Consider the following 288,358-nt stretch of genomic DNA (forward strand, 5'->3'; position numbering starts at 1 on the left):
TTCCTTCCTTCCTTCCTTCCTTCCTTCCATCCATCCATCCATCCATCCATCCATGGTGGTGCAGTGTTACAACGCAGTATTGCAGTAACTCTGCCCATTGTCAGGAGTTTGATCCTGACCGGCTCAAGGTTGACTCAGCCTTCCATCCTTCCGAGGTCAGTAAAATGAGGACCGAGATTGTTGGGGGCAAGAGGCTGATTCTGTAAACCACTGAGAGAGGGCTGGAAAGCACTATAAAGCAGTGTATAAGTCCAAGTGCTATTGCTATCATGAAAAGCAATAGTAAAAAAACAAACAAAAAGCCATTCAAAATCACAGCCGGATTTTCTGTTCTCCTAACACAACAAAACAGGCATTAACATGGGACCATGGTTTATCTCAATGTTGCAAGAATGGAAGAGATAAAAGCTGATTTGGGGGAGGAGGAGGAGGGGAGGGGGTGATGGAGATGGAGATGGAGAAGTACGGTGGGGTCTCTGGAGCTCTCTGAACTTGATTGTTTTCACGTACGACCCATTGGGTAACATCATCATTGCTGGAAGGGAGGAGGAGGAGGAGGAGGAGGAGGAGGAGGAGGAGGAGGAGGAGGAGGAGGAGGAGGAGGAGGAGGAGGAGGAGGAGGAGGAGGAGGAGATATATATTCTGGGATTCCTAGTGCTCTCTGAGATTGGTTGTATTTTGCAGACATTTCATGACCCAACTAGGTTACATCATCAGTTCTAGCTGGCATCATTAGTGTCAGTTCCCTAGGTATATTTTACCTTCTTGGAGATTCAGAAGCTGAATTGTTTCTGCATTTTATTTTTAATAGCTAGCGCATGTTTAGGATGGCATTACCATGAAAAGGAAAGGAGAAGGAGAATCTACCTTCAGACTTCACCTTTGCATTCCGCCTTTTTAATTATTATTTCTATTTTTATTATCGTTCACCAACCATCTTTGGAACCTAGGTCCTAGGTTGGGTTTTTAAAGGCTTTGGAAGAATTCGATCGACTTCTTGGGTGAATAAAGTATTCTTGGTTCCAAGAGGTTTGGCTTTCCTTTCAGATCCAATACCAAGGCGTGTGAAAGTACATCTATCGTATGCAGATAATAAAGTCAAAAAAGGTGAACAACATTTTTACAGAACTAAAGATAAGTTGAGGCTGCGTGACACAGAATGGCTGGGAGGGGAGGGGCCAGGTGAGGAACCCCTAGATGTGAGTGACATTGAGTTGGCCACGCCCACCCCATCACATGACCACCAAGCCATGCCCACTCAGTCACATGACCACCAAGCATGCCCACTCAGTCACATGACCACTAAGCCACACCCACCCAGTCACATGACCACAAGCCATGCCTGCTAAATAAGCCACGCCCACAGAACCAGTAGTAAAAAAAAAAATTGAATTCCACCACTGGTTCAAACATTGGCACTCAACACTCCAGGAATTCAGTGTTTGTTCCTGACAAATACCCCTCCCCTCAGCGTCTCCTTAAGTCTTAGTCCCCAGGTGTGCCTTGTGAAGAGGGGCACGGCGCTCTCCTCCCAAGTAGTTAGGTCAGACTGCGCTGTTCTCACCTTCTCTCCACTCTCTGTGCTCAGGGATCAGGAGGGGGCGGTCCTTGCTCATCGCCTGAACTCTATCTCTCATGTTCACTGCTTAGTCACTCTTGGTCATCCTGCCCCTGTTCCTCCCTGTCTACAAGCTTAATCCTGAAAGGCCCTGGCCTGTACCCGTTCCTCCCCATTTTTTTCCCCAAACCAATGAAGCCGCCCCCTCAATCTCTGTCAGCTCCAGTTCCACCTCGCCTTTCTCCACAGAAGGGGGAATCACACTCAGAATTGGCTTCTTTCTGGTTTTAATCTTTTTTTCCCTCTTACTTTGCTAGGTTCTTGCTCTTGTTTCATCCTTGTCCTCCCTTTCTGTGTTTGATCGCCAGCACATTTTTCACTTCACAGACACACTTTGAGCTCAAAATAGCTCGCTGGATTTCCGCAGCTCTCGAGGGGTTTAATTTCCCTGACGCTTGTTGAAAATCCCCATTTCGGAAAGGCACAGAAGAGGAAGGGGCACCAGAGATCACGTAGTAAAGTCGAGTGGGATTAGGTGAAGGCTCAGGAAGACTTCTGAAGAGCATCTCTGTAGCTCAGCGTTGAATTGTGGAGACCTTGCGGCTCTCTGAGCTTGGTTGTTTGCTTGCAGATATTTCATGACCCTAGTAGGGAATATCATCAGTGCTAGGAGAGATTGGGATTTGTTAAGTGGAGAAGAAGAGGAGGAGGAGGAGGTCCTGGGTGCCTGGCAATTTTCTTGCAGACATTCCATGATCCTAGTAGGGAACATCATCCGTGGTAGAAGGGAGTGGACTTTGTGGAGTGGAGAAAGAGAAGGAGAAGAAGAGGAGGACCGTGGGGTTCTTGGTGCTCTCTGAGCTTGGTGGTTTTCTTGCAGACGTTTCATAACCATCTAGGGAACAACATCAGTCCAAGGGAGTATTGGGTTTGTGCCTTGTTAATATGTATATGGTAGTTTGTCCTGCCAGTATTGGTGAGAGTGTGATTCAGCCACCCATAAACTTATAGAGATAAAGCAATTATGGATTGATTGATTGAATGAATGAATGAATGTTTATGCTGCCATTTCCCCTACAAGACGACTTTGGACTACAAGGTGACTTTACATGAAACTGCCACACCTTGATAATCAGCACCTGAGCCTTGAAAAATCCATCCTGGATCTGTTCCCCCAGATTTGGAGTCCAGTCGATTCCAAATCCTTGTCTTGCCAGACCGAACAAAAAGCCCACCGATTAAGGACTGGCTTGCATCAACGTTTCTCCCAGCAAGTGAAAACCAGATCGCCCAACGTGAAGGATTGAAGCAACTGTATCCCACCTGTTGTGGTCCACCAGCAGCCAGTGGAGCTGGTGGCAGATTCGGACAGTGAGGAGACTGGGGAGGAACATGGGCCAGTCCTGGGGAAGGCTCTGACGAGGGCTCTGCATTGAAGGCAGAGATGGGGCCAGGGCCATCCAACAGTTATCAGCTGCCTTCGGAGAGATCAGTAGGGCAGAAGAACAGCTGGAGCCTGTTCCCAATGTGTGTATGCACAGAGCTGCCAGGAGAAAGGAACAGTTAAGGAACAAGGGTCAACTCAGGAGTAAAGGTACAGGTGGATGGTGAATGGTCCCTCCCAGAATGATTAAAAGAGGAGCAAAAGGGGAGTGGGGTTTTGCAGGAGACAATTAGTTCAATTCATTAGGGTGAAGATCTGTTCGTGACTTCTTGCCGAGTAATTACTGCTACAGTGTGGCATTTGGAAGATATTGGCCTGGCAACTTTTCCAGCCTGATAAAGGTATGCAGCTGTGAAATCTCTTGAAAGATTGTTTGCGGGACTTTGCTGGAGAGGAATTCCCTTTAACCTAAATAAAAGGGGTTTTATCGGGAGAAGTCTGCTTCGTGATCTTGGGAAGCCTAGGTGAGAATACCGCCTTCTTCCCTTCCTAGACTTGAACGGCCAAATTCAAATAATATCCACATTTACCACTGGCAAATTTATTCCTGGTCTTGCAATATGCCAGAGTGGCACTTTCTCATTTGCCAATCCATCTCTCTGGCTTCCGGGAGGCCTCCTTACAGTTATTGTCAGAGGCCTCCGGAAAATGTGTGCTTCCAATTATTCAGTCGCTCTATTAATATTTGGAACCACTTCATTAAATTTTGGAGCATCCTGACACTTTGCTCGCTCTTTTCCTCCTCTCTGCCTGGCTGCCACAGATAATGTAATAAGGGTAATAAACAACCGAGCTGCCGTTTTCTCTCTCTCTCTCTCTCTCTTTTTTTTTATCGAAAGGGAGGCGAAAGAGGGCCTTTCTTTAATTTATTGATCGTGACCGGATGCTCACCTTCTCGAGGGAGGAGAAAGGAGGTAACCTCCATGAAGCTGGTAATTTGCAAAGCCCTTAATTGAGAAGATTTAAATATCTCCCGCAATTAAACGGTAGACCGGGAGACTGGGCGGTGTAATTTATAGGGATTGTGTCCTGGGAGTGCAGGAAAAAGGACCAGTCATGAAAGCTGTGTATTGAAACAATACCTCTTTGTTGTGTGTGGTTTTTTTTTAAATGTCTTGAGGTTGCATTATGGAACTGTACACATGAAGGAGTGTTGGGCAAAGCCCGGGAATGACATACAACAATTCAAGTGTCCAGATCTTTGTTTCTTTACACACAAGAGACAGAATCTTGCCGGGATAAAGCCTTAAACTCTCAGTTTAACAGCTATCCTTCCCTGCAGCATTATAAATCCAAACCCCCTCTCAATAAAGCAGGTTGAGGTGTCCAGTTGTTCTATGGAAAGGTCTCTCCTCTTTTTGTAGGAAAGATGGAGAGAAGAGGAAAAAAAAAACGAGAGAATGAAAAACCACCATTTCATAAGCGTCAGTAATTATTCATCTATTTGGCTGGTGTTCACCTCCCCTGAATTGAACCGTGCAACTCCTTGCTGTATGTTCAATCACAGAATTAAAAGAATTCCAAAAGGCTGCTGGATTATTATTTAAAAAATAATAATAATAATCATCATCAGAGCGTTACTTAATTTGGACAGCAACCATTAATTAACCACCTGGTTGACGCTCTCACCTCCTCCATCCGTGCTCTGCAGTACGTCGGCTTCTGTAGCTTCCCAAAATAGTACCCATCAAACGATGCACACTCTCTCATCAACAGAGGGAAGAGCGATTTAAAAAAAAAAAAACTGCTTGCAAGCCAGAACGCTGCCGCGTAATATGCCTTAGCCCAGCCAAACGACGTTCGCATGGCCTACGACGCTGAATTATGAATCAAAAATAAGCGTCTCGTGACTTCATTTGAATGCAGCTGAAGGAGGAACGTATGGTCTGCAAACAGGGTCCCCTGGGCGGGGTAGGGGTGGGGAGAATGTCCTTTCCCCGACACCTGACCTACAAGCTGCATTTCTCAGCATTTTAGCTACTCACAGTTTCTATGGTTGCGGCCAAAGGGGGGCCTCAGAGATGCTGAAGAGTCACCGGTTTTAAAATTCCTTTCCGCAAGCGGAGAGCGGCATTCGGAAGGACTGGATGAAAACTCGGCCAGGGTGTTGAAAGAGAGCTGGCTTTCATTTCAGTCTCTGGGTGGACTCGCTTGGGTGCCAACTCTCCCTGGGTTTGTCACTTGCAGGGTGTGGGGTTGATAAATTCCAGTCTGCACCCAGTTAAGGATGGAAGTGCTAATCCCGTTGTAGGCATGAAAAGGGGGAGGGGGTGATTTTGGGCCAATCATCAGGAATCTGGGAGTTCTAGTTCTGCCTTAGGCATAAGAGCCGTCTGAGTGATTTTGGGGTCAATCACCAGGAGACTGGGAATTCTAGTTCTGCCTTAGGCATGAAAGCCAGCTGGATGATTTTGAGCCACTCACCAGGACTCTAGGAGTTCTAGTTCTGCCTTAGGCATGAAAGCTGTCTGGGTGATTTCTGGGCCAATCACCAGGAATCTGGAAGTTCTAGTTCTGCCTTAGGCATAAAAGCCGTCTGAGTGATTTTGGGGTCAATCACCAGGAGACTGGGAATTCTAGTTCTGCCTTAGGCATGAAAGCCAGCTGGATGATTTTGAGCCACTCACCAGGAATCTAGGAGTTCTAGTTCTGCCTTAGGCATGAAAGCTGTCTGGGTGATTTCTGGGCCAATCACCAGGAATCTGGAAGTTCTAGTTCTGCCTTAGGCATAAAAGCCAGCTGGATGACTTTGGGCCAACCGCCAGGAGTCTGTGAGTTCTAGTTCTGCCTTAGGCATGAAAGCTATCTGCGTGATTTCTGGGCCAATCATCAGGAATCTGGGAGTTCTAGTTCTGGCTTAGGCATGAAAGTTGTCTGGGTGATTTTGAATCAGTCCCTCTCTCGTAGCCCATTATTTTTCAACACGTATGGAGGACCTCCAAAACCCCAGAAACCAGGCCCAATGCTCTTTCTCCCACCTCTGGCAAAACCTGCAAATCCCCTAAAAAGCAGTTGGGAGTTTGTTTCCTTCCACCTAAGAGAAAAACCTCCACATCCACCTGGATTTAATTTGCAGAAATGCAATGGAGCAAGATTTTTTCCCCCACTCCCAGCTTGACAGATTTGATTGGGATAATTATAACACCATGAGAGCTTTTGGCCTTGCTAAAAATAGGAGGAGCAAAGGGGGACTTGGCAGACTGGCAAACAACTTGGAATGATAATTTTTGCAGCAGTCAAAACAAGCTTTAAAAATGTATGTGTGTCAGAGGAGGGGGGCAGCTCTAACTTCAGCCCTGCCTCAAGGTCGCTCTTTGGGGCGAGATGGAATTGAAATACCTGATTTTATTCTATTTATTTAAAACATTGTGCGCAAGGAAAACACCGCTGCGTGAACCAAAACACCCAGGATACAAATCGTGTGTGTGTGTGTGTGTGTGTGTGTGATGCCCCTGTCAGAGTCTGAATCTGAGGAGGAAGATGAACAGCCGACAGGGAGTGGGAGTGTGGCTCTGTTGGCTATGGAGGAAACTGGGGAAGGGCAAAGTCCGGCTGGGCAGAGCAAGGGAGAGGTAGAACAAGGGAGAGGGGGTTCGGAGGAAGATCCAGGCCCAGCCCCTAGGACATGCAGGGAGGAACAGAGAAGAGAGAAATGTGGGTTGCATGGCTTACGGGGGAGGAAAGGGCCCTGATTCCCTTCATTAACCACACCTGGGAAGAGGTGCCACAGAGAGAAAGGGGTCAAGCTATTTTCTAAAACACCCAAAGGCCAAACAAGGAATAACAAATGGAAAATTGATCAAGGAGAGATTCAACCCGGAAATAAGGAGGAATTTTCTGACAATGACAGCAATCAACCCATGGAACAGAAGTTGCCTTCGGAGCTTGTGGAAGCTTCATCACTGGAGGCTTTCAAGAAAAGACTGGGCTGCCATCGGTTGGAAATGGTTGTAGGGTCTCCTGCTTGGGCGGGGGGTTGGACTAGATGACCTACAAGGTCCCTTCCAGCTCTGTTAATCTGTTAAATAGTTTGGTTGTTCAAAGAAAAGAAAAACCCAGAATTCCAGAAAGGTTTTGTTTTGTAACCTTAAAAAAAGATCAGCCTTACCACGAATGAAAAATGAATCACGCTTGCTCTAAGATTTATGGGCCAAGGGGGTCTTCCTTTAATTGCTTTTTTGGGGCGGGGGTGAGGGACAAATCCTACTAACGCTTATTGAACAACAGTAATGACTAAGGGATTTAAAATCAAGAATAATATACCAAAGAGCCGAAATCGCTCGACGTATCCAATACAACTTGCAGAAAACGAATGCTTGGTTAGAAAACACAGCCTTTTATTTTGAGGTATCTACTGTTCCCCAGGAATTTATAAATAAATAAGATCAGTCGGTCTGAAGATGATCTTTGCTCAACAAAGATCATTCGCCTCCCCCTCCCTGGCTGGAGTTCTCACTGTGTTACCAGCAGGAGATCATTAAAAGACATTCTCTGATAGGTAGCATTTATCTAGTTTTGCTTTCAAGATGGATTCATCTTTTTTATTGGCTGGTTTGGACCAATAGAGTCCAATTCATATTTTTTTTAATGTAGTTACCCACCGCAGGGAATGGAGCGTGTGTGTGTGCCCGCACGTGTGTGTGTAAAACTACTTCTGCAACTCCAGCTGACAAGAAGAGGAAATTAAATTTTTCTCATTCCCGTTCTTTGCACCGAGATAAGCGACTCCTTTTCTAAAAAATAAACAAACAAACCTTTAAAGTTGCTGTTTTTCTTTCTTTCCTGCTGGAAACAGCTGTGGATTTAAAACTGGCTGATTAAGTTCAAATCTGAGTTTGTCTCTTCTGGAGTTGGGTGAAAGGAACGAGCTGTGAATCCATAGCCCCAAAAAGAGTCAGATAATTTTGTCGGGGGTTGATGCTTAATTCACTCTTCCCAGTTAGGGCTTCATATAATGCTCTAGAGCAGGGGTCACCAACCTTTTGGACCTCAGGGACCACCAAACTCATAATTTTAAATCCTGCGGACCAGAGACCCTGGGAAAATCCCCTCAAAAGTCTGCAGGAAAATTCCTCACCCCGTTTTCCTACCGATCGATCATTCTTTATTTGGGATCACACGATACCGTCTCCAGCTCCATTCTCGGGGGGGGTGGGGAGAGGGAGAGACTTTTGACTTCATGCAAGGAAAACAGCAGAAGCAGCAGAAGTCTTTCTTTCTCTCCCCCCAACTCCGCCAGAATGGCACAGCCTCTTGGAGCAGGAGGTCTTGCAGGGTCCCAAAGACTCATTACTGGCAGAGTTTGGGGGAGAGAAAGAAAGACTTTTGCTGCTTTTCTTCCGTGCAAGCCAAAAGAAGCGAAAAGAAGCAGCCCGGTGACCAGGCAAGGCACGTGGGGCGAGTGGGGCAAGTTCCCCCCTCCTCCCTTTCCCCCCTCCCCTCACTACCTCGTGTTGTTCGCAATGCAAGCAATGCAAGCCTTGTGTCCCTTTGCAGCCTGGATTAATTGCTTTGGGAGTGACAGTTTTCTGTGGACCACCAAAATTTTCTCACGGACCATGAGTGGTTGGCGACCACCGCTCTAGAGCGCCCTCATTGAGTATCTGTGTATCTGTGTAGAGATGTAGGTGAAACTACCCCAAATAATGCAGATATTCACTATTTGTTACCATAACCTCAACCTTGCACTATCATTCAGGCAGATTGTTTTATTTAATGCATTATATGCATGCAATTTTGATGCACAGAAATTATGAAGGATTTTTAAAAAGAGGATAAAAAGCAATGAAAACTAATAGAGATTCAAAGAAAGAATGAGGGAGGGAGGGAAGGAAGGAAGGAAGGGAGATAAGGAGGAAAGAAAGGAAGAGAAAAATCAAGGAAATAAAAATGGAACAGCAAAGAGAGAACAAAAATGTATTTTTTTTTTACTACATCAGTTATAAAAACAATTTTAAATTTACCCCTTGCTCTGTGGGCTACAGCACAAGTATTTTCCCCTATAATCTATTCCTTGTAATCATCCCAACCACAAATCATAAATTCAATTTCTTATGCTTCGTGCAATAAAAATCTATAAAGTGTTTCCGGTCAACAATAAACGGTATGTTTGTATGTTTAGGATTTTTTTTCAACTTGGGGTTCTGTAATGTGAGTTCGGTTCCCATAGTCCTTTGGTGATGACTAGTAGGGGGATTATGGGAACAGAAGTCCCATGCTCCTGGAGGCTGCCAGGCTGTAGAGGTCTACATTTTGACTCTGAAAGGCGAACAAAATCTACAAAATCACAATGGCAATAACATTAAGGAAGACAAATCAGATGATAAGGTGAAAACCTGGTTGACCACGGTGGTTGGTAACTCATGTTTTTTTGATACAAGAACATTCATGAAGTCTCAAAACAAGATTCTGATAGACCTTCCTTTCTTTCTCCCATGAATGGTGCTTCAGGACATATTCATGTGCCTTTCTTACAATCTCTTTGTACAAAACTGGGTCCTTCATCAAAGTTTTGGCCTGCTGGACAAATTCCTGAAAAGGAAGGGTATGGAGTGGGCCATTATCAGTAGAGTTCTATGACTAATAAGGGCGGTACTTTGTCCAAAGTTCCCAAGAAAGCTTTGTTTTCAAGGGTACACCAGATTAGGAAACAGATGCATTGCCAGACTCATATTCTACCAGAAGATTTCCCAACGTGGTTTTCCAAAACCCAAAATAACAGTTCAACATGTAGCATCCTTGGTGTTCTCTTGAGATTAGTGGTTTTCTTGCTGATCCAACTAGGTAACGTCATCAGGTAGCAACACTGGTAGTGTTCCCTAGTTGGGTAATGACGTGTTGTCAAGAAAACAACCAACTCAGAGAGCACTGAGGACCTCACAGTCCTCCTCCTCTTCTAATCCCTAAACACCACTCCCTTCCAGCGCTCATGATGTAACCAAGTTGCGTCACGAACGTCTGCAGGCAAACAACCAAGCTCAGAGAGCATCAAGGAACCCACAGTTTTTTTTCCTCCTCCTCCTCCTCCTCCTCCTCCTCCTCCTCCTCCTCCTCCTCCTCCTCCTCCTCCTCCTCCTCCTCCTCCTTTTTCACAAACCTCACTCCCTTCTAGTTCTGATGATGTTCCCCAGTTTGGGTCATAAAATGTCTGCAAGAAAATAACCAAGCTCAGAGAGCACCAAGGACCCCTCATAGTTCAACTCCGACATACAAATAATCTCCTCTTTTGGTATTGTTTATTTCTTCCATTTCTTCCGACCGATGAAAGAATGGAGGAAAAGAAGCAAAGAGACCAAAGTGTGTGTGTGTGTCTGTCTATCTGTCTGTCTGTCTGTCTGTCTGTGTCTCTCTCTCTGTGTGTGTGTCTTAAAAGAGAATTCTTAGCTGTTATTAGTAGATCTTGGCAGGAGGGGAACACAGACGTTCACCCTGCCTAAAATTCTCAAAAGGGTCCTTGAACATCCCCATCTTGCCCAACACCAACTTTAATCACAAGACAATTTGCCAGAAAAAACCCAAACCCAACCACCACAAAAAACCCAATTTAAAGTCTGAAGTAAGATATTGTTTTCTCTCTGGTCTTGGCCCCTGGGACCTCATGGACACATTAAAAACATCATCATAATGTTCAGATTCAAGGGGGAAAAAAAACTGCTGTAGCTTATATCACAAAAAAGATTCATTCCTGAACCCTGCAGGAAACAACTGACTTTGGGGTGGGGCGGAGGAACATGTTAAGCGCAACATTTTTCTTGATTTTTTTTTTTCAGAAGGGGATAGTTACATGAAGGACTAATGAAAACGGAAGATTTAACTTTCTGACTATACTTAACAGCATTCATCACGCTTTCACAAAAAAAAAAAAAAAAAAGGCTTAAGAGAAAATGTATTTTTCACTTGGTGGTTTTATTTAATCTGGGTCCGCATTTTTATTCTTTAAAAGCGTAGCGTTATTGCACGTAGCCGATTATTGATGGAGAACTGAAATCTAATTTATGGGATCAACAGGATTAATTCCCCCATAATTCCTCCTCCTTTTCTCCCGGACCTTTCTGAGTTTTAATAACACACTCTGGTTAATTAGGAAATGGGGGTGAACCTCCATGGCAGCGTATGTACGGAGGACTTAACATCTCAGTGGTTAGACACTTCCACAGCTGTGACCTGGGTGCCACGAACGGTTTGAAAGCTTAACACAAATAAGATCAAGGTTTTCATTATGGTAGTGGAGCTATAAATTATCTGGGAGGTGACACATCCTGGGGGCTACCTGGGGGCGGGGGGGAGGACAGGGAGAATTAGGTCTCGATTGAAAGCTTAACCCCCAAGTCGGCTTCAGCACCGCGAGTCATGGACAGCTCCCAATATGAAATTATTTCATTCTCCTATCCAGCATCATTCAGGAGACAACTGAGAGAGAGAGAGGTAGATAGATAGGTAGATAGATATAGATAAAGATAGATAGATAGATAGATAGACAGACAGACAGACAGACAGACAGACAGACAGATAGATAGATAGAGAGATAGAGAGATAGGTAGATAGCTATAGATAAAGATAGATAGATAGATAGATAGATAGATAGATAGATAGATAGATAGATAGATAGATAGATAGATAGAGATAGGTAGATAGATATAGATAAAGATAGATAGATAGATAGATGTAAATAGATAGATAGATAGATAGATAGATAGATAGATAGATAGATAGATAGATAGATAGATAGATGTAAATAGATAGGTAGAGATAAAGAAAGAAAGAGAGAGAGAGACAGAGAGAGAGAGACAGAGAGGTAGGTAGAGAGAGAGAGAGATAGGTAGATAGATAGATAGATAGATAGAGATAGATAAAGATAGAGAGAGAGAGAGAGGTAGATAGAGAGGTAGATGGGTAGCTAGATAGATATATATAGAGAGATAGGTAGATAGATATAGATAAAGATAGAGAGATAGAGAGATAGAGATAGATAGAGAGAGATATAGATAGATAGATAGAGAGGTAGATAGAGAGGTAGAGAGGTAGCTAGATATATATATAGAGATAGGTAGATAAATAGAGATAGATAAAGATAGATAGATAGAGAGATAGAGATAGATAGATAGATAGAGATAAAGATAGATAGATAGATAGATAGAGATAGAGAGAGATAGGTAGGTAGGTAGATGATAGAGATAGATGATCGATGGACGGATGGATGGACAGGCAGATAGATAGATGATAGATATAGGTAATCGATAGATACTATAGTCAGACAGATGATCTCCATGCAGATAGATAGATGATAGAGATATACAGATACATGATAGAAAGATAGATTAATAGAGTTGGAAGGGATCTTGTAAGTCATCTTGTCCACCTCCCACCCCCACCCAAGCAGAAGAGATGATAGATAAGATAGATAGATGGATGCATGGAAATAGGGGCAGACAGAGAGACAGACAGATCTACATAGGACCCAGCATATTTTAACTTAATTATTACCTGTGGAGTCGAATATAATAATCCGGTTGTTTGGTGTACAATCACAGCAGCATTTCCTGGAATGTCCCTTGCCAGCACAGGAACATTTAAATCCATTGCCTGTAACACAGAAAAGACCGGGCTCACATTTGGGAGAACGGAGAGCTTGTAGATAACTCTGATGTGGGTTAAGTTTGTTTAAGGGAACCTGGTTTCCCCACTGATTTGTTTGTCAGGAAATCACCTAAATGGGATCACATCACCCTGGGACATGGCAACGACCATCATCAATAAGGAGCCAGTTGCCAAGCATTCAAATTTTGATTACTTGACCATGGGGATGCTGCAAGTCGTTAAGTGTGAACAAAAAACAACCCTGGTCATAATTCACACTGTTGTAACTTTGGTCACTAAATGAACTGTTGTAAGTCGAGGATTACCTGTCACAAGATCTCCGAGAGTGGGGAGCTGAAATTATCCGCTCTTTTGGGGAGAGAAAAGAGGTACCTTAATCCAAAAAGATTAAGATGAACTCATTAATCGGCCTTCGGAAGTTGTGGGAGCTTCATCTCTGGAAGCTTTCAAGAAGAGACTGGACTGCCATCTGTCAGAAATGGTGTAGGGTCTCCTGCTTGGGTGGGGGGTTGGGCTAGATGACCTACAAGGTCCCTTCCAACTGGGTTATTATTCTGTTGTTCAGAACCTGGGGCGGGGGGGGGGGGCTTCATCACTGGAAGCCAAATTGTAAGGCCAGAACTCTCTAATTCTGCAAAATGTATCAAATATGGTGTGGAATGTAGTCTGGATTCCCAGGAGGGAGGGGCTGCCTTGTGGAGGAACCAAGAGTTTAGACAGTTTGATTGGGAGGAAGAGAGTTAAGAGGGCTCCTTTGTAGTTCTCAGAGCTTATGTTCCAATATTGGAGGGGCTGCCCTGGAGAGGAGGGAGGGGGTCAAGCTATTTTCCAAAGCACCCGAAGGCCAGACAAGGAATAATGGATGGAAACCGAACAAGGAGAGATTCAACCTGGAAATAAGGAGAAATTTTCTGACAGGGAGAACAATCAACCCATGGAACAGAAGTTGCCTTTGGAAGTTGTGGGCGCTTCATCCCTGGGGGCTTTCAAGAAGAGTCTGAACTGCCATCTGTCAGAAATGGTGTAGTGTTTCCTACTTAGGTGGGGTTGGACTTGATGACCTACAAGGTCCCTTCCAACTCTGTTAATTTGTATCTATCTACATCCAAGGTCTGTCCCAACTCCATTATTCTGTTATTCAATGGAACGGCTTGCCTGCAAAAAGTTATGGGTGCTCCAACACTGGAGACTTTTAAAGTTTTTTTAAGGAGAGACTGCACAACCATTGGACTGGAATGGAAGAGGGTTTTTTGGAGGTTGGACTAGAAGACCTCTCACCTGCTTGGGTGGGGGGTTGGACTAGATGACCTACAAGGTCCCTTCCAACTCTGTTAATCTGTATCTGCATCAAACTTATCTGTTGGACCTGTTTCATACATCCACGCCCATAAACTTCTATTACATCAGCAGGATGTAATACGGTGGCAGATGGCAAAGGCAGGAGGGGAAGGCTTGGCTTTGTACCAACCAAACTTACCTGAGTGGTTTATGCAGTACACAGTTACTGCCCTAAATGACTGGCAATTTTAAGGCAGTTGTCCTTTCCTTGAGCAAGGTGACTGTGTGATTAAAAATACCTGTAATTTGGATGCACTAGAATGTGACACTTCACAAGGTGGAATACTGTATCCATTATTGGTTGCCACAATTAAAAAAGAAAAGATGTTGAGACTTTAGAAAGAGTGCAGAGAAGAGCAACCAGGATGATTAGAGGACTGGAGACTAAAACATATGAACAATGGTTGCAGGAACCGGGCATGGCTAGTCTAGGGAAGAGAAGGACCAGGGGAGACAGGATAGCAATCTCCCAATATCTCAGGGGCTACCCCAAAGAAGAGGGAGTCAAGCTATTCTCCAAAGCACCTGAAGGCAGGACAAGAAGCAACGGATGGAAACTAATGAAGGAGAGAAGCAACTTAGAACTAAGGAAAAAATTTTGGACACTGTGAACAATTAACCAGTGGAACAATTTGCCTCCAGAGGTTGTGACTGCTCCAACACTGGAAGATTTTAAGAAGAGTTTGGACAACCATTTGTCTGAAATGGTGTAGTGTTTCCTATCTATGCAGGGGTTGGACTAGAAGACCTCCAAGGTCCCTTCCAACTCCATTTCTATTCCCTTCCCTTCCATTGTGTTCACCCTTTTCAGAAGCAAACTACATTCAGTTGATCATGTATTGTCATTTTTCTTCCCCTTGTACCTTCACTTCTTGAGCAAATATGAAACCCCAGAGCCTAATTATAAGGATGGAACTCTCTAATTCTGCAAAATGTATCAGATGTGGTGTGGAATGTAGTCTGGATTCCCAGGAGGGAGGGGCTGCCTTGTGGAGGAACAAGAGCTTAGAGAGTTTGGTTGGGAGGAAGAGGTTTAAGAGGGCTCCTTCGTAGAAGTTCTCAGCGCATATGTTCCAATATTGGAGGGGTTGCCACAGTGAGGAGGGGGTCAAGCTCTTTTCCAAAGCAAGGCCAGACAAGGAATGACGATGAAAACCAGACAAGGAGAGATTCAACCTGGAAATCAGGAGGAATTTCCTGACAGTGAGAACAATCAACCGATGGAACTGAAGTTGCCTTCAGAAGTTGTGGGAGCTTCATCCCTGGAGGCTTTCAAGAACCAACTGGACTGCCATCTGTCAGAAATGGTGTAGGGTCTCCTGCTTGGGAGGGGTGGGTGGGGTCAGACAAGATGACCTACAAGGTCCCTACCAACTATGTTAATCTATTGGTCATACCTTTAATGGTGGGAAGAATTGCTTTAGTCTGGCAAGATTCTGTCTGAAGGTAAGGAACTGCTCGGAAGAAACTCTGCGCGTTTCTTGGTTCTCGACACCTGACATTTGTTCCCAACATGAAGTCCTAAACTGCCAGCTCTTTAGCTGATGTTGGCCTTTCATACTCATCAAGTTCTTCCCAAGAACCTAGGGTGCCATGGTTATTTTTATCGGAATAACTTTCTTCTCGGCTCATGTTCAAACTTCCTTTCCAACGGGCTTTAGAGATTTCCATTCTCTAGAAGCTGCATAAATGTGGCCTGAGATAATCCTGTGTTCTCTCTTCCCTCTTCTTCTTTTTGATCAAAAGGGCTCAAAACAGCACTTATTTATTTTTCTTCCTCATCCAACCCGCTTCCCTGGGCTGCAGTTCCATTTAATATCCTCGCAGGCCAAACTGCAGTCTTGCTTAATGAAACAGGCATTTGACAGATGGCGTTTCTGCCTGTTGGCCATCTCAGGGAGGAGAAGCTGGACTAACTAAAACAGCCCCTGCCTTCACAAGTTGCCTTTCTTTGGTCTTTCTTTATTGTCGCAGTCGGCCAGATTGTCTAAGAGAAACTGGGCAGAATTAAATGCAAAAAAAAAAAAAAGAAGAAGAAGGCAGACCTTTAAAGAAACCGGCTAAATCAAACAGATAAATTCTAAACAAAAGAAGAATTTGGAAAAAGAAAAAAAAAAGGCTTTGGAGCACCAACAGAAGAGGGAAGGAATTGCATTTCAAAGCTGGTTCCCATTGATTTTTATTTTTTTTTCACCTGTAATCTACGTGGAAGGATCTCGGAGTGGGTGGCGATTATTTTTCTTTCCAAACTGCAAATCCTCAGGGTTTTGTTTAAAGAGGGGAGTTGAGCCCAAAGGGGTTTTAACCTTGTCGAAACCTTCCTCGGATTTGATTTCCAGCTTCTTCGGGTAGGAAATCCAGAGAGATTATCTGACCTTTTGAAGATAGTGAAAAGGAAGTGGAAACTTATGTTCTTTGTGACTTGCTTTTTTCTTCTTGATTTTTAAAACTTTTCTCTTGGCATCCCAACTCTGAGGTGTTCACAGTTCAGTGAGCTATTTAGCTGTTCCACAATTCAGAGGAAGAAGAGACCAATAAATCGGCAAAGGAAAATTGGCCTCTCTTGCTTGTAATTGCCAGACTAAATCAGAACTGACTTTTAATAATAGGGTTGATTTAAACAGTACACAATGGGCTTCATTCGGGGGGTTTTATTAGACAGCAAAAGTTTCAGTTGTGTTTTCCCCTCTGCAGTCTCTCTCTCTCTCCCTCTCCCTCTTTCTCTCTCTCCTACTTTCTCTCTCTCTCCTTTCTCTCCCTCTTTCTCTCTCTTCTCTCCTCTTTCTCTCTCCCTTTCTTTCTCTCTCCTTCTCTTTCTCTCTCTTCTCTCCCTCCTCTTTCTCTTTCTCTCACTCCTTTTCTCTCTCCTTTATCTCTTCTCTCCCTCTCTCTTACTTTCTCTCTCTTTTTCTCTCATTCCCTCTTTCTCTCTCCCCTTCGTTCTCTCCCTCTTTCTCTCTCTTCTCTCCCTCTCCTTCTCTCTCTCTCCTTTTTTGCCCTCTCTTTCTTTCTCTCTCTCCTTCTCTTTCTCACTCCTTTTTTTCCTTCTCTCTCTCTTTCTCTCTCTTGCTCCCTCTTCCCCTCTCCCTGTGTGTGTGTGTGTGTGTCTGTCTGTTTGTATTCTGGATCTCCATGAAGATCCAAGTCAATGGGCCAAACAGGGGAATGCAAACTCAACATCGCTGGTCAATTTCACAAAACAGTTCAAACAGCTTTGTCTGTTTGACCAAAAAGAGAGAGAGAGAGAGAGAGAGAGAGAGAGAGAGAACGAGAGCTTTGTCTGTTTGAAGAGCAACAAAGATGACAAAAGATTTGGAGGCTAAACCGTGCAATGAATGTTTGAAGGAGCAGGGTATATCTAGCCTAACGGAGAGAAAGTTTAGGAGGTGACTTAATAGCAGTCTTCCAATATTTGAAGGGCTGCCACTTCAGTCAGCTATTTAGCTGTTTCACAGTTCAAAGGAAGAGGAGACCAATAAAAGAAAGGGGATCAACCTGCCACAAAGAAGAGTGCGGGTCAACTTATTCTCCAAAGCACCCGAAGGCAAGACAAGGAGCAATAGAGGGAAACCACTCAAGGAAAGAAGCAACCTGGAATGAAGGAGATACTTCCCGACGGCGAGAATAATTCATCAGTGGAACGACTTTGCCTCCAGAAGTAGGTATAAGGTTGGAGGTGGGATTAGAAGACCTCCAAGGTCCCTTCCAACTCATAGTAGTCTATCTCTTGACAGCTTTAAGACTTGTGGACTTCAAGTCCCAGAATTCCTCCTCCAAGTCATGTTAGCTCAGGAATTCTGGGAGTTGGAATCCACAAGTCTTAAACTTGCCAAGTTTGAAGACCCTTGGTCTACGTTCTACATCTTTTAAGAGTTAAGGAACATCAACAGAAGGACGACACGGATTTCCAAGGTTTCCAAGCCCAACACAGTTCTCCCCACCTGGAAGTAAGGAAAAATTACCTCTAAAATTGCAGCTGACATCCCTTCGGATATGGAACTGTTAACGACGGCAAAAGAGTTTTTCATAATGGCGTGAAGATCTTCCTGGGGAACTTCTGACAATAAGTGGACCCCATCTGCCCTATGGAGTAAATTCAGCGTGTTAATCATCTTCCAATGGATGGCCAGTAGAGGCAGTCTTCCTCTAACTAGCAGTGTGATGATCCTGGGCAGGGCACAGAGGCAGCACAGGTAGCTAGCAGTTCCAACCGCCCCTTTATTGCTCCAAAGTCCCGTCCCCCCCAAATTCTCCCACGTTTCTGGCAAGTCCCAGAGCCAAGGGATGACATGGAAGGATTTACACTCCTTGCAGAAAAGCTGGTCATTTGCATCCTTTTAGAGGGTCACTGAGGCCACTTGGAGGTTTGTCTGTGTCCTCAGGGTCACCCGAGTAGTGCAAATGGGTGTGGAGCCTTCTTGGAATGGCTGAAAAGACTGTGTTGTAGACAGGTGGTAGATGATGTCAGATCCCTCCGACAGAGATAAACCTCCAAGTGGCCTCAGCGACCCTCTAAAAGGGATGCAAATGACCAGCTGTCTGCAAGGAGTATAAATCCTTCCATTCCCCACCATCCAGTCAGAGCTGAAGAAGCTCCTTGGATGAGAAGTGAAATGTCCTCAAAAGAAAAAGAAAAAACCAAGGAAGTCTAGTTGTCTCTTGAAGAAAAGGCACCTTTCGGACAACCATGACCTGGGTGGCTGAGAATCTCCATAGAAGATCAGCATCTTGGGGGATTTTTGGGGGGCGGGGGAATTTGCCAATTCTCCCATGATTTTTTGTGTCCATTGTTGTTGTTTTTTAAATCTGTGATTTATGGAACGTCCACCATAAATTTTCCCTAAGCTGCTAACTTTCTTTCTTTCTTTTAACCGAGTCCTGCAGTTCTCCATTTCTTAGATGTTTGTCCTTAGAACAGGTCAACTGTGATTGCATTTATTTTAATTATTTATCCACCCTATATATATATATATATATATATATATATATATATATATATATATATATATATATTGTCCTTTTGGTAAGCTGTCTCCTGGAGAGATTCTAGCAGGCATGTTCCGAAGCATGACATGGAATTTAGACCGTTCCCCCTGAGGCTGGGCCACCAGGACCCTCACCAAATGTCAAGCGCTGAAAGCGCAGAGTCAACCTATTTCAACCAGAGAAAGCTAAGCCAGGGTGTTATTGATTTCTCGGGGGAAACTAAGAACAGGAGATGTAAAGAGCAACTGGTCTCGTGCCAAGGCAGTCTCACCTAGCCTGCCATCTTCCAGAACAGGGCTTGCCAACCGTTTGGACCTCAGGGACCACCAACCTCATCATTTTAAATCCAGTGGACAACTAATATGAATTTTGACTGACCGTGGCTTGCTGAGGGTGGGAGAGAGAGAAATCGGATCTAACCTCAGAGGGCTAGCGGTGATGTTCTCTCTCTCTCTCTCTCTCTCTCTCTCTCTCTCTCTCACACACACACACACACACACACACACACACCCTCCAAGGCAGCCACATACCTAACCTGCTTTTTAGCTCCGTTCTCAGAGGGAGAGAGAGAGAGAGAGAGAGAGACTTTTGGCTTCATGCAAGGGAAACAGCAGAAGCAGCAGAAGTCTTTCTTTCTCGCCTCCAAACTCTGCCAGAAAGGAGTCTTTGCCAGCCTCTTGGAGCAGGAGGCCTTGCAGGAGTCCCAAGACTCCTTTCTGGCAGAATTGGGTGAGAGAAAGAAAGACTTTTGCTGCTTTCCTTGCATGCAGCCAAAAGCAGAAGAAGAAAGAAGTGGAAAGAAGCAGCCCGCTGGCCACGCCAGGCGTGTGAGGCACGTGAGGCAAGTTTCCCCCCCTCCGCCCCCTTCCTCCCTCCCCTCACTACCTCGTGTTGTTTGCAATGCAAGCGATGCAAGCACCACCTGGATGAATTGCTTTGGGGGTGACATTTCTCTGTGGAGCACCAAAATTTTCTCACAGACCACCAGTGGTCCCCAGCCCACTGGTTGGCAACCACTGGTCTAGAAGGTATGTTGCAATTCCCAATTCCTGGAGACAGGAGGAATATTACATTTTAATCAGGCTTCCTTTCTCTGCCCAACTCTGCAAGAGGTTAAAAGGCTGTTCTTTCCGACTCTGTCTTCTTCATAACCCCAATGAGCAGGCTAGCAACCATGGCATCCCCACGATGGGACTTCTTGGGCAGAAGGCGTGTTTCCCCTTCAGGTGTGATTTCTTCAGGGCTGGTAAGTTTTCCGTTGCTTCAGAGCCAGAAAGGTTGATCCTACCTGATGCACAGGACGCCACAAGGCCACTATCAAGCCCAAAATTGACATATACATAGACATTTTATTTAGCCTTATTATATATTCCTTTTTTTTTCTTTCTCTCTGACACAACCCAAAATTACGCCACGTACTTTGCCACTTTGATGCTTTCCTAAATGAAAGGAATTGTTTTGGAAGATGGACTTTGTTCTTTTTCTTTTTAAATGGATTTCCTCACTTGGAAACCTGACAGCCACTCTCTCAAACTCCAAGAACCTGGGCAGCCAAAGTGTTTTTGGGTTGCTCAAAATTTCAGTGGCAGCTGAAACCATAGTAAGCCACCCAGAATTGTTTTGGATAGGGAGATGGGTGGTGAAGGAGGGAAGGAAGGAAGGAAGGAAGGAAGGAAGGAAGGAAGGAAGGAAGGAAGGAAGGAAGGAAGGAAGGAAGGAAGGAAGGAAGGAAGGAAGGAAGGAGAAAGATGGGAGGGAGGAAGAGAAGGAAGGAGATGAGAGGAAGGGAAGAGAGGAGAGGCAGAAAGAAAGGGAGAGGGAGAGGAAGGAGAGATGGGTTGGAAAAAAGGAAGGAAAATGGGAATGTGGGAGGGAGAGAGGCAGGGAGGAGGGTGGGTGGGAGGGAAGGAAGGGGAGAGGAGAGGAGGGAAAAAGAAGGGGAGGGAAAGGAAGGAGATGGGGGGAGGGAGGAGAGATGGGTTGGAAAAAAGGAAGGAAGGAAAATGGGAGGGAGAGAGGGAGGGAGGGAAGAGAGGAGAGGGAGAAAGAAAGGAAGAGGGAAGAGAGGGAGGGAGGAAGAAAGGAGATGGGTTGGAAAAAGGAAGGAAAATGGGAAGATGGGAGGGAGGAGGGAGGAGGGTGGGATGGAAGGAAGGGAAGGAGGGTGGGATGGAAGGAAGGGGAGAGGAGAAGAGAGGAAGGGGAAAGAAAGGGAGACGGAAATGAAGGAGAGGAGAGGGAGGGAGAGAGGGAGAGGGAAGAAGGGAGGAAAAGGAAGGAAGGAAGGGTAGGGGAGGAAGGAAGGAAGGAAGGAAGGAAGGAAGGAAGGAAGGAAGGAAGGGAGGTAGGGAGGTAGGGAGGGAGGAAGGAAGGAAGGAAGGAAGGAAGGAAGGAAGGAAGGAAGGAAGGAAGGAAGGAAGGCTCATAGCATGAAGATTCCTGAGGCCCTCAAGGTTGTGCTTCCAAACCTCTGGAGGAGAGTAGATTAGAGTAGGTGGGTGTAGGAAATTCAGGAAAATAAACAGAGGTTTCCTTCGGGAGAGGGAAAAAATTAAATAATCTCCTTATCATATTAGAGCAACCTACTTGTTCACCTTCTCCTCGACTTCTTTTGCAAAGGTTGGATCAGCCTACAGCAGAAACAGAGAGAGAGAGAAAAGACGGGAACGCACAAATTGATTGCACACCAGGAAAACAAGCTCCAGATTGTGAAAATAAAATAACTGGAGTTGGAAGAAGTCGTTTGCTCAGGGTAGGATGCCAAAACGAAGCATTAAAAAAGAAAGAAAGCAAATATCTACCGTGCCAACATTCACATCAGAGGAATTAGTCCAATGCTCTAATTTGAGGACTAAAACTTTGCTCTTTTATTCGTTTCTCCTGATAAAAACTCCCCCGATAAAAACTTCCTCCTCCTTCCCACCTGCCCCTGACAAGCAGAGCTCTGCTCCGAAAGAGAGAGAATTTGAGGGGTTTTTTTCGGATGTGTAACATCCCGGCAGCTCCCTCTGGCACTTTCAACAACTCATTTGGGAGGAATCTTGACGCAAATAAAATTTGACAAGCGGACTGCCTGAAGTCTCAACTAAGCAGGGAGGCATCGGAAGCCAGGAAAAAAAAAGGGGGGAGAAAAAAATAAAATAAAAATAAAATACATGTTTTGATTATGTATCTTTCCACCATCTCCTCTTCCACACCAGTTCGCTTTCAAATCTTGCAGTGAACCGGAGTGGAAAGGAAGAAATTAATAGGTGGAAAATACCCGCTGTAGCCAAACGGAAAGAGGTAAGAAAAGGGGTTCGACGTTGACATGAAAGGAGTTTTATCAAAACAACGTAATAAAAGAGGAATGATATGCCCTACTTGGGGCATCTTAGAGAACCAGTCTGGTCTAGCTGTTAAGGTGCTGGCTTAGAAACCAAGAGACTGGGAGTTCTAGTCCCGTCTTGTCAGTGTATTCGTGAACTGGAACACAGCATGGTAACAAGTTCAGCCAATGAATAGGCATACCAACTAAGTCAGCCAATGAGGACTGTTTGGAAACTGAAACTAGAATTAGCCTAGGCTAGAAACTGAAACTAAAAGTAGCCCAGGCGTGGTTCCATATTAAGCTCTGCAACTCTGCGGCTATGTTGAGCTCTGAGTTTGTCTATTGAGATGAAACGGCTTCTCTCGTCTTGCTTGCTTGCTGATCTATTGAGGATGAAACTTAACTTGCTTGCTTGCTGAAGACTGGAGCTCTGCTCTGAACTTGCAACATGTTTCTGTCTGAGTTTGCTCCATGTTGGAGAAATCTACAACTGGTTTGTAAGATCTACTTAGGTTTATAAAGATGTTAAACGAAGCATCAGCCATCTGTGGTTATTTTCTGGCGCTGAATTATCGCTGCAAAACTCTTAACTCAAACGTCTTAGGCATGAAAGTCAGTTGGGTGACTCTGGGCCAATCACCAGGAGATGGTGAGTTCTAATCCCGCCTTAGGCACAAAAGCTGATTGAGTGACTTTGGGCCAATCACCAGGAGATGGAGAGTCCTAGTCCCGCCTTAAGCACAAAAGCTGATTGAGTGACTTTGGGCCAATCACCAGGAGATGGTGATTTCTAGTCCCGCCTTAGGCACAAAAGCTGATTGAGTGACTTTGGGCCAATCACCAGGAGATGGTGAGTTCTAGTCCTGCCTTAGGCACAAAAGCTGATTGAGTGACTTTGGGCCAATCACCAGGAGATGGTGAGTTCTAGTCCTGCCTTAGGCACGAAAGCTGATTGAGTGACTTTAGGCCAATCACCAGGAGATGGTGATTTCTAGTCCCGCCTTAGGCACAAAAGCTGATTGAGTGACTTTGGACCAATCACCAGGGGATGGTGAGTCCTAGTCCCGCCTTAGGCATGAAAGCCAAGTGGCTGGCCTTGGGCCAGTCTCTCTTAGCGTAGCCACCCCATATCACAGGGTTGTTGTTGGGAAAATAAGAGGAGGAACTTGTGCTGGATATGTTTGCTGCCTTGAGAAATGTGTAAAAATGATAAAAGTGGGATACGACTAAATAAAAATAAATATAAATGTTATGCAAAGGATTGGCTCTCTGGAAAAAGCTGGATGCTGGGAAAGACGGCAGGAAAGAGAAGGAATGGACAGCGTGGAGGATGGAGCTCATCATAGCAGTGATGGGACATGGAGAGAACTTACAGCAGGTCCAACAATGATCAGGTGTACCCTGGAGTCTTCCCGATGCCACTCTGTCAAATGAACAGGAGAGAACGCTAAGTTAGACCAGAGCCAGTTCTGACCGGTTCTGGAGAACCGGTAGCAGAAATTTTGAGTAGTTTGGAGAACTCGCTAATCTCCCCTCTGACAGGCCCCTCCCCCATCTCTTCTCTGCCTCCCATTGAATCCCAGCTGATCGGCTGGCTCTCCTTTGGTTGCCCTGCACAGGAGTATGGAACTGGAAAGCAGGTTAGTGGGGTGGGGAGGGAAGGGGGATTTGGCAGTATATCCTTCCCCTGCCACGCCCACCAAGCCATGCCCACAGAACCACTAGCAAAAAATTTTTGAATCCCACCACTTAAGACTAAAATTAATGTGAGATTAAAGCATGAATAACGTGGACTAAACAATAACTGGGGGGCGGGGGGGGCTTGATGGTGCCGGGTGAAGCAGTTGCAAGTTGTTATTTTAGTCCAGTCGAGATGAGGAGAAGCAGGAGATGTCTACAGAAACACTGGACCCAAATGGTGAACGATTGTGTTCCCAAGAAGGAACATTTTTTGAACATTTCAACCAGCCGTCGGTTATCTCTTAGCTTCCCCCAGCACCCCAAATTCGAGCAATTCCTCAACTAAATCTCCCCTGACCAACCAGTTAAGAGTTATACCTACTTTGATTTGCTACACCAACATAAGATCAATCTAAGAGCCTCGAAGAGCCCTGTTTGGTGTCTTAAGTGTTTGGGGTCCAGAGTCACTTGCTTAAGATGGACAACTCCAGGAACTGAATAAACGAAAGAATGAATCTGGAGAATTCCGATTTGTCTGGCGAGCAAATGGACCATACAACCAATGATATTAATTTTAATTGAATGTGATCCATTAAAGAGTTAGGCCAATGATGAGGGTTGGTGCCCCGTCATCTCCTTGAGCTGTCCCTTCAACACAATGTTCACTCTGTCTTATATAAAATCATTCATTAACCAAGAATCCTGTGTATTCTCGGTCCTCAAAGAAAAGTGGCTCAATTAATTTTTTTAAAATCAATCGATTAAATTTATTTTGCTGCCCGGTTCACTGATACAGCAACTCTGAGAGGCTCTTAGTTCCATAGCACCAAGTGGAGTTGTAAAAATGGTAAATTCACCTCCCCAAGCGTTCTTATGAAACACACACACACACACACACACACAAATTAGAAAAATTTAGAAGTTAGAAAACTGAAACTCTGGTCAGATGGACACAACAGCCGTATCCATCAGGTTCCAGGCCTCCCTGCCTCCTCAAATTATGCCTCCCAGTCATCCAAAAAGACGGGCATTTTGGGGTGATGGGGTGTCATCCATCCATGCCAAATGTAAATGTAAAAGAAGTTGGATGGGAAAATGTTGACCTGAAAAAACATCCAGTAGATAAAGTGGATCTTTGACTCTCCTTACTCCACAGATCAACAGGAAGATGTATAGAGACTGGCCGTCCTGTGCAATCCCTGTCGAGAAAGGATGAATAAAACTTTTTTTAAATTTCAAAGGATTAGAAGCTCTTGGAAAATTAAGAAGGCCAAGAACCCGTCCAATCAACACTCCAACCACCTGAGAATTTGCAAGTTGTGGATTCCAACCCGACACCCTTCCCTCTTATTAGGAGCCGTGGTGGCTCGATGGTTAGAATGCAGTATTGCAGGCTAATTCTGCCGGCTGCCAGCAGTTCAATTTTAATAGGCTCAAGGTTGACCCAGTCTTCCATCCTTCTGAAGTCGGTAAAATGAGGATCCGCACTGAGGAAAAGAGACTGACTCTATAAACTGCTTAGAGAGGGCTGCAAAGTACTGTGAAGCAGTATATATGTCTAAGTGCTATTGCTCTTCCTTTCCTTTCCTTTCCTTTCCTTTCCTTTCCTTTCCTTTCCTTTCCTTTCCTTTCCTTTCCCTTCCTTCCTTCCTTCCTTCCTTCCTTCCTTCCTTCCTTTCCTTTCCTTTCCTTTCCTTTCCTTTCCTTTCCTTCCTTCCTTTCATCCATCCATGTTGGTGCAGTGATTAGAATGCAGTATTGCAGGCTAATTCTATCCACTGCCAAGAGTTCAATTCTCACCGGCTCCAGGTTGACTCAGCCTTCCATCCTTCCGAGTTGGGTAAAATGAGGACTAAGATTGTTGGGGGCAAGAGGCTGACTCTGTAAACCACTTACAGAGGGCTGTAAAAAGCACCGTGAAGCAATATATATAAGGCTAAGTGCTATTGCTAAGTGCTATTAATCAACTGAAATTCGCTTTTTTACGTTTGCTCTCTCTTTCCATTGCTTTTCAAAACCATCTTTGGCTAGAATCCGAGGGCTGGAAGAAGACAACATTGGAGGTCTTCTAGTCCAACCCAGGGCAGGAGCCCTTAGACCATTCACATCCTGGAGAACTGGTCCATCTTGGAAAAAAGGCTACGGACCTCCAGGTGATGGTTGTCTCAAACGGGCTTTTTCAAGAGGCAACTGGTTTTTCTGGCTTTATTCCTTGAAAACATTTCACACCTTGGAAAAGTGGGGCGGGGGAGCTTTTTGGATGAGAAGCAGAACTTTTTCAAGGAAAAAAAAACCCCAAAAAAGTCCATAGCTTTCTTAGTCTATGACTTGGTCTCAGTCATCCAGGTCATGGTTGTCCCCAAAGTGCTTTTTCAAAGAGACTCAACGAGGCTTGGAGAGTCCCAACAGAAGCCAAGAAATTTTGCCACCTTTCCGGAGGAAGCAAAAGTGTTTTAAAAAGCTAGGAGGAGGTTGATGCTTCCTCAAGATTGGAATGAGAAGAACAGAAATGGGTGTTGGGATTCCGGCAGCGACCCCCATTTCAATCACGAGTCCTTACCCGGATTTTCAAATTTTAAAGATGATTTATTAGGAGTAAACATACTGGTGCTGCCTGGGTGTAGCTGAGGACTCTGAGACCCGTCATTCATTGTCACCCTTGACCCTGGTTTTCTCTCCACCCCTCTGGGTGTATCGTAATTCACATTCTCCAACGGGACACATCCATAGCCCAGAGTCATCAATCATACTCTCCAGTTAGAATTTTGCAGGCAGAAACTTCGGCCACCTAGTTACTATCTTTGAAAACATTTGTGGAATGCAGTTTCGATTTTGCAAGCTGCTGCACTGCTGCCCCCTTCTCCCCTTTTCTGTTGCCAACTCTAAAAAGACCAGAGAAATATTTTATGAGTTGACGTTGGGTTTTAACAGCTAAATGCAGGAATGGGATTTTTTTTTTTTAGTCTCCTTCCTACAGAAGAATGGTGGCATCGGCGAGGGCAGAAGGACCAGCTCAGATTAACCAGTTGAACCTGCCTCAAAGTCTAACCTGTCACCAGAATTTCTGCTGTACAGGGAGTCCTCGATTTACAACTGGTTCACTCAGCGACCATTTGGAGTTATGACCCACCTGGAAAAAGGGGGTTTATAAACCCAGATCTGAACTTCCAGCAGTCCCTCCTCCCTTCCCTCCTCCCCACAGTCATGTGACCGCACTTATGGTACTCCATACAACCACACTTATGTCGATCTGGAGATTTCCCACGGTCACGTGAGTGAATTTGCCAAAAGGTTTTGCTAAAACTTTTCAATTACTTCCAGTTTACTGCTCCCATACTCATCAATGGCTTCGCACTTTCAACCACTGTGCTCGCTTAAGGACGGAAACCAGAGGTGGTATTCAGCTGATTCTGACCAGTTCTGGAGAACCGGTAGTGGGAATTTGGAGTAGTTCAGAGAACTGGTCAATAGCACCTCTGACTGGCCCCGCCAACCCCATCTGTTCTCTGCCTCCCATTGAGTCCCAGCTAAACACCTGGGTCTTCTTTGGTTGCCCTGCACAGGAGAATGGAGCTGGAAAGCAGGTTAGTGGGATGGGGAGGGAATGGGGATTTTGCAGTATCCTTCCCCTGCCACGCCCGCCAAACCACTCCCACCAAACTACGTCCACAGAACCGGTAGTAAAATTTTTTGAATCCCACCACTGTGACACTGACAGGCACATTTGCTTTATGACCGTTGCATTCACTTAATGACCACCACAAACAAAAAAAGGTCTTCAATCCATTGTCGATCATGCGTTGTGACCTGTTAACAATTTACAACCGTAGCAGCCAGGCTTAATACAGTTGTAATTTGAGGACTACAGAACACCTGAAGGTTACCAAAATAAGGCTGGCAAGTTCCAGCTTTAGGGATGTCTCCATCCAGACTACAAGTAATTCAGGGGATATTTTTTAATTTTTGCAAAAAGAACTGAACTGGAAAAGATACGACCATCCTGTCTGTTTTTATCCCCTCTCTCTCTTTCTCTCTCTCTCTCTCTCTCCCTGCAGTGACCTTTTAAATAAGAAAAAAAAGGAAAAATGGAAAAGCTTCAGTCGTAGTTTCCCCTGTCCACCACTTCATTTTTTTAAAAAAAAAACCTCTGCAACCCCTTTCAAGATTGGTATAAAACAAGGGGGCTGATCAGTAACCTAAAACCAGTGCCAATGCCATCTGATTATCTGTCCTAAATATCACTGGGGGCAGAGCAGAGTCCAGGTTTGTAATATTGCTTTTATTAAAACCCAATCCGGAGAGAGAGAGAGAGAAAGAGGAGAGAGATAGAGGGAGAGAGGAGAGAGAAAGAGGAGAGAAGGAGAAAGAGGAAGAGGAGAAAGAGGAGAGAAAGAAAAAGAGGGCGAGAGAGAGGGAAAAATAAAGGAGAGAGGGAGGGAAAGAGGAGGGGGAGAGAGAGGGAGAGAGGAGAGAAGAGAAAGGAGAAAGAAAAAAGAGAAATAGGACAGAGAAGAGAGAAAGGAGAGACGAGAGAGAGAGAGAAGAGAAGGAGAGAGAAAAGGAGAAAGAGGAGAGAGAGAGGGAGAGAGAAAGAGGAGAGAAGGAGAAAGAGGAGGAGGAGAAAGAGGAGAGAAAGAAAAAGAGGGCGAGAGAAAGAAAAATAAAGGAGAGAGGGAGGGAAAGAGGAGGGGGAGAGAGAGGGAGAGAGGAGAGAGAGAGAGAAAAGAGAAACAGAAGGAGAGAGGAGAAAGAAAGAGGGGGGAGAGAAAAATAAAAATAAAGGAGAGAGGGAGAGAGATGGAGAGAGGAGAGAAGAGAAAGAAAAAAGAGAAATAGAGAAGAGAGAGAAAGGAGAGATGAGAGAGAGAGAGAGAGAGGAGAAGGAGAGAGAGAAAGGAGAGAGGGAGAGGAGAGAAAGAGAAAGAGGAGAGAAAGAGATTTGATATATATAAACGGTTCCGTTTTTCTGTAGAATTTGCAACTGCCTCATTAAGCGTCAGTGGGAACCAGGCGACGCTAGAAAGCAGCAGACGTCAGAAGACGAGCGATAGAAAACGTGAAAAGGGGGAAAAAAAGCAAGAAAAAAAACCCCAGTCCAAATAGCTCAATTACCCAAAAAGGAGCTGAAAAAGAAAAGAAAGGTTGGGGGAGGAAAAAAAACAAAACAAAACGAGATTCATAATCAAAATATCCTTAGTGCTCCATAAAGCACGGAGCCATTCTGCTCGATAGTAAAGAAGCCAAAATTACCCTTAATGCAATTTTAATATTCCACGGAGGTCTAAACCATTTCCAATTTTAACCTATGTTCTTCTTCCAATTTTAACCCTCTTCTTCTTTTTCTTCTTCTTCTATAGAGGTAACTTGTTCGCTGTATTCACAGCAGCGAAAAGCTGCATTTAAAAAACAACAATGAGGAATTCTTTGCAGCGGGCTGACCTTTTCTTATTTTTATTTTTTTTTTACTTTGTCGTCCTTCACAAACGCACAGCAACACAACGCAACCTGTGAGTATTTTAAAAAAGCTGCTCTGGTCCCCCCCCCACCCCTTCCTGTCTCTTGAAAGTATTCTCGGCAAGTACAGGCGCTCCTTGACTTACGACCGCCAGGGAGGCCCAACATTTCTGCTGCTAAAGGGAGACGTCTGTTAAGTGACATTTGCCCCATTTTATGATCTGTCTTGCGCCCGTTGTTAAGCGATTCCATGCAGAGCTGAAGTTGCTAACCCAGTCGTTAAGCGAATCTCTCCCTCTCTTTCACACACAAACACACACACACTTGATTTTGCCTGTCAGAAGGTCACAAAAATGGAATCTCGCGAACCCCAGGATGCTGCCAATCGTCATAACTAGGAGTCCCGTCGGTATTTCGATCACGTCGGGGGTTGGGATTCAAATTCTTTAAGAACTGGTTCTGTGGGCGTGGTTAGGTGGGCGTGGTCATGTGGCTGGGTGGGCATGGCTTCTTTTTTGGCAGCCCCTTTTGCCTCCTGGGCCTCCGGGGATCCTGGCACAGCTGATCATCGGAACAGCTGATTGTCGGTAGGGGGAAAAAAACCAAATACTTTAAGGAGTGACTGGGCAAGGAAGAACACAGTCAGCGATGTCGGGCATGCACCTCGATGTGGCGCATGTGCGATAAGGACTGACTGGGCAAGGAGGGGAGGGGCGGGCAGAAACGGGCGGGGCCAGCCAGGGGCGCGATTTTCCGGTTCTCTGAACTGCATAGAATCATAACAACCGGTTCTATAAAACCGGTCCAAACCGGTAGAATTCCCACCCCTGGATCATGGGGGGGCGGGGGGGGAGGGAGGCCTGACAATGGTCGTAAGTGTGAAGAACGGTCACTAGACGAACTGTTGTAAGTCGAGGACAGCAGGGATAGGTGAACTTAGGGGAATCGATTCGAAGTGTTTTGCGTCTTCCCAAGGCGACAGGGTGAGGTAGAATCTTCGACGACAATTTCCCATCAGCCTGGCAGGGGAGGCCGGGAGCCGCAGCCGATTGACAGATCATGTTGTAGTGATGTTGGAGACCTTTTATCGGATTCCTCTTGATTACCGATTAACAGAGTTGGAAGGGACCTTGTAGGTCATCTAGTCCAACCCCCTGCCCAAGCAGGAGACCCTACACCATTTCTGGCAGTCCAGCCTCTTCTTGAAAGCCTCCGGGGATGAAGCTCCCACAATTACCATTATGGTTTCCTGGGCATTTTTTCTTCTCTTCTCTTTCCTTTCCTACTCCTTTCTTCTCCTTCCTCGTTTATTCCTTTTCCTTTCCTTTTCCCATCCATTTAGCACCTCCCCTCTTCCTTCCCTCCCCTTTCCACCTTTCCCTTTTCTTCCCTTCCCTCTCATCCCATCCTCTTTTCCTTCCCTTCCCTTCTCTTCCCTTCTCTCCTCTCCATTCCTTTCCCCTTTCTCCCTCTCCTTCTCTCTTCCTTTCCCAGTTCTCCAAAAAAGAAAGACATTTGTTCTCAGAAAGACTTTTTACTAAAAAATTCTGGGACATTTTATGCTTGTATGCATGTTTACCTGCCCTCTGCAGAAATTCGGCCCAGTTATGCCGCCTGTTTGGAAGGCTCACGATCCCTAGAAATGAGACGGGTCATGCATTCAATTTCCCTCCCAAAAGCAAGCCAGGGCAAGCTTCTCAGCAGGATGTTTTCATTCAGTCTATCTTTTTTTTAATCGAAACATTTAAACAAGAAGATAAATATGAAGACAAACTAATAGAAAGTAAGGAGACGGGGGAGACTAAAGAAAAATAAATCAAATGGGTGTGCCAAACCTTTCAACAAGAGAATAAGAACCAAGACAAAGTAATATAAGAGAAAGAAAAGAAAATGAAAGAACGCAAAGAAAAAGCCAAAAGTACAAGCGAAAAAGGAAGGAAGGAAGGAAGGAAGGAAGGAAGGAAGGAAGGAAGGAAAGAAAGAAAGAAAGAAAGAAAGAAAGAAAGAAAGAAAGAAAGAAAGAAAGAAAGAAAGAAAGAAAGAAAGAAAGGAAGGAAGGAAGGGAGAAAGGGAGGAAGGGGAAGGAATAGGAAAAAAGAATGGAGGAATAGAAGAAGGGAGGATGGAAAGAAGAAAAAAGAAAGAAGAGGAAGGAATAGGAAAAAAGAAAGTGAATCGATGGATTGATGGAAGGAAGGAAGGAAGGAAGGAAGGAAGGAAGGGAGGAAGGAAGGAAGGAAGGAAGGAAGGAAGAAGAAAGGAAGAAGAAAGAAAGAAAGAAAGAAAGAAAGAAAGAAAGAAAGAAAGAAAGGAAGGAAGGAAGGAAGGAAGGAAGGAAGGAAGGAAGGAAGGAAGGAAGGAAGGAAGGAAGGAAGGAAGGAAGGAAGGAAGGGGAAGGAATGGAGGGATGGAAGGAGGGAGGATGGAAAGAAGAAAAAAGAAAGAAGAGGAAGGAAGAGGAAAAAAGAAAGTGAATCGATGGATCGATGGAAGGAAGGAGGGAGGGAGGGATGGAAAAAAGAAAGAAAGTGGCTTCTAATATTCTTCACAGCTGTTAAAAGTACAAATATATTTTAACCTCTCTCCAAAATTACATCGTATTACTCTTCTTTCTCTGATCTGTCTTACCTAATCCTCAAAACCAGAGATCGCAAGTTCATTTTCTTCTTGTTTTTATGCAAAAAACCCAAACAAACACCAAACAAACCATAAGAGGCTTCAAGGGACAGCAGGTGGTTGGTTCTCATTTGGAAGAAAGACAGAAATAGGAACTAGTTTGCCAGGGGCAAAAAGAGGATTTTGGAAAATACTTACCTTGAGCTTGGACACAGATGTTGTTCTTGATTTGAGGCTTTGCAAATTAATAATAAAAACAAAAACAAATCCAAAAAAAACACAGGGGAAAGCAGGTTAATCACTATAATCAAAGGGGCAAGGCAATCTTTTGCAAAACAGTTCAAATTTCAGAGATTTGCTCTTCAAAATGTACGCAAAGAGAGGTAAACAAAAATAAATAAATGAGATTCTTGTCTCTGCAAGGAGCATCCTGGTTGCTGCCCTCAATTCATCCTTGACCCCCCCAGTCACTCCTCTTAAAAAGGAAGGTCTGTATCATCTATATAAAGCCCCTCCATTTCGGCAGGTGGAAAATAATTAGACACAAGTAGACCACTCTCCCACTTGACTGTTTCCTAGCAGGATTTGACTGTTGATTGTACCCTTTGACTATCATTAAGTGTTGTACGTTATGATTCTTGATTCTTGACGAATGTACCTTTTCTTTTGTGTATGCTGAGAGTATTTACACCAAGACAAATTCCTTGTGTGTCCAATCACACTTGGCCAATAAAGTATTCTATTCTATTCTATTCTATTCTATTCTATTCTATTCTATTCTATTCTATTCTATTCTATTCTATTCTATTCTATTCTATTCTATTCTATATTCTATTCTACTCTACTCTACTCTAATCTCTATTCTACTCTAATCTCTATTCTACTCTACTCTAATCTCTATTCTATTCTACTCTACTCTACTCTACTCTTCTCTAATTTCTATTCTATTCTATTCTATTCTATTCTATTCCATTCCATTCCATTCCCTATTCTATTCTATTCTACTCTATTCCATTCCATTCCATTCCATTCCATTCCATTCCATTCCATTCCATTCTACTCTACTCTACTCTATTCTATTCTATTCTATTCTATTCTATTCTATTCTACTCTACTCTACTCTACTCTACTCTACTCTACTCTACTCTACTCTACTCTACTCTACTCTACTCTACTCTACTCTACTCCACTCCACTCCACTCCACTCCACTCCATTCCATTCCATTCCATTCCATTCTATTCTATTCTATTCTATTCTATTCTATATAACTAAACAAATAAACCTCCAAGCTGTCTATTCTAATTCTAATTCTATTTGATTCTATTTGATTCCCATAAAGAAACTTCCATTGGGGACAGAAGCCATGGGTGGAAACTAATCAAGGAGAGAAGCAACCTAGAACTAAGGAGAAATTTCCTAACACTGAGGACAATCCATCATGATATTGATGTCAATCATGATGGTCGTATTCCAGTATTTGAGGGGCTGCCACAAAGAAGAGGTGAGTCGACTTATTTTCTAAAGCACCAGAAGGCAAGAAACAACGGATGGAAACGGATCCAGGAGAGAAGCAACCTGGAATTCAGGAGAACCATCATAACAGTGAGGACAATGAATCAGTGGAACAGCTTGCCACTAGAAATAGTGGCTGCTCCATCACTGGTGGTTTTTAAGAAGAGACTGGACAGCCGCTGGTCTGACATGGTATAGATTCTCCTGCCTGAGCAGGGGGCTGGACTGGAAGACCTCCAAGGTTCTTTCCAGCTCTATTCTATTCTAAGTAGCACACGACCATCAGATGCTCCAATGGTCCTAAAGTGTGAAAAATGTCACAAAATGAATGGCTGCAAGTTGAGAACTGTTTTTCTTTTCATTTGGGGCTTTGACCCTATGCAGGCCATTCAGAAATATATTCAAGGAAAGGAAGGAATAAATAAAGATCTCAATGCTGGCTTTAAAAACTGGGCAGTCTAAGGACACAGCCAAGAAGATGAAGCTGCCTAGATATCTGGTAAAAATTACCCCTATAAAAAAAAAATCTTTTCGGGTGACATCAGAAGCTAATCAGAGCTGGCAGCCCTCAATCAGCCTCAATCAATATTTGTGGTAAGCGGCAATCAATTCCTGTAACTTGATGCAATTATCAGGATTTTTGCAAAGCAGATTTTTAAGAGAGAGAGGAGAGAGAGAGAGACAGGCAGACAAGAGAGAGAAAGAGGGGGGGAGAGAGAAAGAGAGAAAGAAAAAGAGAAAGAATGAGAGAAAAAAGAGGAGAGACAAGAGAGAGAGGAGAAAAAGAGAAAGCTAGAGAATGAGAGAGAATTAGAGAGAGAGAATGAGAGAGAGAGGAGAGAGAAAAGAGAGAGACAGAGAGGAGAGAGGAGAGAAAAAAAGAGAACGAGAGAGAGAATTAGAATGAGAGAAAGAGAAGCAAGAGAGGAGAGAGAGAAGAAAGAGGAGAGAGAGAGAGAAAGAGAATGAGAGAGAAAGAGAGAGAGAAGAGAGGAGAGAAAGAAGAAAGAAAGGAGAGAGAAAGAAGAGAGAGAGAAGAGAGTCATTCTCCAGCACTATTTTTCTACCTTTTATTAGACTTGTTTGTCTTCCTGGGCCACCGAGAAACCCCCACTGTCATCGTTATGGTGGTTAAAAAAAAAATCAAAAGAAAGAAAAAAGAAAACCAGAACAGTTAATGAAAGCCACGGTTCAGAGAGATGGAGGGGGAAAAAGACGGTTGCCCACAAAAGAGGCTTAATTTATTTTCAAGGCAGAGAATCATAGCAGTAGAGGGCACTTATCTAGAGTAGTTCTTTTTGAAGGTATCAAAACAAATTAAAGCCCTGTCTGTGATTGCTATCAAATACTGTATTTACACAAAAAGCCATTCTCCTCCAAGTCTCCAGCATGCTGAACCAAATCTGTCTTTTTGTTAGGCCCGCAAAATAACCGCTTTCAAGCCAGACACGAGCCTAAATTAGCTCCCCCAGCCTCAAGCCTTGTCTTTCTAGCTTCAGTCAGGTTGCAAATCCCGTTCCCCAATGGCTCTTAACCTTGGTTTGCCAAATGCACAGGTAAGCCCCAAAGTTAGCAGTCTTCTTGCACCCACCCGGTTTTAAAAAGCGTACTTCGGAATTGCAGACAATTGCGGCATCTGAACTCTGCAAGGTTGGGATGCTGATTTGTGTGGGCCGAGGGGAGGTACACCATTGAGTGTGTGTGTGTGTGTGTGTGTGTACAGATGCGAACACAGAAATGAATAAAATGAGGTTTGCAGAAAGTTGAATTGGACCAAGGTTTGCCAAGGGGAGAAAGGTGAAAGGCTGAAGGAGGAGGAGTAAAAAGTTCTAAAGTTCATGTGCTGATGGAGAAAAAGAAAAAGAGGAAAAGGAAGAGATACCTCTAATTAACAATGATGATGATGATGATGATGAACAGAACTGGAAGGGACCTAAAGAACTGGCATTTGAGACTTCATGTTATGAACAAATGACAGGATTCGAGAACCAAGAAACACGTAGTTTTTTCTGAGTGGTTTCCTTTATGTTCCTCGCCTTCAGACAGAATCTTGCCAGACTAAAGAAATTATTCCCATCGTTAAAGATATGATCAACAGATTAACAGAGTGGGAAGGGACCTTGTAGGTCATCTAGTGCAACCACTCCCCCCCTACCCAAGCAGGACACCCTGCCTACACCATTTCTGACAGATGGCAGTCCAGTCTCTTCTTGAAAGTCTCAAGTGATGAAGCTCCCACAACTTCCGAAGGCAACTTCTGTTCCATCCGTTGATTGTTCTCACTGTCAGAAAATTCCTCCTTATTTCTAGGTTGAATCTCTCTTTGATCAGTTTTCCATCCGTTATTCCTCATCTGGCCTTCAGGTGCTTTAGAAAATAGCTTGACCCCCTTCCTCCTCTCTGGGGCAGCCCCTCAAATATTGGAAGACTGCTCTCCTGTCTCCCCTGGTCCTTCTCTTCCCTAGACTAGCCAGGCCCAGTTCCTGCAACCGTTCATCGTAGGTTTTAGTCTCCAGTCCCCTAATCATCCTGGTTGCTCTTCTCTGCACTCTTTCTAGAGTCTCAACATCTTTTTTATAATGTGGTGACCAAAACTGGATGCAGGATTCTAGGTGTGATCTTCCTGAGGCTTTATAGAGTGGTGTTAGTACCTCCCTTGATCAAGAAGAGGACAAGATGTAGCTTCAAAGCTGATCAATTTCTGTCTTTTCACATGAATGTCAAATGTGTTTTTACCACTGAAGGTCCAGGAAGTGGAGGAGGAGGAGGATTGGTATGACATAAGCCAGGTGTGCAAAATCCTTGCAGAACTTCAAGCTCGAAACCAAAAAGGTTCAACAGCAAGGGGAATTAAATTAAATTAAATTAAAATTTAAAAAAGAGAAAGAGACAAAATAAAAACTTCATGCATCCCCAGCCTCACCTACCCAATACATTGCAGCTGCTTCTTTCATGGCTTCGGTGAAGGACACAGCAAACCTAGAGACATGGAGAAGAAAATACCGCTGAACACGATGGACTTTTTTTTAGTATAGGTTTTATTTTTATTCATAAACATTTTGAATAGAGTGTATTGTCAGGGCATATCATTTACAAAAAAAACAAAGGAAAAACAAACAGAAGTATCAACATATATACTGATAATACTAATACTACTAGTAATAATAATAATAGTGTAACAACATAGTTTTAACTAAGTTTCCCTTTGTATTAGTTTATTTATACTTCTGTTAACTATATCAACATGTTTATAATTATCAACCCTCTTTGTATTTAATTCATACATAGCAATGATCTTTCTTTGCCTAATTTCTACCTCTTATCTCTAAGCACTCGTAAAATCTGTTCCATGTTAAGTAATATTCTGTGTCTTCTTCATCCTTTATTTTTACTGTCAATCTATCCATCTCTGCACAGTCTAGTATTTTCTGAATTACATCCTCATCTGAAGAGGGGTTTACATGATGGACTTTTTGATAGACTCAAAAGCACAATCCAATTTAAGATCTTTCTGTTCACAGCAAAAGGGACTCTTTTTAGCAGTCCAGAGAGGTTCCCCAAATTCTGTTAGGGTTATGGTTAGGGTTAGGGTTTGCCTTTGACAAAACAGGCTCTGTATCTTAGGATTCCACCACCCAAGTGTCCATAGTTGAGATCTTTCCAAGATGAAGCCTTGAAGAAGGCTTGACTTATAGAATAGAATAGAATTCCTTATTGGCCAAGTGTGATAGGATACACAAGGAATTTGTCTTTGGTGCAAATGCTCTCAGTGTACATAAAAGAAAAGATACATTCGTCAAGAGTCAAGAATCATCAGGCACAACACTTAATAATAGTCGTAGGGTACAAATAAGCAATCAAATCATACTAGGAAACAGTCAATAAAAATCGTTAGGATACAAGCCACAAAGTTACAGTCATACAGTCACAAGTGGGAGGGGAGGGGTGATAAGGAGTGATGAGAAGATTAATAGTAATAGTAGTGCAGATTTTGTAAATAGTTGGACAGCGTTGAGGGAATAAATAAAATAAAATACATTCATCAAGAATCATCAAGATACAACACTTAGCGATAGTCATAGGTTACTAATAGGCAAACAAATCATACCAGGGAACAAATAAAACAATATAAATTGTAAAGATACAAGCAACACGGTTATAATTATAAGTTGGAAGACATAGGTAATAGGAAGGATGAGAAGAATAATAGTAATACAGTCTTACTAAATAGTTGGACAGTGTTATTCTATAGATCCTCTGCTCCAGCCTAAGGAAGGTCCAAACTAGGGATCTCCAAACTTGGCAACTTTAAGACTTGTGAACTTCAACTCCCAGAATTCCTCAGCCTGCTGGCTGAGGAATTCCGGGAATTGAAGTTCACAAGTCTTAAAGTTGCCAAGTTTGGAGACCTCTGGTCCAAACTATGGAGATTTTTAATCATCCCAGTCATGGTTAACCCCAAAGGTGCTTTTCCAAAAAGGCCACTGGATTTTCTTGGTTTCGCTTCTCATCTAAGAACTGAAGAAACTTGAGGAGCAAAATGCTTTCAATGAAAACACCAAGAAAATCCAGTGGCCTTTTGAAAAAAAAAAAAAACAACTTTGGGATAAAGGTCCAAATAGATTTTGATTGATTCACGATAGGATAATAAGGAGGAGTAAGAGGAACATTTCTTTACCTGGCTTCATCCAACACCTTCTCCATAACTTGGGCCTTCTCCTCATTTTTGACATCTTCATTAACATCTGTGCCTCCAAAGATAATCCCAAAAGGAACGGGGCTTCCTGAAAAAAATGGAGAATTTCAACAGTTCTTCAATAGTTAATCCAGTGGCCCAGATGGTGCCACTTGGTCCACCAAACTTAACTCTGGGATAAATGTTGGCTGACACCTTTCCAAAGAGACTAAAACACACGAAGAATGTTTGCAGGAAATGGGCATGTCTAGCTTAATGAAAAGAAGGATTAGAGGTGACATGATGGCAGTCTTCCAGGATTTGAGGGGCTGCCCCAAAGAAGAGGGAGTCAAGCTCTTCTCCAAAGCACCAGAAGGGAAGGGAAGAAAAAAATGGATGGAAACAAATCTAGGAGAGAAGCAACTTGGAATTAAGGAGAAACTTCTTAACAGTGAGGACAATCAACCAGTGGAACTACTTGCCTCCAGAAACTGAGGGTGCTCCATCACTGGAGGTTTTTAAGAAGAGACTAGACAGACACCTATCTGAGTTGGTATCTCCTGCTTGAGCAGGGGGCTGGGCTAGAAGACCTCTAAGGTCCCTTCCAGATTCTATGCTATTTCTTTCCTATTGTATTCCTTATTCTATTCTATTCTATTCTATTCTATTCTATTCTATTCTATTCTATTCTATTCTATTCTATTCCTTATTCTATCCTATTCTATCCTATCCTATCCTATCCTATCCTTTCCTATTCTATTCCTTATTCTATTATATTCCTTATTCTATTCTATTCTATTCCTTATTCTATCCTATTCTATCCTATCCTATTCTATTCTATTCTATTCCTTATTCTATTCTAATTCTATTCCTTATTCTATTCTATTCTATTCTATTCTATTCTATTCTATTCTATTCTATTCTATTCTATTCTATTCTGTTCTATATTCTGTTCTGTTCTCCTGTTTGAGCTAGACTAGAAGATCTCCAAGATCCCTTCCAACTTTATTCCGATTGATTGGTCTCCTCTTTGAAGTAGGGCATGCGTTGAAGCACTCCAAAGTCCACCACCCCCTCCCCATTGGAAGGTGCTTGCAAATCCAGGTAGTCAATTTACCACCATTTGTTTAGCAACTGTTCCAAGTCATCATGACATAAAAAAAAGCGACTCGCAAGTGGTCCTCGCACTTACAACCATTGCAGCATCCCCATGGACATGCAAGCACAATTAAAAATCGCAACCGGTACGGATTTATGACCCTTGCAAATGGGGTTCGTGTAATCCTTGTTTGTGACCTTCCCAGCCGGCTTCCAACAAGCAAAAATCAATGGAAGGAACCCACTAACAACTGCATGATTCACTTAACAACTGCAGATTTGCTTAGCAACCTTCCCCCCCCCAAAGGTCATAAAATCAGCAGTGACAATTCCAGCCACAACGTATAGTCGTAATATGAGGAGCACCTCTGCTTTCTATCATTGCACCTCTGGGTTTTGATTTTTTTGCAAGGACGGCTCTCCGCTTGCTTTCTTCTTCCACGCGTCGTCCTCGTTTAACAGCCATCATTCATTGAGGTCATTAAGCAAAATAATCACTGAGTGAAACACTGACCGTGTCAACTCATAAAACATTTCTCTGTTTTTTTTTTAGAGTTGCCAACAGAAAGGGAGCAGTGCAGCAGCTTGCAAAACCGAAAGTGCATTCCATAAATATTTTTTTTAAAGATAGTAACTAGGTGACCGAAATTTCTGCCGGGCAAATATCTAACTGGAGAGCATGATTGATGACTCTTGGCTATGGATGTGTCCCATCGGAGAATATAAATTATGATACACCCAGGGGGCAGGGGAAACCCAGGGTCAAGGGTGACAATGAATGATGTGTCTCAGAGTCGGCTACACCCAGGCAGGGCCAGCATGTTAACTCTCAATAAATCCTTTTTAAGTTTTAGAAGTTTGGCTTGAGACTCATGATTTAAACGGGGGTCAGGGCCAGAGCCCTGACAGGCTGGGCTCACAAGCCTGTTTCCTCTTTCCTTTGTTTAACAGACCTACAAAGGTTATCAGTGCAAGGACAGATTGCCAAGTTAGTTTCTCCTCCCCATTGTGGCCGCAAACAGTCACTAAGCAAGGCTGTCACAAAATATGAGGACCGCCCATATTAACCCTCTGCCCTGGTGTTCCTTTTGGGGCGGGCGGGGGAAGGAAAAGAGGCTTTTAGCAGTGTTAAGTGCTCTTTTCAAACAGAAATTTGAGACCAGCCATCTCTCAGATTGTCTTTGGCCAAATGGGAGCCACCTATCTTCTCCAACCTGTTCCCACCATGCCAGCCTTGTGGTTACAAAGAAGAGCCATTTGCATTGTGTCTTTTCAAATCAAGCACCCCTCTGCTGTCAACAGGGATGCTCAAAAGCAGTGGTGCTAACAAAAACTATAAACCTCCTTTAAAAATAAAACACAGCCATTAGACGAGTGGAAGGGGAGGGGAGAAAACAATTAACTGGGCAGTTTTACACCCCATTAAGCTAACAAACAGGAGCTGTGATGGCAGCTAATTAGGGAACAAGGCTGCTTTTAAATTCTAGGTAGAATGAGTTCACTTGTTAAAAAGGAATCAGGTAAACTGTCAAGAACTGGCAGAGGAATCCGTGACCTATTTTACCAGCTGTTCTCCAGTGTCTGCTTTGCTGGAGAGGTTGGTTAGATGCTCCAACATCTCTGGATATCAACCATTGAGGAAGGGGAAAAAATGCAGGCAGACAAGGAAAGCAATAAGTCACTGATGTTGAAATGCCAATGCAAAGCATCTTTTGGAGAGGAGCAATCAACAGATGGCTTCTGTTGAATCCTGGACTTATTCTCGTGTTAAAATGGAGATTTCAAGTCATAGGAAAAAAAAAATGGGGCCCAAGAACAGATCCACAGTGCAAAACATCTACATAACCAGTAGAGGGTAGCAGAGAGAGATACAGAAAAACTAGGTCTTTGCCTCCACCTAGGGGTTATGCATATCATTGCAGCCCAGTTATAACAGACTTATCAAAGCTATTGCAGACATTTTAGAAGAGCAATTTATTAGGCTTTTGTCAAAAAACAAACAACACTGGTTCCCCTTTTGAAACCAAGAGCCCTTATCTTACCTTGAAGAAGCCTTCCAGCTTTAAAGAGATGGATGCCCAGAGCTGCCTCCAATTTCTCTGAAGAGATGAGATTTGCAATTGCCAATGGGGACTCATAATCAGAGGTGTCCTTCAAGATACACAAATGCCCAGCAGCTTGTAAATGATCTCTTTGGAAAACAGGAGCAGATGGAATAATGTTTTAAAAAGCAGGATATTAGCATTAATTTCTGCGAGGGAAATAAGGCCATGAAGTTCTACTTCAGGTAGCGTTCCACTTACAACCAAAATTGGGAACAAATTTCCACTTTAACACGAATCAGAAATTTTTTTCTTTCCATTGTACCAATAACCATGATTTACATTCCTATTCAGATGAATAGGCTTGCAAATTGCCAATGACTTGAAACTAATTTCCTAATGAGACTCAGGAGAGATATTAGCAGCAAAAGGGAAATATATTTAGTTATATAGATCTCTCTTTCCCTCTCTCCCTCCCTATAGATAGATAGACAGATAGACAGACAGACAGACACACATATACTCTCTATACACATGCATGCACGAACACACACAGACACACACAAAGAACGATGCCTTTGAGATTTCCAGAAATTGCACCAAACATTTTCCTTCCAGCATGGATTGTAATTGACCAATGGAACTAAAATGTACAATGAACGGCTGCAGGAACTGGGCCTGGCTAGTCTAGGGAAGAGAAGGACCAAGGGAGACAGGAGAGCAGCCTTCCAATATTTGAGGGGTTGCCACAGAGAGGAGCTATTTTCCAAGGAACCTGAAGGCCAGACAAGGAACAATGGATGGAAACTGAACAAGGAAAGATTCAACCTGGAAATAAGAAGGAATTTTCTGCCACTAAGAACAATCAACCCGTGGAAGAGAAGTTGCCTTCGGAAGTTGTGGGAGCTTCATTCCTGGAAGCTTTCAAGAAGAGACTGGACAGCCCTCTGTCAAAAATGGTGTAGGCTGCTCGGGTTGGGCTAGATGACCTACAAAGTCCTTTTCAACTCTGTTGATCTAATCTAACTTTTTCCTATTAGGAATATCAAAAACCCATTCTCACATAAGCCATGATATTCCTTGTGATACTCTGTGGAAGTAAAAGCTGGACTTTCAAGAAGCTGCATGGGAAGAGAATTTGCCCGATAATCCCTTGACTTGTAGGGTCTCCTGCTTGGATGGGGGGTTGGACTAGATGACCGACAAGGGCCCTTCCAACTCTTGTTAATCTGAATGTATCTAAGATAATCAAAGGCCTGGAGACTAAAACATACAACGGACGGTTACAGGAACTGGGCCTGGCTAGTCTAGTGAAGAGAAGGACCAGGAGAGATAGGATAGCAGTCTTCCAATATTTGAGGGGCTGCCCCAAAGAGGAGGAAGGGGTCAAGCTATTTTCCAAAGCACCTGAAGGCCAGACAAGAAATATTGGATGGAAACTGAACAAGGAGAGATTTAACCTGGAAATAAGGAGAAACTTTCTGACAGGGAGAACAATAAATGAATGGAACAGAAGTTGCCTTTGGAAGTTGTGGTAGCTTCATCACTGGAAGCTTTCAAGAAGAGACTGGACTGCCATTGGTTAGAAATGGTGTAGGGTCTCCTGCCCGGGTTGGACTAGATGACCTTCAAAGTCCCTTCCAACTCTGTTGATCTAACTTTTTCCTATTAGGAATATCAAAAACCCATTCTCACATAAGCCATGATATTCCTTGTGATACTCTATGGAAGTAAAAGCTGCACTTTCAAGAAGCTGCGTGGGAAAGAGAATTTACCCGATAATCCATTGACTTGTTTTCTTAGCTAATTCCATGCTCAGACGTGCTCTTCAACAAAGTTCAAATGTTTTTGAACTCTGGCATTAGAGAGAATGCCACGTTTGCATGTTGTGCATAGAATCAACACACTGGGCGGAGCTAAGATCCAAACGCTTCCTATAAGATGGGTGTATTACGCACAGACAAATACACATTGTTTGACATCCGTGTTGAAATCTATATATATAAATGCCAAATACCACTCACGCATCATCACAAAATCTCCAGAACCGTAAAGCCTACAAACTTGAAATTTGGCACCTATGTTCCTCTTGGCTTCTAGGTGCTCGCTAAGAAAGGATTTTTTTAAAAATGACCATCAGAGCATGAGTATTTCCTATATTATTATTATTATTAACACACTCTGATGCTAAGGAGTTCTAATCCCCCTCCCCACCTGAAAAGAAATCTCTTCCAAATGCAAAACACAAGCAGAGGAGTTTCAGTTTTAGTTTCAGAGCACCAAGCAGCTTTAGTACAGAACAGTTATTTATTTTATTTATTTTGTCACTTACAATAGGTATGTATAAACACGAGTAAGAATACAGGAAATAGGCACGAATAAATGGAGACAATAGGACAGGGACGGAAGGCATAATGGTACACTTATGCATGACCCTTACAGGCCTCTTAGGAATGGGGTGAGGTCAACAATGGTTAGTTTGAGGTTAAAGGAGTCAGGATTAGGGAGTGCATTCCAGGCATTGACCACTCTGAAGTTGTGTGCTCTTGTATTGTTGTGGTTGAAGCTGAAGTAGTCATTGAGTGGTAGGACATTGTAGCAGATAATTTTGTGTGGTACGCTTAAGTCTAACCCTAGGCAGCATAGTTCAAAGTTGTCCAAGCCCAAAATCTCAAGCCTGGTGATATAGTTGAGCTAAGCCATGCCCAGCCTCCTTGCTGTCTCCTTGCTCACACAAATACTGTTTCAGTTTCCAAACAGCCCTCAACTCTCTCACACACTTACAGGACGCTAGCCAGATGAATACCGATGGATGTTGGTAGGCAGAGGCAAAATTTCCCCCCCTTATTTTCCTCCCCCCCAAAAGAAAGAAAGAAAGAAAGAAAGAAAGAAAGAAAGAAAGAAAGAAAGGAAGAAAGAAAGGAAGGAAGGAAGGATATACATAGATATATACATATTACAGAAAATACAAAGTATCCACAAGACAAAACAACCACCGAGGACACGAAATAAGCAGCCAGAATACAAAACAAACACAAAAAAGTTACATTCTCACCACCCGGTTTCTGATTCATCCCCATTATAGAGTGAACCAGAAGAGTTTAAAACCCGGGTAATCATTCAACAGGTGCAGCCCAGCTGCTGAAGCCTCCTTGACCCGGGTTTGGCGGGTCGTTTGAACCCAGCCAACCACACGGGCTTCCCTTTCCAATCCAGGAGGGGCGTCCCGAGCATCCCCTCCGGCCACTGGCTCTCCCACCCACCCCGCTCGCTTTGCAGCCTTGCTCGGCTGCACCGGACGAATTCCCGCCTGCCCACCCACGTCTTAACAGCGCTGCAGAGTTTGCACCGGCCTGGTGGGTTTGCAAAGCCGGGCATGGAGGGGGCCGCTTACTGGATCCTCCGGGCGGTGGTCCCGTTGCCAGTCTGGGCTCGGCCGGGAGCCAGGAGCAATAGCCGCATGGCGAGTTGGCAGCTGTGCCCTACTTCCGGAGAGGTCCCTGGCGGCTTCATTCCCTCTTTTTTTCCGGCACCGGAAGCCAGATGCTCCTCTTCCACTCTTGCCCCCAACTCTATGGTCCCGCTGCCCTCGGCTGCAGCAGTCCGCCTTAACGAAAGTCCCCCCGCTCGCCCCCTCCCCCCCCAGCAACAAGGTGGGAAGCTACGGCGTTCCGCTTTAAAGGGACACTGTTGCTTACTTGTGGCGATTTATTCTATGGTCATTTTTTAACGTTTTACCGACATGAACGGCACACAAATCTGATGAGAGAGAGAGAGAGAGAAAAGAGATGATAGACACGATAGACATGATAGATATAGATAGACATGATAGACGTGAAAGATAGACATGATAGATAAACATGAGAGAGACAGACATGATAGACAAGATAGACATGATAGACAGACAAACATGATAGACATGAAGACAGACATGATAGACAAGAAAGATATGATAGACATGATAGACATTACACGGACAAACATGATAGACATGAAGACAGACATGATAGACATGAAGACACACATGACAGACATGAGAGATAAACATGAGAGAGACAGACATGATAGACATTAGATAGAGAGACATACATGATAGACATGAAGACAGACATGATAGACATGAAGATATAGACATGATAGATAAACATGAGAGAGACATACATGATGGACAAGAAAGATAGACATGATAGATAAATAGATAGATAGATAGATAGATAGATAGATAGATAGATAGATAGATAGATAGATAGATAGATAGATAGATAGAAAGAAACAGACAGACAGGCAGACAGGCGTGGATGGATGGATGGATGGATGGATGAATAATTGATGGATGGATGGAGAGATAGACAGACAGACATGGATGGATTGATGGAGACAAACAGACAATATAGACTGCACAATATCTAAGACCAAATTAAAGAAACTCTTCCCCCCCACACCAAAAACAGTGTCCTACATTAGGTAGATGATATTCTACTGTGTGTTCTTCATTGTCTCTTATTAAGAAGAAATATTGTATTGAGTTAAATGGTTGCAGAGATGATTTTTTTAAAAATAGCCTAGATTAGTGTTTCTCAGCCTCTGTAGTTTTAAGATGTGTGGACTTCAACACCCAGAATTCTCTAGCAGTTCTGAATTCCTCAAATCCCTTTCAGGTCTCTAGCAGCAAAAGGAAACACAGAAACATAGAGACACTTGCATGCCTGTGTTTTATTATTCTCTTGCAAACCAACTTAAGCAGTGGGAACAGAAATTAAATTATTGATACAGTAGCCTGATCAATACTTTTTCAGCTGCAGCTGTCAATGAACTTTCTGTCAAAGGTAAGCCAGATTTTCTCTCTTGTGAATGGCAGATGTCGGAAACTGTTGGCTGTGAGTTTCCTTAAAAACCTTTGATTTCTTTCAGTCTCACCACTATATGTATTTGAGGGTTTTTTTTCCTTCCCCCTAGAAGGAAGAGATAGCAGCTAGCTTCTGATTTTAAAGCAAGATTTTTTCGACTTTATCTCTTGAAATATAAAGAAGCAGTTTTATCATCTGATATCTCAAGTCTAAACCCTCTTGCCTCAAGGAAGGAAGGCTTTGAATTCTCTAGGTAGAAATCCAAAGAGATAAAATGCTTGGAGGCTGTGAAGTAAAAAGTCTACCATCCACAGCCAACATGGGCATGGCAGTTCAACATCATTGGAAATGTTCACAATAGAGAAAGCTGGATTGTTTGTGCCTCAAAGCTATGCGGAGAAAAACATAATCGGGTCAATAATCTTGCCCTAACAACAATAACAATGATTCAGATTCCAGGAAAAAAAATCAGATTGAAAAACATAAGTGGGCCAATAATCTTGCAATAATGATTCAGATTTCAGGAAAAAATATCAGACTCTGGATTGTGCAATTCTTTCTACTGGAGATGCTGACTTATTTACTGACTGGTATTGTATATTATTTGTTTTCTACTGCCATTGTACTTTTCTTCCTGTTTTTCTACATTTTCTATTTCATTCTTACTTCTCCTTATCTACCCAAACTTGTCAATGAAGTAAGTGCTGCGTACGCGTTTATTCATTTCCTTTTAAGGTTTGAGAGCATTGCTTTCTGGTTTTCATAAGGCAAATTGATTTGTTTTCGTTTATTATTATTAAATTCTTAGAACCCTTCTGGAATTCGGATCCTTAGAAAAAAAAAAACCTGAAACCGCATCCGCTTTTCCCCATTCCAGATAGCAAGAAACAAACTGCGCCAATAGCAAGAAACGAATGAGGAAAAATCCCCTTGAGTTTCACTTCTTTGCGAAATTTGGGGACTAGCCAACAGTTGCCCCAAACCGGCCATCTGTGCCCAGAGCCGGTCACTCCGGACAGAAATAAACATCCGTGCGTGTAAAGACAGCCAAGCACACGCACGCAAAGGCACCCCCCCCCCAACCCCATTCCAAAGCATGCTTAAGCATTGCAACACGGTTGCACGTGACAAAAACCCATGACTCGCTTTGGGCGTGCACTGTTGTTCAACTCTGATGATGCTCTTGGGGGTGTGGGGGAGTCCAAAGAAATAAAGAACGAGAAGGGAAAGGCACGCAGGTTTGGAATAAAGCCGCCTCCGATCCGGACCGGCTCCGAATTGCCCCCTAAAACGCGCGCTTGCAATTCGAGTTTATTTTTGCGGCGACAGGAAAACCAGGAAGACGCCGCCTCTTTGCCACTCACGGCGGGAGGGGGAAGCCGTGAGCGACGGCGCGCGGCGGCCAATCGGCGAACGCGGCCCGGGCCGAAAGAGGCGGGCTTTAAGAACCACCTGGGCATTCCAAGCAAGGAGGCGAAGCGGCGGACGGCAGAGGCGGCGGCGGGAGGGGGAGAAGGCTCCGAGAACGGCGGCCCGAGCCAGGCTTTTCTAGCGAGTTGTGGGGAGGAGGAGGAGGGGGGGAGAGACTCTGGCGCGACTCGGAAGAGCCCCCGAAACCTGGAGATTACGGGTTCGAATCCCACTCGGGGAAGAGATTGGGTTTGGAAACGCGGGGGTTAGTTTTAAAAGTTTCGGGGTACGTGGGTTCATCCGGCTCTTGAAAGTCAGCCCCGCTTCGTTCTATAGTTTCTAAGAGGGGATCTGAGCAACCGAGGAGCTTGGAAGTTGCCTGGAGTAGGGAGGAAGGGTTGGAGGGTGCCACAATTGGGTGAGGGTAGGGGAACCCCAAAGGTTCCTGGGTCCTTAAGGGAGAGGACATTTTAGGGGGATTTAAGTAAGGATTAGGGTTAGGGGAAGATATTTTCAGTTGGGTCAAACAACAGGAGAAGTTGAGTAAGGAGTTGGCCAACCAGCAATGCAAGAGGTTGAGCCCAACGAGAGGAGCCCGCTCTTAGAGCCCAATGCCCGGTCGCCGGTCTCCTTCCCTGCGGCCAACGTCTTCCACGGACGGCGCTTGGCATGTGCCGCTGTGCTTCTAGCTGAGCTGCTGGAAAGGGTGGCCTTCTACGGCATCACCTCAAACCTGGTGCTCTTCCTCAATGGAACTCCTTACAATTGGGAGGGCGCCCAAGCCAGCCAGGCCCTCCTGCTCTTCATGGGCATCACCTACCTGGTCTCCCCTTTTGGGGGTTGGCTGGCCGACGCCCTGTTGGGCAAATTCCCCACCATCTTGGTCAGCATGGCAGTCTACCTCTTGGGCATGCTGGCTTTCCCCGCCATGGCCATCGCTCCCAGCCGCCAGTGGCTCTGCGGGGAGCTTCATCCGTGGCCCATTGAGAACTGCTCATCGCCTCTGCAGAGCAATACCACCTCCGCCCCGTGCCCGTCACCAGGAGACATGCGCTACTGTCTCATCGCCTCCTATGTCGGCTTGGTGCTGGTTGGACTGAGCGTGGGCTCCGTCAAGGCCAACATCACCCCCTTTGGAGCTGATCAGGTGGAGTAGTCTTCATTGTCTTCTTCTCTAACAAAGGGTTGGGTTGGGTTGGGTTGTCAAAGGGGCAACCAAGCCAACAGGTTGGACAGCTTCATGTCAGTCCTTAGCTGGTGATGTAGATCTTCTCAGAGATGTGGTCCCTGCCAAAACACCATAGTTAAGTAGGAAACCAGGTGGTTTCTTAAGATGGGTTCCATGAGAGGTTGGGCCATCCTTGGTTTGGGTGCTTTTATAGAAATTTCTGCACTAAATAGGGTGGGAAGATAATTAATAGCCTTCCTATGCTAGATATCGATGATCATCTTCCCCATTTCCAGACATGGCTGCAGAAGCATCTGGAAAATGGTGGCTTAGAGCACCTCTTCCAACCTGGTGGGACCCATCAACTCATAGGTTTGGCCACAATGGTCAGTTCAAAAAAGGTTGGGGTGGACAATGCTGAGTTAAATGCAGCAATGGCCTCAAATGATAGTTGGCAGCTTCTTGGCCTTCAAGCGATGAGCAGCGATTGATTTTAACAGTGAGACCCCCACCATGTCAACTCAATTCTTGTAACCTTCTGGTTTTGTGGGTGTGTTGCATGTGATGCTCAAAAGTATGGAGTTTTTCTTGGTTCTCCTTCTCACATAATCTATGGCTTTGTAGATTCTGAGATTGGCTTCCCATATCTAATCCTCATGGTAGTCGTTTCTATCAACTGTCCCTTCCTCTTTCCTTCTCCACCACCCAGTTAGTGTGTGTTGTGGAAGATTCTCAGAGTTGGTTTGAAAGACTCTTCATATTGGGAGAGACCCAAGAAAAGTAACACCAGAAGAAAAGCTACCTTTGAAATGTGGTGTGAATTGACATCTCTTCTCAAGAACATTGAGTTGGCTTTGCTCCCAAGCTTACTTGATTTGTGTGTGTGTGTGTGTGTGTGTGTGTGTGTGTGTGTGTGTCATAAGTATGTTATCTCCATAAACGAATAACCTGGGCCAGTCTACTGTTTGCTTTAGAAGAAGACAAGAAATCTAAGCTAGAGAAATTTTTGGTAGGTTCTTCTCGATTCTTCTGTCCTTCAAGGGTATCTATGGGTGAGGTCTCCTTTAACAGATACTGTTTGGGTTGGTTAGACAATGGAGGGTTAAGAAATATTTCTGAGTAGGCCAGATTTAAAATTGGAATCTTAAGCTGCTCTTTAGACCAAATTGTCCCCATTAAGGATGGATGTTTTCACAGGCCCTGAAGGTGCTTTCTCTGCCTTTTTTTGAGATACTAGTTTCTGTTTCTTGCAAGCTCATCCTTCTTCCCCAGTTTTGAAGTCTTTGAGATATGTTTACATCATTACATTTGGCTTGTTTAAGCTGTATAACTTTCTAGGTGGCTAAAATAGCTGTGGTGCTATTTTAGGATCATGGGAGTTGTAGTCACAGTCATTTTACCAGATTGGTAAAAGGAAGAGACTGACTTCCTGAAAAATGTGTACCAAACTGTTCCCCAGAGGCAGCCGGTTGTGTATACAAAAAAAAAAAAAACATTTGTGTTCTGTTGAGACAAAGAAATTGGCCTCTTATACTTCCCAGTATGCTAATATCTCTCTTTTGCTTGCCACACTGTATGGCTATATAATTCTTTCTCTGTGCTAATCGCCCTGACCTTAAATGCACACAATTGTGGCCTTGTGACCAGTCAGACACGTGACACCAAAAGAGGAAAGTTTATTCCAGAAAATGCACACAACAACTTGCCTATTGTGGGGTTGGTCCTCCAGATGTTGTTGATATGACTCTCCCCGTCAGCTGGCGAAGAGCAAGGAATTCTGGATTTGTAATTCGACAACATCTGGAAGATCTGTCTCTGCGGAAATGAAACTTGGACTTTGAGGAAACAGCATCAAAATTTGAACTTCGGAGTTGGAGAAGATTGCTGAGAAGGCCATGGACAACCAAGACAAGATCAATCAAGTCGTCAAACCGATAAATCCAGAGGTCTCACTCAAGGCACGAATGTTCAAGCTCAAATTGTCCTACTTTATGTGAAGACCTCTGGAGAAGGTTCAGATGCTAGAAAAGATGGAAGGAAAGGCAAGGAGAAGATGAGATAGATGGACTCAAGTTACAGTGACGATTGGGAGATATTTTTGAAGGCATCATTCTGGAGAAAATCTATGTAGAGAGTCAACACCAACTTCATGGCATTCAGTCAATCACAGATGAAGTCAAATTTCTGTTTCCTATCAACTTCCTCTGTTGAACTAAGATGTAAACCAGGGATGTCCAACGTTGGAAACTTTAAGATCCATGGACTTCAATTCCTAAAACTCTCTAACTAGTATGCTGGTTGGGGAACTGGGGAGTTGAAGTCCACCCATCTTAAAAACATGCTGTCTGGGAGTTGAAGTCCCCAAGGCTTAAAGCTGCCAAGATTGGACATGCCTGCTGTCAACCAAAGTTTGTCAAGACGCACCTTCATTGTTCTTCTCTCAGAAATGAATGTTATGTTTTTTTCATTTTACCTATGCTGTTTTAATTATACCTGCAAAACACAGTTACACCTTGTTCCAAATAGACAGACTTGAGCAATGCAGTGATTTCATCCCAAAGTGCTGTAAAGGAGGACTTTTTCTCATTGCTCTCCCAGCTATTTTCAAGTTCCTCTTTTAAATTGATTTGTTTCCTGTTCCTTTCTTTGACACATGGTGATTTTTTTTAAAAAAAAAATCCCAAGTAAGATTTCTCATAGTTCTGAATTCAGCTGTCATCACTGCAAGGAAATGAAACCCATCTGAAACCTAAAAATGGCAAAGGTTGAGAAGCCCAAAATCCTTCTACATCTGACCAGGGGGACGAGCGATTCTTAACTCATTATGGTCAAAGGAATCCTTGTATATTTTGCTTACTGCATATTTCTCCAGGAACTCAAAGCACGGAGTCTGTCCTCCAGTCTTGACCCCCTGCAATGAGTAGTCCTCGATTTATGTCCACAGTAGGGACCAGAAATATCATCATTAAGAGCTGCGATGGTGCAGTGGTTAGAATGCAGTACCACAGGCTACTTCTGCTGATTGCCAGCTGCCAGCAGTTTGGCAGTTCAATTCTCACCGGCTCAAGCTTGACTCAACTTTCCATCCTTCCTTCTGAGGTCGGTAAAATGAGGACACAGATTGTTGGGGGTGATATATGCTGACACTGTAAACCAACCTTCCATCCATCCATCCATGGTGTACAGAGGTTAGAATGCATCATTGCAGGCTGACTCTGCCCACTGCCAGGAATTCGATTCTCACCAGCTCAAGGTTAACTCAGCCTTCCATCCTTCCGAGGTGGGTAAAATGAGGACCCAGATTGTTGGGGGCAACAGGCTGACTCTGTAAACTGCCTAGAGAGGGCTGTAAAGCATTGTCAAACGGTATATAAGTCATAGTACTGTTGCTTTTCCTTTTCCTCCTTCCTTCCTTCCTTCCTTCCTTCCTTCCTTCCTTCCTTCCATCCATCCATCCATCCATCCATCCATCCATCCACCCACCGTGGTTCAGGGGTTAGTATGCAGCATTGCAGGCTGGTTCTGCCCACTGCCAGCAGTTCAAGTCTCACCAAGTTGAAGGTTGACTCAGCCTTCCATCCTTCCAAAGTGGGTAAAATGAGGACCCAGATTGTTGGGCGCAAGAGGCTGATTCTGCAAACCACTTAGAGGTGTGAAGCGGTGCATAAGTCTAAGGGCGGTTGCAATTAAATGATGTGGTCATTAAGGGAGGCATCACGTGACCACACTCCCATTTTACCACTTTTTTGCCTCAGTCATTAAGTGGGACATGCGACTACAACCTTCCCTTTTTTTTTTTGGACTTTGCTTGTTGGCTGGGAAGGTCATAAATGGATACCATGTGACTCCCAACACACTGCAAACACCGAACATTTGTCCCCTGGGGTATAAAATGGTCTTCTCAAGCAAGTGACCGGATTAGAAGGCCTTTAAGGCCTCTTCCAACCTTGTTATTCTAAGTAACCTAAGTAAATGCATAATCTTAAGTGCCTGGTTTATGGTCCTCCAAAATTACATCCCCCTAATCTTATTTACTGAGGGAAATGGTGGCTCAGTGGCTAAAACACTGAGCTTGCTGATCAGAAAGGTCGGTGGTTCAAATCCCTCAGTGTAACTGACTGAGCTCTTATTACTTGTCCCAGCTTCTGCCAACCTAGCAGTTCGAAAGCACGTAAAAATGCAAGTAGAAAAATAGGGACCACGTTGGTGGGAAGGTAACAGCGTTCCGTGCGCCTTCAGCATTTAGTCATGCTGGCCACATGACCACGGAGACATCTTCGGACAGCGCTGGCTCTTCGGCTTTGCAATGGAGATGAGCACCGCCCCCTAGAGCCGGAAACGACTAGCATGTATTATGTGCGAGGGGAACCTTTACCTTTTAATCTTATTTATTTCCCTGATTTTAAAACCTGGGACACTATGAAAAGACAAAGAATCCAAATTCCAGGGGACTTTCTTTCCTTTGAGTGGTTTTAAGCAAACCAGAAGAAAGAGGGCTAGGAATGAGGGCAGCAGCCCTGTTTGGTCCTCATCCAGCTGTGTTGGCATAGATTCCCGAGACCAGAAACTGGATCTTTTAATGAGGCCACGAATAAGCCCTGTTAGTTAAGGAGGTTGGCTTCATGCAAGCCGGGATGGCATCATTGAACCAAAAACACAGCAAAACAAGTCTCTGGATGATTCAGCTGGCACGGGAGGAATGTTCTGAATTTTTTATTTTCTTCCCTTTTTTTGAAAGAGAAACAGTAGTGGCTTTTCATCCGCAGCTGTGTCATAGAACAGCAGCCCCAATGAGTCATGAAAAATGGGGTTTGGGGGCCAAGGGTGTGTCCTGTGTGGATAGATATATCCCTATAACAGCTGCTGGGAAGTCAGTCCCCCCAAAACGGCGAATTATTATTCTCTGTTCTCAATGTTTCTCAACTTTGGCTGCTTTAAGATAAGTGGACTTCAACTCCCAGAATTCCTCAGCCAGCCACGGAGTTCCACCCATTTGGATGTGATTTTTCTCCTTGGTGATTCTTTGTTTAGGGTAATGATACCATGGGCGAGAAATGTAGGGCATAATATTAATTTGGAAGACTGGGAAAGAATTTGGAAAAAAAATACAAAATAACGAAATCAACAGTATATAAAGAGAATCAATACAAAATGTGTTATCTGTGGTATCTGACCCCTTTGTGATTAGCCAATATGTATCCATATTTAAGCCCACTTTACTGGAAATGAAAACAAGGGGTACTTTCTTTCATGCTTGGTGGCTTTGCCCGAAGAGTAAGAAATATTGGACAAAAATACGAACATGGATAAGAGAAATTACGAACATCCAATTAGGACTTAAGGCAGAAATCTTTTTATTGGGAATAATAAAAGGTGAATATACAAAAGAAATAAAATACTTAATTTTACATATAATTTCTGCAGTGAGGATAGCACTTGCAGTGTTTGGAAGGATGGTTGGATACCAGTAGAAAATAATCCAAAAGGTTTACGATTGCACTGAAATGGACAAACTTACCCTAAAATTAAAAGAAAAGGAAGACTCAAAATATTATACAGTCTGGGAAAACTGATATAATTGGATAAAAAATAATAGAAACCAGTGAGTAAATAAATAAGGAAGAATATAAAGAGGTTATAGTAGGAGTAATAACCAGATATATGAAATAAGTATTAGAATATTGTTTGATAAGAAAGCACCGTCCTAACTAATTTGTAATTTATACATTCTTTGTTTTTGTTTCGTTTTTTAACGATTTGTATTTTGTATTTATCTTTTTAATGTTTATTAAAGTTTTTCTAATTTAGAAAAAAAAGATATGTGGACTTCAACTCCCAGAATTCCTCAGCCAGCCATGGAGATCCACCAATTAGGATGTGGTTTTTCCCCTTGGTGATTCTTTGATTAAGATAGTGCTTTCTGCTTGCTTGTTTGTCTGGTGTCAACCCCTGCTTATCTAGTTGCCGGCTGCGGGGGAGGATGTGTTAATAAAACTGTACAGGCATGACCGTTGGAAGTTAAGACGGCACTGAAAGAAGTGACTTTAATGGCCATTTTTCACACTTAACAACGATTGCAGCATTCCCGTGGTCACAAGATCAAAATTCAGATATTTGGTAACTGGTTTTTATTTATGACGTTTTCAATGTCTTGGGTCATCTGATCTTCTTTTTTGACTTTCTGACAAGCAACTGTGTTACTAATTTAAAAACTCCGATGATTCACTTAACAACTGCCAAGAATGGTCATAAAATGGGGCAAAATTCGTGTCTTACGTAGCAACGGAAATGCTGGGCTCAGTTGTGGTTATGATTCGAGGACTACTTATATTGAGTGGATTAGAGAGGGCTGTGTAACTCTAGATCAGTTTCTCAAAGTTGGCAGCATTAAGATATATGGACTTGAGCTCCCAGAATTCCCCAGCCAGAAAAGCTGACTGGGGAATTCTGGGCGTTGATACCCACATGTCTTTATGCCACCAAGGTTGAAAACACTGGATTACAAGAATGCTACTTCATTCTTATAGGATAGAAGAACAAAATCTTGGAAAATCTGCCAAAACTTTCTTCCACCGCCTCTGATGCCAAATAGAATCAAAATGGGGCTTTCTTGAGTTTCTTTCTTGGCTGGGGGATTCTGGGTGCTGAAATCCGTTCATCCTGAAAGGTCCAAGGTTGAGAAACTCTGCTCTCCACGGACTAAAAATGGAATTCTGTTTTGCATTTCTCAGTTGCTTTTTATAGAGGCAAAGATTTGCACCTGCTCTTTCAAAGTTTGCTTCCTGAAATATCTCTGGTCTCCTTTGTATGGTATTATAAACATTATGCCTGTAAAATGTTCCCGCTGCATGTGGGATCCCCCTGTGATTGAAATGATTATTCGAGAGAGAGAGAGAATTTATAGATAGATAGATTGATTGATTAATACACACACACACACACACACACACACACACACAAGCAGGGTACCCGTGCTTCGCTATGAAACTGTGTGATCGGGCAAGTTTTGGGGGAGGAAAATAAGGAGAAAAAAATTCTGCCTCTGCCTACCCGCAATCCATCAGTATTCATCTGGCTAGCGTCCTATCCGTGTGTGTGAGAGTGGAGGGCTGTTTGGAAACTGAAACAGTATTTGCTATGTGAGCAAGGAGGAGACAGCAAGGAGCCCGGCCGTGGCTTAGCTGAACTGCATATGGAAGAGATTTCTTTTCAGGTGGGGAGCGGGGAGTAGAACTTGTTTTATTGGAGTGTGTTAATAATAATAATAATATAGGAAATACTAATGTTCCAGTGGTGATTTTGAAAAATCCTTTCTTAGCAAGCACCCAGAACTTTCCTCATATAGATTTCTTTTCCCTGGAAAAAAAATAAATGTCTCCTTTAGGTGAAGGATCGAGGTCCAGAAGCCACCCGGCGTTTCTTTAACTGGTTTTACTGGAGCATCAATTTGGGAGCCATCCTCTCTCTGGGGGGCATTGCGTACATCCAGCAGAACGTCAACTTCGCCATCGGCTACATCATCCCCACGGTTTGCATTGGCGTCTCCTTCGTGGTCTTCCTGTGTGGCCAGAGCGTCTTCATCACCAAGCCACCGGATGGCAGCGCCTTCACCGACATGTTCAAAATCCTGGCTTATTCTTGCTGTAACCGAAAACAGCCAGAGCGGTTTTCCAGCCCTAGGTAGGTATAGAAGTGAAGGCTGAGGTCTGTGTGTTTGTGTGTGTGTGTCTTGGTTGGTGTAAAAATGGGAGTCTGGTTGTGCATGAAGTTTGTGTTGCTTAAGATCGAGGGGAGGGCTCTGTTAAACCAGCTTTGTGGGGTCTTGAAAATGAATAGTCCGTCATAGTCATTTTTGCCCAGCCTTTGGCAGCTCCTTGGTTTTCTTTGGGTGTGTTTGTGGTTCTTGAAGGCCTCCAAAACTGCCCTTCAAAATTTTGATGGGCAGTTTACTCTACAATATAGCACTCCTTCCTTTCTCCTCTCTTCCCTTCCTTTTGTTTCTTTCTCTCCCTCCCTTCCTTCCTTTGTTCCTTCCTTCCTTCCCCCTTTCTCTTTGGCTTCCCTCCCTCTTTCTACTTCCTTTCTTCCCCTTCCACCCTTTCTCCTTCCTTCCCTCCCTCCCTCCCTTTCCACCCCATCATATACAGAGTATTTCAGACACTTCATGCAAGACTTTGATATTTTCCTGGGGGGGGAAAAAAACTGCCTTCAATCTGAAAGAATTTCAATTTCTGATTTGCACCCTAACCAAAAGGCAGTATTAAATCCTTCCACCCTTTCTCCTTCCTTCCTTCCCCTTCCACTCTTTCTCCTTCCTTCTTTCCTTCCTTCCCCTTCCATTCTTTCTCCTTCCCCCCTTCTTCCTTCCTTCCTTCCTTCCTTCCTCCCTCCCTTTCCACCCTTTCTCCTTCCTCCCCTCCTTCCTTCCTTCCTTCCTTCCTTCCTTCCTTCCTTCCTTCCTTCCTTCCTTCCCTTTCCACTCTTTCTCCTTCCTCCCCTCCTTCCTTCTTTCTTCTTCCCCTTCCCCCTTTCTCCTTCCCCTCCTTCCTTCCTTCCCTTTTCACTCTTCCTTCCTTCCTTCCTTCTATCCTTCCTTCCTTCCTTCCTTCCTTCCTTCCTTCCTTCCTTCCTTCCTTCCTTCCTCCCTCCCTCCCTCCCTCCCTCCCTCCCTCCCTCCCTCCCTCCCTTTCTACCCCACACCACCCCATCCTATACAGACCATTTCAGACACTTCATGCAAGCCTTTGACATTTTCCTGGGGGAAAAGAAAAACCCCGCCTTCCATCCGAAAGAAGGTCCATTTCTGATTTGCACCCTATCCAAAAGGCGGCATTAAACCTAGTCCGCCCCCCTCCCACCCTTTCTTTGAATCCCTTGAGAGTCTCCCCCTTTTGAGACCCCCTGGATATCCGGCACCACAACCGCCTTTAAAAAAATAAAAGCCCAGCTTCCAAGTCTTTGGGTGATGCAAAGCTGTGAAGGAGCCACAGAATAAATCCCCCTCTTCTTTTCCAAGGGGCTCCCAGGGGATCCTCCACCCATCTCAGCCTTCCAAGGAGAGTCTTCTGGAAGCGGCCAAGGCCTCCAATGGGGGCCCTTTCCGAGAAGACAAAGTGGAAGACGTCAAAGCTTTGGCCAAAATCATCCCCGTCTTTTTGGCTCTCATACCATACTGGACAGTCTACTTCCAGGTGAGGAAGGATGGACCCTGGTTCCGTTTGCATTTATTTTCCAGGCCGGGATTCAACCTTTTGTTTTTACTCGCGGTTCTGTTGGGCATGGCTTGGTGGGCGCGACAGGGGAACGATACCGCAAAATCTCAATTCTGACCCTACTCCAGGGGGGAAGGAAGGTTGCTGTAAAATCCCCCTTCCCTCCCCACCCCACTAACCTGCTTTCCAGCTCCGTTCTCCTGTGCAGGGCAACCCAAGGAGACCCAGCCGATCAGCTGGGACTCAACGGGAGGCAGAGAAGAGATGAGAGCGGGGCCAGTCAGAGGTGGGATTTACTGGTTCTCCAAATTTCTGCTACCGGTTCTCCAGAACTGGTCAGAACCGGCTGAATACCACCTCTGGCACAACCTATATGCAAACTGGTAGGGAAGGTGCAGCAAATTAGATATTAGCCTGATCTACATGTCTTCACTTTCCAAACAAGTTAAAGTTTCTAGTCTTCATGCATAGAAAGAAAGCTTGAGAAGGTGCCTGAGCAAAGCCAGAGGCATAAAGAAGAATTTTCTGTCCATAACTGCTGTTGGGTTGTTGTTGTTTTTTTGCAAAAACTGAGTTAACCAAGTGATTGATCTAATCCAGGGGTCGCCAACCTTTTGGACCTCAGGGACCACCAAACTCATAATTCTAGATCCCAGGGGCCACTAACCAGTTCTATGTGCGCGGCTTAAATTGTGGGTGTGGCTTGGTGGTCATGTGACTGGCTGGGCGTGGTTTGTATGTAAATATTATAAATATTTATATAAATATTGATTTTTTTTGTGTGTAAAAAAAAAAGAGCAACTTTTACCCAAGATCGGGCAAAGCAGGCAGATTGAGTTGCAAACTCTGCCCACTGCAAGCAGTTTGATTCTGAACCAGCTTGTTGACTCAGCCTTCCATCCTTCCACGTTGGGTCAAACGAGGACCCAGATTGTTGGGGGCAAGAGGCTGACTCTGTAAACCGCTTAGAGAGGGCTGGAAAGCACTATGAAGCGGTATATAAATCTAAGGGCTATTGCTGTTGCCACGAGCTGGTTGGTCAGGCTTCTGAGCCATTGACAAAGAAGGGTTCTGAGCCATTGACAAAGAAGGGTTGAACCTTCTGGGTTTTGTACACTGCTGAACAACAAATCCTCTTGACTTCACAGATGCAGACCACTTACGTCCTCCAGAGCCTCCACCTGAGAATTCCACAGTTTTCTAACAGCACCTCAAACGGCACCACAAACGCCCACACGGTGAGCCACAAAGCGAAAACAGGACAACAGAGTTGGAAGGGATCTTGGAGATCTTCTAGTCCAGCCCTCTACTCAAGCAGGAGACTCCTTAGATCAGGGCTGTTAAACTCCTGGCCTGGTGTGTGTGTGTGTGTGTCATGCACTGGCCACATGCACGCCTGGCTTAGCGAAGGGGGGAAAAGTCCCAAATATGTCACAGGGTGACACCGTGAGTTTGACACACCCCTGCCAAATGATTGTCCAATCTCTTCTTGAAAAACTCCAGGGATGGAGCACCTGCCAGCCTTACCTTATACCATCATTTTCCTTTGTAAACCAATGTTTACAACAAACTATATCCACGCACACACAGTCTTCCAGAGATGTCATGCCCCTGGTGGAATCTGATTCCAAGGGGGAGGTCGACCAGCTGACAGGGAGTGGGAGTGTGGCTCTGGTGGGTGTGGAGGAAACTGGGGAAGGGCACAATCCGACTGGGCCTTCAGAGGAAGACCCAGGCCCACCCTCTCTTCATCCTAGGGCATGCCGAGAGGAACAGAGAAGGGAGCAACATGGCTTATGGGAGAGAAAAGGGCCCTGATCCCTTTCATTAGTTACGGCTGGGAAAACAGGATTTTAAAAGGGCGTTTGCGCACTTTGGAAGCAAAGTGTGAATTATCTTTGTCAAGTCTTACCTGGGTTGCGGAGTCCTCCCAACTGTATGCATTTCGTTATCTTTTGAAGTCTGCAATTCCTCATCCTGCCCTGCCTTGTTAATTGCTGCAGCTGTGGTTTGTATTGGTTTTTATTTATAATCTATATGTACTTTGGGTTCGGATGGAATTTCTTCCCTTTAAAAACTCTTCCTGGGAGAGGTTTTTCTCCAGCTGAGGATAACTGGACATTGTGGGCCAAGTTGGAGGAATTAAAGGGACTTTACCTACTTTTGTGACTTCGTTGCTTTTGTGCCACGCACCTTTGGGTCATCACAGAGATTAACAGAGTTGGAAGGGACCTTGTAGGTCATCTAGTCCAACCCCCTGCCCAAGCAGGAGACCGTACACCATTTCTGACCAATGGCAGTCCAGTCTCTTCTTGAAAGCTTCCAGGGATGAAGGCAACTTCCAGGGATGAAGGCAACATCACTTCTGAAGGCAACTTCTGTTCTATTGCTTGACTGTTCTCCCTGTCAGAAAAATTCTCCATACTCGTGTCTTGGCCATTTCAACATTCCTGGTGTGTTTTATCCAGCATGAATATTTCATCGTTCGAGTCATCATGTTTTTTTGGGGGGTGGCGGGTCGGGGGGGAACCCATCAGAGATCCTGCTGAGACTTTCCCCCCGTTTAATTGAGACTTTTCACCCTTCGCCTCTTGAACTTTTCCGGCGATTACAGAGGAGGGAGTCACTTTCTGCAAGCGGCTAAGGGTATCTTGGTTTGACCCGGGTCAAAATCTTGCAAGGTGGAAATTTTAATGAAGAGCAGGCCATCCGCAGAAGATCTTGAAAACACGGAGAGAGGACGAGGGCTCGGTGTTTGTGTAAATAATGATTTTAGGGATGATTTCTTGCTGTGCAGATCCTGTGTGCTGATGGTTTAACCTCTGATCCCTCCTGAAAATCTCACTCTTTCGCTGCTGGTGGGTTGATGAAGACAGATCCTTAATGAGCTGTTTCTGCGTGTCAGAAAGGGAGGGGGGATTTTAATTTCTCTGCCGACAGGATTTTGTTTTTCACTTCTGAGAAGTTGGCTGGCTGGTGCCAAAGATTTAGCAGATGTTCGTTCTCCAAAGCCAGAAAGCCATAGGGGTAAAGGCGAAGTAGAACAACTTGCCTGCAGAAGTTGTGGGTGCTCCAACGCGGGAGGTTTTTGAAGAAGGGATTGGACGGCCATTTGTCTGAAATGCCATTTCATGTTTCCTGCCTGTGCTGGGGGTTGGACTAGAAGACCTCCAAGGTACCTTCCAAGTCTGCTATTCTCTTATTCTGTAAATAAAGCTGCGGTGGCACAGTGTTTAGAGTGCAGTACTGCAGGCTACTTCTGCTGATTGCTGGCTGACATCCTTCCGAGGTGGGTAAAATGAGGACCCAGATTGTTGGGGGCAATAGGATGACTCTATAAACTGCTTAGAGAGGGCTATGAAGCACTGTGAAGCAGTATATAAGTCTAAGTGCTATTGCCCTTCCTTGTTGCACAGTGGTTAGAATGCAGTACTGCCGGCTACTTCTGCTGAGTGCTGGCTGACTGCAATTTGGCAGTTCGAATCCCATCAGGCTCCAGGTTGACTCAGCCTTCCATCCTTCCAAGGTCGGTAAAATGAGGACCCAGATTGTTGGGGGCAAGAGGCTGACTCTGTAAACCGCTTAGAGAGGGCTGTAAAAATGCTGTGAAGCAGTATATAAGTCTAAGTGCTATTGCCCTTCCTTCCTTCCTTCCTTCCTTCCTTCCTTCCTTCCTTCCTTCCTTCCTTCCTTCCTTCCTTCCTTCCTTCCTTCCTTCCCTTCCCTTCCCTTCCCTTCCCTTCCCTTCCCTTCCCTTCCCCTTCTTTCCCTTCCCTTCCCTTCCATGTTGCACAGTGGTTAGAATGCAGTATTGCAGGCTAATTTTGCCCACTGCCAACAGTTCGAATCTCACCAGGCTCAAGGTTTTGACTCCGCCTTCCATCCTTCTGAGGTGGATAAAATGAGGACCCAGATTGTTGGGGGCAAGAGGCGGACTCTGTAAACCGCTGAGAGAAGGCTGGAAAGCGCTGTGCAGCAGTATATAAGTTTAATTGCTATTGCTACAGTAGGTTCTGCGCTCTCACACACATTAATCATTGCTGACATGGCGTTGAGGTTCCTCACCAAGCAACATGGTGGCTATTTGCACAGAACAGAGTTCCCGTGGTGAGGACTAGAAGGCTGAGTTGGGGGATGCTGCCTTCACCGTTGTTTCCCCACCCCAGTTCTTAACAGGCTAACAGAGTGGGAAGGGACTTCATACGTCATCTAGTCCCACCCCCTGCCCAAGCAGGAGACCCTACCCCATTTCTGACAGATGGTAATCCAGTCTCTTCTTGAAAGCATCCAGTGATGAAGCTCCCACAACTTCCGAAGGCGACTTCTGTTCCATTGGTTGATCGTTTCCACCGTCAGAAAATATCTCCTTATTTATAGGTTGAATCTCTCCTAGTTCAGTTTCCATCCATTGTTCCTTGTCTGGCCTTTGGGTGCTTTGGAAAATAGCTTGACCCCCTCCACCTCTCTGGGGCAGCCCCTCAAATATTGGAAGACTGCTCTCCTGTCTCCCCTGGTCCTTCTCTTCCCTAGACCAGCCTTGCCCAGTTCCTGCAACTGTATGTTTTAGCCTCCAGGCCTTTGATCATCTTAGATAGATTCATATTAACAGAGTTGGAAGGGAACTTGTAGGTCATCTAGTCCAACCCGCCGATGAAGCAGGAGACCCTACACCATTTCTGATCGATGGCAGCCGAGTTTCTTCTTGAAAGCCTTCAGTGTTGAAGCTCTCATGACTTCTGAAGGCAACTTCTGTTCCGTGGGTTGGTTGTTCTCAATGTCAGAAAATTCCTTATTTCCAGGTTGAATCTCTCCTTGGTCAGTTTCCATCCATTATTCCTTGTCTGGCCTTCAGGTGCTTTGGAGAATAGCTTGACCCCTTCCTCCTCCTCTCTGTGGCAGCCCCTCAGATATTGGAAGACTGCTCTCCTGTCTCCCCTGGTCCTTCTCTTCCCTAGACTAGCCAGGCCCAGTTCCTGCAACCGTTCATCGTATGTTTCAGCCTCCAGTCCCCTAATCACCCTGGTTGCTCTTCTCTGCACTCTTTCTAGAGTCTCAGCATATATATTTTTTTATATATTTTATAGTTTCCCGCAGCTTGGCTGACCATGTTTGATGCTGTCCTCATCCTTATCCTCATCCCCTTGAAAGACAAAGTGGTGGACCCCATGTTGAAGAGGAAGGGGCTCCTTCCTTCCTCGCTGAAGAGAATCGCCTTTGGGATGTTCTTCGTCATGTGTTCTGCGTTCGCTGCAGGTGAGGCACAGGATTTTGGGTTATGGAGTGCCGCCACTGGATCCTACAGGCCATCGATAGGGTGTCATGATCGACATCTCCACTCAGAAACGAGACTTTTGCCATTGGATTGCTAGGGTTGCTCTAATGAATGACTTTAGCTATTAGATTTGTTCTCATATAACGGCTGGCAAATGGGGCATTAAGTGAAGCGGTCGTTAAGTGAAACTGAGGCCACATATAGAGCTTTCCTTTGCTTTACAGACCTGCAAAGCTCATCCATACATCTTTTACTATTTGTAAAATGACTTTTTCCATCACTGTTGTAACTTTGTGCGGTTGCAAAACAAGGCTGTCACTAAATGGGAATGACCTGCCATTGGAGAACACTTTGTTTCAACCAAACAAAAGTTCCAGTGATCCTGAAATCTTCACCACTGCAATCCACCAATTGCAATTTTACTGGCCAGATGCCCTCCCTATTGCCAGTGCAGAGTTATATTCAGCAGCTAGATTCTTATCGTGCCCAGAGGGAGAAATATCTGCCTCTACCTGGGATCAAACTAGCCTATTTATCTTATCTATCATCCACACATCCACCCATCTATCTCTTATCTATCTATCTATCTATCTATCTATCTATCTATCTATCTATCTATCTATTTACCTCTCTGTCTGTCTGTCTATCATCATCCTCTTTTAACAACCCCAAAATCCCTTGCGGGGTGAAGTCTGGGCAACTGAATGGAGCTGAGTGTTTACTGGCCGGATGCCCTCCCTATTGCCAATGCAGAGTTATATTCAGCAGATAAATTCTCATTGTGCCCAGAGGGAGAAATATCTGCCTCCTACCTAGGATTGAACTCACAGCCTCCTGATTGTGAGGCAAGAGCTCCACCTCTAGGCCACCACACACCACCCTTTTGGGGGTGGGGGGTGGGGTCCCTGTTACAGGGCGCTAAACCCCTCGTAATTCTCTTTCGGATGGCTCGGATGAGACTTGCACGCTTGATCCTAAACAGGGTCACCCGTCAGGGCAAGCGCCGTGGGTAGGTTGCAAACGTTGCGATCCAAAGCGCAATGCTTTGCAGACGCGTGCGCGAGCTCAGGAAACAACGTGGCGGAAATGCGCAGGTGGAACGATCCGACGGGGTGTTGCCGATTGCGAGTCATTTCCTGTGCGTTTTTCCCTTCCTAGGAATATTGGAAAGCGACCGGCTGAGGAGGGTGAAGACCAAGACGATCGATCAGAAGATTGGGACGGCCGTCTACCACGCGGCCGACATGTCCGTCTGGTGGCAGGTCCCTCAGTATATTCTGATCGGAATCAGCGAGATCCTAGCCAGCATTGCAGGTGGGTTCGCCGCGTCGCGAGGGAGACAGGAAAACAGGCCCCGTTTAAGCCTCTTCGTTTGGTCTTATCGTTCCTTAGCCTAGAAGACACGGGATTGCGAATCTCAATCCTTGGAGAATCTGAGCAGAAAATCCAGGGCCCATTGGCTCGATCCTGAGCTATTGTTGGTTTAGATAGTTTCCACTGAGTAACCAAATTGGCTGCTGCGGCCCCCTCTTCCTCCCCCTCCCGCTCCTCCTCCTCTTCCTCCTTTTTTTCACAAACCTCACTCTCTTCTAGCACTGATGATGTTCCCCAGTTGGGTCATGAAATGTCTGCAAGAAAACAAACCAGCTCAGTGAGCACTAAGACCTCACAGGTGGTCATCATCTCCTCCTCCTCCTCCTCCTCCTCCTCTTTTCCACAAACCCCACTCCATTCTAGCACTTGATGATGTTCCCCAGTTGGGTCATGAAATGTCTGCAAGAAAACAACCAAATTCAGAAAACATCAAGGACCCCACAGTTTTCCTCCTCCTCCTCCTCCTCCTCCTCCTCCTTTTTTCCACAAACCTCACTTCCTTCTAGTATTGATGACGTTCTCCAGTTGGGTCTGCAAGAAAACCGCAAACCTCAGAGAGCCCCTGAGTGATCCTTCGTACACTTATTTACATTTATTTATAGTTAATTTCAGATTTCCAGTCTCCTGTGGGTTTGGGGCCCATAAAACCCCAGGTCTAAGGTGTCAATGCAAACTACTTACAAACTACTATTGGCCCAAGCCAGGATTTAACTCAAGGGAAGCAGTCTGGTTGTTGGACGGTCTCTAGGCTGTTCTTGGTGGGTTTTTAGAAAATTCCTGGTCCAACAAGGATGTTGGGGGGCCCCCTTTCCTGGTGCATAACTATCCAGGCTGATAACCGGCGGTTGATTTTCTTTCTCTCTCTATTCCTCTCCTCCCTCCCAACTTTCCTGGGTGCAACCTGCAAATGGGAGGTATGTGCGTGGCCATAAAATCTCATTTTCTGCTCCGTTTCACACACATTTTGGGTTCATTAGGAGGAAAAAAAAAAAAAAAAGCTGCCAGCCTCTTACTGTTTCGCGGAGCCCTCATTCCGCCTCGTCTTCTAATTAAATCAGAGCCGCGTTCTCACCGTGGGAGCCCAACCAGTTCTGATAAGTTTGGTTTCTCTGGGGTCCTTTTTGCTAGCAGAGACAAACTCGCCTCCAAGTTTTACGGGCGTGAGTTGGGCGCTTTTGAGTCTAGAAGCCAAATGTAAACCGAGGAGCACCTGGGAGAAAGATGCCAGATGAAGGCCCGGTGAAGACTAGTTCCAACATTCAGAAGGACAGTTTGCTCTAGTGGTGAAGCCGCCAGGCTAGAAAACGGGAGTCTGTGAATTCTAGTTCCGCCTTAGGCATAAAAGCTGGCTGAGGGCCAATCACCAGGAGATGGCGAGTTCTAGTTCTGTCATAGGCATGAAAGCCAGCTGGATGACTTTGGGGCAATGACCAGAAGACTGGAAGTTCTGGTCCCATCTTAGGTATGAAAGCCAGTTGGATGACTGGGCAAATCATGAGGAGACCGGGAGTTCTAGTCCTGCCTTAGGCATGAAAGCTGGCTGGGTGATTGTGGCCCATTACTAGGAGACTGGGAATTCTAACCCCACTTTAGGCATGAAAGCCAGCTGGGTGACTTTGGGCCAATCACCAGGAGACTGGGAGTTCTAGTCCCGCCTTAGGCATGAAAGCCAGCTGGGAGACTTTGGGACAATCATCAGGAGACTGGGAGTTCTAGTCCCGCCTTAGGCATGAAAGCCAGCTGGGAGACTTTGGGCCAATCACCAGGAGACTGGGAGTTCTAGTCCTGCCTTAGGCATGAAAGCCAGCTGGGAGACTTTGGGGCAATGACCAGAAGACTGGAAGTTCTGGTCCCATCTTAGGCATGAAAGCCAGCTGGGAGACTTTGGGACAATCATCAGGAGACTGGGAGTTCTAGTCCCGCCTTAGGCATGAAAGCCAGCCGGGAGACTTTGGGACAATCATCAGGAGACTGGGAGTTCTAGTCCCGCCTTAGGCATGAAAGCCAGCTGGGAGACTTTGGGACAATCACCAGGAGACTGGGAATTCTAGTCCCGCCTTAGGCATGAAAGCCAGCTGGGAGACTTTGGGACAATCACCAGGAGACTGTGGAGTTCTAGTCCTGCCTAAGGCATGAAAGCCGGCTGGGTGATTGTGGCCCATCACTTAGGAATCTGAGAATTCTAGTTCCACCTTAGGCACGGACTTTGGGCTGGTCCCTCTCTCTCAGCCCAACTCGCTACTCAAGTTTGTTGTGGTGGGGAAAATAGGAGGTGGAAGATGTGTTGGATCTTCTCACCACCTTGAGTTAGTCATAAAGATTGATGAGCGCCGGGTCGGAATAAATAAATAAACCCCTGATTTGCAAAGGGGCAAATCTCCCTAAACTAGGAACGTGCAACCTTTGAGTGTTGTGTCTCTTTTTCTCTGTGTTGCTCGTTCTAAAACTGTGAGCGGTACACAAGCACAATTGCACTGCTGGTATTTAGGTTTCATTAAAATTCAGTACAACAGCTGCCCTTATTTTCCAGTCGTAACATTGAATTATTTTTCCCCTCTGGACACATTTGAAATGGCAATTGGGCCATTTGCTCGAGAGGCCTCCAGAGGCACCTTTAAGGCTTAGTGGTGCATGTGTGTGTGTGTGTGTGTGTGTGTGTGTGTGTGTGTGTGTGTGTAGACAGAATTGGGGATGGGGCATTCAGATTTTGAATTCTGGACAGAGAACAAAACTTTCTCGTTCCTTATTCTTGGGTTCCTTTCAGTTTGGGAACAAGCCACGTTCTTGTCCTCTCTTCTCCGGGATGATTCGAATTTAGAAAACGAGGATTTTGCTTCTCTCTGAGTTCTGGAGAGGCCTCGATTGGGAAAGAGAGCTCGTTTTTGGAGGCCATCAAATCAATGGATCGACGGCTCTCCTCCAAGTCTCTAACTTGGTTAGTTGTGGCTGTGTGTTGACCACGAGAGGGCAGAATTTTCAGAGGTTTGGGATGCAGAGAGAATAAGAATGGAGTGGAATGGAATAGGAATGGGAATGGGAATAGAATAGAATAGAATAGAATAGAATAGAATAGAATAGAATAGAATAGAATAGAATAGAATAGAATAGAATAAGAAAGGGAGAGGAGAGAATGGAATGGATTGGAATGGAATTGAGATGGAAATAGACTAGAGTATAATAGAATGGAATGGAATGGAATAGAAGGAGGAGAAGGAGAAAAAGAAGGAGAAAGGGAGAAGAAGGGAAGAATAGGAATAGAATAGAACAGAACAGAATAGAAGGAGAAGGAGAAAGGGAGAAGAAGAGAAGAATAGGAATAGAATAGAATAGAATAGAATAGAATAGAATAGAAGGAGAAAGGGAAAAGGAGAGAAGAATAGGAATAGAATAGAATAGAATAGAATAGAATAGAATAGAATAGAATAGAATAGAATAGAATAGAATAGAAGGAGAAAGGGAGAAGAAGAGAAGAATAGGAATAGAATAGAATAGAATAGAATAGAATAGAATAGAATAGAATAGAATAGAATAGAATAGAATAGAATAGGGAGAAGGAGAAAAGGAGAAGAGAAGGAGAAGAAGGAGAAAGAGAGCAGAAAATGGAATTGAACAGAACAGAACAGAATGAGGAGAAGGAGAAAGGAAGAAGCAGAGAAGAACAGAACAGAACAAAATAGAATTGAGTTGCAAGGGACCTTGGAGGTCTTCTAGTCCAGCCCCCTGCTCAAGCAGGAGAACCTATAGTGCCATTCCAGACAAATGACTGTCCAGTCTCTTCTTAAAAGCCTCCAGTGATGAAGAACCCACAGTTCCTGGAGGCAAGTTCTATTGCACTGGTTAATCGTCTTCCCTGTCAGAAAGTTTCTCCTCAGTTCCAGGTTTCTTCTCTCTTTGATTAGTTTCCATCTGTTGCTTCTTGTCCTCTGGTGCTTTGGAAAATAAATTGGCAAAACTTGCTCAGTGTTTTCGGCCTGGCGCTTTCATTTTTTGACATCAGAGGCTGCCACATTGTTGAATTTCCAAGCGCAAATGCCAAAAACGTCCTTGTTCAATGGCGAGAACGCCACAAGAGAATAAAATCTCCAGTACAAATGAATTAAAAGGCAAATAAATTTTAAATGTCCCCAAATCCATTGCTTCACCACCGTCTTGAGAGCGACTTAGGTTTTACGCCTAGCACTACAACTCCCAATGAAATTAAGCAGTGGGAGATTTGAGGCACAGAAACAGCAACAAACTTGACTTGTCAAGTTAGCTTGTGAATTAACCATGGTTTGTTTGTCTGTCTGTGTCTTCTCTTTGTGTTCCAGGTTTGGAATTTGCCTATTCTGCGGCTCCAAAATCGATGCAAAGTGCAATTATGGGCCTCTTCTTCTTTTTTTCTGGAATTGGGTCCTTCGTGGGCTCGGGACTCTTGGAGTTGGTTTCCCTCAAATCAATCGGTTGGATGAGCAACCACACGGATTTGGGTCAGTTATTTCTATTGGCTTGGATTTTTCTTTTTTTAAAAAAATATGCAGGCAGAAAACCATATTCATTCAGGTTTACCTTTTAGCGAACACTGATCCCAATGTTGGTGGTGGGTCAAGGAGACTTTATAATAAACACATTCTCCTCTGAAATTTAGTGGTTCTCCAAGATTTCAAAGAAGAATGTGCTCCTCAACTTATGTCCCCAGGAATCCTCAACTTACGACCATGGAAGACAGTTGTTCTCCAAGATTTCAGAGGAGAATATGTTTATTACAAAGAGTCCTGGACTTATGGCCATGGAAGACAGTGGTTCCCCCAAGATTTCAGAGGAAGATGTGCTGGAGAATCTTGGAGAACCACTATCTCCCATGGATGTAAGTCAAGGACTACCCTATAATAAACATGTTTTTCTCTGAAATCTTGGAGAACAACTGTCTCCCATAGTTGTAAGTCAAGGAGTTTATTGCAAAGAGTCCTTCGACTTACATCATGGGAGATAGTGGTTCGCCAAGATTCTCCAGCACATCCTCCTCTGAAATCTTGGGGAACCACTATCTTCCATGGCCATAAGTCAAGGACTCCCTATAATAAACACATTCTTCTCTCAAAACTTGGAGAACATCTGTCTTCCAATGGTCATAACTCAAGGGCTACCCACTATAAATACTTTCTTTTCTGATATCTTGGGAAACAACTATCTTCCGTGGTCATAAGTCGAGGATTCTCTATAATAATCACATTCTTCTCTGAAATCTCAGAGAACCACTGTCTCCAAGTCCTCTACTGCAAGGAGTCCTTTGACTTACAGCCATGGGAGATAGTGGTTCTCCAAGATTCTCCAACACATCCTCCTCCGAAATCTTGGGGGAACCACTGTCTTCCATGGCCATAAGTCCAGGGCTAACCATAATAAACATATTCTCCTCTGAAGTCTTGGAGAACCACTATCTCGTGGTGAAGAAGCTGGGTGAGGGCCAACTTAGTAGCGTGGGAGCATCCTACCTCACTAAACAAGCCCATGGGGACTTTTTGGGGTCGGGGGGGCAGCATGAAAGTTCTCAGGACCATCTTGAATCAAGCAAGAAACGGATTCAGCAAGGCCAGCCTTACAGCCGATGGGCAATTATTTAACCCAATGAATGGATCCGTTTTCTTCCATCCCTTCGCCATTTGTGATGTTGGCTGAAGTCCTCTCCTTCACGGAATCTGCGAGAGCCTGAAATTACCAGCCTGCAGTTCCTCTAAAACGATTAAAATTAGTTCTGCCTTGTGAGCGAGAGGAAAAGATTTTTATGGCATTCACACCGTGATCCGTAAAAAAAGTGGGGTGCGTGGAAAGGCAGCCTTTTAAGCTCCTGTGCTTTTCAGGGGATATATCTATATCTATATCCTGTTTTTAAGCGTCAGGCGGAAGAGCGTTTGGTGTGGCTCTCGCTTCCAATTTTTTAAAAATGGGTTTAATTGAATTAATGCTTGCAAAGAAAAGAGGCTTTGCCTTGACACAGGGGTATTGCAGGCGAGCTAACAAAATGCAGATATGTTTCTTAAGCAACCGAAATGCTTAATACATTTTGATTGGGCTGAAAGGGTCTGATTTGGCTATAAATGTCAGGAAATCAATAGCTTCCTTCTCCCTCCCTCCCTCTCTCTTTCTCCTTCCTTTGTCTCTTTCTTTCCTTTCTTCTTAACTTCCTCCCTCCCTCTTTCTCCTTCCTTCCTTTGTCTCTTTCTTTTCTTTCTTTCTTTTTCTTTTTCCTTCCTTCCTTAACGTCCTCCCTCTTCCTCCTTCCTTCCTTTGCCTCTTTTTTCTCTTTCTCTTTCTTTCCTTTTTAACTTCCTCCTTCCCTCCCTCTTTCTCCTCCCTTCCTTTGTCTCTTTTTCTTTCTTTGCTTCCTTCCTTCCTAACTTCCTCCCATCCTCTTTCTCCTTCCTTTGTCTCTCTTTCTCTTTCCTTCTTAACTTCCTTCCTCCCTTTCTCCTCCCTTCCTTTACCTTTCTTTTTCTTTCTTTTCTTCCTTCCTAACTTTCTTCCTCTTTCTTTCTTTCTTTCTTTCTTTCTTTCTTTCTTTCTTTCTTTCTTTCTTTCTTTCCTTCCTTCCTTCCTTCCTTCCTTCCTTCCTTCCTTCCTTCCTTCCTTCCTTCCTTCCCTTCCCTTCCTTCCTTCTCTTCTCTTTCTCTTTCTCTTTCTCTTTTCTTTCCCTCTCCTCTCCTCTCCTTTTTTCTTTCTTTCCTCATAGCTGTACACCTTACTTAGGTGAGTCCCGACTTTCACCTTAAATCATACCCCTTTCCCCCTTTAGGACACGTCCTAACTTCCCTGGCTCCATCCACAGACTAAAAAGGAATATATTTGCTTCTTTTGGGTCCGCTGCTTAGCCCGTCTTCTCGCTTTTTTCCTGGCAGGTAACATCAACGGTTGCCATTTAAACTACTACTTCTTCCTCCTGGCGGTGATCCAGGGGGTCACCCTGCTGCTTTTCCTCATTGTGTCAGTCAAATACGACCGCCAGAAGTCAAGGACTAACGCCGGACGGACTTGATGGGGGACCGTAAACGGAAGACGAGACGGAAGTCCGAGGGGATCAGGAGATGGGGCTGACCCATTTTTATTTTGACTTGCATGATTTTGACTTCTAGGTTGGCCCCCCCACCCCACCCTCCCTGCTTTTAAACCCCCTCCCCCACCCACCCCCGCCCGCTAAAGCAGAGAGTGCCTTATACTAGCAAACTAATTTTTACAGGCTGCGTCCTGTGATGTAGGCCGGATATGATCAAAGGTGTCCAGGTTTCTCCGATGCTGTTTTTCCCCAACCCGTCTGCTCAAGCTACCAAGTCACATCTGAAAACCCGAAATAATGAACCCGAGAAGCGTTTCAATTTCCCTTCCGGCGTGACAGACCGCGCAACGCGGAGTGCCTTCGCGAGATCACGTCAGATCCCGCCTTGGAAATGACGACTTTCTCCCGTTGGACGCCTTTCGGAGGTTCCTAGGTCAAAGGTGCGGACCTCAAAAGTCAGGTTTGTTGAGTGGCTGTGCATCGAAACTTCTCTCTCACGCACATATGAACACACCGGTAGTCCACAGGGGTAGGACTCCAAAGCTCTACCAACGACTCTGGCATTATGGCTGGGGATCATAGGTCTTTTAGTCCAAAGTACGAAGAGTTCTAGTTAGACAGGGATGAAATAAAAGCATATTTTTAAGCTACTGTAGGTTTTGGGAGATGTTTGGTTTGGTTTTATTTGGGAGTGTGAAACTGTGTTTGGTGTGATATTTTTGCCTGTTTCCTGACCCTCGCTCCCTCCCTCCCTCTATTCTTTCCTTCCTCTTTCTCCTCCCTCTTTTTCCTTCCTTCCTCCTTCCCTCCCTCCCTATATTCTTTCTTTCCTTCCTTCCTCTTCCTCCTCCCTCTTTTTCCTTCCTTCCTCCCACCCTCCCTATATTTCTTCTTTCCTCCCTTCCTTTCCTCCCTCCCTATATGCCTGCCTGCCTTCCTTCCTTCCTTCCTTCCTTCCTTTCCTTCCTTCCTTCCTTCCTTCCTTCCTTCCTTCCTGTCTTCCTTCCTGCCTGTCTTCCTTCCTTCCTTCCTTCCTTCCTTCCTTCCTTCCTTCCTTCCTTCCTTCCTGTCTTCCTTCCTGCCTGTCTTCCTTCCTTCCTTCCTTCCTTCCTTCCTGTCTTCCTTCCTGCCTTCCTTCCTTCCTTCCTTCCTTCCTTCCTTCCTTCCTTCCTTCCTTCCTTCCGTGTTTTTTTAATGACATATGGGTTTAAATCAGAGATGAATATTCAGGTAAAGTTCTCAATTCCTCATCCACTCGTGTTTTCCAAGTTGTCTCGGCCACAACCTTGACTCGGCAACCCTTTTATCCAACTCTTTGCACTGAATTTTAGAGTCACTGGAGGGAAGAAACTTTGCCTGTTTTTTTTTTAAAAAAAAATCCTGAGAATTGCTCTTTAATTCTTAAGCGGGAAAGGCCGGCCGACCTTCTCTTCTCTTTTAAAAATATCAAGTATCTTCCTTTAAACTTGTTTACAAAAACCTTGTGATGTGAGCCTGTGTAAATAAACTTCAAAAAAAAGGTTCGTCTCCTTATTTTCTCTCCAAATTCAGTCATTATTTTTTTTTCATCCTTGTTTAGCAACCACAACGAGAGTGGCGACTTGGTTGTTTAGTGAAATGAAACCCAAACACAGCTTAGGGGACTGGAGGATAAAACATACGATGAACGGTTGCAGGAACTGGGCCTGGCTAGTCTAGGGAAGAGAAGGACCAGGGGAGGCAGGAGAGCATCTTCCAATATTTGAGGGGCTGCCCCAGAGAGGAGGAAGGGGTCAAGCTATTTTCCAAGGCACCCGAAGTCCAGACAAGGAATAATGGGTGGAAATCAAGGACCAAGGAGAGATTCAACCTGGAAATAAAGAGACATTTTCTGACAGTGACAACAATCAACCAATGGAACAGAAGTTGCCTTCAGAAGTTGTGGGAGCTTCATCCCTGGAGGCTTTCAAGAAGAAACTGGACTGCCATTTATCAGAAATGGTGTAGGGTCTCCTGCTTGGGCGAGGGGTTGGACTAGATGACCTACAAGGTCCCTTCTCATTCTATTAATCTGTTAATCCCAACTGTGCTTACCATCTTCCTTCAACTTTGCTTTGCTTGGCGGACCTGCGAAGGTCATCAGCGCGAGGACTGGTGGCAAAGTTAACTTTTTTCACCTCCCATCACTATTAAAGGTTGCTGTGCAAGGCAGTCGCTAAACACAGACAACCTGAAATTTTCCTGGGATCAGATTCCTCCCTCTGATCCCAGGGATAATGTGAGCCTTGCAACGTTTTGCACCATTTTGCTCTCTGGGTGCGTAAATATGTCGAGATCCATTTATTTGCAATCCTGGGGATGATTTTTACCCAAAGCAGGTTTTCTTGTAAAGATTTGCTATGTTCTGGATTGGTCTCTTTCCCCGCTTCTCTTCCCCTGAAAGCCTGACCAATTAACTTTATGGCTAATTAAAGAAATACCTTGGCAATGCATCCTTGATGCTTTTGGGTTCAGTGGCTGATTTAATGTAGCAGAAACACCGTTCTGCCTTTCAAGTCCTTTTTTCTGGACTGCTAATCATTTACGGGGAAATAAATCAAGCAAGGCAGAACTTTTTGGGATCCATCGGCCACAAACCAAAGAACGGAGGCACCTCCTGAAGGCACCGTTTCAAAATGCTTCCATTGTAGGAGCTGTGGTGGTGCAGTGGTTGGAGTGCAGTACTGCAGGCTACTTCTGCTGCCTGCCGGCTGCCTGTAATTTGGCAGATCGAATCTCACCAGGCTCAAGGCTGACTCAGCCTTCCTTCCTTCCTTCCTTCCTTCCTTCCTTCCTTCCTTCCTTCCTTCCTTCCTTCCTTCCTTCCTTCCTTCCTTCCTTCCCAGTGGTTAGAATGCAGTATTGCAGGCTAACTCTGCCCACTGCCAACAGTTCAATTCTGAGTGGCTCAAGGTTGACTCAGCCTTCCCTCCTTCCGAGGTGGGTAAAATGACGACCCAGATTGTTGGGGGCAAGAGGCTGACTCTGTAAACCGCTTAGAGAGGGCTGGAAAGCAGTATATAAGTCTTAAGTGCTATTGCATCCATAGTCCACAGAATTAGAATGCAGTATTGCAGGTTAATTCTGCCCACTGTCAGGAGTTCAATCCTGTCCGGTTCAAGATTGACTCAATCTTCCATCTTTCCGAGGTCAGTAAAACAAGGACCCAGATTGTTGGCAAGAGGCTAACTCTGTAAACCACTTAGAGAGGGCAATAAAGCTGTATATAAGTCTGTCCTGTTGCTATTGCTCCTTCCTTCCCTCCCTCCCCCTCCCTCCCTCCCTCCCTTCCTCCCTCCCTTCCTTCCCTCCTTCCTCCCCACTCCCTCCCTCCCTCCCTCCCTCCTTCCTTCCTTCCGCAGTGATTAGAATGCAGTATTGCAGGCTAACTCTGCCGACTGCCAGCAGTTGAAGCCTGACTGACTCAAGGTTGACTCAGCCTTCCATCCTTCCCAGGTGGGTCAAATGAGGACCCAGATTGTTGGGGGCAAGAGGCTGATTCTGTAAACCGCTTAGAGAGGGCTGTAAAGCACTGTGAAGCGGTATATAAGTCTAAGGGCTGTTGCTCTTCCTTTTTCCCCATAAGCAGAAATCCAGCATGTGGTAAGAGAAGCTACGTTTCTTCCTGCATACAATAAACAGGCTGTCCTCCACTTATGACCACAACTGAGCCCCCCCCCTGTTTCTTTTTATCAAGCGAGACGGTGAGTTTTGTCCCATTTTGTGACCACGTTTCTTGCCACGGTTGTTAAGAGAATCCCCGCAGTTGTTCAGTGAGTAACATGGTTGTAAAGTGAATCTGGCTTCCCCCATTGACTCGGCTTGTCAGGAGGTCGCAAAAGGAGAATCGGGGGATCCTAAGCCACAGGAACCATCACAAAGAGGAGTCGGTTGCCGAGCGTCCGAATTTTGATTACATGACCATGGCGGGGTACTGCAGGGCTGGGCTGCTGGGCGTTCGCAGGGGTTCGGGGACAGACCCCTCGCTAAGATTTTGCACAGTTTGGAGAACCCCCAAATCCCACTCCTGACTGGCCTCCCCCCCCCCCCCTAGGAGTCCTCACCCTTTTTGGATGCAGGTGAGTGCAGGGCGCAGGTGGAGGCTCAAGGAGGGTGAAAAATGGGGTCCTGGAAGTTCCGGGAGGCCAGAAATAAGTCCGTTTCTGGCTTCCAAAGAGCCTCCGGAGTCCAGAGAGTGCAAAAGCAACCCCCCCCCCATGGTACAGGAGGCCATTTAGGCCACGCCCACCATGGCCACACCCACCCAGCATCCGGATAGAGAACCCGTTGCTAAAACTTTCGAAGGCAACCCCTGGACCTAAGTGTGAACAATGGTCGTGAGTGACATTTTTTACAGGACCGTTGCAACTTTGAACAGTCATTAAATGAGCTGTTTTAACATTAGCAATTCGAGAGCAAGAGGAGAAAGGATACTTTTAAGATACGGGATTTATTTCACCAATGGTTAGATAGAAAAGCAGGAAATTGAAGTATAATACAATAACAATGATACGTTACCATTGATTATTTTGGAATGAATTATAATATGAATTAAAATGAGTAAGGACTGAGATTTGCTCAAAAGGATAATGCGGAGCTGAAATTAAAGTCTAATGATGATGTAATAATAATAATATGACATGACATGGAAAGTTGATTAATGTAATATGAATGTAAATTTAAGAGGAAAAGACGATAGATATTGTGCACAACAAATTATCTATCTATCTATCTATCTATCTATCTATCTATCTATCTATCTATCTATTTACCAACCGACACACTGCATAATTGAAAGAAGGTTTTGTTGTTTTGTGTTTATGTTTGTCCATGTTTGTTGTTAAAAATAAAAAACTTTTATATAAAAAAAAATGAGCTCTTTTTAAGTTGAGGAAGGCCCTACCATTACATAAAGCCAATATCCTGATCAGTTAATCTGAATTTATGAACCCAACCCTTGGTATCAATCCCAGACCCAGTTCAGTTTGTGAAAAGGTGGTTTTATTCTATTTTACAATATCTATTTTATTAGGCAGCTTTCTAAGCACCTAACAAAAGCCATTCATTCTCCATCTATTTAGATAATAAAGCAACTCTCTCCTCTTTAGAGAGGAAATTTGGAGTGATTTAGCGTCTATCCCTCCGAAGAGTGGGGAAAAAAATATACACCTTAATGGCTGTCAGATTTTAATGGCTTGATGGGCCGCTAGAATTATGCTGTCGTGAAATCGAACTAACCAAACTTTAATCTTAATCATCTGCTGATATTGACACCGTTGGTTTTTTTTTTTCCACATGGAGTTTTCAAAAGTCCTGTCCGTCCTTTTAAAAAAGGAGGCGGAAAGAGAGCAGACTATAAGTTGTCTGCTTGTCTATCATCTATGTCTCTCTGTCTCTATCATTCTATCTATCATTCTATCTGTTTCATCTATTCATACATCATCATCTATTACCTATCCATCTATATCATCTATTGTATATAGCTATCTGTATAATTAGTCTATTATTTTTTATCTCTATATCATATATCATCTATCATTATTATCTATTATCTATCCATTTATATCATCTATTATTGTATATAGCTAACCATACAGCAATAGCACTTAGACTTATATACTGCTGCACAGTGCTTTACAGCCTTCTCTGTGTGGTTTACAAAGTCATTGTATTGCCCCCAATTAATCTGGGTTATGATTATATATAATGATATAATTATCATTCTATTATCTTTCATTTTATCTATTTCTATAATCTATCTATCTATCTATCTATCTATCTATCTATCTATCTATCTATCATATATTAGTGGTACTAATAATAAAGCCTTAGTAAGACCTTATTTGGTATACTGCATCCAGTTTTGGTCCCTACACTATAAAAACAATATTGAGACTCTAGAAAGAGTGCAGAGAAGAATAACCAGGAGGATTAGGAGGCTAAAACATATGAAGAACGGTTGCAGGAACTGGGCCTGGCTAGTCTAGGGAAGAGAAGGACCAGGGGAGACAGGAGAGCAGTCTTCCAATATTGGAGTGACTGCCACAAAGAGGAGGGGGGGAGGTATCAAGCTATTTTCCAAGACACCCAAAAGCCAGACAAGGAACAATGGATGGAAACTGATCAAGGAGAGATTCAACCTGGAAATAAGGAGAAATTTTCTGATAGAACAATCAACCCACGGAGCAGAAGTTGCTTTTGGAAGTTGTAGGAGCTTCATCACTGGAGGCTTTCAAGAAGACCCTAGACTGCCATCTGCCAGAAATGGTGTAGGGTCTCCTGCTTGGGCTAGATGATCAGAACTAGATGATCCAGTTGAACTAAATGATCAGAAGGTCCCTTCTAACTCTGTTAATCTGCTAATATCAGATAGATCTGATCTATAAAGCTATCTATAATTCTATTATCTTTCATATTATCTATATCTACCTACCTACCTACTTACCTATCTATCATTTATCTGATTATCTATCTATCTATCTATCTATCTATCTATCTATCTATCTATCTATCTATCTATCTATCATATCTAGCTATCGTATCTAGCTATCTATATCATCATTCTATTATCTTTCATCTACCTACCTATCCATCATCTATCAACTGTCTAGAATGGGAGCATAGTATATGGCAGAACTGAACATTAGATGATTAAAAATAAGGCAAGGATGCAAAAATGGCTCCATCATATGGGTGACCCCATTTTACGACTATCACACCTTTCAACTGTACTGGATATAAGCCGAGAACTGCCTGCAATTTACAGGGAGCCAAACGGAAATCGCGAAAAAGCCAGCATTCAGGGTTGGCTGTTTTGTATTGGTTATTTTGGTTTTCTCTTCTCTCCTTGCTTGTGGGGGTGCCACCTTCTTCCCTATTCAGAAAATGTACCTTAATGGGTCTGCAGCTATACATTCTGAACCCAGCCATTGTAAATCCATTAATGCTCCAGCTAAGTATTTATGAAAGGTTAATAATTCAGAAATCGCACTCAGAGAATCATAACCGCGCCGAGATTCCAAGGCATAACGTGGGCTGCCAAGGCAGCATTGTTAAATTGCTATGATTCTTGCTTTTAAAAACACATCAAAAATATTGTGTACCAAAGACTTATGTGTGGAGGGGAAAATATATATATATATATATATACATGGAAGCAATAATTCAAAATTGCAGCATGTGTGAGCCTTCTGGAGTATTTTTAATATTGGCAGAGAGCACTTGAAATATTTTTATATAGATTTTAGGCGGAAGGGAAATGAAATATCGGAACGAGTCTGCTTTTCAGGAAGCCTGGGTTAAGATTGGAGGGTTTCTGAGGTTAGCAAAGTGCAGCTGTTTTTGAGCCAGGGAGGAGGCAATATGACAGTTCATGTCTCTTTCCAACTGCTTAGCACTCTAAGTAAGAATAGAATAGAATAAAGTAGAATAGAATGGAATGGAACGGAACGGAACGAAACAGAACGGAATGGAATGGAACGGAATGGAACGGAACAGAACAGAACAGAACAGAATAGAATGAAGAATGGAATAGAATAAGAATAGAATAGAAAATAGAATAGAATAGAATAGAATAGAATAGAATAGAATAGAATAGAATAGAATAGAATAGAATAGAATAGAACTGAACAAAATAGAGAATGGAACGGAACGGAACGGAACAGAACAGAACAGAACAGAATAGAATGAAGAATGGAATAGAATAAGAATAGAATAGAAAATAGAATAGAATAGAATAGAATAGAATAGAATAGAATAGAATAGAATAGAACCGAACAAAATAGAGAATGGAACGGAACGGAACGGAACAGAACAGAACAGAATAGAATGAAGAATGGAATAGAATAAGAATAGAATAGAAAATGAATAGAATAGAATAGAATAGAATAGAATAGAATAGAATAGAATAGAACAGAACAGAACAGAACAATAGAAAATGAAACAGAACAGAACAAAATAAAGAATGGAATGGAACAGAAAATAGAATAGGGTGTTGAGTAGAGTAGTGTAGAGTGGAGTGGAGTGGAGTAGAGATAATAGAATAGAATAGAATAGGAGAATGGAATGGAATGGAATTCTAGGTGCATTTGAAGGGTCTTCAATGACACACACACAACTGCCAAAGTGACTTTTTTGACACAGACACACACAGCTAAAGGATGCCCAGAGTTACACGTACAGCTTTCCTAGTGAATATTTTCAAAGGCTAACTTGGATCGTGGACATAAAATCTGCCCTTCCCTATCTGCCTCCCATGGCAAATATAAAAAATAAAAATCTTCCATTATGTGAGTTTTGCTGAGGTTTGTTTGGGGCAGTGCTTTCTGCCTAGTTTCATTTCCTGCATGTCAACGAAGAAAAAAAAAAAATCAAAGTTTCCCCGCAATTAGTCATTTGTTTTCCAGCCGTATTTGGAAACAGAGACACAGACGCCCAATTAGGAAAGAAGAAAATAATTATAACTCATTGCCACGGCTTTGGAGCAGTTATATAATAATGAGATCCTTTATGAGGCTGACCACAGCCAATGGTCTGAATTTATTCTCCAAAAGTTGGGGTCCTAATTAGGAAATAAAAAAAGGAAAGCATCCAAGAGATGTTTAATTCCTGTTTGAGCAAAACCATTTAAACAGTTCAATCTATTTTCCATTATATAGGAACTGCGGTCCAAATTGAGTTCATATTTTTCTCTCTCTGGTGCCAATGTTGAGGTTCAATAAAACAATGGCTGGTCTCGAATGGTCATTTGCCAATGGCTATATAGGCTGCATCCATAAATCATAGAACTGCAAAGATGAGGAGCTGATGGATCCCCAAAGAACGCCTCCTCCAAGCCTTTCTCATCTGCAGGAAAAGCAACTTGGTCCTCCGCTAGAACTGGCTGTCCAACCTCTGCATAAAAGCCCACAGAGATGGAGAACTTTCAATCGTTACACAGAGAGTGTTCTCTCTTACCAATATTACCATCAAGAAGTGTAAGAAGAACAGGTTGATCCTCTACCTCCCCAGGTGTGGAAGTTGGTTTTGGTCTTCCAGCAATTTAGGGCTATAATATTCCCAAAGGCTCTGTTTACTGTATATAAGGCAAGACGCTCTTTGCAGAAGCCGGTTTTTCTTCCTTTCCGTTCCTTTCTTTTCCTCCCCTTTCCTGTCCTGTCCTTCCCTCCTTTCCTTTCCTCTCCTTTCCTTCCCTCCTACCCTTCCCTTTCCTGTCCTTTTGTTTCTTTCTTTCCTTTCCTTTCCTGTCCTTTCCCTCCGCTTTCCTTTCCTGTCCTTCCCTCCTCTCCTTTCTTTTCCTCCCCTTTCTTTCCTTTCTTCCTTTCCTTTCCTCCTTTCCTTTCTTCCCCTTTCTTTCTTTTCCTGTCCTTCTCTCCTTTCCTTTCCTCTCCTTTCCTTCCCTCCTTTCCTTCCCTTTCCTGTCCTTTTCTTTCTTTTCTTTCCTCCCCTTTCCTTCCCTTTCCCTCCTTTCCTCCCCTTTCCTTTCCTGTCCTCCCCTCCTGTCCTTTCTTTTCCTCCTTTCCTTTCTTCCTTTCCTCCCCTTTCTTCCCCCTCCTTTCTTTTCCTGTCCTTCTTTCCTTTCCTTTCCTTTCTTCCTTTCCTTTCCTTTTCTGCCTTTCCTCCCCTTCCCTTTCCCGTCGTTTCCTTCCCTCCTACCCTACCCTTCCCTTCCCTTCCCTTCCCTTTCCTTTCCTTCCCTTCCCTTCCCTTCCCTTCCCTTTCCTTTCCTTCCCTTCCCTTCCCTTCCCTTCCTCCTTTCTTTTCTTCTCCCTTCCTTTCCTCCTTTCCTTTCTTCCCCTTTCTTTCTTTTCCTGTCCTTCTCTCCTTCCCTTTCCTCTCCTTTCTTCCTTTTCTTTTCCTCCTCCCCTCCCCTCCCCTTCTCTTTGCTTCCCTCCCCTCCCCTCCCCTTCCATTTTCCTTTCGGTTCCTTCTTCCTGTCCCTCTTTTTTCTTTGCTTGTCTCTTTTCATACTGCATTTCAACCAGAGGCAGTACATACAATTTCAACAGCTCACCTCAGAAGCTGGGAAAGCATTGATAGCAAACCCGGCTGCTTCTGAAGCCAGCAGCGTCGCTATTCAAAAGCAGCTGGGTTCAGCAAAAGAAAAACTGTGTGTGTGTGTGTGTGTGTGTGTGTGTGTGTGTGTGTGTGTGTGTATAGGGGAGCTTTTTTCCTCTCCCCACTCCCCAAAGGTAGCACTTTAAAGAGCTTATAGAATCACAGAACCAATTTTAACGGTGGGAAACCATTTATTCAGCAAACCTCGTGGTGCCAAATATTCCAAGCATCGCTGCTGTTGTTTTTCTCCTACCAACCCTCCTCTCTCTCTCTCTCTCTCTCTCTCTCTCTCTCTCTCTCACACACACACAGACACACAGACACACACAAGCAGGCCTTAGCACAGCAGTGCCTTTTTTTTTTTTTCCTTCAAAAGATTTGGAGGAGGCAGAAGGACAGAGCAAAATTCGCTAGTTCTCATTTTAGGAAGTTATCAGGCGCCCTCCTCTGGCTACGTTGGAGACTCTTCAACTTTCTTTTAGAACTTGGTCTATCTTGGTTTATCACACTTCCTCCTGGTTCCCCCCCTCCTTTTTTTAAAAAAAAAAGAAAAGAGAGAGAGAGAGAGAGAGACTCACTCACTGGAAGGGGTTTGCTTGGACCTCAGGAGGAAAGCAGCATAGAGGTTGAAGTCGGTTAGGTAGCCAAAACTTCGGATTAGATCGTCCCGTGGTCAGACAAATTGTTCTACATGCAAAGGATTGATGAAAAGGAATGCCTTTGTCTCCAGATTGACAGTTTAAATGGGGGTATTTTGTTCATTTCATGGCAATGATTCTACTTATCGAAGACGGACTGCACAATGTTTCAAGACGCAACAGGAAAGTCACATAGAAACAACACAGAGGAACAATGGGAATCTGTCAATTGTCTGGGTCTCCAGCCAGAGGAGTGGGCTGGACTAGATGACTTCCAAGGTCCATTCCAGCTCTATACTATTTTACTCTGTTCTAACCTAACCAACCTGCCAAGAGACAATTGATCTCAACGAACGTATTCCTAACCATCAGCATGACATGTATAGGTAGTGCTTGATTTATGACCATAATTGAGCCCCAAACGCCTGTTGTTAAGTGAGTTTTGCCCCCTTTCTTGGCACTGTTGTTCAGTGAATCATTGCAGTTGATAAGTTAGTAACCCGGTTGTTAAGTGAATCCGGTGTCATCTCGTAAAGCATTCCTATGCTTCTTTTTGAGTTGCCATAATCAGGAGGGGTGGGAACCCTGAAGAAATAGTACAGCAATGAAAACCAGAAGTACATTCCATGCTTATCTTACAAAGATTGTAGCCTAGGCTACTGGATCTTCTGCCCATGAAAATCCTTCATTGGAGAGTGTGGTTGATGACACCCAGCTCGTGAAGGTGTTTCATTGGAGAATCTGATTTATGACACACCCAGGGGGAGGGGGGAAACAGGGTTACAGGTGACTGTAAGTTACGTATGTCAGAGTTGGCTTCATATAGGTCAATGCCAGCATGTTGCTCCTAATAAATCTTTTGGATTCTTCTGAAGCTTGGCTCAAGGCTCATGATTTAAATAGGGCAATCGCTGGAAACCTGACATCTCAATTGCCCCATTAACATTGCTTGTCAGAAGGTCACAAAAGGGGATCACACAACCTTGGGACGTAGCAACCATCATAAATACAAGTTCACGTCCAAGCATCTGAATTTTGATCTCATAATCTTGGGGACGCTACAAAGGTCGTAGCTGCGAAAAAACGGGTCCCCTGTCACATTTCTCAGTGCCGTTGCCGTTGAACGGTTACTAAATGAACTGTTGCAAGTTGGGGACTGCCTGTAATCGTTGATGAGCCCCCATCCATGTTTTTAATATGACCTTACCCACCATCTTAGGGGCTGCGTTTGTCCTGGGAGAGGAATATAGACTTGATTTTTTTACCCTTTATGGACCTCCTCCAAAGAAATTTACTTTTAACCAAGCCATGGAAACATTTTAATTACAACCGTGGACACGTAGAAATAAATATTACATTCATTCAGTTTACAGTGAATACCAGGCCAGTCTTGTTAAAATAACAATAATAATAAAAAAGAGGTCGGTCTACATTATGAGGTGGTCAACTTCCAGGGAGGCCATCCCAACGCAAGAAGAGAAGTAAAATAGAAGGTGTTTTTGGGTGGGAGAAAACCCAAACCCAAACAGGGCACAAATAAAATGCAATGAGGCATTTAAGTATCCCTAACAATGATTGACAGAGCGTGTTCCCATTTTGCAAGCAGGCTGGAAAGCTTCCAGAAGCTTCAATCACACAACAGGTTTAATCTTGGAGGGAGGCTGAAGGAACCGATCTTCTGACTTCATACAACATCGCCAGCTATAAATTAACACCCTTGGGATGACTTGATATTCTGGGCAACACCCAAGAGACAGCTAATCAAGGCTAACACCAAGGGAACGGCAGTCACATATATTTAACCAGATCTCCTTCGTTGGGTTGTGCGAATCCAGCCAACCGGCCCATTGAACTAGGACTGACATTTGTTTTGAGGGAAGGAGAACCAAAATGAAAAGCTGGAGTGTCAGAGTTTCTGCTCAGTGGTGGTATGTTACCAGTTTGGCCCAGTTCGGCTGAACTGGAACTAAAAAAGGTCCCCAATAACAGCTGAGAGGAGAAAGAAGAGAAAAGCGCAGGATCAGCCTTCCAACCTACGCTTTTCTCTTCTTTTATCCTCTCAGCTGATTGGCACTGCAGGCCTCAGCTGGTGTGGGGGAAAGCTGCGTGTGCGCGCGATCACCAAAACGGTAGTGTTCCCGCTACTGTTTCTGCTCCACTTAGAATGAACTAATTTCTGCTCCACTTAGAAGGAACCAATATTTGAGGGGCTGCTACAGAGAGGAAGGGGCCAACCTGTTTTCCAAGGTACCTGAAGGCCAGACAGGGAATACTGAATGGATGGAAACTGATCCAGGAGAGATTCAACCTGGAAATAAGGAGGAATTTTCTGACGGTGAGAACAATCAACCAATGGAACAGAAGTTGCCTTCGGGAGTTGTGGGAGCTTCATCACTGGAGGCTTTCAAGAAGAGACTGGACTACCATCTATCAGAAATGGTGTAGGGTCTCCTGCTTGGGCGGGGGGTTGGATTAGATGACCTACCAAGTCCCTTCCAACACTGGACTGGCATCTGTCAGAAATGGTATAGAGTCTTCTGCTTGGGTGGGGGGTTGGACTTCTAGATGACCTACAAGGTCCTTTTCAACTCTATTAATCTGTTAATTTGGTCTCCTAGGCAGGAGAAGAGGACTTTCTGGTTTCCAGATCAACTTTGTCCTCTCAAACAGACCTTTGGGTCACCTTCAAAGTAGTGAAAAAAAACAAAACAACCTTCAAAGGTAGACCTTACACAACGCTCAATGTCAAGTGGTGCTGATTCACTACAAGGCTGAACCAACCAGGGTTGGCTGTTCTATCTACCTATTGGTGGTTAGGCTGAAGAAAGCAATGTTGTGATATCCGGACCCATGCCCTAACCCTTTTCTAATATGCATGGTGACGTCACACCCAGGTGCCAAGGGGGAATGATGCAGAGGTGTTGTTTATGTGGTTAGTTCAGGAGAAGCTCAAGGACTCCTCTGTGTCTAGAATTTCCTTGCCAAAGCGTTCTTCTCCAAGTGACAAGACCCTTTCAATGGATTATGTTAGCTTTGGACCAAAGGAAAGCTTTGGGATTGGAATACCTGTAAAATGGGCCTCATCTGCCCCAAATGACTTGAAGAAAGATTGTGTTGAGGAAAAGAAAGAGGGACGAGAAGGAGAGCCAAATTTTCATATGGGAACCTTCGATGATGATGATGATGATGAAGATGCAGCTGAATCCAAAAATGAGTCCGGTTTCATTCTCCTGTACAAGACGCCATCCCCATTTCTCTCCAGCTCAAAGAATGGGAAGTCAACCATGATAACGCCCTCAAGATCTCTTTAGATCTCAAGACTTTTCAAACCTTTGCAAGACAGCTAAAAAGTGTACAGCCTTTTTATCTCCACCATCCCCTCTGATTCCTCTCTAAAAAAAAAAAAGAATACTTTTGGTTACTTTGCACTTGATAATCTCTCCAAATCCAACCTTCTGATTTATAATGACATCCGGCCTTACCTATCCCCCAACTATTGCTTGGGGATTTCCATTTGACCTTAGAAACATTTGGCCTGAAGAGGATGGGACGTGGGAGAAATCACCTATCCTCGACATCCAAGAAACCTCTTCAGCTTCTTCTCGGAGCTGGAGAAGCTTCTTGGACGAGAAGCAAAATGTCTTCAAAATAAAACGAGAAAGTCCAGTAGCCACTTGAAAAAGCACCTTTGGGACAGTTGTGACCTAGATGAGTGAGAATCTCCATAGACATTAGCCAATATGCTTTAGCAAATAATAATAATGTAATGAGCTTTTATGAAAACATCCATGTAATATCATTGGCAACAATATGGAAATCATTAGCCGTTGTGTTATTACTTCCCAGTAGAGTGTACAGTCTGAGAACATCGGGATGATGTTCTATCCAAAGACTAACCAGGTCCAACTCTGATTTGTTTTCTGCAATCAGTCCAGCTGGATTAGACATTGCTACCTAGCTGGGTTTATCCAATAACGTATCTGCTGGCTTATCTAAATTGGTCCCATACATCATCTACTCAGCGCCCACTCCAGTTCATGCATATATCTGTTTATTCACATATTTCAATGCATCTGAAGGCATCAAGGTGTGGCTGTTAACTCTTAAAACCCAGAGTGATGCTACATTTTGTCTTTGAGTTTCTCCAGGTAGTTCCTGATCTGTTTCGATTCTCCCAGGTCCATATCTTGGCAAACCCATTTAATGTCATCTTCGTTGCAATTGAGGATGGAATTGACGGTGGGACAGCCGTCATCTGGAGGGATGGTGGTGAACGTGGTGAATTTGACCCGCTTCCGCTTGGAGGTGGGCGAATGCAAAGGGTGTTCCTGCTTCAGGTCCCTGATTTGCTTGTCCCGCAGTTGAATTTTTGGACTGCTTTGACTCGGGAGTTTTTTGGGTGTGCCAACGAGGAGTTGACTGCCCGCATCAAAGCCTACCCCTTGGTCTATGATTGTGGTGCACTCATCTGGTGGAGGTGAGACATCTGCTGGGTTGTCCAACAGCTCCATTTCATTCCCAAGCCACACCCAGTCATGAGAGTGGTTCATGGAGGCCTCCCTTTCCATGGGAAGCTGCTTGTGACGGTACTTCAATGTGAAGGTGGCACAGTTGATTAGGAAGACCAGAATGGCGAGGCAGAAGACTCCTAACAGGGCATACATCCCCGTCTCCAAGTCACTAAGAGCTCTAGGGGTCTCAACCAGGTCGCTGTCCTCCATGCCATTATTGCTTTGGGGGAGATCGATCTGAGCTGGGAAGTTGGTGAAGTCAATCGGAATGTTCTGGAGTAGACCTTCATCGGAGAGTTTATCTCCTTCAGGGATACTTTTGAAGACTTTGTTTTTGGTTGTAGACTTGGCTGTCACACTAGTCTTCCTTCCAGGGCCTTCTTCTCGTTCATCAGAAGAGCTTCTATAATATTGTCCTTCCTGGTCAAACACCTTCTGCCTCCGGTCACTGGCATGGTTTTCAATTTCCTCAGCACTGTAATCCCCAAGACCATGAGGGTTGGCATCGTTCTGGCCAAACTTGACTTTGATGTTTCCATTGCCAACGGCTAAGATACTCTTCCGCTTGGATTTCTGGCAAGATTCAGAGATCATCATATCTACTTTGACCAGCAGGCCTTCCCCTTCCCCTTCTGCTACTACCACTGGCCATTTGACAGTAGAGCTCTGATGAGCTGAAACAACCAATTCGTCAAGCGAGGAGGCAGAGAGAGAGAAATCTCTGGGATCATAGATATCCAGTGGGGTTACAGCACCATCGCTGAATTGGATCCAGGAGCTCACCATGGCCTCCTAGGAGAAAAGAAAAGGAAGTAGTTAAACAAGGTCAAACGCCTTCTGCCTTCTGAGATGTACGTTGAACATCTTGCTAGTTTTCTCAGAAAATGGACCGGTAAAAAAGAAAACACTTCGGATGAGTTAACCCTTTGAGACAGTCCAGACAAGAAGCAGAGTGATGAACCCCAGCTCTACCTTGGCAAAAAAGAACGAAATCGTAAACTACAACCACATGACAGAATCAAGAACGGATGAAGTTCTAGTACCACTTTACAAAGTCTTGGTAAGACCAACCTGCTGTAGCAGAAGACCTGTACCATTTGAGACAAGTGACTGTCCAGTCTTTTCTTAAAAACCTTAAGTGATGGAGCACTCAGAACTTCTGAAGGCAGCTTCCATTCCACTGGTTCAGTGGCCTCACTGTTAGGAAGTTTCTCCTTAATTCCAGGTTTTGGAATTATTGCCACTGGTTAATAATTAATAATTATTATTATATTTGAGTCCAGGCATGGGCTGCTGGGCATTCGCAGGGGTTCAGGAGAGGCCCTAGCTAAGATTCTGGGCAATTTAAAGAATCCCCAAATCCTACTCATGGCTGGCCCCGCTTACCCTGCCCCACCCCTCTCAGGAGTCCCCACGTGGCCCGTTTTAGATGCAGGTAAGTGCAGGGCACACAGGGAGCCTCGCGGAGGGCAAAAAACGGGCCTCTTGGAAGTTCAGGAGGGCCGGAAATGGGCCCGTTTCTGGTTTCCAGAGAACCTCCGGAGCCCAGGGAGGCCATTTTCACCCTCCCGGAGGTTCGAGAAAAACCTCTGGAGTCCGGGGAGGGCAAAAACGCCCCCCCCCCGCCATGGTGCAGGAGGCCGACTAGGCCACGCCCACCATGGCCACAACCACCCAGCAACCGGGCAGAGAACCCGTTGCTAAAATTTTTGAAGCCCACCCAGCCCTAGTTGAGTCCCAATTACTACTGGGGGTTCCAACTGCTTCCAAGGCCTCAGATCACGGCTAAAATAGATAGTTAGGAAGTCAAGGCCTTCCCAATCGATGTCTCCCAAGTTACTCTTTGCAACTCTTATTTTCTCAAGCTGTTATTCTGTTGTGGCTTTGAGGTTCATGGATCTGGTGAAAGCCTGGCCGAAAGTATTCAAGGAGACTGTTGTTTCCTGACACAAATCAGCTGTAATGGGACGAAGAAAAGAGAGTGCTTTTTACAGGGCTGGAATGCTTAATCAATAGGTCCGATCAATAAATCTGATACTTTTTTAAGCAATGCAGAAGGGAGCCGTTTAGCTTAATGGTCCTCAAGGATTATTCTACTTTCCAGGTAGGGAACAGCCAGAGGGGAGGTGGAAAAAAAAATCTCTTCTAAGAGGATGTGTCCCTTGACGCAAGCATCATTTAAACATGAGAGTGGTCTTTTCTTTTTCTTTGGAACAATTGGTACAAATGTTATTACTCATTTAGATTAAAAGGTTTTACAACTGCCTTGGGAAGAACATGTCTGGACCTCCATGGGGGTATTCGTGAAGAAGTAAGCTTTTAGACGGGGCCATAAAGTAAGAAGATGTAATGACTCTCCCCATTTCAGGAACAGTTTCATTTCTCCATTCCTCTATTTTGCACCGCATTTCTTTGATAATAAGGGCTCATGGCTTTAAAGATGAAACAATATGCCAAGATTCTAGAGGGCTCAACGTACGCCCAGAGGTGGTATTCAGCAGGTTCTGACCAGTTTTGGAGAACCAGTAGCAGAAATTTTGAGTTTGGAGAACCGGCCAATAGCACCTCTGACCGGCCCCACCCCCATCTATTCTCTGCCTCCCATTGAGTCCCAGCTGATCGGCTGGGTCTTCTTTGGTTGCCCTGCACAGGAGAACGGAGCTGGAAAGCAGGTTAATGGGGTGGGGATGGAATGAGGATTTTGCAGCCATGGCCACAGGACTGGTAGTAAAAAAAAATGTGAATTCCACCACTGGAAGAAAGAGAGGAACGAAAGGGGAAGGAAGAGAGAAAGGAAAGGAATGGAAGAGAGGAAGGAAAGGGGAAGAAAGAGAGGAACAAATAGGGAAAAAGAAAGGAAAGAAGGGAAGGAAGAGGAACAAAAGGGGAAGGTAGAGAGGAAAGAAGGGAAGGAAGAGGAACAAAAGGGGAAGGAAGAGAGGAAGGAAAGGAATGGAAGAGAGGAAGGAATAGGGAAGGGAGATAGGAACAAAAGGGGAAAGGAAGAGAGGAAGGAAAGGGGAAGAGAGGAAGAAAGGGAAGGAAGCAGAGGTGGTATTCAGCAGGTTCTGACCAGTTCTGGAGAACCGGTAGCGGAAATTTTGAGTAGTTCGGAGAACCGGCCAATGCCACCTCTGACTGGAGATTTTACAGTATCTTTCCCCTGCCACGCCCCTTCAAGCCATGCCCACAGAACCGGTAGTAAACAATTTTGAATCCCACCACTGCATATGACTCAGAAAAACCCAAAATACTCTCTACCTGTTTGGGAGTGTGGAGCAAGTCTTGAGCTATGGTGGTAGCCACGAAAGCTTGAGGACTAGCTATGCTGGGCTGAAGGACAAGGGACAACCCAGCTACGAGTTGGACTCCCATATCAGTGATGGTCACTTTGTCATCCAACACGGTCACGGTCTTCTCGGCCAAGATGGAGTCAGATAGTGGAGAAAGGACCTTTGGAAGTCAAAAGAGAGGTCCTCTTAAGAGCATATCAAAGTTACACTGTCCCTTTTTCTCAACTATCTTTATAGAATGGAATATCAAGGCAGGAATGTTCTCATACCAATGTGATAGACTGACCTGGACCATTGTCATGCCAACTTCTTGCCCAACCAGAACCTTGCCTCCTTGTAACTCCGCCACGTAAGGTTTCTCAAGCTTCATGAAGTCCGTCACCAAATCTGTTATGTCAATCTGCCAGTCGGAGCCCAACAAGTAGGACAGCTGCCCTGATGGGCTGGCATCTTCGGCCACAAACTGGGTGAGGACGCGCACCATGGCATGCTGGTACTGGAGGGTGCAGCCTCTTCCCTTATGGTCATCTACATCTTCATCATCACTGTCTCGCGTCAATCTGGAAAATTAGCATTTAGAGATTGTACTTCATGCTCAATGAGTTGAAGATGTACACCACACTTCAAAAATGCCATGGCTTCTTCTACAAAGAAGATGTAGAGGAATAGGCCATATGTTATCCTCTCCCCAATAATTATGTAAACTAAGGAGAGAGAGGGGGGAGGGAGGGAGGGAGGGAGGGAAGGAGAGGGAGAGGGAGAGGGAGAGGGAGAGAGAGAGGATAGATAGATAGATAGATAGATAGATAGATAGATAGATAGATAGATAGATAGATGATGGATGGATGAATGGATGGATAATAGATGATAGACAGGTAGGTGATAGATAGATAGATAGATAGATAGATAGATAGATAGATAGATAGATAGATAGATAGATAGATAGATAGATAGATAGATGGATGGATGGATGGATGGATGGATGGATGGATGGATGGATGGATGGATGGATGGATGGATGGATAGATAGATAGATAGATAGATAGATAGATAGATAGATAGATAGATAGATAGAGATAGGTGGGTGGGTGCGTGGATAATAGATGATATGTAGGTGATATAGATAGATAGATTGATTGATAGAAAGATGATAGATAGATAGATAGATAGATAGATAGATAGATAGATAGATGATAGATAGATAGATAGATAGATAGATAGATAGATAGATAGATATAAGTGGGTGGGTGGATGATAGATGATATGTAGGTGATATAGATAGATAGATTGATTGATAGAAAGATGATAGCTAGATGATAGATAGATAGATAGATAGATAGATAGATAGATAGATAGATAGATAGATAGATAATGGATGGATAATAGGGGATAGGTAGATGATAGCTACATAGCTAGATGGACAGATAGATATAGACAGACAGACGGAGAGACAGACAGATATACAGATAGATAGAGATATCAAGATAGATGATGGAGATAGGTAGGTAGACAGATGATAGATAGATGATAGAGATTTGATAGAGATAGAAAAGAGAAACATCTTTTCAGAAAATCCCATGACTGAATGGCAGCTTCATGCTGATATTCCCTGAATCCAATCCAACTCTAACCATTGCACCATGTCCTCTGGAATTTGGGAAAAACTGAGGTGGAATATTTTTCTTTCTAGGCCACCTTTATCCTAACTCATCCTCTCTGTCTACTGAAAGAGGGGAAAGAAGTAGGACTGAAAAAGGAAGCGCAACAGAGACAGAAAGACACGGAGCCCGTTGGACTTAGACCAAGGCCACAAATCTTGAGTCAATCCACAAAACTCACCTCTGGCTGGAAACAATGGGGACCCTCCAACCTTTGATCTGGTTCAGCTCCGTGTCGGACACGTCAATCTGAAGCGGCAGGCGTGGGACCCAAACCGTAAGCCGCAAGGGGGCACTAAGATACTGGTACGTGAAGTTCACTACGACATTCACCTTTCCTTTCATCTCTTTGCCGTTGACAAAAACATAGTCACATCGGTCAGACACCTAGGAGAAGTACAAAAACAGGAGGAGGTCAAGACGGAATCAGGGGACGTCACTGAGTGGGTGATTGCCATTGGATTGGCAGCCTTTGGAGGAGACGAATGTTGGCTTGACCCTAGGTAGCGTCGTAGGAAGAAATGTGAGCTGCAATGTAGGAGGCGTGGGAGGGTCAGAGAGTGAGCTGAGTCATTGAGACACACCCCACAGGGGATAAAAGTGGGTGTGTTTTCTCCGGAAACTTTGTACGGGACAAAGTTTGCTTCTCTTCCAGGTTTCGTTGTGACTGTTTTTTTGTGGTCTGCTTTGGAATCTTCAGTGAGTAGTTTTTCCTTGTTATCATTTCAGACTTGGCAGGCAGAGTGCGTTGGAATGCCAGGGACATTATCAGTATAACGGATTAACTCTGTAAAGACCGAGTCATCTTGCCTGCCTGTGTTTGTGTGAGTTTGGATTCTTTCATCTTTTTTGGAAAAAAGAAAGGTGAGACATAACATGACACAATGTGCATGATTGCAAAGTTTTCGGCAACATTTATGACACTTTTAAGAACTGCTTGGATGACAATGTTATCACAGAACCTCTTCGGAAACCACTTCTATCTCTCCCTCCCTTTCTCCCCCCCTCTATGTGTGTGCATGTGTGCATGTGTGCATGTGTGCATGTGTCATATATATATATATATATATATATATATATATATATATATATATATATATATATATATATATATGATATATATATCTCATCCACAGTATCTATCCATCCATCATCTACTGTATCCAGCTATCTATATCTATATCATTATCATTCTATTATCTTTCATCTACTTATCTATCAATCATCTATCAACTGCCTGTCTATCCTCCATCATCATCTATCTATCTATCTCTATCTGTCTTTATCTCTATCATCTCTCTGTTTAATGTATCTACTATCACGTTATTTTGTTTCTTTCAATTTTTATCTGTCATCAAGGATCTATTATGTCTGTCTGTCTGTCTGTCTGTCTGTCTGTCTGTCTGTATCTATCTATCTATCTATCTATCTATCTATCTATCTATCTATCTATCATCTATCATCTATCTATCATCCCTGTATCATCTCTCTGTATCTCTCTATCCTCTCTCTTTCCACCCATCTATCCATTATCTATCTCTACCAGCCAGCTTGTCCCCAGCCATGTTAACAGAAGAGGGAACTCAGTGGTCTGTAAAATCCAACACTGATTAAAGAAGCGATTACGGGTCTCTCTCTGAAATTGGCTATGCTAATGTATGCTTCTATTCTGGGGCAATATTTACATGGTAAATAATAAATCCAGTTCAAGGCTGGCAGTGAGAAGACGGGAGGCTGCCCTTAAGTTAAATGAAAAGAAAAATTCAGCAGCATAAAACCAACCATAAAGAAGAGATAATGGTCTGTCAAAGAAAGAATGATTTTTTGGGCTGGGTGTTCTATTCTTTGTACGGAAACGTCCTGGGGATTTGTAACGTCTAAAGGGAAAAGAAAAAATAGTTGGGCTGCTTTGGGAAACAATAACAAGGGTGACTATTAATCACTGCTTGACGATGAAATAGGCTGATACATGATTCTTGGGAAGAACTTGATATGAATGAAGGCCAACATTCGCTAAAGAACTGGCAGTTGGATTTGGAGTCCTTCCCAAGGACCTGGGATAGGAAGATGTTTGCAAAGATGGTACCGGCAGTAAAAGGTGCCTTGCATAAAACTGCGAAACCTCTGGAGCATCCCTTGACAATCATTGGCATTGACAAAATCCCCATAAGTCAATTGCGAAAGGCAGCCTGACTTACATCTTGCAACAACATCTTTAACGCCATCAAATAACAACATCTGCACATGGGAGGGATTTGATAGGTGGACAGAAATGCCAAATCTAGCCTAAACATCTGGCTGATTGGGCAAGCAACCATGATAATAGAATTCCGGTGTCCCAAAGCTGCTTTTTCAAAGACAACTGGACTTTTTATTTTCCCTGAAAGACGTTTTGCTTCATATCCAAGAAGCTTCTTTGGTTGTGACTGAATGGTGGTGGAGGTTTATCTGTCCAAGTGGCCTCAACAACTCTCAGAAAGAGCACTAATGACCAGATGACTGCAAGGAATATAAATCCTTCCATCTTCCGCCACTCCCTCAGAACCGAAGAAGCTTCTTGGATGAGAAGTGAAACGTCTTCAAGGAAAAACAAAGTCCGGTTGTTTTTTGAGGGGGAAAAAAAAGCACGGTATTTGGGAATACCATGACCAGAATGACTGAGAATCTCCATAGACGTTTAGAATTCTGGAAAGTTGATTTTGGGCAAGTTTGTATAAATTGAGATGGAATCAACTTCTCTTACATTGCTAAACCAAGTTGACAGAAGGTATTAATCAAATATGAAGTGCAAGGAACAAAGGATTAAAATGGGCTGGTTCTTAACTATTCACCTTTTCTCATAATTTAGCACTCATTGGCAAGGTGGGAATAAGCCCCCAAAGGATGTTGTAAGTCTGATAATTCAGTTCCTTTTCACTGTAGCAACTAACACCTCCTAGTTCCCCTCACAAATACATGCTAGTAATTTCCGGCTCTAGGGGGGCGGTGTTCATTTCCGTTACAAAGCTGAAGAAGAGCCAGCACTGTCCGAAGACGTCTCTGAAGTCATGTGGCCGGCATGACTCGATGGCAAAGGTGCATGGAGGAACACTGTTCCCTTCCCACCAAAGTAGTCCCTATTTTGCTACTTGCATTTTTTACCTGCTTTCGAACTGCTAGGTTGGCAGAAGCCGGGACAAGTAACGGGAGCTCACTCTGTTATGCGGTGCTAGGGATTCAAACTGCTGAACTGCTGACCTTTCTGATCAACGAGCTCAGCGTCTTAGCCACTGAGCCACCGCGTCCCTAACACCTCCTAGTGATTCTGTGGTTTCTTCTCCAAACCCCCAAAACTTTAACCTTAAACTGTCTACTATTGACCTCACCCCTTTCCTAAGAGGTCTGTAAGGGGTGTGCATAAGCGCACCAACGTGCCTACCGTCCCTGTCCTGTTGTTTCTTTTTATTTTTCTTATATGCATCCATTTCATGTATTCATAACTATGTTTATACTTATACCTGTTATCTTATGATCACTTGACAAAATAAATAAAATAAATAGTATGTGTGCTTAATTAAACAATATCCCCTCTATAAATCTTCAGGTTGTAAGAATGCAATAAGAGATTTTACTTTTGGGGAAACAAGGGCAGAATCAGCCTTGGTCCATTAACTCATGAAAGCTCCCTGCTACCCTGGATATATGGAATAAAATATTGCTCCCAGACATCAGATCCAACATCTGTCGCTTCTCTAGCAATCAGCTTTCATCACAAGTAAAAGGGGCAGAATACAAATAAAGGTGGAATAAAGAAAATTAAGGTCAAAATAAGTCTTTTGTCGTGGCCAATTCACACTGTCAACTCGCCTTTCAGAAGATGGTGGTGTTTTGGGGCCCCGTGCCTTTGTAACCCAGTCAGAAAAAGGAGTGAGAACGAAAGTTCAAAGTAGTTAGAGATCTCACAAGATCACAGGAGATCTCATGGGGTTTGTGGAAGCATTGCAGGAAGTTGCCTGGAACTCACACCGGTCCTGCATTCTTGCCTGGAATCACGCAAGATCTCATGTGTTAACACCGACATTTGACAAGATTTTTGGGAACATGGAACATTTGGAAGAGGTTAAATAATCTGATAAGCATTGGGGATTATGGGATGTTTGCCTACTGGAAAATCTCATAAGAGTTGAGGATTATGGGACATTTACTCACGGAGAAATCTAATAAGAGTCAGGGATCACAGGATGTTTCCCTACTGGGAAATCTCATAATTGGTTGAAGATCATGGGACATTTGCCCATTGAAAAATCTCATAAGAATCAAGGGATATTTGATTGACTTCTAATACAATGGAAAGCAGGATGGATGTAGCTTGCTATGGATCTTCAACAGAAGCAGGAATTTCACCCGAAACCTCTACAGTCCTTTTTTTAAATTTTATTTATTTTCAAAATACATATAAAAATTTACATTTTAACAGTTCTGTATCAAGTGTTACTTATATTCTTAAATACAATATTTACAGTTCTTCTCCATATCAAACCTTGTTTCTCTTATCTAACATTTCCCAAATCTCATAGAACTCCGACTCTTCTTTCCCTTTCAGTTTTCTCGTCAGTCTGTCCATCTCAGCACAATCAAATATATTATTTATTATCATATTTTCTGAAGGTACATCATCTATTTTCCAGCTTTGGGCATAGGCAATTCTTGCCGCTGTTAATATATGTTGTACGATGTATTGGATATGTTTCTTTGGGTTTCCTTTAATCATCCCCGTCAAAAAAGCTTCTGGCTTAAATTAAATATCGTACCCTGTAATTTCTCTTACCCATTTTTTCCATTTTTAAACCTCTACAATCCTAGTCAACATTCAAAACATCTATGCGCATCAAGTCCTCGAACTTTCAAGTTTAGCAACTCCTGAACCTGGAGGTCAGGTGGAAACCTACCAAAGATATGCACATATTTTATCTCAGCATCGACGTTAGAGGAGATACTAAAAAGTGTGGAATGTTACTAACTTCCTCAGGTTTATTAGCAGTCTTTAGCCTTTAATGAGGCCTGCAGGAAAAAGAGAGAGAAAGAGAGATCTTTGTCCTTAAAATCCTAACATGGTCCTGATCCTTAGGATCCATGGTCCTAAGTTGATTTACCTAGATGTATCTGAGGGGTCCTTGGTGCTCTCTGGGCTTGATTGTTTTCTTGGAGACATTTCATTATCCAAACTAGATAACATTATCAATGCTAGAAGGGAGTGAGGTTTGCAAGAAGGAGGAGGAGGAGGAGGAGGAAGAGGGAGAGAAGGAAGAAGAAGAGAAAGAGGGGGAGGAGGAGGAGGAGGAGGAAAGTAGGATTGTAGGTGCTCTCTGAGCTTGGTGGTTTCTTGAAGACGTTTCCTGACCCAACTAGGAAATATCATCAGTGCTAGAAGGGAGTGGGTGTTGCAGAATTGAGGAGGGGTAGGAGGATAAGGGTCCTTGGGGCTCCTCAATCTTGGTTGTTTTCTTGGAAACATTTCATTAGCCAAAATGGATAACGTCCAGTGGTGGGATTCAACCGGTGTAACAACTGGTTTGGTAAGCACACACACATGCTGAGTTTGAAAAGAGCTCTAAAACTTACCTTCTACTGCAGCCCCGGGGAGTAAAACAGCGGAGAAGTGGAAATCCACTCTTCAAACAAAGGAAATATAGGACAGACTAGCACAGGGGTGGGTGGGCAGGGCCAACTCATCACTGGAACAACCGGTTCACCAGAACCGGTCCATACCGGCTGAATCCCACATCATCCGTGCTAGCTTAGTCCAGGACCTCACAGTCCTCCTCCTTCTTTTTGCAAACCTCTCTCTCCCTTCTAGCACTGATGGAGTTGCCTCGTTGGGTAATGAAACGTCTGTGAGAAAACCACCCAACTCAAGAGACCACCAAGGATGCCTCGTGCCCACCCTGAGCTACAGATATCCCCCTTTATTATATGTCACTTCTCCGTTGGCTTCCTTTGCTGCCAATCTTAGCACATGCTCGACTCACTTAATTTGAACAGACACCGAAATAAATAGAAGGAATTTGACTGCCAAAGCAAGGCTTATTTCAAATCTGAGCAATCTGTTCCGGAGAGGGAAGTAATTTGTTTCCTCCCTCAAGTTTTGCAAAATAAATAAATAAATAAATAATAGCTGGCTCCTTTCCCCAGTTTCCAGGAAGAGAAGAGATTCCCAAAGTCCAGAATGGAAGCCTCATTATTAACAGACGTCGAGAAAGCATCTTGGATGAATCATGCTGAGCCAGCAAAAAAAAAAAAAAAGAGAGAGAGAGAGCTATTCTTCATGTTTTAGTGCCATTTCTGGTCCACTTTTTAAAAGGTTAGACCTGTCCATGGGAGATTGAGCACTTTTATAACTGCAAGGAAGAGTGTAAATTCAGAATTCAGACAAGGCGAGTGCTGTTGATAATCCAAACCAGGAGAGAGAGAGAGGAAAAAAAATTGGCTAAATATCTTGGAACATCAGTTACACTTTTAAGCGTGTCACTTATATTGCCAAGAACCAACTTTTCAATGATATATATATGTTTTATGGACCAGACTTTGTTGGAAGTGTATACCAAGAGGTATAGCAAGGGAGGGTGTGTAAAATATTAAATCTCATTCTTCCAGATCTGCCTCGTGGCTTGTCTAGCCATAATTTTCAGGTTTCCTTTAATGTTTCTTGAAATTTCTGAGGAGAGCGAAGGATGGTGCCAATTTAGAACTAAGACGAAACTTCCTGATAGTGAGAACAATTAATCGTTGAAACGAACTTGCCTTCAGAAGGTTTGGTTGCCATCATTGGAGGCTTTTAAGAAGGGATTGGACAACCATTTGTCTGGAATGATCTAGGGTTACCTGCAGTGGTGCGATTCAATTGGTGTAGCAACCAGATATGTGAGCGCGCGCGCACAGCATTTAGAAAAGACCATTTTTAAAGCTATAATACTTACCGTCTGCTGCAGCCCCGGTGAGTAAAACAGCGGATGCATGGCAAACCGCTCTGCCGCGCAAATCAGCGGTGCTCAAAAACAAGGAAATAAAGCACAGGAAAAGGGCAGCGGCCAAATGATTACTGGAACTACTGAACTGGTCTGAACCGGTAGAATATATCACCCAGGGCTGGGATTCCAAAAGTTTGATCACCAGTTCAGTGGTGTGTGGCTTGGTGGGCATGCTTCGCGCACGTTTGCACACTTGGCATGCGCACATGCACCAAATGCTCACTTTGCACAGGCGCAGAGGCATCCCGACTTACCTCCTGCAAGCCTGCACTCTCCCAGTTGCTTCAGCAGCTGCCATACGGCACTCTTCTGTGCCGCACAAAGCAGCTGCACTTCAAAAGCAGAGGGTAAAGCAGAGAGCCCGGGCAGGCGGGCGGGCCCAACAGCAGAGCGGCGGAGAGAAGCGGTTCGGTCTCCGCTGCTCATCGGTGCTATCGGCTCGGCAGAACCAGGCTGAACCAGTCGAATACCACCACTGATCCCACCCCTGGTTACCTGCTTGAGCAGGGGATTCAACTAAAAGACCTCCGAGTCTCTTCCAACTCTGTTATTCCACGTTCTATAATTATCTGGGTACATTAACATAAGTTATGATAAATTGGGGTGCTTCATCCCTGAAGTTTTTAAAGAAGAGATTGGACAGCCATTTGTCTGTTATTCTGTCCTCTTCCCCATTTTTTTTTCAAGTCTATCCAGTCGATTTCTGGAAACGACAGTCTCGTTTGATTTCCTGTAGGATAATCATAGGATGAAATCTTCACAGAAAACATAGAATAATAGGGGTGGAAGAAACCTTGGAGATCTTCTAGTCCAGCCTTGTGCCCATTTTGAACATATGGTTGCCCAGTCTGCTCTTCAAAACCTCCAGGGACGGAGCATCCAGAACTTCTGGAGATAAGTTGTTCCGCTGATGAATTGTCCTGCACTGTCAGGAAATTTCTCCTGAACTCTCGATTGGATTCCCCTTGGATAATCTTCCCTTTGTTACTTCTTGTCCTGCCCTCATGTGCTTTGGAGAAGAAGCTGATACCCCCTTTTTTCTTGGTGGCAGCTCCTCGAGGACTGGAAGGCTGCTATCATGACACCCCTAGGCTTTCTAGGCCTGGAGACTAAAAGATATATGAAGGATAGCTGCAGGATTTGGGTATGGCTAGTCTATAAAGAAAAGAAAATTGGGGGTGACATGATAGCAGCGTTACAATATTTGAGGGCCTGCCCCAAAGAAGAGGGAGTCAAGCTCTTCTCCAAAGCACCTGAAGGCAGGACAAGAAGCAACGGATGGAAACTAATCCAGGAGAGAAGCAACCTGGAATTAAGGAGGAATTCCCTGACAGTGAGAACAATTAACCCGTGGAACGGATTGCCTACAGAAGTTGTAGGTGCTTCATCGTTGGAGGTTTTTAAGAAGAGGGTAGACAGTCATTTATCTGAAATAGTATAGGTTCTCCTGCTTGAGTAAGGTTGGACTAGAAGACCTCCAAGGTCCCTTCCAGTTCTCTTCTCTTCCATTCCATTCCATTCCATTCCATTCCATTCCATTCCATTCCATTCCATTCTATCTCTTATTCTATTCTATTCTATTCTATTCTATTCTATTCTATTCTATTCTATTCTATTCTATTCTATTCTATTCTATTCTATTCTATTCTATTCTACTCTACTCTACTCTACTCTACTCTACTCTACTCTACTCTAATCTAATCTAATCTCTATTCTATTCTACTCTACTCTACTCTACTCTACTCTACTCTACTCTACTCCACTCCACTCCACTCCACTCCACTCCACTCCACTCCACTCCACTCCACTCCACTCCACCCCACTCCATTAGACTAGGCATACCCAGTTCCTTCAATCATTCAGCACGTGGCTAAACCCCTAATCATCTTTGTTGCTCTTCTCTGTGCTCTTTCTAGGGTTCATTTTGTGGAAACATTTCTATTTATCGAAGATGGACTGCACAATATTTCAAGGCGCCACGGGAAAGTCACCTAAAAACAACTCAGAGGAACACTAAGGAACAAAGCAGAGCCCTTGCTTTGCTGCGAGAGTATTTCTAGGTTCAATTGACACAAGATTCAGGAGGTGTTTTTTTTTAACCTTTTGGTATCTGTAAGGTCAAGATTTTATGATCTAGTTCAGCAAGGTGGAGATGTAATCTTTGATAGACTAAGGACCGTACATGTGGTAGAGACATCGTGTCATCAGAAAGAAGTTCTGAGATTAGAGAAAGACAGATAAATCGGTAGCCATACAGTTTGGGGCTTTCTATTGAGGGGTGGCCTTCAAAAATTTTAGCAATGGGTTCTCTGCCTGGTTGCTGGGTGGGTGTGGTCATGGTGGGTGTGGTCTAGTTGTCCTCCTGCACCATGGCCCCTGCGAACCCCCAGCAGCCAGCCCTGTTTCTATTCATATTAGGAAGATCATGAAGGAAAATATATCTGTCAGTTCAAGTCGGTTTCAGAAATCTGTATCTTTAACTGAAAATCTGAATGGTTGGTCGACAAGGGCAGCCAGCCAAAAACTGAAATTGCCTTGAGCCAAAGGAAGTTTGATTGCATTATTAATATGGACACAATAAAAACCAGCAGGGATTCTTTAATAGCTGGAGCTACATATATTATCTCTATGGTTTACCTCAATACTTTTCAGAGATATTTCCAAGAAGCTCTAATTACATCCAATTTCAGGTTGGGCTCTCATCTGGAATACAAATAACCCAGCTATTTTATAACGTAACTCTTTAATTCACCTCAGGTATTCCTTACTGCTGAACTGAAGCTCAAATCTTTCTCCGGATCATCTTTGCATCTATATAAAACCAACAGCATCAACACATTCCCCCCAAAATGGGAACTCGGTATGCTGTCAGGAAAGTTTCTGGCTGTTTGCATATCAAGTGAAGAAGAAAAGGCAACACCAATAAGTAAACTTTGACCAGAAAGATGGGACAAGAATTAATAAACCATCTTGATCCAACAAGGTCATAATTGACCTTGGGGGTTAACAGCTAGAGGTTAGAGACTCAACTCCACACTATAAAAAAGATGTTGAGACTCTAGAAAGAGTGCAGAGAAGAGCAACCAGGATGATTAGGAGACTGGAGAATGAAACATACAATGAACAGTTGCAGGAACTAGGCCTGGCTAGTCTAGGGAAGAGAAGGACCAGGGGAGACAGGAGAGCAGTCTTCCAATATTTGAGGGGCTGCCATTAGAGGAGAAGGGGGTCAAGCTATTTTCCAAGGCACTCAAAGGTCAGACAAGGAATAATGGATGGAAACTGATCAAGGAGAGGTTCAACCTGGAAATAAGGAGGAATTTTCTGACAGTGAGAACAATCAACCCATGGAACAGAAGTTGCCTTTGGAAGTTGTGGGAATTTCATCACTGGAGGCTTTCAAGAAGAGACTGGACTGCCATCTGTCAGAAATGGTGTAGGGTCTCCTGCTTGGGGGGGGGGTTGGACTAGATGACCTACAAGGTCCCTTCATCATCATCTTCCTTTAACGACCCCATAATCTCTTGCAGAGTGGAGTCTGGGCAATCGAATGGAGCTAGTCGTGTGTTTATTGGCCAGATGCCCTTCCTGTTGCCAATGTGGAGTTTTATTCAGCAGATAGGTTGTGCCCAGAGAAAGAAATATCCGCCTCTACCTAGGATCGAACCCACAGCCTCCTGATTGTGAGGCGAGAGCTCCACTTCTTGGCCACCGCACCACCCTACCTACAAGATCCCTTCCATCTCTATTAACCTGTTAAACTCGTCGAAAGCCAAGGATAAAATATCCCCCCAGGCTGATGATCCTATCACTTACTTTAACCACATCCTCAGCAGAAGACTTGCATTCCACCGATTCAGAGATATCCATCACCACGTTGTTTTCCTCCACGGAAATCACCTTGATGGGGACAGCAACCGTCTTCCCAGTGAGGATGGCTGTGTTCAAGATATCCGTGTCCTGGAACATGATGGGAACAAAAGCAGGTTAAAAAAAACAGTAACTGTGAGAAAGACCTTGGAGTCTTAGTGGACGATCATTTACACACGAGCCAGCAGCGTGCAGCGGCAGCCAACGAAGCGAATACAATCCCTCGTTGTATAAATAGAGCCATAGAGTTAAAATCAGGCGAAGTATTAGTACCGCTTTATAAAGCCTTAGTTAAGGCCGCACCTGGAATCCTGCATCCAGTTTTGGTTACTGTCAGGGTATATTCATGAACTGGAATAAAGCTCGGTAACAAGGTCAGCCAATGAATAAGTCAGCCAATGAGGACTGTTTGGAAACTGAAACTAGAAGTAGCCTAGGCATGGCACTATAAGCTCTGCAGCTAAGTTAAGCTTTGAGTCTGTCTATTGAAATGAAACTGTTTCTCTCCTCTGCTTGCCTGCTGAAGTAAAGTGAAACTGGTGTCTGTTTCTGAGCTGTTGAAGTCACTGCTGAAGCTCTCTGCACTTGCAACGTGTTTCTGTCTGAGTTTGCTCCACGTTGGAGAAATCCACAACTGGTTTGTAAAATCTACTTGTTATGTTAATAAAGATGTTAAATGAAGCCTCAGCCATCTGTGTTTATTTTTCTGGTGCTGAATTAACGCTGCCAAAAAATAGTCATCACATTACCAAATAAAAAATAAAAAATAAAATGTTGAGAGTTTGGAAAAAGTGCAGAGAAGAGCAACTAAGATGATTAAAGGCCTGGAGACGAAAACAGATGAAGAAGAATGGTTGCAGGGTTTGGGTTTGGCTGGTCTAGAGAAAAGAAGGACAAGGTGAGACACTGTGATCCAGTATTTGAGAGGCTGCCACAAAGAGGAGAAGGTCAATTTATTTTCTCAAGCATCACAGGGCCGACTTTTAGCTATACAATTTGGGATGAATCCCCTTTGAATGGTGTGGGAGGAGGAATGGAATTCCAGAGGAAAAATTGCAGACTACAGGAACCACACCTGAGGACACAGATAAACCTCCAAGTGGCCTCAAGGACCCTCCAAAAGGATGCAAATGATCAGCTGTTTGCGAGGAATTTAAATCCTTCCATTCCCCACCATCCAAGTCAGAGCTGAAGAAGCTTCTTGGAGGAGAAGTGAAACGCCTTCAAAAGAAAAAACCAAGAAAGTCCAGTTGCCTCCTGAAAATTCATCACTGGAGGTTTTTAAGAAGAGACTGGACAGTGACTTTTCTGAAATGGAATCTGGTCTCCTGCTTGAGCAGGGGGCTGGACTAGAAGACCTCCAAGGTCCCTTCCAGCTCTATTCTGATTCTGATTCAGGTGTCAACATAGGACGGGTTGAGAGAAGTTCTCCTGAGGATCAATGGCCATTTTGTCAAGGTTCAAAGCAGGGTTGGCTCATTGTGGAAGGAAGCTTCCTCACTTGGGGGTCAGCCAAGGGCCACTGGAAAAAGTGGGCAGGATATCATGCAGTTGTCTTCATCTAAACTAGCCAACGTTACCTTGACTTGGCAGAATCTTGGTTAATTCTTGGAGGGAGATTACGATTAAAACAAAAAACAAAAAACCCTCAGTGTTATATCAAACTAGAATGTCCCCCCCCAAAAAAAAATCAGAAGAAAGAGGTAAAAACTATTTCCACATTGCTCCTAAAGTAATTACTCAGCTCACCAGGAGCTGGGCTGAAGTGAGAGACTCTACATATATATCGCAGTACTAAATTAAATCAATGATTAAAATAATATCCTGTCTTCAGCAGGTATCGGTAAGAATCCCAGGAAAAGGATATTATTAAATCTTGGTCAAATAAGGCAACAATTCCCCCTCCCTAAAGTTTTGCCAAACTGTTTTCTTTTTTCATTTGAAGGAAATATTTTCAAAACAGACCAGAGAGATAGAAATAAATGATCCATAGATGGGCATCAAACGATCTGAAAAAAAAAAAAGGCTGCCATTTAAATGCTAAACACATCAATTCCAAAACATTTGTACAGTTTAACTTCGCTCCTGTTCCATAACATTTAAAGGACTTTTACGATCGGTCTGTCATCAGAGATTAAGAAATGCGTATGAAAAACGCAGGGACGGAAAACATTTGGCAGATTTTCCTTCCGTTTTCCAAATCGAACCAAATGGACCAATCGTCGAATAAATGGGATGTTGGTGTGAGAGCTGCAGATTTCTAATTTCAATTGCTGCCCGAGCTTGGAGAAGGAAAAAAAAACAAGAATTTCATCATTGTTATTGGGCTTTTCATAAGAGCTCAGAGCTCAATAAGAAATAAATCTATTTTTGTAAAGGTTGTTTCATCTTTGCTACTCCTTCTTTCCCACGTTTTATCCCTTCTCATCAGAACTTCAGAATCCCCTAGTAAAACCTTACAACAGTGGCCCACAACCTTTTCCCAGAGATTTTTCCGTGGACCAGAGGGGCATAGTTTCATTTGCTTGTGCTGGTCTGCAGACCTAGCAAATAATTAGATTTGAAGGTGATTCTATATATATATAAAAGCAAAATACCACTCACGCATCATTAAAAAATCTCCAGAACCATAAAGCCTACAAACTTGAAATTTGACACACAGGTTCCTCTTGGCTTCTAGGTTCTCACTAAGAAAGGATTTTTCAAAATGACCCTCAGAGCATTTATTATTATTTCCTGTATTATTATTTAACATGCTCTGATGCTGAGGAGTTCTACTCCCCCTCCCCACCTGCAAAAGAAATCTGTTCCAAATGCAAAACACAAGCAAAGGAGCTTCAGTTTCGGTTTCACAGCAGCAACCAGCTTTAGTACAGAACAGTTGAGCTAAGCCACACCCAGGCTCCTTACTGTCTCATTCTTGCTCACACAGCAAATATTGCTTCAGTTTCCAAACAGCCCTCAACTCTCTCACACACTGACAGGACGCTAGCCAGATTAATACCAATGGATGTTGGTAGGCAGAGGCAGAATTTTTTCCCCTTATTTTCCACCCCCAAATCTAAGTCCGATCACACAGTTTCGTAGCAAAGCATGGGTATCCAGCTAGTATTTATATAAAGTTAGAAACAGAAGAGGTTAAGGAGTGGCTGTTTCTGTCTTATGTCTACCTTAAAACAAAACCCAAAGGATTGCCTACAGTTTCCAATATTTCATCGCCAATGGTTCCAAACCTTGGTTCTTCCAAGATCAAGTCTCAAGAGAGTTTCTTTCCCCGTTCCATCATCTTCATCAACGAACAAAAAAGACCACACATACTTATAGAATCTAGGGACCATGAATGGCCAATAAAGATACTTATTCATCAAAGGATGTACAGTTGCAGGCCAAAATAAACAAAAAAAGATATTAAAAAGGGAAAGAACCAAGCTCAGAGAGCAACAAAGACCACACAAGCCCCCTCCTCCTCCTCCTCTGTTCCACAAACCCCACCACTCCTTTGTAGCACTGATGATGTTCCCCAGTTGGGTAGTGAAATATCTAGAAAAAAAAACAACCGAGATCACCAAGAACCACACAATCCTCCTCCCTCTCCGCAAATCCAATCCCCATCGAGGAGAGATTATCTCTGTCCTCCAAGAATAGTAAATAGGGCATTTCACGAGGACTCACGCAATTGTCTCCATGTTACTGTCTGAATGTACCTATAAACCTTCTGGATAAGGGTCTATGGAAATGCAGGTCATGAAGAACAGAAGAAGCTTCTTGGATGAGAAGTCAAAGATTTTCAAAGAAACCCTCCCCCGAAAGTCCAGGTGTTTTGAAAAGCAACTTTGGGACTTCTGGATATTACTGAACCTCTTAGGCAGAAGAACCACGAAAGACAAAGATCTAAAGCGTGTTAGCAGGAGTGTCTTCCCAAAGGGAGGCACAAACACATAATAAAAATAAAAATAAAATATCCATGTCCTCAGAACACCATAAAGTAAAACAATTTATGGAAAATCATTTCAGAAGATCTCCAGATTCCACCCGTAATATTGTAAGACAAAACAGTCTCAATATTGTAAGACAAAACAGCCATTTTTAAAGATTATTTCCTGGTTTTAAAGTGCCGTTCCTGTAGTCCACCCCAAACAAGCTTTCGGTTCTGTTGGAAGAACTCTCCATCTGGTTCAGTTCCAAGTGGGGAAGAAAGACATCGGAAACATGGAGGCTGATTGGAAAGATGGTTTATTCTTGAACAGGACCACGTGGGCTTGAGGTCCTGGGCAGCTGAGCCCATGGAGTTGAGAGAGAGAGAGAGAGGGAGGTATTTTTTATGCCCTCTCTTGGGCTTTGAACTTGAGCTTCCTGTTCCTATGCAAGAACATGTATTCTATTGGATGCTGTCAGACTCCCATGGGGCTATGTGCAAATCCTAGGCGTTTGTCTGAGATACGTTTGGTTGAACCTTGCGGGCTGTTGCAGTGTCCTTAGATTTGGCAATGCAGTGAGCCTTGCTGCTAAATAATCCTATTACATCCTGACCTGGAGGGTCATGTCTTAATCCCATCACCCTGGAGCTGAAGGTCTTTTGTCTTGTAGATAGGCTGGCCCAGTCCTTCTCAATGGGCACCAAATGTCTGCTGGAGGCAGAGAGCTGAAGCTCTGAGTTTCTGTCTCCCTTAAGGTTCCTATTTCTCTTTTAGGGGAACTATAATATTCTACCTGTCAACTCATAAAATATTTCTCTGGTTTTTTAGAATAGAAAGGGAGGGGGGGGAGAGCAGTGCAGCAGCTTGCAAAACCGAAACTGCATTCCATAAATGTTTTCAAAGATAGTAACTAGGTGACTGAAGTTTCTGCCCTGCAAAATTCTACCTGGAGAGTATGATTGATGACTCTGGGCTATGGATGTGTCCCATTGGAGAATATGAATTACGATACACCCAGAGGGGTGGAGGGAAAACCAGGGTCAAGGGTGACCATGAATGATGTGTCTCAGAGTCAGCTACACCCAGGTAGCGCCACCATGTTTACTCCTAATAAATCTTCTTTAAACTTTGAAAATCCAGCTAGAGACTCGTGATTTAAATGGGGGTCACTACCGGGAGCCCTGATACTGCCTTTCTAAAAAAAAAAAAAATTCTCAAAATATTTCATTCTTCTTAGGAGGGGTGACTTCCCTCGGTTCAAAATCTTACAAAGCTAAGGAATTTCTTTTCCTTCTTGCCAATGGGGCCTCCATGGATGAATTCCCCAGTGCTTTTTCATAGTACAAAGGGAAGGCTAGCGATTTCATGTAAACAGATAATTAACAAGCAAAGCCGTTAAGAGGTGTTTTTCTTTCCCGTTTCTGTAACGGCTTGATAAGTTCAGAGTCTCTCTTACTACAAGTGTTAAACAACCGGCTCTCCTAACACCCGCCCGCCCGCCCCGACAATGCGAGCCCAAGCAGAAAAGTGATGGATGATCGGATTTCCTCATCTGCTTCCCAAGAGTGACAGATTTCACTCGTGGAACGGCAAACACAGCTGCCTTTTTCTAAGCCTCCCAAATGCAAATTATTTTCGAAAACCTTGTAGGCCTCATTATTATTTTTATGGAACCTTCATAAGTCTTTCCTTGGTTTCTCACAGGTCCCCCCGGTTAAACCAAAGTTGGGAAAAAAAAAATCTTAGTCCTTCTAATCACTGTTGTACGATTAAGAGCAGGGGACATTTGTCAATGTTTTAGCCTTTAAAAAAAAACCCCAATAACTCTGTTTTCTCTGTTTTGCTGCCTGTGTCTCATCCCACGGCGCACACATTCGATTTCAGCCTTTGCAATTTTCTTTCTAAGGCAGCTCTGAGGCTAAGAAGAATTATATACAACATTCTGCATACTTCTGCCAATTGATTCTGCTAGCACTCAGGACTTGGCATCATTTATTCTTCCTTGCCGCGGTGGGTTTTGTTTAGGATTTCTACGCTCATGAACCTCGCCATCCTGGCCTATAAATCAGGATTTATGGCTCCCGGTGATGTATGAATGCCTCCAACCAAATGCAATCATGTATGTATTTTCTAAAGTCTTAGCAAAACATGGAGACTTTGGGCATCAAAATTGGCAATCTTCTATTCAAACCCAATTTGGATTGGAAAGAATTATCTGAACAACCTCTTCCTTCTTTGCAAACCTCACTCCCTTCTCGCAGTCCCCTTGTGCCTTCACCTCTTGAGTAAATATTAAACCCTAGGGCCAAATTATAAGGACGGAACTCTCTAATTCTGCAAAATGTATCAGATGTGGTGTGGAATGTAGTCTGGATTCCCAGGGGCTGCCTTGTGGAGGAACAAGAGCTTGGAGGGAGGAAGAGGGTTAAGAGGGCTCCTCCGTAGAAGTTCTCAGAGCATATGTTACAATATTTGAGGGGTTGCCACAATGAGGAGTGGGTCAAGCTATTTTCCAAGGCACCCGAAGGCCAGACAAGGAACAATGGATGGAAACTGATCAAGGAGAGATTCAACCTGGAAATAAGGAGAAAATTTCTGACAATGAGAACAATCAACTGATGGAAGAGAAGTTGCCTTCAGAAGTTGTGGGAGCTTCATCCCTGGAGTCTTTCAAGAAGAGATTGGACTGCCTTCTGTCAGAAATGGTGTAGGATCTCCTGCTTGGGTGGCAGGGAGTTGGACTAGATGACCTACAAGGTCCCTTCCAACTCTGTTAATCTGTTAAAACCTAGTTTGGGTAATGAAACATCTGCAAGGAAACCACCAAGCTCAGAGAGCACCAAGGACCTCTCATTTCAACCTCGAACTACAAATATTCTCCTTCAGTGGTAAATGAGAATGGCTGAGAGTTTATTTTAAACTCCAGGATGAATTATTTGTGCAATTGGTGCCTTTTTTTCTCCTCAACAGTAGTCCAAAATGGTACAGTCCATGCCAACTGTGCATAATGTTTCCTTCTCATTCTCTGGCATCTGTAGAGAAAGCTTTTCCTATTTCTGCAGTCTCTATTATGCACTCTGGGCAGCACTGAATAGCTAACTCTGGTGATGCCAAGGGCACTGGCCAATATATCTCTTCTGAATGTGTCCTCTTCTTCTTCTTCTTCTTCTTCTTCTTCTTCTTCTTCTTCTTCTTCTTCTTCTTCTTCTTCTTCTTCTTCTTCTTCTTCTTCTTCTTCTTCTTCTTCTTCTTCTTCTTCTTCTTCTTCTTCTTCCTCTTCCTCCTCCTCCTCCTCCTCCTCCTCCTCCTCCTCCTCCTCCTTTTCCTCCTCCTTCTTTTTGAGTAATAAAGAGAAGGATGGATAGATAACGGATTACCAACTGAGCCAATTTCAAGATTAACTCTAAAGGAGATAGGCTGGAAGGGAAGGATCAAAACAAGCAATCATGATTTCTAGATGGCGAGACAGACCAGCGGTTTCTCTGTGCCTGGACAATTGCTAAACTGAAAATGATATTTCTCAGGTAGCCAAAAGGTGTAATTTCCTACCAAGATCCCAACTTTTGAAATATGGTTGTTGCCTTTCTCCTCCCCCTCCAGGCCCATCACTGTCATAGCAGCACTTAAATGTTCAGTGCCAGGAAGAAGAAAAGTTGTTAACTTTGGCAGAAGAAAAGGATTGGGAATCGTGCCTGTTTCTCTCTCTCTCTCTCTCTCTCTCTCTCTCTCTCTCTCTCTCTCTCTCTCTCTCTCTTCCTCCCTCCCTCTCTGTGCATGTCTTTCTGTGAAATGAACCCACACACTTTGAATATGAACTTTAAGCAGGACCAAATTCTCTTTTGTCTGTGCTGACTTGCACTGAATTGTAGCTGAGTGTTACAAGGTGTTGAAGCGGAAAGTTAGAAGACAACCACCTTCCTTCCTTCCTTCCTTCCTTCCTTCCTTCCTTCCTTCCTTCCCTTTTCCATTTCCCTCCCTTCCTCCCATTGCCTTTCCTCCCTCTCTCTTTTCCATTTCACTTCTCCTTAGTATAGTTTACTTTACTTGATTGTCATTGCACCTTGTACAACAAAATCAAACACCATCTTCAGTGCACATCATGACCATGCAAATAAACACAAACACACATCCTTCACGCTCCACACACTGAATTGAAAACCCCCTGATACCGCACCAACGCTGCACTATACAGTAGAATTCAACAGAGCTACTGCCCTGGGATAGAAGCTGTTTCTCAGCCTATTTTCCTTCCTTCCTTCCTTCCTTCCTTCCTTCCTTCCTTCCTTCCTTCCTTCCTTCCTTCCTTCCTTCCTTCCTTCCTTCCTTCCTTCCTTCTCCTTTCCCCTCCCTCCCTCCCATAGCTTTTCCTTTCTCCTTCCCCCCTTCTCTCCCTCCCTCCTTCCCTTCCTCTGAGATGATGGGACTCTTTCATTCTATGCTTCAATGCATGAATGCATGAATGAATGAATGAAAGATAGATAGATAGATAGATAGATAGATAGATAGATAGATAGATAAAGATAGATAGATAGATAGATAGATAGATAGATAGATAGATAGATAGAGATAGGTAGATAGATATAGATAGATAGATAGATAGATAGATAGATAGATAGATAGATAGATAGATAGATAGATAGATAGATAGATAGATAGATAAATAGATAGGCAGGCAGGCAGGCAGACAGATAGGCAGACAGATCTCTAGGCACTAAATACTCAGGAAGAAGGGAGGTTATAAAGGAGCTGATGGATGAAGAATGACTCTGTAAGATCACAACACCCTTAACATGAAAATGCACTCCCTTGCTCAGAAAGACAATTCCTTCCACCCCCCTTGGTACCCCAGGCCTTTTTAAAGCAAAATTAAAAATGCAAAAAGTGACACACATGGCCCACTGGTAGAACTAACTTATTCATTTGGTAATTTACTTAATAGCAATGGGATAATAGCCGCAATCAACAAGAATCATGGACTCCAAACAGCAACAAAAGCAACACACATGAATGTTTTATAAGAGAACACACATTCGTGCACACTGTCAGGGGACGTCCTTGCTCCTAAACACAGACCAGATGGTCGTCTCCCCCCAAATATCTCCAAATATCCACAGCTCTGTTGTCGCTAAACTGGAGCTTCGTGGGGAGTCAGCTTTTCAGGACAGAAAGGATGGGCGGACACACAGACAAACGGTTAGATGGACTTACAGACAGGCAGATGAAGGGAGAGACTGGTAGGCATGTTGACAGACAGACAAACAGATGAATGAAGGCAAATATGCGTGACCCAGGATAATATTTCAGGAACCAATCTGGGTTGTTCGCTGGGACCAGAAATTTAGACTTCCGAACACCACCCAGAGGAATTTGTCCCATGTGAAGGACAAATTATGCATTGCAAAAATCACTTGGAGGTGGGAGATACTTCTAATGTAATCTACTGGACCCCTGCATAGATTGCCCCCGCGACTATGCAGGACAGATAAGGAGGAAGGAATCTGACCACCCATTTGCAAGAATACAAGCGAGCATTTGGAGGAAGAAATGCGAACTCATGGATAGCCTCACGTTGCAACGAATAAGGACATACTCCCAATTTTGCAGCTACTCAGATTGTTGGCTGAGCAGGTACAAAAATAGCCTTGGAAGACTATCCTCTGATTCCAGGGATAGACCCAAATTGGATCCTGCAGCAGACAAACAGACAAAAGAAAAGGCAAGTGGGCAGGCAGACAGGTAGATGAACAGACAGACAGATGAAGGGAGAGACAGAGTAACAGAATTGGAAGGGACCTTTGAGGTCTTTTAATCCAACCCCTCCTGCTCAGGAGACGACCTTACACTATTTCAGACAAATGGCATTTGCAGAAACCAGAGTACTTCCTGCTTTATGTTATCCCTTTTATTCCAGAAATGATGAGGAAGGCCCAGGACATCTCTAAACGAGAATTAATAATTGCGGCTCGGTCTCTCAATGAGACAGATGCCTGCTCATCCAAACTGCAGCGTAGCCATTTCCCCCCTAATAGAGGATTTCAGAAGACGTACCAGTGTAATAAATTGTAATAAAAGAGCATTTATTATTTATTCATGTTTGGGGAGGCGACGAATCCTGCCGAAGGACAATCAGCACCATTAAATCAAGGAGGGGAGGACTCTACAGGCTTGGGAGCTGGCAGATTAAAAAGCCTATTGTCAATCTTTTCCTTTAGTGGGTTAACACCTTCTTCTTCTCCTTCTCCTTCTTCTCCTTCTCTTCCTCTTCTCCTTCCTCCCCCTCCCTCCTCCACCTCTTTCTTCTCCTTCTCCTTCCTCCTCCTCCACCTCTTTCTTCTTCTTCTTCTTCTTCTTCTTCTTCTTCTTCTTCTTCTTCTTCTTCTTCTTCTTCTTCTTCTTCTTCTTCTTCTTCTTCTTCTTCTTCTTCTTCTTCTTCTTCTCCTCCTCCTCCTCCTCCTCCTCCTCCTCCTCCTCCTCTTCTTCTTCCTCTTCTTCCTCCTCCTCCTCCTCCTCCTCCTCCTCCTCCTCCTCCTCCTCCTCCTCCTCCTCCTCCTTCTTCTTCTTCTTCCTCTTCCTCTTCCTTTTCCTCTCCTCCTTCTCCTCCTCCTCCCGCTCCTCCTCCTCCTCCCTTCTTGGTTACCATTATGGTGGCTCACCATGATGCTATGGCCGTCACAAAAAACATATTGCAATTTCACCTGATTAACATGCAGTTGGACCTTGGTCCCTGCTGGATCGAGGTCCACAACCCCACTCAGAAGCCTGGATTCCTTTGACCACACGATCAGTCATTCAATCTTGGCCACCAGTATTGATCATGAGGTCAGGGCGGCCCATAGTACAAACCAAACCAAGGTTAAAACCTAACAAAGTTTAGCTTTGGTGCAAAGATAGCTTCTTAGCTATATCAGAATAGAGCTGGAAGGGACCTTGGAGGTCTTCTAGTCCAGCCCCCTGCTCAAGCAGGAGAACCTATAGTACCATTTCAGACAAGTGACTGTCCAGTCTCTTCTTAAAAACCTCCAGTGATGAAGCACCTACAACCTTGGAAGGGAAACTGTCCCACAGGTTAATATTTGTGTGCGTTGCATGAATCCAGGCCTTTTACGGCTCTAGCATCTTCCGAATACAGAATAGAATAGAATATTCTTGATTTGTGTGATTGGATACACGAGGAATTTCTCTCCAGTGCAGAAGCTCTCAGGGTATATAATCGTAAGATGCCAATAGAAGTAGGTAATAGGAAAGATGAGAAGGATAATAGTAATACAGCCTTATTACATAGCTAAATATCCTAGGCATGACAGTACTGTGGGAATTAGCTATTCAAAAGAGTGATGGCATGAGAGAAAGAAAAAGACCGACGGGGTGTATGGTATATGGTAGCATTTCTCAACCTTGACAACATGAAGATGGATGGACTTCAGCTCCCAGAATTTCTCAGCAACACAGTTGAGGAATTTAATCAATCAATCAATCAGAATGGACCTTGGAGGTCTTCTAGTCCAACCCCCTGCTAAAGTAGGAGAACCTATATCATTTCAGACAAGGTGCTGTCCAGTCTTTCCCCAAAAACCTCCAAACTTCTGGTGGCAATCTGTTCCACTGGTTAATTCTCCTCACTGTTGGGAAGTTTCTCCTTAATTCCGGGTTGCTTTTTTCTTTGGTTAATTTCCATCCACTGTTTCTTGCTTGAAGCTTCTTGTTTGAAGTTGAAGTCCACCATTTTCAAGTCACCAAGACTGAGAAATACTGGTATATGAAAGGGTGGGATTCAAATTTTTTAACAACCGGTTCTGTGGGTGTGGCTTAGGTAGTGGGCGTGGCTTGGTGGTCATGTGACTGGGTGGACATGGCTTGGTGGTCATGTTACTGGCTGGGCGTGGCCAACTCAATATCACTCACATCGAGGCACGCATCTCCTCGCCTGGCCTCTCGTGACTGTGGGGATGCTGCAACAGTCGTAAGTGTGAAACATGCTCATAAGTCACTTTTTTCAGTGCCATTGTAACTTTGAATGGTCACTCCACACAACCAAAGTACCAGCAAAGGAGGGGGAAAAAACTCCAGAGAAGTTCCTGAGACAGGAAGTTTAGTCTTGCTAAGAGTGTAATAAGGGTTAACGGAGAGGCAGTTTCTGTAAGCAACACCAGAATGTTTCCTTCCTGCCTTCCTTACAGGATTAGTTCAGTAATTTCTTCTAACAACCGGTTCTCCGAACTGCTTAGAATGTTAACAACTGGTTCTAGCGAATAGGTGCGAACTGGTAGAATCCCACCCCTGGGTATATGGTGTGTGTATATACTATAGATACACATGATATAGATAGAGTAATAGACATAGATATTTCCCTCCTATCTAGGTATAATTAGAATGAGTGGTGTGGTGACCTAGAGGTGGAGCTCTTGCCTCACAATCAGGAGGTTGTGAGTTTGATCCTAGATAGTGGCAGATATTTCTCTCTCTGGGCACAATGAGTAATTATGTGCTGTGAACTCTGTATTGGCGACAGGAAGGGCATCTGGCCATTCAGCTCCATTTAGTTGCCCTGACACCATCCCCATGTAAGGGATTAAAGGTGAAGGTTCCCCTCACACATACGTGCTAGTCGTTCCCAGTTCTAGGAGGCAGTGCTCATCTCTGTTACAAAGCCAAAGAGCCAGCGCTGTCCAAAGATGTCTCCGTGGTCATGTGGTCAGCAGGACTAAATGCCGAAGGCACGCGGAATACCTTCACACCAAAATGGTCCCTATTTTTCTACTTCCATTTTTTTACGTCCTTTTGAACTGCTAGGTTGGCAGAAGCTGGACCAAGTAGCGGGAGCTCCCTCCATGACGCACTGCTAGGGATTCGAACCTCTGAACTGCCGACCTTTCTGATCGACAAGCTCAGCGTCTTAGCCACTGAGCTAAGTAAGGGATTACGGGGGCCATAAAAAGACTACGTATGTATGTTTAGAATCTGAAAGCAAAATTTCTTGCAATTTTGTGACATTCCAAAAACTGACATTTGGGGGGGAAAAAGCCACTGAAAAGAATGAAAGTGTTTATATGGCAAGATGCTGGCCTGAAGATCCTTAAGTCTCTGTCTGGAAATGTTACATGTGAGCATGCATATAAGAGAAAAGTTTTACATATCCGTAGTTGGGCCTTATGTAAGTGTGTCTTTGTAAATTATTCAGCAGGCAACGGTTGGATTGAAGGTGAGTTGAACTGAACACAAACGGATCTGGCCTTCCCAATTAGATCCTGTCACTGTTCAAACAGGCTTAGGCTTTTGAAAAGCTAGGTTAATGCACTTATGAGCTTTGAAAAAGCATCAGGAATAAAAATACGGTAAACCTTAATATTCCACCCGCTAAAGACCGGGAAAGGCTTACCAGGAAAGAAGGAGGCCTCAAGTTATAAAAACAAAAAAAACAAACAAACACCACAGTGACAAACTGCTCAGGTCTTTCTATTTTACAAATCACAGCTCTGGCACAGTGAATTCTCCTCCTTCCACACATCATCATAATCTCCCACATGTAAATAGATAGATGCCTCTCAGCAAAGCTGTCACTTTAATTTTGCCATTTTTGACGCATTCTCTGCCTGGCTTCGTTTTTGTGGTTGACCGTCATCTAGCAATTTTTACTTTGGGCTGCACCACAAAAACGTGTCGTGAAGATTTTGCAGGTTGCAGCACAAAAGAGATTTCAAGATTTTTTTGTGTGTGTGTGTGGGTTGCACCACAAAAGCTTGGTGTTCCTAGACTTCACAAAATCCTGAAGCAGATTCCTTGTCCTGACAAAACCCCTTTTTATTTGGCTAATGTGAATTCCCATCATTCACATCCAAGAAGTCCTGGCAAACAATCTTTCAAGGGTGAATTGCAACCATAGACCTTATCAGGCTTGGAGAGTTGCCAGGCTGATAGCTTCCAAGTGCAATGCTGTACAAGGAGGCAAGGAGTCTCTATGAATCACGAACAAATCTTCACACTAATTAAACGAACTAATTGTCTCCCCAAAACACCATCCCCTTTCACTCCTATTTATTCCCTATGGGAGGGGCCACTGATCTGTGCCTTTACTCCTGAGTTGACCCTTGTTCCTTAACTGTTCCCTTCTCCGGACAGCTCTGTGCATGCGCACATCAGGAACAGGCTCCAGCTGTTTTTCTGCCCCACTGATCTCCGACTCTGAAGGCAGCTGATAACTGTCGGACGGCCTTGGTCCCATCTCTGCCTCCAACACAGAGCACTCATCAGAGCCTTCCCCATACTCCAGGACTGGCCCATATTCCTTCCCCAACCTTCTCACTGTCTGAATCTGCCGCCGCCTCTGCAACACTCGGCTCTCCAAATAGAAGACTTATCTGGATTGAATTGTTCTCCACCTTAAAATGCTTCTTAAAAAAATCACCACGTTCCATTCATCACTACTAAATCTGGGGAGTGGCTTGACTCAGGTTGATGGACAAAATTGTGAATGGTGAGAAAAGAGAAGAAGCTTCATTGGTCTACCAGTTGACTCTGAGATCCCTAGATGGACAGAGACCTCAGAAACCCTTGAACATGGGCACTGAACACCGTGGGCATTGACATAATCTCTACTAGTCAATTGCAAAAAGCAGCTTCACTTGGAACAGCTTACATCTTGCGATAAGACTTTTTAACACATCAAATAACACCACCTCCCTGTGCCAGGTCCTTGGGAAGGACTCAATAGGTGGACAGCAATGCCAAGTCCAGTTGGAACATCTGTCTGACTGTGTGACCAACCACCACCACCATCATAATAATCCCAAAACTGTTCCTTGATTATTATTATTATTATTTTTCCCTATGGCAAGTTGGAATGAATTTCCTTTCCTTTCCCTTTTTTGTTTTAAGCTTCCAAACTCACAGAGCTGATTTGGATATATCTGAGCAGATGGCAGCCTCAAACTTTTTTTTCCCTTTGAAGCTCCTGTTTTTCGCACCCTGCAATTCCGAGCCAAGGAATTGTCAGGTAATCAGCTCGGCGGGAGATTAACGCACAAATGAAGAAGAAATTAAAAAATAATGACAGCAAAATAAGGGGCTGGCTGGAGCTGCAGAGTTAGCAGAAGAAAAGAAGAGCAAATGTTCTTTTACCTTGTCTGATCCTGCCAGCATTTTATTTTTTATTTTTTCACACACACAAAAAAAAGAAACGAAAAAAAAGAAAAAAGAAAATTTTAAGCATCGGCTACTTTATTCACCTCGATGCTATTAGGAGATTGATCTTACAGGCTGTGCCAAACTCGGTGATATGCCTTGGCAGAGAACAGACATATGCACACCTAAGAAGGCAATTCAAAGTGTATTTTTAGGAAACATCCCGGTAATAGTTTCGGGTCTATTTATAATTTATTGGCCAAGCATCACCAAATCCTTTTAACGTTCCCCAGATGAAGGACTTATGATTAGCATCAGCTCTGCAGAACTGGCCTCACTTGCTTCTTTTGACTAGGGTTGAACCAAAAGTATTTGGAGTGCTCCATAAACATTTGTGCGGGTGTGTATCAAAGCTCTTCTCTTTCTGTCTGTGTTTTGTTTAATCCCAAGGATCATATTGCCCAGATATTTGACCATGTGGCTTTCACTCGTTCTCACTTTCAGGGTGTATCATGGTAAGGGCAAAACTGGTTAATGACCAGGTAACATGATGTTAGCTCAACTATTACGTGTGGCTTGGAAAAGTCAATTGGAAAGAGGTTCATCTTTACAAGAGAACTGAAGTGAAAAAAGATGAAGGGTTGGAGATGGATCAGTGAGAACCAGTTTTGAGTCTACTCTTAAGCCATGGAAGTTCATACATTTAACAGATTTAATGGAACATAATTGTTGGGTTCATATAATCATAGTATGCTCAGACTAATCACACTATGAATTAACATGAAGACACAATTCACACAATGGATAAAATCCATGGTTGGTCTTACAGCATGCCAAAATGCAAATACTGTGAGGCTCCCAAACCAAGAACCATGTGTTGAGGTTCTTCTAGGCAGTTTCCTTTATTGCTCCTCGCTGATAGACAGAATCTTGCCAAACTAAGGTCATAGTGACTGGATTAATGCTCAAGATTAGGGATCGGTTCATTAACACCATATTACTTGGCATTGCTATTTCGAAATATTAAAGCCACCTCTTGGTTGAATTCAATATGGTGTCACGATTAGAACGATGGACTTCAGCAGATCTCCAGTCTACTGAAATGTTGGTCTTGAGTGATCATCAGGCAATAAACCATTCGTTGACCTATGTTTACTAGGATGTTAGGAAGACATTGCTCTCCAAACATCTTGGAGGATAGGCATATTATTTTTAGGAAAAGTAATGAAGAAATTTCAAAGTTCCCATGAAAGCAATACAAGAGCACAAAAAATTTTTTGGGAATCTGGTAAAAATATCAGCTAAAGATCTCTTACCATTGCTAGTGGGACAATCCCCACTAGATCCTTTTGGCAAATGAAAATTTCAGAGAGGGCCATCTCTGTCATCTTCTTCTGAGGATATTCCACTTGCCAGGATATTGGCTGGGTTCCTGAAAGGCTGCTGAAGCTGGCAATTTCAAAATTCAGTCGCACAACTTCGCTGAACATGTTATTATTGTTGCTTCTAGATGAAAAGAAACAGAGAAAAGGCATTAGACTAGGCAAGATGGCAAAGAATGGTTTAAAAAAAAAGATCTAGACAACCCAGCAAAACAACAACACATCATGGACAATTGGAAAAGAAAGAACAGGGCGATTAAAAATCAAAAATAACGTTTGTCTTTAAGCAAATCAAATGGCATCATTTCTAAGCAACTATCAATAAATATCGGGAGTATATAGAGAAAGTCTAAGTGTTGGGATTTTTAGGTAAAATGTATTAGAGAAAGTGGCTAGGTCAGTTAAGGAGAAAGCAAAATTATCTGTTTAAATCTGTTACAGTGAGTTGGAGAAACTGTATACCTCTTCTAACAATTGGCTTGAGGGGGGAAAAATAATCACCATTAAGCAATCAACTGTCACCTCTCCCCCATGCATCTGAGCTGCAACCTACCTGGAATCATCCATCAAATCAATTTAACTGAAGGTCAACTTGAAAGATGCTACATCTTTACCCGTTTCCGTTTGCAAAATTTCAACTCAGTGGATGTGTCTAACCTGTCCCTGGCTAGATTTTGAAGCTGTTTGTCTTGTTTGTTTTTAACTAGGACAGAACACTTAACTGCATTGTTCTTACTCTGAATGGACTTCACAATATTGTGCAATCATGTGATATCATCACGGAACCAAGTTGGGATGAGGACAATGCATCTTCATCGCATTTTAAGACCATCCATAAAATAGGTGAGGAGAAAGGAGAAGGAGAAAGGAGAAGGCAAGTGAGATGAAGGGGGTCATTGTAAGTCCAGAATGTTCCCACAATGTCTGAAAAATCCATCATTCAATTCAGATAATTTCCAAGACTCTCCACTAAGGATCCAATCTGGGTTGGTCACTGGCACCAGAGGAGCTTTTGGACCTCTATCCTCAGGAAATTTCTCTCTCACCAGAACGTGTCCCAGAAATTCTTTTTTTCAGGAGGCAACTGGACTTTCTTGTTTTTTGCAGACTACAGGAACCAGGAGTACTACTCGGGTGAGCCTAAGGACACAGATGAACCTCCAAGTGCCTTGACACCCCTCTAAAAAGATGCAAATGACCAGCTTGTCTGCAAGGAATATCAATCCTTCCATTCCTCACCATCCTGTCAGAGCTGAAGAAGCTTCTTGGAATGAGAAGCGAAACGTCTTCAAAAGAAGAAAACAAGAAAGCCCCATTGTCTCCTGAAAAAAACACCATGACCTGCGTGAATAAGAATCTCTACAGACGTTTAGCTATACTCCTTTGAATGGAGTGGGAGTAGGAATGGATTTCCAGAGGAAAAAGAATTGCAGACTACAGGAACCAGGAGTACCACTCAGGTGACTTTGAGGACACAGATAAATGTTTCAAGAACCCTCTAAAAAGATGCAAATGACCAGCTGTTTGCAAGGAGTATATATCCTTCCATTCCCCACTGTTTTGTCAGAGGTGAAGAAGCTTCTTGGATGAGAAGCGAAACATCTTCAAAAGAAAAAAAAACAAGAAAGCCCCATTGTCTCCTGAAAAAAGCACCCCAAAAGTATCAAAAATTCTCTCTGAGTGGATGGGATACCAGTCATAAAAATATCTAGGTCTCCCCACTTCTAATTCAAACCACCCCTCTTGTCACCATCAGTCGGCTAAATATTAATTTCTTCTCAATGCCGCTTACACAGAAGAGCTCAAAAAGCTGCATAAAAATGGTGGCCCCGGACAATTTTGTTCTCCTTTCTGCTGAAAAGGAAAGATAGCATCAATCCCTTCCACCTTTTGGCTTCAAGCCTTTGACAGTTTCCTCTTGCTCTCTTCAAATTTCCTTAAATCTGTTGGCCCCAAACTTTTACAAAAGGAACTCAGTGGTGGGTTTTTTTTTTTTTTTAAAGATGGAAGCTAACCTAACTCCGGTGCCATCTCTTTCTTCCTTTGAGAAGCCGTTTTGCTTTTTAGTATTCACCTGATGTGCCATTCTCGGGCTGAGAATGCAGAAAACAAAAGAGTCAGAGAAAAAGCATCACTTTAAGGGCTTTAAAGTTGCAGAAAGTGGATACAATTAAGAAAGACAGCCTCTTTAGGAAGGTGCGGGGAAGGAGATATGCTTCTTTAAAAATAGCTGCTATTTTTACATCTCTCCCTTTTCTCGGTGTCAATAGGAAACCTGCCAACGAAAAACAAATTATAAGTCTAATGAAGCCGAATTTTCCACCCACAGGCTTATGCCCTAAGCTAGATAACTGTTTCAGGTCAAGAAATCCTTTAGAAGGTTGTGATGGATGAATTCACAAAAGACTTCTGGGAAGACAACGAAGCTTTCCCCCAGTTGGATAATGTAGACTTTCCCAGTTGGGATTCTTTAGGTCTCAAGAGCAAGAAGGGCCAACATCTGCAAAGCCATGGGTGCAGCATTGCAACAGAAGCCCCGGTCCTTTTGTACATGCTGTGACATTGCGTGCATGAACGGAAAAGACAGGGGGTCCAATTACCTACCATATTTTCTATTTGTAGATGAGCAAAAGCTGGTTCAGTACCTTGGAGACCTCCAAACAGAAGCTGGTCAAATCCTCTGTTTCAGCTCTTGATATTTTCATAGAATCATAGAAACCCAGGGCTAGAATGGACCTTGCAGGTCTTCTATTTAGGCTCTTGATATTTTCATAGAATCATAGAACCCTAGAGCTGGAATAGACCTTGGAGGTCTTCTAGTCCTCTATTTGGGCTCTTGATATTTTCATGGAATCATAGAAACCTACAGCTAGAATGGACGTTGGAGGTCTTCTAGTCCTTTATTTAGGCTCTTGATATTTTCATAGAGTCATAGAAACCCAGGGCTGGAATGGACCTTGGAGGTCTTCTAGTCCTCTATTTAGGCTCTTGATATTTTCATGGAATCATAGAAACCCAGGGCTAGAATGGACCTTGGAGGTCTTCTAGTCCTCTATTTAGGCTCTTGATATTTTCATGGAATCATAGAAACCCAGGGCTAGAATGGACCTTGGAGGTCTTCTAGTCTTCTATTTAGGCTCTTGATATTTTCATAGAATCATATGGAAGGGAAGGAAACTTGGAGACTTGTATAGATTTATTTCAAGCTATTTAATTCTCATCAGCTAGCCATCCCCTTCTGGGATTTGAACCTGGGCTGCTTACATATTAGGGAGACGTCTTAACCTCTAAGCCATGGGCTCTCCTCGCTTTTTTGGCTATGCCAGGGGGGAGATTCAGTGTTTTGTCCAGTGAGATTGGTCTATCAGGGCAACCTGGTCTACCCAATTATGGGATGGAGCATAAGTGCTTCCACTTTCACCTTTCAGTCCCAATCCAGGAGCCTTCGCAGGCCATCGCATTTGGGACAAACAATTTTTGTGTTGAATTTATTTGAATTTAGTCCACCCAAATATGGCATGAAGCATACTGCTTCTGCAAGGAGATCCTGTGGTGTAGAGATTAATACATCTACCTTATATGCAAGTAGCCCGGGTTCAAATCCCACAAAAAGTATACCTAGCTGATGAGAGCTAAATGGCTTGAAATAGATCTATACAAGTCTCCCTTTATTTCTGTGTTGGTAAATATCAATTCGACACAATTCTACTGGTAGTCTTGGACTTACAATCGCAATTGGGAGCTGAGTCACTACTGATTTTACCACCCTTTTTGTAATGCTTGTTAAGTCAATCCAATTCCTCCAATGACTTTTGGTTCTTGGAAGCCGGTTGGGTCTGGACACTAGATTGTGTGATGAATGGACGGATTGTGCATATCTTTAGGTTAATGAAGGAAAGCCTCAGGGGAGACATGATAGCCATCTTCCAATACTTGAAGGGCTGTCACAGAGAAGAGCTATTCTCCAAATCCCTAGAAGAAGCAATGGATGGAAGCTAATCAGAGAGAGATCCAACCTAAAAGTTTCCCATCAGGGAGAACATGGTGGAAGGGCTTGCTTCCAGAAGCTGTGGGTGCTTTATTGTTGGATGTTTTCAAGAAAAGATTGGCCAACCATTTGGGATGGAATAAGGACTCCTGCCGTGGGCAGGGGGTTGGACTTGAAGACCAGCCCAGCCCAGTCAACTCAACACAAAGTTCCTTTGCAATCATACACGGTGATTTAATCCACAACCTGAAGCAGAAGATGGGAAAATGCCCATCTTCTTATTGGTTAAGGAGAGAACACTACCTCGCTCAAGAAATGCATTGAAAGGCGAAGCATTTTAGGAAGAAAGAATTTCGGTGTGCATGTGTGTGTATTTGCCAACACAGCGTTTTTTTTCTTCTCCTTCCCAAAGCAATTTCCGTATTCTTTTTATTTATCCACAGAAACGCTTCTCCAAACTGAAGGCTCTAATTCAGCTCTAATATACAACAGCAGCATGGCCGGTGCAACTATTTTCAGCTTTATCAATCCCAAACTCAAGAATTCCAGTCCGAATAATAAAAGATAAAATATTCTCCAAGCTACTAGATAGAATATATAGAATAACAAGAGTTGGAAGGGATCTGAGAGGTCTTCTAGTCCAACCCGCTGCTTAGGCAGGAAACCCTACACCACTTCAGACAAATGGCTGTCTAATCACTTCTTAAAGACTTCCAGTGTTGGAGCATTCACAACTTCTGAAGGCAAGTTGTTCCACAGATGAATTGTTCTAGCTATCAGGAAATTGCTCCTTAGTTCTAAGTTGCTTCTCTCCTGGATTAGTTTCTACCCATTTCTGCTGTTAAGTGAGACATTGGTTAAGTGAGTTTTGCCTCATTTTACGACCTTTCCTACCACAATTGTTACATGAACCACTGCAGTTGATAAATGATAAATTAAGACGGTGGTGAATCTGGCTCTGTCATTGACTTTGCTTGCCAGAAGGTCACAAAAGGGGGTCACGTGACCCCGGACATTGCAAACATCATAAATATGAACCCGTGGCCAAGGGTCTGAATTTTGATCACATGATCGTGAGGTTGCTGCAAAGGTTGTAAGTCTGAAAAATGGTCATAAATCTCTTCAGGTTTGGCTGATCGAAAGAAAAGAAGAATTAGAGGTGACAGGGTGGCCGTCTTCCAGTATTTGAGGGGCTGCCACAAAGAAGAGGGTGTCAAATTATTCTCCAAGGCACAAGAGGGCAGGACAAGAAACAATGGATGAAAACTAATCAAGGAGAGAAGCAACCTGGAATTGAGGAGAAACTCCCTAACAGTGAGGACAATAAACCAGGAGATTAGCTTGTGTCATGCAGCTATTGGAATCTGATTCTGAGGGAGAAGTGGAACAGCTGACCGGGAGTGGAGTGTGGTTCCGGTGGCTGTGGAGGAAACTGGGGAAGGGCACAGTCCAGCTGGGCATTCAGAGGAAGACTTAGGCCCACTCCCTCTTCATCCTAGATGCAGGGAGGAATGGAGAAGGGAGCAACGTGAGTTGCATGGTTTACGGGGGAGGAAAGGACCCTGATCCCCTTCATTGGCTGCAGCTGTGAAGACGGTTTAAAAAGGCAAACTGTGCACGGCAAAGTTGCTGGAAGCAAAGCATGAAATTATTTTGGTTTGTCAAGTCTTATCTGAGTTCTGGCATCCTCCCAAGCATGTGTGTTTCATTGTCTTTTGACATCTTCAATTCCTTATCCTGCCCTGTCTCGTTAATTGCTGCAGCGTGGTTTGTCTAGGTTTTTATTTATAATTTATATGTACTTTGGGTTTGGACGGAATTTCTTCCCTTTAAAAACTGTTCCTGGGAGAGGTTTTTCTCCAGCCGATGATAACTGGACATTGGGGGCCAAGTTGGAGGTATTAAAGGGACTTTACCTACTTTTGCGACTTTGTTGCTTTTGTGCCATCACAGCTTGCCTCCAGAAATTGTGGGTACTCCATCACTGGAGGTTTTTAAGAAGAAACCAGACAGTCACTTGTCTGAGATGGTATAGATTCTCCTGCTTGAGCAGGGGGCTGGACTAGAAGACCTCCAAGGTCCCTTCCAGCTCTATTCTATTCCATTCAACTTTTTTCAGTGCTGTTGTGACTTTTTATGGTCACTAAATGAACTGTTGTATGTCAAGGACTACCTGTAGTTATTTAAGAAAATTGGAACCCTAAGCAAACTTATTTGCCGCTGAATGAATGCTTTTAGCGGGTAAATTCCATGAAACCTATGTTGGCTTAGGTTTGTTTTCAACCCAACACTGTTATTCCCAAGAACACAACAGCCATTCTGAGACCAAGGAGTGGGACCCTCACTTGACACTGTTAGGATGCAGGTCTGTGGATAACATCGGTCTCTGCATGAAGCCAAATCTGAGTACGGACTAGACCGATGGTTCTTTGAGAAAAACAGAATTTAGAGGACATTATGAAAGACTCAGTAATACTTTGGTGCACATCTGTCATCCTTTTCTAGAGGATAAACAAGTCACTGTTAGGAACTCAACAAAATTGTTCATGTTGAATGTCTATCTTTGCATGTTGGCTCAGTTTCAGGATCAGCAAACAGAAAGGAGAGTCAAAGGGACAAATGTTGTAATGATTTTGTCCACAGTATCCCTGCCCCGAGCAATAAAAATGCAATATAGGGGAATAAAGGGAGCAATATTCCAAACAATGTAGAAATGTTAAGGATAGGCACAGATGCCAGCAAGTACCAGAGGCTAGAATAGATGGGAATTCATCGATCAGGATATGAATTAATGGTCTGGCTTCTGTTTACTTTTTGACTCTTTAATAGGGCAGCGAACGAGCCGTCTTCCTTCCTGTTCTGTTTTCCTATTTTGACAGGAAGGACAAAGTTATTTATGACAAGTCAAAGAACTGAGAATATCGGAGGTGTAAATGGAACGGTCTCTTTTCCCCCCAAGCTTAGCTGAAAATAGGGATTTCAACGAGGCACCGAGAAGAGGCAGGAATGCACAGTGGGTTTAACTCAACTCAACTTGGTGACTGGCCCAAAGTCACCCAGCTAGCTTTTATGCCTAAGGCATGATTAGAATTCACAGTCTCCTAGTGATTGACCCAAGTCATCCACCTGGCTTTTATGTGTAAGGCGGGACTAGAAGTCAGAATCTCCTAGTGATTGGCTCAAAGTCACTTAGTTGCCTCTGTGGTGGGAATTCAACATCTCCTGGCGATTGGCCCAAAGTCATCCAGCCATCTTGAATGTTTAAGGCAAGAGTAGAACTCATGGTCTCCAAAGAGGACCAATCAGATAAGAGGCAATGTAGCTCACAAAAGGAATGGAGTAAGGAGCCCTCCCTAGTTTCTTGAGCTGTAAAGGGTGAGGAAGTGGGAGAGAAAGGTACTTCCAGACTCACAAGATTCTATCAATGTAACCTCACAACGAAGTAGAATTAGTTCATCTGGGTGTGCTTCCTTTCTGGACTACCCTACAAGATTGACATCACCAGTCTGACAAGGAACACGGTGGCTCACCGGATTGAGACACTGGGCAGGAGGTTAATAAGTCTGTGTTTGAAACCCAAGAACTGACATGAGTCAGGGTTGAGCTCTCACCCTTCATTCCAGCTCCTGCTGGGGACACGAAAGGAGTCCCCAACTGGGCATTCCCAGGCCAACGGTGATCATCATCATCATCTTTTAACAACCCCATAATCCCTTGCAGGTTGGAATCAGGGCAACTGAATGGAGCTAGCAGAGAGTTTTAATGGCCAGATGCCCTTCCTGTCACCAATGCGGAGTTTTGTTCAGCAGATATATTCTCATTGTGCCCAGAGAGAGAAATATCTGCCTCTACCTAGGATTGAACTCACAGAGTCCGGATTGTGAGGTGATAGCTCCACCTCTGGGCCACCGCACCACTCTCCTGGGCCAACAATGATGCCATCAGCTAATCCTTTCAACCCAAAAATGCCTCGATGCTTCTGACACAAGTGCAAAAACAACAACAACAACAACAAAAACTCCAGCCCGACAAAGTCTTCTTTAGTGGGTTGATCTACCTAGTTAAAGGTAAAAGTTTCCCTCACACATCCATGCTAGTCGTTTCTGGCTCTAGGGGGCGGTGCTCATCTCTGTTACAAAGCCAAAGAGCCAGCGCTGTCCGAAGATGTCTCCGTGGTCATGTAGCCGGCGTTGGCTAACTGCCAAAGGCGCATGGAACGCTGTTACCTTCCCACCAAAGGGGTCCCAATTTTTCTGCCTGCATTTTGTGCGTGTGTGCTTTTGAACTGCTAGGTTGACAGAAGCCGGGACAAGTAATGGGAGCTCACTCTGTTACGTGGCACTAGGGATTCGAACCGCCGAACTGCCGACCTTTCTCATCCTTTCTTAGCCCCTGAGCCACCATGTCCCTTGATCCACCTACTTCCTTTTTAAAATCAAATTCAGGGCACACATGCTGGAAGAGGAAAGTATTATCAGGATCCCTCCTGAAAAGGACACAGCCATTCTTTCAGGCTGTAATCTATGAGCTGTGAGTTACGGTCTCTCTTCCTCGAGTCCCAACAGCTCACAAAAATGACTGCCAGAGCTGTTGGGGATCACACAGAGAGCAAAAAAATACCAGCCGAAACAAATTTCTAAGATCAGATCTCTCTCTCACTTGGCAACAACAATAACAGCAGCGGCGGCAACAGCAAAACTCCTTGGTGATACTTATCAATACCTTCCCGGATGCGCTTCTCCAATGCTCCCACCTCAACCGTTCCTTGACATTTAAATCAAAACTAGATTTTGCAGAAGGTCAAAGCAGAAACATGACGGGCGGCCCAGACAAGATCAACTCCTAACTAACCCTGCCACAAGCCCAGGTTGAATGGAAAGATGGATGAACTTTACCTCTGCCGGGAGGTAATTCATTTTCTTGTGAACTGCCGGAAACACTGTTTTGCTAGTTTTTTTTTTCCTAGAATATTGGTTGGCTTCTTCTAGCCTATTGATCAGCTGTCACCTCCTTCCCACCCTCCCCCAGAGAAGCGGAGCTTGAAAAACAAGCACCTGTCTACTTAATCCAGTATTCTGTTTCCAGCCAGAGCTACATGATTCCCCCGAGGCAGGAACCACATAAGTAGACATATGAGAAATATGGCCACAATGGCACCAGAATTACAAGAAGCAGAGGAGGGGGTTTCTTTGCAGGCACCAACTGTTCGGTGGCAGTTACTTCATGTATTGTAGGAGAAGAGCAGGAAGAGCTAGAGGGTGGGATTAAGCATGCCATCAGCTTAGAGTTGTTACATTCTCACAAAAGGGTCCAAGCCCAAGCCCTCCTGAATTCCGTTGACTCTTATTGGGTACCAATTTAATGCTGAACTTTAGTTGACCAGATTCTTCTGTATAGGCTTGAATAAATCTTCTAGGCTAATTAGGTTGATGAGCAGCAGGTAGAGTGCAGTACTGCAGGCTCCTTCTGTTGACTGCCAGCTGATTGCAATTTGGCAGTTCAAATCTCACCAGGCTCAAGGTTGGCTCAGCCTTCCCTCCTTCCAAGGTGGGTAAAATGAGGACCCAGATTGTTAGGATTATTAGGCTGACTCTGTAAATTGCTTAGAGAGGGCTGTAAAGTACTGTGAAGTGGTATATAAGTCTAAGTGCTATTGCTATTGCATTCCATTCCTTTCCTTTCCTTTCCTTTCCTTTCCTTTCCTTTCCTTTCCTTTCTTTTCCGTGAATAGTGGTTAGAGTGCAGTACTGCAGGCTACTTCTGCTGACTGCCAAATGATTGCAATTTGGCAGTTCAAATCTCACCAGGCTCAAGGTTGACTCAGCCTTCCCTCCTTCTGAGGTGGGTAAAACGAGGACCCAGATTGTTGGGGGCAAGAGGCTGACTCTGTAAACCACTTAGAGAGGGGCTTGGAAAGCACTATAAAGTGGTATATAAGTCTAAGTGCTATTGCTATTGCTATCCTTTCCTTTCCTTTCCTTTCTTTCCCTTTCCTTTCCTTTCCTTTCCTTTCCTTTCCTTTCCTTTCCTTTCCTTTCCTTTCCTTTCCTTTCCGTGAATAGTGGTTAGAGTGCAGTACTGCAGGCTACTTCTGCTGACTGCCAAATGATTGCAATTTGGCAGTTCAAATCTCACCAGGCTCAAGGTTGACTCAGCCTTCCCTCCTTCTGAGGTGGGTAAAATGAGGACCCAGATTGTTGGGGGCAAGAGGCTGGCTCTGTAAACCACTTAGAGAGGGCTGGAAAGCACTGTGAAGCGGTCTATAAGTCTAAGTGCTATTGCTATTAATGTCAGGTACAAAGAATCAGACCGTTCATAAGGTTGCAGGATGCTCCGTCCCAGAAAACAAGTTGGTCTTCAATGTCATTGTAGCAACTCTGATTTCTTCGATGTAGAGGTCGGTGCGAATTCACAATTTTACTTCACTCAATCCTTTCCTGAAAGCAAAGTCCCCACTCAAAGGGTGCCCCTCCTCTCGTAAATATCACCAGTTCTTGATCAAAGGCTTATTCTTGATCAGCATCTCTCCGTCTCAATCGTTGGTGTCTTCTATGCTTCTCAGAAGGATCAGACAGTTGAAGAACTGACTCAATGGAACGTCCATCTGATAAGTATTTCCCTTCCTTAATCATTGGCTGGAGATATCAACTCTACCCTCCAGAAGACAGAAGCACAACCAAGATATGGAGCCAGGTTTGACCCCGATGATGTGACACAGATGTGAGACTGTCATCCCATGAGGTTTGGTAGCACGAGCAAAGACAAGAAAATGCATCTGTATGTGCCACTCAAGACTGTTTTCTTCCTTTTAGGACAGCCTGATCCTCTAATCTCTAGAGAAGATGACCTTTTCACCACTGTTAAACAAAGATTCAACTACCGGACCAATTAGTTTTGGGTAGAACAGAGCACATCTTAACTTCCATTCTGGATATCAAAAAGTCTTGGTCATAGATGATGATTTATTAAAGTAAGAACATCGCTGAAAAAGTTAGGGGAATAGAAGTTTCTCTGTTCTCCAAAATTTCGAGATCCATTTGATGTTCCCATCCACATCCAATTTTCATGATCTGGAGCTCCATGTGATGTTTTCCATCAGTAATTCCGGGTAAGCAATTCTCATCTTAACTGGAGATGAATAATGAAAAATTAATCTCTGCTGAATGTAACTTAAGTTTTTTCAGAGCAACAGCAAAACTACTTAGGCATTATCACTTTCAACAGATGTTTCCTGACTGCTTTCATTTACAAAAATACCTGTCATGTTTTACCGTTTCCTTGAGGAAAACCACACAAACAGACAATTGGTTGGAATTAATAAAATTTTCCCTGTGGAAAAATAAGCTTTCAAGCTGTCATTCTAACACTGATCAGAAATGATTGAAAAACAATGAATGAGAGATATCTACCTTCTTCTTTGGGTTAAGCTTCAATGCACTTAACTACAAAAGACTGCTCAATCTTATTGCACAATCACCGCTCTTTTTATCTCTCATGAACATCTGTTTCTGTTTTTGGAAAAATTAAGGTGTCACAAGTGAATAGTTGTGTATCTATAACGAGGAAAAGTACCTTGAAGAAAATGATGGGGATGTCAACTCAAGGTATCTCTCGATACCTTATAATGGTGTTTCTCAACCATCATCATCATCCTCTTTTAACAACCCCATAATCCTTTGTGGGGTGGAGTCTGGGCAACTGAATGGATCTGAGTGCTTACTGGTCAGATGCCCTTCCTATCGCCAATGCAGAGTTTTATTCAGCAGATATATTCCCAGAGAGAGAGAAATATCTGCCTCTACCTAGGATTGAACTCACAGCTTCCAGATTGTGAGGCGAGAGCTCCACCTCTAGCCCACCCCACACTCCTGAGTTTCTCAACCATGGCCACTTGAAAATGTAGGGACTTCCAGAATTCTTCAGCCATCATGACAATCTTAAGCTCTGTGGACTTTAAACTTAAGATGTATGGACTTTAACTCTCAAAATTCCCTAGTCAGCCTGACAATCTTAAGATGTGTGGACTTCAATCTTATGATACGTAAATTTCAACTCCCAGAATCCCCCAGCCAGCATGACAACCTTCAGATGTGTGGACTTCAACTCCCAGAATCCCCCAGCCAGCATGACAACCTTCAGAAGTGTGAACTCTCAACCTTATGATACGTAGACTTCACCTCCCAGAATTCCCCAGCCAGGATGACAACCTTAAGATATGTGGACTCCAACTCCCAGAATTCCTCAGCCAGCAAGGCTTTTTCCACCCCCTTCTAATTCACCAACAAGCCTGAATCTTTAGCTACATGTCTTGCTTCACATCCTAGTTTAATCTATGTTTTTAAATGGATGGGTTGAGTGAATCCCATCGTTTTCTATAAGGAAATTAGAACCAGTAAAGATGGTGGCTTTAACCTCGTGGTTGAAACCCTTTTAACGCGTCACGGATGCCATCTTTATTTTTTGACTCCACCCTCAGGTAACACTGATTTAGGGGAGGATATATTAACTTGGAACCTCATCCCTTCCAATTATTTCCATGCTCCAGACGGTTCAATTTTTTTTTAAAAAAAAATCCACTATATCTTTCTGTCTACAATAAATCCAGATAATTTATACACTCGCTCTGCCTCAGCCTTCCTTTTGAATTTGTCTAGATCTTTCTGGCATCATGACACTACTGACACTACTAATTCAATGTTTTTATATTGCACTGTTCCATTTTTTTTAAAAAAAAGGTGTTTGTGAAATAATAACAGTGACAAAAGCATCAACAATATAGATATAATGCCTTGGGGGGAGGGGAAACCTCTGGGTGTGAAAATCCATACTCTCATCCTGGACTGGTGACATCTTGCATTACCCCCCCCCAAAAGAAATAATCAAAAAAATCTCAGAGCAGTTTGCAATCATAAAATATACATGCAATCAATCTAAGCCCAATGCAATAAACAAGCATCAAGAACTATGAGCATCATAAAATTAAAAAAAGAAATTGTTCAAAAGAGCACCAGTCAAAATGAGAGAAACATTATCTAAACTTAGTCACCACAAAAAAAAAGAGAACACAGGTGGTTTTTTTTTTCCATTGCAGAAGGAATCACAGTTTAGCAGCTAAAAACCATACATTGTCAAGGCTTTGGAACTCTTCAGGGGAAGCTACTTCGTGTGGCAAATCAAAATGTATCAGCTTCCTCCTTATTTTCTGCTTATGAGGTTGGTCTGAGCCAGCCAGGGATCTAACCCTACTCCAATCAGGGATCACATCCCGGCTAAAATGGAGTCATGTCTTGTGTCCTTTGGTGGAGAGCTGTAGCTCCAGGCAAAGAACACAGTCTGTTGTCCCAAGTAAGGATGAAACCATTTTGATAACTAGTCAAAATGAAGCTGACACGAAGAAGCTTCTAAGGTTTCCATAGTCCTCATCTACACCTAGATTGCATCAAGAAAGTCCTACACTTGATCTCTACATGAACTACAAAGGGCCGGGTTGAGTGATTGTGGAAACTGTAGTCATATAGATCTAGAGCTGTCGGAGAAGACTTTTGTAGTCATATACATCTAGAGATGTTGAAGAAGATTTTTGAGTGTCCCTTGGATTACAAAGGAGACCCAATCAGTCCATCCTAAAGGAAATGAACAACCCGACAGATCTTGAAGCTATACTTAATCCCAGGATCTTTTTACAAGCTAGAGAGGGGTTGAGTTGAGTGACTATGGAAATTGTAGTCATATACATATAAAGATGTTGAGGAAGACTCTTGAAAGTCTCTTGGACTGCAGAGGAGATCCAGTCAGTCCATCCTAAAGGAAATGAACAACCCTGATTGTCCTTTGGAAGGACAGATCCTGAGGATGAAGCTCAAATACTTTGGCCACCAAAGCCGAAGAGAGAACTCCTTGGAGAAGACCCTGAAGTTGGAAAAGATGGAAGGCCAGAGGAGAAGGGGAAGATAGAGGAGGAGGAGGAGGTGTTTAGATAGTGTCATGGAAGCAGTGGCCATGAGTTTGGGCAAACTCAGGGAGTCCGTAGAGGACAGGGGGACCTGGTGTAGTATGGCCAACGAGGAGTCAGAAACAACTTAGCAAGTGAACAAAAAAACATCCAGAGAAAAAAGCCTGCATTAAAGGCATCTTGGAAAAGAACAAGATCTCTTAGGGGTTCAGAAATATCCCTTTCTGAACCAGAGTGAAGTAAAACATCAGCACCATCTTCTGGCAGACAGCATAATGCATGAACTGAGCCCTATGAACTCTTGACATGTCTCAAACTGCAGAGATGTTCAGTGGTTTCCTACAGTCATCTCAGCCCTTTGGTTTGAGGTGAGAATAGAGGAGAAATGGCAATCTCCCTACACAGCTGGAACTACTACCACAGGCCAGGGTGCAAAATTGCACCTTCTTATGAATTTAGAAACCCTTTTTAGTTGACTTTCACTGAAGTCATCCTTCAGAAGTCTTTGGGTAGAATATAAAATATGTTATTCTCCAATAAAACTATTTCTAGAGATAAATTTCTTTGAGGTCTAAACTGAGTCAGGTGTAGAGGGCTGGCCCAGGCAAGATTTAAAATATTCATTGTTCCACGTTTCAAAGAAAACTTTATCTATCTATCTATCTATCTATCTATCTATCTATCTATCTATCTATCTATCTGTCATCTGTATATCTCTATTGTTGGTCTGTCTATCTGTGCCTGCCTGTCTGTCTGTCTATCTGTCTATCAATCATCTATCTCTATCATCTCTCTGTCTCTCTGTCTCTGCTCTGTCTCTGTCTCTCTCTCTCTCATCAATCTATCCTATCTATCTCTGTCATCTGTATTGTCTGTCTGTCTATCTTTTTATCTATGATCTATCTATCTCAATCATCTATCTGTATCTCTCTATCATCTATCTCTATCCTATCTACCTACCTATCATCTACCTGTCTCTCCATCATCTATTATCCATCCATCCATCCATCTTACTACCGGTATTAGATATTTTACTATACCTGTCCTTAGGGCTTAATATTCTGATTGATCAATGCCCAAACCTGAGTAAACTTAGGATTCTTCCTGTAGGAATCTTATCAATGGAAAGTTATGAAATCAATTCAGCCCTTGAACGTTGCCCTGCTTGCGACTATAAATAGGAAACTCTTGACGCAACGCCTGGGCGATACTTGAGAGGTCACCCAAACAACCTTCAACAAATTGAAAGAGGCGAAGCAAATGGATCGCTAATCAAATCAATTTCCTCCTGGGAAAATTGATTTGGAATTGAAAGAGAGAGATGAGTCAAGCGTGATTGGTATTGTTAAGCCAGAACATCAAGTTGATGAATAACAGCCATTATGTTGCACTGTACAAGACGGAACATCGTTATAAGTGGAGGAACTGCCTGCCCAAGTGATTGGTGTTAACAAGGGGAAGATTCTGGCCATGGGGGAGAGAAAGCGAAGCAGCTGGTCAACCCTTGACTTGAAACTCAAGAAGAAGAAGCTGGGAAACCCAACCCTAAGGACCATACTGGCACTACAGGACAGAATAAAATGACAGAGTTGGAAGGGACCCTGGAGATCCTGTAGTCCAACCTCCTGCCCAAGCAAGAGACCCTATACCATTGCAAACAATTGTCTGTCCAGTCTCTTCTTGAAAGCCTCCAGTGATGAAGCTCCCACAACTTCTGAAGGCAAGCTGTCCCACTGATTGACTGTTCTCACAGTCAGGAAATCTCGCCTCCTTTCTAGGTTGGTTTCTCTGCATGGTTACTTTCCATCCTTTATGGCATATTGGATGATGGGATAAATATCAACCCTCCATACGACCAACATCTTGACTTGGGTTCATCAGAACACCTCTACGCATCCTCTCTTTTCTAGTTTGTAAGTCTACTTTGTAAGTAAATCATATGAGAGATATGTTTGCCCAGCACATGATAAAGATTTCTAAGAGCAACAGCAATAGCAGTTAAGATTTATATTCTGCTTCACAGTGCTTTACAGCCATCTCAAAGCGGGTTGCAAAGTCAGCCTCTTGCCCCCAATGATCTGGGTCCTCATTTTACTGACCTCAGAAGGAGGAAAGGCTGAGTCAACCTTAAGCTTGTCAGGATTGAACTGGTGGCAGTGGGCAGAGTTTGCCTGCAATACTGCATTTTAACCACTGTGCACCACGGAAGGGAAGGAAGGGAGGGAGGGAGGGAGGGAGGAAGGAAGGTAATAATAATAGCACTTAGATTTATATACCGCTTTATAGTGCTTTACCGCCCTCTCTAAGTGGTTTACAGAGTCAGCCTCTTGCCCCCAACAATCTGGGTCCTCATTTTACCGACCTGTTTGGAAGGCTGAGTCAACCTTGAGCCTGGTGAGATTCGAACTGCCAAATTGCAGGCAGCCGGCAGTCAACAGAAATAGCTTGCAGTACTGCACTCTAACCCTTGTGCCATCTCGGCAAGTCCAACAGATGAGACCAAATTCAAGCCCGATGAAAGGTGATTTTCATTGAAGCTAATTCCTGGGAAGGAGGGTGGGACCTCGCCATGATCCACCTGTGTTAAAAAGCCTCCAGGTGATTCTGGAAGATGGTTGAGCAGAAGCAATGCTTGAAGGTTGTGCAACTCACCCCTATCGTTGGCACCAATCTCTTTTGCCATTTTGAATCACCAGCTAGTAAGAACCATTAGGTACGGCTGGAAACTAATCAAGGAGAGAGCCAACCGAGAACTAAGGAGAAATCTTCAGAAGTTGTGGGTGCTCCATCACTGCAGGTTTTCAAGAAGAGACATGACAGCCATTTTGTCCAGAGCGATATTGGGCTTCCTGCCTGAGCAGGCTGGACTCGAAGACCTATGGAAACTGAACAAGGAGAGATTCCACCTAGAAATAAGGAGGAATTTTTCTGACAGTGAGAACAATCCACCGATGGAACAGAAGTTGCCCTTGGAAGTTGTGGGAGCTTCATCCCTGGAGGCTTCCAAGAAGAGACTGGACTGCCATCGGTCAGAATTGGTGTAGGGTCTCCTGCTTGGGCAGGGGGTTGGACTAGATGACTTACAAGGTCCCTTCCCACTCCATTATTCTGTTATTCAATGAAACGGCTCACCTCCAAAAGTTACGGGTGCTCCAACACTGGAGGTTTTTTAAGAAGAGACTGGTCTGGAATGGAAGAGGGAGACCTCTCACCTGCTTGGGTGGGGGGGTTGAACTAGATGACCTCCAAGGTCCCTCTCAACTCTATTAATCCGTAAAACCTCCAAGGTCTGTTCTATTATCTCTGTTCTTCTATTTTGAACGCTGACGGGCTTAAAAGTTATCTATGATTGATTGATTGATTTGTCAACAGTGCATCGTCTGGAAAAGTTTGGGAAACTGCAGCCTGAAGAATACTAACGGGATTGTTATTCACTTTCTTTTAAAGATGTTAGACGGGGGGGTTTGCCTCCCTGGCCCCTCCAGAGCTTTATTGCCTGGGTGATTTATTCTTCTCGCCATTATCGAAAGCCAAGGCAGTGATTTCTCTCGCTGATGTCAGCGGTTCGTGAATTCCAGCAGATGTTCTTATTTCCGTGGTGCTTTGAGCCTGCAGGTAGGGAGGGGACGGGAGCTCACCTCTGTTACGCATCGTTTTATCTTCTTCTCCTTTTAATAAAACCGCACAAAACGGTTTCCTCTCCAGGATGCGCAAGCTTGGCGAGGAAGATAGCAAAAGGAGGGGAAATACGCAAGGGTGGGCTTGAAAATTTTTGGCAACAGGTTCTCTGACTGGTTGCTGGGTGGGCGTGGGCAGAGTGGGTGTGGCCTAGTCGGCCTCCTGCACCATGGTGGTAGCGGGGGGGGCGTTTTTGCCCTCCCCGCACTCCGGAGGCTTTCCTCGAGCCTCCAGAAGGGTGAAAACGGCCTCCCCGGGCTCTGGAGGCTCTCTGGAAGCTGGAATGGCCCCATTTTTGGCCTTCTCGAACTTCCGGGAGGCCCGTTTTTCACCCTCCCTCAGCCTCCAATGCGCGCCCTGCACTGCATACAAAATGGCCGCATGGGGACTCCTGGGAGGGAAGGGGTGGGTGGGACCAGTCCGGAGTGGGATTTGCAGGTTCCCCAAACTGCACAGAATCCCTCTCCTGAACCCCTGCAGACCACAGCCGCCCACCCCTGGAAATACGTGGAACAGGGGAGGCAGAGATATTTTTGGCGGGAGGGGTCCTTGTGTTTTCAAAAGGAACAAGGTAAGAATCGGGGGGTGCACGACGTTTTTGTGCTTCTGGCTGGCTCAGAATAGTGGAAGTTTCTCGAAAGAGCAGGGCAGTCAGTTGGGGACCTTGCAAAATTGGATTTTCTGCCAAGCTGGAATTCTGAGACCGCTCGATCAGTTAGCGCGGTCACAGTGAGGTTTGTGCTTCACCGTTAAGAATTTCTCTTACCCTGTTTCAAGGTTGTGTGATGAAGTCAGTGGCATTTAGTTCTCCAAGCCAGTGGTGGGATTCAAATATTTTTACTACCGGTTCTGTGGGTGTGACTTGGGGGGTGAGGCAGGGGAAGGTTACTGCAAAATCCCCATTCCCTCCCCCACCCCACTGACCTGCTTTCCAGCTCCGTTCTCCTGGGCAAGGCAACCAAAGGAGACCCAGCCAATCAGCTGGGACTCAATGGGAGACAGAGAAGAGATGGAGTTGGCGGGACCAGTCAGAGGTGGGATTTGCCGGTTCTCCAGAACTATTCAAAATTTCCGCTACCGGTTCTCCAGAACCGGTCCGAACCGGCTGAATACCCACCTCTGCTTCCTTCCCTTTGTTCCTCTCTTCCCCTTTCCTTCCTCTCTTCCTTTCCCCCTTTGCTCCTCTCTCCCTTCCCCCTTCCTTCCTCTCTTCCATTCCTTTCCTTTCCTTCCTCTCTTCCTTCCCCTTTTGTTCCTCTTCCTTCCCTTCTTTCCTTTCTTTCTTCCCCTTTTGTTCCTCTCTTTCTTCCCCTTTCCTTCCTCTCTTCCATTTCTTTCTTTCCTCTCTTTCTTCCCCTTTCATTACTCTCTTCCTTCCCCCTTCCTTCTTCTCTTCCTTCCCCTTTGGTTCCTCTTTTCCTTCCCCTTTCCTTCCTCTCTTCCATTCATTTCCTTCCTCTCTTCCTTCCCCTTTCCTTCCTCTCTTCCCTCCAGTGGTGGGATTCAATTTTTTTTTATTACAGGTCCTGTGGGCGTGGCTTGATGGGTGTGGCAGGGGAAGGATGTTTCAAAATCCCCACTTCCTCCCCACCCCGCTAACCTGCTTTCCAGCTCCGTTCTCCTGTGCAGGGCAACCAAAGAAGACCCAGCCGATCAGCTGGGATTCGGGAGGCAGAGAAGAGATGGGTTTGGCAGGGCCAGTGAGAGGTGGGATTTGCTGGTTCTCCAAACTACTCAAAATTTCCATTATCGGTTCTCCAGAACCTGTCAGACCTGGCTTAACACCACCTCTACCTCCAATGCCTCCTACCGGATTGTCAGACCTTGCCCTGAGATGCTCTTCATTGGGAATCTACTGTTGGATTCCTCTTCCATCTGCTGATGAGCTACAGTTCCTCCACTTTCTTTTTCAGCACCCTTGAATCTGTAACTCTGAGGATGGTGCCAAAAACCTGATGCAAAATCTCAAGAGGCAGGAATCTGGGGATCTGCGTCCCCGGTTTTGAAATTAATAATTCTGTGAAATCGCTTTGGAAAAAGGAGAAAGATGAGAAGCCAAAAAAAAAAAAAAACCCACCTGGGAGGATGGTGGCGATGCAGAATGATCCCATTAACAGAATGTAGACTGTTGCCAAATTAAATTAGTTTTAATAAAAATAACTGTTCTGTGCAGATGGGGCTGTGGAGAAGCTTTTTGAGGGAGTCTGTTTTGTGGGGGAAGGAAGGAAGGAAGGAAGGAAGGAAGGAAGGAAGGAAGGAAGGAAGGAAGGAAGGAAGGAAAGGGAAGGAAGGAAGGAAGGAAGGAAAAGAAAGGGAGGAGGAAGGGAGGATAGGAAGGAAGGAAGACAGGAAGGAGGAAGGAAAGGAGGGCCAATCCTACACTATTCTCTTCTTTCTCCTCTCTCGGGTGATCATCGGAGGTTTTTTTTTACTACTGGTTCAGCCAACTAGTAGCGATTTTTGCTACCGGTTCGGCTGAACTGGGCCAAACTGGTGGCATTTCATCACTGGATTAGACCGCAAAATGCCTCTTTCAGGATCTTAAGCTATGAAGGTTTGTTTCCTCTGTGTGTGATCCAGCCAATGTATTGCTAAGAGCAACTGGGAAACGGGACCGATTTTTTCTGGACAGGATGGTGGACGGTTGGAGGTCTTCCTGCTCAGATGGCTCCGAACAAGCAGAGACAAGATCAAACCATCTCGCTTGGCCTGCAGAGACCCAATGCTTCTTTCCCCTGATCGCCTATCCGAGTAACATCAGAGAGGAGAAACAAGGCCAATTATTTCTTTTAAAAGCCCTAATGTATTTTGAATCTGGGATTCTTCGTCAGAGAACAAAGCAGCTTAGCTGAACAAAGGGGCCCTGTTTCCCCTTGTAATGGGCCAAATGAGGAGAAATGACAGAGCTCAGATGCATCATCGTTTAGTTATGTTGCCTTTATGCATTATTAAGGTTCTGTTAGAATGTACAGGGACCATCTAGAGCGGTTCCTGATTCTTAAGGGGAATCAAGAAAATGGATTCTTGAAAGCTCACATTGACAAGTGATTCCTTCCTTCCTTCCTTCCTTCCTTCCTTCCTTCCTTCCTTCCTTCCTTTCATCCTTCCTTCCTTCCTTTCTTCCATCCATCCATCCATCCTTCCTTCCTTCCTTTCTTCCATCCATCCATCCTTTCTTTTCATTGCCCCTCCCTTTCTTCTCCCTTTTCCTTCCTTGCCCTCCCTCCCTTTCTTTTCATTGCTCTTCCTTCCTTTGTTCCTTCCTTCTCTCTCTCCCTCCCTCCTCCCTCCCCTCCCTTTCTTCTCATTGCTCTCCCTCCCTCCTTCCCTTCCATCCTTTCTTCCTTCCTTCCTTCCTTCCTTTTCATTGCCCCTCCCTTTCTTCTCATTTTCCTTCCTTCCTTCTCCTTGACTTTCCCTCTCTTCTTATTGTCCTTCCTCTCTTTCCTCCCCTCCCCTCCATGCCACTCTTCCTTCTCATTGCTCTCCCTCCCTCCTTCCCTTCTATCCATCCTTCCTTCCTTCCTTTTCATTACCCCCTCCCTTTCTTCTCATTTTCCTTCCTTCCTTCTCCTTGACTTTCCCTCTCTTCTTATTGTCCTTCCTCTCTTTCCTTCCCTCCCCTCCATGCCACTCTTCCTTCTCATTGCTCTCCCTCCCTCCTTCCCTTCCATCCTTTCTTCCTTCCTTCCTTCCTTTTCATTGCCCCTCCCTTTCTTCTCATTTTCCTTCCTTCCTTCTCCTTGACTTTCCCTCTCTTATTGTCCTTCCTCTCTTTCCTTCCCTCCCCTCCATGCCACTCTTCCTTCTCATTGCTCTCCCTCCCTCCTTCCCTTCTATCCATCCTTCCTTCCTTCCTTTTCATTACCCCTCCCTTTCTTCTCATTTTCCTTCCTTCCCTTCTCCTTGACTTTCCCTCTCTTCTTATTGTCCTTCCTCTCTTTCCTTCCCTCCCCTCCATGCCACTCTTCCTTCTCATTGCTCTCCCTCCCTCCTTCCCTTCCATCCTTTCTTCCTTCCTTCCTTCCTTTTCATTGCCCCTCCCTTTCTTCTCATTTTCCTTCCTTCCTTCTCCTTGACTTTCCCTCTCTTCTTATTGTCCTTCCTCTCTTTCCTCCCCTCCCCTCCATGCCACTCTTCCTTCTCCCTCCTTCCCTCCTTCCCTCTCCATTATATTACTGCAACCAGCGAGGGGGTTGACTTCCCCTCGGTGAAGGGGTCCTTCCTGTTTGGATCAAAACCAAAAGGGGGCCCAGAACGCTCAAGGGGCTGAGGCCCAAGACTGCACTCACCTGCTGCGTGAATTCGCCTTGATTCTGTGACACATCACAGCAATCGTCGAATGCTTCCCGCCATTACTGACCTCCTGCATCACGTCCCACTGCCGCAGCTCGCTGATTTTGGCATTCAGGATGTTTACCCCTTTCTTCACTTTTGCCCTGTTGGAAGGAAAGTTGCAAAAAGAAAAAGGAATAAAAGTGTGACATAAAGGAAAAGAATCGTTCTAACGGGCACAGGTCCATACCTGCAGAGAATCTCTCTGAATTAATGCCACTAAAGAAGGACTTGTCAGGGCTCCAGCATCCACCCCCATTTGAATCATGAGTCTCTAGCCGCATCTCTCAAAGTTTAAAGAAGATTTATTAGGAGTGAAACATGCCAGCGCTACCTGGGTGCTGCCGACTCTGAGACATATCATTCATTTCCCCCTTGACTCTGGTCTTCCCCCACCACCGCCTGGATGTATATTCTCCAATGGGACACATCCCTAGCCAAGGGTCATCCATCAGGCTCTCCAGTTAGAATTATATTCTCCAATGGGACACATCCCTAGCCAAGAGTCATGCATCAGGCTCTCCAGTTAGAATTATATTCTCCAATGGGACACATCCATAGCCAAGAGTCATCCATCAGGCTCTCCAGTTAGAATTATATTCTCCAATGGGACACATCCCTAGCCAAGAGTCATCAATCATGCTCTCCAGTAATAATCTTGCACACCAGAAGCTTCGGCTGCCTAGCAATTATCTAGGAAGCATTTAAGGAATGCACTACTCCCCCCACCCGCTTTCTTCTGTCAACTCTAAAAGACCAGAGAAATCTTTTCGAGTTGACAGACTCTTCTTGGAATGATAATATTTGGTCCTACGCTGCCCGAGAGCTTTCTGTTTTTCCTCTCTTTTTCCCTGGCTCCTTGAAAACTTTTTTCCCCCGTTTCCCCAAGAACCCTGTCCAAAACACACAAACCACCCTAACAAGTCGTACATCTAACCTGTCTCACTATGCCAAAGCCAGCTTGATCTAGGGATTAATATACCAGGTATAAAATGGGAAAGCGTGAGTTCTAGTCTAGCCTTAAGGCAAGAAAGCCAACCGGGTGACTTTGGGAGATGATGAGTTTGAGTCCATGAGCTTGGTGTATTATTTATTTATTATTTCTCACCGAGTAGCCCCAAGCTTCTCTTTTTCCTAACCTACCAAAGTCTTGCTCCCTTGGATCTGATTTGAAGTCAGAAAATAATGCAGATTGTGCCATGAAAGACGTCGTATTTCCAGTTGGTGTTGTAGACGCACAGAACTTTGAAGGGCGGATGGCTTAGAGGACAATTAAAGGAGGGAGAAACCCAAAGGAATGCCATGCTGAAAAGTCTGCAGAGATTCTCAATCATCCAGGTCATCATGGCTGTCCCAAGGTTGCTTGTTTTAGAAGGCAACTGGAATTTCTTGTTTTTTCTCTGAAGATGTTTTGCATCTCATCCAAGAAGCTTCTTCAGCTCTGACTGGATGATGTGGGGGGGAAAAACAAGAAAGTCCTGTTGCCTCCTGAAAAAGCACCTTTGGGACAACCATGACCTGAATGACCGAGAATCCCAATAGACTTTTTGGCTATACAATTGGGCATGAACCCTCTTTGAATGGTGTGGGAGTAGGAATGGATTTCCAGAGGAATAAATTGCAGGAACCAGGAACACCACTCAGGTGACCCTGAGGACACAGATAAACCTCCGTGTGGCCTCAACAACCCTCTAAAAGGAGGCAAATAACCAGTATAAACCCTTTGCATTCTCCACCGTCCAGTCAGAACTGGAGAAGCTCCTTGGATGAGAAGTGAAACATCTTCAGAGAAAAACAAGAAAGTCCAGTTACCTTTTGTACACTGCTAAAAAGGTCAGCGATGAAGAACTCTCGATTGTCCCTTGGAATCCAATTCCCAAAGGCTGGAATTTGGGCTCAAACGTTTCCTGAAGAAGTAGAACATGCTCCTTCCAAAGGACACTTGTGTGTTTCATTTAGTTGTATCCCTCCTTTATTATTTCTACAAATTACTCAAGGCAGTGAATGTATCTCTCTCTCTCTCTCTCTCTCTCTCTCTCTCTCTCTCTCTCTCTCTCTCTCTCTGTGTGTGTGTGTGTGTGTGTGTGTATGTGTGTGTGTGTGTGTGTTGGACACAGTTAGCACAATCTAGGCCCACAGGACAAAGCAACACATGGGAAATGGGTGGGTGGAAAGCTGGAACACAACTGAGAAGGCTGGTGTTGAAGCTATGAGTTAATTAACTCCTATATCAGACATTTATCAAAAAAAAAGTGTGTCTCCTTTTTTGCCACCAGCACAATGGCTATTTTAATAAAAGCAAAGAGGAACCAGGCCAAAGGAGCTAATCCATAGTTATAGAAATCAGGAGTGTGAAGCTCTTAATGCAGTTGAAGGTCTTACAAAATGCCCTAAGCTTTACCTTTGAAATAAATATGGAGAGGCATAATCAGTTATGCTTAGGATCCCTCTCTCTCTCTCTTCCCCCTCTCTCTCCTCTTCCTCCCTTCCTCTCTTCTTCCCTTCTTACCTCCTTCCATCTTTCTCTCCTCTCTCCCTCCCCCTCTCTTTCCCTCCCTCTCTCTTTCTCTCCTTTCTTTCCCCGCCCCTCTCTCTTTCTTTCCTTCCCCTCTCTCTTTCCTTCCTTCCCCTCTCTCTCCTTCTTTCTCTCTCTCCTTCTCTCTTTCTTTCTGTCTTTCTCTCTCCCTCTCTCCCTCCCTCCTTCTTTCTCTCTCCCTCCCTCTCCCTCCCTTCTTACTCTCTCTTTCTCTCCCTGTCTCTTTCTTTCTCTCTCTCCCTCTCCCTCCCTCTTTCCCTCTCTCACCTTCCCTCCTCCCTTCTCTCTCCCTCTCTTCTTCCTTCTCTTCTTCTTATATAACAAGTCCAACAGATGAAGACGAATTAGGCCAGCAAGTTAAAGACCCCCCCCTTCTTTTTTTTTTAACTACTAGGCTTTGTTGGCTGTAAAGGGTCAGTGCCCAAACACAGCAATGTTGTGCTTATGCTAGCCATACTTTTTAGGTGCACGGGGGTCAGTAGTCTGACCCCCACTAGGTAGGACAGACAAGCAGAAGAATTGGCGGAGCGCATCCATGAACACCAACTAGCAATCAGAAGAAGTGATGAAACTGCCTTAATCACACAACACGTGGACAGACTGAACCATAGTTTCCCCCTAGAGCGTTCTAGGCCAAGCTACACCTGGGCTAGAGAATTCCTGGAAGCTTTGCATTCAGAAACGTTAGCCATCAACAGGCACATAGAAGTAAATTACATTTATGCATCGTTCAAATGAAATACTGGCAATAGGACTCAGACGTATATCCATGTCATAGTGCTTTATAGCATTCTCTAATTGGTTTGTGGAGTCAGCGTATGAACCTGCAACCATCTGGGTCCTCATTTAACTGACCCGGGAAGGATGGAAAGCGAGGAAGCAAAAAGATCAGAACGCATCCTCTCTCCAGCAGTCTACAGCTTAGATAAGCAGGGATTGATCCCAGACAAACAATCAAGAAGGAAATCTTACCCTAATCAAAGAAAAGGAAATCCATACCAACCACCAAAATGGGTAAAACAAACTACTGTATATAAAACAGCAAGCAAACCCCACACCCCTTCGTACTGATGATATTCCCTAATGGGGTAATGAAACGTATGCAGGCAAACCACCAAGCACAGACTATACCAAGTCTGATTTTATCCTTCTCTGTTGACACAAAAGAAACCTGCATTAGACTTGCTTAAAAATTAGATGGGAACCCACCGAGAGACTCCCAAGGATGGGTGCCTGGGAAGTGCAAACACCGCTTCTACTACCATTCCCCAATATCCTGTGAGAGTTGAAGAAGCTTCTTGGATAAGAAGCAAAATGACTTCAAAGAAAAAAAAACACAAGGAAGTCCAGTGGCCTCTTGAAAAAAACACCTTTGGGACAACCATCACCTGGATGGCTGAGAATCTCTACGGAGTTTTCGCTATACAATTTGGGATGAACACTCTTTGAATGGTGTGGGAGTAGGATTGGAGGAAAAAATAGCAGACTACAGGAACCAGATGATCCTGAGGACACAGACAAACCTCCAAGAGGCCTCAACGACCCTCTCAAAGGATGCAAATGACCAGCTGTCTGCAAGGAATATAAATCCTTCCATTCCCCATCATCCAGTCAGAGCTGAAGAAGCTCCTTGGAGGAGAAGCAAAACATCTTCAAAATAAAAACAAAGAAACTCCAGTGGCCTCTTGAAAAAAAAAAAAACACCTTTGGGACAACCAAGGCCTGGAGGACTGAGAATCTCTACAGACCACTTCCGCTTCGTGACGACAAGAAGACCACAAGGACGGTGCTTTGCTTGATGCAGTCCATCGTCCAGATGGCAGCCATATCCATCAGCTAAATAGATAACTGAATAAAGAAGAGAGGGTTTCAAATGAAAATTAAAAAAAAAATTGCTGGTGCAACTTTCATGGTGGCCAGGGCAAAGATGAGTTCATTTGCAACGTGCAGTGCGATCGATGCGCTCCGGGGTAAAGCTGTGCATGCCGCGCACAGAGTGAATGGGAATTCAAGCCCTACATTTGGTCATCAAAAGAAATTACGCGCATTAAAAGCGTGGCTGGAGAACCAAATGCTTTATTTTTAGCCCAGAATATGAGCTGGTGTTCTCTACGGTGAACAATATATATCCAACCAAAGCGCTCTCTCTGTGTCTCTCTCGCTCTCCCCTCCCTCCCCCACTCTCTCTTCTTCCCTCCCTCTCCCCATCCCCCTCTCTCCCTCCCTTTCTCCCTCCCTCCCCCCTCTCTCTCCCTCCCTCCCGGTGTGTGTGTGTGTGTGTGTGCGTGTGCGCGTGTAAAAGTGGGTTTAAAGGAGCCTACTGTTTCATTGGACCATTTTCCCAAAGAACTCTGTAACAGCTTTATTTTGGCTTTGGGGAAGGTGGTAGTAAAACTCACTCCAATGATTGAAGTTTGTTATTCATTATTCCAAATGTGATTTCCTAGTTTCTGCAAGACATTGAACTAAGAAAGGAAAGGAAGGAGGGAGGGAGGGAAGGAAGGAAAGAAGGAAGGAAGGAAGAAAAGGGGAGGGAAGGAGGAAAGAAGGAGAAAGAGGGAGGGGGAGAGGAAGGGTAGGAGGAAGCAAGGAAAGGAGGAATATAGGAAGGGAGGGAGGAAGGAAAGAAGGAGAAAGAGGGAGGGGGAGAGGAAGGGTGGGAGGAAGCAAGGAAGGGTGGGAGGAATATAGGAAGGGAGGGAGGAAGGAAAGAAGGAGAAAGAGGGAGGGGGAAGAGAAAGAAGGAAGAAGCAAGGAAGGAAGGAATATAGGAAGGGAGGGAGGAAGGAAAGAAGGAGAAAGAGGGAGGGGGAAGAGAAAGAAGGAAGAAGCAAGGAAGGAAGGAATATAGGAAGGAGGGAGGAAGGAAAGAAGGAGAAAGAGGGAGGGGGAAGAGAAAGAAGGGAAGAAGCAAGGAAGGAAGGAATATAGGAAGGGAGGGAGGAAGGAAAGAAGGAGAAAGAGGGAGGGGAGAGGAAGGGTGGGAGGAAGCAAGGAAGGGTGGGAGGAATATAGGAAGGGAGGGAGGAAGGAAAGAAGGAGAAAGAGGGAGGGGGAGAGGAAGGGTGGGAGGAAGCAAGGAAGGAAGGAATATAGGAAGGGAGGGAGGAAGGAAAGAAGGAGAAAGAGGGAGGGGGAAGAGAAAGAAGGGAAGAAGCAAGGAAGGAAGGAATATAGGAAGGGAGGGAGGAAGGAAAGAAGGAGAAAGAGGGAGGGGGAAGAGAAAGAAGGAAGAAGCAAGGAAGGAAGGAATATAGGAAGAGAGGGAGGAAGAAAAAGAAGGAGAAAGAGGGAGGGGAAGAGAAAGAAGGGAAGAAGCAAGGAAGGAAGGAATATAGGAAGGGAGGGAGGAAGGAAAGAAGGAGAAAGAGGGAGGGGGAAGAGAAAGAAGAGAAGAAGCAAGGAAGGAAGGAATATAGGGAGGAGAGGGAAGAAGGAAGGATTATTCTGAGTCTGCTAGCACCTCACTTGTGTTCTCTATCACATCAGTTTGTCTCCAAACATTCAGGACTTTCACAGGTCCATAAAGCAAAGGGGAGCTGAAGGAAGATCATAACCACAGTCACATAGCATCTGCTTTACTTATCTTTACTAAATCATGGGACCCATTTGGGATCATTAAACGAGGACCACCTGTATGATTACCCCCAGAAAAATCAAAAGCCATTGAAAAAGAAGGTTGCAGAAGACAAGGTGTTTAGATATCACTGATGAATAGAATAAAATAGACTAAGAGAGTTGGAAGGGACCTTGGAAGCCATCTAGTCCATCCCCCTACGTGAGCTAGTCCATCCCATATGTCAACTCGTAAAGCTTTCCTGGCGTTACCCTGTCACCGTACCATTCTGGGCAAATGGTTGTCCAATCTCTTCTTAAAAACCTCCAGTGTTGGAGCACCCACAACTTCGGAAGGCAACTCGTTCCACTGGATAATTGTTCTCACTGTCCAGAGAGTTCCTCCTTAGTTTTAGGTTGCTTCTCTCCTTGATTAGTTTCCATCCGTTGCTTTTTGTCCCGGTGCTTTGGAGAACAAGTTGACGCCCCACTTCTTTGTGTCAGACCCTCAAATATTGGAAGACTGCTCCCATGTCTCCCCTGGTCCTTCTTCTCACTAGACTAGGTACAACAGGGATGTCAAACTCAAGGCCTGGAGGCCCACGGGGTGCTTAGATCTGGCCCACAGGGCCGGCCTGGAAATAGCAAAGGACCGGCCCACGGTGCTTCTGCCAGCAAAAACAGAGCCGGGGTGGTGGTGGTGGTCTGTGCGTGTGCAGAGGGCTGCAGGAGGCTGGCAGAGGGCTAGCAACAGAAACTAAAAACAAAACCAAAGGAGAAATGCTTCCCCTTTTTGCATTTGAGCATCCAAGAAGGGACAGGAAAAAAGAAAGGGAAAGAGGAAAGACAAAGAAAAAAGAAGGGAAGATGGGAAGAGAACCAGGAAGGAAATATAAGTGGGGAAGGAAGAAGGAAGGAGAATGAAGAGGGAAGGAAAGAAGAAGAAGAAGAAGAAGAAGAAGAAGAAGAAGAAGAAGAAGAAGAAGAAGAAGAAGAAGAAGAAGAAGAAGAAGAAGAAGAAGAAGAAGAAGAAGAAGAAGAAGAAGAAGAAGAAGAAGAAGAAGAAGAAGGAAGGTAGGTAGGTAGAGGAAAGGATAATGGAAGGAAGGAAGGAAGGAAGGAAGGAAGGAAGGAAAGAAAGAAAGAAAGAAAGAAAGAAAGAAAGAAAGAAAGAAAGAAAGAAAGAAAGAAAGAAAGAAAGAAAGAAAGAAAGAAAGAAAGAAAGAAAGAAAGAAAGAAAGAAAAGAGATTATAATGAGAATGAGGGAGGGTCTCAGGGAAGTCCTGTTTTAGTACTTGGCCACTACAGGTGTCTCCAACACGAATGATGTCGAGCTGGCCACACCCCCAATGTGGCCACTCCCACCCTCTGGCCACGCCCCCTGGCCCTCCGAGCAAACCCAACCCTGATGCGGCCCTCCACGCAATCGAGTTTAACACCCCTGAGATACAAGGATGAGTTTACAAACACTCCGAGAAGCCATTACTCTGGAGGGAATTCCGGCGAGAGACAACGTCCGTTGGGCCACTGGGAATCAAAAGCGACTTGAACCACCACAAACCATCACCTGCCTTTGGAATATCTAATGCATCCAATAAAAAAATAAATGGTACAGATGCTAGTCTGGGCTGCTTTCAGCCACTGTTGCCTCTAAATCAAACTCCTTTCATGCAGAAGGATTTTTTTTCTCTCTCTCTCTCTCCTTAGAAGTGGACTTCGTTTATTCCTCCTTAATCTCCGCCGCAGCCCCTTCTTGAAAAAGCTCGGTTTTTCAATCAAGCTTTGCCTTGGGGGGCCAAGGGGAAAAAAAACAACAACAACCCATAATAGAAAGAACGAGAAGCAAGGGCCATTTCCGCACTGTGTGGAACTCTCCGAGGAGAAAATAAAACCGCTGCTCAAATGAAAGATGGCAGGAGATATAATGGGAGTCTCTAAGTGCTTTCTTATTGCGCTCAAGCTCTTAATACAGAATTTCCACCTGCCGCTTCCGCACCAGTTGGGGACTCCCGATTCTTTCCTGGCTTGTGGTTGCATGTTCCGAGGCCAGCAGGAGAGTAAATAGGAAGCTTGCAACTTCAAGGCAGCTAGGAGTATCAGAAGACCTCGGAGGAAATCCCTGGGACACAGGGAGTCTTAAGACTCGCAACCGCCAATTGTGCTTGGAGGGGAGTGAGGTTTGTGGAGTGGAAGAATGTGGGAGGGCTTGGCAATCTCTGAGCTGGGAGGTTTATTGCAGACGTTTCATGACCCAGCTAGGTAACATCATCAGTGCTAGAAGAGAGTGAGGGTTGAGATGGGGAGGAGGAGGAAGAGGAGGAGGAGGACGATGACGACTCTGGGATCTTGCTGCTCTCTGAGCTGGATAGTTTTCTTGCAGACATTTCATGACCAGCTAGGTAACATCATCAGTGCTAGAAGAGAGTGAGGTTTGCGGAGAGAAGGATCAGGATCAGGAGGAGGAGGAGGAGGAGGAGGAGGAGGAGGAGGAGGAGGAGGAGGAGGAGGAGGAGGAGGAGGAGGAGGAGGAGGAGGAGGAGGAATATGTCTCCAAAGACTACACAGTGTTGATTTCTGGTTTATCCAAGAAATTATATCTAAACCAGATTTATCTTGCATTTATCTGCCTTTTCACAAAATTGAAATGTATGGGGTCTTTGCTGCTCTCTGAGCTTGGTGGTTTTCTTGCAGACATTTCATAACCCAACTAGATAACATCATCAGTGCTAGAAGACAGTGAGGTTTGTGGAGAGGAGGGTCAGGAGGGAGAGGAGGAGGAGGATTATGATCCTTGATGCTCTCTGAGCTTGGTGGGGTTTTTTTTGCAGACATTTCATAACCCAACTGGATAATCATCAGTGCTAGAACGGAGTGGGATTTGTTCTCTGTTTATACACCCAATACACCCCGCCATAATCCAGAATGTTTGAATTCAGACAAGCAATCGAACAGTCAACAACAGCCTAATCAAGCAACCAGCAAGAACATTCCCACCAACACTGAATAAGTCAAATCACTTGTGCATCAACACAGAGCAAAAACCCACTCTCCTCTAGCATTGATGGTGTTACCTAGTTGGGACATGAAATGTCTGCAAAGAAAACAACCCAGTTCAAAGAGCAACCAAGGACCCCATTTGTTTCAATCTTGTGAAAAGGCAGAAAAATGCAAAATAATTCCTGTTTAGGGTATAATTTTTTGGATCAACCAGAAATCAACATTGTGCAGTATTTGGAGACCTCATCATATATATATCTTCCCTCAGCAGGGAGCAGAAGATTAACAGATTAACAGAGTTGGAAAGGGACCTTGTAGGTCATCTAGTCCAACCCCCACAACTCAAGCAGGAGACCCTACACCATTTCTGACAGATGGCAGTCCAATATCTTCTTGAAGTCTTCCAGGGATAAAACTCCCACAACTTTTGAAGGCACAGGGTTGAGTTTACCCCGTGAACGACTTCCCTCTTCACATCTTATCTCAGGTAAAATTCAGTCCTCTGCATCAATTGCGGTGGCTCAGTGACTAAGACGCTGAGCTTGTCGATCAGAAAGGTCGGCAGTTCGGCGGTTCGAATCCCTGGTGCCCCATAATGGAGTGAGCTCCTGTTACTTGTCCCGGCTTCTGCCAACCTAGCAGTTCGAAAGCATGTAAAAAATGCAAGTAGGAAAATAGGGACCCCTTTGGTGGGAAGGTCACAGCGTTCCGTCCGCCTTCGGCATTTAGTCCTGCCGGCCACATGACCACGGAGACGTCTTCGGATAGCACTGGATCTTCGGCTTTGTAATGGAGATGAACACCACCCCCCTAGAGCCAGAAACGACTAGCACGCATGTGTGAGGGGAACTTTTATCTATTTCAATTGCATTTTTTATCAGCATCCTTAAGAGTTGCACCCCAAGCTAAGTGCTGCTTGGGATAACCTCCAGGCGATATTCCTTCCTCACCTAAGCGAGCCTCGGGTGAAAGCAAGGAACTGGAAGGAGCAGAAAAGATTTCATGACAATGACCAAGGGCTACTTTCAAAAGACGGCCGCGAGTAGCCCACCCTGCAGATCTCTAGAGCATCCTGTAAAAAACGTCCCTTGAAGTACAAAGGATCATCAGAACACCAGATCACTTGGTCGCGAACCCGTCTCTCCCTCAGAGCAGCTTTGACAACCGTGAAACCGTTTGAAAAACTAAGCTTAGAAGGCCAAGACGCTCAGGGGAGATGATTCAGTGCTTTGTTTCTGAGGTGAAATCTGAGGGAATTCAGTGCATTTTTACAAAGTTCCTTTGTTTCGAGCAAAAGACCAAAACGCCCGGGCATTGAGAAGGCACAACGTGACTGGCAGTATTGAAAATACATGTTTTTTTTACACTCTAAAATGTTCCTCCACAATCAGGTGACTTCCAAGCGGGATGAACCGCCCACCGTAATTTCTAAGCCGGTCTAAAATAAACAAGGCCATCTAACTCTATCTCCATCCCATGTTGTTTGTTTGGAGGTACAAATCTACCGTTTTGGGGGGCCATCTTGAATTCTATGAGTTTGAAGGAGGCCACTTCAGCTGGGAATCTCACTGTGGGTTCGGATTTTCTCAAGGGTAGAATCCCAGCTTATTTTTTATTTTTTTTACAGAATAACAGAGTTGGAAGGAACCTTGGAGGTCTTCTAGTCCAACCTTAGTTAAGACCACTCCTAGAATACTGCATCCAGTTTTGGTCACCACACTATAAAAATGACATTGGGACTCCAGAAAGAGTGCAGAGAAGAGCAACCAGGATGATGAGGGGGATTGGAGGCTAAAACTTAAGATGAACAGTTGCAGGAACTGGGCCTGGCTAGTCAGGGAAGAGAAGGACCAGGGGAGACAGGATAGCAGTCTTCCAATATCTTAAGGGCTGCCACAGAGACGAGCGGGTCAAGCTATTTTCCAAAGGCCAGACAAGGAATAATGAATGGAAACTGATTAAGAAGAAATTCAACCTGGAAATAAGGAGAAATTTTCTGACAATGAGAATAATCAACCCATGGAACAGAAGTTGCCTTCAGAAGTTGTGGGAGCTTCATCACTGGAAGCTTTCAAGAAGAGACTGGGCTGCCATCTTTTATAAATGGTGTAGGGTCTCCTGCTTGGGTGGGAAGTTGGATTAGATGACCTACAAAGGTCCCTTCCAATTCTATTCATCTTAAAAAAAGGACCCTTATACCATTTCAGACAGATAACAATTCTTAAAAACCTCCAGTGTTGGAGCACTTGCAACTTCTGGAGACAAGTCCAAATATGCTTCGGGTATCCCTGAGCAGAAATCGAGAAATTGACTACATGCCATTGACTACAATGGGAATTTGACAGTCCCAGTAGCTTGTCTAGTTTGTAGGGCATTGCCAAGCGAGCTTTCCGAACGGGTAAAATCAACTCTTATATATGCCCTAATAAAGATAGGAGGGTGTGTGCGCATCGCATTGTGTTGCATTGTGTTGCATGAGTTACTGCAATGGGGAAATCTCATCTTCCCATACGGCAGCTTTAAAAAAAAGGATGGTGTCGTATCGGCCGATACGCACAAAAGACGCGAGGCAGTGACTTTGTTCAGCTCATTTATTTAAGGTTTTAGAATGTGTCGCCGGCTGGGTATGCGGCGGCTTATATGGATCTGGCGCCGGGCGCCGCAGCCAATGACAGCCGTTCGAATCGCCCACGATCGGCTCGGCCAATCGCAGTCGATTCCGAACGGCCAATCAGTGCCGCGCGCTTGACCAATCCAGTTGCTGCACACTCGTCCAATCAGGGCTGCAGGATTTCAAGAATGTTAATGTCCATATAGAACAGATGGAGATTAACCAAAGGACGCCACTTTGAAGTTTTAACGTTACCCAGTTACCCAGTTATCTCCTGATGCACCGATTTTATCCAACTGGCCTTCGCAAGGAGGTCACAGGTATAATTCAGAAATTCACAATAATAACCCATAAGGGAGTGCAGTGCCTAAAAGAGATTGTAATTTCCTTTACTCGGATGTCAGAATTTTCTCTCCTTCCATGAGCATCACTTTCAGACTGGTCTAATTACCATCACAAACACCAAAGTGCTGCTTGCGATTCAGTTCCTTCTCTTCCCCTTCTTGCCAAGCAGAAAGTGCTTGAATGTCAAGCATGATGCTCAGTCAATTAACTTCCAAGGCTTCACAAGGTAGCTAACAAAAGAGCAGGATAGGCTTCAAACGTCACACCCTCAACCCCATTGAGACCTGCCACTCATCCGAGCTGGGCAGAAGAGGCCCATTCTGAGTCCAGAATTGGTGGTGGCGGTGGAAAGGAGGAAGCAACGTTTTTAAAGATAGGCCTAAATTGGGGGGAAAAAAATAAGAAGCAAAGATTGGGAACATGAGTGGTCTTAAGTAGGCCAAGTGTAGGTTAAAGCTGTGGTGGTGGTGGTGGTGGTGGTGGTGGTGGTGGAGGAGGAGGAGGAGGAGGATGAGGAGGAGAGGGAGGGGGAGGGGGAGGAGAGAAGGAAAGAAGAAGGAGAAGGAGGAGAAGGAGAGGGAGAAGGAAAAGGAGAAGGAGAGGGAGAAAAAGGAGAGGGAGAGGGAGAGGGAGAGGGAGGAGAGAAGGAAAGGAGAGGAGAAGGAGAAGGGGGAGGAGAAGGAGAAGGAGAAGGAGAAGAAGGAGAAAAGGAGAAGGAGAAGGTGAAGGAGAGGGAGAGGGAGGAGAGAAGGAAAGGAGAGGAGAAGGAAAAGGAGGAGGAGGAGGAGTGGGAGAAGGAGAAGAAGGAGATAGAGAGGGAGGAAGGGGAGAGGGAGAAGGAGAGAGAAAGGGAGGAGAGGAGGAAAGGAGAGAAGATGGAAAAGGAGGAGAAGGATAAGAAGGAGAGGGAGAAGGAGAAGGAGGAGGAGATGGAGAGAGAGAGGGAAAAGGAGAAGGAGAGGGAGTGGGAGTGGGAGAAGGAGAAGGAAAGGGAGGAGGAGGAGGAGGAGAGGGAGAAGAAGGATGAGATGGAGAGAGATGGGGAGAAGGAGTGGGAGAAGGAGAAGAAGGAGAGGGAGGAGAGAAGGAAATGAGAGAAGAAGGAGAGGGAGAAGGAAAAGGAGGAGACACCCTGAGATCTCTCCAATGGCTCCAAACAAATCTGGGTTTATCGCTTTCATGGTTCATCCTTCCGAAAGAGAGAAGAAACCTAAAGGAAGTCCTTGGTGAAATGGTTAGAAGTTCCATCTCCCCTGTGATCTTCGATCTTCCTGGGAACAACTGACACAATCTGACCACTCTGTGCAAAGTCCACTGCTTTTAATACCATGCTATGCATGAAGAATCTACCATGGTTCTGACTTCTAGCCATGATAGAAACTCCTATCTTCCTTCGCAAACCAGCTGCAATGGAGGCAGCCAATTAAGAATGCCAATAAAAATAATGAAAGGAAAACCTCGGTCATGTTTATTCATTATGAGGAGAACATTGACAATAACAAAAATTCAACTCTCATTATCAGCTGTTGATTAAACTGATGCAATGATTACTAATCATGGAGTTTCACCCCGGGCTATAATTAAGTGTCAACCACTTAATGAGGATTTCTATTTTTTGCTTTGATTAAACACACTGGCACTGGACAGTTTGATGATAAAGATGTGCAGTGCGCGCGCGCGCACACACACACACACACACACACACATGTGTAATTGCTTGGGCTTTGTACTCATCACATCATCAAGAAAGTCTTGCAGAATAATTGCCACCTATTTAATGTGTCTGTGTATCTCTCTTATGTATCAATCCCTCTCAATCATCCATCCATCCATTCACCCACCCATCCATCCATCGCTATCTGTCCTATCTTTATGATTCTATGACTCTGTCTGTCTGTCTGTCTACTGTCTATCCGTCCATCCATCCATCCATCCATCCATCATCTATCAATCTTTTATCTATTATATACTTCTATGATTCTACCATTCTCTTTCTCAGTCATTTCTCATCTAACTACCAATCATTATCTTTATGATTCTATCTATCTATCTATCATCTATCTATCTATCTATCTATCCATCATCTATCAATCTTTTATCTATTTATATGATTCTATGATTCTACCTTTCTCTTTCTCAATCATTTATCATCTAACTACCAATCATTATCTTTATGATTCTATCTATCTATCTATCTATCTATCTATCTATCTATCTATCTATCTATCCACCCATCCATCTTTCCATCCATCCATCTCTATCTATGCATCCATCCATCTCTATTCATCCATCCATCCATCCATCCATCCATGCATCTATCCTCTATCAATCTTTTTATATCATGATTCTACCTATCTCTGTATCAATACTTTATCTATGATTCTCTCTCTCTCTCTCTCTCTCTCTCTCTCTCTCTCTCTCTCTATCTATCTATCTATCTATCATCAATCTATCTATTATCTATCATCTATTGATCTAACTATCTCTCCAATCTCTCTGTCCATGCATCCATGCATCCATCCAATGTATATTATTGCCCATCTCAATTGAGATCTCTGGGCAGCTTACAACAAAGTGAGAAAAGCAATAAACATTTTAAATTATCCATTATTCAAAAAACAATTAACAAATCACAAGGCATAAGAGGGAATGGAAGTTAACAGCAATAATGGAGCCATCTCAAGATCTCCCCGGTCCCCTTTTGGGGCCTGATGAGATAACCAGATCTTGACTTCCAGAGGTGGAGCTAATCTTACTTTGAGTGGGAGAATCCTCCATAAGGAGGATGTGCAGAAAAGAAGATCTGCGTCTTAGGAAATCGTTTGCTAACCCCTCTAAAAATGGAGAGCAGCCCAATGTTTCGTTGAAGGTTCTTGGAGACCCTTTTTGATGTGCTCATATCAAAACTAGTGCTTTTCTTTTCTTAATATTGTGCATTTTCCAAAAGACACTGGTTCTGTTTTTTCAATATTTCTGCATTAAGGAAGACTGGCAGCTGACGGAAAAAAGATAATTCATTTCTTCTACAGCGATGCCCATAATCTCAAAGACAGGCTTTGTTGTCCAAACACAGACATATTTACTGATAAAAGATCATCTCCAGCTCCGAGTGCTGAATTCACTTTTGCTAGGAACCCTTTCAGGTGCCCCGAGCGTAGTAAACTGACCATGACATCTTTTATTTATATTTACATTATCTTAAAATTCTCGGAGGCCATGTTGAATGAAGAGCCAAGAAGAAATCAGGTCAAGGATTTCATATTTTATCAAGCCTACAAAAAAATGCTGAAACAGGTCTGGTATCGGACACTGATGTCACTTTACATCTCCCTTGTTTTTCAGCATTTTTGTTGGTCCTCTTGCCTTGTGAGCTCTTCAGCTTGGAAAGTTGTGCTGCATTTGGAGAACTTGGCCAAAAATTGGACACTGCGTTTTGCTTTAATCTAGACCTTTCGGGAAGCTTTTTTGATGTCTCCATCGACTTGATTGCCTTTTGAAGACATTCTTTCTTATTGCATCTGGGATCCACTCTCTCCTTCTGAATCATCTCTGTCATGTCAGAAGATATGTTGGTAGATATGGAACTGATTGGAATTCCTCTATGTATTAAGGATAAACATACATTCAACATTGTAAACAATGTTTAAAAGAGACAGAAAGAATTTTATGTTGCTAACAGCTTGTTTCAAAGTTTGATAGGTCAACTTGGCTTAACCAACCTCATTAATCATCATCATCATCTCCTTTTAAGATCCCATAACCCTTTGTGGGGCAGAGTCTGGGCAACTGAATATAGCTAGCACAGCGTTTTAAACGCCAGATGCCCTTCCTGTCGCCAATGCGGAGTTTTGTTCAGCAGATACGTTCTCATTGTGCCCAGAGAGAGCAATATCTGCCTCTACCTAGGATCGAACTCACAGCCTCCTAACTGTAGGGTGAGAGCTCCCCCTCTAGGCCACCACACAAAACCAACCTCATTAATTCTACTACTAAATAGGAGTTCATAATTGGAAATTTCTAGAAGACCTTTGACTGTGACAGAAGGGAAAAAATAATGAATAGATCTGGAGTAATCATATTAACTCCATTGGAAATGAATGTTTTAATTCTAACTTTACAGACCTATTTTTGCAGAATGTACAATAATAGAGCCAAGTGCGACTCTCAATCCAAAAATTATACACCACTACAGATGCATACTTAAAGCAAGGGAGATAATCTATCAATGAACAATTTGTCCAAGTGACCAATAAGTGAGGGAATATTGGCCAATATCCCAAATTGTTCTGAAGGCACCTGTTGTTTTGATATTCAAGGATGACGTTCAACCACCCCTTCGGATATCCAAGGCCAAAGATGACACATGAGGACATTTATTCTCCATAGTACCCGAGGGAAGGAATCAAACTGGAAATAAGGAGGAATTCCCTGACAGAGAAGATGAATCAATGGAACGGTTTGCCTTCTGGGGTTTCAGAAAAGATTGGACAACCATTTGTCTGGGATGATATGTAAGGCCACACTTGGAATACTGCATCCAGTTTTGGTCGCCAGGATGTAAAAAAGATGTTGAGATGTTAGAAAGAGTGCAGAGAAGAGCAACAAAGATGATTAGGGGACCGGAGGCTAAAACATACAAAGAAAGGTCTCAAGAATTGGCTAAGTCTAATCTAATGAAAACAAGGACTAAGGGTGACATGATAGCAATGTTCCAATATTTGAGGGGCTACCACAAAGAAGAAGGAGTCAAGCTATTCTCCAAAGCATCTGAAGACAGGACAGAAGCAATGGGTTAGGGTTAATCAAGAAGAGAAGGAAGGAGAGAAGCAACTTAGAACTAAGGAGAAACTTCCAAACAATGAGGACAATTAACCAGTGGAACAGCTTGCCACCAGAAGTTGTGGTTGCTCCATCACTGGAGGTTTTGAAGAAGATATTGGACAATTATTCATCTGAAGTGGTGTAGGGTGTCTTGCCTAGGAAGGGGGTTGGACTAGAAGACCTCCACGGTCCTTTTCCAACTCTGTTATTTTATATAAGGATTCCTATCTGGGAACTGGGTAGGGAGTTGGACTAGAAGGTCCAACTCCAACCAGTGGTGGGATTCAAATTATTTTTACGACTGGTTCTGTGGGCGTGGCTAGGTGGGCATGGCCAGGTGATCATGTGACTCGGTGGGCATGGCTATGTTGTGTTTTTTTTTCCCCTTTCGCAGCATCTTCCCCCCCCGTGCCCCATTTTTTACCTACAGGGCCTCAGGGAAGCCGCCTCGTGCCAAAGTAAGTATAACAACAAGGGCGGGGGGCAGAGGGGGGAGTTAGCTGTGCCACGCGATTTAGATTAGCTAGAAAGCGAGACATCCAATGATTTCCTGCTTTCTAGCTAATCTAAATCGTGCGGCACAGCTGATCACTGGAATGCAGATTCGGCCAAACTGGTAGCATTTTTTTTTCTAAACTACTGGTTCACTCGAACTGGGCCAAACTAGTAGAATACCACCACTGCTTCCAAGCCCTAGGAGTTTAGGATTCTTTGCCTCTGATTACTCAATACCAAGTACCAAGATTTCCTTGCCAAGTTCATCTTCTCGAAACAACTTGACTTTTTGTTCCCTTCCTGACACGCTGCAAACTCCATGGAATGTGTTGTGTGTTTTTTTTAAAATGCATTTAAGCTTCTTGGCTGACCTCTCCTGCTGCTTTGGAGAAACGTGATGGATGGCCGAAAGAAGACACATAAAAAGCGAGAGTTTATTAGAGTGTCTGTGTATGTGAACATCCAACTCCTGCAGACCATATGTCCCCTAATCTGTCCGAGTGTTGCCTGGCAAAGCACATTTTTATCCAGGCTCATTTTTATGACCTCTGAAGACCCCATAAATATTTCCTTAACACAGGGAGGCCTCGCCGCGTAGGATTAATGGCACCATTGTTGCAAAGGGATGCGGGAACATTGCCAAGCCTTACGCTGTGGCACATCGCCCTTTAATAAACCCAGTTATGTGCAATTTCTTTCTAAGACTTGCCTGGAACTAGGTACAGTGGCTTAGAAGGGGAACAGGCAGAGCTGTCCACAGATGTGGTCAAAAATATTCTCGATGGAAACCACGAGGGTGTACATGAAACAGACTGTTTTTCTCATGTATGGGGGAAGTCTCTTGGGAAACTGCTAGCCAGGCTGGTAGGAGGGAGTCAAACAAGGACCTATCTTGGAATCCACTACCTTGGAACCGGTAGTGGAACAGACAGGATCCCAGTGCTGGTCCAGTCTTTTCTTAAAGACCTTGAATGATGGAACACCCATAACTTCTTAAGGCAAGCTGTTCCGTTGATTAATTATTCTAACAATCAGGAAATTTCTCCTTATTCTAGGTTGCTTCTCTCCTTGATTAATTTCCACCCGTTGCTTCTTGTCCAGCCTTCAGGTTCTTTGGAAAATAGGTAGACCCCCTCCGTCCTCTTTGGGGCAGCCCCTGAGATATTGGAACACTGCTATCATGTCCCCCCTAGTCCTTCTTTTCACCAGACTAGATATACACAATCCAGTTCAGAATAGAGCTGGAAGTGACCTTGGAGGTCTTCTAGTCCAACCCTCCGATCAAGCAGGAGACCCTGTCCTATACCATTCCAGACAAGTGACTGCACAATTTTTCTGTGCAGTGTGACACCTTGAGGGTGGCGGGACAAAAGCTGACCCCACGAAACAAGACGGCAGTGGGTTATTACAGAATCCCCAAACTTGCCCTGGACTGCTAATTGATTGGTTGCCATCTCCTGGATTATGTTTCATCTTGTTCAGCCTTGACATTTTGAGCGTCATGCTCTTCAGTCAAATCCAGCTGCTCAGTCAATACTCATTAGGTTCCATGCCTCAATCTGCCTAATAGCTTTGCTAGCCACATTTAGCCTTTCTTGCCCTGACAATCTGATGATTTAATATCCTGGCTAATTATCCATTGTCTTGCAGTCAACTTGCCAGCTCCTGATGGGTAATTCAATTGTCCATTTCAACAACCCTGAACCTTTCCAAAGGATGGCCTCTCAAAACAAGGGGCTGGGGAAGGAGGAGACCTCTTTGACTGGAAGCAATTGAAATTGAAGACTTCTAATGGGCCAGAAGAATTTCATCCCTCCTTTTTTATTTTGTGAGTTCAGCCTACGAGCGTTCCTTAAAATCTACCCCCGCCTGCTAGTTTTATGCATCAAGTGAATAGATGCATCTGGAATATGGATGCTGTTTGTAATTTTGTGCAAAACAAAAACTTGTTATGTCTCACCTTTCCAAGGAAGATGAAAAGTCCAAACTCTGACAAATACAGGCAAGCAAGAAGATTCCATATTTACAGAGTTAATTCCTTTATACGGACAATGTTCTTGGCAGTAGAACAAACGCTGCCTGCCAAGTCCGATAAGATAACCAGAAGAATTAATCACTAAAGCTTCCAATGCAGACCACAAGAAACAAAACACACTGAAGCTTGACAGAAAAGTAAAACTTTGTCCCGTACAGAGTTTCCAGAGAAAACACACCCACTTTTATCCCCTGTGGGGTGTGTCTCAATGAGTCAGCTCACTCTCTGATTCGCCCACGCCTCCTATGTTGCAGCTCACACCTCTTCCTGCGATGCTGCCTAGGATCAAGCCAACATTCGTCCACTTGATCCCCTGTCAGAGGCTGCTCCGATATGCCCTCCTCCTCCTGATTAGTCTCAGGTTGTCCCCCTCGGCTATCTGCTGAAACCTGAGGCATCATCAGGGAGGAAGGCACTGCCGAAGAGGAAGGCCCTGGGGAGGAAGGCATTCCCAATTCCTCCTCCTCATCTTCCGAGTCCTCCTCCTCCAACAACGCAGGCTCAGGAATTGGAGCCACAACAAAAACTGTGTGCTGCCTTCTCTGTACATGTTGGGGCAGTCAATGAAAGATCACTTGAGGGGGGGAGGTGTTCTGACCTACAGAACAGCACAAAGCCGACTCCTCATCCCGATAAAACCCCTTTTATTTAGGTTAAAGAGAATTCCTCTCCAGCAAAGTCCCTTGCCAACAGACTTTCATGAGATTTCAAAATTACAAATCTTTATCATTGCCAGGCTAGTATCTTTCAGACGCCACACTGTAGCAGACAATACTTCTGCTGAAGAGGAACAGATCTTCACCCAAATGAACTTAATTGTCTCCTGCAAAGCTCCACCCCCCGTTTGCTCCTCTTTTATTCCCTATGGGAGGGTCCATTCACCATCCACCTGTGGCTTTTCTCCCAAGTTGACCCTTGCTCCTCAGCTGTTCCCTTCTTCTGGCAGCTCTGTGCATGTGCACCCTGGGAACAGGCTCCAGCTGTTCTTCTGCTTCACTGATGTCTGACTCCGAAGTCAGCTGATAACTGTCAGACAGCCCTGGCTCCATCTCTGCCTCCGACATAGAGTGTTTGTCAGAGCCTTCCCCAGACTCCAGGACTGGCCCATGTTCCTCCCCAACCTCCTCAGTGTCCAAATCTGCTGCCAGCTCCGCTGGCCACTGGTGAGCTACAACAGAAGATACTTTTAATGTAATCTATCAGATCCCCTGCATGGATTGCCCCTATGACTATGTAGACAGGGAGGAAGCTAACCCCCAGATTGCAAGAACACAAATGAGTGGTCAGATGACGAGACCCCAAACTCACTGCAACAATCAAGAACATACGTTTGATTTTTCAGCTCTACTAAGATTGTTGGCCGAGTAGATACAAAAATAGCCAGGGAAATAATGTGGGAAATGAGCCCCTGGTCACTCAACAGGAATGCTAACTTACCAGCAGCATATCAGGTACTCAGGACTTGGACTTAGTAACACAAGGAAACAACAGCCAATGACTTTAGCTTGCCATCAACATTCCAATCAACAACTAAAAAGCAACACACAACCAGGCGCCACATAAATACTATGCATAGAATAGCCCAAAACACACATTTTGGTGAGAGAGAAGTTGGACTCCAGCACCAGTCTCAGAATCTTGAAGGCCAAGCAAACAACTCATGCTTGAATTATGTACGTCAGAACTAGTTACTTTTTTTTTACAACAGATGAACACATATATCACACTGAGTCTTAACGTTCTAACATTATTTAGATACATTTAGCCAAGTTTAAGATACTATAGGGTTTATTGAGAACGCCAGATACAGTTCACCACTTGTTAGCTTTCATTTCCCTTCTATTGAACTACTGCAGTCAATCAAGTGACTAGCAATCAGGGAGAGATTATTTTCTTTTGAATGCGTCTTTATGGGATTTAAATTTACATTAACGTTTTTGAATTCTTTAGTACAAAATTTTTGTTTCCAGTTAGGACTCTAGCACCAGTCCAAAAGCTCAAAGACTAAACCTTTGCCTTCATTCGCCAATGGAATGTCTCTTTTTCCTTAAGTTGGATTCAAGTTATCAGACATTGTCTTGAGAAGCTTGTAAAGAGCTATTCTTTCAGGAATTCTGGCAAAAAAATCCTCAAACCCCAACCTCCAAACAATTGGGATAATCCAAAGAGATATTTTGATGATTGCATCCAACAATTCTAGCTAAGCTTCAATGTTTCACAATGCTTTTCTTTTATGCTGAATAGCGAAGTGTGAATAATGAAGACATCACACAACATAAGAAGAGCTCCATCAATTTTTTTCCAGCTCAGGTAATCAAAGATATATGAGATTTCTGAATAATAAATGACCATATGTCCATGATATAAATCTTCATGTTTGAAAAGGAGAAATCTAAAGCAAATATCCCATAATGTAGCTTTATCATTAGCTATAAATAAAAAGAGAGGTGCTTGCTGTTTTACTACATTTCCAAGGAAGGTTGGATGCGCACTGGAAAAGGAAGTAATTGGAAACTCATATTATGTCAACTCACCCAAAGATGCTTGAACCCTGTCAAGATCTTTGCAGATTCAAATCCGGAAGCCTCAAAGTTAAGACTTCCCAACCCAGTGTCCTCCAGGTTACAGATTTTAGAACCCTGACTTCCAAGCTCCTTTCATGTTAAGAGAAACGTAGGGTTTCGAAAGAAGAAACTTTTTAAACTTCCAAACTTCTAAAGGTAAAGGTTCCCCTCGCACACGCATGCTAGTTGTTTCTGGCTCTAGGAGGCGGTGCCCATCTCCATTACAAAGCCGAAGAGCCAGCGCCATCCGGAGACGTCTCCGTGGTCATGTGGCCGGCAGGACTCATGAAATATTCTTACCTGCCCACCAAAGAGGACCCTATTTTTCTACTTGCATTTTTATGTGCTTTTGAACTGCTAGGTTGGCAGAAGCTGGGACAAGTAACGGGAGCTCACTCCATTACATGGCACTAGGGATTCGAACCGCTGAACTGCCGACCTTTCTGATCGACAAGCTCAGCATCTTAGCCACTGAGCCACCGCATCCCAAACATCTAGAAACTTCCAAAGAGATTTAGTAGCACCAGATGGAAAGGATAATGAAGGGATAAACACCCCACCCCATACAAAAGAGGGGACGCCACAATGAGAGAACACAAGTCGATGGATCAAGAAAGCATGCATACCTGAGAATAAATTGATCCACTGTGATATTGTTGGTAACTGTCACGGAAGCGGTCACAACTTCTCCCTGCTTGACGGGCTTCAACGGCAGCTGGATGACAATGTCGCTGTCCAACCACAACTCAGTCAGCTGAGAGGTCTCTGGTGCCTGGTGGAGACTGATAGACCCAATGCGTTGTAAGTGGGACATCCTTTCTCCTGCCCCTTCTTTTCCTGGACGGATTGCATTACCCTTTCGTAGGTCTTCAGTGCTACACTCCCCATTTTCACCCCCAGGGTGGATCGCATAATAAAGCTCTACCAAGATCCCATCAGACCGATCAACCACTTTTTTACGGCCAGTGACAACTGTGGGTGGGTTAAACCAAGTTGGCTGAAGATCTAGACTTGCCACACATAATCCCAGGTCTCCTTTCAGCCTGCAGCTACCCCGCACTCCCAAAGTTTCCCAGAAGGCAAAAACATGCATGCAGGGAAGCTGTTCAGACATGCTGTAGTCATCCCAATCTCTCCCCACAATGTAGAAAAGAATTTGGACTTTGGGCCTCGTCAAGTAGATTTTTTCACTCATGATATAGGTTTTCAGCTTCCAGTTGAATGTAAACTTGTTGGTGGACCCAAAAGCATTGGGAGTCAACAGCAGATCCTGAGGGACATCATGTTCCACCAAGAATGGTCCATAGCTAACACTGACAACGGGCCTCTTCTTAGTTTTGTAGGTAAAGAAGGTTTCCACACGAGATTGTAAACTTGAGTTTTTTATGAATTCATGGTTGGCTTCTCTAAGGAAAAATGAAGACTCGGTGCCGGAGATCTGATACTTTACAGGTAGATACGCTGATAAAGATGAAAATTTCTGAACACCGTCAAAGACAACACGTCCCATGGCCACTATTATAGAAAAAAAAAAGGGGGGGGGATTAAATTTGTTAGGTGCCAAACAGTAGTAACTTAAACTTAAACAGATGTATATATAAGATCCACATACATACATACATACATACATATGTATATATATAAGTTTTATTGGTTTTTAAAACAAACATAAACAAACAAAACATAAAAACATCAGGCCATCTTCCATATATGTACATACAGTGTGCCGGTTGGTTTACAAATTGTTTTGTGCTTCCATTTCATAGTCTTCAATTACAATTACATTGTATATGATCTCGTATTTTCAATCCAATATTAAATACATTGGTATCATTATTAATCAATCATTTGACTATACTTTTATTCATTCATGCTTTAGGAAATAATCATATTTTACTTAATTTGTTTTGTGACAATTCATGTTATCATCCCAAATCTATCCTAAAATCATTTTGTAGATACAATAAAAGAATAGATCTTTATATATTTAGTATTTTCTAAAAGTCTACATATTTCGTTACTATACCTTATTGTCTAACCATTGATAGAATAGATCCCAAACTTTATAAAATTGTTTATCATCCTGTTCTCTAATTTCAAATGTCAATCTGCTCATTTCAGCACATTCCAATATTTTCTTAATAATTTCCTCCTGTGATGGTATTTTCTCATTTTTCCAGTTTTTAGCAAATACAATCCTAGCCGCTGTTAATACATTTACAATCAGGTATTTCAAATCTTTACTATATATTTCAGGTAAAATTCCCAATTAAAATATCTCTGGTTTCAAATCTATATGGCTTTTTTTGTCATTTTTTCCAACCACGTGTGGATTTTAATCCAGTATTTTTTAGCATCTGCACAAGTCTACCACATATGGTAATATGAGCCAGGTGTCTGATGACATTTCCAACATTTTTCGGATTTATTCTTGAACATTCTTGCTATTCTTGTTGGGGGAAAATGCCACCTGTAAAACATCTTATACAAATTTTCTTTATATACTGTTGACATTGTCATTTTATAATTTGGAGACCACAATTTTTGCCATTTCTCTAGATCAATCCCATATCCAAAATTCTTCCCCCAAGCAATCATAATTTCTTTAACTTGTTCTTCTTCTAGTTTAATTTCTAATAAATATCCATACAATTTTTTAATCACCTTTTCATCAGTACCTGTCAAAATCTTATCTAAATCAGTCAGTTTATCATAGAAACCTTCTGTTTTAGAATCTTTGTCATAGATTCTAATCTTTGTAGAATCCTTGAATGTATTTGCGCATATGAAAACCAATTCATCTTTATACCTTGTTCCTCTAATTTTTGCATAGATTTCAGTTCACCCTTTTCATTCAGTATTTCACCATATCTAACTGTTTGTTCCTTTTTGTATATTATAGGATAAGAAAATGCTTCAATAGTCGATAGCCAGACTGGAATTTTCAAATAACATTGTCTTTTAATCTTCTCCCAGTTTAACCACAGAGACTCCCGTATATAATGTCTTCTAAAGTACCCCTGTGTTTTAGTTCCTTTATACCATAGAAAAGCATGCCACCCAACAACAGATCATGTCTTTCTAATGTCAACAATCTAGTATTTCTTAATGTTATCCATTCCTTAACCCACATCAAATTTGTAGCTTGGTAATACAACTCCCAATTAGGCAAACCAAATCCTCCTCTTATTCTAGCATCTTGCAAAAGTTTTAACTTTATTCTCGCTTTCTTACCTTGCCATATAAATTTCAACACAATTTTATTTAAATCTTCAAAATAGTCTTTTCCAAGCCTAATTGGAATTGTTTGAAACAAATATAAAATTCTGGGTAATTTATTCATCTTGATTGTTGATATTCTCCCTATTAATGATAGTTGTAAATTTTCCCATTTCGCCAAATCTAGCGCTATCTGCTGTTTAAGTTTAATATAATTATTTTCTTTTAGTGTACAGCATCTTGCTGTCAGGTATATCCCCAAGTACTTGATCTTATTTTACAGAATTTTACAAAACATTACAAGAATCGTTGAATCTTCCATTGCTAGAAATTATAAATGAAGTTATGTTAAAGAAGATGATACCTAAATCATGGTCAGAAGCTTATATTACACTTGTTCCAAAAGAGAAGGCCAATCCATTACAAATCAAGAACTATAGACCTATTTCCCTACTAAATGCAGATTATAAAATTTTTGCTTCAATATTGGCAGAAAGACTTAAAAAATACTTAAATAATTTTATTCATCCTGATCAAAATGGATTTCTGCCAAAGAGACAAATTAAAGACAATATGAGAGTAATCTTGGACACTTTGGAATATTACAAGGCACATTCTGAAAAACAAATGGCTTTGATATTTCTAGATGCACAGAAGGTATTTGATAATGTGAACTGGCGATTCATGTTGTTACTGCTGGAACAGATGGGCTTTGCTAGAAAATTTATTCAAGCAATAGAAGCTATATATCATAAGCAAACAGCAAAGGTAATGATAGAGGGAGAACTGACAGACTCTATTGATATAAGAAAAGGAACAAGACAAGGGTGCCCACTGTCACCTCTGCTGTTTGTGTTAACTTTGGAAGTGCTAAATGGAAATATTAGAGATGAAAAGAATATAAAAGGGATGAAAATTAAAAAAAGGAAGAATTTAAGTTGCAAGCATTTGCAGATGATCTGGTTTTTATTTTAGAAGACCCACTAGAAACAGCATCAAAATTGATAGAAAAGATAGAGACATATGGAAAGGTGGCTGGTTTGAAAATAAATAAAGATAAGACAAAGATCTTGACAAAGAATGTGCTATCAAGACAAGGAAGAACTGGCAGACCTATTGAAAATTCAGGTCACAAACAGAGATATATATTGATACAAAGTTGACATGTATCACATTGTCTTTTCACCTGCTGTGGAGCACCTCATGAGCATCACAGATACATTCCCCAAGCTCGGTGCAAGACATTTTCAAACTTTATCCTGAGATTTATCCTGTAGCTTGAAGTGGTCAAAGAGATATACCCTCTTCTTTCGAGAATATTCCAAAGAGAAGAGTTGAATGGAAGGAACAAGAAGAGATAATCCATCTCACCATCAACCAAACAATGACTCCTAAGATCCTGCTGGGGAAAGCCTTAACAACTAATTTCACACTCTATAAAGCCTTAGTAAGACCACACCTAGAATCCTGCATCCAGTTTTGGTTACCACACTATAAAAAAGATGTTGAGACTCTAGAAAAAGTTCAGGGAAGTGCAACCATTAGGGGACTGGAGACTAAATCATATGAAGAACGGTTACAGGAACCGGGCCTGGCTAGTCTAGGGAAGAGAAGGACCAGGGGAGACATGAGAGCAGTCTTCCAATATTTGAGGGGCTGCCATAGGGAGGAAGGGATCAAGCTATTTTCCAAAGCCCCTGAAGGCCAGACAAGGAATAATGGATAGAAACTGAACAAGGAGAGATTCAACCTAGAAATAAGGATAAATTTTCTAACCATCAGAACAATCAACCCATGGAACAGAAGTTGCCTTCAGAAGTTGTGAGAGCTTCATCACTGGAAGCTTTTGCGAAGAGACTGGACTGACATCTGTCAAAAATGATGTCAGGTCTGCTTGGGTGGAGGATTGGACTAGATGACCTACAAGGTCCCTTCCAACTCTGTAAATCTGTAATCTGTAATATATACACATACACCTGCAGTCTACTTTATTATTACTTGGGGCTCAGTTGGGTTCCATTTATTTATTTATTAAATTTACTTGCCACCCATCTCACCACAAGGAGCTTGGTTCAAGTCAGCTGTAGATACTTCCTTTAACATTAGAATTTTAGCATGTGAAATACCAAGCATAAATAGGACGTACAGTCTAGTCTAGAGCAATGTTTCATGGCTGGCTGGGGAATTCCGGGCGTTGAAGTCCACCTATCTTCAAGCAGCCAAGGTTGAGAAACCACGGGGTAGGTTGCAAACACTAAGTTTCTTACACCGACCCTCAACAAGATGGCAACTTCATTAAAATTCTACCTAGGCGATGCTTTGCAAACATGTCCGTGCCATCTGCCTTCCTGTGAGAATGAGACTTAGTGGGATGCTACGAGATGGAAAACTATAAAAAGTCATCCTTCTTTTTCTTTCTCTCCCACCCCACCCCCGATGAGGCACAGAGGAGAAGACGGCAAGGAGAGCCATAACTTTCAAATGGTTATTTAAGGTGATGCATCTTCATCTATAATTCATACCGAAGAAGGCGAGGGTAGAATTCATTTCTTTCCAAATGAGCAAAGTGCTATTAAAATCCCCAAAACGCAATTTATTAAAAAAAAAAAACATAATAACAGCACAAGTCAAGAAAACACGGAGCAGGGTAAGAGCCTGCCAATGAAAAGAGAATCAAATCGACGAGTAAATTATTATAAATCCCCATCTCTGCCCTCCTTTGTTCCATCTCCATTTCCATCTCAGTCACACCGTAGTTTAAAAAAAAAAAAAGGCATTTCGCTACACATGTTTCGCCAGAGAAACTCGCCGAAATAGAACTGTGGGGGTATCCCGCAGTGACACAGTGCATGTGTTGAAGCCCAGGAGCCTCACAATCTCTTGAATAGCACTTAGACTTATATAGCGCTTCACAGTACTTTGCAGCCCTCTCCAAGTGGTTTGCTCCCAACAATCTGAGTCTTCATTTTTTGCACCTTGGAAGGATGGAAGCTGAGTCAACCATGAGCCGGTCAGAACTGCTGGCAAGACTGCATTCTAACCACTGTGCCCATGGATGGATGGATGGATGGAAGGAAGGAAGGAAGGAAGGAAGGAAGGAAGGAAGGAAGGAAGGAAGGAAGGGAGAAAAGGAATAGCCATAGCACTTAGACTTATATACCGCTTCACAGTGCTTTTCAGCCCCCTCTAAGCGGTTTACAGAGTCAGCCTCTTGCCCCCAACAATCTGGGTCCCCATTTTACCCACCTCGGAAAGTTGGAAGGCTGAGTCAACCTTAAGCCTGGTGAGATTCAAACTGCCAAATTGCAGGCAGCCGACAGTCAGCAGAAGTAGCCTGCAGTACTGCACTCTAACCACTGTGCCACATAACCACACCGTGGCTCATAATGAGATTGTCCTTTAATTACACTGCAGAGCACCATCTGGAGTTAACATTTGAAGGATTAATTCTCCAAGGAACATCCTGCGGAGGATACGGTAGATAGTCCTGAGGACATAGATTCAGTAGTCTAGAACTAAACATTCTCTCTATTGAGCATGTGAAGAGTTGAACCCCAGACAATTATCCACCAGAAGACAAATGAATTGATCTTGATTCCAGCCTGCCTCCCAACCAAATTTTGCTCAACATCCCATGAGCTTAATGTCTATGGAGATTCTTAATCATCCAGGTCATGGTTATTCCAAAGAAGGTTTTTTAAAAGACAACTGGACTTTCTTCCATTTTTCCATCAGAAAGTCCAACTGCCTTTTGCCAAAGCACTTCAATGACATCTCAGGAGCTTTTTTAGAACACAAAATCAATAGTTTTTGGAATAAAATTAATTCTTCCGCCACATTCTCAGCCATTCCCTTTGAAGCAATGCGATCTAGCAGAAACAAGTATCTCCAAGTGCATCTGTCCTGTGCATTTGGGTGTCTCATCCTCAAAATTCACCTCTTGAAAAGAATAACCAGGCTGGAGCTACAGAACTGTGGGAGAAGATCCTGATCAATCCCATCTCGTTTTGCATCGTGTAATTTCCTGCCTAGTCTGGGATAAAATCCAAACGAGATGCACCAGGAGAGAATTCAAATTAGACGTTGAAAAATGCTCTCCCCTTTTGAGGTTGTCGTGGTTCTGAACTCTTTTCAAAACATCTGTTACTTCCACCAAGATCAGTCAACCCATCAAATTGGCCTCCAAAGATAAGAGATTATTATTATATTTTAAAGATCAACTTCAACTGATTTTCGGGGCCAGCCTCCACTGAGAAGCAGTTTCTGTCAGGTCGCCAACAGAGATACCCTGATTTTTTTTTTAATCTCAAGCATCCCTCCAGCCCGTCTCATATTGTTTCTAAGAATTAGCTGGGAGGCAGAGAAACAGACAGGTGTGCAAGATCAAAGGGCATGTCAAGAATCTGGAGTATGAAGAAGAGGGTAAAAAAGGACCAGAAACTCCATGGAACAGATACATCAACTCAACTGTTTGTCACAGGCAGACATTAAATCAATTTGTGCCATTCACTCTTTGAAGAATCTGTTTTGCTATCTGTCCAGTGCATTTTCCTTGCTGGAGAAGGTCCAAGCATGGACACTCCATTCTTGGATCTTTACTTTTACCCCATTTGTTTGATTTCCACCTCATCCTTCTTAGTAAATCAGGTAAGAGAGGAGGTAGGATAGGATAGGATAGGATAGGATAGGATAGGATAGGATAGGATAGGATAGGATAGGATAGGATAGGATAGGATAGGATAGGATAACAGAGTTGGAAGGGACCCTGGAGATCCAACCCCCTGCTTAGGCAGAGGAAACCCTACACTACTTCAAACAAATGGTTATCTAATCTCTTCTTAAAAATATCCAATGTTGGAGCATCTACAACTTCTGGAGGCAAGTTGTGCCACTAGTTAATTGATCTCACTGTCAGGAAATTCCTCCTTAGTTGCTTCCCTCCTTGATGAGTTTCCATCAGTTGCTTCTTGTCTTGCCCTCAGGTGCTTTGGAGAATAGCTTGACCACCATCTTCTTTGTGGCAGCCCCTGAGATATCAAAACATTGATTTCATGTCACCCCTAGTCCTTCTTTTCATAAGACTAGACATATCCACTTCCAGCAACCATTCTTGACATGGTTTATCCTCGAATCCCCTAATCATCTTTGTTGCTCTTCTCTGCACTCTTTCTAGATGATGCAGGAGGAGGAGAGGAAGAAGGAGAAGACGACGATGACATCAAATGACAATGACCTGCCTGATACAATTAAAATCCTATATATTATGCAAATTAACCAGCAGCAAGGTGCCAATCTGTGCATTAAAGACTTCAAAAGTCTTGTTTCCTTGCATATGAACCAATCCATATTCTACAGGATAAATCAATCAGCTGATCCAACTGCTGGAAGCTAATGGATGCCCTCTGAAAAAAAAATGCCATAAGCAAGTTGCTACTCCTTGGACATTGGATGTTCTTGGGGAACTCCCAACTGGGCAAGGAGAAGAAATCAAGCATGCCATGAATTGAGTCTTTGTGCAGTCACAAAAGGCCTAAGACCGAGCCTCACCCAAGTTTCATGGAACCTTCTCTGTTTATTCCCAAGGGAAGGAGAGCAGCCTTAAGAGATACTTGTACTATAGGCCATATAAAATAAAGTAGCCAACTTGAATCTTTTTACATGTGGAACTGGTTGCTTGCGCTTGTCATTTCCGCATCCAAGCATCTCAGTTACGTCCTTGTGATCAGGAACAATACTATGCCACCTATAATTAATTAAGGACATCCAGCGGCCACTTCGTAACTCTTTCCCTCTCAAGTTTTTTTTTTTTTAATATTGTTCCAAGCTTATGCAAATGAATTAGGTCATGCCTTTCCATCAGTGATGGTGGAGTTTGAAAATAAGGCAAATGTTTTCTTAATTGGAGCCACCTTCTTCCAGTCTTTCTGCTGTCAGGACTGTTCCTTTCAGATGTTGTTTCCTTGTGTTCGGCCAGCTAATTAAAGAAGGGACTTCAAGAAGAAGCAAAGAAATGATAGATCTGATACTGTTACTCCTTCCTTCCTTCTTCTTTTTTTCTCTTTCCTTAATGGCAACACATTTTATGTTTCCTTTCAATTAGGGCCATAGCCATTAATGGATTACTCCACAGAATTAATAGCTCGAAGGCAGCTTAAAAGGAGAGAGAGGGAGGGTGAGAGAGAGAGAGAGAGAGAACGAGAGTACTCATTTTAATTAGAAACAGAGACTGTGACCCCAGGTTGCCATCTTGGAATTGCTATTGGCTATCCAGGAAAGTTCCTCCAGAGAAAATGAGTCCTCTGTCATCAGTCATTCCTCTCTCATTTTCTGTGCAACAAGCGGAGACACCGTAGTTCTCAAACCAATTGACTGGGGCACACCAATAGAGTCTAAGCATTAATTGGAAGCAAGTGCATTATTACTGGACTCAGCATCCTAGGGAATACAAAGGCACGATGGTTTCCAGATATGACTTCTGACTTGAGAAGAAGAACATTGAGAAGCTAAGAAGAATCGTGACGTTCGGGCAACCTGTTTCAAGAGATGATTCCGAGTCTTCCAAAAGGGATGGAAGAGGATGAATTCTTCTCCCACCCCATACCTCGATTAAAATTTGTTTAATATAGAAGATGCTGGTGGCATGTCAAGCCTGCCCCAGTCAACCCCTCAGGAAAGCAAGATTCTCAAATCCATTGGATTGAATCAAAAGAACTTTTACAGAGAGAAGCTGAGAGAAAGTCGGGCAGAATCTGAGGTTCCCCCCACAAAGCATAAAGGAATTCTTTCAGTTTCCCAATCCCAACCCCTCTGACCAGCCCACCAGCAGCCAATGCAATGCCAGAAAATGTTTTGAGAACACTGAGGTGCTGGGCAGATAACAGTTCACACTCAGGGCACAATGGCCTTGGAACCTTCCAAAATCGGCTGGGAAGTCCTGTCTCCGAAGACATTTTCCCTGCCTAATTCCTAACAGGATAAGAGGAAAAATCAAAAATATGCATCCCCTTCCCCCCTCAGCATGAAGGCAGGACACCAGAGTACGATGGTGGACCTGACATAGCCATTCTACAGCCATGGTCACTGGCTACCTGTTCTCTGTAAATCCAGCCTTAGATGTCACTTTGGTTGGTTTGTGCCAACACTTGACACTGGAAAAAAATTAACACAGGGAAGGATGTCTATGGAGATTCTCAGTCATCCAGGTGATGGTTGTCCCACCTGGTTGTCCAGGTGATGGTTGTCCCAAAAAGTGCTTTTTTCAAGAGGCAACTGGACATTCTGGTTTTTCTTTGGAGACATTTTGCTTCTCATCCAAGAAGCTTCTTCAATCCAGTTGCTTCTTGAAAAGCACCTTTGGGACAGGGATGGATGCTAATATTGAGTTGTGTCTCCACCCCCAACCCCCATTAAATTATTCGCTTTCATGGGATTTCTTCAATTTTTTTAAATGTAGGATTCTGTTGGGCTCTAGAATTGGATAGGATAAGATAGGATAGGATAGGATAGGATAGCATAGGAGAGGAGAGGAGAGGAGAGGAGAGGAGAGAAGAGAAGAGAAGAGAAGAGAAGAGAAGAGAAGAGAAGAGAGAAGGAGACCAGGCTAAACTAGACTAAAATAATTATATTCTAGACTAGAATATAATTCTTTATTGGCCAAGTATGATTGGACACACAAGCAACTTGCCTTTGGTGCGTAAGCTCTCAGTGTACATAAAAGATAATCTTATATCTTTTATATAACAAACCAATCCTGTAACATTTCAATGGACAACAGAGAAGCCCTTAGTGAGAAACTATTTACAGACATATATGCGTGTCCACACACAGGGAGACATATGCCTCAGTTTTTCTCCGAGAGCAAACTTTGGCAACATGAGCTATGTCTGAACTTTCACCTCTCTCTTGGCAGGGAACCAGCCGACATCAACAGGAAGATCCTTCAGCTGGTTCCCATTATCCACTCAATGTAACCCACAGAAGAAACAAATTCTCCTCCTCCCCCTCCTTCCCCAAACTTCAGAAAAGTGGGACCTTCCCAAACTCAGGACAGATCTCTGAAGTTCTCGGCTCGTATAAAGTTGGAGCTAATTAAAACCAGCAGGCAGCCTAAGCGGACAGATTCTTTCCTCCATCCCAGGGTTCACTTTGCATTCTATTCCATCCTTACCAATGCAAAACAGTCGACAGATACTGGGATGCACTTTTTTTTTTCCAAGTCTTTGAGATGTGGAGATTATGAGAAGTCAGAAGCAGCTTCGACTTCAGCTGGGCTTAGATTTCTAGTATTTTGATAAGAAAGCACTGATGGGCGATGCAAGTCCTCCTAATTTTTTCTTTTTAACCAATGCTGCCAAGTCCTTTGTCTGAAGTCTAGGAAAAGCTGCAGCCAGTTTTGGTGGCCCTCTAATATTTTTTTTCTCAGATTATCAGAGTTGGAAGGGACCTTAAAGGTTATCTAATCCAAACCCCCACCCAAGCAGGAGACCCTACATCATTTCTGACAGATGGCAGTCCAATCTCTTCTTGAAAGCTTCCAGGGATGATGAAGCTCCCACAACTTCTGAAGGCAACTTCTGTTCCATGGGTTGATTGTTCTCACTGTCAGAAAATTCCTCTTTATTTCCAGGTTGAATCTCTCCTTGATCAGTTTCCATCCATTGTTCCTTGTCTGGCCTTCGGGGCAGGGGTGGGATTCAAATTTTTTAACAACCGGTTCTGTGGGCATGGCTTAGGTGGTGGGCATGGCTTGGTGGTCATGTGACTGGGTGGACACAGCTTGGTGGTTATGTTATTGGCTGGGTGTGGCCAACTCAATATCACTCACATCAAGACTCGCATCTCCTTGCCTGGCCTCTCATGACTGTGGGGATGTTGCAACAGTCGTAAGTGTGAAAAACGGTCATAAGTCACTTTTTTCAGTGCCATTGTAACTTTGAATGGTCACTCCACACAAGCAAAGTACCAGCAAAGGAGGGAAAAAACTCCAGAGAGGAAGTCTAGTCCTGCCAAGAATGTAGTAAGGGTCAACGGAGAGGCAGTTTCTCTAAGCAACACCAGAATGTTTCCTTCCTGCCTTCCTTACAGGATTAGGCCAGTAATTTCTTCTCACAACCGGTTCTCCAAACTGCTTAGAATGTTAACAACCAGTTCTAGCGAATGGGTGCGAACTGGTAGAATCCCACCACTGCTTCGGAGGCTTTGGAAAATAGCTTAACCCTCTCGTCTCTGTGGCAGTCCCTCAAATATTGGAAGACTGCTATCCTGTCTCCCCAGTCCTTCTCTTCACTAGACCAATTCCTGCAACCATTCATATGTTTTAGTCTCCAGGTCTTTGATAATCTAAGAAAGATTTAGATTAACAGAGTTGGAAGGGACTTTGTAGGTCATCTAATCCAACCCCCCACCCAAGCAGGAGACCATTTCTGATAGATGATAGATGATGGCAGTCCAGTCTCTTCTTGAAAAGCTTCCAGGGATGAAGCTCCCACAACTTCTGAAGACAACGTCTGTTCCATGGGTTGATAGTTCTCACTGTCAGAAAATATCTCCTTCTTTCCAGGTTGAATCTCTCCTTGTTCAGTTTCCATCCATTATTCCTTGTCTGTCCTTCAGGTGCTTTGGAAAATAGCCTTGTCCATTCTCAACTCAAACTGGACTTCAGAATAGCAGCTCTTTGGAATGTGGTGCCAGCACAATTCTGGCATTGTCATAGCGATGAATTCTTTGAGAATTTCCAGTTCTCGTCATATTGAATCATCTAATGTGCACAACACCTTTAGCCAGATCAGGGAAGGAACTTAGAGGCACCATTGTGCTAAGCTTGGTTAGGTTCCTATTGGTTTTGTGGCTTAGTGTGATTAGGAATCCATCTACAGGGAAAAAGATCCAGTAATGGATTGATTCGGTAACCACATTAAGCACAGAGCAACCAGCCAACCCGCCACATCCCTGAAAAGTAAAAGATGAAAAGTGACAAATCCAGAGGAATCTTACTTGTGGTTTCAAGCAACGGGGAGATCTGAAGTCAATTTCTTCTCTTCCAGTTGGAAATTAATGTAAAGCAAACCAGACCAAACAGAGCAAGAATTTGGGTAGGGATGGAGGAGGAGAGGGTCTTATTCTCTTCTTTCAATCATTGAACAGAAGGTAGTCATTTATTTTGTATTTTCAAAGTTGTGCTTTCTGGAATTTTTCTTTCCACGGTCGCCAACAGTGAATTCATTTCATAGCTTGCTGGTTCAAGACTGAATCAAAAGCAGACTTGCTCAGGGCCAAAGTATCTGTTACTATTTATTGCAGCGGCAGCTATGTAAGTTGAAAGGTAGGCAGGGAAGAGCTTTGTTATTAGGTTGTAACCATGTGCAATACTTTCCTGGGTACCAGGGTTGCCAAAGAATTCCTTTGATGTCTCCTGTCTGGCAAATTCACCACCTCATCTTTCCATAGTCAGAAGACAAAACATTTTGCAGCGTACAAAACAAAATCCAGGAGAAAAGAAGGGACGGGTCCCACATTCAGAACTCCGCTGAGCACCAGAATATCTGTGGAGATTTTTCATCATCCGGGTCATGGTTGTCCCAAAGATGCTTTTCAAGAGACAACTTGAAAACCGTAAAACCTAACAAACTTGAAATTTGGCCCGTATGTTCCTCCGGGCTTCTAGGTGCTCACTAAGAACGGATTTTTCAAAATGACCACCAGAGCTATTAGTATTTCCTATATTATTATTATTAACGCGCTCTGATGCTAAGGAGTTCTACTCCCCCTCCCCACCTGAAAAAGAAATCTCTTCCAAATGCAGAACACAAGCAGAGGAGAGGAGGTTCAGTTTTACAGCCCCAAGCAGCTTTAGTCCAGAACGGTTGAGCTACGCCACACCCAGGTTCCTTGCTGTCTCCTTCTTGCTCACTCAGCAAATTTCCAAACAGCCCTCCACTCTTACACACACTGACAGGATGCTAGCCAGATGAATACCGATGGATGCTGGTATGCAGAGGCAGAATTCCCCCCTTATTTTCCTCCCCAAAAGTAAGCCCGGCCACATAGTTTCGTTGCGAAGCACGGGTATCGAGCTAGTCTCTGATATAAGCCAGTATATTATTCTCACTTGAAGGAAAAGTCCTCCTTGTCTTGTCTGATTAGGCCACCAAACTCAGGGATCCAGGTTAACAGAGAAAAACACACATTCTATAGTTCCAAGCAGCCTTCTCGGTTGCTCCTGCCTCATTCTTCTCCTCTTGACAAACAAGCCCTCCCTGGTTTCTTATACCCCCCTTCCCAAGTTCTCTCCGCTCTGCCAAACAGCCACCAGGAGGAGCCCGCTTAATATTAAACAAACACCATGCACCATTTTTCCCCCATGCAGCACGTTCATCTCTTGTTTGCCTTCCCCCCACTGAGTTGTTCTGATTGCTGGGTCAAAATCCAACCCAGACAAGCCTAAAATCCTAGGAAAATAGCAAGCAGGAACATCAAAACCTGAGAAACTACCATGGCAGCTAAAGTCAAAGTTGAAGAAAAGAGAAGGTTGCAATTCATTTGGCTCCTTACTGGAAAATCATAGAATCCTAGAGTTGGAAGGGACTGTGGAGGTCTTCTAGTCTGACCCCCACTGCCCAAAGCAGGAGACCTTATACCATTCCAGGCAAATAGTTATCGAACCTTTTCTTGAGAAACCTCCAGTGATGGAGCACCCACAATTCCAGGAGGCAAACTGTTAACATTGATTAATTGTTCTCACCGTTAGGACATTTCTCCTTAATTCTAGGTTGGATCTCTCTTTAATGATCTTGGACCCATTGCTTCTTGTTCTGTCCTCAGGGGTTTTGGAGAACAAATTGACCCTGCTCTTCCATGTGAAAGCTGTGCAAATATTGGGAGACGGCTATTATGTCTCCCCTAAGTCTTCTCTTCCTTAGGCTAAATGTACCTAGTTCCCTTAGACATTTATCATGCGATTTAGCCTGCAGAGCCCTTATCATTAACAGATTAACAGAATTGGAAGAGACCTTGTAGGTCATCTAGTACAGCCCAAGGATGAGACCTACACCATCCCCAACAAATACCAGTCCAGTTTCCCCTCGAAAGCCTCCAGTGATGAAGCTCCCACAACTTCTGAAGGCAACTTCTGTTCCATCGGTTGATTGCTCTCACTGTCAGAAAATGTCTCCTTATTTCTAGGTTGAATCTCTCCTTGTTCAATTTCCATTCATTATTCCTTATTTGGCCTTCAGGTGCTTTGGAAAACAACTTGACCCTCTCCTCTCTGTGGCAGTCCCTCAAATATTGGAGCAATGCTATCTTGTCTTCCCTGGTCCTTCTCTTCACTAGATCAGCCATGCCCAGTTCCTGTAACCATTCATTGTATGTTTGAGCCTCCAGTCCCCTCATCATCCTGGTTGCTCTTGTCTGCAGTCTTTCTAGAACAAGGCTCTTCAAACTTGACAGCTTTAAAACTTGTGGATTTCAACTCCCAGAATTCCTCCTCCAGTCCTGTTAGCTCAGGAATTCTGGGAGTTGAAGTCCACAAGTCTTAAACTTGCCGAGTTGGAAGACCCTTGTTCTAGAGTCTCAACATTTTCATTGCTTTTCTCTGCACACTTTCTAGGCAGTGAATCTCTGAAATGGACATTGCACAATGGTGTCCCACTTTTCCTGTCTACTGAGTGAGCCTGTTCCAAATCATATCATTTGAAGCAGTCATGCAGGCAGGTGCCTCTGTAGCAGATGTCTTTCATCTCTGTAGTTTGGCACCCTTTGTACAAAACTGCTCTGTTTGTTAAAAGACAGTCAGTCTGAATCCTTTTATGGATTTAGCTAGTTGTTCAAAGTGCTTTTGGCTCCAATTGTTAGTAAAAGGGAAACAAACAACGGTGATTCAGATGGCCACAATCACCACCATAATTTTACAAAAAGGAAAAAAAAAAAAAAACGAAAAGAGACAAGAAGAAAGCAGTGAAGCCAGGAATGAATTCTGAAAGTTGAACTCCACCTCGCCGGGACAACGGGATGGCGTTCAACTTTCAGAATTAATTCCTAGCTTCGCCGCTTTCTTCTCGCTCTCTCTTCATCTTGGATTTCTGGAAAGAGAACACTGGAGAAGTTGAGAGACACAACCCGCTCCAAAAAAGGACTGATCTTACTTCTAAAATCTCCTTCTGCTGCAGCTTGATGGAACACTATTCTTGGTTGACATCAAGCAGAGCTTCTTCCCTAAGTCCAATATTTTGCAAATTCAAGAAAAGCCGGTAAAGCAAAGGAAAGCTGAACAAAGAACGTAGACACAGTTGCAGATTCACTTAGTGACGTCTTTGCTTAAGAACTGAGTGGCAGGTCCCAATTGTAATTGTTATATGAAGACTATCCAAGATATATCTGATGAAGTGAATCTGATGAAGATATATCTGATGAAGAGCAACCAGGATGGTTAGGAGGCTAAAACATACAATGAACAGTTGCAGGAAGTGGGCATGGCTAGTCTTAGTGAAGAGAAGGACCAGAGGAGACAGGATAGCAGTCTTCCATTATTTGAGGGGCGGCCATTTGAGGAGGAGGGGAATCAAGCCATTTTCCAAAGCCCCTGAAGGTCAGACAAGGAATAATGGATGGAAACTGATCAAGGAGAGATTCAACCTGGAAATAAGGAGGAATTTTCTGACAGGGAGAACAATCAACCAATGAAACAGAAGTTGCCTTCGTAAGTTGTGGGAGCTTCATCTCTTGAGACTTTCAAGAAGAGATTGGACTCCTATCTGTCAGAAATGGTATAGGGTCCCCTGCTTGCGGGGAGAGTTGGACTAGATGACTTACAGGGTCCCTTCCAACTCTGTTTATATAATAAATAAAAAAAGTGAGCTGTAGCTCATGAAAACTGATGCTAGCATGAATAGGTGCTGCTCAATTCATCCTGATTATTATTATTATTTTTGGCCACTAGAAATAAACCCAGTGCTTCTAAAATGTCTTAATCTCTGTGTTTCCAACGCATCAAATAATACCTACAGTGGTATTTCACTTCAGTATAGATTTAGTGCTTGGCTAGGACTGCATAATCATCTATCTGCTTTCCCTTCCTCTCTCTAATTTGGCATCCTTCCAGAGTTCCCATCATCCTCCAGGCCTCTGAACTCTTTTCTCTCGGAGGAGAGGAAGCAATATGTTACTCAACATCTGCTCAGACGTGTAGTTGGCTGACCTCAGTATCACCTGCTGCAGATGTTGCTCCATCCAAGCAATGGAAAGGGAAGACCAGAAAATGAAGGACATGTTTTCCTAAACCATGCATTCTGGAGAGGAATGCCTGCATGCCTATAAGCCAGCATTTGCTTAATTGGGGTTTATTGAATAAGGCATGTAGCATTGGGTTCATGCACGCTGCTAAATGCCAAGCCTTGGTTTAAAACCACAAGGTTTTAAAGGCCTTACCTTGCATGCAAATCCCAGATCAAACCCATCACCTGATAAATTGGGGCAATGTTTCTCAACTCTGGCAACTTGAAGATGTCAAAAACTTCAAATTTGTGGACAGATAGGATAAGAGCGGAATCAATCCATGAGGATATTTGTGGCACAGGGCTGAACTGTGGGGTCCTTGGTGCTCTCTGAGCTTGGTTGTTTTCTTACAGGTGTTTCATAACCTGACTGGGTCACATCATCAGTGTTAAAAGAGAGTGGGATTTGTGAGGAGGAGGAGAAGGAGATCTATGGGTTCTTTGGTGCCCTCTGAGTTCAGCTGTTTTCTTGCAGATATTTCATTACCAAGCTAGGTAACATCATCAGGGGTAGAAAGGGATGGAACTTGCTCTCTGTTTATATATGGTAGCTTTCCCTATCAGTATTCCTGGTGCTTCCTTAATTAGAATGTTGTTTACCGATCGTTTGCCTGACCAGAATTTTGCAGTTTGAAGCAAAGAACGAGACAGTGTTTTTCAGCCTGCCACATCCAAAGCGACTTAGATAATCTTCTGCCATAAACTGTCCTTCATCAGATCAGTGCAACAGGTGCACAGACCAGTCAGGGGACAAACAGATCAGAGTACCAGACATGGAAGTATGGATGAAGAAGGTGTCATTGCTTGCTCCCAGCTCCTTTAGTGACCCAAGAAAGAGCAGGTCCTACAGATCAAGTTCTGGGGGTTTAGGACATCTCGCCATGATCAATTCGCCGAGGGACAATGCACCACACTGTAAAAAAGATGCTGAGACTCTAGAAAGAGTGCAAAGAAGAGCAACCAGGATGATGAGGGGACTGGAGGCTAAAACCTACAAAGAATGGCTGCAGGAACTGGGCTTGGCTAGTTTAGAGAAGGACCAGGGGAGACAGGATAGCAGTCTTCCAATATTTGAGGGGCTGCTACACAGAGGAGGGGGGGTCAAGCTACTTTCCAAGGCACCCGAAGGCTGAACAAGGAACAATGGATGGAAACTGAACTAGAAGAGATTCAACCTGGAAATAAGGAGGAATTTTCTGACAGTGAGGACAATCAATCCATGGAACAGAAGTTGCCTTCAGAAGTTGTGGGAGCTTCATCATCACTGGAAGCTTTCAAGAAGAAACTGGACTGGCATCTGTCAGAAATGGTGTAGGGTCTTCTGCTTGGGTGTGGGGGAAGGGGTTGGACTAGTTAACCTTCAAGGTCCTTTCCAAATTTATTATTATTCTATTCTGTTCACAATGGGACAACTCACCACGAGATAACTGTACTGCATGCCCATTCCTCTCTTAATGCTATTAGTAATCTTATTAATCTTAATGTTATTATTAATAAAATCCCAATCATTTAAATAAGACTAAGAAGTGGAGGAAGAGGCACATGGTCGCCCTAGTAATATTAAGAGAGGAAGGGGTTTAGAGCACAGTTATCATGTTGAGTTGTCCCACAGCGAATGAGCCGCATGAGTTGTCCCATTCTGAGTTCTGGAGCTGTCCATGTTCCAGGCGATGTAATCAGATTCAATTTGGTGGTGTAAAGTTTCTCCTTTCAATGCCAGAGATGGTATTCAGCTGGTTCTGACCGGTTCTGGAGAACCGGTAGCGGAAATTTTGAGTAGTTTGGAGAACCGGCAAATCCCACCTCTGCCTGGCTCCGCCAACCCCATCTCTTCTCTGCCTCCCGAGTCCCAGCTGATTGGCTGGGTGTCTGCGTTCCAGCAAATCTCCATTCCAATCAATAACTCCAAGACAGACATATCTCAAAGGTTACCTTTATTTGGATAGTAAACTGGCACATCTGTGGAATCCCGAATCTGAAAGTTTTCGGGCTTCCTTGCAATTTCCCAAACTACAAATCCATCCACCCCGCTGGCTGTCATCACATCACACGGCCCAATCACGATCCGTCCTAAAGTAAGATCCATATTTCATCCTGCGCCACACTCAATGACCTTGAACTAACAAAGGTATTTTATTTCGTCTACTTAGAGATACTCCATGGAATCCCACCCCACTCTCATTTTCTTAGGCTTGTGGCCGTGTGGAAGCGTCAAATCTCAATATGGCTTCCAAAGCTGACCCTGGGTCTCCTTTGGTTGCCCTGCAAAGGAGAACAGAGCTGGAAAGCAGGTTAGTGGGGTGGGGAGGGAATGGGGATTTTGCAGTATGGCCTTTCCCTGCCACACCTACCAAGCCAAGCCACACCCACCAAGCCAAGCCACACCCACAGCTGATTGGCTGGGTCTTCTTTGGTTGCCCTGCCCAGGAGAACAGAGCTGGAAAGCAGGTTAGTGGAGTGGGAGGGAATGGGGATTTTGCAGGAACCTTCCCCTGCCACGCCCACCAAGCCACGCCCACAGAACCGGTAGTAAAACATTTTTCATCCCATCACCGTTCATATCTTTCTTTCTTTTTTCCTTCGTCAACTGATCTTTCCCTCTGATGTTCTCCTCCTGCACGCGGAGGCTTGGAAAGGCCTCCGATCGAACCCCAGACGGATTTTCTCGGCAGACAAAGGGAGCCAATGGGCTGAAGCTCAAAGCAACGTTAGGACAGTGGGGGGTGTTTCAAATGTCCGATTTGATCAGAAACAAAGAAGGGCCTTTCAAAGCCGTGACAAGCGAGGAGATATAAATTCCAGCCTTCCCACGAGGAAGCTCTTTCTTACGGCATGGCAGGATCACAAAAGTTTCACACTGCCCCTTGTTTGAAGGAAAGTGTGGGGGGGAAACAGGAACACAAAGCAAAGCCAAACAGAAATTCGACCTGTTTTTTTAAAAAAAGGAGAGAGGGAGGAAAATCTGGAAGGGAAAAGTGAACTACGAATTTATGAAACAAATCACAAATGAATGGCTGGCTGGCTGGTTTGCAGAGAACTCTTGAAATTACCAAGAGAGAAGAATATTTGTAGCTCAGGGTTAAACTGTGGGCTCCTTGGTGCTCTCTTGGGCTTGGTGATTTTCTCGCAGGCATTTCGTGACCCAACTAAGGAACGTCATCAGTGCCAGAAGGGAGTGGGGTTTGCTCTCTATTTATATACAACTGGCCTGCCCTATATAATGTCAGACCAACAATCAAGCATTCAACAATACCCCTATCAAGGAACTATCAACTCAGACAAATACTCAAACAGGACACAGTGGTGCAATCAAGTAACTACCAAGGAGAAAACACGTCCACCAACATTGGCAGGATAAGTCACTTATAAATAAACAGAGAACAGCCCCCACTCCCTTCTAGCATCGATCATGTTGCCTAGTTGGGTCAAGAAACATCTGCAAGAAAACCCATAATCCTCCTCCCCCTCTCCTCCTCCGCCTCTGTCTCTCTCTTTCTCTCTCTCTCACTCACTCACTCACTTTCCTCTATTCCACAAACCCTCACTCCCTTCTAGTACTGATGATGTTACCTAGTGATAAAAAAACATCTGCAAGAAAACCACCAAGCTTAGAGAGTACCCAGACCCATGGGTCTCCTCCTTCTCCTCCTCCTCTTCCTCCTCCTCCTCCTCTCCACAATCCATTCCCATCTAACACTGATGATGTAACCTAGTTGGGTCATGAAACACCTGCAAGAAGATCGCTAAATTACCAAGGACCCCACAGTCCTCCTCCTCCTCTCTCTTCCTGCATTGATGATGCTATATAGTTGGGTAATGAAATATCTGCACAACAACAACAACAACCAAAGTCAGAGAACATCAAGGACCTCACAGTCTCTTGAAATTATCTGCCAAGGGTTGTGAGTCACTTGACCTGCCTGGATCAGGGCCTGAAATTGTCCTGCATGGATGGTGGGTAGAACTTTGGGAAGTGGTGTCTATGTTTGCACAGGACAGAATTGTTGAAAATGAACTGAAAGAATTATTGGAAAGAAGCAATTAAAGCACACAGAGGGAGAAGCTTTGGAAATCCACCCAGAGAGAGAGATGCTCAGAGGTCATTTGATGCAGCGTGAAAAGCAGGGAAGGAGAGGACGGTCCAGGCTTGTGTTTTCGGCACATGGCAAAGATGCCTACTGCGATGTACACAAGAGCCACTTAAGAGACTGTCCCTCGGGGAATCTGTGTCCTGAAATCAAAGGTCAACAGAGGATACAATCACACGATGGAGCCTGTTGCTGATCGGGCTTTCTCAACGCGACGAGCCTGAAGCTTTGCAGAAAGTGCAACTTCTCCAGAAAAAGGAAGCAACCAAAGGCATCGTGCTGAGTGCGGGAAGGAAGCGAGCACATTTTTTTATATATATGGCACGCTTCGTATTATTAAAGAGAAAAGCATGCCATCAAAGTCAGAAAATGGTACAGGGGGGGCTGGCTGTTTGACAAATAAAGATTTGATGCATTTGACATCAAAACTAAGCTTTATTTACTCATACAGAACAGCTTGGGAAAACCAAATTTCCTGGTTTGAACCCTGTGAGAGGAGGAGGAGAGAGAAGGAGAGGAGGAGAAGAAGGAGAGGAGAGAAGGAAAAGGAGAGGAGGAGGAGGAGGAGGAGGAGGAGGAGGAGGAGGAGGAGGAGGAGAGGAGAGGAGGAGAAGAGAGAAGGAAAAGGAGAGGAGGAGGAGGAGAAGGAGAGAAGGAGAGGAGAGAAGGGAAAGGAGAGGAGGAGGAGGAAGAGGAGAGAGAAGGAGAGGAGAAGAAGGAGAGGAGAGAAGGAAAAGGAGAGGAAGAGGAGGAAGAAAGGAGAAGGAGAGGAAGAGAAGGAGAGGAGGAGAAGGAGGAGGAGAGAAGGAGGAAAGGCAGAAAGAAAAGGGGAGAGGAGGAGAGAAGGAGGAGAAAAGGAGGAGAGGAAAAGAGGCAAAGCAAGAAAGAAGAAAAGAGAAGGATGAGAGGCAAGGAAGAAAAAAGAAGGAGGAAATGAAGGATCTTTGTCCAAGAGCCTATAGTAGTTTATAGTAGTTGTCATATTGGCACATCTGGGAAAACCCAAATCTGAGAACTCCGGGTTTTCCCTTCCAAAAAGAGAAATCCATGATCCATCTGCTGCACCCACCAGTCCATCACATGGCCCAATCCAATCTTTGTCCCAACTGGAGACAGCCCTCCAAGTCCCCCCACCCTCCAGGTGCAGGGTAACATGTCCCTGACTCTCTGAGAAAGGAATGTTGTTGAGTCTTATCTTCTATTTCACTATGAAATCCCCCCCACCCAAATTCCCAGGCCCTGAAGGTGGCAGCCTCAAAACTTCCAAGTAAAAATTGGCTTCCAAGGATGACAGTTATGCTGTGCTTTTCAACCTTCTTCAACACCCTCCCCTCCAAAGTTCTAAAGCCCCAAAACATCCCTCTACCGAAATCCATAAATGGACACATCTTTGGACCTCAGAAAATCTTTGGCTGCAAAACAAACAAACAAACAAACAAATTATCCTTCCCTGCCAGAAGTCAACCTGAGAAGCTCCAATATGTTCTCTTCAAAACTCAAAGAAACTTCAACAGCCAAGAAGAGCATGCTCGCTGCCTCAATAAATTATTCCAACCGCAACACTTGCTTTTTTTGTCATACTTTTCACTATTTGTGGTTGGGTAACTTTGTTTCTCTATGGAAACGGACCAAGCAGAGATTCAACCTAGAAATAAGGAGAAATTTTATGACCATCAGAACAATCAACCCATGGAACAGAAGTTGCCTTTAGAAGTTACGGGAGTTTCAATTACTAGAAGCTTTCAAGAAGAGACTGGATGGCCGTCTGTCAGAAATGGTGTAGGGTCTCCCGCTTGGGCAGGGGGTTGGGCTAGATGACCTCCAAGGTTCCTTCCAACTCTGTTAATCTCTATTCAATGGAATGACTTGCCTTCAGAAGTTGTGGGAGCTTCATCATTGAAAGCTTTCAAGAAGTGACTGGACTACCATCTGTTAGAAATGGTGCAGGGTCTCCTGCTTGGGTGGGAGTGGGGTTGGACTAGATGACCTACAAGGTCCCTTCCAACTCTCCGTTATTCTGTTATTCCTCTGGAAAGCACTGGTCCATGAGGGTGCCCTGGATGGTATGACAAGCTTGGGAGCGGTCAGCGTGGGTGAGAAGGAAAAAAAAATCTCTCCGGGCTTCAAGTTGTGAAACTCTGTTTTGTTTTCTAATCTGTAGACCCCGAAAACCCTCCCCCCAACCCGCAACCTTGGAGTAATTAATTCTTTGACTGCCATGGCTGGGGAAATGGAATGAATGGAAGCCTGCAATTATGCAAATTGGGCCAAGCTACACATGCCAAAAAAACAACAACAAGAAGAAGAACTGTGGGCCCAGCTGGAAGAGATTGGGGCAAGGATGGTTGAGGGAGGGGTGCACATTTGGTGTTTAAGCAGCCGAAGCTCTGCCTGGCTTTGGAAGCCGGCCAGCTCCAACCTCTCCTTTCTTTTCCCAACCTACTGCTCAAGCCAAGATTGGTCCATGAAGGCTTCCGGGATGAGTCTGTGGGAGAAGAATGGGGGGACTCTCCCATTCAGGCCTCGTGATTGACGGAGTCGAGCTGGGAGGCAAAACAAAAACAAAAAATCCCATCTGAAATCCGGGAGAAGAATTTTATTTATTTTTATTTATTTTATTTTGTCAAGCGATTATAAGAGAACAGGTATAAGTATAAACATAGTTATGAATACATGAAATGGATACGTATAAGAAAAATAAAGAAAGAAACAATAGGACAGGGACGGTAGGCACGTTGGTACGCTTATGCACACCCGCCCCCACAGACCTCTTAGGAAAGGGGTGAGGTCAATAGTAGACAGTCTAAGGTTAAAGTTTTTGGGGTTTGGGGAAGAAACTACAGAGTCGGGTAGAGTATTCCAGACATTGACCACTCTGTTGCTGAAGTCGTATTTCCTGCAATCAAGTTTGGTGCGATTAACTTGAGTTTGTATCTATTGTTTGCTCTTGTGTTGTTATGGTTGAAGCTGAAGTATTCATTGACAGGAAGGACATTGCAATGTATAATTTTATATACTATACTTAGATCGGACTGAAGGCGGCGTAGTTTTAGGTTTTCTAGGTCTAGAATTTCGAGTCTGGTGCCATAAGGTATTCTGCAACAAATAGAGGAGTGGAGAACTCTTCTTGTGAAATATTTCTGGACTTTTTCAACTGTGTTATTATCAGATACATAATGTGGGTTCCAGACTGATGAGCTGTATTCGAGTATTGGTCTAGCAAATGTTTTGTATGCTCTAGTTAGTAGTGTGATATTACCAGAGAAAAAGCTACATAGGATTAGGTAAACAACTCTTAATGCCTTTTTGGCTATGTAGTTACAGTGGGCTCTAGCACTTAGATCATTAGAGATGAGTACTCCAAGGCCCTTGACAGAGTTTGGATCATCAACTATTGACAGGTACAGAATTTGATAGGACGCTCCCAATTTTGACCATTTGTTGTCTGTTTGACAGGAATGCTTCTATCCAGTTATGCAGTTGTCCAGAGATACCATAAGATTTTAGTTTTAGGAGTAGTTTGCTGTGTACCACTGAATCAAAGGCTTTACAGAAGTCTATGTAGATTGCGTCTATTGCTTTTCCCTGATCGAGTTGTGTAGTCCATATGTTTTTGCAGTGTAAGAGTTGCAGATTGCAGGATAGTTTTTTTCTGAAACCAAATTGTTTATTAGAGAGTAGGTTGTTTGTTTCTAAGTGGAGGATAATGGATTGGTTAATAATTGATTCCATGACTTTACAGGTGATGCAGCATAAAGAGATTGGTCTGTAATTTTCAACTAGGCTGGGGTCTCCCTTTTTGAAGATGGGGATGACCGTGACCAGTGACCATAGGTTTAAGTCACTGAACTGTTTCATGCCAACGGCTAAGCTGACATGATCGGTTCTTTCTTTCTGTCTAGCGCACAGGTCTGTTGTGGTTCTCTGGCAGCCTGTGCAGATGGCAGTGGAATCGGACAGTGGGGAAGAATGGGGAGCAGTCCTGGAATCTGGAGAGGATTCAGATGAGGGTCCTGCATCCGATGCAGAGATGGGGTCAGGACCACCTGGGAGTTATGTGCTGACTCCGGAGCCTCAGAAGTCTGGCAGCAGCGAGGCAGAGGAACAAGGGGAGCCTGTTCCAAGTGCATCTGTGCACAGAGCTGCTAGAAGGCAAGAGCAGCTGAGATAAAATGGGCAACTCGGGAGTAAGACTGGGAGGTGATAGCCCCTCCCCTAAGGAACATGCAAAGGTAGTGAAACCTTTGCAGGAAGCAAAGTCATTCATTCTGTTCGGATTAATAATTGAAGCTCTGTGTGTACTTTGGTTGGTTTTTTTTATAGTTCATTTGGCACTCTAGCTGTTGGCAGCACTTCAGAGGAAAGAAAGGTGGGTGCTTATCTCAAGGGACTGTTTGGGACTCATTACCGGCTGGGAATGAACATAATTCCCAGCATTGAAATAAAACAAGAGTTGTTTTAACTAAGCGAGTGCTTAATTACGGTCTCAGGAAGCCCTGATCAGAACAGGGGCGGCAACTTTAAACAATCAAAGAGCCATTTGAACCCATTTCCCACAGAAAAGAAAACACTGGGAACCACAAAGGTCCTAACTGGAAGCCCCCATACAATTCTGGAGCCGACCGGAAGTCTGGTTCCCCTCACCATAGAGCCTCCTCCTAGCGCACCATCCTTTTTCCTTTGCCTGTCCTAACCAAAAGCCCTATCAATTGTGGAGCCGACCAGAAATCATGCCCCTTGCCATAAAGTCTGCTCCTGGCACACTGTGCTTTCCCCCACAACTGGAAGCTCCTTCAAAATTGTGATGCTGACCGGTGACAGGGAGCTGCCGTTGAGTGATGAAAAAGCCACATGTGGCTCCAGAGCTGTGGGTTGCTGACCCCTGGTCTAGAGAGAGCTGAACAAATCCAGACCAGTGTGGGATAGATGAGCCAAGGTTTGTAGTTTAAGGTGTTGTGTGGAGTCAGCTAAAGGAGGGCACCATTCAAGAAATCAAGACATGAATTCAAAGGTTGTGTAGTATATTTATTTACCTAGCGTATGGCAAAATAAAGCATCAGTGTGTGTGTGTGTGTATAGATAGATAGATAGATGATACATATAGATGATACACGGATAGATGATAGATAGATAGATAGATAGATAGATAGATAGATAGATAGATAGATAATACATATAGATGATACATGGATAGATGATAGATAGATAGATGATACATATAGATGATACATGGATAGATAGATGATAGATAGATGATAGATGGATGGATGGATAGATAGATAATAGATAGATAGAGAGATAGATGATAGATAGATAGATAGATAGATAGATAATAGATAGATAGATAGATAGATAGATAGATAGATAGATAGATGAATAGATAGATAGATAGACAGATAGATGATAGATAGATAGAAAGATAGAGAGATAGATGATAGAGAGATAGATATTTAGATAGACAGACAGACAGATAGTAGATAGATAGGGAGAGATGATAGAGAAATATGATAGATAGATGATACACGCACATATACACATATATACACATATAAAATACATATATGTACAATGTATGTACATATATATGCATATATAAAATATGTGGCAATACAATATAGGAGATGATATATTAAATTAAGATAAAACCATAATAAAACCTCCCTAATATGGACCCATAGAATTGCAATGGGATAGATGTTATCATTCAGTATCTCCTTGGAATTCTATGGCTCCGCATTATGGTGATTTTATTCTGCTTTTATGGGTTCTGTAGTCAGCATCAGTGAGCTTCTGAGTCTGCTACAATTTCCTAATCTCCCCCGCCAAGACCAAAGAAGGCAGAAATTTTTGCTGGTTTCCAGTTTCCAAACAGGATTTTAAGGACTTATGGATCTGAGCAACATTCCACACTAGCAGAAAAAGATTTCTGAAGAAGCAACGCCTGGAGCTTAATCTTTTGCACGCAGGATTTCTTTTCTGTGTCACGCTATCTGATCGTGTTATCCATATATACCTTTTCTTGCCCTGCTCGCTGAGATCAACCAGCTGGGTGGATATACAGATTTGCATTCCTTGAAACTGTAATATTCGCGTGCTTCAAACATCATCTTTGAGCACTGAAGAAGATGCTTCACTCCAGAAGAGAAGCTAATTGACTACCACATGGGGGTGGGGGGTGGGGTGGGATGAGAAGGCCTCCCCCCCACAATAAAGGCAGGGGAAATCTTATCCATCAGGTAGCACCCTTATAAAAAGAAATGCGTAGAGAAATGCAAAACGGTTAGGATACTAATAATATAGACTGGGTGAAACCAGGCTTAATAGCAGTAACTATGAGAGGGATCTTGGAGTGTTAGTGGACAACCAATTAAATAAGAGCTAACGGTGTGCGGCGACAGCCAAAAAAGCCAACACAATCCTAAGTTGCATTAACAGAGGGATACAATCAAGATCATGGGAGTGATCCTAATCTAATCTACTCTATAACTAATCCCACTCTATAAAGCCTTCGTAAGACCACACCTAGAATCCTGCATCCAGTTTTGGTCTCCACGCTACAAAAAAAAAAGATGTTGAGACTCTAGAAAGAGTGCAGAGAAGAGCAACCAGGATGATGGGGGACTGGAAGCTAAAACGTACAATGAACGGGTGCAGGAAATGGGCCTGGTTTGTCTAGGGAAGAGAAGGACCACGGGAGACAGGAGGGCAGTCTTCCAATATTTGAGGGGTGGCCACACAGTGGAGAGGGGTCAAACTGTTTTCCAAAGCACCCGAAGGCCAGACAAGGAATAATGGATGGAAACTGACCAAGGAGAGATTGGAATGAGAAATTTTCTGACTGAGATCAATGAACCCACGGAACAGAAGTTGCCTTCGGGAGTTGTGGAAGCTTCATCCCTGGAGGCTTTCAAGAAGAGATTGGAACTGCTTGGGTGGGGGGTTGGACTAGATGACCTACAAGGTCCCTTCCAACTCTGTTAATCTGTATCTGTATCTGCCATTTGTCAGAAATGGTGTAGGGTCTACTGGAGGGGGTTGGGCTAGATGGCCTGCAAGGTCCCTTCCAACTGTAATCTGTGATAAAATCCGATCGATGCTGCACAGCAGGTATGATTTCCATCCCAATTCTATTTTCTAAGCCTTCCAGCCACCAGCCAAACAAATACCTCCCCACAGCTTTTAATTCCAAAAAGAGGCATTAAAAATAATGGCAATTAGTCATGCTTAGTGTAAAATCAATTCTTAATTAATTGAGGGAAAACTGGCGCGTCGAACAGCAACGTGACTGATCTCCTGAGTAAATTACAAGCCAACCTTCCAGCATTTTCTCCGGAACCCAGGAGATCTGGAACAAATATGGCCAAGGAGAACAATGGCCTGAGGGCACCTTCGATGGGGATGCTACCAAATCTGTCATTCAACGCGCTCTTTGGGATGGGATCTCTTGAGATCCAGTTGTTATGATCCAGGCACAGTAGGCCGGTGTCCATTTTAGCAGCTGAGTTTCCACATTCCGTTTTTGTTGGCCTGACTTTTGAAAATGCAGTGTGTTGGCTTCCTGCCGGACAAGACCCTCAAATCAGTAGCATAAGTTCCAAAGGAGACAGGTACTCTCCGGAGGTGGTATTTAGCCAGTTCTGACCTGTTGTGGAGAACCGGTAGCAGAACTTTTGAGTAGTTCGGAGAACTGGCAAATACCACCTGTGTCCGGCCCCCGCCCCCATCTATTCTCTGCCTCCCACTGAGTCCCAGCTGATCGCCTGGGTCTCCTTTAGTTGCCTTGCACAGGAGAACGGAGCTGGAAAGCAGGTTAGCGGGGTGGGGAGGGAATGGGATTTTGTAGTAACCTTCCCCTGCCATGCTCATCAAGCCACGCCCACAGGACCGGTAGTAAAAAATATTTGAAACTCACCACTGATACTCTCTGACTTATGACCACAATCAAGCCCCAAAATTCTGTTGCTAAGTGTGATGACTTGGGGCATTGCACAAAGGCAACGCAGTCAGATAATCAGTAGGAGTCCCTTTATTAGCTCCAATTCCCCCACCTACCCACCCAAATGTCCTGGTTACCTTCTGGCTGGAGAAAAACTCTCCCAGGAACAGCCTTTGGCTGCAGAGAATCAAGTCCAAAATATGGTCAACAAAAACTGTAACTATAAGTCCAATCAAGGCAAAATGAGGTAATCAGTCTGGCAGGGCAGGAGCAAGTATTCCAGATGTGAAGGCATGGCAATAACTCAACATGGTTGGGAGGATGCCAGGAACACAGATAAGCAAATTCAACACAGGATAAACTCACGTTTGTTCCCAGCAGCTGCCACACTCAGCATGCATCTCTTTTAAACTCTCATTCCCAGGTATGGCTAATGAAGGGAATCAGGGCCCTTTCCTCCCCCTTAAGCCATGCAACCCACATTGCTCTCTCCTCCGTTCCTCCCTGTGTGCCCTAGGACGAAGAGAGGCTGGGCCTGGATCTTCCTCTGAACCCCTTCTCCCTTGTTCTACCTCTCTCCTGTTCTGCCCAGCCGGACTTTGCCCTTCCCCAGTTCCTCCACAGCCAACGGAGCCACACTCCCACTCCCTGTCAGCTGTTCCTCTTCTTCCTTGGATTCAGACTCCGACAGGAGCATGACACTAAGCGAGACATTTGTTGAGTGAGTTTTGCCACATTCTTACCACCTTTCCTTGCCACCGTTGTTAACCGAATCACTGTAGTCATTAAGTTGGAGCCAGGGTTGTTAAGTGAATCTGGTATCCCCATTGACTTTGCTTGTCAGAAGGTCGCAAAAGGGGGTCACGTAACCCTGGGACACAGCAACCGTGTTAAGTATGAATCAATTGCTACAAACATCTGAATTTTGATCATGTGAACCTGGAGATGCTGCAACGGTCATGACAAACACGGTAGTCCTAAGTCCCTTTTCCTGGTGCCTTTGCAACTTTGAATGGTCACTAAATGAACTGCTGTAAGTCAAAGACTACCTTCACAATGCAAGAGGGGGAACAAAATGACAAGCTTGCTAATTTTCCAACCTGCTAAAGAACAAAAAGGCATTAAGAGTTATAATGCTAATCTTACGAAGCTTCTCCTCCGGTAATACTGAATTGCTAACTAGGGCACACAAAATTTTTGCTAGACCAATACTTGAATACAGCTCTGCTATCTGGAATCCACACTGTTTTTTGGACATTAATACAATTGAGTGAGTCCAGAAGTATTTCACGAGAAGAGTCCTCCACTCTTCCGCTTGCAACAGAATACCCTATTTCACCAGGCTTGAAATTTTGGGCTTGGACAACCTTGAACTATGCTGCTTACGGTTAGACTTAAGCGGAGCACACAAAATTATCTGCTACAATGTCCTATCAGTCAGTGACTACTTCAGCTTCAATTGCAACAATACAAAAGCACACAACAGATATAAACTCAATGTAAACCGCTTCAAACTTGATTGCAAGAAGTACGGTTTCAGCAACAGAGTGGTCAACGCTTGGAATCTCAAAGTACGAATTATTGTTTGCGGTTTGTCTATGTTCCTCTTTATTGGGATATTTTTACAACCATTTACAACAATTGGAAAAATGAAGATGTACCATGAGATGAAGAAATAGTCAAGAAGATACTAGATTGCGCAGAAATGGATAGATAGACATTGAAAATTAAACAGAAAGAAGACGGAGATTACTATCAAACATGGAATTTATTTTATCATTGGTTGGGAAAAAAGGGGTGGAGATTAAGAATGTAATTTGAATTGTTAAGCAAATTATATACCCAGACAACACGATGTTTATTAAGGACTAAGAAGTGTATTTAATAGAAAATCAATAAAATAAAAATAAAATTTAAAAAAGGATGCAAATGACCAGCTTGTCTGCAAGGAATATAAATCCTTCCGTTCCCCACTATCCTATCAAGAGCTGAAGAAGCTTCTTGGATGAGAAGTGAAACATCTTCAAAGAAAAACAAAACAAAAAGTCCAGGTGTCTCTTGGGAAAACAAAGCACCTTTGAGATAACTGGACTTTTGTGTTTGCTAGAAGACATTTCACTTCTCATCCAAGAAGCTTCTTCAGTTTCTTCAGTTCAGAACTGAAGAAGCTTCTTGGATGAAGAAGAAAAACGTCTTCAAGCAAAAGCAAAATATCCAGTGACCTTTGGGACCTACAGAAGGAATGGTTTCACATCGCCTCCCCAACTACTAAGAGACATCATGTGGAACAAACATGTGGAATGGCTAAGAAGTCGTCAAAGGATTTCTCTCCTCAGTGATCAAATGCAGGCTGATACCTAAGCTCTCCTATGCAGTATGTGTGTGTGTGTGTGTGTGTGTGTGTGTGTGTCTCTGTGTCTGTGTGTGTGTGTGTGTGTGTGTGTGTGTGTGTGCAAAATAGGATCATATGCCCAAACAGTCCCCGCTCCTTAGCAAATTCTGCACCCTGACTAATGCTTCTGTGCATTAAAAGTTTAAAAGGTTGAGGTTTGGGCTGGAGGGGCCCCAAGGAAAGGCATCAAAAGAGTTTTAAAGTCTAATCTTCTAATGGGGTGGAAAGGGAATAGTTGCCAGGAGAGACCGAGAAGAATTCACTCAGTGCTGAGTGAATTTCCAGCTGAGATTAATTTTATTCAGACGCACACAGCGAGACACAAAATGCACAGACTTGGGAAGTACAACAAACCCACCCCCCACCCCTCTTAAATCTACCAGGTATTTCCTTGAACAAAACCAAGTGCACAATCACTTGAGTTCACAGCTGGGAAGGAGAACGCTTCGAGACACCCAAGGAGTTTCTTAGGACGGTCGAACAAAGCCAGACAGAGGTCGAACAAAGCCGGCGAGATGACGCTTGACAGGTTGGAAGTTTGCAAAGGGCTGTTTTCTTGGGGAAAAAAGTAATAATAATCAACAAACCCAAATTTGCTCAGAGGAACCAAAAGGACCTCATAATCAGAATGGAACACCATAACCTGCACTTTCACTGATCCAGATGGGTTTAAAAAAGAAAAGAAAAGAAAAGAAAAAAGAAAAGAAAAGAAAAGAAAAGAAAAGAAAAGAAAAGAAAGAAAGAAAGAAAGAAAGAAAGAAAGAAAGAAAGAAAGAAAGAAAGAAAGAAAGAAAGAAAGAAAGAAAGAAAGAAAGAACTCAGCGAAGTTTCAGGGTACTTTAATGGATGGAGATAGATAGATGAATGGAAGGATGGACGGATGGACCGAGATAGATAGATAGATAGATAGATAGATAGATAGATAGATAGATAGATAGATAGATAGATAGATAGATAGATAGATAGACAGACAGACAGACAGACAGACAGATAGACAGACAGACAGATAAATGAATGCATGGATGGATGGATAGATAAATAGCTAAATAGATAGCTAAATAGATAGATACATGGATGGATGGATAGGTAGGTAGGTAGGTAGGTAGGTAGGTAGGTAGATAGATATATAGATAGATAGATAGATAGATAGATAGATAGATAGATAGATAGATAGATGAATGTATGGATGGATGGATAGATAAATATCTAAATAGATATCTAAATAGATATATGGATGGATGGATGGATAAATAGATAGATAGATAGATAGATAGATAGATAGATAGATAGATAGATAGATAGATAGATAGATAGATAGATAGATAGATAGAATGCATGGATGGTTAGGTAGGTAGGTAGGTAGGTAGGTAGGTGGGTGGGTGGGTAGGTGGGTGGGTAGGTGGGTGGGTGGGTGGATGGATGGATGGATGGATGGATGGATAGATAGGTAGGTAGGTAGATAGATAGATAGATAGGCAGGGAGGCAGGCAGGCAGATATAGATCCTAGGGCAGATATATCTCTTCTTTTCTGCCCTCCCAAAATTAGGTACACCATGCAGTGGATATTTCTCCTGCAGACAAGGCAAGACAAGAAATAATGGATAGAAACTAATCAAGGAGAGAAGCAACCTAGAATTAAGGAGAAACTTCCTAACTGTGAGAACAATTAGTCTTGCCTCCAGAAGTTGTAAATGCTCCAACACTAGAGGTTTTCAAGAAGAGATTGGACAGCCATTTGACTGAAATGGTATAGGGTCTCCTGCTTGAGCAGGGGGTTGGACTAGAAGACCTCCAAGGTCCCTTCCAGTTCTATTCCCCTATTCCTATCCCATCCTACATTCGACATCGTTGCATGGAGGACACTTGCAAGTGATATTCTCCGCACGGATCCCCAAAGATGGCAATGAAATGGATCTGCCTCCCAATGCCAAACGACCAAAAGGACACTTTCAAAATACATGGTGAAGAACATTCAACTCTTTAAGAATGACTTAAAGATTCTAAACAGCACATGGGAAAATGCTGAAGTTTTCGCCCAAGGCGATTCCCTCGCTGTCCAGATAGCCTGAGAGGATCCAATATGAATACGAAATGCAATTGAAAAAATGTCCCTGTAAACACCAACAGAATGCTTTTTCAAACCATCCCTCGAAGTTCCCGGTGGAAATATTGCATCCCAGTCGGTCACTCTCCTCGTTTTAGGAGTTACTTTCCCCACCCCACCCCGTTCTGGTGTGATTCCTCCTCCCCTGGGCCAAAAGGGGAGAATCCCAACACTCTGCGATTCTAAACAGGAAGGTGGTAGGTTGAAATGTGCAGTCCATCAAAACAGAGGAAGGACTTGTGGAAAAAAAAACCCCAGATGGGCGCAGGTGGCTCTGGAAAAGCACAGACATTGCCTCCCTTTTAGAAATGTCCAACTCCTTTCTTTCTCTCCTACTAAATCATTGAAGGCCTCCTCAAAATTTTATTGAAGGAAGAACAGAGGGGAAGAGTTCATTTCCAGAGGACATTCTGTTCCTTCTAAGTTCTTTGTGTGTTCGTTTCTTTCTTTCTCTCCACCCCCCTCTCTCTCTCTTCCCCTCCCTGCTCCCAACCAGATCACATCAAGCAAGCGGGCAGCACTTCATAAATCTAATCTCCCTCTGATGGGTTTCATCTTCCACAAAGAGAAGGGGATGTGACAGGGGTGGAATTTGTGAAAAGAGAAAGGGGCGAGTGGGGGCGGGTTCGAGGAAGAATCCCAGCGCAGACCATGCACAGAGCTGCAGAGCTGAGAAGTGGCGGCGGTGGCAGCAGCAGCAAAGGGTTCGAAGTGACCACTGTTGCACGTCTTTCCACTCCCACACAAAGGCACTTTCTGTTTATCTCAGAAAGTTCAGCTTCCCCCTCTTAAAAAACTGGTGGAGTTCAAGAGTTATACATCCCACTGATTCACAGGAGAACAGAGTTTGGAAGAGGCCTCGGAGATCTTTTACTCCAACCCGCTACTCAGCCAAGAGACCCTGTGCCGTTCTGGACAAAGGGCTGTCCAAGTTCTTACTGAAAACTTCTAGCAATGGAGCACTCCCGACTTCTGGAGGCAAGCTGTCCCACTGACTAATTGTTCCCATGGACGGAATATTTCCCCATAACCACATCAACGTATATCTTGAGAGGAGTGGAATAGAATAAGAATAGAATAGAATAGAATAGAGGAAGAATAAGGAAAGAATGGAATGGAATGGAATGGAATGGAATAGAATAGAATAGAATAGAATAGAATAGAATAGAATAGAATAGAATAGAATAGAATAGAATAGAATATGGAGAATGGAGAATACAACAGAACAGAACAGAATAGGGAAAATGGAGAATAGAATAGAATAGAATAGAATAGAATAGAATAGAATAGAATAGAATAGAATAGAATAGAATATGGAGAATGGAGAATAGAACAGAACAGAATAGGGAAAATGGAAAATAGAATAGAATAGAATAGAATATGGAGAATAGTACAGAACAGAACAGAATAGGGAAAATGGAGAATAGAAAAGAATAGAATAGGGAATAGAATAGAATAGGGAATAGAATAGGGAATAGAATAGAATAGAATAGAATAGAATAGAATAGAATAGAATAGAATAGAATAGAATAGAATAGAATAACAGAGTTGGAAGTTTTCTAGTCTATCCTGCTGCTCAGGCAGGAGACCCTATACCATTTCAGACGAATGGTTGTCCAATCTAAAACTTCCATTGTTGGAGCACCCACGACTTCTGGAGGCAAGTTGTTCCACTGATTAATTGATCTCACTTTCAGGAAATTTCTTCTTAGTTCTAGGTCGCTTCTCTCCTTGATTAGTTTCCCCCCATTAACTTGTCTTCTCTAACCTGTTGTTCCCCTGAGGTCTAGGACTACAACTGCCACAATTCCCAGCCAGCAAGGCCAAGGATAATTCAACCAATTCCAGTGGACCCTCCCTCCTCCCTACTGCAAATCCAGGTTGCTTAAACCATAAACAAACAACGTTACAGGTGTTCACCCAGTGGGTACTTTACTTTGTTGGGTTCTTTGTCTTTGGCCCCAGGAATCCCCAGTTCCAACAGATCTCTCTTCCACCTGATTCAGAGCTCCATGTTCTGCGTTACTAGAGTCAGTGTTAGTACCACTTTACACAGGGGTGGGATTCAAATTTTTAACAACCGGTTCTGTGGGCATAGCTTAGGTGGTGGGAGTGGCTTGCTGGTCATGTTATCGGCTGGGTGTGGCCAACTCAACATTACTCACATCGAGGCACGCATCTCCTTGCCTGGCCTCTCATGACTGTGGGGATACTGCAACAGTCGGAAGTGTGAAAAATGGTCATAAGTCCCTTTTTTCAGGGCCATTGTAACTTTGAATGGTCCCTCCACACAAGCAAAGTACTAGCAAAGGAGGGGAAAGAAAACTCCAGAGAAGTTCCTGAGAAAAGGAAGTCTAGTCCTGCCAAGAATGTAATAAGGGTTAACGGAGAGGCATTTTCTGTAAGCAACACCAGAATGTTTCCTTCCTGCCTTCCTTACAGGATTAGGCCAGTAATTTCTTCTAACAACCGGTTCTCCAAACTGCTTAGAATGTTAACAGCCGGTCCTAGCGAATAGGTGCAAACTGGTAGAATCCCACCCCTGGCTTTACACAACTTTAGTAAGGCCACGCTTGGAATACTACATCCAGTTTTGGTCACCATGATACAAAAACAAAAATGGTGTAGAGACTCTAGGAAGAGAGCAGAGAAGGCCAACAAAGGTGATCAAGAGACTGGAGACTATAAGAAAATATATAAAATAATTGTGAAGAACATAAGAATATCTGAGAAAATTTATAAAAAATATGAAATGTAATGATATGGTATGAAACTAAATGTGAAAGATGAATATGTAACTAAGGTCATGTTTGCATGGAAGTGTGAAAACTTGGAACCATGCTGTTCATTAAAAGAGACGTTTTTGAAATGTAAAAAATAAAAACCTTTTTAGAAAAAAAAAGGAGACTGGAGACTAAAACTTATAATGAATAGTTCCAGGAACTTGGAATGTCTAGTCTAACAAAGAAAAAGACTAGGGTGACATACAGATACAGATTAACAGAGTTGGAAGCAGTGGTGGGATTCAGCCAGTTCACACCACTTTCTGAGCAGTTTGGTGAACTGGCTGTTGGAAGAAATCATTAGGGCAGAGAACCGGTTGTTAAATTATTTGAATCCCACCACTGGTTGGAAGGGACCTTGTAGGCCATCTAGTCCAACCCCCATTTGCCCAAGCAGGAGACCCTACACCAGTCCAGTTTCTTCTTGAAAGCTCTCACAACTCCTGAAGGCAACTTCTGTTCCATGGGTTGGTTGCTCTCCCTTGTCAAAAAATTTCTCCTTATTTCCAGGTTGAATCTCTCTTTGTTCAGTTTCCATCCATTGTTCCTTCTCTGGCCTTCAGGTGTCGTAGAAAATAGCTTGACCCCTTCCTCCTCTCTGTGGCAGCCCCTCAAATATTGGAAAGCTGCTCTCTGTCTCCCCTGGTCTTTCTCTTCACTAGACTAGCCAGGCCCAGTTCCTGCAACCATTCATCGTATGTTTTAGCTTCCAGGTTGTTGGTCATCTTAGATAGATTCAGATTAACAGAGCTGGAAGAGATGTCTAGTCCAACACACACATACACACCTAAGCAGGAGACCCTACACCATTCCTGACAGATGGCAGTCCAGTCTCTTCTTGAAAGCCTCCAAAGATTAAGTTCTCACAACTCCCAAAGGCAACTTCTGTTCCATGGGTTGATTGTTCTACTGTCAGAAAATTCCTCCTTATTTCTAGGTTGAATCTCTCTTTGGTCAGTTTCCATCCATTGCACCTTTTCTGGCATTTGGGTGCTTTGAAACATAACCTGACCCCTTCCTCCTCTCTGTGGCAGCCCCTCAAATATTGGAAGACTGCTATCCTGTCTCCCTCACGAGAGCATTCTTCTAGTACTTGAGGAGCTGACACAGAGAAGGCGATGGCCTATCCTCCAAAACACGGGAGGGCAAGCTAAGAAGTAAGGGATGGAAACTTACCAAGGAGAGAATTAACCCGAAACCAAGGAGAAATTTCCTGATAGCGAGAATAATTAATAAATAATTAATCCGTGGAATGGCTTGCCTCTGGAAGTTGTGGGTGCCCCATCACTGGAGTTTTTCAAGAAGAGGAAACTTGGGCAGTCATTTCTCCCAAATGGCGTAGGGCCTCCTGCTTATTCCTCTCTTATCTTATCAACTCTCTTATTCCGTACTGTGCCAAATACCAGGCTGTCCTTTTAACGTCACCAGCCTGCCTTGGAGGTGGAGAAGCCCAAAAAGCGCTTTATCAAAGCAAGTTAATACTGGAGGCTGTGTTTCTCTTCGCAGCATCCCTGCCTTTCGGTAAGAAACAGAGGTCTTTCTTTTAAGCATCACATCAAAGAGAAGACGATCGGCTTGGGGTCCAAAAGAATTCTCACCTTTCTATTTTTAATTCCCACGGCTCCTTGTGTTTCTATGTTTCTAACTTTGTCCCTTTCTTCCTGTGGATGTTCCTTTTCTAATCTCCATGTGGATTTTCCCTCAATGCGATAGAATAAAATAGAATAGAATAACAGAGTTGGAATGGACTTTGGAGGTCTTCTAGTCCAACCCCCGGCTTAGGCAGGAAACCCCACATCACTTCAGACCAATGGTTGTCCAACATCTTTTTAAAAACTTCCAGTGTTAGAGCATTTACAATTTCTGGAGGCAAGTTGTTCCACTGATTAATTGTTCTAACTGTCAAGAAATTCATCCTTAGTTCTAGGTTGTTTCTCACCTTGATTAATTTCCACCCGTTGCTTCTTGTCCTGCCTTCAGGTGCTTTGGAGAATAGCTTGACTCCCTCTTCTTTGGGGCAGCCCCTCAGATATTGGAAGACTGCTATCATGTCAACCCTGGTCCTACTTTTCATTAAAGTAGACATACCCAATTCCAGCAACCGTTCTTCGTATGTTTTAGCCTCCAGTCTCCTAATCATCTTTGTTGTTCTTCTCTGCACTCTTTCGGGAGTCTCAACTCCCGAATCTTTTTTATAATGGGGTGAACAAAACTAAATGCAGAGACCCTGCATTTAGAACTTCTACTTCTACCGTTGCAAAATTTACTTAAGGGTGTTTTTTGGGGGACGTTTTTTTCTTGCCTCAACCTTGTCTATTTCACAAGGTTTTCAGGAAGGATGAAAAGGACAAAGGGAGGCAGAAGACACCATCCCGACCAGCTGAAGCGTCTTCTGTGGGAAGGAGAATGGCACACCGAAGCTAAAAATAAACTCCCAATTCTTCGGGAACTTGTTAGCCAGAAGAAAAGAAATGGAGGCAGGGACCACGAATGGAGACAAACGCACTCCATTTTTGACAGCAGCAGCAGCAGAAACCAAAACGAGCCATTCAATGTCCCCAAATGAGAAAGGAACGAAGCTTAGTTGAAGTTTCTCAGTGCGAGCATAAATGCAGGCTGTTCCTTAGAATACACAATCTTTCTTGTTTTCCTCGGTTAGAGTATTGGACTGTATTCCGTGCCTGACATTTATTCAGTCTGCACAGAGATGTGAAAAGAAGAAAGGCACAGAAAACTTCAACAGCTGCATGAAAAGACCAGGGTCAGGCTGGGTCAGGCGGTCTGGATTCCAGAAAAACAAGCGGCTCTCCATCCACATTTCTTTGGCCCCGTCATTGCTGCCCCACTGATCAACATCACCTCACCCTTGTTGAGGGTTAGATCTACAGCCCAGCTTTTTTGTTACAAAGTGCAAGAAGAGTCTGTAGGGGTGTTTCTCAACAACAAGAAGGGAATCTTTGCAGTTTGAGGCTGAACAAATGGGGTCCTTGGTGCTCTCTTGAGCTTGGAGGTTTTCTGGCAGGTGTTTCATTACCTAACTAGGTAACATCATAACTAGTAGAAGGGAGGAGAGTTGTGGAAAAGAGGAGGAGGAGAAGGAGAAGGAGGAAGAGGAGGAAGAGAAGGGGGAGGAGACCTGTGGAGTCCTGATGGTCTCTGAGCTTGGTTATTTCCTTGCAGATATTTAATTTAGTTTAGTTTACTTGATTGTCATTGCACCTCGTACAATGAAATCAAACACCATCTTTGGGGGGGGGGTCCTTGGTGCTCTCTGAGCTTGGTGGTTTTCTAGCAGATGTTTTCATTACTTGGTTAGGTAACAACATCACTGTCAGAAGGGTGGAAGGTCATGGAAAAGAGGAGGAGGAGGAGGAGGAGGAGGAGGACTGTGGTTTCTTTGGTGCTCTCTGAACTTGATTATTTTCTTGCAGATGTTTCATGACCCAACTAGGTAGCATCATTAGTTCCAGAAGGTGGGGTAAACAACAGCCTAATCAACCAAGAACACTTCCACCAACACTGACAAAGCCAGCCACTCGTATATATACATATATCTACGGAGAGAGCAAACTCCATTCCTTTCTTGCAGTCCTCACCTGGTGGGCATAAAAATTTCAATAACTCCATGCATTATCAGCATTAAGAGCTTTGACAAGCCTTCATCCTGAACCTAGCAAAAACCAATTCCCGATACTAAGAGAGAAACACAGATTAGCGAGTTCCCCCTATCGTAGAAGGAGGTCATACATATTTTAAATATCTCAGTGCAATCCTAGTCAGCTCTCCAAAATGCACGGAGCTGCTGCTTTTGAATTCTTTTCTTTTTTTATTGCTCACTCAAGGACTTTTTGTCTGAGTAATAAATAAAAGCACTTCTTTTGTCCACGCAAAACCCTTAAAGGGGATATTAAAAACGAGGAGAGAATTAAAACCTGACATTTCTATGCCCCAATAAAACATGATGCTTTTGACTCTCTGCCTGTAAGAAATGTCTTTCGCTTTCTATCTTCAGCAGCAGTGAACAGGAAGCTTAAAGTGCTTTTGTGCTCTAATCTTTAAAAGGAAGAGAGAGGGAAAAAAAAACCCCTCTATCCTCCCTCCTGGTTCTTCAAACCCAGTTGTATTTATTACTAGAGCATATTAAGAATAATTAAAACTCCAAACAATAGAGAATACGCACAAATAGAGAAACAAACCATTCAAGTTATTGACAAACTAATCATGCAGCATCTTTATGGGCCTATGGAGCCGAAAAAGACATTAACTAAATTGGAAATCCAAGATTTAACTCAAGAAAAATAATCTTTATGAAAGAGGAGCAGGAGGAGGACTCACTTTAAAAGGGAGGAGGATGGAAAGAGAAGGATGGAAGGAAAAGGAGGAGGACAAAAAAGAAGAAGGATGGATGGATGGATGAAAAGAGAAGGAGGGAAGGAAAAGGAGAAGGAGGAGCAGAGGTGGGTATTCAGCAGGTTCTGACCAGTTCTGGAGAACCGGTAGTGGAAATTTTGAGTAGTTTGGAGACCGGCAAATCCCATCTCTGACGGGAGATTTTACAGTATCCTTCCCCTGCTACGCCCACCAAGCCACACCCACAGAACCAGTATTAAAACATTTGAATCCCACCACTGAGGAGGAGGCAGGATGGAAGGAGAAAGAGGAGGAGAAGGAGGATGGGAGGAGGAGGAGAAGAAGAAAGACGAGAAAGAGGAGGAGAAGGGGAGAAGGAAGTGAATGAGAAGGGGAAGAAGAAAGGAAGAAGGGAGAAGGAGGAAAGGAGGAGAAGGCAGAAGGAGAGGAGGAAGGAAGAAAGGAAGGATGGATGGATGGAAAGAGAAGGGTGGAAGGAAAATTAGGAGGAGGAGGGAAAAGGGTGGGAAGAGAAGGATGGAAGGAGAAAGAGGAGTAGGAGGATGGGTGGAGGAGAAGGAGAAGACAAGAAGAAGAGGAGAAGAACAAGGTGAAGGAGAAGGGAAGAAGGAGGGGAGAAGGAGGAATGGATGGATGGAAAAAGAAGGCTGGAAGGAGAAAGAGGAGGAGGAGAATGAGAAGGAGGATGGTAGGAGGAGAAGAAAGATAAGAGGAGGAGGAGGGGAGAAGGTGAAGAAGGGGGAAAAGAAAGGAGAAGGATGAAAGGAGAAAGGCAGAAGGAGGAGGAGGAGGAGGAGGAGGAGGAGGAGGAGGAGGAGGAGGGGAGGAGGAGGAGGAGGAGGAGGAGGAGGAGGAGGAGGAGGAAAAAAGAAAAAGGAAATCTCATCTCAAGCTGAAGGATGTTTAGATCCCCATCAATAATCAATGCCATTGGGCTACAAATAAATTAACCAGTGCTGGGCTAGAAATGGACTTCATTCCACCCAATGTCATTCAACTTGATGGGATAAACATTTATCCCACCTCTTCAAGAAGAAAAGAATTTGGGTGGAACCAGGGAGTTGGCAATGCCATTTTCAACATGTAGGGCCCCCATTTTGGCAGGCAAACTACTTCTTCTTCTTCTTCTTCTTCTTCTTCTTCTTCTTCTTCTTCTTCTTCTTCTTCTTCTTCTTCTTCTTCTTCTTCTTCTTCTTCTCCTCCTCCTCCTCCTCCTCCTCCTCCTCCTCCTCCTCCTCCTCCTCCTCCTCCTCCTCCTCCTCCTCCTCCTCCTCCTCCTCCTTTTTCTTCTTCTTCACAGAGGACTATCGGGTCACAATCGAACATCCCAGCAACTTCCACATTCCTCAGGCTTTTCTCCTCGGATTCTGAAATTGTGTTGGGCAGTTCAACCCAGACACACATTGAGGCCCTAAGCTTAATAAATTCCTTTCCTATAATCACATTTACAATTAGATTGCCCTGTCCTCTTTTATCCCCCTCATTCTCCTGTTCTTCATCTTGATTCTTTTTCTCCGAGAGGTTGCTAGACAAAAATCTGAAGAATTACTCTTTTTTTTCCCCTTCCTTCCCCATTTCTCTATTTCCCCTGAAACCCTGTCAGTTCTCAGCCTGGCAGCTTTTGTCCAGTGTAAAGTGAACTTCTGATTTTGCCTGTCTAACTGTGGCACTCAATTTTCATCTTCAAATGAGCCATCCGACCATCCTTTGACAGCCATTCACCTCAGCGCGTGGGCAGGTTTTTCATTATCTGACTTTGATAGCTACGGCACGGACTGCCGAGACCCTACTTTTAAACCAGGCTCCTTCTAAAGACCATAGTTTGTTCTGTAAAACTCCCCTGTGCTCTACCTCTGTCCTGGAACCAATTCTAAATCTCAATACGTTCATTGGGAAGATTATTTGTCTTCCCTTTTTTGAGTTTATTTCAGGGATGGGTGGATGGAAATCTCAGTCTTTCCCTCCCTCCCTTTCCTCCCTTCCTCTGCCTTTGGTTTCCTTTCTCCTTCCTTCCTTCCTTCCTTCCTTCCTTCCTTCCTTCCTTCCTTCCTTCCTTCCTTCCTTCCTTCCTTCCTTCCTTCCTTCCTTCCTTCCACATTAGCACTTCATTCATCCTGGAACCAATTCTAAATCTTTCAGTTTGTTGTTTACAAAATTGTAGAAAGCACGGGTGGAATTGGTGCATAGAAGGTTTTCTTCTTGTTTAATGTGATAATTGGTGCATTCAGTTTTTATCTGGTGGCATAAATTTTTGTATCGGCTTTTGAAGTTGGCAACGTGACCAGATTTGTTTTTCTGCCAAAGTGATTTCTTTTTGGAATGAAGCTTCCTTATTGTTATGGGTAATTTGTTTTTTCTGGTTTTGGGAGTTGTTAGTGGTACATATAGTTAGATGACTCTTTTGACTTCACGTAAAAATATGTTGTAATGGTCTTCTACAGCATTGCATCCAGTGAATAGAAATTGCCAATCAAGGGATGAGAGATCGTTGTTTATAAGATCATAGTTGCCTTTTTTGAAGTTATAATTGGGGATTCCATCATTGTGATGATTTTTGTGTGGACGTATGTTGAGACAAAAGTCTACCATGTTGTGGTCACTGTTGGAAAAGGGTTCTTTAATTTAATTCTGTTCTTAATTTAATTTAATTCTATTCTATTCTTTATTTAATTTAATTCTATTCTTCATTCTCTTCTCTTCTCTCTTCTCTTCTCTCCTCTTCTCCTTCTTTACATTTAAAACCATCCCCAACAATTCTGATGCTATTTCTTATTGCTGCGAAGTAGGGTGGGCTGAAGACTTCCCTCAAAGAGGACTCATATCCAAGTGATCATTTCAGGAAACCGAGCTTGCAACCTGAACTCCCAATTACATTCCTCTTGTCAATTAATTAATAAACCTCCTAACTAAAGTATTGGGTGGGCCTGCACCTCTAATGCCTGTGTTACTTCATTATTTAAAGTTCAGCAAAAAAAAAAAAAAAAGAAGATATCCATGCATATATTTAGTAGGATCTGATCAGATGTTAGCAAATGGGGAGGTGGTCTCAGCAGGGTTTCAATTATCTTTTGCATAATCGCTCCCTAATTCAAGACAGTTGTAATTAAGAGTGCAATTACCCCGGCAAAGCTCCACTGATGTCATCACGTCTGTAGAGCACCTGATGGGGGAATAACTACCTGAAGTAGGATGGCTAAGAAAACTGAAGACTGTTAATGAAGAAGAAGAAAAATAACCCTTGTGTTTCAACATCCAGATTGCATGTAGGGATGTGAGGAAAGTCATAGCAAATGGAAACCAAGACCAGAGGTAAAGAAGCTATGGTTCAGAAGTGGGGTGGGATTCAAAAATCCCAGCAACCAGTTCTCTGCCCGGTTGTTGGGTGGGCATGGCCTTCCACAAGGGCCATTTTTCATCTTCCCCAGAGGCTTCCCTCGGGCCTCTGGGTGGGTGAAAACAGCCTCTCCTGGGCTCCGGAGGGCCTCCGGAGGCCAAAAACAGACCCGTTTCTGGACTTCCGGAACTTCTAGTTTGGCCTGTTTTTCACCCTCCTCCACACAGACCCTGCAACTACCTGCATCCAAAATGGGCCACATAGAGACTCCTGGGAGGGGTGGGGTGGGCAAGGCCAGCCGGTCGGTTCAACCACCGGTTCGGTGAACAAGATGTAAATTTAACATCCGGTTTGTCTGAACCGGGCTGATCCAACTGAATCCCACCCCTGTTCAGAAGATGTTCTCCCTTTTGTAGTTCTCCAAATCATTCTGATAAATCTGGGGACAAAGTAAAAGAAAAAGAGAGGTGTGGTGGCCCCTGGGATATTGTTCTGACCCAGCTCTCCAAACACAACAAACCCTAACTCAAAGATTCCTTTATTAGGAGCGCCAGCAGCCCCGGCAAAACGTTTCTCCCTCACTGCAGGCTAACATGTCTATCCAGCAGGGAGATGAATAGTTGTCTGCCACATCTGTTCATCTCTGTCTCCTGCCTTTTATCCCCAGAGCTAGGGTGAGGCCTCACTAGCAGCAGTGGCTCTTCCATCCCAAGGACCAGCCCATAGATATCCACTGCTCTCCTCTCCTGCGCATCCATGTGTTAGACACTGGACCCAGCTGTTCCTCCTCTTCCTCATCAACCACCTTCAGGCTGGGGGGCTTTTGACACTCCATCTGAGGGCTGACGGACGGCCCAGGCTCCACCTCTCTTTCCCTCTCTCTTCCAGGTGAACTGCTGGCAGTCAGCAGAAGTAGTCTGCAGTACTGCATTCTAACCACTTCACCCAGTTAAATGGGTGAATTAGCCTCTTTATATCTGGTTGTGAGTAGAAACTCTCTTCATTACACTATATTTTGCACTTCCAAACAAATCAAGCTCCTACTTCTAGGCTTCAGAGTCAACTCACTTTTGGTAGATAGTGTTAGGAATATATGCAGAGTAACCCTTGTATAAAAAGGATATGCACACGGAAACAGTTTATGAGAACAGTTATGAATAAATATACAGCCACACAGAGTTAAACAAGTTGTATTAATGTTTACTTGAAGAAATAGTACAGTCCAATAAACAGTCCATGTCATACACTTTTTTAACAGTCCAGAAATATCCAGTTATAAAGCCTTCTTACCGGTTTCACATTTTTTACAGCAGACAAATATCAAACCATAATACAACAAATAATCTTCGATATCAACAGGATATGAAAATAAAGAGAGTTAGTCAGTATCGGTCTGTAATCAGTCAGTATCAGTATTAAGAGAGATCATCAGTGAAAAAGAAAGAGAATTAAACCATGATCTATAGCTCCCTCTTATGGCAACTTGTAGCATAATTAACCAACCAGAACACAGTATAATACATTACAGTATTTTTCCTTAAAGCTACAAACATATATATTTGTAGTTTATATATTGTCAACCCAACTACATTATTTACATATACATAACAGATAGTTCAACCAGATATGAAGAATGGACGAGATATACAACTTCTCTGAGCAGAACAACACTTCTTTAATATTCTCCAATTACAAGAAAACAGCACCTGTCCAAATCTGCTAGCTCTGACACCAGACATGCAAATTCCGCCTGTGGAGGAACACATATTTGTGCAGAGGATAAATCAAGCTGACATCTTAATCCTTTGTGTATTGTTTGTTTGGATAATGAAACCAAACAGAGCTTAGGTGTGCATGTGGTAGGTTGGCCTTGCTATGTTTTTGGCCAGAAGATCAGCGGGGTTTTGAACAACAGTAAGCCAGATGGGATGACTGTGGAGGAGAACAGCCCCCAAGTTACAAGTTGTAAGAAGCCAGCTACTGTACAAATAAAGAGGTCACAAAACTGGTTCATTCCATCCCAATGAGGACCTTTGGAGGAAGAAGGTCAAGTTCTAAAAGCCAATCAAAAGGTCTACATGGTACTATCACAGGGCAACCTAAGGACCAGGCTATAGCTTGCTCCAATTCCTCTGTAGGTAGAAGGACCTCTTTTTCACTCTTAAAACCACAACTATTGTGACATCTTCCTCCATCACTCCCATGCTACTAAGATTTGGTACTCTACAATATCTTCATAAATGACTTAAATGAGGGAATAGAAGGGGAACTTACCAAATTTGCAGATGATACTAAGCTGGCAGGAATAGCTAACACCCTGGAAGATGTTACTGGGCCCTGACTTGAACAAAATGAAAATTAAATGTAGAGAAAAGTAATGTCCTACACTTAGGCAGGAAAAACCAAAAGTACACATATAGACTGGGTGAAACCAGGCTTAATAGCAGTAACTCTGAGAGGGATCTTGGAGTCTTACTGGACAACCAGCTAAATATGAGCCAATAGTATGCGGCGGCAGCCAAAAAAGCCAATGCAATCCTACATTGCATCAACAGAGGGATACAATCAAGATCAAGAGAGGTACTAATACCACTCTATAACACCTTAGTAAGACTACACCTAGAGTATTGCATCCAGTTTGGGTCACCACATTATAAAAAGATGTTGAGACTCTAAAAAGAGTGCAGAGAAGAACAACCAGGATGATGAGGGGACTGGAGACTAAAACATACGATGAACAGTTGTAGGAACTGGGCCTGGCTAGTCTAGGGAAGAGAAGGACCAGGAGAGACAGGAGAGCAGCCTTCCAATATTTGAGGGGCTGCCACAGAGAGGAGGAAGGGGTCAAACTATTTTCCAAAGCACCTGAAGGCCAGACAAGGAATAATGGATGGAAACTGAACAAGGAGAGGGTTAACCTGAAAATAAGGAGGAATTTCCTGATATAATGAGAACAATCAACCAGTGGAAAAGAAGTTGCCTTCGGAAGTTTTGGGAACTTTATCACTGGAAGCTTTCAAGAAGAGACTGGACTGCCATTTGTCAGAAATGGTGTAGGATCTCCTGCTTGGGTGGGGGGTTGAACTAGACGACCTACAGGGGCCCTTCCAACTTTTTCAATCTGTAATCCAATAACGCAAATTAAAATCCAACTAACTCTAGAAGGCTCCTTAACCATTGTTGATGTAGTCCCTTGCTCTGCAGCTCTTGTTGTAGGACTCTCAACAAACCTTGAACTTCATCAAGATTTGCCCTGGTAGAAGAACTGCAGGAGATAGGAACATAATGGTTTTGAGGAACAGAGTACCTAAGGAAGCCGTGGAATCCACTTTTGGTCTTTTTAACTAAAAGCTTGCCAGTTTGCAACAGACGTAAGGGAGCATCAAAGCTTACCCTATGCCAACAACACTCTTTGGGAAAGAAGACGATCAGCCTCAAACAATTCCACACTGGCTGGAAGCAAAAGTCAAATCCACAGGCTAAGCCTCCACCTCCATTATGCCAACCGCCAATAGGCTTATGTGCTTTGTATTAACGCTAGCTTTTTCCACATCTGGTATAAGCCAGGGGTTTGGAAGAGCTCAGGATGACACAGGTACTTTTCAAATATATAAAGGAAGATATTTTGGAATAGGTCATTTTAAAAAATTAACTTCATTAGGAATGCTGAGTTCAGTAATCTATTATGCATTTTTTTAAAAAATCCAAAGCTGGCTTACCCTAACCAGCTGCAGACCAACATATTTGCTAACTGGCTTCTGTTTCAAACCTTCTTTTAAAAATCTCAAAACAGCTTCCTCTATCTTTAAGATGACATCATACCTTTACACTCTTTTGACCTATAGAACAAACAGTGAGCAGTAAATACATGGAAGGGTCTTCACACATTGTGTTAGTTTCTTAGATCCTTTAGCCATCATATAAGCAGATTAATAAGCCTATCAAACTAGATTTCATTATCCATAAAGCCTTAGTAAGACCACACCTAGAATCCTGCATCCAGTTTTGGTCATCATACTATATAAAAAAAAAGATGTTGGAAGGAGTAATATTCCTTGCAATCATCTGGTCTTGTTTTGCTTGAAGATCATTCGCTTGTCATCCAAGAAGCTTCTTCAGCTCAGCTTCTTCCAAACTGAACAAGCTTCTTGGAGGAGAATCAGAATAGAGCCGGAAGGGACTTTGGAGCAGGTTTGCTATCCGGTTGCTGGGTAAGCATGGCCATGGTGGGCGTGGCCTACCGAAACTTCCTGTTTCTGGCTTCCGGTGGGCCTCCAGAGGCCAGGGAGGCCATTTTCGCCCTCCCAAGGGTCCAGAGGCTTCCCCCAGGCCTCTGGGAGGGTGAAAATGGCCTCCCCTGGACTCTGGAGGCCCACAGGAAGTCGGAAACAGGCATGTTTGCAGACTTCTGGAAGGCCCATTTTTCTCCCTCCCAGAGCTTCTGCGCTTACCTGCACTTACCTGCATCGAAATGGGCTGCGTGGAGATTCCTGGGAGGGGAGGGGCGGGGCAGGAGGGGTGGGGTCAGACAGTCAGTTGAAATACCTGTTCAGCGAACCAGCTGTAACTTTAACATCCGATTCACCTGAACTGGTCCAAACCAGTAGAATCCCACCCCTGCTTTGGAGGTCTTCTAGTCCAGCCCCCTGCTCAAGCTGGAGACCCTATACCAGTGGTAGCTAACCTTTTTGGACTCCTGTACCAAAAATTGTGTGCGCGCTTGCACGCTCGTGCCAGAACACAGAAGGCAATGCATGCCCCCACACTCCCTATGCATGCGCATGCAATCCCCAGTTGCCCCTTTACCTGAACTGTGCCTCACAGCTGATTTTCGGCCAGTTTGAGGCCTTTTTCAGTCTCCCAGAGGCTTGAGGAAGGCTTCTGCAGGCTTCTGAAGGCTTTGCAGGCTGAAAACTAGCCCCGTTTCATCACTTTGGGTATTTTCGGAAAAACAGGAAGTGACCAAATGGGGCTAGTGTTCGGCCTTGAAAGCCTGCAGAAGCCTTCCTCAAGCCTCTGAGAGGCCAAAAAAGGCCTCAAATCAGGTGAAAATCAGCTGTGAGGCACGCACATGTGCAGTGAGGTAAGTCTGCCTGCACTCGCGTGCCAGCACAAATGGCTCCGCGTGCCACCTGTGGCACGTGTGCCATAGGTTCACCATCACGGCCCTATACCATTTCAGACAAGTGACAGTCCAGTCTCTTCTTAAAGACCTCCAGTGATGAGAAATGTCTTTAAGCAAAACAAAGAAAGTCCAGGTGCCTTTTGTACAACAACAACAACAATAAAGCACCTTTGGGACAATTTCTCTAAGATCCTTCCTCAAACCTATCCACATTCTTTCCAAAGTGAGAAAAAAAAAATATCCATCCAGGACAGACAAATGTTGTCGTACTTGGGTCACTTCACACAGAGGAGATGAAAAGACAGTGGGAGGAGTGAAGAGGGATCACCTCAGGCTGGGCGCTGACCCATAACCACATCACAAGTGTACATGTGCGCCTGTGCCAACCACAGCGTCTTTTCCTTCGCTAACTCAAACAGACACCAGAAATGGAAGAGCACAATTACACAAAGCTCACCACCCCTCCCCCCCTCAGGTCTTTTAGCCTTTGAGAACACACACACACACACAATATTTCAACAAAACCCTGAAAAAAAATGGCTGAACTTTTCAGTGGCGCTATTCAACTGCCTTCCTTTCAGAGAAGCCATAAGCAGAAAAAGCCAAGCCTGATACAATACAGGAGAGAAAGATGATGGCAAAATGGCCAGGGGGGGTTGTGATATTTGTATTTTATACATCCACCTTTTGTGACACGGGCACCACAAAGGGAGAATGCTTCAAAAGCAGACCTAAACCTTCTTGCTTTTCACCGGATGCCTTGTGCATCGGTCCAGCTACCAAACACTAAATATTTGTGTACTCAGTGAATTCCAGAATACTCAATAATCTTCGGGATCCGTGCATTGCCCCGATATAGGATAGGGATTTATTCTGTAACCAGGTTCGAATGGGTTTTATGAATTCTCAATCCACCATGTAGAAAAAAACAGAGACAAATCCTCAGACCAAAGGAGATTTAGCCCAGAATTAAAATGAAACAGACATCCATCCTGCCTGGTTTTTTTCCCCCTTTTCTCTCCTTTGGGTGAAATTTTAAACAGCAGTCCGTCTCTCTGGCATAAGGAGGCCTCTTCTAATCCTCTTTGCAAGAATTTTCTCAATCGCTTGGCATTTTTAATATAGTATTTCTCCTCCAAGAACCATGTTTGCAAAAGGAAACCATTAAAAAAAAAAAACCTCAGTCTTGTGCCTCCTCTTTCAAGATCCACCCCATTAAATTTAGATTTGATTTATTAAATAAATCCTAGAGAGATTGCAGGAATGGAGTGTATATGTCTAGTCTAACGGAGGGAAGGACTAGGGAGTGACTTGATAGCAGTCTTCCAATATCTCAGGGACTACCACAAAGTAGAGGGAGTCAAGCTATTTTCCAAAGCACCAGAAGGCAGGACAAAAAGCTATGAATGCAACTGATTCAGGAGAGAAGCAACCTAGAATTAAGGAGAAATTTCCCAACAGTTGGTTCATCCGTGGAGGTTTTCAAGAAGAGACCAGACAGCCATTTGTTTGGGATGATATAGGCAGTGATGGAATTCAGCCAGTCCTCACCAGTTTGGCGAACTGGTTGTTGGAAGAAATCATTAGGGCAGAGAGAACCGGTTGTTGAATTATTTGAATCCCACCACTGGATATAGGATCTCCTGCTGGAGTAGGAGATTAGACTGGAAAACCTACGAGCTGTCTCTCAGCTCTGTTATTCTGAAGGAGACACCATGTAGATCGACTTGGGCTTCTAGACAAGAGTTGGGAAATAAATCTAATTATACCTAACCCTACGCCCCTCAAAAACAATTAAAACTGACTAATTAAAAGGAAAACAATGCTCACAGTTTATAAAATTACACCAGGAAACAGGAACCATCTAACCACCATAGCATTCGAGGGATGAAAAGCCTGGATTGCATAGAATGTGAAGGAGCCCTAATCTTCCATATCTTGAAGGTTTTAAAGAAGAGACCAGAGAGCCATTTGTCTGGGATGGTATAGGGGTCTCCTGCTTGACTAGGGGCTGGACTAGAAGACCTCCAAGGTCCCTTCCAACTCTGTTATTCTCTTATTTCATCCTTAAAAAGAGGCAGTGGCGGGAAGCTAGAAAGTGGGTGAGAGAGCCAGGGAAAACAGCTACAAAAACCAAGCGCCTTCTATAAGTAATCTCCTTACGTCATTCTCAACAGCTCAGCCGCTGTTGGTAGGATAAGCAAAGGAATCAAATTGTTTGAAGGTCAAGAGGGAGACAGTGGCAACCAACCTCGCCAGCTCTCCGTTCCTCTGTTGCTGGCATAGTCTGGCAGTTTCTCAAGCTTTCAAAAGGCAGGATAAAGCAGAGATTTAGCCTCCAATAGTGTCTCTCTGTCTCTCTCTCTCTCCCTTCCTCCCTCCTTCTCCCTCTCTCTCTCTCTCTCTCCTCAGTCATACACGATCATTTGCTTCTTGGGAGATATGGCAGGACGGGACGGGGTAAGGGGAAGGCAGAAGATTGCAGAAGATTGAATGAGGTGCTGACAAGGTTAGACAAGTGGCTTTTAACTAAAAATAATAAAATATCCTGTTTATTGGACTCATTTTGGCGAGTGCTGGGAGAAAGGGAGAATGGAGTTTTCATACTTCAGGCAAATGCTCCTGAATAAAATAGATGGGCAAATTGAATTCTGATTTTCTTTGCTTTGATCCAGGTGAAAAGCAATGGTTATGTTAGCAAGAGCAAGGGAATATCTTCAAATCTATTCGCAGTTCCTTCTCACTTCCATTGGAAATGGAAGAGCTTCACCGAAAAGCCAAAGTGCTTTGCAGAACAAGGCAAAACGTTTCCACAAAACTTTTTTTTTCCCTCCCAGTTGGGAATACCGAAGGAGAAAGGGAAGTGTGATGAAGCAGTTAAGAGAATTTAAAATTCTACCATGGACCTGGTTGAACCACCGTATTATCCAGTAAAGCATGAAGGTTTTACAGGACAAAGATTTTCCCAGCCCGACTTATACAAACCTAGACTTGAACCCAGAACTGGAGCCTTGTGCTTTAATCACAGCCGGATAAGTTTTCCACAATTCAACAATCTTCCTCAAGTTGTTATTCTGCAGAAATGTTCAACTACAACTCTGATTCAGCAGGGAGCCACCATACAAGGGACACATTGAGAATTGGGACTTCTGCTACCCAATTTTTATTGATCTGATTCAGAAGCCATTTTTTAAGTTTCTACAATCCATCATTCTTCAAATCTCATTAGAGACAAATGAGAGACCTTGAGACTTTCAAAAGCAGCTGCCTTGAAATAGGATAAACAAGGATAGACAATTTTGGGTGGTGGGGCTGCCTCTAAATTTAATCCCATCCATCCTTTCACCCCCGCCCGCTTAAGATATTGAACATTAAATAAAACATGCTGCATATTAAACTATTGCATTAGAACAACATATCCATTCATCCATTCATGAATTTCCCATGGTTCAAATGTCTTGCTCTAAACTATGAAGCCAGTTCATATGTTTTCCAAGGAAAAGAAGAGGAGGGGGAAAGGGGATATGTGCAAAGTAAAAAAGACCTTCTCTCCAGATCCTATTATATTGTTTTCAGCTCTATTGTGTGCACATTGTCCAGAAAACATTTAGAGTTGGGCAGTCTCACCCTGAATGAATGAATGGATGGATGGATCAATCGATCGATCAATCATAAAGGGGAAAGGACACTTAAGAAGTCTATCTTATTTCTGTTGGTATCCTGAAAAGTGGCAACAGAAAGGGAGTTTGTCAGATGGCTCAGAGTTGTACTCAAAAAAGAAAGAAAGAAATGGGCCTTTGGAAATATTTCACCCAATATCTGGAGCTGTCCGTGAGTCGGATAAACAGGTGTCCAAGTTGCAGTCGTGACAAAACCAACTGTTAAATATGTCACTTGTTTTCCTGTCTAGAATCATTGGGATTTGTTATTATTACTGATGTTACAGTCTTCTCTTTTCTGCAACACTTCTGATCTGTGGTCCCACAGCTCCCTCTTTGATCCATTTAAATGCAAACAAACAGGGATAGGGCGCTTTTTTTTTTTTTTTGTCTCTCAAGCCATCCCTCTGCTGACCACCTAATTCTCTCAGTGCTGTCTAATGTCTCCGTATATTAACCCATAAGTGTGGCTGTACTATTATTATTATTAATCCTTCTCCTTATCTTTTCCCCCTCCTTTCATTGGTAATATTATTATTATTAAAGATTTAATCTTCAATTCAATTCACAGGCTGGGACTGGTAAAAAATATATTATGGTTAATCTTCAATTCAATTCACAGTCTGGGACATCATTATTATTATTATTGCTATTACTATTATTATTATAATCTTTTATTCATTAAACATGAAACTCTGTCAACTGAACATATAAAAACATATCACAAATACAATTGACTGGTGCTGATGGTTGATACAGTTTGCTGCCAGCATTTTAGGTATCAATCAAGTATCTTAAAATGTACGTTGTTATTATTAGTATTACTATTATTACTATTATTATTATTATTATTGATTTAATCTTCAATTTGATTCACAGTCTGGGACTGGTAAGAACTTAACAGTTCAAGTCCTAACCAAGTACCTAAGTGCTGTTAAGGTAACGTCTGAGTATATAGGCAGTTCCAAGTAAGATGTCGTTTTTTTTTGCAAAGTCAGAATATTCAAGTCTGATAAATTCAAAATTCCCTTGTCAATCTAGGAAGCCCTTTGGGTAATTACTCCAAGGGCTCCTGTTACTATTGGTACAGCCATCGGTTTCTTCCTCCACCATCTCTCAACTTCAATTTGCAAAACATGATATTTTGTTTTTCCTATTACTATTATTTATTACTATTGTGTAATTACTATTAGTTATTACTATTATTATTCTCTCTGTTGCTTTGCATGTACACTGAGATCTTCTGCACGGGAGACAAATTCCTTGAGTGCGTCTAATCCCACTTGGCCAAATGAAGTATTCAGTTCAGTTCAGACCTGGGCTAACACACTTCCAAGCACACTCCTGGTGCAAAGCAGGAGACAAAAGAGAAAAGCAAGTCTCTTCCAGTTGATCACACCCAGATGGTTGCTTGGCATTAAAAGCTTCCCACCAGAGGGGATCCAGGATGGAACACAACAGGCTAGGGGTAAATTGGTCACTCATGGATTCCAACTTAGTGTAAGTTGCACAGAGATGTGCCTTCCCACTGCCAAGGCTCGGGTTTAAGGCAGGTCTGCAATCCCCAATATCCACCAGTTTCTTGCCATTTCCTAAAAATAAAAAGTTGCCAATTGCACTTTTAACACCTTTCACCTGGACCAAGCTTATACTCCTTGTGTGCGAAAATCCTCACTTCTCAGTCTCGCCCTTCGGAGAGGTTGAAAGGCTAGAACCCCCGGGGGGCTCCCTGAGAAGTTGGCCACCCTGTTTCCTGCAGAGCGCCCACCCAGCCTCCCACCCACTCACCCCTTCCCCAGCTGAGCTCCGAAGGCGCCCGCGGACTCACCTTTGCAAAGCAGGACTCCCAAGAGTGAGGTGACAGCCAAGAGGCCACTGGGCGCTGCCCCCATCCTGAAGACACCCCCCTCCCAAGCTCTTGCCTCGCCTTCCTTCCTTCCTTCCTTCCTTCCCCGCGGTCGGGTGAGCCTCTTTTCAAGACTTCAAGCCGGATCCCCAACCCGGTCGCCTTCGTTTTTGCCCCTGGAGGATGCGTCCCCGGTTCGTCTCCATCCACATCAGGTCGAGCTCCTTCTCCCGGTCAGCTTCTGCTCCGGGCGGGGGAGACGGGAAGAGAAGAACCCGTGGCCGGCTAATCCGGACTTTTTCCCGGCTCTCGGACATCCAGCGAAGGCTCCTTTCCTCCCCCCGCCGCCGGCACCCCGGAGAGGGCGCGCAGCTAGCGAAGGCGCGCGCTAAGGCGCAGCCGAGGAAGGCAGATGCTCTCCGGAAAGTTTTCTCCTTTTTTTTTCTTTCTTTCTTCTTCTTTTTTTTTCGAGCGCCTCCTTGCTCCAGCCGGGGTGCTGCCTGGAAACTAAGGATGGTGGGCGGGGGGCGGAGGGGAGGAGAAGGGTCGAGGTGGGTGGGTGGGCAGGCGACTGGGAGCCCCCTTCCTTTGGCGACTTCAACGACGTCCCTTCGAGGGACGCCTCGCCAAGCGTGGGAAACCCAACTTGCTCTTGCAAGAATCCTCCAAAGAGTGCGCCATCCTCCTTTAAAGGAGGGAGGGGGTTTTATTGGGGAGGGGCAGCTTCCGTCCGACAGGACACCCAGAGAGGCTTCCCGTGGGGGGGCGGTGGTCAACCCTCCAACCCCGCAACCCCAGAGACTCGCAGCCGGAGCGAGAGAAAGACGGAACCAGAGGCGGATCCTTCCCAATCGCGCTCTCCAATCCGAGGAAGGATTTTTTTTCCTCTGTCGACTCCCCTTTTCTCCTTCTCGCTTTTTTTTTTAACACTCCGCCCCCCCCCGTCCCCCGCTCTCCTTTTGCTTTCAGTCCAAAGATCCGGTGTGGCTACAGTCGGCTGGCGAGCCCAGGAGCGCGTTTGCGTCCTCCCACCTTCTCCCCGCGAAACCTATCCGCGATTACTCGCGTGGAGAGAGATGCTTTTCGCCTGCTTTGGGAGGCCTTCTCTTCCCCACCCCCTCCCTCCCCCTCTCCCCACCGCCGCCGCCGCCAAGGTTGCAAAAGGAGCAAAGCGGGGGCCGCCCCGGATCCGCCGAAAAGCCTGTTGCAAGGCAAAATAGAACAAAGGGGTACACAGCTCCGGGAGACCGCTAGGGGGCTTGCGAAGAGAATCGCTGTCTGTAGCCCTCTAGGGGTCGGGTGCGGTATGACAGCCCGGATGAAGTCGAATAGAATGGAGCTGGAAGGGACCTTGGAGGTCTTCTAGTCCAGCCCCCTGCTCAAGCAGGAGAACCTATACCATCTCAGACAAGTGACTGTCCAGTGTCTTTATCTATCTATCTATCTATCTATCTATCTATCTATCTATCTATCTATCTATCTATCTATCTATCTATCTATCTATATGTCTATCTAACTATATCTATCATCTATCTCTACATCTATCTACTTCTCTCTCTCTTATCTATCTATCTCTACATCTATCTATCTATCTATATCTGTCTATCTATCTGTCTGTCTATCTATCTATCTATCTATACATCTATCTAACTATATCTATCCATCTATCATCTATCTCTACATCTATCTACTTCTCTCTCTCTCTCTTATCTATCTATCTCTACATCTATCTATCTATCTATCTATCTATCTATCTATCTATCTATCTATTAACTACCTACCTATCAATCAATCAAATAGAGCTGGAAGGGACTTTAGAGGTCTTCTAGTCCAGCCCCCTGCTCAAAGAGAAGAACCTATCCTATTTCCGATAAGTGACTGTCTAGTCTCTTCTTAAAAACCTCCAGTAATCTTGATGAAAGGCAGTTATTCTTTTCTCTTATATTAGTTACTCCATAGTAAGGTGTGAGTAGGCTTTCAGCTTTGAACTAGTGGAATCCAAATTAAGGTGGCCTCCACCGGCTTTTTCCCAGTGGCAACGTTATGACTGGGAAAGTTGGACCATAAGGAAGGCTGAGCACCAATGAATGGAGGCCTTTGAACTCTGGTGCTGGAGAAGACCCCAGCAAGCCCTTTGGACTGCAAGGTGATCCAACCAGTCAGTCCTACAGGAGATCCACCCTGACTGCTCTTTAGGAAGCCAGATCCTGAAGAGGAACCTCAAAAGACTTTGGCCACCTCATGAGAAGGAAGAAGGACTCCCTGGAGAAGAGCCGTAATGCTGGGAACGATGGAGGGCAATAGAAGAAGAAGGGGACGGCAGAGAAGGAGGGGGCTGGAGGGAGTCACGGAACCAGTTGGTGTGAGCTTAAATGGACTCCAGAAGATGGTAGAGGACAGGAAGGCCTGGAGGAACGTTGTCCATGGAGTTGCAATGGGTGGGACCCAACTTCACAACTAACAACAACAACCAACAGCTTAACCCAGAGCTAATAAATGGTGTTAGATTTAACTGGGGTAGTGGAGGAATCATTTAGAGATGCTTTTAATTCTCTATTACCTCTGGGCAGGACAGGCACTGAAGAAGCCCAGCTGTTGTCCTCCCCATCCCAGGTACCATCTCCCTCCTGGATTAAGAGTAGGAGCTCCATTGGGTCTTAAGGCTAGGAGAAATTGTGTTTTCTTAGCAATGTACGCCTCTTTCGCTACTGGCACAGTCTGAGTCATGCGAAGTGGCTGAGTCCTTAAAACACCTGAGCTCACCTTAAGGCACCCAAGTGCATTTTTGGGGTTCCGGCATTTCTATCAATAGCTTGGTTTGGTTCTTGAGGTCAAGTAATTGGGAGGTGAATTGCAAACTACATCAAACAAGGGGCAGCTGGTGCTTGTGAGTCACACCTTGAAGAATAGACGAGTGGGCTGCTTCTCATTCAAAGCAGAGACGCAGGTATGTTCACGCACAATTCTCAAAAGCCTTTCACGGGGTTGCCTCCTCTTTCAACACTCCACCATACGCACACACAGCCTGTACACGCAATCCAATTCCCAGGCCTATTGACTTCAGCAGATGAAACAAACCGACATTGATACAGGAGAGGAGGAGGAGGAGGAAAAGGGCTTCTTTGATTTAACCAATTATTACGGTTGGAAGGGACTTTGTAGGTCATCTAGTCCAAACGCCCCCACCCAAGCAGGAAACCCTTCCTACACCATTTCTGACAAATGGCAGTCCAGTCGTTTCTCGAAAGCCTCCAGTGATGGAGCTCCCACAACTTCCGAAGGCAACTTCTGGTCCATTCGTTGATTGTTTTCACTGCAAGAAAATTTCCTCCTTATTTCCAAAGTTGAGCCTCTCCTTGATCAGTTTCCATCCATTATTCCTTCGGGTGCCTTGAAAGATAGCTTGACCCCTTCCTCCTCTCTGTGGCAGCCCCTCAAATATTGGAAGACTGCTATCATGTCTCCCCCGGTCCTTCTCTTCATTTGTTTTAGTCTTCATTATCCTGGTTGCACTTTTTCTAGAGTGTCAACATCCTTTTTATGTCCAAAACTAAATGCAGGACTCTAGGTGTGGTCTTACTAAGGCTTTAGTTTATAGAATTGTATTAGTACCTTACTTGATCTTGATTGTATCCCTCTGTTAATGCAACTTAGGATTGCATTGGCTTGTTTTGGCTGCCTCTGCACACCACTGGCTCACTACTAGTAGTAATACTACAACACTACGATTACACTACTACTAGTAGTACAGTACACTAGTAGTACACTACACTACTAGTAGTACCACTACACTACTACTCAGCCTCTCCACCCTAAAGCCTCTGGGTCTTCAAAAAACCATTCACTAAGGACAGGGGTCCCCAACCACCGGGCCATGGACCGGTACCGGTCCGTGGAACATTTCCTACCGGGCCACCGATTTGCTGGGCGCCACCATCTTGTTTGACGAGAAAGTGCTTCCGGGTGAGCTTTTCAGGTTGGAAAGTGGCGTTTGGGTCCTGAAGGAATCCTCGCGCCTTAGTTTCATCGAAAGGGGGGGGGGCTTCAAATGAAACTAAGGCGCGAGGATTCTTTCAGCACCCAAGGCAAAGAGAGCTGAGCGACCGTCCCGAAGCCGTCCTGAAGCGAAGCCCATCGACAAAGGTACAAAGGAGGAGTTGAAGGTGGTGGGGAGAAGCGGGGGACGGCTGGCTGGCCGGTCGCTCGACTTGCCTTGCCTTGCCATGCGTGCTGATGCCGGTACTGGGCCGCAGATCATTTTGTGATGCCGGTACCAGGCTGTGGCACAAAACAGGTTGGGGGCCACTGACTTAGGATATGGACTGTATTTGAGGGAGCGAACAGCTTTGTAAATAGGACCTCAACTTGGAAGGACAAGAGAGTGTCAAATGTTATGGATAAATGACATCATGAAATTCATGGCCTTCTGGTAGATTTGCCCAGGAGTGCAGCTGGCATCTGGAGAGACAAACCGAAGGGTGAAATGATGGCCACCTTCTCATCTTTCCAAAGGAATGTCATCGTTTTTTCTCCTTGCCTTGCTCATTCTCCACGTCATTGGAGGTGAAAACTATAAATTGAGGGCCCTCAGAAGTAGCAAGACATTGGGCAGTCACCTGTGAAGATAAAAAAAAAAGATCATCTTTGATCTTTTCCTCTTCATCTTCATCCTCATCTTCAAAGAGAAGATATTTCTTCCTCTTTCTCCTTTTCTCTTTTTCCTCCTCTTCTCTATCAACATCAGTGCCAGAATGGAGAACAACTGTCCTTTCTCCTCCTGCTTCCTCTCTTCTTCCTCCTCCTCCTCCTCCTCCTCCTCCTCCTTTTTAACACTGATGATGCTAGTTTGGTAATGAAATATCTGCAAGAAAGCCATCAAGCACAGAGAGGATCAAGTCCCCATCCTCCTTCTCCTCCTCCTCCTCCTCCTCTTGTATTCCAATATTTGTTTTAGACTCTCACTTTTGGTTCCTACCCCGCCAATCTGCCCTCTAGGAATTCTGTTGGAGTGAGAAGTCACAATATATTCAGAGCCACAAACAAAGGAAACAAAAACTGCCTGGTTTTGTTGAGCGAGCGTTTCTGAGGTTACCGGACTCCAATTTGTACTGGTTAATTAAACAGCAAGGAAGGAAGAGAGCAAACTATGGCTTGACTAGCTGTCAATCCTGAGAAGATAGTGAATAAAAGGGAGGCATTTTTTCTTATTCCTTTGAGGCCTGCAACTTAATTATTGCCAGTTCAAAAAAATGTAAAAAACAAAAACAAAAAAAAACCCCCACCCAAGCAAGATTTCTCCAAAATCCCAGGGAAGTGTTGTGATATTTATTTCAAACATAAGTGTATATGGGAGGCTGAGGATTCCTTACTCCTCCATTGTTTGGATTCATGCAAGATGGTTGGCTGGCTGAATTAATCCCTTTTCAAGGTTTGCATAACACATTGCAACAAATCATCAACCAAACATGCTGGGTTTACATAACTACAGAAACCCACAGCCCCCTTCCTCGCACACCCAGGCACACACAACTGCTATAGATAACACCGAGCCAGCTCAATCTGTTTTGCAAACACGCTCCTTGGAATTCTAATCCAGTTAAAGTATGTTGTGCGAACTTCCACGGTCTTTAATTGAGCGGATTGAGAGAAGGGTTGGCGTTGGAAACCTGGCATTCCCTACAGATTCTTTCCAGAGCTATTGGAGAGGCCAGAATAGACCCTGGGACTGTTGTTGTGCATCAAGGTTGCTGTACTTTCCGTTCAACCGGCCACCCCTGAAACCATGAATTTCTAACAGTGAGTATTCTGACTGCGATGTTTATAGTAGCTGCACCACTGCCAGGAACACAGCAATGAGGTCTTATAGCAAATTGTTTTCAGGGTGCATACACACACACACACACACACACACACACACACACACACAAAGTATCAGAACACAGAGCAAAGGAACTGTGGCTTAGAGATCAGAGTGATTGATTTCTAAATACCAAATCAAAACAAAACCAAGATCTCCTTTGGGAATGAGCTATTTTGGATGTTACCCCCATGCAATTCTTCCAGGGAAGAGGAAAGAGAAGAAAAGGAGAAACAACAGAAGGAGAAATAGAAATGAGAAGAGAAGAGAAAGAAATGAGAAATGAAACAAGAGAAGAGAAAGAGAAATGAGAAAAGAGAAAAAGAATGGAAGAGAAGTGAAACCGAAGAGAAAATCAAGCCTTAGCAGTGGAAAGAGCACCCCCTGCTGGATGCTTCCCATCAACTCCATTGAAGAAGGACACCTATTACATCCCATCGAACAGAGAAAGGAAAAAAGAAACAACTCCAACAACTCCACTTCTAGGTTTGATCCACCTACCATGCTCTAAAATTAACTCAAACAGTAAGTTTGCTCAGCTTCTGTGCCACCAAAATCTCCACCAAGCATCACAATCAAGAGTGAGATCTTTGTTGTGAACTCTGTTGGGCAAAATGCAATCCTCAAGCTACGATTGATCGGTCACGTGAAGGGAGGTTGATTGCATGCCTGCTTTTGAGCCAGCCAACCCACCGTATTGATTTTCCCAGCATGCCTGGGGGGAGTTGCGTGAGGTCCGATGGTCTCTTGGGAACTCAAGATACTGTCAGGAGCTCTCTACTTGAAACACAACCTTTCTCCTTGTTAAAAAGAAACTAAAAATAGGCAGATAGAGTTAGAATTCTTGCCAGCTGCCAGTTCACCTACTTAAATTAAAACCAACCACTCTTTCAGTCTAAATTTTAGAACTTCTTGTTGTTGGAGGCAAGAGGCTGACTCCGTAAACAGCTTAGAGAGGGCTGTGAAGTACTGTGAAGTCCAAGGACTATTGCTATTGTCCTTCCTTCCTTCCCTCATTCCTTCCTTCCTTCCTTCCTTCCTTCCTTCCTTCCTTCCTTCCTTCCTTCCTTCCTTCCTTCCTTCCTTCCTTCCATGATGTACAGTGGTTAGAATGCAATATTGCAGGCTGACTCTGCCCACTGCCAGGAGATCGATCCTGGCCTGCTCCAGGTTGACTCAGCCTTCTGTCCTTCCAAGGTCAGTAAAACGAGGACCCAAACTGCTGGGGGCAAGAGGCTGACTATGTAGACAGCTTAGAGAGGGCTGTAAAGCATAATATACTGTATAATAGTATAATATATAAGTCTAAGGTATAGTATAGTATATAAGTCAGGGGTGGGTTTCTACCAGTTCTGTCCACCTCTGTAGAACTGGTAGCTCTGAAGAGCAGCAGACATAGAACCGGTTCTATGTCTGCTGATGTTTTTGCCCACCTGGGCTCTTACCTGATCTTTATTTCCTGATTTTTCAACTTCAGCTGTCGAATGAGGCACAGCTGCAGTTAAAAAAGCAGGAAATGAGGGCTGTTTCAAAGGATGCTTCTCTGCACGCAGCCTGCTGATGACGATTTACAGGCGCGCGGCTCGCAGCGTGCAGGGAAGCTCGGAAATCCCAAACTGGTAGTTAACCCTGTCATATCCCACCCCTGATATAAGTCTAAGGATTATTGCTATTGCTAGCCTTCCCAGCTGCTTCCAACAAGCAATGTCATTGGGGGAAAGCTGGATTCCCTTAATGGTCATGGATTCACTTACCCATTGCATGATTCATTTAGCAACCGTGGCACAAAAGGTCATAAAAGCAGGTGCGCCTTGCTTAACAATTGCCCTGCTACTGGTGAGTCACAGAAACTCTAGTTCCAACTGTGGTTACAAGTCAAGGACTATCTCTTTGTACGTATGTATGCATAAACAAGCATTCTGTTCCTAACTAGGTACTTTTAGGATTTTATATGACAGTCTGGATTGGATTTTATGAGGCTTCATCTGTATTTATTCTTTTGTTAGGTTCTCTTAATTGCTATTGTGTGGATGTTCCTCAATGGCATTTATGGCTGCACAATAAACCACTGTTGATGGCTTCCTAAGCATTTGTAAACGATAAATGGATTAAAGAGCTGCTGTGTTAGATCTTGCAAATAAAAGCATAGGAATCGTCTTGCAGGAGAGTAGCCCAAGGGGGGACCATATGGATAATTTACAGATCTCCCCCCCCCACTTTTTTTCCCCCAATACCGTTTTTTGAAAATTAGCATCCCCTTTGGTTTGAACTGCACAGTAGAGGGCTCTGCAGCACAGCGAGACGTACCGATAATAGCTGAGCAATCCGGTGAATACAGGGCTCTGTACGGGGCTGCTTTCAAATGTCGTGTAAATTTGTATGTGTTTTGCCACTTAGGAGAAATTAGGCTGGCTCCAGCTATTGTGATGGTATGAAATTTGTATAAAGAGTCAAGCAACGAGGTCGTGTATCATTTGATTAGGAGGGGGAGATTACATCCAGCCTCAGAGAGAGCGCAGATATTTGTTCTCGAGGCTTTCTGTAGATCTGGAATGTATCTGGAGAGCGTCTCAACCTCAAATGTTTTAAACTTCCCTGTAGACGCCAAGTGGGGAAGCTTTTAAACAACATCCTGGAAGCCCTGCCAGGTAGGCTAGTAAAAAGAAAAGTTGGGAGTTAGAGTTCAGCAGTCTCTGGTTCTTCCCAGGTTCTTCATCCTTGCCTCTGATGACCCAAAGGGGCGTGGCACAAAGGCAACACAGTCACATAATCAGTAGGAGTCCCTTTATTAGCTCCAACTTTGCCCCCAATGTCCTGGTTACCACCTGGGCTGGCGAAAAACTCTACCAAGAGCAGCCTTTGGCTGCAGAGAATCAAGTCCAAAACATGGTCAACACAAACTGTAACTTAAAGTCCAAACAAGCCAAATTGAAGTAATAAGTCTGGCAGGGCAGGAGCAAGAATTTCAGACTTGAAGGCATGGCAAAACTCACACGGTTGGGAAGGCGCCAGGAACACAGATAAGCAAAGTCAACACAAGATAAACTACATTTGCTCCCAGCAGCTGCTGCAGTCAGCATTCAAGTTTTTTTAAAATTCTCATTCCCGGGTGTGGCTACTTAAGGGAATCAGGGCCCTTTCCTCCCCCTTAAGCCATGCAACCCCATTGCTCCTTTCTCTGTTCCTCCCTGCATGCCCTAGGATGAAGGGAGGTGGGCCTGGGTCTTCCTCTGAACTCCCTCTCCCTTGTTCTACCTCTGTCCTGCTCTGCCCAGCCGGACTTTGCCCTTCCCCAGTTTCCTCCACAGCCAACGGAGCCATACTCCCATACTCCCTGTCAGCTGTTCATCTTCCTCCTAGGATTCAGATTCCAACAGGGGCAGAACACTGCCCTAAAAGCTCACCAAGACCTATATGTGGCCACCCAGCCTAATAAATCAACTGCCTTACATTGTGTATCTCTCTTCCTTAATAGGGCTGGATAAATTAGGAACTCTATTGTCCTAATTTATGCCCCAAAGTTGTTTTTTTCCAAAGTCTAGCTGCCTTGGAGACCACGTTGGCCTGGATGATTGAGAATCTCCTTAGACATAGAACTCTGTGCAGCTTCCACCATATGTGAACCAAAGCTATGATCTGAAGCATTTTCTACCTGTGGGCTTATCACCTGAAGTAACTACTGAGCACTCTCTTGTCTATTCACCTGAATAATAATATATCTATCTTCCATAATATTTATCAACACTGCTCGGTGCTGACAGCTGATATTTTAGCACTAAAATGCTAAAAGCCTGCTTTCCAGCTCCGTTCTCCAATGCAGGGCAACCAAAGGAAGGTTTACCAAAGATACTCTATTTGGGTGAGCCATTATCTCAACCATGATGTCTTCTTGGCTTGGGGGTAGTGATTTCGTACCCCAACTTGGCTCCTGGTCAGGACCAAGAAGAAGAATTTTCTCATCTGAACTTTGCCCATAACTCCACTTTACCCAAATGAGGTGTTGCTCCAATTCTGTGACAAAGATAGGTGGACGCCAGTCATGGACATAAGTTCTGATGGGTGGTGAGTTTATCCAATGTGGATGCTTGGAATTCTTTGCCCTTGGTGGCCTCCAGATGGGTGGACTTCAAGACTGCTCACCACTGACTATACAAGTTGGGTTCTGTGGGCATGGCTTGGTGGTATGGCATGGCTTGGTGGGTGTGGCAGGGGGAGGATATAGTAAAATCCCCCTTCCCACCTTACTCCAGAGGAAGGATACTGTAAAATCTCCATTCCATCCCCACCCCACTAGCCTGCTTTCCAGCTCCGTTCTCCAATGCAGGGCAACCAAAGAAGCCCCAGGTGATCAACTGGGACTTAGGAGGCAGAGAATAGAGTGGGCAGGGCCAGTCAGAGGTGGGATTTGTTGGTTCTCCGAACTACTCAAAATTTCCACTACCGGTTCTCCGGAACTGGTCAGAACCCGCTGAATACCACCTCTGTTTAATACCCATCCACCCACCCATAAAGTATTCAGTGGTCCTCAAAATTGGCCAAGCCCTGTCCTAGCAGCTCCAATGTCCACTTCCTTTGTTGATCAGTATGGATGACATGTAGGAAGCATAATTCACGGCTTTCCTCGTACATATATGCAGCCACTTATTGTTGGCAGCTGTGCTTGTCACTTTTATGAAGGTTTTAGTGCTAAAATATCAGCTGTCAGCACCGAGCAGGTGTTGATAAATATTATGGAAGATAGATATATTATTATTCAGGTGAATAGACAAGAGGAAAACAACAGTTGGCCAAAAAAAAACACACCACAATTTCTGGGTTGGGAAGCAACAGACAATGATAGCAAAGCAATTCTGGTACTGAATGAAGGTTTGAAGGATGGATGATAATTGGCAGTCTCAGGTTATGTTAAAAATTAACTTGAAGTTTAAAAAGAACTCACCTTCTGTGTTACTTTAGCATAATGGATTTAGAAGGTAGAAGAAATTTGCATTTGGGCCTAGAAATGACCATTTCTTAGAATGACAGCACATTAAACTAGGGCAAAGAAAATTTGTGCAACAGCATTCATATAATATGCTAACCTGGGTAGTCTTAGACTTCAGTTTGTTATGGTAGCAAGAAGCATCAACTCAACCAGCTCAATTAGCTTGTAAATTCTGGTTATTGTGTGAAGCCGTGTAAGTGGTGAATTTGGGAACCAGCTTAATCGTTGTTATTAGTCACAAAGTCATGTGTGACCCATTGTGACCCCATGGACAACGTTCCCCCAGGCTCTTCTGTCTTCTATCATCTCCAGAATCCATTTAAGCTCAGACCTAGCTGCTTCAGTGACTCCAGCCAGCCACCTCATTTCTTAACCTAGATAGTAATTTTTAAGATGAATCTAAAACTCCCAAAAGCTTAGGATCTGCAATCGAGATCAAGTGAGGTATTAATCCCACTCTATAAAGTCTTAGTAAGACCACACCTAGAATCCTGCATCCAGTTTTGGTCACCACGCTGTAAAAAAGATGTTGAGACTCTAGAAAGATGGCAGAGAAGAGCAACCAGGATGATTAGGGGACTGGAGGCTAAAACATATGAAGAACAGTTGCAGGAACTGGGCCTGGCTAGTCTAGGGAAGAGAAGGACCAGAGGAGACAGGAGAGCAGTCTTCCAGTATTTGAGGGGCTGCCACAGAGAGGAGGAAGGGGTCAAGCTATTTTCTAAAGCACCTGCAGGCCAGACAAGGAATAATGAATGAAAACTGAACAAGGAGAGATTTAACCTGGAAATAAGGAGGAATTTTCTGACAGTGAGAACAATCAGCCGATGGAACAGAAATTGCCTTCGGAAGTGGTGGGAGCTTCATCCCTGGAAGCTTTCAAGAAGAGACTGGACTGCCATCTGTTAGAAATGGTGTAGGGTCTCCTGCTTGAGTGGGTGTGTTGGACTAGATGACCCATGAGGTCCCGTCCTACTCTGTTAACCTGTATCTGTATCTTTGAGCAGTTTTCCTGGCCTGACTGCAGAATTCCTCATTTACATCTGAACCAGAAGAGAGTCATTTCCGCCTCTGAATAGACTTTGCGCTATGTAAATGCAAGCAGCACCGTGTCTGTCTCTAGCAGATGGAAAAAAGAGAGAGAAAGAGGGAGGGAGGGAAAGGGAGAGAGAAGGGGAGGGGGAGAGAAAGAGAGAAAGTGCAGACTCTGACTTATTATTGTGAATCAGTTCTTTGGTTGGCTTAATTGCTCGTATTTGGCTTTTTCTTCCAGAAATGCAGCTGTGGAATGGGACTCAATGTCTGTGTATGTCTGTGTGGGTTGCATCCTTAAAAAATAAATAATAATAACCAAGCTCCCTCCTCGGTCAGCACAGAAGAGCAAAACGACACAATAACAATGGCCGGATCATCCAAAAATCAAGGAGAAGATCGATTTAGTAGAGCAACAACCTGCCTCTGGTATAAGAGCTCCAGCGTAGTGTAGATCAACGTTCCTTTTTTCCTCATTTTCTCCACAATGACAACCCAGTAAGGTAGGTTGGACTGAATGAAAGGGAGAAGGGAGGCTGAAATTCCCCTGGGACTTCCGGGGCTGACTATGATCCAAACTCTGGGTCTCCCTTCATTTGGTTCAACCCTCAAACCTCTCCATTACAGTGCCTCTCTTTGTGAGATAGACTATGAGATCCTGGTCTCTTTGTTAGATGTCCATCTCAAGCAGTAGTGGTATTCACTACCGGTTCTGTGGGCGTGGCTTGGTGAGCGTGGCAGGGGAAGGATACTGCAAAATCCTTATTCCCTCCCCACCCCACTAACCTGCTTTCCGGCTTCGTTCTCCTGTGCAGGGCAACCAAAGAAGACCCAGCCGATCAGCTGGGACTCAATGGGAGGCAGAGAAGAGATGGGGTTGGCAGGGCCAGTCAGAGGTGGCCAGGTTCTCTGTACTACTCAAAATTTCCACTACTGGTTCTCCAGAACTAGTCTGAATACCACTTCTGATCTCAAGCTTTCCTCCAGGTGCTGTGTGGGGTAATCTCTCCATTTCACTCATGCCCCATAAATAGGTTGGGCCGAGCAAGATTTAGCAACCCAACAGTTTTCATGACCAACAGTAGGCTTGAACCTGGGTCTCACCTGTCTCGGTTTAACACCTTAACCATCATTCCCCAGTGGCTGTCTTGGGCACAGGATGCTATAAGTGACCATCTTCCTGGGGTCAAATAAAGAGCAGTAGACAATGGGCCAAGCCAGCAAGATCTCCTCAAACAGAGATGCCAATTTAGCCTGCTTCCTTGGCAACCTCCGACAGACGTCTCTGTAGGTGGACCAAACCTCTTTCCCAGTGGTGGGAATCAAACTTCTTTTTATTACCCGTTCTGTAGGCGTGGCTTGGTGGGCCTGGCTTGGTGGGAATGGCAGGGGAAGGATACTATAAAATCTCCACTTCCACCCCACTCCTGGGGGAAGATTACTGCAAAATCCCCTTCCCTCCCCCCAACTAACCTGCTTTCCAGCTCCATTTTCCTGTGCAGGGCAACCAAAGAAGACCCAGCCAATCAGCTGGGGCTCAGGAAGCAGAGAATAGATGGGGTTGGCGGGGCCAGTCGGGGGTGGGATTTGCTGGTTCTCTGAACTACTCAACATTTCCGCTACCGGTTCTCCAGAACTTGTCAGAACCAGCTGAATACCAAATCTCTGCTTCTGCGAGAGAGAAAAACAGCTGAACCAAGAATCAGCTTGGGTTCAAAACATGGAAACGAAGGACAGATTAGGGCAGGGGTGAATGGATGGGACCAGCTAATCGCTGTAACTACCAGTTCACCTGAACCGGTCTGAACTGGATGAAAACCCCCTCTGCTGTTTCCGGGGGTTGTCCTTCAGCTCTTCTGTCGGCCTCGGTCTCTCCAACCAAAGTGTCTCGAACCAGCATTTTTACAACCAGTTTAAAGAACAAGGCTGAAAGGAAAAGAAAAAAGAAATGGATTAATGCATCTTTCTCCCCCTGGTTCATCAAGAATTGTCAGGCAATTCCCATGAGGACAGAAATGGGAGAATTTAGGATGGGAAGGATGAAGAACAGGATGGGTGAGAAAATCACTGCTCTGAGCCATTAAGCAAAATTCTAGTTAGGTTTTATGTATAGTTGAATAAAGGCCCTGCATTATTTATTAAGGGGTCCTGGTGGACGTGATAACCCATGTTAAAAAAAAAAGAGATGAATTTGGTGTCCTTTTGAAAGGCGGAAAAGGTTAGCGTGCTGCAGGATTTCATATGAATATAACCTTTCCACTAACGGAGGTACTTAGTAATTGATATAAACAGGGAATAAATCGCTCCTGATATTTATTAATAGCTTAAGCAGAATTTTATGGCAACGGTTCCTTCCTTCCTTCCTTCCTTCCTTTCTTTCATTTTTTCCTTTTCTTTAATCCATTCCTTGGCTGACACAAGCTTGTTAGCCCAGCAGTCACCTCAAATCAATGAGGCAAAGGGCAAAACAACATATTGCAATTTCGCAACGTGGCAGGCGCATATGCAAATCAATTTGTGTTGCGAGGATTCGGGCACGTTTTTCTGCTTTCGGTTGAAAATCTTGGCCTGCTGCCAAAACCCAAGATGGAGTCTAACTAAGGATGTATGAATTTTAGCTTGTGGGCTTGGTCTAGCGGTTTAAGGCAGGGGTCTGCAACTTTAAACACGCAAAGAGCCACTTGGACCTGTTGCCCACAGAAAAGAAAACACCGGGAGCCCCAAAACCTGGGTGGGTGTGGCCAATTCAATGTCACTCCCACCATGTCACATGACCCGCCATGCCTACCCAGGTTTTGTAGCTCTGGGTGTTTTCTGTGGGAAATGGGTCCCTCCCTCCTTGCCTCTCTGTTTTTTGTGTTTTACCTTCTCAGGCCAGGTGAGGAGTGACTGAGAGGGTAGGCAAGGGGTGGGGTCAACCAGTGGTGGATCACCCAACAGGGAGCCACAGCAGTGGGCCCAAAGAGCTGCATATGGCTCCAGAGCCATGGGTGGATGATACCCAGTTTAAGGTCTTGAGCAATCTCTAAAGTGTTCGTTCTGGGACCAAGTTACAAGATCTATTTAAACCCTGACACTGCCAAGTCCTGTTGTTGGTAATAAAATTTATTCACGGTTGTTGACATGTACAACAAAAAGGATGCATACATTAAAATGAAAGTAAACCCAAACATAGTAATCCATTAAGGGTGGAGAAATAATGTATTATCTTGTTGGAGTTATGTAGCACTTAGCAATAGCCCTTAGACTTATAGACTGCTTCACAGTGCTTTACAGCCCTCTCTAAGCAGTTTACAGAGTCAGCCTCTTGCTCCCAACAATCTGGATTATACTGAATTTGGAAGGATAGAAGGGCGAGTCAACCTTGAACCAGTCAGGATTCTGGCAGTGGGCAGAGTTAGCCTGCAATACTGCACCACCATGGATGATTGGATTGATGGATGGAAGGAAGGGAGGGAGGGAGGGAGGAAAGGAAGGGCAATAGCAACAGCACTTAGACTTATATACTGCTTTACAGCCCTCTCTAAGCGGTTTACAGAGTCAGCCTCTTGCCCCCAATAACCCGAGTCCTCATTTTACTGACCTCAGAAGGATGGAAGGCTGAGTCAACCTTGAGCCTGGTGAGATTTGAACTGTCAAACTTCTGGCAGTGGCAGTCAGCAGAAGTAGCCTGCAGTACTGCACTCTGACCACTGCGCCACCACAACTCATGTAAAGGTAATCCTCAACTTACAACCACTTGTGTAGTGACTGTTCAGAAATACAATGGCACTTTTAAAAAAAGCGACTTAAAACCAATCCCCTCACTTATGACCTGTTCTAGCATCTCCACAATTGTATAAAATCTATAGGTAGACTATATAGGGCTTTAACAGAGGGATAGAAATCAAGATCAAATGAAGTGTTAATACTACTATACAATGCCTTGGTTTAAGACCACCCTTGGAATACTGCATCTTACTTTGGTTGCCATGATGTAAAAAAAGAAGTTGAGACTTTAGAAAGAGTGCAGAGAAGAGCAATGGAGATGATTAAGGGGCTGGAGGCTAAAATATATAAGGAATGGTTGCCGGAATTGGGTATGTTTGCTTTAATGAAAATAAGAACGAGGAGGTGACATGATAGAAGTCTTCCAATACCTATGGGGTTGCCACACAGACAAGGGGGTCAAGCTATTCTCCAAAGCACCTGAAGGCAGAACAAGAAACAATGCATGGAAACTAATCAAGGAGAGAAGCGATCTGGAATTATTTCCTGACAGTTAGAACAATTAATCAGTAGAACAGAAGTTGTAGGTGCCCCATCGCTGGAAGTTCTTAAGAAGAGATTGGACAACCATTTGTCTGAAATGGTCGAGGGTTTCCTGCCAGAGCAAAGCGTTGGACTAGAAGACCTCTAAGGCCCCTTCCAACTCTCTTATTCTGAACCTAAGAGCATTTCCAGTGAGAACAATGAATCGATGTATTGTCTTGCTTCCTAGAGTTGTGGGTGCTCCATCACTGGAGGCTTTCCAGAAAAGATTGGACAACCATTTATCTGGGATAGTATAAAGACTCCTGCCAGAGCAGGGGGTTGGACTAGAAGACCTCCACAGTCCCTTCCCAGCCCTGTAATTCTATGATTCTCCAATAAGGAGCCAAATGAACCGCAATCATCTCTTTTCTGTGGTTCACTTGGCTGCAAAGCCACTTCAGCATCCCAAAATTCAACCGGCTTCCCGAGCAAAAGTTTGAAGAGAATTTCCACGAATCCCACGTCGGCTCCTTTTCATTTGTCTTCATCCTTGTCTGGTGGGAGGCGAGGAGGAGAGGGAGGGCGGGGGAAAGGCAAGAGAAGCCGAGAGGCTGCCTAAATTACAGCTCTACCATGCTGAACAGCTGAGGGCCGTCGTTTCCTCATCCATCTTTGACAGAGAATCATGACAATAGGCAGGGATTCGGCTGAGAGACACGGAGGGCCAGTGCCACTGGGAAGCCAGAGATTTATTTATGGAAGGGCAAAGCGTGCCATTTTTGGAAACAACTCTACAAAAAGCGCAACCCTGACGGTCGGGTTTAATTAAAGCTGAAGTCTCTTCTTTCAGCTTGGCTGTGGACCACAACGGGTTCTGCTCTCCCCAGACAATTAAGTGCATTTGTTCTCCAAAGGAGAGCAGAGAAGGAGGGACAGACCGCCCCCACCCACAAAAAAAAAATAAGAGAGAGAAAATGAAGATCTTTTTTCCATGACTCTCCTCTTTCTCTCCCATTCCCCAACCGCATCGAAGTCCTCCATCTCCGTCAACGAGGCCCGGTGAACATGCTGAATTCTGCACACCCCGCTGTAGAATTTGCAAGACGTCCATGCATAACTAATGGGGTTTAATCCACCGAGACAGAAACAGTTGTTTCCTTCACCCCCATACACACACACACATGGTGCAACGATATACTTGGCCAGTCACTCCAGGACATCAGGGAGGGAAAGTAAATTAGCAGCATCAAAAAGCCATTTTCTTCATGAGTAGCCACTGTGGTGATGGCACTAATTTAACATTTGCTTGGGCCTCTGACCAAACTTAATATAGAGAGAAAGATACATTTATTACAAGAAAGATAGACAGTGGGAAGGGAAGGGAAGAGGAAAGGAAAGGAAAGAAGGAAAGGAAAGGAAAGGAAAGGAAAGGAAAGGAAAGGAAAGGAAAGGAAAGGAAAGGAAAGGAAAGGAAAGGAAAGGAAAGGAAAGGAAAGGAAAGGAGGATGAGAATGAGGATAAGGATAAGGATAAGGAAAGGAAAGGAAAGGAAAGGAAAGGAAAGGAAAGGAAAGGAAAGGAAAGGAAAGGAAAGGAAAGGAAAGGAAAGGAAAGGAATGGAAAGGAGGATGAGAATGAGGATAAGGATAAGGATAAGGAAAGGAAAGGAAAGGAAAGGAAAGGAAAGGAACAGAAAGGAAAGGAAAGGAGGATAAGGATAAGGAAGGGAAGGGAAGGAAAGGAAAGGAAAGGAAAGGAAAGGAAAGGAAAGGAAAGGAAAGGAAAGGAGGATGAGGATGAGGGTAAGGAAGGGAAGGGAAGAAAAGGAAAGGAGGATGAGGCTAAGGAAGGGAAGAAAAGAAAAGGAATGGAAAGGAAAGGAGGATGAGGATAGGGATATGGAAGGGAAAGGAAGAATAGAAAAGGAGGATGAGGATAAGGAAGGGAAGAGAAGAAAAGGAAAGGAATGAAAAGGAAAGGAGGATGAGGATAGGGATAAGGAAGGGAAGGGAAGGACAGGAAAGGAAAGGAAAAGAAAGGGAAGGGAAGAAAAGGAAAGGAGGAAGGTAGAGAAGGAAGGGAAGGGAGGGAGGGAGAAGAAAGAGGGAAGGAAGGAGGGAGGGAGGAAGTAAGGAACAAGGAGGAAGGGAATGAGGGAAAGGAAGAAAGCCTAGCTCAAATGCAAATTAAATTCATGACCCACTAGAAATGTTCAAGCCCTGTTCTCTTACACAAGGGTAAGTCCTTCTGAATATCTGCAGGATTATCCTATAAAAGCAGAATTATAGAAGGAGGTAGATGAGAATGCCAGTGAAACTGACACTCGTGATTCTACCGTCAGAGACAGATTTTTGCGGAACCTCAAGGCTACATTCTGCCTTATCTTGAAGGAAGCGGTTTTGTGCAGGCACCTCCCTGTGTGAGTATGCACCGATAGCTGTGTGGTCTACACCTCAAGCATCACAACTGGTCCATGGCCCGAGGTGGCCCCACCTCTAACCTTCTTAAGATTCAAACACCCTTTCCAAGATCTGTGCTATAATAATGGGTAACAATGTTGTGTGACGTTTTCCCTCCATGCTACCTCTTGCACGAGTCCCCTGGTCCATCTTCCGTCCCTGTCCGATGCTTACAGAGGCTGAGAGATGTCACTGCAGAAGGACATCTCTGTTGAATGACAACCCCAGAAAAAAATTTGCAAAATGCAATCTGAACCATCCTTGGCAGAGGTGGAATTCAGCCGGTTCAGATCCGTTCTGGCATACCGGGAGCGGAAATTTTGACCAGTTTGGAGAACCAGCAAATACCACCTTTGGCTGGCCGCATCCATGCTGTTTCCTGTCCTATATTCCCTTGTTTTTATCTCAGCTGATTTGCATGGCAGAGTGGATTGCTGTGCTTAAGCTGAGCTAAAAAAACAGCTCAGCTCACCTCACACAGCTCACACAGAGGTCGGTCTTTGAGAACCAGTAGGAAACCATTTGGAAATCCACCACTGATCCTTGGCATTTTCCCCGTTCATCCCATTTTGCAAGACCAGTTTTTTAAAAAAAGTTTTGTTTCCTACAAAAAAATGGCATTTCCTTCCTGTTTATTTTTTTCCTCCTCCCCACACACTATAGATACAGATGTTTTGCTTATTCCTGTCTGGAATCTCTCTTTTCTTTTTTTTAAAACAGGGAGTGAAAATGCTCTTGAAAAATTTACAAACCATCTGGCTGGTATTTAATTTTAATTAGGCTGACAGTAGGAAAATAAATTTCTTTTTTCCTTGTAATTAAGTTAGCCAGCCAAACAAGTGTATTCTTGTTAAAGATGCGACGATACTCCCTTTGCACCAAAGGGCAATTTGGAAAATGACTCCTATTCTTTATTGATTAGGAATGTTCTCCTCTTTGGATTTCTAAGGACATTTGGCGTGGTGTTCAGCTGGTAGAGAAAGCTCGGAATGAACAAGAGAAGTTGGACGTTGTTAGCTCGGACCAAAGAGACCAACATTTTTACAGAGTTGTTTTATATTCCACAAAGACATTGTCCAAAAGCTACCTCACTCATTGAACATACAGTGAAAATCTTTGGCTGCTTTTTTACCCCAAAGGACCAGATATTTGTGGTCATAATTTTGAGCTACCTTGAATTTCGTTAGGGTTGACTGAGAAACCAGGGAGACTGTCAGCCTTCAAGATTTTCTTCCTTTGCTTTGCATCTTTCGGCTGTCATAAGTAACGGGGTGAGGAGGGGGGAAAGTATGGGAAGTGAGCTGGAGGTGTTGCCAACTACTACTGCATAAACTGAGGAGGAGTGGGGGAGCACATTCTTGCTTAGGTTTCTATTTCTTGCTTAGCTTTCTCTTCTCTGTGCAGCTGCAAACCTTTATCAAAGTATGCCAAGGTCAACGGGCAGAAGCCTCTTCACCACCACCTGGAGGTGTCCACATGATGCTCTTCGCAACTTTTAATTGGAAGAACCATTTGAACTATTGGGGGTGGGAACATTGCCATCACTTTGTACATGTGATTTACGCGCCCATTTTCTCAGATTCAGAATTCTTTTGTTGCTACCACTTGACTTCCAGTAAAAGATATCTTTTCTCTAATTAAAAGAGTCTAAGTTTTTCTTTCTTGGATTTTGAATGGAGCACCAGCTGGCATTGAGCCCCTTCTGAGCCTCTCTTGCTTCACCCATTGTCCAGTTGTGGACTATGCAGCCTGTTATCTGAACATTCTGCCAGGATCTTTTCACCCCGTATGTCCGGCCCACCATAACAATCCTTAAACAAGTTTAAGAAACAGGATGCCACCTTTAGAGGTGGCTTTGGGTCTGATCAATCAACGGTGTTGTTAAATCCAAAATCCAGCTGAATGAAATAAGCTTCAGACTTGTTCCCGAACATAACGTCTACATATCATAAGTGTCCAAGGTTCTAATAGACATCAGAAATGCTTCTTGTTTGGATCCCAGCTTACTCATTTAGATACACGGAAATGAGCTTTTTGTGAGAAGGTAGATTTATTTTGCCATCATTGCTGTGCTTGTCAACAAATCAAAAACATGTCAATACCTTCCATTGGACAACCCCTTTTGCTTGGATCTTCTGATTAGGACCCTTCGGTAATTTATCATTGCAATTATATTTTTCACATGAAGCCTTCTGTATATTAAAAAAGAAATACCCATTTGCCCCCAATCAATGTATTTTAGTTTTCCATAATTTAGTAATAAAACAAGGCCCTCCCTACCCTCTCTCCACTTTACCCTTCCTTCTGTTTTATTGTCTTCCTTGGCATTGACTGCTCAGATAACCTTCCCAACTTGTTCTGATTTATGATTTAATTTCATTTGTCTTGTCTTGGTTTTTTATCGTGGCATTGAAAATAGAGCATGCAGTTGGTATTGCTTACCATAAAATCATATTTTCAGTCTCTGGCAAGGGTATCCAAAAAAAGGAAAAGAAATTAGACTGTCCTGGTCCTTTGAGCAATAAAAGTGACATCATCTTGAGTTAGGACATCAGCTCGTGTTACAAAGGTCATTTTGTGGAGAAAATGGAGACTCTGCCCATTAAAAGGATTCCTCTCTGGGTGGTAAGATATCTGAGGGTAGCACCTCAGGACACCGCAGACCAGGGTTATTACTTCCTGAAGGACACAGGAAAAAAATGGAGGGGAATAGTCAGGAAACTGAAGACACTGGAGACCAACTCCCATAATGAATGGTTGCAAGATCTGAGTGTAATTTGTCCTGGAGATGAATGAATGGGACAAAGCAGAAGTCCGAAACATTTCCAAAGGGTGATGATAGAGAAGATAGAAGAGACATGTTCTCTCTTGCACTAGAAGACAAGACTAGCATTTAATTTTAAGGAAGAGTGAAAGTCCAACACTTGAAGGACTAGAAGATCTTCAAGATTCTTTCCAATGCTGTTATTCTATGTTTTATGTTCTACGTTTCAAGAAATACAACAGGAAGAATGAGCAGAACCCAGGAAAGGAGATGAGGTGGAAGGAAGTGTGAAAAAAAATGGAGGATATGTCAAGTATCTGAACACTATCGAGCCGAACAAGACCAGAGATTCTTTGGAATCATTCTAGATCCAGGAAATGTTCCTCAGAGAACTTTGTCATGGAATCCATGATTAAATAAGAACATGGTACAGGTGACCATGGAGAACATAAGCCACAAAATACCCAGAGATGTTGTTTCACTTTTACTAATTGTAAAAAGGGATCGGGATTTAGCATAGAGCGATGCTTCTAAATGAATCCATTTTAAATGTCTCTACTCAGAATATTTTGTATATTATTAAATAACATATCAGTAGCTACAATAATAAGGTATTTCCATATTTCCTATTTCTGTTGAATTTAGTCAAGGGAAATTAACATTGCAATAAAGATTAGATTTTGTTTTTTGTTTTTTTGTTTTAAGTCTCAACTGATTAAAAAAACCCACAAACCAATCTTTTGCCGTGTGTCTAAATACAGCAAGGGAAAATTATTCACAGTGTTTTGGGGAGTTTTCAGAAAATAAATTTAAGAGGAAGGCAGAGACAGAAAGAAAAAAAAAAGCTCGCCGTATCAAGGATATACTATTTGAATGCGGCTGCCAAGCAGTTGAATGTAAACAAACGCAGTGATAAAAGCGAAATATGGAGAGAATTGTCTTTTCAGATATGTCTTCCCATCCTTAATGAGACTTTGAGCAAGCCATTAGCCAAATTCACTGCATTTTCCAAGACAAATTTCTTCAGTAAGCAAAAAAATGGCATATCTGAAATGTCTATTAATTATACATATCCCCTGTACACATAAGCATTTCTCAAGCTTTAGAAGAAGCTTCTTCCCAGCCGAGGAGGAGCAAAGGAGAGGAGAAATGTGCAAAGTGTGTAATAGAATACTGAATATGGTGTGTTATTTGTGAATTATTCCTGGGAACGTGGTTGGCCTCTGTGATGGACCACCACTGTCAAAAAGGGGTCCTTGCTTTCTCCATGGGGTGAGTCTTGGTCTTCTGAATAGCATCACAAGAGGAATGTCCCTTTCTTGTTTCTCCTGGAGAGTCCAGAGAAAAATAAGAAATCAAAGAGGTTGAGGGCTACTCACAATGAGATTCTTCAAGAAAGATCATTTAGACTAACCTCTTTCTCTAGATTAGAAGGTAGGTGCACACCTGTTCCCTCCCTGCGCTGAAGCTTTCCTGTCCTGGGTGGTGGGGAGAAACCAATGAAGGTCGGTCGAAAAAAAAATAGGACAGAGGTTTAGAACTTCTGTTCTTGTTCTGTGGGTGTCATAAGGGTCTCAACTTGAAGCTGAACTGGGAAAAAATGCACAAGAGATATGTAGGGTACCACTCAACATGCATGCAGCTTGAAATGTTGGCAAAAGTACTTTCAGAGCAGAAATGTATTATGGGAGTTCGGTCGGGAATCTTATAAATGTGGGCATGATCCTATGGTCACCATTTATCAGTAGGAAAAACCTAGGGAAATTTGTGGTGGGTCTCCTCCTCCTCCTCCTCCTCCTCCTCCTCCTCCTCCTCCTCCTCTCCTTTTCTTTACTCTGCAAATTCCAAGCCCATCTAACACTGATGATGATTCCTAGTTGGGTAATGAAGCATTGGAAAGAAAACAACCAAGATCAGAGAGCATCGAAGCCCTCCCAGTCCTTCTCCTCTTCCTTTTCTCCTCCTCCTCCTCTTCCTCTCCTTCCCCTGATTCTCTCTCTCTCTTTTTTTAAAGCAAATTCCTTCCCTCCCCCCCATTTTTCTTTCATTCACTCACTTTTTGGGATTCTTGCCTTTCCTGTCACTCACAGACAACAGCAGAACCAGGCTGTGGTGTCTTGACATCACCCAAATTGTGGGTTCTTCTTCTTTTGTTGTTTGGGAGAGCTGAGGTTAATGTGTTAAGCCTCTCTGAACTTTCACACTGTACGCATCAGGAGCTCCTAAGCCATAATTCCGATTTCAGCAGATTGATTTTAGAGGTCTTGCCGGGAGGGGGGGAGGGATTTTTACGAAGATCTCAAGAGCTTCCGAATGTGATTTGCCATCTCTGCAGTTGAAGTTGGCATTTCAAGGGACCGATCTATATTTTGTACATGTCTTTTTTGCAACATGTTTTCCTCTGTAGAGCGAAGATATTTACACCTCGTCTAAACCAGGGGTCACCAACCTTTTGGACCTCAGGGACCGCCAAACTCGTAATTTTAGATCCCAGGGACCATTAACTGGTTCTGTGGGCATAATCTGTGGGTGTGGCCTAGTGGTAATGTGACTGGCTGGGCATGGCTTGTATGTAAATATTATAAATATTTATATAAATATTGATTTTTTTATTTAAAAAAAGAACAACTTTTACCCAAAATCAGACAAAGCAGGCAGGCAGATTGAGTTGCTCACAGAATCACAGATTCATTCCGAAATCTATCTATCTGCCATCGGCTAGCTCAGTCTGTCACATAAAATTTGCTTGCAAGCAAACTCACAAAATTAACTCACAGCACACCATGTATGTAAATATTGGATTTTTTATATATAAAAAGCAACCTTTATGCAAAATCAGGCAAAGCGGGCAGATTGAGTTGCTCACAGAATCATTCGGTGATCTGTCTATCTGCCATCGGCTAGCTCAGTCTCTCAAATTTGCTTGCCGTGAGTCTGCACTGAATTTGCTTGCAAGCAAACCTTCAGTCCTAAGAGAGGTTCGGCTGTGCTAAGCTAGAAAGCAAGAAATCCAACCATTTCCTGCTTCCTAGCTAATCTAAATCTCCCGGCACAGCAGAACAGATGATGGTCAGAAAAAAGGAAAAATAGCAACTTAGCAGACAAGTTTACTGGGTAAGGAGTGAGTGGATGGGGAGGGTTCCCATGGGCCATGTGGGTGGCAGAGCCTTGTGTTTCTACGCAGCCTGGATTAATTTCTTGAGGGGGGTGCTCTGGGGGTGAGATTTCTCTGCGGCCCACCAAAATTTTCTCATGGCCCAGTAGTTGGCGACCGCTGGTCTAAACTGTCACACCATAGCTTCTGTTTTATCCCCATTTTCCACCTGGAGCAGTGGTAGTATTCTATCGGTTCGACCCGGTTCTGCCGAGCCAGTAGCGGCAATGAGTAGCGGAGACCAAATCAGTTCTCTCCGCCACTCTGCTGTTGGGCCCACCTGCCTGCCTGGGCTCTCATACTCACCTTTATCTTCTGCTTTTGAAGCGCAGCTGCTTTGCGCGGCACGGAAGAGTCCTGCGCAGCACCTGCTGAAGCGACCGGGAGAGTGTGGGCTTGCAGGAAGTGAGTTAGAATGCCTCTGCACCTGCGCAAAGCACGCGTTCGTCGCATGCATGCAAAGTGTGTGCACGCACAAGCCACACCCACAGAACTGATGGTAAAAAATATTTGAATCCCACTACTGACCAGCAGGTCCTCTTTTTCCTGGACTCTGAGAGTATAAACCAAGTTTTATTCCCGTGATCAAACCTGGCTAATTCCAACAATTGAAAGATTTGAAAAGAGGCTTTCAGAGGGCAGATTAAAACTATAGTACAGCTTTTATTTTTCCTGAGTCAGACCTAGTCTACCCTGGGACTAACGTAGTTTGAAAAGAAGATGGATTTCTTTTTTTTTATTTAAAGGAATGAGAATGACCTGATTTAGTTATGGGTAATCCTTGACTTACAGCAGTTTGTTTAGTGACCATTTGAACAAGGGTGGGATTCAAATTGTTTTTACTACCGGTTCTGTGGGTGTGGTTTGGTGGGTGTGGCAGGGGAAGGATACTGTAAAATCTCCAGTCAGAGGTGGGATTGGCTGGTTCTCCGAACTACTCAAAATTTCTGCTACCGGTTCTCCAGAACTGGTCAGAACCTGCTGAATCCCCACCTCTGCTTCCTTCCCTTTGTTCCTCTCTTCCCCTTTCCTTCCTCTCTTCCTTTCCCCTTTTGTTCCTATCTCCCTTCCCTATTCCTTCCTCTCTTCCATTCCTTTCCTTCCTCTCTTCCTTCCCCTTTTGTTCCTCTTCCTTCCCTTCTTTCCTCTCTTCCTTCCCCTTTCATTCCTCTCTTTCTTCCCCCTTGTTCCTCTCTTCCTTCCCCTTTCATTCCTCTCTTTCTTCCCCTTTTGTTCCTCTCTTCCTTCCCCTTTCATTCCTCTCTTTCTTCCCCTTTTGTTCCTCTCTTCCTTCCCCTTTCCTTTCTCTCTTCCTTCCCTTTTCCTTCCTCTCTTCCTTCCAGTGGTGGAATTCACTTTTTTTTTTTTACTACCAGTCCTGTGGGCAAGGCTTGGTGGGCATGGCAAGGAAAGGTTACTGCAAAATCTCCACTCCCTCCCCACCCCACTAACCTGCTTTCCAGCTCCGTTCTCCTGTGCAGGGCAACCAAAGGAGACCCAGCCGATCAGCTGGGACTCAATGGGAGGCAGAGAAGAGATGGGGTTGGCAGGGCCAGTCAGAGGTGTTATTGGCTGGTTGTCTGAACTACTCAAAGTTTCCACTACCGGTTCTCCAGAAATGGTCAGAACCGGCTGGATACCAGCTCTGTGTTCAAAGTTACAATGGCACTGAAAATAGTGATATTTTGCTGCAATGGTTGTATGCAGTATCCCCATGGTCCCATGATCAAAATACAGACCCTTGGCAACTGACTCGTATTTATGATGGTTGCAGTGTCCCTGGGGGGTGGGGGTGTCACATAATCCCCTTTTGTGACTTTCTGACAAGCAAAGTCGATGGGGAAGCCAGATTCACTTCACAAAACGTGTTACTAACTTAACAACTGGAATGATTCACTTAGCAACCGTGGCAAGAAAGGTCATAAAGTGAGGCAAAACTCCCTTCACAAACGTCTCCCTTAACAAGATAAATTTTGGGCTCAGTTGTGGTTGTATGGCAAGGACTGCCCGTATTTCTATTTTCTTGGCTTTAAGGGTATCCTTATACTGATAAAGTGGGGCTTTAAAACCTTCGAATTAATTTCAATTGGCAATTTGAATTAATTCCAATTTTGCAATTTGCAATTTTCTTCTCCTCTCTCTCTCTCTCTCTCTCTCTCTCATATGTAAGTCATATTTTTAAAAAAGTTCACAGGAATTTTGGGTGTAGATGATGTTGATATTGTTATTATGGCTGTATGTACGGTACTTCCACAATCCTCAAATGCGGAGATGCAATTTTTTGATATTAATGTTTTTGTGTTCCCTTTGTCAACTACACATAATAAATGCAGGGGGAAAACATCCATTAGCCATTTTACCGGGGGAGGAGGGAGAACCACAGTTAACGACAGTTTGCAAATACAATGGGAACATCGCAAAGCAAAAAATAAAGCCGCAAACGATTATTCTTCCTTTTACCTTTTGCCCCAGAGAACCTATTGCAGATTGGAGCAGCGAGTTATTTAAAACGCACTCTTTATTGGTGAGGTTATGTGTGATACATATTTATGTGTAAAGACTTTATTTTTCTTTAACGGGTTGTTAGCCACTTCAAGGTGAGGTGGTCCCAGAGGCATCCCCAAACTGTAAACAATGATTGGATTTTGAGGGTAGGAGCCAATCGTTCACTTGGAGGTTTGCTTTGGCAATCGGAATAGTGATAGCAGCAAATATTGGTAGCGCAGGGTTGAACTGTGGGATCCTTGGGGATCTCTTATAGATGTTTAAGTACCCAAGCAGGGAATATCCTCAGTGCTAGAAGGGAGTGGGGTTTGTGGAGTGGAGGAGAAGAGGAGGAGGAGGAGGAGGATCGTGGGGTCCCTGGTGCTCTCTGAGTCTGGTGGTTTTCTTGCAAATGTTTCATGAACCAACTAGGAAATATCTTCAGTGCTAGAAGTGAATGGGGTTTCTATAATGGAGAAAAGGGGAGGAGGAGGAGGAGGAGGAGGAGGAGGAGGAGGAGGAGGAGGAGGAGGAGGAGGAGGAGGAGGAGGAGGAGGAGGAGGAGGAGGAGGAGGAGGAGGAGGAGGAGGAGGAGGAGGAGGAGGAGAAAGAAAAATCCCAAGGAGTTTTTGGTGCTCTCTAAACTTGATGGTTTTCTTGCAGACGTTTCACTACCAAACTAGGCAATATTGTCTCTTCTAGCACTGATGGTGTTACCGAGTTTGGTAATGAAATGTCTTCAAGAAAACCACCAAGCTCAGAGACCACCAAGGACCCCACATTGAGCTCCAAATATTTGCTGCTCTCACTATTTGGATTGCCTACTTTTTCAAAGAAAATCTCCCAGTTAAAGGATGGTTCTTACCTTTAAAATCCAATTGGTATTTGTCTGGCCCGACCAGAAATGAGAAGTTTTCCATGACGAGTCCCAATTCTTAACCATCTTGAGATCCTTCACCTAGGCCATCTTGTCAGTCATTTGGAAAGCTGGTGAGAGTTGGGTTCAAAATATGGAATGTTGATTGTGAAATGGCCAATAAAAGGAAGAGAGAGAGAGAGAGAGATTCAATCTAGAAATAAGGAGACATTTTCCTAACAGTTGAGAACAATCAACCAAAGGAACACAAGTTGCCTTCGGAAGTTGTGGGAGCTTCATCATTGGAAGCTTTCAAGAGGAGACTGGAAACCCATTCATCAGAAATGTTGTAGGGTCTTCTGTTTGGGCAGAGGGGGTTGGACTAGATGACCTACAAGGTCCCTTCCCACTCTGTTAATCTGTTAATCTGATTGAAGTTCAGCTCTGATTGAAGTTCAACCAACTAAGAGATGTATTGTGTTCAGAACCATGGACAGATCCAGAGATACAGCAGGAGAGGATTATGCGACATAGAGGCAAAGAATGTAGAGATGCTACAGTATTGGATCACAGCAGACACAACAACATAATTTATTTAGTCCTGTCTGCCTCTGTCTGTCTCTATCTATCTCTCGCACTCTTGAGTGCAGGTTTTCTGGAACGTTGTGTATTCATTTGTGTTGGACAAAATGTGAAAATGGAAATGTAGAGGCAGGGGCAGAGAGAGAGAGAGAGAACATGTTACTCTCTAGTAGCTTCAACACAAAACTTAATTAGGGAGACAAGTACCAACAAAGATAAGGAAACGTGGAATTGTGTTTGTTTGTTTGTCCATTACAACCAAATCGCATGTTTTTCATACAGAAGAAAATGCAGGACGTTAAAAAAAAAAAATTGTAATTTTGAAAGGCGGCAGGCTTGTATTTGCCTGCACAACAGAAAAGAGAGGGAGGGTTGTGTTATAATTGTATATGATGTTTAACTCTTCACAGGCTGACAAAAGTGAAGTCAATATTCTGCAGCCCAGAAAAGCAGGCAGTTTCTCTGTTTATGTGTAGATCACATCTATACAGGTACTGGTAGTTCTTGACTTACAGCAGTTCATTTATGTTCTGACCAAGGTTTCCTGAGACACCAACAAACACACATTAAATCAAAAATCCTTTTATTTTAGTTCAACGGCTGTGAATTATCATCATTCACAGCCCATAATGAGCCTCAATCAGTTATAAATAGTCCCATGGCAGTCTGCCAAAGTTCTTCAGGAGAAGTCTGATAAGAACGCACCTTTAATCTTTCTTGAAGTGCAGCCAATGACTAAAGTACTGATCAGTCTTTCAAAACCAAACGGAGCACAAGTTCACCATGGAGCTTTCAGGTTCCGAACCGACCAGAGCGAACAATGTTGCTTCCTGCAAAGATTCCTGTCCCTTTGCACTTCCTTTATACCTTAGGAGAGGGGCAATCACTTCCAAGCCTTACTCCCGAGTTGCCCCATTTGTCTCAGCTGCTCTTGCCTTCTGGCAGCTCTGTGCATACACGCCTTGGGAACAGGCTCCCCCTGTTCCTCTGCCTCGCTGCTGCCAGATTCTGGGGGCAACAGAGTCTGCACACACTTCCCCAATGGTCCTGGCCCCATCTCTGTATCGGATGCAGGATCAACGTCCGAGTCCTCCCCAGACTCCCAGACTGGTCCATGTTTTTCCCCACTGTCCGATTCACTTGATCAAAATTCAGGCCTTTGGCAACTGACTCATACTTACGACATGTCCCGGCAACCTTCTGACAAGCAAAGTCCATGGGGAAACCAGATACACTTCACAACTGTGTTCCTAACTTAACGACTGCAGTGATTCATTTAACAACAGTGGCAAGAAAGGTCATAAAATGAGGCAAAGTTCAGTTCACAAATGTTTCGTCCAGCCGCAGAATGTTTGGCTCAATTGTTATAAGTCGAGGACTGCTTGTAAGGCTCCCTACCTCACCAGGACTCTGATAAGTTGAAAACTAAACCCAGCACAATAAAAACATAAAATATTGCCAAAAATAAAAAACAACAACAACCCAACAGCTCCAAACAGCCAGATGTATCTAATACGTTAATGCAGTAATGAGGCAGCATGCACCAATTTTTGTACAAGTATTTATGCTTTTCCATTTTCAAATTACAATCTGTTAAGGATAAGGTGAAATTTGTTTTGTTCACATTTATGCATGAACGGAGCTAATTAATGCTTTCCAAACTAGGAAATGGAATTGCCATTGTCATTCAGTCCCGTCCCACCGCCGCCACTTTTTCTAAACTCAGCACTGCACGTCTCTGATCCCAGAACAGACTGAAAATTAGAAAGGAAATTAGGCACTCACCTAGGCAAATGCACTTTAAAACTTTTTTAAAGGAAAACGGACTAATGAAAACGGATAGGGGAATGTTTGCTCTCACCAGAAAGTAAAAGTTGTGTTTAATGTTAAAACACACACACACACACACACACACACACACACACAGAGAGAGAGAGAGAGAGAGAGAGAGAGAGAGAGAGAGAGAGAGAGAGAGAGAGAGAACACTCTTTGGGGAATTGATGTGAAAATAATTTGTAGGTACATAAACAAATGTAATTCGTGTTTAAACATTTGGCATTATTCCTTTGTATCTTTCATCTAAGTTTTATCTAGGTATATTACCTCTTGGTATGTTTCAAATGGTGACATCTAAGCATACCTCTTTGCAAATAGAAGAGAATAACAAAAAGAATAGAGTATAGTATAGTAGAGTAGAGTAGAGTAGAGTAGAGTAGAATAGAATAGAATAGAATAGAATAGAATAGAATAGAATAGAATAGAATAGAATAGAATAGAATAGAATAAGCAGAGCAGAAGAGAGGAGAGGAGAATGTAAATTTAGCAACGTTAATTTAGGTTGTGGCCATAGCTGTATTACTGCCTACAATTTGAACAGCAGAGAATCTAGGTAGCTCAGCATGCACAACATGCAGAATTGGGCATGAATTAATGAATTGGGCATAGGATAGTGACGGCAGCAATTGACTTTTGTCTGCCTGGTTTATGTTTTTCTATATTGCATGAACTTAACTAGGTTTTATCTATCACGGTATTGACTCAGGCAAAAGACCACCTCCTTCCTCCTCGATGATTTGACCCCTTTTCACAGGAGGTGCTAAAAAATTCATTTGAGCTCTTTTTTGCTCTATTCTTCAGATGAGCTATTTTTCCAGAATGGGTTATTGCTGAATCTTCCCCCTACACAACGCGGTAGCAAAAATAGGGCAGAGATTGTTTCATCGTTGATCATGACGCGAGAAGACATTAGAAAAGAAGAAACTCTGTTTCTTAGCAATCATAAAAAGAGACAGCTCCTCGCTGTGTGTCCATTATTGGTGTGTTCCCCCTGCCATCAGCACCTCTACGCCTACTCAACACTCAACATGTACAGTACACATGGTTGTGTTTGTGAACCAATGGAACAGCTTGCCTTCTGAAGTTGTGAGAGCTTCATCACTGGAAGCTTTCAAGAAGAGACTGGACTGCCATCTGTCAGGAATGGTGTAGGGTCTCCTGCTTGGGTGATGGGGTTGGACTGGGTGACTTACAAGGTCCCTTCCGACTCTATTAATTTGTTTAAAACCAGGAGATTTGCAAGAAATCATCTGAGCATAATTTGTCTCCTCAGAGTGATGAGCCACCCACCTGGAGATCAGGCAGGTAAGAGGACTAATATCCCATGTAGGACAGTAGATTGAACATGCCAGTTTTCAAAACTTTTCTGCAATCCTGAACCTTTATTTTTTTTTTGGCCTTATGTCAGCTTGAAAGAGAGAGAGAAGAAAGGAAGGAGATGGGAAAGGGAAGGAAGGAAAGGAGGGAGGGGACAAGGTGGGAGAATGAAGGAAAGAAGGAGATGGGAAAGAGAGGAATGGGAGAATATGGGAATGGAAGGAAGGATATGGGGAAGGAAGGAAGGAAGGGAAGGAGGGAGGGAGGCCATTTGAAGACTAATCCACTTGTCCAAGCCATTGGTTGGGTTTGAATTTTAGAAAGGAAAGGATTTGAACCAACCTTCTGCTTTTACATTAGGAATCTATTGAAAGAAGGACCAGCTTTTATTTTTCTGTTTACCTTCACTGACATATCCCACAAAAAGGCCCCAAAGTTTACTAATGTATGCTGTTTCCATCCCTCACGCTGACAGTTGCAATCACTGATCTGAATGACCTGGAATTCGAGATGACATTAACATACTGGGCACATTTTTGAGAGGTGCACATTATATTGTTTGCAGTGCCAAAAATGCTATTTTTCTATGCAGTGGAAGGGTCAATTTAGAAGCAATTAGGTATTTCTAGGGCTCAGTTACTGGTTTATTCTGGTGTTTGAAGTTCTCAGGACTTGACCTAGTTCAGATTTTACCTAGCCAGTCAATCTGATTTAGACAATGTTGTGATTGCAACACATCATGCAAATATATACACAAACAGAATCCCAAGAGTTAATTTATCCAGTGAATCAGTCTGGAAGCATCCAGGTTTATTCCCCCATGGAATCAGACTTTTGAGAACTTTTTAGAATTTCTTTCCAATAAATTACTCCTCCAATTATGCAAATGATTTACTGGAGAATTGGCTGGGATTCTTTCGATGTCTCATAATGGAGATGGATATGCTGGTCAAATAAAATAGTCATAAAATTTGATTTGGTTTGAACTGGGAGGCAGTCTTAAAAGTGGGTCATCTCTAGGCACCTCATCTTAATGGTTCTTTGGGATTTAATTGCCTTGCTGTAATTTGGAGAGGATTCAAACGAGAGAGAAATGAATGCCTAGAACGGTCCTTCAGAACAGGGGTCTCCAACCTTGGCAACTTAAAGACTTGTGGACTTCAACTCCCAGGGCTGGCTGAGGAATTCTGGGAGTTGAAGTCTTAAAAGTTGCCAAGGTTGGAAACCCTGCTCCAGAACAGAATGGCAGAGCATGAATCAAATTTTAAAAAATACATTCAGATACCACATACACTCCCCGCTGTGTCTGCGTTGACCTCTTGATCACAATGCCATGGATTTTATTTAGTTTTTCCAGAAGAAGATGTGAGTGTCATGGATTAAGCTTGAAACTTGCCTCCTGAAACGGAGCCTCACAAATATCATGGAAGATATGAATCCATCCAAAACAGAGATTGAGCAATATGTGGGATGTTACCAATGTAATGTATGGATCCAAAGATCCTCAAGAACCCACTTTTGTTCTCAATAATCCTTAATAGCACAATGTCATGGAGACTCGCAGTCATCCAAGTCATGGTTGTCCTAGAGGTGCTTTTTCAAGAGGCAACTGGACTTTCTGGTTTTTCTCTGAAGATGTTTTGCTTCTTATCCAAGAAGCTTCTTCAGTTCTGACTGAATGGTGGAGAATGGAAGGATTTATATTCCTTGCAACCATCTGGTCATTAGAACTCCCTTTGAGAGTCGCTGAGACTGCAGATCAACCTCCAAGTGGCCTCAACAACTCTCAAAAGAGTACTAATGACCAGATGACTGCAAGGAATATAAATCCTTCCAGTCTCTGCCATTCAGATACAACTGAAGAAGCTTCCTGGATGAGTAGTGAAACGCCTTCAAAGAAAAACAAAGAAAGTCCAGTTGGCCTCTTGAAAAAGCACTTTTGGGACCTCCTGATAGCCCACATATTTAGAGCTTTGTGGAGTGGATAAAATCATGGTGACAAGGACACCCAACGGTGTTCATTTGCCCATGCCTGTGATATAGACTGAAACCCTGAATCTTTTTTTTTTTTTCAGACTCCCCGAATTCCTGGGTGTGAGTAGGCGTGCGAGGCTCTGGGAAGCAAATCCTATTTTACAGCTGTCTGATTAAAAATTGTGAAATTGTAAGAAACACCTGTGTTTTCCTGTCACATAAAAGATCGAATCATTCCTTTGCAGATAGGGGCGTTCCTCTTTTGCCTGCTTATAATGGCCCATATGATGCTCATCTGCAAAAAGGAACTAGGGTGGGGGCGAGATGCTGTTTTCCTCTCTCTCTCCCCCCCCTCCCCTTCCCAGCTTCCGTTAATCTTTGCAACAAAAAAAAAAAGTACATTGCACAAAACTCTTAACACAAGGAGGATCAAGCTCTTCCCAGCTGCCAGTCCAAATATTTATCACACTTCTCTTTGTGAAGTCTTTTGTGCCCAATATCCTCTCAAGTACAAAGGCCTTAATTGTCTTGATTTAAATGAAACTGATTGGGAACAGGGACCCAATGAGACGTGAAGCAAAACAAATTAAAGAGCAAAGAGGCTGTAGGTTTTGGCACAAAAAAAAGCTAAGCTTTGATTTGTTTTTAACTAATGAAAAGCCAAACAACCACGGGAGGGGAGAACATTTTGCTAACTGTGGCTCACTGAGGCTGGTTGGGTCCTTTGATGTTGTCCCATTTTCACTCTGAAGGAGGGACTGTTTTGTTCTGCCTGGATACGTTGGAAGAAGCTCCAAAAGCTGGTAGCAATGGAGGGATGGATGTCCAAACAGGTGTCTTCTCCACCAGAAGCTTCTACCTTCCTTCTCTGGAACATGGAAAGCAATTAATCGCTGTATTGGTCCATGTAACAAATGACTCAGTAACAGAGTAATTTCTTGATTAATATCCATCATCTTTCTAGGGTTTATATTATACATATATCCGAATATTGTATACTCAATTTGTGTGTGTATATATGTGTATGGATGGATAGATAGATATAGACAAATATATATAAATATAAACAAATATAGACAGATAGATATATAGATACATATGGATGATAGATATAGATAAAGTAGATTAGATTAGATGGATGGATAGATAGATGATAGAGATAGATAGATAGATAGATAGATAGATAGATAGATAGATAGATAGATAGATAGATAGATAGATGATGGATGGATAATGGATGGATGGATATAGATAGATAAATAGATAGATGGGGTAGTGCTCTTTAAGGCTCATTGGTTGAGATGTTGTAGCTTCTGAAAATGAAAATTGCTAGATCAATCCTCAGCTTATTGATTTTATGATTATTATATGGTTTTGTTAGATGATATACTGGTAGATTAGATAGAATAGATAGATGATAGATTGGATGGATGGATGGATGGGTGGGTGGGTGGGTGGATGGATAGATAGATAGATAGATAGATAGATAGATAGATAGATAGATAGATAGATAGATAGATATGGGTAGAGGTAGAGAGATGGGGGGAAAGAGAGAGGGAGTGAGAGATGATAAATAGATAAGACTGGGGACTAAACCATAGGTTGAAAAACTGAGGGAACTGGGTATGTCTGGTCTAATGAAGAGAATGACTAGGGGATGACTAGGTTGCTACTTGTAGTCCTCGAGGGGATGTCACAGAGAAGAGGACTTCTCCAAAGCATCTGAGGGCAGGACAAGAAGTAACAGATGGAAGCTTATCAAGGAGAGATCCAACCTAGAATGAAAGAGAAAATTCCTGAAAATAGAACAATTAACCAAGGCTTCCAGAAGTTGTGGGTGCTTCCACACTGGAGGCTTTTGAAAAGAGATTGGACAGCCATCTGTCAGGAATGGTAGAGGGTCTCCTGCTTTATGGCTTGGATTAGAAAACCTCCAAGGTCCCTTCCGATTCTTTTATTCTATGTTCTAAGTTTCTTCTCTGGAACCCGGAAAGCCATTAATAGCTATATTGGTCCACCTAACAAATGATTCAGTAACCAAGTTAATTGGCACCAAATGGCACCAAGTGTGGATGTTTTAAAACTCTCCAGAGCTCTTCATCAGCGGGAGGTTCCAAAATTGGCTTGAAGGACATCTGAAGTTGTGGGAACGGTCAGCTTTGTTTTCCCTAGTTAAGAGAATTTCAATTATTTCATCCACTCAAGGTCTCTCCGGGGCTCCCACCATGCTGAAGGGATGAGGACCGGCTAGTGATTTTATGCAAATTGTGAAAGGAACTCCAAGGAAGAGCGATCAGAGTTAATTGATTCAACCCAGCCATCAGTGAAATCAGGACTCTACCTATCTCTCTACCTTTCCACCTTTGGAGATCGAGCATTTCCCATTCGGCAGCTTTGTTATGGCCTTAAGTGACTACTTTGCTGCAAATTGCAGATCGTGATGGCCCATTATTGTTATTCAGCAGTAAACAGTGGAGGAGAAATTGATGCCCCGCTTGTCAGCAAAAGTTTGATGTCCATATTAATTTGTCTCACTGACACAGATGCTGATACTTGTCTTGCTTCTGTGAAAGAGAATGCTTTTTTTTTTCTTTTTCAATTAAGGGGTTTTGAATATTTATTTGGTGGAGATTCACACAGCTTCCCTTTCTTGGGTTATTCATAACAACAAGCCCGCCCACTCCCGTGCACCCCCCAACCTCTGTTTCGTTGCCAAAACGAGTAAATTCTTTGTAGACAAGACTGTTCTTTTCCAATCTGGGTTGGATGTTGCAGACACAAACCTCCATTCGTCTTTTCTATGCAAGCTTTTGAAACATATGTTCTTTTTTTTTTTTTTCCCCAGGCTGCCTGTGCTCAGTTCAGGCAGATTCGGCAAAAAGATACTGTCTCCAAAACAGTAACTGTGAGAGGCATCTTGGAGTCCTGGCGGACGATCAGTTAAACATGAGCCAGCCGTGTGCGGCGGCAGCCAAAAAAGCTACCACAATCCCTGGTTGCATAAACAGAGGCGTAGAATCAAAATCACTTGAGGAATTAGTATTGCTTCAGTACTAATTAGTAAGGCCACACCTGGAATGCTGCATCCAGTTTTGGTCACTGCCTTACAAAAAAGATGTTGAGACTTTGGAAAAAGTGCAAAAAAGAGTGTTGAGGTAATTCCCCGTTAGGAGAATGAGCGCATATAGGGAGACGCATTTAACCCAAATAGCTGTTAGGTGACTCATATTCCTAACAAAGAGCAACTAAGATGATTAGAATAGAGATGGAATGGAAGAATAGAACCAAACAGTACAAAACAGTGCAGAACAGAATAGAATAGAGCTGGAAGGGGCCTTGGAGGTCTTCTAGTCCAGCCCCCTGCTCAAGCAAGAGAACCTATACCATCTCAAACAAGCGACTGTCCAGTCTCTTCTTAAAAGTCTCCAACTATGAAGCACCTACAACTTCTGGTGGCAATCTCAGAGGTGGTATTCAGCAGGTTCTGAACAGTTCTGGAGACCCAGTAGTGGAAATTTTGAGTAGTTCGGAGAACTGGAAAATGCCACCTCTGGCTGGCCCCACCCCCATCTCTTCTCTGCCTCCCATTGAGTCCCAGCTGATTGGCTAGGTCTCCTTTGGTTGCCCTGCACAGGAGAATGGAGCTGGAAAGCAGGTTAGTGGGGTGGGGAGGGAATGGGGATTTTGCGGTATGTCCTTCCCCTGCCACGCTCACCAAACCACGCACACAGTACCGGTAGTAAAAAAAATGTGAATCCCACCACTGACCAAGCTGTTCCACTGGTTAATTGTCCTCACTGTGAAGAAGTTTCTCCTTAATTCCAGGTTGCTTCTCTCCTGGATTGGTTTCCATCCTTTTTGAACTCCTTTGAACTCCTAATCAAAGCAACTGGGATCTGGGTTCACAAGGCCAAAGACTGCCACGGATGAAGCCATGTTTCAAAACCCTTATCGTAAAACGAGAAGGCACCGATCAAGGATGTGACTTCACTCCAGCCTTTACAAAGGTCCAGTTGTTGGCTTCCGCTCTTCACCGCGTTAGCTGAGCATGGCCTCTGTTTTATTTCCAGATCCTCTCTTTAACCCCCTTCTCAAATAAGTCTTGCCCATCTGCATTCTGCATGTCAGACGTTTGGCTTCGTAGGTAACAAACCGTGTCCAGTTCTGATGCAAACGCCAGCTGGGAATGGAGAATTAATAGAAGAACCAATCTGTACCTTAAAGAATTTTTTAATTCCAGGCGCTTGGTCCTGGACAGGCAATCAGAGCTAGCCGTCTGAATACCATTCAGAACTACAATACAAATTAATTCTCTGCTCATTTTTTTATCCCGCTGACTAAATAATGCCTCATTTATAAGTTGAATTGGTGGGCCATTTGAAGATTAGCTCAGAAAACAAATCACATGAAGGTTTAATTTATAAAAAAAATAAAAAAAGAGCAAACTACCAGAATCTAAATATTCTTGTTTCTTCACCTGGGCTTGAAGATGCTTAGGAAGAGGGGGTGGGGAAGAATTAGAGAGAGAGAGAGAGAGAGAGAGAGAAACACAGAAATGTAATAAACCTATAGCTTATCATCACCACGAAGGATGCATTATGGTTACCAGCAGGGTTTCAAGATTGTCCAGTTGGGAGATTGCTATTCATTGCCCTGCTGTTTTAGACATTTTTATTTGTGAAGGAGAGGTCAACGAAACTTTTGCCCCAATTCAACAGGACCTACATTTGTGGATGAAGAAGCAGCATGACTTCCTTACGGTGGTGAGATTCAAAATTGTTTACTCTCGGTTCTGTGGGAGTGGCTTGGTGGGCGTGACTTGGTGGGTGTGGCAGAGGAAGGATACTGCAAAATCCCCATTCCCTCCCCATCCCATTAACCTGCTTTCCAGCTCCGTTCTCCTGTGCAGGACAACCAAAGAAGAAGCAGAGAAGAGATGAGGTTGGTGGGGCCAGTCAGAGGTGGCATTTGCCGGTTCTCCAAACTACTCAACATTTTTGCTACCGGTTCTCGAGACCTGGTCAGAACCTGATGAATACCACCTCTGCCTCCTTACAAAGAAAGCCATGGGACAACAGAAAAGGATCTGGATGAGCTAGCTTTCACACACCAGGGGAAATTAGCAGCTGCTACGCCAGGGGCATGACCATCACTTTGTCAACGATGTATCTGCCATTCTTTGATGGAAGAAAAGGGGGAGGTTTGGATTTGATACATTTAATTATTTTTGTGATTATGAGACTTAAATAATACCAAGAGTGGTTGGAAGATGTAAATAAGGATGAATAAATGTATATATCTGTATATATATATATATATATATATATATATATATATATATATATATATATATATATATTACAGAAGCCTGATGATGGCAGATGAGATTCTGCCAAAATGTTGCTACAACTTTAAAAGCACAACTATAATGACGTGGGAAAATACCCGAACAAAGCTGAATGCCATATATGTAAGTACCCGCGAAAACTTAAGAAAATATACATACATACATACATACATACATACGTGTGTGTGTGTGTGTGTGTGTGTGTGTGTGTATGTTTTCTGAGGTTCTCGTGGGTATTTGTATGTGGATCTTTGGTTATTCGGGTTTTCTCCTGTGTAAGATTGGCAGTATCTAGGCAACGTTTCGATGAAGTCTCATTCATCATCTTCAGGCTTGTGTCTCACTCTGAGAAGCACAGAGCCGAAGACACAAGCCTGAAGATGATGAATGAGACTTCATCGAAACGTTGCCTAGATACTGCCAATCTTACACGGGAGAAAACCCAAATAACCAAAGATAGATAGATAGATAGATAGATAGATAGATAGATAGATGTAGATGTAGATATAGATATAGATATAGATATAGATATAGATATAGATATAGATATAGATATAGATATAGATATAGATATAGATATAGATATGAAAGATCGGATAATGGGATGTATCTAAAGAGGAGGCCCTGGGGAATCAGAGGAAGGGTCGTATGTGGAGATAGGACCCAGGTATGGATGGAATGGACATGAGAGTGAGGAATATGAATTCCGATAAAAACATTTTCTCTTGTCTTCATTTCTGTGCCTTAAGCAGCCTGGCTCATTCCTGTCGTTCTACAGAAGGAGGGCGGGAGGGTCATAGGGGAGTAGGGGTGCTTTTCTCAGACAAAGATTTAAAACTGCTTTTATTTTTCTCTGTGGAAAGAGGGGTTGTGGGGAGTGGGGGAGCTACCTTGAGCTGATCTACAATAGGAAAGGGGTTGGAACCCCACATGCCTAGCAAGGCAGAAGTTAGCACCTTAAACCACTAGCCAGGATATTAGGAACAAGAATAGTTTGCTTATAAGAAACCACCCCCAAAAACCACATGGCTGGCACATGAAACTAGGACACTTGGCAAGATACCTGTGACCTGGGGTGAAAAATGATGACATGACATTTACCTATGTAAGGGGTAAGATCCAAATCACCAAACAATATTATCTGCTATGCATGCATTATTAGGGGAAGGGTAAAAGTTGTATGCAACCACCCCTTGACTATAAAAATTGCTGTAAGATTCTCATCAGGGCTCTTGGTTGGCTTTTGAGCCGTCAGGGTCCTTATATCTTGGCACCAAAATTAAAGTATATTGTAACACACCTTGTGTCCGGCGACTTACCGGCTTCGACACCAAGCAAGAGTCCAGTTCTGGGGACAACATATATATGTACAAACGTATATAAGGTCTATATTCTATTGTATTTCACTAGAATGATGACCAAAAGTTATGTCAAAACAACTCCACTACGTTCAATGTTTTTTTTTTTAATTGCTATGTTTAATAATTTAAAAAACGAACCATTGATCAGTAAAATAGCAGAAGTTGTGGAGGCTTTCAAAAAGATATTGGACAACCATTTGTCTGAAATGGTATAGGCCCGATGCTTAACCGGGGGAGGAGGGGTTTGAACGAGAAGATTTCCAACGTCCCTTCCAATTCTATTATTCTATTAAGTTGTTACGGAGAAGAAGAAAAAGAGGAAATGTTACTTATGGAATCAGCCCTAAAGGTGCCAGGTGGAAAGTACTTATCAGCAGATAATGCTGAGATTTCCAGACAAGCAGATCTGAAACGTCCAATTCTCCGAGGACGATTTCTTGTTTGGAGAGCAGTTGTGTTTTAAGCGCAGCAGCACAAAGCGGGATGAAGTAAAAAGAGTCAAAAAAGCACCGTCGGCTTTGCAGGGAAGAAATTGCTGCTTTCATGATATTGCTCGTTTATGAGGGATAGTCAAACCCGCAGTTTTGCACTTAAGGGTGTCAAGCAAAATGGGTTTTTTATAGCCCCCCCCACCCTACCCCGTTACCTTTACATCTTGGAATGTGCCAATTTGCAACTTCAGAAAGTTTTTTGGGGGCGGGGGAGGAGGGATGAGGTGGAATGACGTTGTGCTGTTTGCATTGTTTCCACTCACTTCTCAATAGGCCGACCGCTTAGAAGCAGGGGTGGGATTCAAATTTTTTAACAACTGGTTCTGTGGGCGTGGCTTAGGTGGTGGGCGTGGCTTGGCAGTCATGTGGCTTGGGAGGACATGGCTTGGTGGTCATGTGACTGGCTGGGCGTGGCCAACTCAATATCACTCACATCGAGGCACGCATCTCCTCGCCTGGCCTCTCACGACTGTGGGGATGCTGCAACAGTCGGAAGTGTGAAAAACGGTCATAAGTCACTTTTTCCAGTGCCACTGTAACTTTGAATGGTCACTCTGCATAAGCAAAGTGCCAGCAAAGGAGGGGAAAATAACTCCAGAGAAGTTCCTGAGACAGGAAGTCTAGTCCTGCCAAGAATGTAATAAGGGTTAACGGAGAGGCAGTTCCTGTAAGCAACACCAGAATGTTTCCTCCCCACCTTCCTTACAGGATTAGGCCAGTAATTTCTTCTAACAACCGGTTTTCTGAACTGCTTAGAATGTTAACAACCGGTTCTAGTGAATAGGTGCAAACTGGTAGAAGTTGCTTAGAAGTTACTTGATCCGTTTCTTCTTCCTTTTAATGATCAAAGAGATTTCTTTCTTTCTCCTTTTTTTTTTTTTACAGCCATCTGCATTTTAAGAGCAGAACAACAGAATAACAGAGTTGGAAGGGACCTTGGAGGTCTTCTAGTCCAACCCCCTGCTCAAGGAGGAAACCCAAAAGCATTTCAGACAAATCCTTATCCAATCTCTTCTTTAAAACCTCCAGTGTTGGAGCATTTACAACATCTGTGTTCCACTGGTTAATTGTTCTGTCAGGAAATTTCTCCTTAGTTCTAAGTTGCTTCTCTCCTGGATTAGTTTCCACCCGTTGCTTCTTGTTCTGCCTTCAGGTGCTTTGGAGAATAGCTTTGTGGCAGCCCCTGAGATAGCGGAACACTGCTATCATGTCACCTCCGGTCCTTTCTTTCATTAAACTAGATAAACACAGGTCCCACCACTGTTCTTAAGTATCTATCTATCTATCTATCTATCTATCTATCTATCTATCTATCTATCTATCTATCTATCTATCGTCTATCTATCTATCATCTATCTATCTATCTATCTATCTATCTATCTATCTATCTATCTATCTCAATCTATTTATCTATCGCTAGCCTCTACCCCTCTAATTATTTTTCATTGTCTGTCTGTCTGTCTGTCTTCATATATTGTCAAGTTCTAGTGTATAATTCAGAGTTGCTAAGACTCTCTTTTCTCCCCACAGATGGGGTAGGGCAGGAAATCCTGAGCCCTACAATCTCTGAAAGACCATTCTCACTTTCAAACATGGTTTCCTCCATGTTCAAAATTCAAACCGTGTCTTCCAGCCAACTAATCCAACCATAACAGGTGCCTGTCACTTCCTTTCAGTGAAGGCGTTCAATCATCTATTTGTATCAATTACCTGCTCAGCCATGGTTTCCGTTTTTCACTTTGTGGCTGCTATGTTGATTGCTACATGCAGAGGGACGTTACTGACTTTTTGAAGCTGGAAGACAGATATGGAAACCCAGAAGGGTTTTGCCTTCTGTTCTTAGATGGTCGTCACTTGGGATGGATGTAGTGAGGAGGTGGATCCTTAGGAGGGAGGGGGTCAGTAAGATAAGTAAGAGACAACCCAGCCTGAATAGTATATGAGAAAGAAAGAGGGTGAAAACAGTCCTTCCCTCATAGTTCCCAGAGTTTTCTATAGAGCAGATAGTAGAGTCCTCAATAAGGCAAGACAGGGTGGAATGTAGTCTGGATTCCTAGGAGGATGGGGATGCATTCCTGAGGAGTAAGAGACAACTGTTAAGGTATTCCCTGTTAGGAGAATGAGTGCACTCAGGGAAATGTAGTGAGAGTGGTGAGGAATAGCATACAGATGCACTGAATAGTAAAATGTAGGTTTTACTTCCAGTAAACGGGTAAACAAAGTCCAACAAACAGTCCAAATCATACACGGTTAAAGCAGGTAGTATTCAATACAATCAGTCCAGGGATAATCCAAAAACAAAGTCCAGTATCATAAACAAAGTTCAGTAAACGGAGTTTGCTAACAGTTTGCAAGACTCACAGCAATCCAAGTAGAACGATGATCGCGCAATACAGCAAAACAGGAAATGCAAGGAGAAATAAACCAGGTTTCTGGCTCCATCTTATGGCCTTTGGAGGAACCTCAGCCAATCACAATTACAGCATTCTCTTAAAGATACAACAAAATTAAATTACTATCCTGGTTTATATATTTCCAACCCAACTGTTAGGTGACTATCATTCCTAACAACAACTCAACGTGGATATTATGGTGTGACAGAAAAAGCCGGAAGACAGCCTCTCCCTAATAGTTTCCGGAGTATATTGTAGAGGCAGACAATAGAGTCTTCAATTATTTTCCTTCCTTCCTTCCTTCCTTCCTTCCTTCCTTCCTTCCTTCCTTCCTTTCTTTTCTTTTCTTTCTTTCTTTCTTTCTTTCTTTCTTTCTTTCTTTCTTTTTTTCTTTCTTTCTTTCTTTCTTTCTTTCTTTCTTTCTTTCTTTCTTTCCTTCCTTCCTTCTTCTTCTCCTCCTCCTCCTCCCTCTCTTTCTTTCTTCTTTTTCTTCTTTTCTTTCTTTTCTTTCTCCCTCCCTCCCTCCCTCTTTCTTTCTTTCTTTCTTTCTTTCTTTCTCTTTCTTTCTTTCTTTCTTTCTTTCTTTCTTTCTTTCTTTCTTTCTTTCTTTCCTTCCTTCCTTCCTTCCTTCCTTCCTTCTTCTTCTCCTCCTCCTCTCTCTCTTTCTTTCTTCTTTTTCTTCTTTTCTTTCTTTTCTTTCTCCCTCCCTCCCTCCCTCTTTCTTTCTTTCTTTCTTTCTTTCTTTCTTTCTTTTCTTTCTTTCTGAAATAGAGGCGAATCTGTTTACCTCTTTTCTGGTGGACGAGTGACCTTGAAACAGTTATGAATGTTTGTAATCTCATTAGAAAATCAACTAATATTCTAGAATTTTTATTCCTGTCTTCTAAAGGCCCCGTATATTTTGGGGGGGTGGATGGGGGGAGAATTTAACTATCAAGAGGAAAATATTGTGGTCTTCTACCTGGCAAATAAAACACACTTGATGAAAACACAGGAGCAAAACACTTTCCAGAAATGAAAATATTATCTTCCCGCACCATAATAGGAGAGAGACTTGGCTATAACCATCAAATTAGTCTTCATCCAGATATCATCACAGTTAAGTAGCTATTTTACCTGGGTCCATTTTCTCTCAAAAATTTCCTAGAAAACAGAGGGGAAAAAAAAAAAAGATGGTTTCCAACTCTTAATTCTGCCATATTCTTCATCAGAATGAAATGGCTCCCTGTCAGCTGGATAATAACGGTGGCACCTTAGTTAATTATTTTTTCATCCTTTTATTATTAGGCTATTAATAATGCATTGGGAAACAGGGTTCCTACCGCTGGGTAAATGTTTTGTTGTTGTTACCAAATACATCTGTATTCCATTATTGATGGGGTTTTTTTTTTAAATTAAAAAAAATGTGTTTTCATTAGAATGCTCCGCAAAGAAAAGTAGCAATTTGAATGCATTTGGGGGACAGTAATAACAACCACAAAATTACGTTTTCGCAACTTGATGGCTGGCAATGCCGTCCTCAAAAATATTTCATTAGCTGCCTCCGTAGAAACACACAGTTGAGATTTAATAAATTATGAGGGGACAGGAAACCTTATTGGGTCCTCTCGTTGAAGGCTTTGTTGTATGGATGAGACACAGATCCACCTCCGACGAAGGAAAAAAACATGCATTTTTATTATTTAACGTATTTAATTGACTTATGGACTTGCTCTGTTGGCTGGGAATGGAAATGATCCCTCTTTTGGGGGTGGTCCTACTTTGCATTGTAACATCTTGTCTTATATGTATACTAGCTGGATACTCGTGCTTCGCTACAAAACTATGTGTTCGGGCTTAGTTTTTGGGGAGGAAAATAAAGGGGAAAAAATTCTGCCTCTGCCTACCAGCATCCATCAGGATTCATCTGGCTAGCATCCTGCCAGTCTGTGAGAGAGTAGAAGGCTGTTTGGAAACTGAAACAGTATTTGCCGTGTGAGCAAGAAGGAGAAAGCAAGGAGCCTGGGTGTGGCTTAGCTCAACTGTTCTGTAGTAAAAGTAGTTGATGGTGTGAAACTGAAACTCCTCTCCTCTGCTTGTGTTTTGCCTTTGGAAGAGATTTCATTTCAGGTGGGGAGGGGGAGTAAAACTCCTTAGCATCAGAGCGTGTTAATAATAATAATATACAAAATACTAATGCCCTGCTAGTCATTTTGAAAAATCCTTTCTTAGTGAGCACCTAGAAGCCAGGAGGAACGTACGCGACAAATTTCAAGTTTGTAGGCTTTAAGGTTCTGGAGATTTTGTGATGATGCGTGAATGGTTAGGGTTTCTTGGGAAAATACATGGGAAATTTGCATTTGGAAGTCAGGGAGGAGGAGGAAGAGGAGAAGGAGGAGGAGGAGGAGGAGGAGAAAATGGACTTTGGAATCCATGATGCTCTCTGCACTTACTTATTTTCTTGCAGACATTTCATTACCCAACTAGGTAACATCATCAGCTTCTGAAGGTTGAAAAGACAGTGGTGGGACATACTGGAGATGGTGAGGCTCTTACTCTGGTAATAGTGGGGGCGGGGAGGAAGAGGAGGGGGGAGGAGAAAATGGATTCCGGGGTCCTTTATGCTTTCTAAACTTGGTTGTTTTATTGCTGATGTTTCATTAACCAACTAAGAAACATCATCATTGCTAGAAGGGAGCAGGGTTTACAGGTATCAGGTCACCTGATGGTCCCCAAATGTTTGCTCGGAGGAAGCATGAGGCCCCTTTCCTTTCCTGCTTCTGGATTTTCTTTCAAATCTGAGCTCTGTGTGAGCATTTCCCAGCCTCCATCTTGGGGCCTTCCATTGCAGAGCTGAATGGCTTTGTGTCTGCACCTGAAACATCTGTCCGCTTTGTGTCCTGTGCACGCCCTTGCCTTCTGTCTGTGCTGTAATTCTGGTGACACAAAGAGATTTTTCAAGTGAAGCCACTAGTGTGATTCCCAGGCAAGACACCAAAGTATTTGCATTATTCATATTTCAGCCTAGCTTTGTGCTTTTGAAACAGAAAGAGACAGAGACCGAGACAGAGAGAGACACACACACACAGAGAGAGAGAGACAGACAGAGAGAGAGACAGAGACAGAGACAGAGAGAGAGAGAGAGAGAGGACACAGAAAGAAAGAGAGAGAGACAGACAGAGAAACACACACACAGAGAGAGAGAGGACACGGAGAGAGAGAGAGACAGAGTCAGAGAGTCAGAGAGACAGAGACAGAGATAGAGACAGAGGAGACAGAGACAGAGACAGAGACAGAGAGACACACAGAGAGAGAGAGAGAGACAGAGAGACACAGAGACACAGAGAAAGAGACAGACACAGAGATACAGAGACAGAGAGACGGGGACTGAGACAGAGAGAGAGGAGACAGAGACAGAGACAGACAGAGAGACACACACAGAGAAAGAGAGAGAGAGACAGAGAGACAGAGGTGGAGCCTGGGCCATCCATCAGCCTTCGGGTGGAGAGTCAACAGCCCCCAGGTCTGGAGGTGGCTGATGAGGAAGAGGAGGAACAGCTGGGTCCAGTGCCTGAAATGCAGATACACAGAAGGCAGAGGAGAGGAGAGCAGTGGAAATCTATGGGCCGGTCCTTGGGATGGAAGATCCAATGTTGCTAGCGAGGCCCCACCCTAGCTCTGGGGATAAAAGACAGTGGGTGGAAATGAATGGGTGTGGCAGACAACTATTCATCTTCCAGACAGACAGACAGACTTGTGACCCTGCAAGATCAACTTTTTGCCAGGGCCGCCGGCATTCCTAATAAAGGAATCTTTTGAGTTCACGTCAGAGGGTTTGTGGTGTTTGGGGAGCTGCATCAAAACAAACGAGACATGACTGGACATGGGAAACCTTCACCTTTATCTTTATGGCGCTATATCTAGGAAGCTGATCTATCGGCCAAATATTATGAAGAGCAAAGCATTTGTTCATCCTTCCTTTCAGCTAGAAATCAGTCAAAGACAATATTTGTTCATCTGCAGGGAAACATAACTTCTTGCCTTCATGCATTTCCGCTCCCTCTTAATCCAACCCATTCCCCTTTCTCTTCCTCGAGATCTCGTCTCCTGCGGAGTTAAATTGTTTCTTCAAATGAGTCGGCTGGGCTGTGGTGGAAGTTTAATTTCCAACAGCCCATTGAGCAAGGCCAATGAGAGAAAGCCACTGTGAGAGATGATCAGCACTGTTGCTTCATGATATCAAGAGGCTCATGGCTCATTAGCTTCTTGTCGCAACATTGGGGGAGGAGGAACGAATACCAGCATCTCCCACCGAGACCCCTTCCCCACGCCCCCCCCCTGATGGATTGATTTACTTACTCCTGTATTATTTATAAATGTATGGTCCAACCAATTTGTAACAACGCTTGCAGCATATACAATGAAGAACAATTCAGAATCTAGGATAACAGAGTTGGAAGGGACCTTGGAGGTCTTCTAGTCCAACCCTCTGCTCAAGCAGGAAAATCTACACCATTCTGGACAAATGACTGTCTAGTGCAGTGGTGGCTAACCTCTTTGGGCTCCTGTGCCAAAAATCGGCATTCTGCCAGCACCCAGAATGCAATGCGTGCCTCCCTCCCCCTGCCCCGTGCGCGTGCACATGTAATTCCGCCCCGCGCCCCCTCCTTACCTGCACTGCACCTCACCGCTGATTTTTCAGGTTGGATTGAGGCCTTTTTCGGCCTCCTAGAGGTTTGTAAAAAGTCTCTGCAAGGCTTTTCAGGATGAATAATAGGCCCGTTTTGTCACTTCGAGTATCAAACCAACCAGAAAAAAAAAACAGCTGTGAGGTGCGTGCATGCGCAGTGAGGTAAGTTATTTGTGGCATGCATGCCATAGGTTCGTCATCACGGGTCTCCAGTCTCTTCTTGAAAACCTCCAGTAATTCCCCGCAACTTCTGAAGACAACCCATTCCATTGATTAATTGTTCTCACGGTCAGAAAATTTCTCTTGAGTTCCAGATTGGATTTTTAATCGTCTTCCTGCCGTCAGGTGGTTTGGAGAATAGATTTACCCCCTCTCCTCTGTGACAACTCCCTGAATATTGGAAGATTGTTATCATATCACTCCTAGTCTTTCTGGTTAGACTAGACCTACCTAGTTCCTACAAGTGTTCATCGTATGGTTTAATTTCCAGTCTTCTCCTCATCTTTGTTGGTCTTCTCTGCATAGTTTCTAGAGCCTCAACACCTTTTTATGTATCATGGTAACCAGAACTGAATGCAGTATTCCAAGTGTGGTCTTATCAGTGCCTTATGCAGCAGTACTATCCATTCTCATGATCTTGATTCTCCTTTATAAAGCCTTAGCAAGACCACACCTGGAATACTGCACCCAATTTTAGTCACCACATTACTAAAAAGAAAAAAGAAAGATGTTGAGACTTTGGAAAAAGTGCAAAGAAGAGCGACCGAGATGATTAAAGGTCTGGACACTAAAACATATGAAGAATGGTTGCAGGATTTGGGTTTTGGCCAGTCTAGGGAAAAGTACTAGGGGTGATATGATAGCAGTCTTCCAGTATTTGAGGGGCTGCCACAGAGAAGAGGGAGGTCAACTTATTTTTAAAAGCACCAAAAGGCAAGACAAGAAACAATGGATAAAAATTAATCGTGGAGAGAAGCAACCTAGAATTAAGGAGAAATTTCCTAAAAGTGAGGACAATTAACCAGTGGAACAGAACTTGCCTTCAGATATTGTGGGTGCTTCGTCACTGAAGGTTTTTAAGAAGAGACTGGACAGTCACTTGTCTGAATTGGTATAAGGTCTCTTGTTTGAGCAGTGGGCTGGACTAGAAGACCACCAAGAACCCTTCCAGCTCTATTCTGATTCCATCCCTCTGTTGATGCAACCTAGGGCTGCGTTGGCTTGTTTTGGCAATGCAAATGGAAGAAGGCAATAGACCAGGCGTATTAATGAAAGTCGCACAGTGATCGTGCTTCCCTGCTTAGCACCTGGGCAAATCCAGGTCTTAAAGAACAAAAGAACTGAAACCAGAAAGGTGATTAATCCACAGGAGTTATATCTCCTGGGTTCCATCAGGTGGTATTGTTTCCAAGATGGGATCCTGAGCAGGCCCACTGTGATGGATCTTACTGGGAGGCAGACACCTATGGCAGGAAGGACAACCACTATGAATTGAACCTGGGAGCGTATTGGTCATCTGTGCTCATGCAGCAGAAATGATGCGGTTGTCATCTGCCTGCATTCATCATGGAAAGTTGATGAACTGTGCAAGATCATTTCATAAGATGCGCCTTGAGATTATGTAGCTAATCATGGGCAAACTAGAAGCCTATCCAACAACTTTCAATCTGACCATATCCCCAAGGTGCTTTTTCAGGAGGCAACTGGACTTTCTTGTTTTTCTTTGAAGACGTTTCGCTTCTGATCCAAGAAGCTTCTTCAGCTCTGACTGGATGGTGGGGAATGGAAGGATTGATATTCCTTGCAGACAGCTGGTCAATTGCATCTTTTTTAGAGCAGGGGTCTTCAAACCTGACAGCTTTAAGACCTGTGGACTTCAACTCCCAGAATTCCTCCTCCAGTCATGTTAGCTCAGGAACACTGGGAGTTGAAGTCCGCAAGGCTTAAACTTGCCAAGTTTGAAGACCCTTGTTTTAGAGAATCCATTTGGAGGTTATCTGTGTTCCTGGATGAGAAGCAAAACATCTTCAAAGGAAGTCCAGTTGTCTCTTGAAAAAGCACCTTTGGGACAACCATGACCTGGATGAATGAGCATCTCCATAGATTTTTAGCCTGACCATATGCTGCAAAACTAGTCTTGATATGTTCAATATCCGGAGCAGGGGTGTCAAAGATCATCAGGGTAGCATCACATAAAGTATTGGGACTTTTTTCCACTGTGCTAAACTGGGCCGGGGAGTGGCCAGCACATGACGCATCTCACCTCTGGGCTGCAAGTTTGACAGTCATGGTCTAGAGGACTCCATCCTTATTCATCCAACATCTTCCAGAAAAACCTATCTTGATGTGTCCAGCATTTTCCAAAAAAACCCACCATTGCAATGTGTCCAATCTATTCCAGAGAACTCCACCTCGATGTGTCCAACCCCTCTTGATACCTCCAATATATTCCAGAAAAAACCCATTCATTCTCGCTGTCCTTGTCTTGAAAAGCTCTCCACGAGCTATTGAAAAATCCTGTGCCATCCTGGAAGACAGCTTGAAAAATCACTCCCCTAAAGGGTCTGGTTTCTTGCCAATGCCTAGATTTCATCCCATTTTTAATTAACGGGTTTCTAAGCTTGACTCCTTCACAACTAACTCATGCCATCCAGTGGCAATACGAGGGCACGCCAAGAAGAAGGCAAGGGAAATTGAAGTGCAATTACATGGTGATTAGTTGAAGGCATGAAGTCAATCTTTTAACCCAGGGATGAAGATGTAGAAGATTGAAAACAGCAGGCCTTAGAAGTTGCTAGGTGGAGATATTATGCCCAAAGAAACTTGATTTAAATTGTCTGAATTGGTACATATGCACAGGTAGACCTGCTCTTCCTTAACAGAGCCCCTTTCTTTAGGGGTGCGATTCAACTTTTTTAACAACCGGTTCTGTGGGTGTGGCTAGGTGGGCCTGGCTTTTTTTGCAGCACCCACTCCCCGTTTTTTTTTGCCTCCTGGGCCTCAGGGAAGCCACTTGGGGGCTGGTTTTGCTCCCAGGAAGCTTCCCTGGGGCCCAGGAAGGATTCACACAGCACACACACCCCCGCTTGTCCGTTTTTGCCTCCTGGGCCTCAGGGACAGCGAGGGGGATCCCAACACAGCTGATCATAGGAACAGCCGATCGTCGGGAGGAAAAAGGAAGAAAGAAATGCCTTAAGAAGTGACTGGGTGGGGAAGAATGCAGTCAGCCATGTCAGCCATGTGCACGATGTGGCGCATGCGCGATAAGGACTGACTGGGCAGGGAGGGGACGGGCGGGTGGAGAGGGGTGGGGCCAGCCAGGGCCACGATTTTCCAGTTCTCTGAACTGCACAGAATCATACACAACTGGTTCCATAGAACCGGTCCGAACTGGTAGATTCCTACCCCTGCCTTTCTTCCTGACCACACTTAGAATACTGCATCCTGCTATAGTTGCCACGGAATCTATAGATAGACTATATAGGGCTTTAACAGAGGGATAGAAATCAAGATCAAATGAAGTGTTAATACTACTGTATAATGCCTTGGTTTAAGACCACCCTTGGAATACTGCATCTTACTTTGGTTGCCATGATGTAAAAAAAGAAGTTGAGACTTTAGAAAGAGTGCAGAGAAGAGCAATGGAGATGATTAGGGGGCTGGAGGCTAAAATATATAAGGAATGGTTGCCGGAATTGGGTATGTTTGCTTTAATGAAAATAAGAACGAGGAGCTGACATGATAGAAGTCTTCCAATACCTATGGGGTTGCCACACAGACAAGGGAGTCAAGCTATTCTCCAAAGCACCTGAAGGCAGAACAAGAAACAATGCATGGAAACTAATCAAGGAGAGAAGCGATCTGGAATTATTTCCTGACAGTAAGAACAATTAATCAATGGAACAACGTCCCTCCAGAAGTTGTGGCTGCTCCATCGCAGGAAGTTTGTAATGAGATTGGACAACCATCTGTCTGAAATGGACAGCAAGGAGCCTTCCGGACTCTCTTATTCTGAACCTAAGGACCCTCCAGAACATGCATATTTTTTTTAAAAAAAATTCAACAATAGAGCTGGACACCTCACAACTTTTGAAAGCCTCCATCCACGGAGCAGCTGATGGAGTATTTCAGGATCTCTATTCCCTTCCATGATGTCAGCCTATTTTGTCATCAAAACTGGATGCAGTATTTCAGGGGAGGCCTCACTAAGGTTTTACAAAGCAACACTTCACTTGTTTTCGATTCTATGCCTCTCTTAATGCAGCCTAGGATCGCATTGGCTTTTTGGGCTGCCACCGCACCCTCCCGGCTCATCTTTAAGTCATTGTCCACTAGGACTCCAAGATCCTTCTCACGGTTACTGTTTTTGAGCCAGGTTTTGCCTAATCCATACTTGCACCTTTGGCTTTTCCTCCCTTGGTGTGCAACGTTGCTTTTCTCCACCTCAAATTTCATGTTGTTGGATAGGGCCCATTGTTCAAGTCTATCAAACCTGTTTTGGGATCAGGAGCTTGTCTTCTAGGGCATTGGCTATTTCTGCCACCTTAGCGTCATCTGCAAATTTGATGAGGTCTGCCTTCTATTCCTTCAACTAAGTCAGAGATGGCAAACCTTTTTGGCACCGGGTGCCCAAAGCGGAATGCGCATGCATGTGTGCGTTGCAGGAGCACCGGAGAACCGAAGGCCAGCTGGCTGGTGTGTGCATATCTGTTTCTTGGCCATTTTGGGGGGGCGTTTTCAAGCCATTTTCTGGGCTGTTTTAGGCTGTTTTTCCAGCATTTTTGGTGTGAAAAATGGCCTGGAAATGGCCTGGAAAACAGCCTGCATTTTTTCTGTATTCAGGCCATTTTGGGGGTGTTTTCTGGGATGTTCTCGGGCCATTTTTCATGCCAAAACAGCCCAAAACTAGCCTGAAAATCGCCCAAAAAGGGCCCAGAAATGGCCTGAAAATGGCCCAGAAAAAGGCCTGAAAACAGCCTGTTTTGGGGCCATTTTCAGGTCATTTTTAGGCCATTTATAGGCCATTTTTCATGCCAAAAGTGCCTTGAAAACAGCCCCAAAACAGTCCCAAAACAGTCTGGGTTTTGGCTGGTTTTTGGGCCATTTTCCAGTGCTCCGGTGCCCACAAAGACCAGCTGACCAGAAACCAGAAGAGCAGCTGGCGATGGTTCCCACTGAGAGGGGTCTGTGTGCCACCTCTGGCACGTGTGCCATAGGTTCACCATCACAGATCTAAGTCATTTATGAAGATATTGAAATGTACTGGACCTTACAACAGAAGCTTGTGGTACCCCACTGCTTACTTCCCTCTGTGTAGATGTAGTACCATTAAGGACTACTCATTGAGTACGGTTTGTCAGCCAGTTACAAATCCACCTGGTAGCAATGCCGTCTTATCCACATTTTTCTACTTTACCAAGAAGCAGGTTGTGTTCTACTTTGTCGAATGCCTTGCTGAAGTCTAAGGAGACTATGTCCACAGAATTTCGCTGGTCTTATTAATTTAGTCGCTCTGTCAAAGAATGAAATAAGATTGGTTTGGCGTGATCTGTTTTTCTAGCCCTGTTGATGTTACCAAGACCTGGCGGATAGTTGTGAAATGTCTACAAGAAAACCACTGACCTCAAAGAATACCAAGGATTCCACACTTCAAAAGCTTATTTGTAAAAAATAAATAAAGAATTCGCACACAAACACAGACACAAAGGAAGAGAAAAAACTTTCACCTCTCTTCTGTAGAGATGTGGATTCTACAAAATAAAGGCTTCAACTTCTGGAGGAAAACCACCGACTTTCATTTTATTTATTTATTTGTTTACTTATTTATTTATTTATATTTGTCAATCGCTTACAAGATAATAGCTATAAGTATTTATTATAGTTATGAATACATGAAATGGGTACATATAAGAAAAATAAAAGAAATAATAGGACAGGGATGGTAGGCACGTTGGTGCATTTATGCACGAGTCCTCTTAGGAAAGGGGTGAGGTCAATAGTAGACAGTCTAAGGTTAAAGTTTTGGGGGGGTTGGGAAATAATTTTGCCACCCAAACCATGGGAGGTCCATCCTGAGTGATGTTAATGATTCCAGGATGCCACCAAGTTCTTCACATTGTTTTACCACATCCTGTTTTCTGCACAGAAGTAGGAAAAAAAAAATAAGGCAGAGAATAAATCCTCGCTGGAGCAGAAATGTATTAAAAACCCAAGGCGGCAGCGAAGGATTTGTGTTAGGGGGCGAGGAGAGTGCTAACAAAGCTGCACTTGATTTCATTGTACAAACATTGTGAAATCAAGTGTGGCATTATTCTCGAGGTGTAATTGATTGCGGGCAGTGTGGTTATTAATGCCAGGGATATGTTTCAACACTGTTGCTTTGCAGAAAAAAAAAATCCAGCTCCTTGGCGATGTTATTTTATTTTTTGAAGAATGGCTTTCTTATACAGTCACAAAGGGGCTTTGCTCTCTCCCTCTCCCTCTCCCCATCCTTCTCCTCTCCATCTCTCTCCCCCCCTCCCTCTTTCTTCCTCCCTCTCTCCCTCCTTCCCATTCTCTCTCTCCCTACCCGCTCCTCATCTCTCTCTCCTTCCCTCATGCCATCCCTCTTTCTCTCCCTCTCCTTATCCTCTCTCCCTCCCCTCCCTCTCCCATCCTCTCTCCCTCCCTCTTTCTCCTTCCCTCTCTTCCTCCTTTCTTCCCATCCCTCCTCTCCTCCCGTTCCACATCTCTCTCTCCTTCCCTCTCCCCATCCTCTCCCTCCCTTCCCTCTCCTCATCTCTCTCCTTCCCTCACCCCTTCCCTTTCTCCCTCCTGCTCCTTATCCTCCCTTCCTCTTTCCTGCCCTCTCGGCATCTCTCTCTCCTTCTCTCTCTTCCCCTGTCCCTCCCTCCCCATCTGCTCCCTCCCCTCCCTCTCTCCCCCTCCCTCCCTCTTTCTCCCTCCCTCCTCCCATTCCTCTCTGTTTCTCCCTCCCTCTTACCCTGCACCTCCCTCCTTCATTTCCTCTTTCTACACTTTGTGCCTTTTATTAATTTCTTCCTGCCACAATACTGCAAAAAGATCTCTCACTTAAATCATGCTCTTACCACAATGTTCAGTGGAAAAATTACTATATGAATTTCTCTAGTTGGTTCCCTCTCCCCCCCATCTCCCTCCCTCCCTCTCCCTCTTTCTCTCTCTCTCTCACACACACACCCTCCTTTATTGCACCCTTTGAATTATTCGTGCTTTTTTAAAAAAATAGCTGAAACCATAGAATTGCCCCTTAGATGGGAGCCCAGTTGAAAAACCTCTGGTGCCATCACTTCGGATGTGGTCGGTTGACCTAGTGAGATGCTACACTTGTAGTCCTTTCCCATGTCTTCTCCTGGACTGGAAAGAGAGCAACCTTGCTACAGTTGTGTGCATCTCATCTCTACAGTTATTGAGGATGAAGAATCAAACAGAATCCCTGTATGAGATGGCGTTCAGATAATGTCCTTTCTGTAGAGATTGTTCTTCAACAGTATTTGGAATTCTGGTTTGAAATATGGCTACCAGCATTGACAGACTATGTAAATTCCAGAAAAGAGAGGTCCATATTGTTAGGAAGAGGTAGAACACACGATGAGAACTTCATTGGAGCAAGCTTCCTCCTTGAGCTTTTCTCAAGACTTGTAACTACTGGATAATCTGACGTGCGATCTTCTATGGGTTTCTCGTCACATCCAGGATGGTACCCCCGATCACATTCCATGCAGTTAATGCCTGAAACCTCCAACAGGTTTGCACGTTTCTTCCAATCCAACGCCTCCTTTGTCGAAACAAATCACAGCACTTCGGCTGTGAGTCAGTACATTGTGCATAAATATGTAAAGAGCTCATTTCTTTGAATTGGGTTCTTTAAGCTTTGGAGTTCAGGGATAATTCTTTCATCATCGACCAGTTACTGTGGGCGGAGATCTAAGGAAGCATTTTTCATGCTGTTCCTAAACCTTTTGAAATGTGTCAATGTGGGTGTGTGGGGGGGGGGAGGGGGAAAGTGTAGGCAGTTCTGAACACAATACTTTACCAATGACTTCTGAAAAAGATCCTTTGAGAAAGGATAGTTTTCCATTTTCGAAATTAAACTCCAATGGATTTAAACAATGTTGGCATCTTCTAGATCAGTGGGCCAGGGACCACTGGTGGCCCACAAGAAAATTTTGGTGGTCCACAGAGAAATGTCCGCCCCCACAAAGCAATTAATCCAGGCTGCGCGGGAACACAAGGCTGTGCCACACACATGGCCCACCCACCACGCTGGGCCAAGCACAAACCTTCCCTTGAGTAGAGCCACGTGAGCTGGAACTAGAAGGTAAACACAATGGTGGTGGAGGGAAATCCGCCCCAGGGTGGTTTGTTGACGTTGGTGGGAAATTCACCCCCATATTCCAGAGCTGCAGTAATCACAAGACTGGCCCTTTGGTCATCCTAGAGTAGTTCCTCCAATCCATGGCAGGCCTAGTAACCGAAGCAGCTCATCATGAATCTTAGCAACATCCCTATTTTTAAGCTGCACACAGCATTGTGCATGGTGGTAGAATTGGAAGTGCATGGTGAATTAATTGCCAGCTCATCCTCCCCACCGCACCAAATGCACACTCATTGCCTTAAACTGAATCTCCTATGGCTGCAAACAGCACCATCATTTTTCTCTCTCTCCCTCTCCCCGCCCTCTCTTTCTCTCTCTCCTTCTCTCTCTTTCTCTCCCTTCTCTCCCTCTCTGTCTCACACACATACACTCACTTTCTCTCTCTCCTTCTCTCTCTCTCTCTCACTATCTCTCTCTCACACACACTATCTCTCTCCTCTCATTCTCTCTTTCTCTCTCATTCTTTCTCTCTCTTTCAATCTCTCTCCTCTCATTCTCTTTCTCTCACTTTCTCTCTCTTTCAATCTCTCTCTCATTCTCTCTCTCCCTTTCTCTCACACACACTCACTCTCTCTTCTCATTCTCATTCTCTCTCTCTCTCTCTCTCACACACACACACGCACATAATCTCTGTTTACATTATCCCCAAGTCATCAGCAAGAAAAAACAACCACCAGGTCCCATTGTGCCAGCACCACATAAGCAGCTCACAGCCCCCTGTTCCCTTCAATTACAGGCATTTAAAGAGAGAGAGAGAAGGAGAGACCCCAATAACAATAACTGAGGTACAAAGATGCTGTTTGCAGCTTCTATCATGGCGGTCCCATTATTTGACAGTCTTTTTGCATAAACATTTCACGCTTATTTTTCCCCGGCTGGCTTTAACCGAATTGCCTTCGCATCAGTTTGACAACCTAAGTAGTCATCAAAGCTGTCACCAAGCTTCTTTACTTTTTAAACATCTTCTCTTTACGAAACGTTCCCTGGGAAATGGGTAAACATTTTAACTTTCTGAAAAGGCACTTAATTACCGACGCAGCCAGCCTCCAGCCTCCTAATGTATAAACATACAACATCGACAATAAGAGCCCCAACCAATCCTTCTTGGGGAGCAGAGAAAGGAGCTTTTGTTGTGTCAGACACTTGGTGGGGCCGAACATCCTACTAAGGGTGGGTTTAGTGCTATTCACTAGTTGGTTGCAACTAACTAGGAGACTGGTTTGGGCCACCAAAGACCTGATCTCTGTGCCCAGGCAGTGGTGAGGGGCTTAGGGGATTACACGCTAAGTAGAAAAATACAGGGTTGAAAGGATAACAGAATCACGCAGCTGAGAGGGACCTTAGAAGTCTAGAAGACCAAAGCAGTTGCTGGATGGAAAGGTAAAGGCTGTGACTCAAGAGGAGACCTCTTGTCACCTGCTGCATGGGGAGGAAGGGAAGGTAATCAGGAGGACAACCAAAGAAAACGTGTTGGACAATTGGAAGAGGGTCTCGCCTGGTTAGGTTTGGGGTTCAATTTGTTCATTCATTCATTCATTCATTCATTCATTCATTCATTCATTCATTCATTCTTGGGTCTTTCCTCTGCCATCACATGTGCCACTAGGAGTCCCCTAGGAATGGGAGGGAGGGAGGGAAGGGAGAGAGGGAGGGGAAAAGAGAAGCAGGGAGGGACGGAGGGAGGGAGGAAGGAGAAGGGAAGAGAAAGGAAGGGAAAGGACAGAAGAGAAGAAAAAAGAAAGAAAGGGGAAAGAGAAGGAGGGAGAGGAAAGTTGAAGGAAGGAAGAGAAGGAAAGGTGAAAAGGGAGGGAGGAAAGAGGGAATGGAGGAAAAGAGGAAGGAAGAGAGAAAGGGAAGAAAGAAGGAAAGTAGGAAAAAAGGAAAGAAAATGAAAGTCTTTTTCATAGAAGACCATGGTTTTATAACTTATATAGTTTGGCCCAAATTGTTTGACAGTACGGATATTTTCCTCCTCCTCCTCCTCCTCCTCCTCCTCCTCCTCCTCCTCCTCCTCCTCCTCCTCCTCCTCCTCCTCCTCCTCCTCCTCCTGCTGTATTGATAATGGTTTAAGCTGTGCTCTAAAAAGAACAGCAATAATACGATACTGCTGTAGACTTTTCTAATTATCTCTTCCAAGGACTTATTTATTTCCAGAAGGCCACACAAATAGATGAAGGGATGAAGGGAGCGAGAGGGACAGAGAGAGAAACATCCTATTTTACCATAACAACTTCCCTTACTTCATTTCCAGTCTCATTTTTGGAGATAAGGAGGGATAACTAGCTATAGAAACGAACATCAATTCTTCACTTTCCCCTTCTTTTGACAACACTTTTCCTACACACACACACACACACACACACACACACACACACACACACACTCCTTCTCCATCATATTGCTTGTCTTTGTCACAGCACTGAACTCTTTCCATTCAAGTAAATATAAATTATTTTTTGGAAGGGGAAGACTTTCCCACCATTTTGGCTTGAATATTCCATATATAGGATGTCCCAGTTGACGGGAAGAGTTCATCCTGAATTGTTCAGGGCTAGAGAAAAGAAGGAATAGAGTTGAAATGATAACAGTGTTCCGATGTTTGAAGGGCCGCCACAAAGAAGAAGGGAGCCAAGCTGTTCTCCAAAGCACCAAGAAGGCCAAACAAGGAATAATGGATGGAAACGAATCGAGGAGAGAAGCAACCTAGAACGAGGGAGGAATTTCCTGATAGTGAGGACAATTAACCAGTGTAATAGCTTGCCTTCAGAAGTTTTGGGTGCTCCAACACTGGAGGTTTTTAAGGACAACCATTTGTCTGACATGATATAGGGTCTCCTACTTGAGCAGGGGTTTGGACTGGATTACCTACAAGGTCCCTTCCAACTCTGTTAATCTGTAAAAACCTCCAGCTTTATTCTGATTGATTGATTGATTGATTGAAAACTCTAGACTAAAGTCTCATAGGGTTAGTCTAAGTTTGCGGGAAAGAAATCCAAGGGTTTCATTAATAGAATTACCCTTCTTGGGACTTCCGGTTTGTTCCTCATTGGTGTCGGTGCAGAATCCGCGATCGTGCGCAGTTTCACCCTAGCTCTCTTGTCCTGATCGAGACCGGAACCATCCTGGTGGGGTGGTGAAGAAGGGGGAAATCGCCTGGAGGGTTGAGGGGAGCTGCACCTCCCCTCCCTAACAGGAAAATCCCTCCCAAAGGCAAGTTGCAGCGGTGGTCTTAAAATGGCCACCACGAAGACAAAGAACGTTCTGGGAAACCAAGTTTTGTGCTGGAGAGAGAAGTAGTGAGCAGAGTGTGACCCAGGCAAAGGACATCGCTTTTGAGGTACCCTGGTATCAAATTAAAGGGCTATTTTGGAGGAAAGTGTGTGGAAGCAGCAACCAGAGAAAATGAGAAATAAAATAGGTTTTTCAATTTGGATTTGATTATTTTACTGGACTAATCTGGAGGAGAAATTTAAAGGAAAATACATTAACACAACAAATGTTTAAAAATTAAACTGGACAGGTATTGAATTGTGGGCACTTAAAGGGCATAACTAAATGCTGGAATTGAGTGTGTTGAAAAGAATAGCTTGAAATTAGCGAACTTAATAAAAACATCATATTCAACTAAGAAAGTTAAAAAGAAAAAGACTCAAGAGCTCCACCTGATGGTACAGGAAAACTTTAATATGTTTTAAAACAAGCGTCTGGTCTTTTTGAGACTTTGGATCTTGGAACTTGAAAGAAAATAAAAGGAACTTTATTATTGTCATATAACCACCTGGTAATTTGGGAAACAGTTGGGAGGCCAATTAGAAGATTTGGAATAAAGATTCAAGAGTATGAATTGTTGAAAATAAACTCAAAAGATATTGGCTGAAATAAGATACTACTGGACTCTGGGATTGAATATATCTATTAAAGAAGAGGATTTCACCTATTAAGGAAGAGGAAAGAAAAAGAAAAAAGGAGAAGATATAATGGAGGAGCTACTTGTCGATATAAGACTGGACTCACGACATAAGATTGAATATGCAAGATACAAGGGACGTGATAAGAATCAAACTTGAAATGTGTAATTATGTATTACAGAAATTAGAAGTGGTGACTCATCATACACAAGAACACAATAAACCAGAGGGGGAGGAGTTCTATAAAGAAGAAGCCAACTTAGAAGGACAAAACAAACAACAATTATTTAAGCGGGGACAGAAAGGAATTAGAATTAAAAATTTGTGGTCTGATGGGATGATAAAAGGGAGAATGGTTCGGAAAATGGTTAAGGAGAGAAGGGAAAAGAAGGAAAAGGAAGTGCAAAGGAAAAATCAAAAGAGGGAGACAGAAAAGTTTAAAAACTGGAATGAGAAAAGGAGGGGAATAAGAATGGGGAAAAAGGGAATTAAGAGAAAGGACCAGAAAATAAAGAGGAACAGGAAACAAGGATGAAAAGAAGGTACATTGTTCAAAGAGTGAGAGATAATGGGTGAAAAAAAAAGGGATGAGGAAGGGGATTCCTCAAGGTAATATGTTGGGATGTATAAGAATATATTGAAAATTGTATTTTGTATCGATGATTCATAGAGAAAATATAATGCAGAATCTGAGAAAAATATATATATTTGTATTTTATACTAGATAGGGAGATTGATATTAAGGAAGAATGAAGGTGGTTGGCTTGAATTATTAACTAGAGGGGACAACTATATTTACAGATAAGGATCGATAAAATAACAAATGTGACCAGGAAAAATAATAATAATATGAGAAATGATAATGGAAAGGAGATAAGAATTTTGGATAATATTGTAAAATAAGATATGAGAATATACTAAGAAAAATGAGAGATATATTAGGATTTGGAATTGAATAAATGAATATAGAATTGAGATAAGAATTTTAGATAATATCATAAAATAAGATATGAGAACATGAATTGGAATTGGATAAGACAAGCTTAATATTTAATAATGACAAGAATGATGCAATATGAAATTAAACAAATAAAATGAATAGGTAACTATGGTCATGTTTGTATTGATAGGGGAAACCTGGAACCACACTGCTTGCCAAATGAGAATTTTTCATTAAAAAGAAAAAAGAAAACACGGAGAAAATTGAATAATGGAATTATTAGGTATGTTTAATTGATATGGTGGTAGGCATTTGGAGAGAGTAAGGTTGAAAATAAATATTGAAGAAGTATGAATTAATATGAATATAATGCAATGAGAGGTGTATGATATACTGATGCCACACTGTTAATGTATTGTTGTTATATATAGATTGAAATAAAAAAAAAATGGAAAAAAAAGAATTACCCTTCTTCACATACTTAAAAGTCAAGCCATAGTTATTTATTTCTTGGATTCATTTATTTATTTGATTTTTAAAGCCACCCATCTCAACCCAGTGACTCCATGAAACCTGATTTGGAGTTGAAAGGATCTAAAAGTGCACCAAAATTTTCCTTCTGGATTTCTCAACAATGTCCTACTCACGCAAAAGAGGTAAAACATCGTTCATCTTGATGGCTTTAAACATGCTACCCTGATATCAAATTTCACAAGTCTGGCCAAAATACGCCACTTTCGTATAAGATATGATGCTCAGGGACATTCTTAATTCTGATTTTTAAAAGATGAAAACTGTTCTTTTTTATCTGAACTGTCATTTTAACAGATGAACAGAGTTGGAAGGGACCTTGTAGGTCATCTAATCCAACCCCTCCCTCCCAAGCAGGAGACCCTACACCTTTTCTGATAGGTGGCAATCCGGTCTCTTCTTGAAAGCGTCTGGGGTGAAGCTCCCACAACTTCCGAAGGCAACTTCTGTTCCACGGGTTGATTGCTCTCAGTGTCAGAAAATTCCTCCTTATCTCCTGGATCAGTTTCCATCCATTATTCCTTGTCTGGCCTTTGGGTGCCTTGGAAAATAGCTTGACCCCTTCCTCCTCTCTGTGGCAGCCCCTCAAATATTGGAAGACTGCTCTCATGTCACCCCTGGTCCTTCTCTTCCCTAGACTAGCCAGGCCCAGTTCTTGCAGCTGTTTATTGTATGTTTCATCCTGGTTGCTCTTCTCTGCACTCTTTCTAGAGCCTCAACATATTTTTCATAGTGTGGTGACCAAAACTGGACATAGTACTCTAGGTGCGGTCTTACTAAGACTTTATAGAGTGGTATTAGTGCCTCACTTGATCTTGTTTGTATTCCTCTCTTAATGCAGTTTAGGATTGCATTGGTTTTTTGGGGCTGCCACTGCACACTACTGGCTCATATTTAATTGGTTGTCCACTGACTCCATGATCCTTCTCACAGTTACTGCTATTAACGCTGGTTTTACCCAGTCTATACGTGTACTTTTGGTTTTTCTTGCCCAAGTGTAATAGGACCCAGTGTTCAAGTCTGTCAAGATCCATCTGGCTCATTTTGATAGACCTAATGATGGGATGGAGAGTTTGAGATCTTTGCCTTCAATATTTTTTTCTAGTTTGGGAGCTGCTGAGAATCTATGGAAGTGGATGAGACAGAACTCATGCAATTAAATAAATCAGAGCTGAAGCTCTCCTCACTTGCTCATTAAATACATTTTAAATTTGTTCATGCTGCATCCACAAGAAATTCATCATTTTTTTCCTTCTTCTTTGCAGGAGGCTAAATGAGAAAGAGTTTGGGAAGACATCTCACCAAACCATGCCAAATTTGAGAAACAAAATAGAAAGCTGATGAAATTGTTATGGTGTCAGAGCCCGCTGTCAAATGAATGAATAAACTTAGTCAATCACACACACACACAAACGCACACACCAAACCCGGACCATACAGGAGGTCTTCCCAACTCTACAGCTGTATTAAATGATGTTGGTAGCTGTGAAGCCATTCTACTTGCTATATACTGGGACTTCTTTAGGGATTATCTAAAAATAGCTGGACCAGCAGCAGAGCTCTTGTGGATTGATTAGTGATCTGTTGTCAAATCTTAGATTTGTTGTCTGAATAAATTAGCCATGCAATCTAATTGCTAGCATGGAGCAAATTGATTTATAGCAGGGCTTGTGTGTGTGTGTGTGTGTGTGTGTGTGTGTGTGTGTGTATGGGTGTGAATGTGTGTGAGTCTGTTTGGTTGTATAGCTGAAATATTTTCTCTTTTACGCCTTTAATAATAGAACACTGAAAGCGAAGCGCTCTTGATGAATGGGGAAGAAACTGATGAAAGTTTTTCAGACTACACCAAATAATTTGCATTGAGAGAGAGGAAGGAGGCTACATCCCCATTAATGAGAGAGAGAGAGAGAGAGAGAGAGAGAGAGAGAGGTTAGATGGATGGATTGATGGATGAGTGAGAAAGAGGGAGGATGGAAGGGGGAGAGAGACGACAAATCCCTTGCTTCTAGAATCTCACATCCCTATAGAATGCTATTGAGTGCAGTGATTAGAATGAAGAACTGCAGGCTACTTCCGCTGCCTGCCGGTTGACTCATACTTCCAAGGTTGGTAAAACGAGGACTCATATTGTTGAGGGAAATATGCTAACAATATGCTGACTCTGTAAACTGCTTAGAGAGGGCTGTAAAGAACTGTGAGGCAATAAATAAGTCTAAGGGCTATTGCTAGTGCCCTTCCTTTTCCCCTTCCTTCCATCCATCCATCCATCCATCCATCCATCCGTCCATGGTGGTACAGTGGCTAGAATGCAGCATTGCAGGCTAATTCTACCCACTGTCAGCAGTTCGATCTTGACCAGCTCAAGGTTCTCTCATCCTTCCATCCTTCCGAGATTAGTAAAATGAGGACCCAGATTGTTGGGTGTAAGAGGAGACTCTATTAACCGCTTAGAGGGGGCTGTAAAGCACTATGAAGCAGTATATAAGTCTAAGTGCTATTGCTACTTAATAGTTGTTTTTTCCTTTTTCTTTTCTCTTCTTTTCTTTTCTTTCTTTCTTTTCTTTTCTTTGTAAACAAGGTCTTCCCCCCGCCCCCTTGCTTATTAGTCTTGGAGGTTTGTCAATGTGTTGTTTTTCAGTTTTATTTTATCTTTGCTGATAAAAGAATAATAAATATCTTAAAAATAAATAAACAATAAAACTAAAAAAGAAAAGAAAAGATCTACTTCCAGCATAAGCACCAATTTTGCTGCCTCTCGTTAGCTGGCCATAAAAAGATTGAGAAGCTAAATCTCCAACATCATGCTAGAGAGCGCAGGTATCATTCAGTTTTTTAAAAAAATAAAAATTAAAAAAAAAATAAGGGGAGGGGGATGTCTGCTATCCAACTGAGCTACTAACACGTACAAAAAAAGAATATTTTAGCTTTGCTCTTCCTTTGTGTCACACTTCTATCCCTTCAGGGGGAGATGCTTTACTGCTGTTAGTTTGCATAGCGTTTGTGCGGGAGAAAATTCAGGATTCCCCTCTTGACTTTTTAGATGTATAAACAGTTTTGAAAGTCACCTCTGCATTCTGATTTCTAAATGCCCTGCACTTGTCTCCAGCAGGGAAGTGAGTGTTTTAATAACGTCCCCCGATTCTCATTATTTAGTTCTAAAGTTCTCTTGGGGGGCGGGGAAGGGGGTTTAAACACCTTTGCACAACATTCCTTGTGGCGGACAGCTAGTGGGTCTAGAAGTTGTGAGGATCTTGATGCTCTCTGGGCTTGGTTGCTTTTCTTGCAGATATTTTCTTACCAAGCTAGGGAAAAAAAACATCGGTGCTAGGAGGGCATGGGGTTTGTGGAAAGGAAGAGGAGGAGGAGGAGGAGGGGGGGAGGAGGAGAAGGAGGAGGAGCATGAGTGGGGAGGGGGAGTGGGAAGAGGAGGAGGGTGACGACGATGGGGTCCTTGGTGTTTTGAGCTTGCGTTATGACCCGGGGCATGGCACAAAGGCAACATGGTCACATAAGTAAGGAAAGTCCCTTTAATACCTCCAACTTTGCCCCCAATGTCCAGGTTACTTTCGGATGGAGAAAAAACTCTCCCAAGAACAGTCTTTAAATGGAGGAAATTCAGTCCGAAAACAAAGTACATCCTGTGTTCCCAGCTGCAGCTAATGAAGGGAATCAGGGCCCTTTCCTCCCCCATAAGCCACACAACTCACGTTGCTCCCTTCTCCGTTCCTCCCTGCGTACCCTAGGATGAAGAAGGGGTGGGCCTGGATCTTCCTCTGAATTCCCTCTCCCTTGTTCTACTTCTCTCCTGCTCTGCCCAGCTGGACTTTTCCCTTCCACACTTTCTTCCACAGCCAATAGAGCCACACTCCCACTCCCTGTCAGCTGCTTGGCCTCCCCCTCGGAATCGGATTCTGACAGGGGCATGACAGCTTGCTTGTTTTCTTGCAGATGTTTCATTACCCAATTAGGTAACATCATCAGTGCTAGAAGAGAATGAGATTTCCTCTCTGTACTCAAGGTATAACACATCTATACTATTTGGAGGACTCTCATTTGAATTATGAGAACTCCACTGAGTTGTGACAGGGCCTTCTTAGAGGTGGCGCTAATGTTCATTGGTTAAGATGTTGTAGCTACTGAAAATGAAAATTGGTAGATCTATCCTCACTCAACTTATTGATTTTATGATTGCTTATTACATGGTGTTGTTAGACGATACAGATCAGATAGACAGATGATAGATGATAGATAAATATAGATAGACACATAAATATGTAGATAGGTAGGTAGGTAGGTAGATAGGTGGTAGATGGATGGATGGATGGATGGATGGATAGATAGATAGATAGATAGATAGATAGATAGATAGATAGATAGATAGATTGATAGATAGATAGATAGATAGATTGATAGAGATGATAGACAGACAGAGATAGGTAGGTACGTGATAGTGAGTGAGAGAGAGAGATGATAGACAGACAGACAGAAATAGGTAGTAGATAGATGATAGAGATAGATAGATAGATAGATAGATAGATAGATAGATAGATAGATAGATAGATAGAGATTCTTACAATATACCATTTTCAATCATAAGATCCTGCTGAGTTGATTCAGCATTCAGCCCTTACGCATTCACAACTGGGAGAGTGTGAATAATCAAATAATAACTTGATGATTAATCGCTCACATTAGCATTCTGGGCATGTGGTGCATCTTGCTGTCTGCACTTGCTTGTTGCTAGGGCTATGATTATGGTTTTAGAGTTATATTATTAACAAAGACAATGTCTTCCTGGAAATGAAACTTAATGTTAAAAAAGAATATGCTAGACTAAAGCTAGGAGACCAACACCTCCCACCAACACCGGCAGGGCAAACCATTTGTCTATAAAGAGAGAGCAAACCCTACTCCCTTCTAGCACTGATGATGTTACTTAGTTGGGTGAAAAAAACCTCTGCAAGAAAACAACCAAGTTCAGAGAACATCAAGGACCCCACAGTCATCTCCTCCTCCTCCTCCTCCCCCTTGCAAATCCCACTACCTTCTAGCATTGATGATGTTCTGTATTCAAGTCATGAAATGTCTATAAGAAAACCACCAAGCCAAACTCAGAGAGCACCAAGGATTCCAGAGAAAAATGGACTGTCAAGGATAATGTTGAACTTCTGGGTGTAAACTATTAAGGAAACTTCAAAGAGGTTCAACCAAGTTCAGCTACTAGAGCTACCAATTTCTTTTACTTTCTCTTATGTTTTGCTAATCCCACCAAGGAAATCAGTCTTAGAAAAAGCCGTACATTACAAAAAAGCGAAAATTCATCTCGGGATAATACAGACTGTTGCATCTTATAAAAGAGCAATAGAATCTCCGGTGCAGTTCTTCCATCTCTTCAATTTTCCTTTTATATTCCTTGTGGGACACTAGCAATTTCTGGAAATCAACATTCCAATGGATCATTTCTCAGCATGGACCCTTCTTCTCTTATAAAGCTCATTTAGAAGGCTCTCATTTGAAAATGCCACCCTTCAACTGATCATGCAAAGTCAAAAAACCCTCTCAGGACAAATCCATGGTTTTCCCCGATTCTTCTTTTTATGGGGAAAAAAAATAGATTCTGTTGAAGAAGCTTATTTATAGCTGTCCTAACATTCTCTGGCATCTTTTTGTCATTTAATAACATGACAGTTCTTTCCCATAACTTCCCCCAACCTGTGGAGAAGAACTGAGAGATGCAATAGCAATGGGTTGGAAAATAATATCTAAGTGATGAAATATAAATTATTGGTGAAGATGCACTATCTATCTTCAGAGTTCCCGTTGTGTTATTCTTTCTGTAGCATCCCTACTTTCTACCCAGACAGCTACAGATTTGAATACTCCACGCAAGTCAACCAGAGAACAATAATCATCATCATCTTCTTCTTCTTCTTCTTCTTCTTCTTCTTCTTCTTCTTCTTCTTCTTCTTCTTCTTCTTCTTCTTCTTCTTCTTCTTCTTCTTCTTCTTCTTCTTCTTCTTCTTCTTCTTCTTCTTCTTCTTCTTCTCCTTCTCCTTCTCCTTCTCCTCCTTCTCCTCCTTCTCCTCCTTCCTCCTTCCTCCTTCCTCCTCTTCCTCTCCTCCTCCTCCTCCTCCTCTTCCTCTTCCTCTCCCACCTCTTCTTCATCATCATCTTCTTCTTCTTTTTCTTCCTCTTCCTCCTCCTTTTTCTCCTTCTCTTTCTCAATGTTCTCCTATTGCTCCCCACCTCCTCCCCCAAATCCCCTTCTCCATTATTGGAGAAAAATCCCCTTCTCCTCCTCCACCAGTCAATTTATGTAAAGGTTATTCAGTCCAGCGGAAGCTTCAGAGTCAGATTTTGGAGGGTACCTCTTGTCAACATCCATTGTTCTCCTTCTTCTTCCTCATCTCTTTCCACTCAGTCAACATTGGTCATGGATAATTCAACAAGAGTTCCCATGGATCTTGAAGGCAAACCTAAATACTTTCCTGGAAAAAGAAAAATCCCTGTGGAAATGCTACCAAATCAGATGGTCTCCGGATGGAAAGCATTCTTCAATGTAACGAACTCATCTTAACAAATGGCGAATGGAGGAAGGGGGAATCTCTCCCGAGACCGGTTATTATTTCCTAATGATAGGGGTAAGGATAGGCCTGATTTATCTTACCTCCCCAATAGCTTATCACAATGCTGCAGCTGGGAAAATACACACACACACACACACGCACACCAAGAACCAACCCAATTATTTGCAAAGAAGCAAAAGAAACTCTTCGGTAAGGCCAGCGTCACCGATGCACAAAATTCACTGGATTGATTCCAGGTTCTGCTGCTATGGGCTTGTTAGCTTCTGAAATGATGTGGCCTCGGATCAGTTCTGCATCTGGGTCTATTTTAAGGTGAAATGAGGCGGCCTGCCTGCCAAATACGCCTTCTTACTTACCTGCCTTGAAAAGATAAGGTGAACCTATTTCTACCTTTTGTGTTTGTTCCCCTTGACGCCCACATCGCAACTGACATCCCTGTATTTCCTGAAATATCTATTTTTAAATGCATTTCCTCCCTCAAAATGCATTAATATGTATATTTCATCAAATGTAGACAAAAGAAGCTGCAGCAAATATTCCTTAAGTTATGACTGTAATAGAGTCTGGGTAGGAGATAACCAGGGTGAGCCTGAGGGAGGAGTCAAACGCCTCATTAGTCACAAGTCCCTGCATGCCCACAAGAGATCTAAGTCCAGTCCACTTTGAATACTTTTCTTATCTCCCGCTCATTTTCCATGACCGTTAGTTGGCCAGATTCTTGTAGAGAGTTTATGCTTGCAATAAATCTTTATACTCATTTGAACTGCCTGCCTCCCCTGATTTCCTCGGTGCTTGACAGTCTGCCCCTTATGGTTTTAAGTTGCGACGATTGTAAATTGGATCATCCATGTGAGTGACCTGATTTCACTATCTTTTGTGCAGCGGTTGGTAAGCAAACACTACAGACATTGAGCAAACCAAAAAGTTTGCTGGGTTTGGGCAACACTGTCATAAAGCATGGTCACATGACTGCAGGATGCTCAATTGGAGGAGAATAAACTAGTTTAAAAATGCCTAGGTGAAAAAAATACACAGTTGAAGCTGAATAGTGTGTTGATATGTTGCTTCTACATTGGGAAGGCGGCAAATATTCTCTGTGGCACACAGCTAAGACTCAGTGGACACATGATTTTCTATGGGGTTGGAAGGGAGGTCTTCTAGTTCAATCCCTTGCTTGTTGTTTAGATAAATGATTGACCAGTCTCTTTTTGTAAGCCTCCAGTGATGAATCATCCACAAATTCTGAAGGCAAGTTGTTCCATTGATTGATTGGTCTCACCATTAGGAAGTATCTCCTTAGTTTTAGGGTGCTTCTTTCCTTGGTTAGTTTCTGACCATTGTTTCTTGTCTTCCTACTAGACAAGTTTCCTTTCATGACCAAGAATAGTCAACTCTTCATTCACCTTTCAAGGAACCATCTTTTACTGAACAAGCTGTCAAAGGATGACCTTATATTAGGCAGATAGTTGGATAGACCTTTCTTAAGTAGACATCACCAATGAAAGATGTCTAATCCTGAAAAGGTTACTAAGCAAATTTTGGATTAAAAATAAAGTGGCACCACTTAGAGAAGATCAGATTTGACATCTCACTTCAACAATTAGCAGCTGAGTGGTAGATTGCCAGAGAAGATTAGCATGAATTGTGTCAGATTCATATCTGAGCACCACAATTCTCTATTCTCTTTCATATATGGACTATGATGGCTTTCTCTGATTCGCTTTCCTAATCTGTCTAATTAAAATACTTGGAAGTTTTCTTCACTTAACGCTGCTACAAGCATCTTTTCAGATGGAAGTCCTTGACAAAGAATACTGTGTTGAGTTTCAGTTGAGAAATTCACTCACAATTCAACTCAATCCATTCATCACTTTATAGAATCTTTGAACCATTCTGGAGTTTTCGATCCAACCAATTATCTAAATGTGTTGGTTTGGCAATCCAACTTTAAACCTGATCAGAGCTGATTCAAACTTTGAACCTGATCAGAACTGATTCAAACTCCCTGACAGACAAACCCAACATTGTTTCTTAGTAAATTATACAACCAACCATATCATCCACCAGGTCC

The 288,358-nt window shown here is 43.6% G+C and overlaps 3 protein-coding genes and 1 long non-coding RNA gene across 8 annotated transcripts; 2 read left to right on the forward strand and 2 right to left on the reverse strand.

Moving 5' to 3' along the window:
- Positions 1 to 7,318: 7,318 nt before the first annotated feature.
- Positions 7,319 to 44,795, reverse strand: GLT1D1 (glycosyltransferase 1 domain containing 1). Of its 4 annotated transcripts, none has more exons than XM_026716226.2 (12): positions 44,706 to 44,795; positions 41,312 to 41,460; positions 38,175 to 38,280; positions 36,424 to 36,475; positions 32,182 to 32,218; positions 30,947 to 31,003; positions 25,017 to 25,112; positions 23,607 to 23,656; positions 21,510 to 21,553; positions 17,900 to 18,020; positions 12,486 to 12,584; positions 7,319 to 9,533 (listed from the first exon to the last, which is right to left on the reverse strand). In XM_026716226.2, the coding sequence occupies exons 1-12, from the start codon at positions 44,771 to 44,773 to the stop codon at positions 9,363 to 9,365; spliced, it is 1,050 nt and encodes a 349-aa protein (XP_026572011.1). In that variant the 5' UTR covers positions 44,774 to 44,795; the 3' UTR covers positions 7,319 to 9,362. The 4 variants fall into 4 exon arrangements, with proteins under 4 accessions (XP_026572011.1, XP_087769593.1, XP_087769592.1 ...); XM_087913467.1 differs by lacking the exon at positions 44,706 to 44,795 and adding an exon at positions 43,087 to 43,188; XM_087913466.1 differs by lacking the exon at positions 30,947 to 31,003.
- Positions 44,796 to 47,330: 2,535 nt separating this feature from the next.
- On the forward strand, positions 47,331 to 74,589 carry SLC15A4 (solute carrier family 15 member 4). The gene is made up of 8 exons (XM_087913469.1): positions 47,331 to 48,715; positions 56,121 to 56,416; positions 57,753 to 57,927; positions 59,097 to 59,186; positions 63,033 to 63,201; positions 64,379 to 64,534; positions 68,905 to 69,063; positions 71,470 to 74,589. The coding sequence occupies exons 1-8, from the start codon at positions 48,134 to 48,136 to the stop codon at positions 71,604 to 71,606; spliced, it is 1,764 nt and encodes a 587-aa protein (XP_087769595.1). The 5' UTR covers positions 47,331 to 48,133; the 3' UTR covers positions 71,607 to 74,589.
- A 9,037-nt stretch (positions 74,590 to 83,626) lies between these two features.
- On the reverse strand, positions 83,627 to 218,654 carry LOC113446521 (transmembrane protein 132C-like). 2 transcript variants are annotated; one of them, XM_087913471.1, is made up of 9 exons: positions 218,116 to 218,654; positions 163,632 to 164,520; positions 141,003 to 141,149; positions 119,027 to 119,216; positions 102,622 to 102,765; positions 91,980 to 92,185; positions 90,427 to 90,700; positions 90,109 to 90,300; positions 83,627 to 87,639 (listed from the first exon to the last, which is right to left on the reverse strand). In XM_087913471.1, exons 1-9 carry the CDS (start codon positions 218,177 to 218,179, stop codon positions 86,458 to 86,460), a joined length of 3,288 nt encoding a protein of 1,095 aa, XP_087769597.1. In that variant the 5' UTR covers positions 218,180 to 218,654; the 3' UTR covers positions 83,627 to 86,457. The 2 variants fall into 2 exon arrangements, with proteins under 2 accessions (XP_087769597.1, XP_087769598.1); XM_087913472.1 differs by lacking the exon at positions 218,116 to 218,654 and adding an exon at positions 214,792 to 214,879.
- Positions 218,655 to 223,764: 5,110 nt separating this feature from the next.
- On the forward strand, positions 223,765 to 237,729 carry LOC148124646 (uncharacterized). The gene is made up of 3 exons (XR_015739578.1): positions 223,765 to 223,929; positions 230,248 to 230,509; positions 237,621 to 237,729. It is a non-coding gene; the product is annotated as an uncharacterized LOC148124646 (long non-coding RNA).
- The last annotated feature ends 50,629 nt before the right edge of the window (positions 237,730 to 288,358 follow it).

This window comes from Pseudonaja textilis, chromosome 15, assembly GCF_049901715.1.
Source record: "Pseudonaja textilis isolate UNSWEBS1 chromosome 15, rPseTex1.2, whole genome shotgun sequence".
Taxonomy (NCBI): Eukaryota; Metazoa; Chordata; class Lepidosauria; order Squamata; family Elapidae; genus Pseudonaja; species Pseudonaja textilis.

Excerpts from the sequence above, each read along its gene's own strand:
- GLT1D1 (XM_026716226.2), bottom strand. The coding sequence starts at position 44,773 with ATGCGGCTATTGCTCCTGGCTCCCGGCCGAGCCCAGACTGGCAACGGG. Across the intron at positions 41,461-44,705 it reads ACCACCGCCCGGAGGATCCA|AGATCATTTACAAGCTGCTG; the intron begins GTAAGCGGCCCC and ends TGTTTTCCAAAG. Across the intron at positions 36,476-38,174 it reads AAGGTGTTGGATGAAGCCAG|GTTTGCTGTGTCCTTCACCG; the intron begins GTAAAGAAATGT and ends CCATGTCTCTAG.
- SLC15A4 (XM_087913469.1), top strand. The coding sequence starts at position 48,134 with ATGCAAGAGGTTGAGCCCAACGAGAGGAGCCCGCTCTTAGAGCCCAAT. Across the intron at positions 59,187-63,032 it reads GCACCACAAACGCCCACACG|TTTCCCGCAGCTTGGCTGAC; the intron begins GTGAGCCACAAA and ends TATATTTTATAG. Across the intron at positions 63,202-64,378 it reads GTGTTCTGCGTTCGCTGCAG|GAATATTGGAAAGCGACCGG; the intron begins GTGAGGCACAGG and ends TTCCCTTCCTAG.
- LOC113446521 (XM_087913471.1), bottom strand. The coding sequence starts at position 218,179 with ATGGGGGCAGCGCCCAGTGGCCTCTTGGCTGTCACCTCACTCTTGGGA. Across the intron at positions 102,766-119,026 it reads GGATTGTCCCACTAGCAATG|GACACGGATATCTTGAACAC; the intron begins GTAAGAGATCTT and ends ATCATGTTCCAG. Across the intron at positions 92,186-102,621 it reads CTGCTGAGGATGTGGTTAAA|GTGTCTGACCGATGTGACTA; the intron begins GTAAGTGATAGG and ends TACTTCTCCTAG.